Consider the following 288358-nt stretch of genomic DNA (forward strand, 5'->3'; position numbering starts at 1 on the left):
TCATCCTTGTTGAAAGAGTCAGAATAACAGGGTTCAAATTTTAAAGACATTCACAGCATAAAAATCCACTAACTGAATCCACAACCTTATGTTAGGCTTTGCAAATCAAACCCTGATACAAAATGATAACATTAAAGTAAGAAAAGAAATGCATCCCCCTCTTACCATTTACAAAGTAAAATTAGTGACCTAACCCTAGTTACATATTAAATCTTATCCCTAATAATTTAGGGAACAGACTGGATGTTTTATATGGAATCTTAAAGTTGCATGACATTTGTCTGTTGTTCTATTAAAATAGAGGCCTGTTTAACTGATACACAAACCTTGAACTTACTGCTTGAATATAAAATTCGATCACTTAAACTAAGAGGTACAGAAATCTGTATGCCACAAGCACTGCATATCGGTCAATCTTATCACTAGGGCAGAAAGATGTGCATTATCGAAAGTGCGGCACCCGTAAATAGCCAAAATCAACAACACAATACATACAAAATCAAGACTTATCAGGAAATTGCTAAATAGAAAATGGTTGAATAAACCAGACAACAAATTAAATTATTTTTCACTAATTCTTTTGAAAGTCAATTAGCCATTTCTCGAAATTTTAAATGGTGTACCACATTGTTATCTTTGTCCGACAAAACAGATGGCAGATAACCTGGAAAATTAGCCTCTGTCCCTCCTAACTGACTACAAAACACGATCAAAATGTGGCACCAAAAATACAAATATCACAAACACTGCACACTGGATGCCTCATGGGTGAAGTTGGCAGTCATAAACCAATAGCTGCGCACTATTCCCCAACAGATGGGAATGACTCCATTTAGGTTGTGGGGAAGAATGCAGGCACATCAATACTGAGTAGCTGGCGGCTTTCAGCAACTGGTATTTGTCATCAACCACTCCCAGCCAATCTTCTATGTTCTTACTGCTGATGTACAATTTTATACCACAAAATGGCATGTTCATTCTCTCTCTCTCTCTCTCTCTCTCTCACACACACACACACACACACACACACACACACACACACACACACACTGCCAGCCCTATTTTTAATTACTTTTACAAAAGTAGAACCTTTCTAATCCAACACTCCGACTCCTCACTTAGTCTGACTGTCCAATTTCCAGTGCCTGTTTATGTAGACAGGTCACTGCTACAGTTAAGACCGGACCTGTCGATGACTCGTCTTCTGCGATATGGATCAGCAGGCGGTTGACCACTGCTAGGTGCAATAGTTCAATGACTTTTATTATGAAATAACTTGCTGCTAATTCAAGCAATAAGTGTTATCTGGCACATATTTGTTTTATAGATTAGTGGGTTTTCTTCATACATATGATAGTGTGTAAAACTAAATTACGGTACCAACTAAATGTAAATACATGACACTGTCCTTACAACAGGGCATTGAGCCCAATGACACAAATGAATGGATCGGTACAGCTGACATCGACTGCACAACAGAAGCAGTATTAACTGGAGGCCAAATCACTGATGATGTAGAACAAACAACCGATAGAGAACAAGAAAGGTGGTGATGACAATGAAGACAATCAACCTATGGCTCGAGTATCACATACAGATAGTAAAAGTGCACTGATATGGCCCTTCATTACACCGAACAAAACTCTACATCTACCCTAGCATATATTTTGTAGATTAGGAAATGGCAGAACATTGCTGCAAAAACAAGGCTGTCAAACATTGCAGCAAAATCGAAGTTGTAGTCAGCTAAACAAAAGAACATAACAGACTTTCTTTGTCCTGCTTAAGAACAAAACTTTTTTACCATGTGATTTCTCACGTTTTAAACAGTTAAGTGCAAATCAGTTGTCAGTGCAATACTGTAATAAGTTATGTACAGATATTCAACACTCACTCACTGTAACATTATCTTACAGTACGATAAAAATGTATTTTATAGTACTGAAACTATAATACATAACTCTTTTGCATAAGATTATCTAGTGTGTCAACACTTTCTTTTTGTTCTGTTACTGTTTTAACATGGAACAATATTTCAGACAGTATTTCCACTTGAAAATTAAAGTTGTACCGTATCCTACTGCGATGTTGTGGGTCAATAAAAGTGTTCCTCTGATAATTCAACCATTCTTGCATTCCGACCATGCTCCCGGTTCTGTAGGGGATGGATAAGCAAAGTTCTACTGTAACAGCAATAGGAGAGTGAGACTTTCTTGTGTATCTCTCAAATCTCTTCACTCAAGTAGTCTGTCGCTTACCAGAGGGTCATTTCTCTCTCACACCATTACTTTCAAACCTGCAATACTTGCAGTGTGAAATCACACGTTTAGACTGCAGTTGTCCCCGAATAAAGATGTTTGTGGAACAGAGAGAGACAGTCACATGGGCTCAAAACTCCACAGTGAGCCAAGCTTTTTCATCAAATGAAGACATGTTATAAATCACATATTTTCTTTCCAATTCAGGGCACAAAAGGTCATACAAAGTATCATATTATTGTTTCAATTGACATTTCCATTCACACGTGTGGCTGCAACATGACAGATGGCTCCAAGAGGGTTAACGCAGTGGACACACAGCAAGTTTTGACAGTCTCTATGTTCTCAGGACACTGCAGATTGGAACATGGTCTGTTCAAAAAGTAAGAGGTGTGAGAAAAAGCTTTTACTGGCAGCTTTACTTTCCTACGAAATACTTCACTTCTGCACGTAGTTGCCATTCATTTGTAAACACTTTGTGTAATCTGGCACTGGCTTCTTTAATCCCGCAGCAGAAATCTTCTGTGGCATGGATCTGAACCAGTTGACAAGCATCTGTCTCAAGTTCCTCGTCGTCTTCAAACCACTGTCCTTGATGCACTGTTTCAAGCACAAGAGATGCTATCCACTGCACGTATGGTCGAGACTGCTAAGTGGACAATTGAAAAGTTCCCAACAGAAATGCTAATCTTTGGTAGGTTACACACGGAATAATTTGGCCCCATGGTTTCTTCCTGTGTAAATGGCAGTAGGGGAGGGGAGGGGAGGCAATGATGGCGGTGGAGGTCCAATTGTAAAAATGCCAATGTGCTGTAGGGGGGTGAGAGTTCTACACTCGAAGCCTTCCCATAAACACTTATCTCACGGATCTTCTAAGCTACAGCAATGTATTTTATTCCTTACTGTATGTTATATTGACATTAATAATTTATCATATGATGCAGGATTTAGCAAAAACAGTTTACAAAATGTTCTGGGAACAAAGTTTCGATTTCAGTCAGTAAATTAACATGTGACACAAGTCAATCCTTTTTTATTCTCTGACACAATTCCTTCTTTTTGTTGTTTTCCATTGTTAGAGCTAATGTAACTGCAGCATACGCTTTCTTTTGTATGTTCGACACCTTGATCTTATAAAATTGTGTTGCCAAATGACAATAATATTGATGGTGTGAGGCTCACTTCGATATATTAAAGGTTTTACAAATCAACAATGCCTGAATAGAATATACGAAAAGTATTGTATTGTATATATAAATGGGAGGGCTGCTCCCAATGGACACAGTGTACAGAGGAACAGGCTACAGGCAGCCGAGGTGTCCACCCGTTCGACACAAAGGAAAGACTCGCCCGACAGTCACGACGAGGGCGTATATCTGTGCATAGGACAAGTTATTCTGCACGTAGCAGTGTGCGGGCAGTTTCTGGTATTCATCTTGCAGACAGTTATATCCGAGTTTTTCTGTTAGAAATGGGTACAGAGTGATGCATCCAGTACGAGGAAACTCGTCAGCCACAGCACCAACTGTCCATCTTCAACCAGGGCAGCACCAATTGTCCATCTTCAACCAGACTGCAGTATTTGGTTTTCACTCTTCATATGATAATGATAGCCACCTCTTCATCGTGCACGTTTGTATGGCACTAACTGTCTAATGTTTTTTTCACTCATTCATTCATTCATTCATTCATTCATAAAAACCCATAAACTAGGCACAACTACTGATGCATTTGAGTATCTGTAGATCCTTTTGCACACAGAACTGATTATGGCATGCACTCCATATTTTTCTCGAGGAAAGATTTTTAAAACGTTTACTTTCACCCACAGTCAAAGACATACTGAACTGAAACAATGACTTCCACAGTCATTGTGGAGTTTCATCCCCAGCTGCCGACATTTAACGATAAGCCAATTACCCTTACTTCTTGAATACAACTCGTATCTTGACACCTTCTGAAGAATTCTGTGTGTTCTAAGGGTCGGATGTTTTGATGAAAGCACAATGTTGGCCTGTGCCAATAAATTTTCACAGAATCCACATTTTACGAATTATTTATTTCGAGATATCATACACTAGAACTACATACATTACAAATCACAACAGTGCATCTGACCACATAAAATTGAATCCACATTGACAAATTTTCAAGTACATATGATTAGCTCATTTCAAATGCTATGTGAACAAGCCAACAATGTTCTAATATTATGCATTTAAACAAACATCATAATCACAGTACTACTGCGCCTTTTATTGACAGAGAAAGAAAATGAATGAAACAGATTCATTGCACAAAAAACAATAAAGATTTTAATATCTGCACACACAATATACACTGGTCTCAACTAAAAAATTAATGAAAACAGCTTGAAACTAAAACTGGTAAATAATTTTGAATGTACAGCTTTATTAATGATACTTTTTGATCATTATGAAGACAATTTGTAGTGAAAAATGGAATGTCTACTGCCTACATCACCAAGAATATGTTGCGTAAGTGGCATACAGTACTCTATATTGAAAAGTTGATAACAATCATATTTCACTTTTTTCACTTATTTATTTATCATTTGATAAGCACCAAACAAAAACTTACTCTCATGTGAAACCAAAATTTGTGTGAGTGTGGTGCAAATACTACTACATAATCACTCACTGTTGTTATGCGTTTGTGATAGCCATTCAATTTATGAGACATCATTACATACAAGTAGCTACAAATTTCATTAACACCACATAAAATATGGTGTCATAAATTTTAGTTTCAAGGAATACATTTTGTGGCTTAATACCTGTCTCTCCAAGAGCCGCCACCACCTCCTCCACCATAATCCCTGCTCGGGCCCCACTCTCTGTCCATATCATCATACCGCCTGCTTCCACCAAAGTCATCGTCATAACCCCTCGACCTACCCCCCATGGCAGGAACATTGAAGTCACTGTCATAGTGACTCGACCTTCCCCCCATCGGAGGAACTTCAAAATCGCCATCGTAGCCCCTCGACCTCCGAGACAGTGACGGACTTTCAAATTCATCACGGTAATCTCCCCGCCTCCCGGACATAGAATCAAAATCTCTGCCACGATTCCAAGAAGGTGATCCATCATAATTTCTGCTTCTGGTGTCACGATCTCTGGGCCAATCACTATCAAGTTCCCTATGACTGTCAAAGTTCCTTCCACGTCCTGATCTGTCCCATGGAGGGGAGTTGCCTCCCCCTGACCTGTCCCACGGAGGGGGGCTGCCACGACCCGATCTGTCCCATAGAGGGGGGCTGCCACGACCTGACCTGTCCCATAGAGGGGGGCTGCCACGACCTGACCTGTCCCACGGAGGCGAACTGCCTCGCCCCGACCTGTCCAACGGAGGCGAACTGCCTCGCCCCGACCTGTCCCACAGAGGGGGGCTACTGCGGTATCGACCCCTACCTCTGCCCGAAGAACCAAAATCATCTTCCTCTGGCCGTCCCTTCCACCTGCCAGAGCCTCTCTCGTCCATACCTCTGCCCCTTCCACGATCGCCCCTTATACTTTCGGTGCCTCGACCCCTTCCACGACCGCTAGACCCACGCCAGTCCCCTTCGGTATTTGGCGGACGACTGCCGGAAGCAGTATCCTTCACTTGTCCTGCTGGGCTGCCAGCTCGTTTAGCCTTGTGAGGAGGTGAGCCTTCCCTAGAACTAGCATCATCTCTCTTTCGTTTAGGAGGAGATTTTTCCCTCTTTCTGCATGACTCGGCACCTCCTTCTACCTCAGAACTATCTGAACCCTTTACACTCGCGTCTTTTTTATTACGTCCACTGTCTTGCTCCTCTTTTGAAGATGACTTCTCCTCTTTAGATTGCTCTGTATTTTTTCCCAACTTAGAATTTCCTGAGACATCTGAACTCTTATCTTTTTTATGGTCTCCATCTTGCTTCTCTTTGGAAGGAGATTTCTCTCTAGGTAGTTCTGCTTTTTTTTTCATCTCGGTACTGTCTGTGTCTGTGTCTGAGGAACACAATTTTTTACTGTTTCCTTCACCTTCCTCTTGTTTCCGTTTAAAATCAGAATTTCCCATCTCTTTGGATGACTCTGCATATTTGTCCATCTTACTACTTTCTGCATCATTTGAACTCCTGCCTAAAAAGTCTTTGCCATCTTGCTGCTGTTTCAGCATAGGTTCCTCTTTCTCTTTCTCTTTGGATGGTTCTGCATCTTTTCCTACCTCCCCACTTTCCAAATCTATTGTTATCACCTCATTTTTACTGTCTTTGCCATCTTGCTGCTCTTTCAACAGAGACTTCCCTTCCTCTTTGGGTGGTTGTGTATCTTTTTCCACTTTTGTATCTTCCAAGTCTACTGTTACAACTTCTTTTATACTGTCTTCTTCATCCCTCTTTTCTTTGAAAGGTGATATCTTTTTCTCTTTAGATGACTCTGCACCTTTGTCCATTTTAGCACTTTCCACATCATCTGAGCTCTTGTCTCTTTTAAGGTTTTCACTACCTTGCTGCTCTTTCAACACAGGTTTATCTTTCTCTTTGGGTGGTTCTGCATCTTTTCCTACCTCCTCACTTTCCAAATCTATAGTTATCACCTCTTTCTTCTTACTATTTTCACCACATTCCTGCTCTTTTGACACAAGCCTCTCTTCCTCTTTGGAGGGTTCTGCATCTTTTCCCATATTCTTACTTTCAAGGCCTATTGTTACCACATCTTTCTTTCTGTCTTCTCCATTTTGCTGTTCTATCAACACAGGCTTTTCTTTTTCTTTAGATGATTCTGCACCTTTTCCCATTTCCAAATTTTCCATGTCTACCTTTTTCACCTCTCTACTACTGTCTTCTCCATCTTTCTGCTCTTTCAACATAGGCTTCTCTTTCTCTTTGAATGGTTCTGCATCTTTTTCCATCTCCATATTTTCCAAATCTATTGTTATCACCTCTTTTCTAATATCTTCCCCATCTTGCTGTTCTTTCAATGTAAGCTTCTCTTTCTCTTTGGGTGGCTCTACATCTTTTCCCACCTGTGCATTTTCCTTGTCTATTGTTTCCACCTCTTTTCTACTGTCTTCTCCATCTTGCTGCTCTTTCAACACAGGCTTCTCTTTCTCTTTGGTCGGTTCTGCATCTTTTCCCACCCCCTTATTTTCCAAGTCTATTGTTTTCACCTCTTTACTACTATCTTCTCCATCTTGCTGCTCTTTCAACATAGGCTTCTCTTTCTCTTTGGATGGTTCTACACCTTTTCCCACTTCCGCATTTACGGAGTCTATTGTTACCACCTCTTCTCTACTGTCATCTCCACCTTGCTGTTCTTTCAACAGAGGCTTCTCTATTTTTTTAGATGGTTCTGCATCTTTTTCCATATATGTATTTTCCAAGTCTACTGTTACCACCTCTTTTGTACTGCCTTCTGCATCTTGCTTCAGTTTTGAAGGACTCTTTTCTCTTTCTATTGCTGTTTCCGCACCTTTTCTCACTTCAGTACTTTCCAAGTTCTCTGAACATATCTCTTTTGTAACTAATGGTTTGCTTTCCTCTTCTTTTTGTAATGTGGGGGAAACACACTGCACTGGACTGTCTGAACTACGACCTCGTTTGGACAGATTCTCAAGTGTTCTTGCATTTAGAGAAACATCATCTGTCCTCTCTTTTTGGGATTTCTCTGCCTCTGCATGTCTTCCTGAATTTGTCTTCACTTCAGCCTTTCCTGTGTCATCTACTTGTGTCTTTTCTCTAGCAGCCATTTTATCATCTACATTATCCGGCAATTTGGAAGAAACAAGATTCTGTATGTTTTGAGTGTGTTCACCCTCTTGTTGAGATTGTTGCTTCTCAGGGTCTGGACTCCGATTACTATCACCTACTGGTGAAGTAGTGTTATTTTCGTTAGTGTTACTAAAATTTTCAGCAGTTGGTGTTATAGCTCCTGGCCTCCTCAATATTTCTCCTGCACCTACCTCATTGCCAGGAGCCCCAGTTTTGTCAGCTGATTTCACTGGAGCACAAATATTTGGATAAGGAGCAGCCTCAATGCCTTTTTGTATCTCCTCCGTGCCATCATCTACGGTCATTACATCAGGTGCATTCACTTCGCCCTCACCATGCACATGTGTCTTACTTACGACGTACATACCTAATCTAACCTGTTCTGCACTCCTTTGAATCTCTTCTAATAACTCTTCTGTCCCATGCAAAGGAGAAGATTTCATTTGCTTTTTCTCAGCTTTTTGCACTTTCAAATTCTGCAAACTACCCATTTTCTTTTTCTTTTTAGAGTTCAAATTCTGCACTAGATTTTTCTTCTTTTTCTTAACAGATGTAAGTGACAATGGAAGACACAACTGTGTAACAGCTCGAGCTTCAATCGTAGTACTTCCTTCTTTCTTTTTCTTTTTCGCAGCCAATTTTTGTAAACGAGCCACTTTCTTTGCTTTAACTGATGCAAGTGACAACGGAAGGAGTGACTGCACTGTGCTCTTCACTTTACTCCTTAACATCATCATCTCAGTCCAGCCGATTACCTTTTCATGGTACAACTGCAGAAGTCTCTTGTGGAGATGATTCCGTAGAATTTGCCTCTGCTCTATCACTCTTTCAGTTGTGGTGCCAAAACAAGAAAAGGACCCTACACGTGCCACAGTCTGTGTCTGTTGAGAGCCACACTCGACAGCCAGTTTCACAGGTGCACCACCAACCTCCCCCGTTACTGGAATGAAGTCTGCCTGCACCTGTGCATCACGAGAAGCAGACTTGAGAAAATGACGCGGTGTATTTACTGACGCATTCCTACGCCACTTAGCTGCATGTTCACCACACACTGGGCACTTTTCCTCCTTCAGTTTTTGTTCGGTGTTCAGTATCCGCACTTTTGCAGGCTCTGGCTTCGTAACGTGTTCCTGTTTCTCGTCTGCCTCCGGTTCCTGGGCTTTCTTTTCGAACCCCTCCTTTTCCTTCGCCTGCTCTTTTTCCTTCGCCTGCTCTTTTTCCTTCGCCTGCTCTTTTTCCTTCACCTGCTCTTTTTCCTTCCCCTGCTCTTTTCCCTTCCCCTGCTCTTTTCCCTTTGTCTGATCTTTTACCACAACTGGGCCCTTAATAACTTGTGGTTCCTTTCTTAGAAGGTCTGGTGTCGAATCCGCTGAGGGCTTATTAGTGGCAGGAGGGGTCAAATGCGCCTGCTTTTGTGTAGGTGGAGCCTGGGATTGCTTTGAGGCTGGCGTAGGTGGCTTTGGAGTGACAGGTTGTGTCTGTGAGGGTTCAGGTGCAGATGACCCCTGTGCTGCCGCCTCCTTAACTCTTTCCTGCTGCTGCAGAAGGTATCGTGCTGTCCCCACAGGTGGGGCAGTAAATCTGAGAAGACGCACATGCCAGTCACGCAGAAGTGGTGAGCACTGGTCACTCGGGACACTCCTGCCTCCGATGTAGAGTGGCTGGATATTACGTTGACGCAGCACGAAGCGGCCCGGCATGTCGAGCCCCTCGTCCACAAGTAGTGAACGGATTGCCTCCTGGCACCTCTGCAGCACTAGATAGCGTTCCATCGACACTGGCTCTTCTGCTGTATGTGCATAACTTATCACTAAATGTAATCGATAAATTTACGATGTACAAAAATTTTTACGAGATCTTCCTCTTTACATTTACAAAGAGCCCATAATGTGCTCATGGTATTTACAACACTTAAAGAGGAATTGCACAAACATATAATATATAGGAGGGGGAAATAAGCTCTCAGACACCCATTCATTCAGTTCACACACACAGTTATAACTGCCCACTCTAAATTTGTTATATGCTACACGACTTACAATTGACAAAAAATTCAACTTTTACGTGGGTATTTCTGAAACAAAATTTTTATTCTACATGAATAAAATATTTAAAACAAAGTGTGTTCATATAATAACTGTAGCTATGCTATCATACACAGTATATAATGATAACTCTGTAATTGGATAATTATACTGCATAGATCATGTCCAACAACTACATGATGAGCACTAAGTTATACACTACTACTGGTGAAAAATCACAATACCATGAAAGAAGCATCACCAAAAGAATTAAATTTGATTCGCGTATGATCCACAATGATACAAATAAATGATTAAAATGTACAGTTGCCGGCCGGTGTGGTCGAGCGGTTCTAGGCACTTCAGTCTGGAACTGCGTGACCGTTACGGTCGCAGGTTCGAATCCTGCCGCGGGCATGGATGTGTGTGATGTTCTTAGGTTAGTTAGGTTTAAGTAGTTCTAAGTTCTAGGGGGCTGATGACCTCAGATGTTAGGTTCCGTAGTGCTCAGAGCCATTTGAAGGTACAGTTCCCACATGATTTCCAAGTTAAAAGTTGAGTTGTAATACATACTGGGTTGTGTCAGAAGGAGTCAGTTCCAATGTGTGACAGTCATCTGCATTAATAAAAGGAAAAGAACTCATGATATGGTGGAGACTTGGCGAACAAAGTATTTTCTTTTCTCAGTTTTTTTCCAGGTGGGAATCCAAATTTCAATGAACCAGTTCTTCCTTTCTTTTTCTTTTACATGAGAGAAAATTTTATTTTACTGGTTTTCATGGCACAAATGAAATTTTTTGAGTTGCCACATCATTTATTAGCGATTACTCCATCTTCAGCTATAATCTGCAATTGCTCTTAAGTTACAAGTTCTTGCCTTCCTTCTGTCATCTGTTGCCATTCTATGTGACATCGTATCGCCGTGTGATAGAGACTTGCAGGAAAATGCTTTGAACTGCTATCACTGTAATGTAACACAAATATACTTGTTAGCAACGACTTTTTTCAATCAGATGTCCTTCACTCTGCAGTCATAATTAACTTGAAGTTTGAAGGTGTGATGGTTGGCAAGGTACTACTTTATATTCAAATTAGTAAAAAAGAGCTGATACCAAATATCCAATGCTGATATAAACTGAGGTGACAAAAGTCACGGGACAGCAACACGCACATATACAGGTGGCGATAGTGTTGTATACAAAAGGTATAAAACGACAGTGCACCGGAAGACCTCTCATTTGTACACAGGTAATCCACGTGAAAAGATCTCCGTGTGATTAAGGTCACACGGTGGGAGTTCACAGACTTGGAACACGGAATTGTAGTTGGAGCTAGACACGTGACATTCCATTTTGGTAATCATTAAGAAATTCAATATTCCAAGATCAACAGTGTCAAGAGTGTGCTGAGAATGCCAAATTTTAGGCCTTACCTGTCACCACGGTCAACACAGTGATCGACGGCCTTCACTTAACAACCGAGAGCACTTATGTTTGCTCAAAGTTGTCAGTGCTAACAGACAAGCGACACTGTGCAAAATAATCACAGAAATCAATGTGAGATGTAGAAAAAACGTATCTGTTACGACAGTGCAGAGGAATTTTGCAGCAATGGGCTATGGCAGCAGATGAACGATGTGAGCGGCTGTGCTAGCAGCTAGACATTAAATGGAAGCACCTCTCCTGGGCTCGTACCCATTTCAGTTGGACCCTAGATGACAGGAAAATCATGGCCTGGTCAGATAGGACACAATTTCAGTAGGTAAGAGCTCATGGTAGTGAGAGTGGCGCGCAGACTCCACGAAGCCATGGACCCAAGTTGCGAACGAGGCACTGTGCAATCTGGTGGTGGCTCCATGATCTGTGTGGGTGGAAGGCGGCTATAAAATCTCTACCTTACTCAAGCTCATTCTCAGAGTGAGGCCATTCTATCAAAGGGGCACCATTCCATCTGCATCACAGAGACTGATGGAAAGCCAACTCTATCAAGCTGCAGGGTGCTCTGGTGGATTCATTAAGTGTTTATAAGCTGCTGCCAACCTGGAGTTCACCACTACAAGTCCAGAGCCGTCCGGCCACAGACGGGACTTTTGATCTACAAGTCACAATGGTGACTCACTGAGAATGGGGGCTGGGCTGACTCACTGTAAATGGAGAAACTGATCTGTCTGTGTGCAAGCTGTTCAACTTGTGCACTAGGAGCCTATGTCGGCACTATTGGAGCAATACAAGTACTGCCTTACTGACTGTACACTGAGACTGCCACTCAGGCCGTCCTTGTTGCTGTTGAGTCTTCCACATTCACAGCATCTTGGCTGGGAATGGACTTAAGCATAGCTTCACTCATCCAGAGTGCTGAGGCTCCAATTTAAGTCGACTACTGCCCCACAGGCATGTGGAGATACAAAGCCACCGCACCCTTCTAAGGACTACAGCAATGACCGAAGGCAATGTCAGGACCTGTGCTCATCAAGTTCCTTGTCGGGCACTGGCGTGCCACTCCTTGCTTTCGAACAGTGCAGACTTAGGATCATCACCACTAGGCAGCGCCAGGAAGATGATAGACTGACTATAAAACTTTCACCAATAAATGATTTAACTGAATAATGTTTCGCCAGTGCTCTGGCACTCCACTGAATCATTCTCCCCCACTCTTTTTCAACCTCCTAATAACCACAAGGCCCCAACTTGGGTCACCATACAGTGTGTGAACACTGAGCTGCTATTAGTGTGTTCTCAAAGAGCTGCACTACATTCTTGTTTCAGTTTTATTTACAGCAACAAATTTTTAAGATTGTCTACATACAATTTATGAAAATGCATTTCCACATGACATTAATGAATTTCCTACAAGTGGGAAACTACATATGAGAACAATTATGTTAACATTAGAGTATATTTTCATCTGCTACAAACTATAACTCCATCAGGTCTCAAACAGGAAATACTTGGACTTAAACATGGTGAATAACACACTGCCCGCTCCTGTGTCAAGACTTAAGTGGTCGCCTGTTATGTTTTATGATCAGCTACGAAGTTATATATAGTCTCTTTCCATAAATAACTTATGGCCAGATAGGTAGCCATACCAAGAAACCAGGGCTTACAACACCGTAAGTAAGTTTGTGCGACCATCCTGGAATAGACTTGCTTTCTTAAATATGACCATTAAGTTGCTGAATTACTGATACTCTTTTCTATGACATGATCATGAACAGGACACTATAACTGATAATTAGCAATGAATCTAGTTTGGTAAATGGAAGTATCAAGCATGCATTTGGTCTTATGCCTGTTGTGACTGCTGCCTACAAGGCAAGTACATCCACTAATCTATTCAGCATCCTCTCACCCCTAAATTTTCATCTTCAATAATTTTTCAGCTTCCTCTACTTTCTTGTAAATTTCTTGACCAATGTTTACATTATTGTTTTTGTTTGTACTCAAAGCTGCAGCAGTATTCTGATGACCTTGTTAATGGAGATATATGAGTTTCCACCAGTTTTTTCTCTCTTGAAGTAGACACACAACATGCAAGCCCTTTCTCCTTACTGACCTCGTATGGCAATACCATGACCAAGAGGAGAAAATCAGAAAGTTTCTACTACTAACAATTTACCAAATTGCTTTTGACACTGTTCAACAGCACATACCATACAACGAATAGCATATTATATTCCGCAATCATAAGAAATGAAAACAAATAAAACCAGAACGTGGAATCTATGCTCTCACAGAACAGTAAAATGTCTGAACCTGAAAAACACTACGTGTGGGAAGTGGTGTTGTGGTAGTGTGGGTGAAGGTTTGGCAACCACCAGCGATTGCTGAGGACACCTCTTGGGAGACTGGCTGAATACGTACTGTACCTCGCACAAGTCACACCCCGCTACTTCCTACGTGTCTGTCATTCCTCAAGAAATTTTAAACAGAATACAGTGTCTTGAGCAGTGCTCCACCTCACTCATTGTTTGGTCCTGGAACTGAACTCAATTTCGAGTGGCTATAACAGTCCAGAATATGCAACAGTAACTCCACCTCCCCATTGCAAATGGTAAGTATGGTACAGTGTCAGTTAATGCAGTGTTTACCTCAACAGCAACTTGCCTCAATTGTACCCTTACATAACTGTATTATATGGCTGGCTACATGAACATCTGTGCCTATAGGTAGAAGCTTCAAAGGCTGAGTTTCTTTGCAGAAAATTTTACAAAACTTCTCCTCCTTACATTTGTGCCCCTCTCACTCACTTTTCAGGACTCTGCTGCATCTCAATTAGTAAAAACAGAACACTTATAGCATTGCTCTGTTGTCCACCTCTCTGACTGTTAAAAACCCATTTTCTCTGGAATAGTCAGATGTATCTAGCAGAAATTTATGTCACATACTGAGGTCTATAGTACCTTGGCTTTTCAAAAAAAACTGAAGCTTCTAAGTCAACATAATCAAAAGATACCACCATTTACGTCACATATTTTTGATACTCGCAAACTCACTCATCAAAGAATGTAGGATACTTCTTGTTGGCCTAGAATCATGGAATTTGAGAAAAGGGAAGGTTTCACTGCACAACCAAAGGAGAAAAATCTGGAAACTGTATTTCTGTAACCCCCCCACACACACAGATATATATCTGACTGACTGCTCATCCATCTGTTAAGACCCCATTTTTCTCAGGATCAGGCAGATGAACTAAGTTGAAATTTATGTCACATACTATGGTCTATGATGTCCACCCCAAATCCCATATCATAAAAAATGTACTGCTCTTCTCTGAACTTTCTTGATGTACTTCATTAATCCCATCTGGTAAGGATACCAGACTGCAGCAACACTCCGAAAGAGGATGAACAAGCATAGTGTAGGCAGTGTCTTTAGTAGAGCTGTAATATTTTCTACGTGTTGTGCCAATAAAACACAGTCTTTGGATTGTCTTCCCCACAACATTTTCTGTGTGTTCTTCCTGATTTAATTTGTTCATAATTGTAATTCCTAGGTATTTTGTTGAATTTACGGCCTTTATAGTCGACTGATTTATCCTGTAAGTGAACTATAACAGATTCCTTTTAGCACTCATGCGGTTGGCATTACAACTTTTCGTTATTTAAGGTCAATTGCCAACTTTCACACCACATAGATATTTTTTCTAAATTATTTTGCAATTTGTTTTGATCTTCTGATGTCTTTACTAGGCGATAAATGACAGCATCATCTACAAACAATCTAAGATGGCTGCTCAGATTCTCTCCTAAATCTTCTATATAGATAAGTAACAGCAGAGGGTCTCTATCACTACCTTGTTTCTGTTTTACTCTATGACTTTCCATCAATTACTATGAACTGTGACCCCTCTGACAAGAAATCACGCATCTAGTAACATAACTGAGACTATATTCCACAAGCATGCAATTTCACTACAAGCTGCCTGTGACGTTTTGTGTCAAAAGCCTTCTGGAAATCTACAAATACGGAACCAGTTTGAAATACCTTGTCAATAGCACTCAGCACTTCGTATGTGTAAAGAGCTAGTTGTGTTTCACAAGTACGATGTTTTCTAAATCCGTGTTGACTGTGTGTCAATAGACCGTACTATTCCAGATAATTCACAATATTTCAAGAGAATGTGTGTTCCAAAATCCTGCTGCATATCAATGTTAATGATATAGGCCTGTAATTTAGTGGGTTACTTCTACTACCTTTCTCGAATATTGGTGTGACCTGTGCAACTTTCCAGTCTTTGGGTATGGATCTTTCTTAGAGCAAATCGTTGCATATGATTGTGAAGTATGGATCTATTGCATCAGCATACTCTGAAAGGAAGTTAACTGACATACAGTATGGACCAGAAGGTTTGCTTTTATTAAGTGATTTAAGAATTACTCTGATGATATCTACTTCCAAGTTATTCATGTTGGCAACTGTTCTTGATTTGAATTCTGGAATATTTACTTTGTCTTCTTTGGTGAATGAATTTTCTGAGGCTGTGTTTAGTAAGTCTGCTTTGGCAGCACTGTCATCGATAGTACTTCCATTGCTATCACGCAGAGAAAGCATTGATTTTGTCTTGCCGCTAGCATACTTTACATACAACCAGAATCTCTTTGAATTTTCTGCCAGTTTTCGAGACAAAGTTTTGCTGTGGAAACTATGATAAGCATTTAGTGTGAAGCCCACACTAAATTTTAAGCTCCTGTAAAAGATCGCCGATCTTGGAGATTTTATGTTCATTTAAATTTGGCTTGCAGTATGAACTAACTGCTCAAAACAATTTTTAGAGAAGGCATTTAGCACAATTCTGGATGATGTTTTATGTGCACCTCCAGATTTAAACCTGTATTTTCGACACCATATTGAGGGTAAAGTCACCACCAACTATAATTGTATGAGTCTAGAAAGTGTTTGACATTAAACTTATGTTATCTTTGAACCTTTCATCAATCGTATCATCTGAGTTGGGAGGTCAGCAAAAGGATTTATTATTTTATTCCGGCTGCCAAGGATGACCTCTGCCCTTACTAATTCACTGGAACTATCCACTTAAATTTCGCTACAAGATAAACTACTACTATCAGCAACAAACACGACACTGCCAACTGTGTTTAGATTATCCTTTCGGAACACCGTTAGGTTCTTTACGAAAATTTTGGCTGAACTTATTTCTGGCTTTAACCAGCTTGCAGTGCCTATAACGATTTGAGCATCAGTGCTTTCTATTAGCGCTTGGAGCTCTGGTACTTTCCCAACACAGCTATGACAATTTAGATCTGTTATACTGATGGTTCTGAATCTATGTTCTTCCTACGTTCGACCCACATCGTTTGAGACTGAAGCCCTTTCTACATTCGCCCGAGACCTCTAACCTAAAAAAAACCACCCAGTCCATGCTGCACAACCCCTAGTACCCATGTAGCCACCTCCTGTGAGTAGTGGACTCCTGACCTATTCAGTGGAAACCGAAACCCAACCACCCTCTGGCGTAAGTTGAGAAGGCAAGAAATGATTTTATTGCTCATACGACACATTCCAATCCCAAAGAAAGCAGGTGTTGACAGATGTGAAAATTACCGAACTATCAGCTTAATAAGTCACAGCTGCAAAATACTAACACGAATTCTTTACAGACGAATGGAAAAACTAGTAGAAGCCAACCACGGGGAAGATCAGTTTGGATTCCGTAGAAACACTGGAACAAGTGAGGCATTACTGACCTTACGACTTATCTTAGAAGAAAGATTAAGGAAAGGCAAACCTACGTTTCTAGCATTTGTAGACTTAGAGAAAGCTTTTGACAATGTTGACTGGAATACTCTCTTTCAAATTCTGAAGGTGGCAGGGGTAAAATACAGGGAGCGAAAGGCTATTTACAATTTGTACAGAAACCAGATGGCAGTTATAAGAGTCGAGGGACATGAAAGGGAAGCAGTGGTTGGGAAGGGAGTAAGACAGGGTTGTAGCCTCTCCCCGATGTTGTTCAATCTGTATATTGAGCAAGCAGTAAAGGAAACAAAAGAAAAATACGGGGTAGGTATTAAAATTCATGGAGAAGAAATAAAAACTTTGAGGTTCGCCGATGACATTTTAATTCTGTCAGAGACAGCAAAGGACTTGGAAGAGCAGTTGAATGGAATGGACAGTGTCTTGAAAGGAGGATATAAGATGAACATCAACAAAAGCAAAACAAGGATAATGGAATGTAGTCTAATTAAGTCGGGTGATGCTGAGGGAATTAGATTAGGAAATGAGGCACTTAAAGTAGTAAAGGAGTTTTGCTATTTGGGGAGCAAAAAACTGATGATGGTCGAAGTAGAGAGGATATAAAATGTAGGCTGGCAATGGCAAGGAAAGCGTTTCTGAAGAAGAGAAATTTGTTAACATCCAGTATTGATTTAAGTGTCAGGAAGTCATTTTTGAAAGTATTCGTATGGAGTGTAGCCATGTATGGAAGTGAAACATGGACGATAAATAGTTTGGACAAGAGGAGAATAGAAGCTTTCGAAATGTGGTGCTACAGAAGAATGCTGAAGATTAGATGGGTAGATCACATAACTAATGAGGAAGTATTGAATAGGATTGGGGAGAAGAGAAGTTTGTGGCACAACTTGACCAGAAGAAGGGATCGGTTGGTAGGACATGTTCTGAGGCATCAAGGGATCACCAATTTAGTATTGGAGGGCAGTGTGGAGGGTAAAAATCGTAGAGGGAGACCAAGAGATGAATACACTAAGCAGATTCAGAAGGATGTAGGTTGCAGTAGGTACTGGGAGATGAAAAAGCTTGCACAGGATAGAGTGGCATGGAGAGCTGCATCAAACCAGTCTCAGGACTGAAGACCACAACAACAACAACAACACGACACATATCAGAATTTATCCACCATCAGATATCCTGGAGCGATTACTGCATTTAGCCTGCGAATTTATGTTTCACATACAACTTGAAAAGCCATATCTTTGTGCAGTAATCTGTCTTGGCTATCTGATGATGGATAAATTCTGAAATGTATCATATAAGCAATAAAGTCATTCGTCACCCGAGTTGTGACTTTTACTGTTGCAGCCAAGTCAGCCTGAATACAGAACTGCTAATTATAATAATGGTCACCTGCCTCCTGCATGATTTTATGTCACATTTATATTACTGAAATTAAAACATTCTCGAAAATCTTGGAATATTTGGGACTGATATCTTGCCAGTATCAATGTTGATAACAGCCAGAAACAGCTATGTGTATACATAAATAAGTTTGTATGGAATCCTCAGTGTGAGAGTCCTGCTCGCACCTAGCCAAACGTTGACAGCATCCCTCAAATTATGTACATATTACAATTGTCATAATTAACTGTATATTTGTGGTGCTTATAAAAATATACGTTTGGAAAATTGCATCACTTTTTTAAAACTTCATGGCACATTAAAAGTTGGTGCCAGACTGGGACTCACCCCAGAACCTTTGAATTTCATGGGGAAAATTATTGGTTGGTTAAAATAGCCAGAGACAACTCACTACCTACCCTCACAGCTTTACTTCCACCAGTACCGCTCTCTTACTTCTCGATTATCTTACCATTTCTCACTTTTACAATAGTTACAACTAAAAAAATGTTGAAATATTGGAAATTTTGTATTTATTGCATATACACTCTACCAGTGAGGAGAGAGCTATATACGAGGGTGGTTTTATAAGTCTGGTAGATTTCAATGAAAGAATAAAACATTTCTGTTGTACCTTCACAGCAGGTACGCGTGATTAGTCCAAGGATTGTATAAAGAATTTCAATAATGTACAGTTCATTGTTGACAGCCGTCTGAATTGGTCAGCATGTCCACCGCGATTGAAAATGGAGAAAACAGTTTCGTGCTGTTACCAAACATTTTCATTTGAAGAGTCGGACAGCAGCACAAATCAAAAAAGAACTGGATGAAGTTCACAAGGTCTCTGCACCCTCACTGAAGACCACTTACTTCTGGATTAATGAATTTAAATGTGCTTGGACAAGCACAATCCAGTTACACAACAAAGGAAAGATAGAGAAGGGGGGGGGGGGGGGGGGCGGTGATTTTGTTATGCAAGAATGCAGAATAAAAGTTCATGATATTGCTGGGACTGTAGGCATCTCCACTGAGTGAGTGCATAATACCTTGCATGGAGAATTGGCTATGAAGAAGCTGTGTGCAAAGAGGGTGCTGGGACTGCTCACAGTCGATCAAAAACACATTCGGCACAACATTTCAACACAATGTCTGGTGATGGTTAACCGAAATCCACGGACCTTTTGTGCCGATCTGTGACTGTTGATGAAACCTGGATCTGTCATTAAACGCCAGAGTCTAAATGCCAGTCACAACAATGGACAAAGGCTGGTGAAAGAGCAACGAAGAAGGCAAAGAACATTTTGTCAACTAGTGTGGTGATGGCCACTGTGTTTTTGGGATTCCCAGTGATGGCTGGAAAAAAGGACGAAGGTTGGCATGCAAAAAAGTGCTTTTTCACCAGGATAACACACTATCCCACACATCAGTGATAAAGAAGGCAAAAGTACATGAACTGGGCTTTGAATTGGTTCCTCATCCACCCTATTCACCAGACTTTGCCCCAAGTGACTTCTTCCTGCTTGTTAACTCGGTTTTGGCTTGTTGGTCAGAAATTTCCACAAAATGAGGAACTGATAGTTGCAATCAATGGGTATTTTGCAGAGTTCAACAGAACCTATTTTTCTGATGGGATAAGGAAGCTGGAGGCTCACTGGACCAAGCTTATATCCTTCAAAGAGAATACATCAAGAAGTCAGGCAATTGTTTAAAAAACAAATATTTTCTTTTTTGCTTTTTTTTTAGCGGAGTTATCTAACCACCCTTGTACATACAATGTAACACTTTCATCTACACCATTACAGAAAAAGATTTTTTTCCAATAACTAGATTTGGTGTTTTGCCCTGCAAACCTGTTTTTTAGTGTGAGAATTCAGAGCTGTAAAAGAGACAGTTACATTGGTGGAAATGTGTGAAAAATAATATTGTTCATTATTTCTTATGAGTAATTTCCAGTTTATATTGGCAGCTAATATTTTGCACGCAGAATTCTTACAAAGTTGACCAAAACAGCAACAACAAACCAGGTGCTTAATGGAATCTATTCCATAAAGTGGCTATGGCGTTTTACAAGTGAATACTGAAAATGAGAAACCCTAGGAACTGTAGCAGGCATTGGGTGATGCAGGTTGACATCACTGATTGCAGCCAGACACAGAATAGTATGACTGGAGACTATAGAAGAGTATCGACACAATACACACCATTCTTTGTTCCTTAACTCCACAGCAATTACTAAAAGGTGTTTGTAAAAGACTACACATCCAACTCCTTATATAAGTGTATACTTTGAAAGCGATCACGCTGTAAGGAGTACACTTTTTCAACTTTTAAGCCCCTTTTACATGACTGACTTTCTTGTCCGAAGTGAGTACTTGACACAGGTCATTTTCGTTTACACGCCAGTGCCAAAAATGTATTTTGAGAGCTGTCTGCTGTGCAGTTTTTAGCATTTGACTGGTGAAAGGGAGGTTATGAGGGACTATGCTTTTCATGGAAAAACAGAAATATAGTAACAAAATGTAGGAACAAGCAGTGGTAGTAGAGTTTATTAATGACTAAAGCAGAATCCATTGTGGAAGTTCTTGTCAAAGGATGTGTGCCAAATTCTTCAGATTCCTGAGAACTGAAAGAATAGGAAAAATGCATCCACACATTTAATTTCAGAACACACACATTTATTTGCTCGACAAAATACAAGGTTATTACAAATGATTGAAGCGATTTCACAGCTCTACAATAACTTTATTATTTGAGATATTTTCACAACGCTTTGCACACACATACAAAAACTCAAAAAGTTTTTTTAGGCATTCACAAATGTTCGATATGTGCCCCTTTAGTGATTCGGCAGACATCAAGCCGATAATCAAGTTCCCCCCACACTCGGCGCAGCATGTCCCCATCAATGAGTTCGAAAGCATCGTTGATGCGAGCTCGCACTTCTGGCACGTTTCTTGGTAGAGGAGGTTTAAACACTGAATCTTTCACATAACCCCACAGAAAGAAATCGCATGGGGTTAAGTCGGGAGAGTGTGGAGGCCATGACATGAATTGCTGATCATGATCTCCACCACGACCGATCCATCGGTTTTCCAATCTCCTGTTTAAGAAATGCCGAACATCATGATGGAAGTGCGGTGGAGCACCATCCTGTTGAAAGATGAAGTCAGCGCTGTCGGTCTCCAGTTGTGGCATGAGCCAATTTTCCAGCATGTCCACATACACGTGTCCTGTAACGATTTTTTCGCAGAAGAAAAAGGGGCTGTAAACATTAAACCGTGAGATTGCACAAAACACGTTAACTTTTGGTGAATTGCGAATTTGCTGCACGAATGCGTGAGGATTCTCTACCGCCCAGATTCGCACATTGTGTCTGTTCATTTCACCAATAAGAAAAAATGTTGCTTCATCACTGAAAACAAGTTTCCCACTGAACGCATCCTCTTCCATGAGCTGTTGCAACCGCGCCGAAAATTCAAAGTGTTTGACTTTGTCAGGGCTTGTAGCAATTGTAAACGGTAAGGCTTCTGCTTTAGCCTTTTCCGTAAGATTTTCCAAACTGTCGGCTGTGGTACGTTTAGCTCCCTGCTTGCTTTATTCGTCGACTTCCGCGGGCTACGCGTGAAACTTGCCCGCACGCGTTCAACCGTTTCTTCGCTCACTGCAGGCCGACCCGTTGATTTCCATCGCCGAATGGAGTTAGCAGTTGGTGGATCTTTGTTGAACTTCGTCCTGAAGTGTCGTTGCACTATTATGACTGACTGATGTGAGCGCATTTCAAGCACGACATACGCTTTCTCGGCTCCTGTCGCCATTTTGTCTCACTGCGCTCTCGAGTGCTCTGGCGGCAGAAACCTGGAGTGTGGCTTCAGCCGAACAAAACTTTATGAGTTTTTCTACGTATCTGTAGTGTGTCGTGACCATATGTCAATGAATGGAGCTACAGTGAATTTATGAAATCGCTTCAATCATTTGTAATAGTCCTGTATATACTTGTGAATGCATCAAAAATGCAGTAAATAGCACTTTTTTGCTTTATCCTTTGTATCTTATGTTCTTGCTAAGTGCCAAATAACACTGAAAGTTATTTTTCTCATCAAGTACTTCTGACTTTTTCACTGTTGAAATAATTTTATTTAAAACAAGTTTGCAAATTTATGCTCTTATTTATGCAATGTTCGGGCTTTTCCTATGTGAAACGTAAAATAATTGTTTTAAGATATTCCATCTTTCTTTTAAGAGAACACTAATAGTGAGAAATGCTAGGACCCTGTGCCACAAAAACAAAGCAAAAAACACAATAAACAAAATCAAAAAATCCTTTTCTACAATACGAGTGAGCTCCACCAGAACAAATTTAACTTTCAGAGTTAGAAGACATAGCTATAGTCCCTTGATTCTGCGCATGTGCAGTGTGCAGCACACTTGGTAATTTAGAACTCCACATTTGGCACAATCTATAAATTGCTGGCACCGTAGAGACACTTACGTAGGGACGAAAAAAGAATGCATTTCGAGTAATTGATTTTGACCAGAAAGTCACTCATGTAAAATGGGCTTTACACACTTTACAATTGCATGATCACTCAAAATGATTTTTGTGTCAAAATGCAGCAATGGCTGGAACAAGATGAATGCAATGACAAGCCACTATTCAATAACAACACAAAACTCTGCCTTAGAGGAAAAAAAAAATGTCATATCAATAATGCGAGAATCTTCAATTCAGACCACCGACTTGTCAAGAGGCTTACCAAATGAGAAGTGTATGGATGCTCCTTCGATTTTCATGAGCGTACCGTCACTGGTGATGTGTACTTTAATTCAGTAACACGTTAGATTTTGCCTTAATTGATGATCTTTCCAGTTTTATGCTTCAGTAGGACAGCACAATGCCACATTTCCATAATGGTATTGTCGCTGCTTCCCTCCATGTGGCACCAGAGAAAGGTGAGGCGACAGCAGTGCACTCAATGACAGCACCGGCATCACGACTGTCATGTACGTATTGGTTCTGAGTAAAAAGTAATGGGAATTTGTAAGGCTTTGTACATCTGACTTGAAAAAATCATTTTGATGGCGCACATGTCATTGATATATGTTTGCATTTTTAAATGCTTCGAATATTTAGTTTATTATGACAATGAAAATGTTATGCGTATATTCAAGTACCCAGCAAATTTTTACTTTCGAAAGATGGTTCAAAGAATTTGCATTAAATTTTGCTTGAAAATGGAATAAAGTGCATCACTGCATTTGAAATGTTTACTGGGGCTTTTGGCAAATCTACTATGAGTAATTGCCAGCAGAGGTATTCGACCATTATTATTAATACAGTTGACTGTATTTTAGAAAAGCTGAGCAGTCGCAAACAAACAGGTACCAAATTGTTTTTTGGTGCATTTATTTCAAATGAAACGTTCTGGGCTGAGCCCATCAGATATCCTGATGTAAACAATGTTCCAACTAGTTAGTTACACATTTTTTTAAAACACCAAATGTTAACGAGAAAGCACAAAATCGAACTAAGTGTCAGAACCATTTCATAACAAAAATAAGTTTTACAGTTTGTACGCTTTAGTATTCCTAATGAGGTTGGATGATTGTGGTAGATTTACAACTCCAGGTAAACCCACAAGCAATAATCACATGGACAAAGATTTGGGGACCTGGGTGGCCAAGCATAACAGAAGTGGCAGTTCAGCATATGATACCCAACGAACAATGTGTGCAAGTGCTCTTTCACACATGAAGCAGGATGTGGTGGAGAGTCATCCTGCATAAAAGTTGTACCTCATAGCAGGTGTTTATCAGCTAGGCTAGGGGTGATGCAATTCTGTAAAGTATTGGTGTACCTCACAACCACCGCACTGACAGTTTGGTTGTTTGGTTTAAAAGGAGGGAAGGGACCAAACTGCTTGGTCATTGGTCCCTCTGACAGTTTGAGAAGCAGCACACCACACTGACAGTTTGACAAGCAGCACCCCCACATTTCCTCGAAGAAAAAGGGTCTGATCACGATTGATGTGGTAAATTCATTCTGCACGGTGACTTTTGACTTGCAAGTGGGTTTCCACAACAGTTCTGGGATTGTCAGTAGTCCGTATTCTGCAGTTGTGGAAAGCTCTCTGTGACACAAAATCGGTGCTGCTGCATTTTGTACGGATAGCACTGGAGGGCACGCCTTAGTGCTCTCCAAACGGTAGTGCCTGGAATGCCAGTGCGACATGCTACTTCACGAGCACTGACTTCATCCTGTGGAGATGAACCCGCTTAAGTCTCCATTTCTTCCTGAACTGTCCGAGCAGCAGTAGCACTTGTCTGGTCGCACACTATTGGAACGATCATCTAGACAATGCGTGGCTTTGAATTATGTTATCATTTTCTTCACAGAGACACTTGTCATAGGACCCTTACTCGAATCCTATGGTGATACGATCATAAAGCTGCATTAGCAGATTCTACACTCTGATAGTAAAGCTTCACTAACAGCACCTTTTCTCGTAAAGTCAACATGCCACAGTTGCTGGCGCATCTGACTCATCTCTGACTACACTCACTGTATACTCGATTCTCATGTGGCGTAACCAACGTGTTGCTGTCCAGTGCAATCTCTCGGGCCATTTCTGCACTCATTTTTGATTACAATGAAACTCCATGCCATTTCAGGCATTTGTTTTACCTCTCTGGCCACAATATTTAGTTTTTTTTTTTTTTTAAATAGAAAAATGCATCTAATATTACCAGTAAACAAATTTTCTAAGTGTACTGCTGGCCATTAAAATTGCAGCATCAGGAAGGACAGCAAATGATGAAAGTGTAGTTATTTTGAATATAGGAAGAATATGTTGTTAAATTTTTAGGTAATTTGGTGTTATACTAGGTGCAAAATTTACTACACTGTGAAGCTTTACTATCAGAGTGTAGAATCTGCTAATGCAACTTTACGATCGTATCACCATAGGATTCGAGTGAGTAAGGGTCCTATGACAAGTGTCTCTGTGAAGAAAATGATAACATAATTCAAAGCCACGCATTCTCTAGATGATCGTTCCAATAGTGTGCGACCAGACAAGTGCTACTGCTGCTCAGACAGCCACCTCTGGTATCAACAGCGGCACCTCCGTATTTAGTTAAACTGAGCTCCGATGTCAGGTATGAGCATGTCACTACATGCTGCTTCAGCTTTCTGCCAAAGTTCATCAATCATAGAAGCTGGCGAGTGGTAGAGCGCAAGTTTCTTGGTAACTTGTGACCAGATGCTTCTACTGGGTTGGAGTTCTGGAGAAAATGCTGACTGTGGTAACTGCCATACACCCTCTGTACTGAGGTGGGTCAGAACGGCACTCGCGACATGTAGTCTCGTGTTATCGTGTCAGCAGATATTATCATGGAGTTCAAATGTAGGGCACAACAACTGGCCTTAACTTATTAGAAGTGTAATACCTGCTGTCCAAATTACTGCCTATGTGAGCAAGAGGTGATCGTGTTATGTACCCAAAGACAACCCGTATCATTACATTGGTCGTTGAGCTTGTATGACTGACAGTGAATGCAATCTGGCAACTTCTATTCTCCTCAGAGCCTCAATATATGACATTTGATCAGAAAGTAATGGGTAATAGCTAAGAATCTTTATTATTTGTCAACATCAGCTTCCATATTTACTCGAATCTAAGCCGTACCTGAAAATGAGACTTAAAATCAATGAAAAAAAATTTTCCCGAATCTAAGCCGCACCTGAAATTTGAGACTCGAAATTCAAGGGGAGAGAAAAGTTCTACACCACACCTCCAAATCGAAACAAAGTTGGTCCATTGTAACATGAGGCACAATTGAGGTCGAATGGGTGAAGATACAGCTACAGTAGTTTGGTCGAGTCGGGAAGTGTAACAGTTACCGTAAGCTTTACCAAGTAGTCATTGCTATGTGTCAGGAGCTCCGTCCATATTTATACGGGTACCCTTCCTTTTTCACGTGCTTTGTCTGGTTTGAATCGACTGCTTATTTTGCATTGATCTGATAAGTGCCGTTCTCTTTGTTATAGGTGAAAATGCATTGTTGTACTGTGTCATGCATTGTTTGTCACATTCTGCTAATGAGTGTTCACGACCCGTCGCCGCTCGCGGAATGACTTGCTTTTGTGTGTGCTATATATATATATATATATATATATATATATATATATATATATATATATATATATATATATATATATATATATAATAGAGGGAAACATTCCACGTAGGAAATATATATCTAAATTTTGTGTGTATGTTTGTGTGTCTGTCGACCTGCCAGCACTTTCATTTGGTAAGTCACATCATCATATATATATATATATATATATATATATATATATATATATATATATATATATAATGGAAGGAAACATTCCACGTGGGAAAAATTATATATAAAAACAAAGATGAGGTGACTTACCGAACAAAAGCGCTGGCAGGTCGATAGACACACAAACAAACACAAACATACACACAAAATTCAAGCTTTCGCAACAAACTGTTGCCTCATCAGGAAAGAGGGAAGGAGAGGGGAAGACGAAAGGAAGTGGGTTTTAAAGGAGAGGGTAAGGAGTCATTCCAATCCCGGGAGCGGAAAGACTTACCTTAGGGGGAAAAAAGGACAGGTATACACCCGCACACACGCATATATCCATCCACACATACAGACACAAGCAGACATATTTAAAGACAAAGACTTTGGGCAGAGATGTCAGTCGAGGCAGAAGTGTAGAGGCAAAGAAGTTGTTGAAAGACAGGTGAGGTATGAGTGGCGGCAACTTGAAATTAGCGGAGATTGAGGCCTGGCGGATGACGAGAAGAGAGGATATACTGAAGGGCAAGTTCCCATCTCCGGAGTTCGGATAGGTTGGTGTTGGTGGGAAGTATCCAGATAACCCGGACGGTGTAACACTGTGCCAAGATGTGCTGGCCGTGCACCAAGGCATGTTTAGCCACAGGGTGATCCTCATTACCAACAAACACTGTCTGCCTGTGTCCATTCATGCGAATGGACAGTTTGTTGCTGGTCATTCCCACATAGAATGCGTCACAGTGTAGGCAGGTCAGTTGGTAAATCACGTGGGTGCTTTCACACGTGGCTCTGCCTTTGATCGTGTACACCTTCCGGGTTACAGGACTGGAGTAGGTGGTGGTGGGAGGGTGCATGGGACAGGTTTTGCATCGGGGGCGGTTACAAGGATAGGAGCCAGAGGGTAGGGAAGGTGGTTTGGGGATTTCATAGGGATGAACTAACAGGTTACGAAGGTTAGGTGGACGGCGGAAAGACACTCTTGGCGGAGTGGGGAGGATTTCATGAAGGATGGATCTCATTTCAGGGCAGGATTTGAGGAAGTCGTATCCCTGCTGGAGAGCCACATTCAGAGTCTGGTCCAGTCCCGGAAAGTATCCTGTCACAAGTGGGGCACTTTTGTGGTTCTTCTGTGGGGGATTCTGGGTTTGAGGGGACGAGGAAGTGGCTCTGGTTATTTGCTTCTGTACCAGGTCGGGAGGGTAGTTGCGGGATGCGAAAGCTGTTTTCAGGTTGTTGGTGTAATGATTCAGGGATTCCGGACTGGAGCAGATTCGTTTGCCACGAAGACCTAGGCTGTAGGGAAGGGACCGTTTGATGTGGAATGGGTGGCAGCTGTCATAATGGAGGTACTGTTGCTTGTTGGTGGGTTTGATGTGGACGGACGTGTGAAGTTGGCCATTGGACAGGTGGAGGTCAACGTCAAGGAAAGTGGCATGGGATTTGGAGTAGGACCAGGTGAAACTGATGGAACCAAAGGAGTTGAGGTTGGAGAGGAAATTCTGGAGTTCTTCTTCACTGTGAGTCCAGATCATGAAGATGTCATCAATAAATCTGTACCAAACTTTGGGTTGGCAGACTTGGGTAACCAAGAAGGCTTCCTCTAAGCGACCCATGAATAGGTTGGCATACGAGGGGGCCATCCTGGTACCCATGGCTGTTCCCTTTAATTGTTGGTATGTCTGGCCTTCAAAAGTGAAGAAGTTGTGGGTCAGGATGAAGCTGGCTAAGGTGATGAGGAAAGAGGTTTTAGGTAGGGTGGCAGGTGATCGGCGTGAAAGGAAATGCTCCATCGCAGCGAGGCCCTGGACGTGCGGAATATTTGTGTATAAGGACGTGGCATCAATGGTTACAAGGATGGTTTCCGGGGGTAACAGATTGGGTAAGGATTCCAGGCGTTCAAGGAAGTGGTTGGTGTCCTTGATGAAGGATGGGAGACTGCATGTAATGGGTTGAAGGTGTTGATCTACGTAGGCAGAGATACGTTCTGTGGGGGCTTGGTAACCAGCTACAATGGGGCGGCCGGGATGATTGGGTTTGTGGATTTTAGGAAGAAGGTAGAAGGTAGGGGTGCGGGGTGTCGGTGGGGTCAGGAGGTTGATGGAGTCAGGTGAAAGGTTTTGCAGGGGGCCTAAGGTTCTGAGGATTCCTTGAAGCTCCGCCTGGACATCGGGAATGGGGTTACCTTGGCAAACTTTGTATGTGGTGTTGTCTGAAAGCTGACGCAGTCCCTCAGCCACATACTCCCGACGATCAAGTACCACGGTCGTGGAACCCTTGTCCGCCGGAAGAATGACGATGGATCGGTCAGCCTTCAGATCACGGATAGCCTGGGCTTCAGCAGTGGTGATGTTGGGTGTAGGATTAAGGTTTTTTAAGAAGGATTGAGATGCAAGGCTGGAAGTCAGAAATTCCTGGAAGGTTTGCAGAGGGTGATTTTGAGGAAGAGGAGGTGGGTCCCGCTGTGACGGAGGACGGAACTGTTCCAGGCAGGGTTCAATTTGGATGGTGTCTTGAGGAGTCGGATCATTAGGAGTAGGATTAGGATCATTTTTCTTCGTGGCAAAGTGATACTTCCAGCAGAGAGTACGAGTGTAGGACAGTAAATCTTTGACGAGGGCTGTTTGGTTGAATCTGGGAGTGGGGCTGAAGGTGAGGCCTTTGGATAGGACAGAGGTTTCGGATTGGGAGAGAGGTTTGGAGGAAAGGTTAACTACTGAATTAGGGTGTTGTGGTTCCAGATTGTGTTGATCGGAATTTTGAGGTTTTGGAGGGAGTGGAGCTGGAAGTGGGAGATTGAGTAGATGGGAGAGACTGGGTTTGTGTGCAATGAGAGGAGGTTGAGGTTTGCTGGAAAGGTTGTGAAGGGTGAGTGAGTTGCCTTTCCGGAGGTGGGAAACCAGGAGATTGGATAGTTTTTTGAGGTGGAGGGTGGCATGCTGTTCTAATTTACGGTTGGCCTGTAGGAGGATGCTCTGGACAGCCGGTGTGGATGTGGGAGAGGAAAGATTAAGGACTTTTATTAAGGATAGGAGTTGACGGGTGTGTTCATTGGCTGAGTTGATGTGTAGGTGAAGGATTAGGTGGGTGAGGGCAATGGATTGTTCAGTTTGGAACTGGTATAGGGACTGATGGAAGGAAGGGTTGCAGCCAGAGATGGGAACTTTAAGTGTGAGGCCTTTGGGGGTGATGCCAAATGTCAGACAAGCCTGAGAAAATAGAATATGGGAGTGTAATCTGGCTAGGGCGAAGGCATGTTTGCGGAGGGAATGTAAATAAAACTTAATGGGGTCATTGTGGGGGTGTTGTGAGGGTGACATGGTATTAGAAGGTGGAAAGTGTAACATGAGGTGAAATGAAAATGAAAATAAAAATATATGGGGAGAGATAAAGGTGAACCGGAAGGAAACAGGAGATCTGGGATGAAAAAAGGCGAAAAGGTGTTGGTTACAGCTGGGCTATGTTGGACTTGGGTTGGTAGACAACGATGTGCATAAAGGTTAGGTGGTTGTGTTGCCGCCAAAACACGTTAAAGGACGCAGAAATTCGGGAAAATTTCGAAAAAACTGCGTGTAGTATATTAAAAGGAGTGGTAATGTGGTGGCAGATTATGAAAATGAGACTAACAATTGTCTGACGAAGAAATAATCGCGTTAAAACCTGTGGGAAGCGGCTAAAAATGATCAGTGGTGTGGGAAAAACGGAAATGGAAATAAAGCGAAAGTTATTAGAACTGGCCGAAATGGTTGTTTAAAAGGTGAAAGGAGCTGTTTGTGAACTAGAAACGGTGGATATTATAGCGGCGGTAGTGCTGAAAGCGGGAAAATTTTTTTTTTTTTTTTTTTTTTTTTTTGGTTATGGTTTGGAAGTGGGTTACGTATTATTGAGTATATATATAGGCGGGATAAAATAGTATAGCAGATTACGGTAAAAAGGAGAAGGTGAATACAAAGTGAAACTACTGGCAAAAACAGAAAGAGGAAAATAAGACGACAGAAAAGATTTCGAAATGCAACAGTGACAATAACAAACGTAATTGTTGGATTCAAATTAATGATATCAATATAATGGAAGGAAACATTCCACGTGGGAAAAATTATATATAAAAACAAAGATGAGGTGACTTACCGAACAAAAGCGCTGGCAGGTCGATAGACACACAAACAAACACAAACATACACACAAAATTCAAGCTTTCGCAACAAACTGTTGCCTCATCAGGAAAGAGGGAAGGAGAGGGGAAGACGAAAGGAAGTGGGTTTTAAAGGAGAGGGTAAGGAGTCATTCCAATCCCGGGAGCGGAAAGACTTACCTTAGGGGGAAAAAAGGACAGGTATACACCCGCACACACGCATATATCCATCCACACATACAGACACAAGCAGACATATTTAAAGACAAAGACTTTGGGCAGAGATGTCAGTCGAGGCAGAAGTGTAGAGGCAAAGAAGTTGTTCAAAGACAGGTGAGGTATGAGTGGCGGCAACTTGAAATTAGCGGAGATTGAGGCCTGGCGGATGACGAGAAGAGAGGATATACTGAAGGGCAAGTTCCCATCTCCGGAGTTCGGATAGGTTGGTGTTGGTGGGAAGTATCCAGATAACCCGGACGGTGTAACACTGTGCCAAGATGTGCTGGCCGTGCACCAAGGCATGTTTAGCCACAGGGTGATCCTCATTACCAACAAACACTGTCTGCCTGTGTCCATTCATGCGAATGGACAGTTTGTTGCTGGTCATTCCCACATAGAATGCGTCACAGTGTAGGCAGGTCAGTTGGTAAATCACGTGGGTGCTTTCACACGTGGCTCTGCCTTTGATCGTGTACACCTTCCGGGTTACAGGACTGGAGTAGGTGGTGGTGGGAGGGTGCATGGGACAGGTTTTGCATCGGGGGCGGTTACAAGGATAGGAGCCAGAGGGTAGGGAAGGTGGTTTGGGGATTTCATAGGGATGAACTAACAGGTAACCTTGTAACCGCCCCCGATGCAAAACCTGTCCCATGCACCCTCCCACCACCACCTACTCCAGTCCTGTAACCCGGAAGGTGTACACGATCAAAGGCAGAGCCACGTGTGAAAGCACCCACGTGATTTACCAACTGACCTGCCTACACTGTGACGCATTCTATGTGGGAATGACCAGCAACAAACTGTCCATTCGCATGAATGGACACAGGCAGACAGTGTTTGTTGGTAATGAGGATCACCCTGTGGCTAAACATGCCTTGGTGCACGGCCAGCACATCTTGGCACAGTGTTACACCGTCCGGGTTATCTGGATACTTCCCACCAACACCAACCTATCCGAACTCCGGAGATGGGAACTTGCCCTTCAGTATATCCTCTCTTCTCGTCATCCGCCAGGCCTCAATCTCCGCTAATTTCAAGTTGCCGCCACTCATACCTCACCTGTCTTTGAACAACTTCTTTGCCTCTACACTTCTGCCTCGACTGACATCTCTGCCCAAAGTCTTTGTCTTTAAATATGTCTGCTTGTGTCTGTATGTGTGGATGGATATATGCGTGTGTGCGGGTGTATACCTGTCCTTTTTTCCCCCCTAAGGTAAGTCTTTCCGCTCCCGGGATTGGAATGACTCCTTACCCTCTCCTTTAAAACCCACTTCCTTTCGTCTTCCCCTCTCCTTCCCTCTTTCCTGATGAGGCAACAGTTTGTTGCGAAAGCTTGAATTTTGTGTGTATGTTTGTGTTTGTTTGTGTGTCTATCGACCTGCCAGCGCTTTTGTTCGGTAAGTCACCTCATCTTTGTTTTTATATATAATTTTTCCCACGTGGAATGTTTCCTTCCATTATATTGATATCATTAATTTGAATCCAACAATTACGTTTGTTATTGTCACTGTTGCATTTCGAAATCTTTTCTGTCGTCTTATTTTCCTCTTTCTGTTTTTGCCAGTAGTTTCACTTTGTATTCACCTTCTCCTTTTTACCGTAATCTGCTATACTATTTTATCCCGCCTATATATATACTCAATAATACGTAACCCACTTCCAAACCATAACCAAAAAAAAAAAAAAAAAAAAAAAAATTTTTTTCCCGCTTTCAGCACTACCGCCGCTATAATATCCACCGTTTCTAGTTCACAAACAGCTCCTTTCACCTTTTAAACAACCATTTCGGCCAGTTCTAATAACTTTCGCTTTATTTCCATTTCCGTTTTTCCCACACCACTGATCATTTTTAGCCGCTTCCCACAGGTTTTAACGCGATTATTTCTTCGTCAGACAATTGTTAGTCTCATTTTCGTAATCTGCCACCACATTACCACTCCTTTTAATATACTACACGCAGTTTTTTCGAAATTTTCCCGAATTTCTGCGTCCTTTAACGTGTTTTGGCGGCAACACAACCACCTAACCTTTATGCACATCGTTGTCTACCAACCCAAGTCCAACATAGCCCAGCTGTAACCAACACCTTTTCGCCTTTTTTCATCCCAGATCTCCTGTTTCCTTTCGGTTCACCTTTATCTCTCCCCATATATTTTTATTTTCATTTTCATTTCACCTCATGTTACACTTTCCACCTTCTAATACCATGTCACCCTCACAACACCCCCACAATGACCCCATTAAGTTTTATTTACATTCCCTCCGCAAACATGCCTTCGCCCTAGCCAGATTACACTCCCATATTCTATTTTCTCAGGCTTGTCTGACATTTGGCATCACCCCCAAAGGCCTCACACTTAAAGTTCCCATCTCTGGCTGCAACCCTTCCTTCCATCAGTCCCTATACCAGTTCCAAACTGAACAATCCATTGCCCTCACCCACCTAATCCTTCACCTACACATCAACTCAGCCAATGAACACACCCGTCAACTCCTATCCTTAATAAAAGTCCTTAATCTTTCCTCTCCCACATCCACACCGGCTGTCCAGAGCATCCTCCTACAGGCCAACCGTAAATTAGAACAGCATGCCACCCTCCACCTCAAAAAACTATCCAATCTCCTGGTTTCCCACCTCCGGAAAGGCAACTCACTCACCCTTCACAACCTTTCCAGCAAACCTCAACCTCCTCTCATTGCACACAAACCCAGTCTCTCCCATCTACTCAATCTCCCACTTCCAGCTCCACTCCCTCCAAAACCTCAAAATTCCGATCAACACAATCTGGAACCACAACACCCTAATTCAGTAGTTAACCTTTCCTCCAAACCTCTCTCCCAATCCGAAACCTCTGTCCTATCCAAAGGCCTCACCTTCAGCCCCACTCCCAGATTCAACCAAACAGCCCTCGTCAAAGATTTACTGTCCTACACTCGTACTCTCTGCTGGAAGTATCACTTTGCCACGAAGAAAAATGATCCTAATCCTACTCCTAATGATCCGACTCCTCAAGACACCATCCAAATTGAACCCTGCCTGGAACAGTTCCGTCCTCCGTCACAGCGGGACCCACCTCCTCTTCCTCAAAATCACCCTCTGCAAACCTTCCAGGAATTTCTGACTTCCAGCCTTGCATCTCAATCCTTCTTAAAAAACCTTAATCCTACACCCAACATCACCACTGCTGAAGCCCAGGCTATCCGTGATCTGAAGGCTGACCGATCCATCGTCATTCTTCCGGCGGACAAGGGTTCCACGACCGTGGTACTTGATCGTCGGGAGTATGTGGCTGAGGGACTGCGTCAGCTTTCAGACAACACCACATACAAAGTTTGCCAAGGTAACCCCATTCCCGATGTCCAGGCGGAGCTTCAAGGAATCCTCAGAACCTTAGGCCCCCTGCAAAACCTTTCACCTGACTCCATCAACCTCCTGACCCCACCGACACCCCGCACCCCTACCTTCTACCTTCTTCCTAAAATCCACAAACCCAATCATCCCGGCCGCCCCATTGTAGCTGGTTACCAAGCCCCCACAGAACGTATCTCTGCCTACGTAGATCAACACCTTCAACCCATTACATGCAGTCTCCCATCCTTCATCAAGGACACCAACCACTTCCTTGAACGCCTGGAATCCTTACCCAATCTGTTACCCCCGGAAACCATCCTTGTAACCATTGATGCCACGTCCTTATACACAAATATTCCGCACGTCCAGGGCCTCGCTGCGATGGAGCATTTCCTTTCACGCCGATCACCTGCCACCCTACCTAAAACCTCTTTCCTCATCACCTTAGCCAGCTTCATCCTGACCCACAACTTCTTCACTTTTGAAGGCCAGACATACCAACAATTAAAGGGAACAGCCATGGGTACCAGGATGGCCCCCTCGTATGCCAACCTATTCATGGGTCGCTTAGAGGAAGCCTTCTTGGTTACCCAAGTCTGCCAACCCAAAGTTTGGTACAGATTTATTGATGACATCTTCATGATCTGGACTCACAGTGAAGAAGAACTCCAGAATTTCCTCTCCAACCTCAACTCCTTTGGTTCCATCAGTTTCACCTGGTCCTACTCCAAATCCCATGCCACTTTCCTTGACGTTGACCTCCACCTGTCCAATGGCCAACTTCACACGTCCGTCCACATCAAACCCACCAACAAGCAACAGTACCTCCATTATGACAGCTGCCACCCATTCCACATCAAACGGTCCCTTCCCTACAGCCTAGGTCTTCGTGGCAAACGAATCTGCTCCAGTCCGGAATCCCTGAATCATTACACCAACAACCTGAAAACAGCTTTCGCATCCCGCAACTACCCTCCCGACCTGGTACAGAAGCAAATAACCAGAGCCACTTCCTCGTCCCCTCAAACCCAGAATCCCCCACAGAAGAACCACAAAAGTGCCCCACTTGTGACAGGATACTTTCCGGGACTGGACCAGACTCTGAATGTGGCTCTCCAGCAGGGATACGACTTCCTCAAATCCTGCCCTGAAATGAGATCCATCCTTCATGAAATCCTCCCCACTCCGCCAAGAGTGTCTTTCCGCCGTCCACCTAACCTTCGTAACCTGTTAGTTCATCCCTATGAAATCCCCAAACCACCTTCCCTACCCTCTGGCTCCTATCCTTGTAACCGCCCCCGATGCAAAACCTGTCCCATGCACCCTCCCACCACCACCTACTCCAGTCCTGTAACCCGGAAGGTGTACACGATCAAAGGCAGAGCCACGTGTGAAAGCACCCACGTGATTTACCAACTGACCTGCCTACACTGTGACGCATTCTATGTGGGAATGACCAGCAACAAACTGTCCATTCGCATGAATGGACACAGGCAGACAGTGTTTGTTGGTAATGAGGATCACCCTGTGGCTAAACATGCCTTGGTGCACGGCCAGCACATCTTGGCACAGTGTTACACCGTCCGGGTTATCTGGATACTTCCCACCAACACCAACCTATCCGAACTCCGGAGATGGGAACTTGCCCTTCAGTATATCCTCTCTTCTCGTCATCCGCCAGGCCTCAATCTCCGCTAATTTCAAGTTGCCGCCACTCATACCTCACCTGTCTTTCAACAACTTCTTTGCCTCTACACTTCTGCCTCGACTGACATCTCTGCCCAAAGTCTTTGTCTTTAAATATGTCTGCTTGTGTCTGTATGTGTGGATGGATATATGCGTGTGTGCGGGTGTATACCTGTCCTTTTTTCCCCCTAAGGTAAGTCTTTCCGCTCCCGGGATTGGAATGACTCCTTACCCTCTCCTTTAAAACCCACTTCCTTTCGTCTTCCCCTCTCCTTCCCTCTTTCCTGATGAGGCAACAGTTTGTTGCGAAAGCTTGAATTTTGTGTGTATGTTTGTGTTTGTTTGTGTGTCTATCGACCTGCCAGCGCTTTTGTTCGGTAAGTCACCTCATCTTTGTTTTTATATATATATATATATGGTTATAATAGAGGGAAACATTCCACGTAGGAAATATATATCTAAAAACAAAGATGATGTGACTTACCAAATGAAAGTGCTGGCAGGTCGACAGACACACAAACAAACACAAACATACACACAAAATTCAAGCTTTCGCAACAAACTGTTGCCTCATCAGGAAAGCTTGAATTTTGTGTGTATGTTTGTGTTTGTTTGTGTGTCTGTCGACCTGCCAGCACTTTCATTTGGTAAGTCACATCATCTTTGTTTTTATATATATATATATATATATATATATATATATATATATATATATATATATATATAAGAAGAGAGAAATTGTCTCATAAGCGAAACAATGGCAAGAGACTGCTGCTTTCTTTGATAATGATCAACAAGAACCAAATAATAGACTGCATATGATAGAAGATGTTCTGAACAAGAGTTTAGCGAAAAAAAAATTCCGTTTGAAAATTTTTTCAGACTCCTCTTTAGTACATTACATTCTGCACAGAAATATGAGTCATCTTAGATTTAAAAATCTAGTCAGTGGCCGTGCTCCATTTCTGACTGTATCACTATTCAGCATAAGAATAGTACGAATATAAACATGACACGATATGTATATTCTTGCTGTTGTCTCTCTAGTTTCGTAGTTTATTAGGCAGACAGGATTTAAATTAGATAGCAGCAAACACAAAATAATACATGGCATAATGTTTACATTCTTTTACCTTTTCATTTTATTTATTTACTGACACAGAGGTTTTGGCGCCAGTATTTATCTTTGTGCTTGCAAAGCATGTCTGTGTAGCGCTACATATATTCGATGGCAGAAGTTAGGTGTGGCGGGACCTACCAACATTTTTCAGAACTTCCACTTACTTTGATTCTAAGCCGCAGGCGGTTTTTTGGATTACAAAAACCAGAAAAAAAAGTGCGGCTTAGATTCGAGTAAATATGGTAGTCCCCTTCAGAGCAATCACCCTCATATATAGTACACTTGTGCCCGCACTTTCTCCAGTCTTGGAAGCACTTCTGGAACTTACTTTTTGTTATGGTGTTGAGCTTCTTCAGCGATTTTGTTTTACTCTTGTCAGTTGTAGCAAAATGATGTCCTTTCAGGATTCTCTTCAGCCTAGGGAATAAAAAGAAGGCACACCAGGCCATGTCCAGTGAATACAGTGGCTGAGGCAACAAAATGGTTTTGTTCATTTAAAAAAAAAGCATGGAGGTGTGAGCAGGAGCTAATCATGATGCAATTTCCACAAGTAGTTTTACCACAATTCTGGTTGTTCTTTTGATTTCTTCACGCAAACTGTGCATAACTTGCATGTAGTATTACTAACTGACTGTATGACCATAATGCATGAACTCGTGATGAACTATTCCATTGTAACTAAAGAAAACCATGGGAAGAACCTTCACAGGTCATCGAACTTATGAGATTTTTTATTTATTTATTTTTGTCTTGGCTCTCCAGACAATTTCCATTGGGATGATTGGGCCTTGGTTTCATCACTTCTTTAGAAGTCTTGGATCATTCTTGGTTTCATTCAGCAATTCGTAAGTAGTGCCTTCATACCATCATTTTTCATCAAAATGCAACAGTTTCAGAACAAACTTTGCTGTAACACATTTCATGTCCAAAAGAATCGAACCGATAGCTTGGCACGAGCCAAAGGATATGCAGATACCGTCGGCTACATCTCTGAACATGATTTAGCAATTTTCCAGAGCCACTGTCTTTACTTCTTCACATTATCATCAGTAATTGATATGCTGGGGCGTCCAAGGTAGTCGCCGTCTTCGACACATCTTGAATCTCATTGGAACATTTATACCACCCATAAACTTTTGTCTTACTCATACTTCTTTGTGCCCTACAGTGGTTAGCGAATACCACACGTGTGTGTGTGTGTGTGTGTGTGTGTGTGTGTGTCAAACTGTACAGTCCCCTTGCCTACGTACTACTCTGATTAATAAATCAATACAAGTTTTTCTGTAATTTTGAGTTTAATATGTTGCAAGATACAGCCTCGTGTCCATGTATTATAGTGATTCTTCTTTTATTGTACTTAAGTGCAGGCAGACAACCACCTTTCCCTTTACTATTTTATACATGCAGGCACAATGCATGTATTTTTGTTGTTATTTTGACTGTTTTAATGGGCAGTAAACATTTTAGCTTATGGATAGCAGCGGTAATAAACCACAGGAGGGGAAAATGTCTTCAGATATTATGTCTGACGAATGGTCCAGAAGTGTAACTGCAAATCTAAACAAATCCTTTAGTGGTCTTTGACAAGTAGTGTCTATCCAAGACAAAATATTTTTTCTACAATTTTGTAATGTACTTTTTGTACTTTGTACTACTGCGATGTGCGTTTTAATATGCCGATGTGCAGGCACATGACATGTACTTTTAATTGTTATTGGTCACAATTTTAATATTTGGTCAACATATTGGCATTTGCACAGCTGCAATGCTGTAAGATGAATGAGTACCAACCAGCTGGGCATCATTGTCTTTGCTAAAAATCAATTGTTATGCTAATTGTTAGTTTTGCATCATACAAAGCGCTATCTGTTGGTATTTTGTGGATTTTTTTGTTTCAATTAAACCGCATGTAATATCAAGCATTTGTCAATTTTTACCCTTTTACTTACATTACTCCATGAAGTACTGAATTTTCAATGTTAACAGACTTTTGGGTCACCCTGTACATCTTCCCATCTTGAAGATACGTTTCTCAAGTCATTCCTCGTTACATTTGTCAATTTACTTATCAATAATACAAATGAACTTTTGAACAATGGTATTTGAAATACCCTGTGTAGGTCTCCACAAGTTCCTATTGAGCCCATGTATGCACTGTCACTCTCTAATGCTTACCAGTTACTTAGCATACCAGCTTAGCCGTATCTTGTCACGTATCATTTGCATACTTCTTTCATGGCATAGTAACTTTCACAAACAGTGGCCGAGTATGGATGGACTTTCATCCATAACCTGATATGGTTCTGCTACATTTTTGAACAGAGAATTTAAGACACAGATCAATCCTACCATCAGAGATCCGATCTACTGGACGGTTAAAGTAGTTCTCAAAATTTTAATATTCTGTGAACTACAATAACATCAAAATATTTGCGTCTCCATAACAGCTCTACAAATAGAATCACATCGCATACATACATACACTGAGATTACAAAAGTCAAAGAATAGTGATATGCACATATACAGTCGGTAGTATCACGTACAGAAGGTATAAAAGGGCACTACATTAGCAGAGATTTCATTTGTACTCAGCAATTCATGAAAAGGTATCCGACGTGATTAGGGCAGCGTGATGGAAATTAATAGATTCTGAACATGGAATGAGAGCTGGAACTAGACGCAAGAGACAATCCATTTCAGCAATAATTGTTGTTGTTGTTGTCGTGGTCTTCAGTCCAGAGACTGGTCCGATGCAGCTCTCCATGCTACTCTATCCTGTGCAAGCTTCTAAATTGCCTCAGAATATGTCCTACCAACCGACCCCTTCTTCTAGTCAAGTTTTGCCACAAATTTCTCTTCTCCCCAATTCTATTCAATACCTCCTCATTAGTTATGTGATCTATCCATCTAATCTTCAGCATTCTTCAGTAGCACCAGATTTCAAAAGCTACTATTTTCTTCTTGTCGATAAACTATTTATCATACACATTTAAATTCCACACATGGCGACACTCCATACAAATACTTTCAGAATCGACTTCCTGGCAGCAGTTATTTTGCTCCCCAAATAGCAAAACTCATTTACTACCTTAGGCATCTCATTTCCTAACCCAATTCCCTCAGCACCATCCAATTTAATTCGACTACATTCCATTATCCTCATTTTACTTTTTTTTATATTCATCTTATATCCTCCTTTCAAGACACTGTCCATTCCATTCAGCTGCTCTTTCAGGTCCTTTGTTGTCTCTGACAGAATTACAATGTCATCGGCGAACCTCAACGTTTTTGTTGCGGAATTCAGAACAAATTCCATGATCCATTAGGTTGTTTTAGAATCAGCCTTACACTAACACAATTGGTTTATTTTTATATTTACCCAGACATGTTTTGACACCAATGTGTCGTCTTCTGTGGGTCAAATTTTTGTTTCTTAAAATTACTTTGCTACCTGAACTGTATTATTATACATTGATTTTAGTGCTCGTTTTCGTCGTCGTCTTTTTTTCTGTTTTTTGGACAGCATGTCATCTGCAAAATTTTCCATCCTGTTTCCTGTCCCTGGTTGGTGTCTCAATCAGCTGCTATTTAGTGCATTGCTTTCACTCAGTTTTTCACAAATTTCCACTCACTAGTTCACCTCACATGCACTTTCACAAAATGTGGTGAAATGTGATCTGAGCAGACACTTCTGACAACACACTCAATGTGACAAGAGTGTGCTGAGAATACCAAATTTCGGGCATTACGTAATACACAGACAACAAACTGGCATACAGCCTTCACTTAACAACCAAAAGCAGTGGTGTTTGTGTAGAGTTGCCAGTGCTAACAGACAGGCAACACAGTGTGAGAAAACCACTGAGATCAATGTGGAAAGTATGGCAAACATATTCATCAGGACAGTGTGGCCAAATTCATCATTAATGGACTATGGTAGCAGATGCTTCTGCTAGCAGCACAACACCGCCAGCAGTGCCTCTCCTGGGCTCGTGACCATATTGGTTTGTACAAACAGAAAACCGTGGCCTGGTCAGGTGAGTACAAATTTCAGTCGGTATGAGTTAATGGATGGTTTGAGTGTGGTGCAGACTCCACAAAGCCATGGACCCACTTTGTCAACCATGCACTGGGCAAGCCAGTAGAGGCTCCATAACGATGTGGCCTGTGTTTATACAGAATGGATTGGGTTCTCTGATTCACTGAACTGATCACAGACTGGAAATGGTCATGTTCAACTACTTGGAGACAATTTGCAGCCATTCATGGACTTCACGTTCCTAAGCAAAGCAACATGTCACAGAGTCACAATTGTTCGCGATTGGTTTGGAGAACATTCTACACAATTCGAGCGAATGATCTGGCCACCCAGATCACCTGAGATGAATCCCATCAAACACTTATGCAACATAATAGGAAAATACAGATGATCACAAATTAATAAAATCCCAAGTACACTCATGCAATGGACTTTGAAAAAAATATCCTGAATCCTGGATGTCATTTTTTAGTTTCTGTGTAGCTATGAAGCCTAACCATGTATTTCACAATGAGTTCCTCTGAGCAAAAATCTTGCAGGAGCTGGCTGGAGCACAATGGAGTATATATCTCCTACCACTTGTCTTCCAACTGACGAACTGTCATCACATTCAATCTCTAATGTAGTAACATCACATTCTACTTCACTTTCTGAGTCACTAAATTCAGTGTGAAACTCAGGATCACTACAGTCATTCTTTTTTGAAAGTACTGCCTAAACAACAATACAGGTGAGAGACTGAGAGCATGTTTTTTGTAGAGTATCCAAAGATGCACACAGTGAGGATGATATCTAGTGGCAACCACTTCAACCAAAACATGACAGCCAGGCTACAAATGTAGGGTCAGATGCCCTCTAGGAGCCGAACACTTAACTATCCATGCTGAAACAGATATAAGGGGCATTTTTTTTTTAAGGTCTGTTCTTAAGTTGCCCGAGTATACTCTGGATTTTAAGTTTCTGTCACACCAATAAAAACAAGATAACTCAGCAGTTTATGTTAAGGGGTAATTCCTTTTACAAACTGATCTTTGGTTTCCTTCACTGCTTGCTCTATGTGCAATTTGAACAACATGGGGGATAGGTTGCAACTCTGTCTCACTCCCTTCTCAAGAGCTGCTGCTTCCCTTTCATGTCATTCAACTTTTGCATCTACACTACCTCATCACAAGTACGATTTTGAAGTGAAAATGAGAAGGAAAAACAATAGCTAAAACGAGACCAGGCAGATCTGACATACCAAAGGACAGGGACCATCAAACATTGTGTGGCCGAATGTAATAAAATCACAAGCAATCGGAGGAAGGTATGATCCAGGAGTTCCAAAGTGGAAAACAGCTGCATAGTTAGTTCAATGACTGTGTGTAGGGAGTTGAAAGGAGTGAGGTACACTGGTCAAGTGGTTCGTCATAAGCCACACATTTTTGCAGCTGATGCTAAGAGATGCCTGAGGTGTTGTAAAGGTTGGTTGGTTTGGGGGATTAAAGGGACCAGACTGCCATGGTCATCGGTCCCTTTTTCCAAAGACAAAGAACACCCACAGAGAATAAAAACAAGGATCAGAAGAGATCACAGACGATACAGAACAAGAGATACTGAGACAAAGACAAGACAAAACAAACGAAAACCACACAGAGTGTGACGGTGGTTGGCCGACCATAGACATAAAAAAGGAAAGGCCAGCCACTTAGAAACACATTAAAAAATCAGTGTAAAACCATAGGCCAAAGGCCAGAATCAACACAAAACAATAAAATAAAACAGAAACACTCAGAGTAAATGATAAAATCCCCCTGCCCGAATAAAACGTAAAACTAAGTCAGCCATAGTGGAGTCGTCTGTTAAAAGGGCAGGGAGCGTAGCAGGCAGCGCAAATGTCTGCCTGACCACAGCTAAAAGGGGGCAGGCCAGCAAAATGTGGGCCACTGTCAAAGCTGCCCCACAGCGACATAGAGGAGGGTCCTCCCGGCGCAGTAAATAACTGTGTGTCAGCCGGGAGTGGCCAATGCGGAGCCGGCAAAGAACTACTGAGACCCTGCGAGTGGCTCGCAGGGATGACCGCCACACAGCCGTCGTCTCCTTGACAGCACGGAGTTTATTGCGCATTGTCAGTTCGCGCCATTCATCATCCCATAGCGCCAAGATTTTGCGGCGGAAGACTGCCCGCAAATCAGTCTCTGGGAGGCCAACGTCCAGAGATGGCTTACTGGTGGCCTCTTTCGCCAGGCGGTCAACATGTTCGTTACCCGGGATACCGACATGACCGGGGGTCCACACAAAGACCACAGGGCGGCCGCAACAGGCGAGAGCATGCAGAGACTCGTGGATAGCCATCACCAAACGAGAACGAGGGAAACACTGGTCGAGAGCTCGTAAACCGCTCAGGGAATCGCTACAGATAACGAAGGACTCACCTGAGCAGGAGCGGATATACTCTAGGGCACGAAAGATGGCGACCAGTTCAGCAGTGTAAACGCTGCAGCCATCCGGCAAGGAACGTTGTTCGGAAAGGTCCCCTAGAGTGAGCGCATATCCGACACGACCAGCAACCATCGAACCGTCAGTGTAAACAACACCAGAGCCCTGATACGTGGCCAGGATGGAATAAAAGCGGCGGCGGAAGGCCTCTGGAGGGACTGAGTCCTTAGGGCCCTGTGCCAAGTCGAGCCGAAGGCTAGGGCGACGAACACACCATGGGGGTGTATGCAAAGTAGCTCGGAAAGGAGGTGGAACAGTGAAACCCTGGAGCCCAGAGAGAAGCTCTTTGACGCGGACCGCTATTGTACAACCAGACCGGGGCCGACGTTCTGGCATACGGACGACCGACCGCGGGAACAGGAGGCGATAGTTTGGATGCCCGGGCGAGCTTAGAACATGGGCAGCATAAGCGGCCAGCAAATGTTGGCGTCGGAACCGCAGTGGAGGTACACCTGCCTCCACTAGTACGCTGTCCACAGGGCTGGTGCGGAAAGCACCAGTGGCAAGGCGTATCCCGCTGTGGAGAATCGGGTCCAGCATCCGTAACGCAGATGGGGATGCTGAGCCATAAGCCAGGCTCCCATAATCCAGACGGGACTGGATTAACGCCTGGTAGAGCCGCAACAGTGTAGAGCGGTCGGCGCCCCAGCGGGTGTTGCTCAAGCATCTCAGAGCGTTTAGATGCCGCCAACACGCCTGTTTCAGCTGCCGGATATGAGGCAGCCAAGTCAACCGGGCATCGAAAACCACCCCCAAAAACCTGTGGGTCTCCACCACAGCAAGGAGTTCGTCGGCAAGATAAAGCCGCGGCTCAGGATGGACTGTTCGGCGCCGGCAGAAATGCATAACGCAGGTCTTGGCTGCCGAAAACTGAAACCCATGCGCTACAGCCCAAGACTGCGCCTTACGGATAGCGCCCTGTAGCTGACGTTCAACAGCTGCAATGCCAGTAGAGCTGTAATAAAGGCAGAAGTCGTCAGCATACAGGGAAGCGGAGACAGAATTTCCCACGGCCGCAGCAAGCCCGTTAATGGCTATTAAAAACAGACAGACACTTAAAACAGAGCCCTGTGGCACACCGTTCTCCTGGACGTGGGAGGAACTATACGAGGCCGCGACTTGCACGCGGAAGGTACGACACGACAGAAAATTGCGGATAAAAATCGGCAGAGGACCCCGAAGACCCCATCCATGAAGCGTAGAAAGAATGTGATGACGCCATGTCGTATCGTACGCCTTCCGCATGTCGAAAAAGACAGCGACCAGGTGCTGACGGCGGGCAAAAGCAGTACGGATGGCCGACTCCAGACTCACCAGATTGTCGGTGGCGGAGCGGCCTTTACGGAACCCACCCTGAGACGGAGCCAGAAGGCCCCGAGACTCCAGTACCCAATGCAAGCGCCGGCTCACCATCCGTTCAAGCAACTTACAAAGAACGTTGGTGAGGCTAATGGCACGGTAGCTGTCCACCTCCAGAGGGGCCTTCCCAGGTTTCAAAACGGGGATGACAATGCCTTCCCGCCATTGCGACGGAAACTCCCCCTCGACCCAAAGACGGTTGTAAAGATCGAGAAGGCGCCGCTGGCAGTCCACGGAAAGGTGTTTCAGCATCTGACAGTGGATGCCATCTGGCCCAGGAGCGGTATCAGGGCAAGCAGCTAGGGCACTGCGAAATTCTCACTCACTGAATGGAGCATTGTAAGATTCCGGGTGGGTGCTGCGAAACGAAAGGCTCCGACGTTCCAGCCGCTCTTTAATGGAGCGGAAGGCCTGGGGGTAATTCGCAGAAGCGGAACTCATAGCAAAATGCTCTGCTAAGCGATTTGCAATGACGTCGGAGTCGGTACAAACGGCTCCATTCAGTGAGAGCGCAGGGACGCTGGCAGGGGTCCGATAGCCGTAGACGCGTCGAATCTTGGCCCAGACCTGCGAGGGAGTGACATGGAGGCCAATGGTGGACACATACCGCTCCCAGCACTCCTTCTTGCCTTGGCGGATAAGGAGGCGGGCCCGCGCACGCAGCCGTTTGAAGGTGATAAGGTGGGCTAAGGAGGGATGTCGCTTGTGACGCTGGAGCGCCCGCCGGCGATCTTTAATCGCTTCAGCGATCTCAGGCGACCACCAAGGCACAGCCTTCCGCCGAGCGGACCCAGAAGAACGGGGAATGGCAGATTCGGCGGCAGTAACGATGCCGGTGGTGACAGATTGAACCACCGCATCAATGTCATCAGTAGAGAGAGGCTCAAAAGCGGCAGTGGAGGAGAACAAATCCCAGTCAGCCTTATTCATAGCCCATCTGCTAGGGCGCCCAGAAGAGTGATGCTGTGGTAGTGACAAAAAGAGCGGAAAGTGGTCACTACCACACAGGTCGTCATGCACACTCCATTGGACAGACGGTAAGAGGCTATGGCTACAGATGGAAAGGTCAATGGCGGAGTAGGTGCCATGCGCCACACTGAAGTGTGTGAAGGCGCCATCATTTAACAGCGAGAGATCGAGCTGCGACAACAAATGTTCAACGATGGCGCCTCGACCTGTGGCCACTGACCCACCCCACAGAGGGTTATGGGCGTTGAAGTCGCCCAATAGCAAGAAAGGTGGCGGCAATTGGGCGACCAGTGCAGCCAGGACATGCTGCGAGACATCACCATCTGGTGGAATGTAAAGACTGCAGACGGTAACAGCCTGTGGTGTCCACACGCGTACAGCGACAGCCTCTAAAGGCGTCTGGAGAGGGACACCCTCGCTGTGCAGAGTGTGAAGGACATATATGCAGACGCCACCAGACACCCTTTCATAAGCTGCTTGGTTCTTGTAATAACCCCGATAGCCACGGAGGGCGGGGGTTCGCATTGCTGGAAACCAAGTTTCCTGGAGGACAATGCAGAAGAAAGGGCGAAGGCTGAGAAGTTGGCGGAGCTCAGCTAAATGGTGGAAAAAACCGCCGCAGTTCCACTGGAGGATGGTATTGTCCATGGCTGAGAAAGGTGTGAAAGGACTGGGAAGGCAATTTACGCCGCTTGTTCACTCACTGCCACCGATTCAGTACCCGTACGAGAGGCATCCATGGCGTCTGAGGGACCAGCGAGATCAAGGTCGTCAGCGGACGCTAGAATCTCGACTTCATCCTCAGACGCAGAGCGCGAAAGGTGCGGTGGGGTTGGTGCCACCGCAAGTTCTTTGGCCTTAGAGGTCTTTCTCTTGGACTTCTCTCGCTGAACCTTGGGTTTCACCGGCTGGGAAGGCTTCACCGATTCAGTCTCCGGGACAGAGGAGGATCGTGAAGCCCTACGCCCGGCCGCTGGTGAGGACTTATGCCACTGGTGGCCGTCATCCTTCCCGCTGGTGGAACCCTGGGAAGGGAGGGTCCCAAGGGAACCCTTACGGGCGAGAGTAGCCGAAGAAGTTAGACGCTTCTCCGGCTGAGAAGCGGGGACGGACGTCCCCGATGGGTGGGAGGAGGTTGCTCCTGAGGTAGGTGGTGCAGGAGCAACCGGTTGGGTAGAGCCCCCCACGGGCAAGGGGGCAGGAGGAGTCGTACTGCTTATCGAGCTGGCTGGAAGTCTCGAAACTGATGGAGCTAGCACAGTTGTTGTAGCAGCTGCATAAGAAGATGTCATTCTCACAGGATGGAGTCTGTCATATTTCCGTTTGGCCTCAGTACAGGTCAGCCGGTCCAGGGTCTTATATTCCATGATTTTGCGCTCTTTCTGAAAGACTTTGCAGTCAGGCGAGCAAGGTGAATGGTGCTCCCCGCAGTTGACACAGATGGGAGGCGGGGCACATGGAGTATCGGGATGAGATGGGCGTCCGCAATCGCGACATGTGAGGCTGGAAGTGCAGCGGGAAGACATATGGCCGAACTTCCAGCACTTGAAGCACCGCATCGGGGGAGGGATATAGGGCTTGACGTCACATCGGTAGACCATCACCTTGACCTTTTCCGGTAACGTATCACCCTCGAAGGCCAAGATGAAGGCACCGGTAGCAACCTGATTGTCCCTCGGACCCCGATGAACGCGCCGGACGAAATGAACACCTCGACGTTCTAAGTTGGCGCGCAGCTCGTCATCAGACTGCAAAAGGAGATCCCTATGGAAAATAACACCCTGGACCATATTTAAACTCTTATGTGGTGTAATAGAAACGTTAACATCCCCCAACTTGTCACAAGCAAGTAACCTGCGTGACTGGGCGGAGGATGCCGTTTGTATCAGTACTGACCCAGAGCGCATTTTAGACAAGCCCTCCACCTCCCCAAACTTGTCCTCTAAATGCTCGACGAAGAACTGAGGCTTTGTGGAGAGAAAAGACTCCCCATCAGCTCTCGTGCAAACTAAGAATCGGGGCGAATAACTGTTACCTCCATCCTGAGACTTACGCTCTTCCCACGGCGTGGCCAGGGAGGGGAACGTTTTCGGATCGTACTTCTGAGCATTAAATTGAGCCCGAGAACGCTTAGAGACTGCTGGCGGCTGGCCGCCAGCGAGAGATGATGTACCACGCTTCATTGCGGGTCATCCGCCCTGATGCCACCTACTCCGACCAAGGGCCCTCCCCACGGGCGCCACCCAGCCACAGCAATAGCCACCTGGCAGGATGGCCATTGCCGGGAGTCCTGATGCCCCAGGGAGATGGGCATCTACTCCTTGGCATACGTGGGGAGTGAACGGCGCAGGCATCAGTAGAGCGATCCCTGTGTTGTCAGGGGGCTACAACCAAGAGGGTACATGGCGGCCCCACCACAATGGACTGGCTACCGTGCTGGATGTTAGGTGACATGTGGTCCATGGGCGTCATCAGTGCAGAAAATGGCCCTGCACAGTGCTTGGCAGAAAGTGCACGCAGGGGCGCATCGATGCCCAAGAGATGGAGAGCGGGCAAGACTGCAATGCAACGACGAATAAGATGGCGAAAGTTCTCAACACAACACGGACACAATGCACCAAGTAAGGCGCCCTTCCCCAATCGGCTCGCTCTTCGGAAAAATTTTGAGATATGGAGGTCAAACCTGACAGGGGACCATCACATAAGGCCGAAACGTTTGAGACTCCTTTTAGTCGCCTCTTACGACAGGCAGGAATACCGCGGGCCTATTCTAACCCCCGAACCCGCAGGGGGGGGGGGGGTGTTGTAAAGAGTGATACCACTGGAACGCCACTAGACAGTGGATTACTTGAAGCGAGTGATTAGCAATGCTATACCCTGTAGCACATGATGGAAGGGTTTGCTTTGGCGAATGCCCGGAGAACGTTAACTGCCATCATGTGCAGTGCCAGCAGTGAAGTATGGAGGAGGTTGTGTTACGATATGGGGGTGCTTTTTTGTGGTTAGGGTGTGGTCTCCTTATTGCACTTAAGAAAACCCTACACCTACAAATTTTACAGCACTGCATACAATAGAGAAACAATCTGGAGGTTATAACAGTTTGTATCAACACGATAATGCGTTCTGTCATAAACCGGCATCTGTGAAGTGAGATTTGTGGACTATACTTTGAACAGCTCCAAACTCCATCTTAACAGGTCTCGAAAGACCCAATGGTACTGACTTACCACCATGTCATCCTCAGTGTATAGTCATCACTGGATGTGTATATAGATGGATGTAAGATCAACACACTGCTCACACGGCTGTTGTCAGTTTTCATGACCGGAGCTGGTACTATTCAGTCAAGAAGCTCCTTAATTCGCCTCTGAGTGCATCCCACTTGCCAACAATGCTCCACATACTGGACGGTCACCCATCAACGTTCTAGCCAAGCCTGGTAGTGCTTAACTTCAGAACCTGGTGGGAATTTCTGTTACTGCTGCTGCAAGGCCATTGGGGTTTGTGGACAATAATACTTCTGAAATGAACTGAACACCTTTGGGATATGTTAAGACCTCAACTGCACTCCAGACCCAAGTACCTAATTATCACTACCTTCTCTTGAGGAAGAATGGGCTGCCATTCCTACAATACATTTAGACATCTCACTGAAATTGTCCTCAGCAGAGTTCAAACTGTCATAAAGGCGATACACCGCATATTAGTGTCCACTAATTGGTGTCCAGATACTTTTGATCAGACAGTGTACAAATCTAGTTTCTGTACACATTAAAGATAACATTTCACTTATTGTACTCTTATTTTATCCTTGAGAAAACAAGCTAGTCCACTCAAAATTGCCAAAAGCTTTTCCAAAGACTACAAATACTATAAATGCAGCTGCTGCAAGATTCTGCACGATAAGTCCTAGTATTAGAACCTCCTCTTATCTCACCGCCAAAGAAGGTACAGCACTGGCAACAGTGCACATACTGCTATAAGCAAAGAATTAACTAATTGACACACATCATACTGGTGATCCTACTCTTCTTTAATAATGTAAAAGGCCGATATCCTAATTAGAATGTCAGTATACAACTCATGGTGAAACTGGCTGAAATGTATGCTGTCAAATACTCCCACGACACATAAATCACATCTGGATTAGCCATGGAAGTCGATTAATTTACCCTATCATTTGCATCCCGAAGTGAGAAGAACTGCAGAGAGCCAAGGGACATCAGACCACTTGTTTTACTGAATTCATGAAGACAGAATGCTGAATACACTGTAAATGATAAGGACAGATGCTGTGCATATATGTAATGTCTGCCATACTTTGTCAGTCCAAAATGTTTCAAGATTGGATTCATGAAAACTAGAAGTACATTAAGATGGCATTTTAATGCTTCAGGTGTGCTATGTACTCTTCCTGCGACAGTACAATGCACAGAACATTGAAACAGTGATATGAAACTGTCAAAAAACTTCTTGGGATGTTGTTCAGTTCACATGTCACATTGGCCAGCGTGTCAGTTATGTCTCAAAGCAGTGACCCTTCATGAGAATTTCTGCATTTTTTTTGTCTTATGGTATGACCATACTGATGGTAAGTCTTGTCATCCATTATGTCTTTTCCCAGGAAAGAACTGTCTGCATTTTGCATTTCACTCAAGTCATGGCAGATGTCCACGCGTTGCCTTTTTTGTTTGGAAGTCAAGGTGTGCAGGACAAACTTTGCATTCACTTTTCTCTTTTTCAAAATATTCTGGAGAACGTCTTAAAACACTTAATTTAGAGATGTTACTCCAGTACGATTTGTGACAACAACATTGACAAATTACAGTTACATGTCCATTACTTAACACTGTTTGCTTACAACTGGCTGGTTGCTCAAATGCGCATCCATTGTTTGCAGCTGTCATTTGAAGCTGCCACAACACTTACTGTGCAGATGCAGCTTGCACAACATTGCTGATGTCATTTACACAATATGAATAAAATCAGTCTCTGAACTTTTTGGACGGATGGAGTATTCTTGTGCGTGGAGCGCCGATAGGTGTAGAATTTCTTTATGTGCTTGCAGAAGCACAATGCTCTACCAATTGAACAGATCTACTACACTCAGATTCCATTCGTTTGCACATCTACACAACATATGACTGCTCAGCGCTATACGAGTCACAAGCAGTTTAGCGAAAACATGAATAAACACACTGTAAGGTACGAATTTGTCTACTGTGCTATCTACAGGCTGCAACAGCATTTCCACTGCCAAACCCCTACACAAATACCAAATCGGCATTGTCAGCTTTAGCAAATACGTGGAGCATCGTTGAACAATAGAATACAGTAGAATTGTCCAGCAACTGGAGTACCAACATGAGGAACAATACTTATCTCTGTAGCCAGCTGTATCCATATAACCTGCTGGACATATGTTACATGGAATGTTTTATTCAAATTAGTCTGTACTACCATCTCCTAAAACATTTACACTCTGTATATATTGAAACCACACAGATCATTACTGAAGCAACAAACACACGACTACTACATTTTACCAGTTCAGCAACCTAGCGACAGATGAGTGCAGAATGTTGCAGAAATAGAGTGGAACATTGTCTTCTTAGCTGTAGATATGCGAAAAGACCAACTATCTTTATATTTACACACTGTGCAAACTATTGTATAGAACATGTGAGAATGTCTTGTACCATTGCCACTTATTCTCTTTTTCTGCTCCTCCCATAAAAGACAGGAGAGAAATGATTGCTTGTGCACCACTGCATGGGCCCTAAATTCTCTGTCATAAAAGTGCTTGCGAGATAGGAACATTGGAGGCAGTGGCCCAAATGCGACCTTTCAACTTTGTCAATAGCGTTTCATGAAAAAGATCACTATCTTCATCAAACACATTTATTTTGTTACAGAATTAAGTAATAAATTATAGGAAGTGTTCAACTGAATAGGTACGAAACATTGTAACAACCAAATTGGCTGAAATTTGTATATGCCGCTTGGGGATAATGTAGTGAGACATCTATGGACACGAATGTAGTGTCTGGCGTAGTCACATAAACGTGCTCTTGACGCAGGAGAGAAACAAGCAGTCGTGTGTTCCATCCATTTGGCAGAGCCATGCAGTCAGGACATCATGGCGTTCACATTGCAAAATTCAACTATCAAGGAGCAGCGGAAGGAGTTAAACTGGCCTATATTCGTCACCGGATGGTGGCCGTATACAAGGGAGACTGTGTTCCTGCCAAGGTCAGTTAGAAAGTGGAGTGCCCATTTTAGTAAAGGCCGGGAGTGTCCATGTGGTGACCTGAGGCCAGGCCAGGCTAACTACCAATCACGGCAGAGCTCATAGACAGGGCAAACGACCTGAAGCGATCAGCGTGTTACAATGCAAATGTTGGCAATGATGGTGGGGGCCAGTGCTGGAACGGTGTGGACAATTTTACACAACAGGTTGGGTCACTGGAAGGCGCGCGGAGTGGGTTGCAAAGATGCTCAGAAAACTGCAAAAGCAATTAAATATGGGGCGGCACCTGTTCCGGTATCATTAATACCTCGTTCTCCTGGAACGGATTGTCGCTGGTGACGAGAACTGGTACTGTCACTTTGGGCCAGAGACAAAGCGGGACAGCATGCAATGGATGTGTGTACTGTTACCTGCCCTAAAAAATTTGAATCTGTGCCCCTCAGCAGGCAATATAATGCTCACCATCTTTTTCAGCATCTGACTTCCGATATTCATTGGATTCCTAGAGCACGGAAAAACTGTTAATAGTGATGTGCATTGTGAGACACACTGTAGCCTATGCAAATCCATCAACAGCAAACAGCTGGACAGCTCACAGAGGGAGTGATTCTGTTCCACGATAATGCACAGCCACACATCTCTGAGGTCTCACAAAGCATAATGGTCAAGTTCAAGTGAAACCAGCTTCAGCACCTGCCCTACAGCCTGGACATGTCACCCTGCAACTTCCACGTGTTTAATCCACTAAAAATACATATCAATGGGAAGGACATAGTGACAACCGGCTTTTGCCACGGCCACAGGCGTTCTGGGAACAGAATCCTCCTTTGGGTCTAAACAGTGGTATAGTTGTGCTCAGGCCTCTGGTGACTACTTTTGAATAAAGACTTCAATTATATCCACAGTGTAATTTGGACCTTTTCTTTTGAACAGCCTCATAAAATAATTAAGAGACCCTGCCTCCAGATTTTCTAATTGTCTCCAAGATGAGGATGAAACAGAAATTACATTATCGTTCACTCTGTAACAAAGTGATTCTTGGCAAGGTTAACTTTAATGCAACCCCTTTCAAACTGTCACTGGTGGTCACCACAGTGGCAGTGGCCCTCAGAGAGACTCCTTCCTCGGTTTGAAGAACTACAGGAACACAAAAATGCCCTCCTGAGAAGTGGTTGGCAGTTAGGACTAGCCAGGTAATGGCAACCTAACAGATCTGCAGAGTTCTCTCAGAACTTTGCTTTTAAGAGGGACATAACTTTTTGTAAGAACAGTTGTTTAGCGCAGCTACAGGAAACAGGGCCTACCCTGACAGTCTGCTGTTTTCTTGCTGGGAAGAAATTTTTAACCAGGACCCGATAGGCCTCGCTTCTGTCAGTGTACCGAAGAAGTCGACATGTAGTGTCCGTCACAAAGGACCTCATCATAGGTGCTGTGATGGAAAGTCTGATTCTGAGGCCTCATGCAGTTTATTGGAGAAGTCAAGACTCTGAAAATCAACTGTAACAATCCCAATACATGAGAGGTAAATGGAGTACACCAATCACACGATCTGAAGACAACTGCATGTTGCCGTCCGCATAACATGGCGAGATGCTACAACTTACTGGCTAGGTAACACATCATTGTGCTCCGCTCTTGCTCCTAAATGCTAGTATATCTCCCTCCCTAGTTCATCACAACCCTACCCTGGCTTACTTGTAACATTTTTTGCTTGGTCACACGGAAAATCTGACATTCAAAAGCAGTGCGCTCTTTCCTATCAATTTCAGTGCGACATATTAGTTTTCCTAATTGTTTGTAAATCTTAAATGCAGAATACATTTCAGTTAGTAAGTCAAATTTGGGCTCCTCTCGCTGTTGTTGTTGTTATAGTACAGCCCTTCCTATTTGCTTACGTCCCCATAATAAGCTCCAATTAATTGGTCCTCAAACCGACTAGTTGTTTTGACACGTGTAAGTAGAATCAAGTCAGACATTACTGGGGCCACATGTTACATTGTTTTCCATGGGTTTCACCTGTCGGGGGATGTGGAAGATTTAAAGGACATGACTAAGTTGAGCAGCCTACAATTAATATTGTATTTGAATATTACACAGGTTTCTCCTACTCATCTGCATTAAATTACATTTCTCTACTGTTTGGCCAGATAGAAATTCTGCCAGAATCATAATGAATCCCTCTACAATAACCCAACGAAAACACTTTCTGATGCACCGTGTCATCATCAGTAAACAGTCTCAGATTGCTGCCCAACCTAACCGTCAAATCATGTACGTACATTGGGAACCAGAATGGTTCTATTCCACTTTTCTTAGGTACTTCTGACAATACCTTTGTCTCTGATTAACACTTCCCACCCAAGACAGGGTATTACTTAAATCGTGTTCAAGCCAGTTGCATATTTGACAACCGAATCTGTATACTTGGACCAATGTTAACAGTTTACACTATGGTACAGTATCGGGAAACTTAAGAATGTGAAATCTGTCTTTATAAGCAATGATATGACGGTTACCTTTACTGTAAAAAAACAGCCTACACCTGACAATACTACACTTCTTGTCTTCAGAAGCGCACTCTAAGATATCTGTTTACTTTTGTCCTTTGATCAACAAACAGTGAAAACTGTGAACAAGAGAACCAATCAGCCTGCTCAAATTACCCTATTATTATTATTATTATTATTATTATTCTTTGAAGTAAAGAACCTACCCAACTTTCCCCTACACTTCCTCTGTCAAAGTCTGGATTGCCAGTCATTCCATTCCAGTTTGAACGTGATACACCTCCTTATAAATTATTAGCACCTCTTAAATAGCTCGTATTTAATTTGATTCACTGCACTATGTATATTTGGAGTCTTTACTGTATCCCAAAATAAGACTCCATATGACTTTTCCATTCACTATCACTCCCATCTCTACTGCACAAACTCTCTTTTCTCCTGATATTCTTCGATCATACGAAAAACTTGTGTCCCAAAAACTCAAAATAAAATACCGTATCCATCTATTCGTCATTAGACCTAAAAATGAATTAAGTGTATCATTCCATATTTTGTGTGACAATGCTCCAAAGTCCTGTTCTTAATAATGAACGTAAACAAAGATTTCACCTACCCACATTAAAATATTAACTCTTTCGCTGCTCCAGATGTGCTCTCTGCATTCTGTGCTAAAGCGTCTATTGTTTCAGCTGTACTGCTTGAAAAATGCTAGTGTCTGCACCGAAAGATGATGTTCCAGCCAATATGAAATGCTGATCATCTCGTCTTCCGAAAACTATTACGTGAAAAAATTTGATTTTTACACATCTTACGGTCTAGCATCTTTACTCGATAAAGAATTGAATTTCTTTACTGTGCGGCATCAAATTAAGTGAAACAGCATGAAATTTATGTAAACTTTGCATATGGATGATTTTAGCTCATACATTACAGTGAATGAAATGTAGATAAGATATTGAAATTTCATTTAAAATTGAGAGTAGAATGATACCTCATTTCATTCTCGAGTTACTGCGTTTCACATTCAAAGGACAATCACATACAGCTCGTCCATTCACATTCTTGTGTATCATGAATCGTCGTCATAACAATTGTTAACAACTCACGTGAGAGGTCAGTGGCTCAGGACACACACATACGTTCATAGTACTGTATGAAAACCCAAGCGGCATGTGTGTTCATGCCCACAGCACATGGGGAACGGCTTAGCAGGATGTATACACACATTCATAGCAGTGAAAGAGTTAATGATAATTAACACACTACAGCTAAGAGTATATATATTTAGTCCAGAAACCAAAGTTTACTTCACAGAACACCCAGAACTGAGCTTTATCAAATAGAGTAATATTGTAAACTCAAACTTTTCAGTTCCATGCCCCTCACAAAAGAATAAACCCACCACCTATACTACACAGTACAGATAATAATTTATTAATAATCTGACCTTGGTAGTCCTGATTCTGCTTCTGTCCTTTGTCCTGGGAAATAAGAAAATAAACCTCAGTCAACTGAAAAATTTAAGAGAATAAAATGAAAAAAAAAAAAAAACAGTAAGACACATACTATGCTGGCTTACAATTAATTTGACAGTGAAATTTTTATTCAAGCAAAATTTCCACAGCTACAACTACTTTTAAAGGAACTGCTGCTAGCAACATCTAATTCTGAGAATGGTGTATTACATTACAATATAGTTTCTATGGAGGTAACCTTATCAAGACCCTGAAACAGAAAACAGTACAAAACAACGTAATTTAATCCAAGTGACAGAAATATGTTAACCCAATAGCACAATGAAAATTTCTTGAAGTACAAAATGATCGAATTAATATAATTAATAATGGAAGGAGTAACAGTATAGTCACACATTCAGTGACTGACCGGCTCATAAATTGCCAAAAAGCTTCTGGACAATGTTTATCTTTAGAATGCAGCACCAGCACAGTGTCGGTTTGGGTGTGTGCTTTGCCTGTCAGTTAATTCTGAAGGAGGACACTGTCTGAAACTAGCAACAATTTCTATATTGCTTACATGGCTGTTGAGTTTTCAACATGGATGCTATATAGACGAGTGATTAATATTTCCATTCTTTGTTTAAGTCAGGCCATCGCAGTACTGTAACAAATTAACATCAGCTAAGTAACGACTGTCATACTATTTGCAATGTTTGCTGTAAGTTGCAATTTTTCTTAAACAAGAATGTAGTTCATGTAGTTAAGTGTAAAATGTCCCAATGTGCGTGTTCTTGTTTCACGTTTGTGCAGATGAAGTGTAAATAAGTCAGCTCCAGACATTAACGAGGCGCACCTGCAAATAAACACCTCCACTCACACAGCAGATGGTTTGTCCTTTGGTCGTTACGGTTGGGTGGTGCGTTGGATGTCGAGGAGCAAAGAGGGTGCGAGCAAGAATGTAAGTGATCATAAACAAGCAAAGAATCATTGTAAGAACTGTCATTCTCTTGACTGCTAATGTGAAAGCAGCACACATCTAAGGTGCAATCTGTCATGAGTTACAAAATAAGATAGATCTGTTCACCCATTATTGTAACTGAAGCAGTACAAGGAAAACATTGTGCATAAACTCCCTTAAATAAATTTTTCTCTTTCATGTTTTCTATTATGCGCATACTGCATATGCCCTGACTACTTAAAGTTTCCAAATTCTTACCCATGTTGTATTTCACTACACTTTATTATTCACACTTACAATTTAAAGCCTACTGGTAACAATAGTGTAACTAGTTCACAATTAAACATTTTACTCAACGTAATATTCATAATTTATGATACCTGTAAACTGAGTGCACTCCAAAATTCGACTCTGCCAAAAATGGTTTGTTTTTCAATCAACATACCTCATCATTCTCCAGTTTTCAAGGAACATTTGACTTTCCCAGAAACTGTGTGTTTCAAAAGTTACACTTATTCAAAATTATCATCCTCCAGAATATTCAAACCAAAATGTGTACTCGGGCTAAAACTGTGCTGTTATAGTTTTATGGCCCTGACCTGTTTCCAGAAATTAATAACTTTCCCAGAATAACAAGTAACTTTGTGATAAAACTCTATTATGAAATTTAATTTTCCAGAAAATTCTTGGTAGGCTTAGGAAAACTGGTCTACCTTAAAACTTCCCCCTCATAAAATGGCATCCACCATTTATAACAATTTAAGGGGATGCAGCTTATTGGTAAACATTTACTTTACTGCCTATTGTATCTTTGTATATTTTACTTCTAGCTCTTTTATGCTGCCATCTAAAATGCAGCTGTCTTATACGTTATCATTTTGTTGTTTTTGAACTACGCACTTCATTATACTGGCTTTGCACACAAAATCACAGCGTCAGTAATTATTTATTATTATTATTAGAATTAAAAAACAGTCTAGGTTGCAATTTGTTCTTTTATTAACAACATGTTTCGCCTTTATGGGACCATCTCCAGATTATTTTAAAATTTTTCTTTTACAACCCATTAAAAACAATAAAATGGCTCTGTGCTAGACTGAAGCACGTGAAAAACCAGACCGATCTGCCTCAACCTTTCCGCATGCTTCAGTCTCGCACACAGCTGTTTTATTGCTTTTAAAATGTTGCAAAAGAAAGGTTTAAGATAATCTGAAGGTGTCACACAAAGAGGAAATGTGTTGTTAATAAAGGAACAAGTTACAACCAAGACCATTTTTTAATTCAAATTTTCGACATACAGCCTAATGAGCAGAAGAAATTTTAACTATTATTAATCATGTCTGGTGTATTCATATGGTCACCAATCCAAGTACAAACTGGGCCTAACATTGCTTATCTTTGATGATCATTAGAAATCTGTGTTAATGCATTGATAAAGCTGTGTGTCGACATAGCATACAACGTTTATTATTTAAGACCAAGGAACAGCTAACTACTACAAATCCAAAGAGTAAACATATATATCACTGAACATAAATACTTTGAACACTGTGTGCTGTCACTACATTCACCACTTCAATACCCGATCACCACGTCACTTCCCCGCTAGAGTCAACGTTATTTGACATTTGAGCAACATGGCATTCCACTCACTTGATCATTTGCTTTATGGGGCCCAGTGTAGTATTTTGTGAACTGCCTTTCATTGCATGTTGTGGTGGAGTCACGTCTGCAGCAGTATCCATGAGTTTGTCATTCGCTGATTGGTGTGAATGGTTCATGACGGGCTGCTTGCTGGTTGGTGGGTGCTCAGTTTTCCAAGTAGGTGGAGCATCTGCATTGCCTGTGGCAATGGATGAGCTGCAAAATGTGGATTTCAGGCAAACCACAGAGACCGTGCAGCCAACATTCATAATGCTGACCTTTAACATCTTTTCATCCCTGTTGAGGATTTTGTAAAGTCCGTCATACGAGTGGTTTGTGTACTGTGTCGTGCCAAATAAGGACTTCGTCACATATTGCTGCTGTTGTTGTGATCTTCAGTCTGAAGATTGGTTTGATGCATCTCCCCATGCTACTATATTCCATGAGAGTCTCTTCATCTCTGAGTAACTATGGCAACCCAGATCCTTCTGAATCTGCTGACTGTATTCATTTCTTGGTCTCCCTTTACAATTTTTATCCCCACACTTACCTCCAATACTAAACTGGCGATCCCTTGACGTCTCAGAATGTGTCCCATTAGCCAATCCCTTCTTTCAGTTGTGCCACAAATTTCTTGTCTCCCCAATTCTGTTCAGTATCTGCATATTAGTTACATGATCTAGCCATTAATCTTCAGCATTCTTCTGCTAACACCACATTTCTTAAGCATCAATTCTCTTCTTGTCTAAACTGTTTATGCTCCATGTTTCACTTCCACAAATGGCTACACTTCACACAAAGACCTTCAGAAAAGACTTCCTAACACTTGACTCTGTATCTGATGTTAACACATTTATCTTCTTCAAAAATGCTTTTCTTGCCATTGCCAGTCTACATTTTATATCCTCTCTATTTCGGCCATCATCGGTTATTTTCCTATCCAAACAGCGAAACTCGTATACTATGAGTACTTTAAGTGCCACATTTCCGAAACTACTTCCCTTAGCATCACTTGGTTTATCTGACTACGTTCCATTAATGTCCCTGAAAACAAGATGATGACGACTTATTTGGCACATGATGCTACAGGGCGGACATGCAAGATTTGCGCCCATAACTTGGAGATGACATTTGATGCATCAATATAGTCAATTAGGTGTATTCTCCAGGAATTCACTTGGTCGTTGTATTGTTTGCCCATATAAGAGATCAGCTGCTGTAGCCTTGACATCTTCTTTAAAGGGTGCATGGAGGCTCACAAGCACATGGGTAATGTTTCCATCCAATGAGGTGACTCGCGACAGTTTAATGCTGCTTTTAATTGCTGGTGCAGTCATTCCATTAAGCCTGTTAGCTGCAGCATGGTAAGCTGCAGTGCAGCTTACCAGCTTCACACCCAACAGAATGGTGTTTTAAACAAATAACAACTCAAACTGGTGGCCGTTACCTGTGGTGACAGGAAGAGGTATGCTGAAACAGGTAACATATCTTTGAAAGAATATGGCTGTCACTTTTTCAGCAGTTATATTATTCATAGGGAAGGCTTCTGGCCAACATGGATTAGGGTCCATGGCTGTGAGACAGTAAGTGAAACCTTCATATGGTGGTAATGATCCCACTAGGTCTAAATGGAGGTGCTCGAATTGTTGAATGGAGGTATAAATGTGCCTACTGGTGTGGAGGTATAAATGTGCCTAGTGGTGCTTTGACATGTCAGATTGTTTTATTCCTCTGCCAAGCAATGTACTGTCACACAAACAGTTTGCAATCCTTATCCACACCTGATCACATGAAAGCGTGCTTCACAAGATTCACCATGCGTAGACCCTTGGACACGCGAAGTTATGCAGTGACACCATAGCTTCATGTTGAAGCTGCAAGTGAGCAAACAGTCACATCTTTGCGACTGAAACATCACAATACATCTGTATGTTAACCGATGTTACTGCAGGCACAGGCTGGTTGTTTGCTTCAGTACTGTGTGTAGCTCTGGATCAATCTTTTGTGACCTCACTGTGGATTCGTAATTGATTGCTGTCGTGAGCATTTTGAAGCAAGTGTGTTCATTGGAATTTTCAACTAACCTTGAATGTGGACAACATACATCATAAATTGGCTGAGATTAAGTAGATGGCATAGCTGTTGTGGCAATAATCTGTCTGTCTTGTGATGAAAAGCAAATGACAGCTGTTTGAGGTCGATGATCAAAGTAAACTGCTGCCCTTTGAGCATATGGCGCATAAAACATGCAATCGTATGTACAGCCTGGTTGTGCTGGTGATAGCTTTTGGTTGAAAACTGCATGAGGCTGCCAACACAGCTCTATTCATTGCTGTAGCATGGTGTCTATCGCTGTTGCTGCATAAAAGTGAGGGGGGCCCCGAGTGGCCAGATGTGCTAACATCATAGTTTCAGTGACGACGGTTCTCACTTCCACTAAAGCTGCTTCTGTCTTCATGGTCCACACAATTTAATTCTTCGGTTGTGGATCACCTATAAACAAGTCATTTAACGGAGTCATCAATTGTGCGGGATTACATACGAAATGGTTGTAGAAATTTATAATGCCAAGAAACAGTAGCAGTTCCCAGACCGTGTCTGGCCATGGATATTCGAGTATGGCTCCCACACCCTCTTGTGACATCCAGATTCCTTTGTCACCAAAAGTGTATCTGGGGAATTGCACTTCTTTCATTTCAAACTCTCACTTCAAAAGGTTAATAATAAGTCCCTGCGAACAAAGTTGGTTGAAGATTTGGCAGAAATGCTCCACATGTTCCGATTCTGAAACAAACATCACCAAAATATCGACAGTATACCTCCATGAAACGTTGGAACGTTTGTGGTGGTGCATAGTCCGAAGGGCACTCCCATAAACCCAAAGAAACCGAACAGAGTAGTAATGGCAGTTTTGTCTATATCTTCGGGCATGACAAGTATCTGATGATATGCACACACAAAAGATGTATTTGCCATATACGTTGTGTGCAAAGTCCTCAATGTGTGGAATTGGATACCCATTTGGATTGTGCTCACATTGAGTTGTTGGTAGCCACTGCACAGACATCAACCATTGTTCTTCTTTGGTACAACCTGTAACAGCTCGCCCCAGATACTGCTTTAGGGTCGACAAATTCCTTATGCAACCATGGACAAAAACTCTTTTTTTACTACCGTAAGCTTTTCAGGTAGTAATTGATGAGGCCATGAATGGATTGAAGGTCCTGGGGTAGGGAGTATATAGTACAATGTGGTATGTTGTGGTTCGTACAGTAATACCAGTGACACAGCACAGTCTTCCATAGTTGGTTAAACTGGTAGGAGTGTTGGGGTTGGTAAAACACCATAAAATGACAAGAAATTGGCCTCCAGACAAGGGTGGCTCGCATCTGCCACTCCAACTTATGCCTTAGATCTAGAAAGAGAAACACGTCTCACAAAACCATACATTACATCAAAGAATTGTCGGCGGAGAAAAGGTGGTGGTCACTGCAGCTGCGGCATGGCAGAAAAGCAGCTGGACACACTGACACCTCTGCTCCCGCATCTAACAAAAACTGCTGTTTCATGTATCGCTTTATGACGAATAAAGCGAAAGCTGCCATTCAATAAGCTAGACGCTGTTGTCACTGACTCACCGTAGCAGTCCCCATATCACATACTGTGTTTCATTTCCATGCTTCCAAACCAAACTTCTGGTACCAACAGGGCACAATGTTTGCAAATTGGTGACTTGGGGCATAACTTATCGATTTGCACTGATATAGATATGAGGGGCACTACACAGGTGCTATCCACCTGTGGGCATACAATTGCAGCATTTGTGATAGGATATATCTCTGAAATGCAGTTCGAGTGAGTGCATCTAAAATCACTGGCGCACACCGTTAATATTTCCTGCGCTTCAGGTGGTAGTTGTGACAGCCAGATGTTCCGTAATATATATCATCACTGACAGCATTGCTCACAAGAATCCACAGGCAATGAAGCAACTACCAGGGTGTGCACTCTCCCATGTCGTCGGTACGCCTTTTCACCTCAAGCTGCATCAGGTGGGTGATCAGAGCACCCTTAATCGCCACACACCGATCGAAGCTCGGCAGCACAACCATAATGTCTTGCACCTCCATAGCTATGCCCTTGTTTAGTGCTGTGACAAGGTAGCTGTACCTAGCCTCATCCCCTGTCACCTGCACCAACACAAACTGGCTAACTGCGAGAATCATAATATAGGGATTTACTTCCAGAATGGTACGGGTTTAATCCAGACTCTGCTGATTATTGCACCTATAATAGGTGGCTCGATCGTAGGTGGTGTGTCCCTCATAGAGATATGACAACAAGATCCGTAAGAAACATGCAATGCACTGCAGCTGGTTGTTTCACGTAAATCAGGCGGTTGAAATGTCGCAGCAAGGTTGCTTCCGAACAGGCTACGTATTCCAAACATGTCGAGTTCACCATTAACGTCGGGTATTCATGCTACGCTAAGATAGTAGTATTGATAAAGTGATGTACCCACACAGTTTATAACAGTTATTATTTTAAACCAAGGAACAACCAACTACTACAGACCCCAAGACTAAACATGTATCACTGAACTTATCTACAGACAGTGGAAACTCCTTACCACCCTGGACTGGTACAACTGAATCACATCCTTTGCAGGTACAACTGAATCACATCCTTCGCCAGGGCTTTGATTACCTGTCATCATGCCATGAAATGAGGGATATCCTACTCGAGATACTTGCCACCCCTCCTAAAGTGGTGCCCACCCAACCTCCACGACATCCTAGTCCACCCCTATGCCACTCCTAATCCCAACCCCTTGCCATAAGGATTACATCACTGTGGAAGATCCAGGTGCAAAACCTGCCCAATCTACCCATCCAGAATTTCTAATTCCAATCCTGTCACAATTTTATCCTACCCCATCAGGGGCCAGGACACCTGTGAAAGCAGCCATATGTTATTTACCAAGTCTGCTGCAATCACTACACAGCTTTTTATATTGGTATTACTACCATCCATATGCCCACCACGATGAATGGCCACTGCAAAACTGTCACCAAGAGCAAAGTAGACCATCTCGATCTTCATTTCTCCTCTTTGTCCAGTTGTCACTTTTGTTGTTTTCAGGTTCTACAATTTTTCCAAGAATTTTCCTTTCTTTCTTTCCCAGTTCTTGCCATTCACTTCTTTCATTTAGTGTTGGATGTTCAGATCCATAAAATACTTCCTAATTAATTACTGCTGTGTAGGATTTAATTTTTGCCTGGAAAAATCCGATCTTTTATTATATCAGACTTTGGCAAGTTTGTACGCTAAATCCATTTTCTCCATTTTTCTTTACTTGTGGTGTTACCTAAACCATTTGATTGTATCTATTCTCCCAAATACTTAAACTTATCAACTCTTGTGATGCTTCAGTGTTGTGTTTGAATATATTTTTCTCTATTTTTCTGTGTTTCAGTGCAATGTATGCCATTTTCACAGACAATATTAGTAATGTGGTTTCAGCTGCAACAGCGGGAAGTGTTTCTATCATTACCTTTACATCTGTTTTAGTCATTAGAAATTATTCAGGATGGCTACTCAAAATTGGGAAGAAATTTCCCTGTGATTTTATGTATGGGGTGCAAGATGATGTCATAAGATGTTTCAGATTAGCAGTGAGAGGGAAAGGGGTGACCTCACAATAACGACTTTTTTTTCCTCTAGACTGAAGTATATCCATGAGCAGTAGTTTGACCACAGTTTTTTAACATTGAAAATTTATGTGGAATAATATTAACATAATTAACACACTTTGAAATATTAAGTATTTTAAAATTTGTGATTTTAATTAAAACTCAATAAAACCAAATTCCAATGTTAGATTAAAAACACAGAATTCCCTGAGATTTTATGAAATTCCTGACATTTCCTGAGTTTTCCCTGATTTTTCCAGGTAAAATATAATTCCCAGAGAATTTCAGGTTTTCCAGAAGGATTGCCACCCTGTTATTGCACTATCGTCGAAGTGAGACATTTCACCTCAAATCTTGCTACTCTTGTCCTAGACTAATTCCCTTGATGTGTTTCTCTTTTCGTTCTTTATCCCACCTTCTTATGACCACGTCTAAGACCACACTGAAGAGAACCGGTAAGAGCCCATTGCTCTGCCAAACACCTGTTTTAATTCTGAAGGGTTCAGAAACGTCTCCCAGGAATTTCACTTTTGAATTTGCGTCTGCGATTGTGTGTTTGACTAGCTGTCTGGTGGTTCTGTTGATAATTACATCTTCCAGTGTTAGGAATATTTACTGTCTTTCTGTCGGTCCATCCACAGAATCATATGCTTTTTTTGAAATCCATGAATGCAACAAATGTTGCAAGATTCCACATTTTTCTGATCCTGAGGATTATTTTGAAGTTAAAAATTTGCTCTTGGCAAAATCCATTTTTTCTGAACCCTGCTTGGAACTCACCAATTGCGCATTCTGACTATTATCTTCCATCTTATTCAGTAGAGCTTTGGATACAATTTTTTTGGTCACTCGAAGTAGGTATACGCCTTGGTAATTGTTGGTGTCCATCCTGTCGCCCTCCTCATGTAGAGGATATATTACAGCTTGGTTCCAGTTGTCCGGCATTTTTTCTTTCTCCCAGCAATCTTCAACAATCTCATAAATGGTTTTAGCTGCCGACTTCCCTCCCCATTTCCACATCTCAGCTAACGTCTCATTTTCAGCTGGCACTCTGTTGTTTTCCAGCTGGCCTACGTATCATTCAATTTGATGCTGTGGCGGTGGTTCTGAAGGTAGGTTTCCATTTGATGCTGTTTGAAAATTAGTTGTTGTGTTGGTTCCTCACAATTTAGATGATTTTTGAAGTATTTTGCTAGTAACTCACATTTGTCTATATTATTGATAATCAGTTTGTCTGCTGAATCTTTGAAGTGTAGGCTCACTGGTTCGTTTTGCTGGATGCACTTTTGGTTGACTGAACAATCCCATCACCTACATCACACACAGCTTCCCCACAGCCAATTCTCCATGCAGGATATTATGCACTCACTCACTCAGTTGAGATGCCTACAGTCTCAGCAATTTTATGTATTTTTTTTTTTTTCAGCAGCCTTGCATTACCATCCCACAGATTTTGTCAATGGCTTCCATTGTTGCGATCCCAATAAGACAACTGGAATGCACTTCATCTTCTGTACTTGTTCAAGCACATTTAAATTCATTAATCCAAAAGTAAATGGTCTTCAATGACAGTGTAGAGTCTGCTTGAACTTCACCCAATTCTGTTTTCTGCAATACTCCAACCCTTCAAATTAAAATGTTATGCTACTTGAAACAAGCAAACTTCCGAGCTATGATGACGCAACAAAAATGTTCCTTTTTTCCATCAGTATGGCCACTAATATTTATAAAATTAACACAACTTTAAATATTATGTATTTTAAAGTTTTTTTATTTATAATACTCGATAAAATTCAATTTTAATGCTAGGTTAATAATGCAGAATTCCCCAAGATTCTATGAAATTCCTCAAATTTCCTAATTTTTCCAGGTAAAATGAAATTCCCAGAGAATTTGAGATTTTCAAGGTTTTTCAGAAGCATTGCCACCATCTTCATGGAAATTTACCATATTTACCAAGCCACCCTCATATCTTCTAAAAGAGTATCAGGGTCAGTATCCTATCTAGTTTATCATCATCATCATCATCATCATCATCATCATCATCTGAATATATTAGGCTTTTAGCTGTTATCACTCAGTCCAAGTTCTTCCACCTGCTTTTGGGGCCCCTTATGTTTTTCATCCTGTTGGTTGGTATTTGTACAGTGCTTTTAGCAGTCTGTCATCCTCCATCCCACTGATGAGGTTTTCCCATTTCCTTTTGTATTCATCTATTGTTTTTTTCTTCTTTTTTTTATTCAGAGGTATTAATCCTAGTTCTGCTGTTAGTTCTTTAATTACGTTTCTATCTTTTTTCGTATATTGTGCTACTCATCTAGATTTGCACTGTGTGCAGTTATTCGGGTTTTGCTACCACACATACAAAAACATATACAAGCAATAAACAAATTACTCACAACAGTTGGTTTGATGGCAGGTCGGACAAACTGGAACTCCGCAAGTTGCCTCTCGCGCTTTGTCTGGGCTTTAGACTTTGGTGGCGGGACGAAGTTGAATGTTCCAGATCCGGGTGGCACGGGCTGTGGCGGTACATACGGCTGAGCTGGTGCCGGAGCTGCCACAGGTGCAGGAGCGGCTATGGGAGCGACTGGCACAGCGGGGGCAACAGCTGGGTGGGGAGGCGCCACAGGTGCTGCAATCGGCTGCGACGGGCCGACCGGGTAACTTCCCTGTATGAACAGCATCTTGCTTAATAAATGAGGAAACAGAAAATAAAGTGTCTTTTACAAAATTAAAAGAACAGTAAGTATGTCCCTTTAACTGTGGCAAACCTTTTCTTTCAATGTAACAGAGCAACATAACCCCTTTGTTGGCACATTTTCTGTAGCGATGCTGTGAAGTTAATTTTTTTCGTATCTTACCAAATTTGTGATTGTTGTTTACTGATGATTTTATTTTTGTGATTAGCTCTGATAACTATGGTACAATGTATGTCTTTCACAGTTCTTTTGCGAGCTGTTAAACTATTGTGGTACGTGTGTTGCCATTATATATGGCGGGGAAGCAAAGAGGAAATCACCACATTGCATTTTGAGTTTTTATACTGTACTTACCACAAGGTGAAAACAATCAAAGAAACTTTGTTTATCACAGATTAAAGAAAAATCTAACATGGAATAATGACAATATTACGAAAAGGATAGGTAACTACTCACCGTATAATAGAGGTGTTGAGTCGCAGACAGGCACAACAAAAAGACTGCTAAACAAGTAAGCTTTTGGCCAAAAGGCTTTCTTCTAAAGCAGACAACACACACACACACACACACACACACACACACACATTCACAAAAGCAAGGCCTCAGCAGCCCACGAAAGTAGTGACGTTTTTGGTCAAAAGTTTACTTGTTTGGCGGTCTTTTAGTTACACTTGACTGCGACTTAACATCTTCACTATATGGTGAGTAGCAATCTATCCTTTTCCTAACATTGCCACAATAAAGAAATGAATTTACACAAGACACAATAATACGTGCTTTAGAAACAAAGTAATTTGTTCTGACTCCACAACTGACAACAGCAGTCATCTCACAACAAACAGAAAATTATTGTCAGATCTACAAACAAAAAATGATTGTTGAAGCAATTTTTACACACCTGGTATAGTCTCAGGCACATGCAGAGATCAAAAAGACATATTCCCACAAATGCTGTAAAGCAACTAAGTTGGTGGTAAATATTCTTCTGAAAGTCCAAAAAGAAATGTAAATTTTGTGATAAGTATACTGCCAGGTTTTGTGGAAGAGCTACTTTGGTGGTAAGCATACTTCCCTATGACCTTTAAAATGACATTATTTGGTGATTTGTATACTTTTCATAACCCTAAAAGCTATATTTCATGACAAACAGAAACTACTGCCAGTGCAATGGGCTACCACTGGATACCAGGGGAGTACAAAAGTGGTAGGCCATATTCCCTTAAATGGAGTAAAGAAAAACAGCTATAGGTAAGTGTACTACATGTACTTTTACAGGATTAACAAAATAATTAATGGTATCAAAAGGAACACCCAACAGACAAAATTATAGCAAGCTACAGATATCTGCATTACAGATTATTCCTGTATAGCTTGGCAAATTTTGAAAAAATACATAATGTAGCCTAAAGTACAATGTTCTATATTTTCTTTTAGAATAAAAATTCTAAAATGTGAAGATGCAGATGATTAAAAGTTTTTGTATTTGGCCAGATTATTGGTGTTGGGTCTATCAATCTACATGCCCGTCTTCAGCAGTCCTACAGAAGATATACAATGGGACATACAAAACACAAGACTATATGCTACGAGACATGTACACAATTTCTTTTTGTGTTGCCCGCACTTATGTATAATTTTTAATTGTGCCCCCAGCCAATTTCCGTAGGTTTTTGTGGAAATTTTACTTAAACGTTTAACTGTTTTTTAGCACATTATCATTGTGATATGATACAGATAAGACAGCATACTTTACACGGTCAGCAATGTACTTTGATATCAAAGATGTCTGTATTCTAGGTTCATGCATACTGTTTCCTTTGACTTGAGTCACATATGTAACTGTTTTATTTAAATACTTTTTTGTTCCACTTATTAATAGTAATAAGATATAATTAGTATAAAAACAAACTATATAAAATATAATTTGTATACATTCTGTTGAGTGTATTGTAGCCGATTATTTCATGTATGTAAAACACACTCGATTTTCTTGCCACATCAATTCGGGATAAAATCTTGAGCTTTTAACCGTAGCCTCCATTGTCATCATCAGGAGCAACTGACTGTTCACTGCTGCTGTGGTGGCCTCATATAGCCCTGGGAAGGCTTCTGATTGGTTGGTCATTACATACTGCTGTTGCAGATGGTGTCAATGTCTGCGTTGGTGGTGCCACCACTTCCATGGGAACATAAACACTGCAAGGAATGTCTCTGCTGCTTCTCTGCATCAAGCACTCGTTCCATGCACCATCAAACTGTATTTTATGTTTGTTAGTGAGGCTGTGCTCCGCAATTGGCGATTTCTATAGTTCTCTATTCTTAATATGCCATTGGCGTTCTGCACAACAGTCGGAACTGATATGAATGGTCTGACCTATATATTTGCTTCCACATTCACAGGGGATATTATAAATTCCAGGGACCCTGAGGCTGAGGCTGTCCTTAACAGGGCACATCATCTCCGTAATTTTCTTAGGACGACAAAAAGTCGGCCTTATACCCTGTCTACACAGGACTCTTCCTATTTTACTGCATATAGCGCAACAATAATTGATGCGGCAAGAAAACCAAGAATGTTTAACGTATCACTGCCATTGCGAAAGACTTCATTCTCAGATTATTTCATCTCTGCTCAATTTCTTTTAAGAAGAATTTGTAAAATTTTCAATAAAATTCTTGTTTCTTAAGTTTGTTTGTTCATTTAGAATACTGTATTTATCTGAGTATAAGATGACCCTGAATATAAGACAACCCCCCCTGCCCCTTTTTAAAGAGGCTCCCCATGAAAAAATTATTTTTTAACATATTCTGACTAATCAAAATTACAACTTTTATCGATGCAAAGTATCTGCTTGAAAAGTTAACACACCATCTATCCTAAACTTGTGCCATTTATTGATTGTTTACATTTTGATAATACAAGGATAAATAGAAAAAAAAAAACAAATTATTTACACAAATTTTATCTACACTGCCTTTCTTGTGCACTTAGCCTGTTGTCTGGGGTATCATTACTTTTAATCATCATCGTAGTCATCCCAACAGGACAGTTATGAAAGTAACGACTTTGCTGTCACAATATTTGGCTGTTTCTTCCGAATATGCTGGGATTTCTGAGGTTACAGAGGGAACTGAGAACACAACTTGCCCCCCCCCCCCCCCCCCCCTCCCTCCCCCTTGAACACACAGTGGGTTTTGCTTCTATACTGACTTGAGAATGTCGCAATGTCTCTTACTCTCAAACTGACTGCTGCTCTCTCACTGGGTGTGTGGAACCAGCACCTGACAAACACCATTCATTTCTATCCTACCTCATGGTGAGATTCAGCAAAATTTCTGCACAAAAGACGTGAGTACATCGCTGGTACAAAGCTAAACTTTTAGCACCTTCTGCAGAAATTTATGCTGTTGTTGAGTATTTGTTCAATTTTAAAGCCAATTTGACTCCGGGTACAAATGATTTCAGAAAAACTGCGGTTCACACACGGTCGATGTTCATAAAAAAGCAAAAGTATATAGTATACATTACCATGCTTGGCTGCATGAGAAAATTTGCTGCCCACTTGCTACTCCCATCCCAGCATTAACCATAGTTCTCAGCCAAGCTGGTGTCACTGTCCCCCCGCCAACATTCTGTAATGCTGTGCTTGAGCAATAGTGAACCACGGATGCAGGTCATATGTAACAACAGCACCTAACACATTAATCAAAGACCACAATCACCATTCAGTCTAGTTCTTGAACTTCCACTCATCTTGAAGATAATATCTTCCAAAGGGGCTTTCCACTGTGATTTATTCTTGTAACAACAATTGCAGTCAGTTTAATGTGATTTATTTCATTTGTTAGGAATTTAATTTTGGATTAATTTTCTTTCTCATTTCACGCAACAGTCATCAACGTGTTCTAAAGCTGATTAAAACTTCCTACGAGGCGTGTTTTTTTAAGTAAGGTCCGTTTTGTTGTAGACACTAGTAGTTCGCGCACATACTGCAACGAGTGCGTGTGTCGTGTACCGGCGGCATGCCTTGGGAACAACTGTGCTCAGTTTCATCTCTGTAGCTAACCTGTACGGTTCTGTTCTGTGCTTTCAAAATGTTTTAAGACTCTCAACTCACCTGCCGCATGTGAGGTTCACTTCAGTGATACGGTTTTTGTCGGCAAGGAACCTGTCTGCTGCAGAAATTCACCAACAGATTTGCGAAGTGTACGGTGTACTGTTGTGAGTGAAAGCAAAATGCGTATGTGGGTACGAGAATTCAAAGATAGCCGTGACAACGTCCATGATGAGGACCACTCTGGTCACCCTTCTTTGATTACAAACGATTTGGTGGCTTCATCGAAGCGCGGATTCGTGAGAACAGGCGCTTCACAATAACAGGTCTCTCAAAAGAATTTCCTGACATGTCGAGATCAGTGCTTTACAACATTGTTTCTGAACACCTGAAGTTTAGGAAACTGTGCTCCCATTAGGTCCTGAAACTCCTAACAGAGGACCACAAAAACCTAAGATTTGAGTGTGGGATAAAGTTCTTGACTCGTTATCATGAAGAAGATGACGACTTCTTGAGTCAGATTGTAACTGGAGACGAAACACGGGTTTCGCATATCACACCCGAATCGAAGCAACAGAGCATGGAATGGAAACACATACACTTGCCTGTAAAGGTGAAGGCCAAACAGGCTCTGTCCCAGCACAAAATCATGGTGTAGGTGTTTTGGGATAGGCATGGTGTTTTGTTGGTCGACTTCATGCGATGAGGAACCACTATCAATGCAGAAGCATACTGCAAAACCCTGAGAAAACCACGCAGAGCGATTCAAAACAAAAGACATGGCATGTTGACAAAGGACACGCAGAGCGATTCAAAACAAAAGACATGGCATGTTGACAAAGGGAATTGTCCTTCTCCATGACAATGCAAGACCTCGCACTGCAGGTCAGACCCGCCATTTATTGGACAGTTTTGGCTGGGAAGTTTTAGACTACCCACCCTACAGTCCTGATCTTGGACCAAGCGATTACCATCTGTTCCTCCACCTCAAACGATACCTCAGTGGCAGCCGTTACAATGACGACGACATGTGAAAACGGCAGTGAACACTCTGTTATCGGAGCACGTGGCAAGTTTTTATGAAGAGGGTATTTTAAAATTGATTGAGAGGTATGATATTTGTTTGAACAAACTTGACAGCTATGTCGAAAAATAGAGTGACGTATGTACTTTCTGAAAATAAATTTTCTTTTTTGAAATGACCTTTGTGTACTCAAGTTCAAACAGACCTTACTTAAGAAACATGTCTCGCATTAACTTAAATGTATTTCCCCTGTATTATAATATGCGAACAGTGACTAAATTTTCCATTTGCAACCCAGCTGGTAAATTATCATAGTGTCTCGTAATCAATAAAATATTGTCTTGCGTTCAGTATCAAGTAATGGTTTTTTAGGACAAGATTTTCACCTTTGAATATTATTTTTACATAAAAAGCAATCTAAATATCTGTAAAGGGTAGCCATAGATGTATGAGAAATTTTAGGCAAACCTGTTCAAATGCAACAGAAGCTTGTTAAGTTTATAGAATTTAATATTATATCTTCCTGTGTTTCACAAAACTGTCAATTTTCAAGCAGAGCATTGATTGTTGTCAGGGCTAGTTCATAATTTCTTGCGTATTGTACTGGTTGTTACCTATCTCGTATCTTGATAACTGAATGATGTGGAATCTTTCGCGGTATATTGTGGTAGGACCACATTCGCACCACGTGTATGTAATTGATAATAATACGAGTAGTTCCAGCACAATTTCAGCAAGGCTTATTTATTAGTAGCTGCTGAAAGATTACACACTGCAGATCTCGTTTGTCTAGGGGTTTTGTCTGCAAAACATTACTCTAACAAGCATGGCCTGGGTTTTCTTCTTGTTTGAAATAAACACTACCGGATTCGAATTACTTTCGGCTAAAATAATATTTATTCGTACTCTTTGTTTAGTAGCTACAATATTTTCACTTCGAACATTGATACCCTAAAAATGCATTACACTGTACTGGTCACTTAAACACGTCCATCTCCCTCCAATACCGACAAAGAAGTGGCGTGCAAGCCAACATGTGCCCGGAAGTTGCAGACATTCCTGCATTCCAGATTCTTTGGTCTTCTGACCTTAATACACTCCAAAGACACATATAAATAAATACATATAAATATACAACATTTATCATCTCAAACAAATCCATTATTTATCATAAAAGAAAATATTCATAAATAAATAAATTAAATACATTGTATGGCAACATAATGAAGTTATCTTAACTCTTTAGTGTGGGCATCGTACTTTTCACATGAGATAAACTTTATCTCCGACATTTAATTACATTACAATAGCCCACCAGGACTTACAAGTGTACCCTGGTCCACTTGTCAGTCCGATACAGAAATTGCATCATTGTCTTGTATACAACTTTTTATCACAACTGTAGTAAACTGTTTATTCTTTCATCAACCATTGACTTCCTACTTTGTCTCACAACATAGATTACATAAATACATATGTCGATTTGTTGCCCAGAAATTTACTATAAAATAATACTAAAGTTAAAACATTTTCTCATAGTAGAACAAACATAGTACTAACTCCTATATTATCAGTGAGGTTGCAAAAGTATTTCAATTCAACAACACTATTCTCTCATGAGCCTTGTAAATTATGTGATATCAAAAGTAAGAGGCAAAATAAGCCAACAAAGTATCTTTATGGGGTTATACACAGAGCTGAATAAAAACAGTTATGGTGAGCATGATGTAAAACAAAAGCACACTTGCATATACAAGAAAATATATTCTATTAACTATACAATTTTTTTACGCATTATGGTCTATTTAAGTGAATGAACAAGATTTCAAAATTTATGAGATTTGCTATTCTCAAACTGTGAGGGTGGGTGACGTGTCTTGTCTCCTAGCATCATCAGTAAAATAAAATCCCTTATTTATCAAGTTTACACATTTTGCAATTCATTAAATACTGTAAAATTACTTAAAAAAACACATAGGAATCATGAAATCTAATCTTATAATAGAATTATGTGACAACCAGTCTAGATACAACATCGTTTCGCATGACATGAGATGTGTTACATGGCATAGTATGGTGACTGCAAATTTTTTTTTTTTTTTTTTTTTTTTTTACTTCCAGTAAAATTCTTTCCAGATAAAGGCATGTTTGTAGGCTCAGTTTGCTCTTTTCTCAATATAAGGCTTCAAAGAAACAACATTCCTAAGACCAAACAGCTTTCTCGACTTGGGATATACTAATCGGTACGCATTTGGATGGGGGTTCTCAATAATCTCAAATGGCCCAATGTAAATGTCAAAGAACTTCTTGAGTTCCGCTGTTAGCAACTTAGATCGTTCGTGGGATTTCACTAAGACATGGTCACCTACTCTGAATGTGGTAGCCTTTATTTTTCTATTATGTCTGTTTTTCCTAGCTTCACCTAGTTTCTTCATGGTTTTCTTTACAATCTCTTCACGTTCTTTCATTGATATTAAGCTACATTGTGGAAAGTCTATTAATTCAGAAATAAGATTTGCTGGTCTGAGGTGAAACATAATTTCATATGGTGAAAACCCAGTAGAGCTATGCTGCAAGCTGTTCATGATATCCTCGAAGTTGTTTACATGGTCGGACCAACTAGGGTGTTTGTGACTACAATACGTCCTACAAAGTCTCCCTATTTCTCTCATGTACCTTTCTGCTGGGTTTGAAGATGGGTTGTACACGGATATCAAGATATGTTTTGTGTTAGTTTTTTCCATGAATGCTTTCCAGTTTTTTGAAACAAATTGTGAACCATTATCCGATAGTATAGCTTTAGGTTTCCCTACACTCTTGAAGTAATCTCTCTCAATTTTTGCAATGATCTCTTTACTTGTAGCTTTTCGCACAGAATAAAGTTTAATTAGTTTGGAAAATACATCAACCATGACGAATATAAAACAATGGCCACCTTTGCTTTTAGGTAAAGGTCCATAAAAGTCTACAGCTACTAAATCTAATGGTTTATCTGGAATGATGTTCTGCATTTCTCCCTGACATGTTCTGTTGCTTACTTTTACTCTTTGACATTTGTCACATGTTGATATTTCGTTCCTAACCTTCTTTACCATGTTATAAAAGTAGATATTTTCTTGTAACTTTTTTACACATTTCTGTATTCCACAGTGACCATAACTCTCATGGGTGTACTTTATTAATTTGTCTGCCTCACACTCTGGCCAACATAGCTTCCAATTGTCAGAGTCCACATCTGTTCTTCTAAAGAGTGTTCCCTTAAAGACCTTATAGTACTTGTCAAGTTTATCATACCCTCTTTTGCCTAAACAGTCCTTAACCAATTTCCAATTAGGATCGTTATTCTGTCCCCTCCTGATGTTATTGCAAAGTGTCTTTATGAGCTTTTCATCCTGGATTCCCTTCATGTATCTTATTTTAAATTCCTTTTCTTCCTCTTGATCAAACATTTCCTGATCTCCTCCTACTGGTAACCTGGATAAAGCATCAGCTACTACATTTTCTGATCCCTTAATATACACAATTTCGTAATCAAACTGTTGCATGAACATTGCCCACCTGGTTAATCTACTGTGATATAGTCTACACTCCTGCAAGTAACTTAAAGCTTTGTGGTCTGAATAGACTTTTATCTTGTGTCCTAACAGGTATGTTTTAAATTTTGTAAACGCCCAGTGTACTGCGAGTAATTCTTTTTCTGTGACAGTGTACGTTCTCTCATGTTTAAGTAACATTCTGCTGGCAAATGCAATTGTACAATGAAGATTTTCTTCATTCACAATTTTCTCCTGAAATAGTTCTGCTCCTAGTCCATAATCACTACTGTCAGTGTGAAGACAAAATGGCAAACTAAAATCTGGTCTGTGTAAAAGACTGTTCTTACAAAGTTCATTCTTAATTTTATCAAATGCTTTCTGGCACTCTTCAGACCAATTCCATGGAGTATTTTTTCTAAGTAAATTGCTTAAACATGTTACATTAAGGCATTGTCCATTTACATATTTTCGATAGAATCCACAGAGTCCGTAGAAAGACTTTAATTGTTTCCGGTTTCTAGGTGATGGAAAGTTTACGATAGATTTTATTTTCTCCGGATCTGCACTTATCCCTTCCTTAGTAATGACATGACCTAAAAATTTGAGTTCTGACACACCAAATTTACATTTTTCCAGTTTTAATGTCATACCACCTCTTCTGAGTTTCTCACACACCTTTTTCAATAACTTCAAATGATCCTCCCAACTTTGATTTGAAACTAATATATCGTCTACATAAATTGTTAATTCTGACACAACTTCTTGGCCAAGTACATAGTCTAGTGCCCTTATAAATTCGGCGACTGATGAGTTTAATCCGAAAGGCACTACACAATACTGGTAACATCTCCCATTGTATAAGAAAGCAGTGTACTTTCTGGAACTAATTGCAAGAGGTACTTGATGAAAACCTGAAGTTAGGTCAAGGCTTGACATAATTTGGATATTTTTAAATTTATATAACAACTCATCGATGTTCTCTGGGTGGTCAGTTTCTCTGTATAAACATTTGTTTAACTGTCTGGAATCTAGTACTAGTCTGACTTGTCCATTAGGTTTATTTACAGTGACTAAGGGATTATTATAAGGGCTTATACTCCTCTCAATGATTTCACACACTTCCATCTTTTGCAATTCTTTCTCCACTGCTACCCTTTTCGAGATTGGAATACTGTATGGTTTTGTAAAGAAAGGTTCATGTGGCTTCAACTGTAAAGTACATTGGTATCCAATTACTTTACCTGGTATATTGCTAAATACATCACTATATTCCCACAAAAATAATTTCAAATCTTGTTTTTGGTTCTCAGTTAGTTCTCTAGCTTCGGCTACTTTTTTATTTACCAACTTTTCAAACTCTATCTCGTCTGTATCAAAATCTGTGACATGGCTTTCAATGTACTTACCTTCTTTTGTAACTTCAATACTGTTCACAGTCTTACTTATACAAAACAAATTTGATTGAAGTAGTTTCGTAGTGATGACTTCACCACTTGGTAGAGTCATCATTAATTTCTGCCCTGCCCAATCAAATGCTGCACTTACTTTTGTTATCCAAGACATGCCTAGGATAAAATCCTCTGTGAGATCAGGGATGACAAGACACCCATGTGACCATGATACTCCTTCAATTTCAAAAGTAATAAAAGCCTGACTCCTTATTGATTTACTGTGCTTCCCGGTAGCACCTCTTATTTTAATTCCTACCACAGGTAACTCGACATAATCCTTATTAGTTTTCAGTTTTTTACTTAATGATTCTGATATCCCAGATACTTGACTTCCTGTGTCCACTAAACACTTTCCTTTCCATGATCCTATCTGCACATCAATAAACGGACTGCTTACATCAAAGTCAAATTTTTTGTTAATATTCTCATGTAATAAGTCATCTTCAATTTCACTGAATCCATATCCCTTTCCAGTATCCTTACCTGTATCATTACTACCAGAGTTATATGCTGTTATTACCCTAATTGCATTTTCTTTGGCCTGATTACTATTTCTGAATATTTCATTAATCCAACTGCATTCATTTGTGCTATTGTGTGTCTCTCCTTTATATTTCTCTCTTAACATTTGTGCAATGTGATACTTAATTCTATGCCACCAGTCTGGATACAAAGTTTCACATATATCAAGTGTTACCGTTCTGAAATTTTCATCATCCTTAATGGCACTACTGTTAATCCATAAGTTAAACAAAAATTGCTCACTATCTGACATTTCATCATCTACTCCCCTAATGCTGTTAAGATTACCTGCTGTCAATTCCTTCTCATTTTTCTTCCATGTATCAAGATCAAATAACTCATTGGCTGAAATTCTGGCATCCTTATCATTCAAATTGTCAACTGTATTCATGTGTACCTTGCTAATTTCATTACTATCCTCTTTTATATTAGTAATCCCTAAAGCTTCCAACTCCTCACTTACACCAATAAAACATCTACCTTCGCTACTACCCTCAATCTCCTTTTCTTCCCAATCAACATCACAAAAATTATCATCTTTATCCTCTGCACTCTTACCTTCAGTATGCAGATACACATTTAAATCATCCTTACTAGGTGCTCTTTTCATTCCTAGCCCACCAGACTCTTCCATAAGTTCTCTAATTCCTAATACACTTTGATCATTTGAACAACTATTTTCCAGCACGGTGCTCCTCTCAGCCCACTCATAGAATGAATCTAAGTTTACTTCTTCACAGTTTTCTAAGCAATCAGTGTCTTTAAATAACTTACCTTTTGTTTCTGGTTTATTTGTATGACATATATTATTTGTAACCGATACTACATTAATGGGATAACACTTCTCTTTAAAATAATTACTCATTATGTCAGAGGTATCTTTCTGTTTAGTTAGACAGTTTGGGTTGGCCCTTTCCATTTGTGTATAAGTAGCTCCTACCTTGCGGACCGCCAATGGAGCCCTATTCAGTTTTTTAACTCTTGTTCAGTTCTCCCCATACCATTATGACTATTCCACTCCTTTGGTTTATTTCCAAAGTGCCTGTTACCAAATTGATTATGACTATTTCCATATTGACCCTTGTAATGGTAATTGTGTCCTTGTGATCCCTTGAAGTTGTGCTGGTGATTTCTCTGATGAGAATCACTACTTCCAAAACTGTGTGGTTCCTTTTTATCATGTGTGTTTCCCCAATTTGTATGCCCTGTCTTTTGAAAATGGTTTTGACTATGGTGTGGTGGTTTACCTGTTTTCTCAATAATTCTGTCTAGTTTGTCAACATATTTCAAAAACTGATCAATTGTGTCATCTGGGCCATAAGCTAACTCCCACTGTAGTTCACACGGTAGCCTCCTTTTAAGTGCATCAATTTGAGTGAGTTCGTCAAAAGGTTTGCTTAGGTGAGTGAGTTTCCTTAACTGATTTCTGCAAAATTGCTTCATGCTACCAAATTCATGTTTATAAACAGGTCCATTCAAGAATTCGCTTTTTATTCTTGCTTGTTCCGTCTCTGACCAGAATTTACTTAAGAACCTCTCCTCGAATTCTGCAAAAGACATTCCCTCGGTACAATAATGATTAGTCCATGACAATGCTTCACCTTCTAGAAATCTTTTCACAAATTTAATTTTCAAATTATCATTCATATTTGGAAAAAAGTTATCCTTGCAATGCTGCAGGAAATCTACCGGATGCATACTGCTCTCATCTGAAAAGTTTTTTACTGGAATATTGTACCACAAAGTGCCAATATTGTTCGGCAAACTATTCGTGACCATATTGCTACTAACACTTTCAAGTTTCTTAGTGATGTCATGAATACTACTTTCTAAACTCTTGACTTCATTTTTGTTTATCTGATTATTTACATCTATTTTTTCGGTAATAATTCCTATCTTTTGTTCAAATTTACTTTCTACTTTAACAATTTTATCATCTACAAGAGAAATACGCTCAGATACAGTTTCTTCTACATGTTTGATATCTGAATGCACAACGTTAAACGCATTATGGATTTTCTCTCTACCTGTAGTAACTTCAATTTTCAGATTTTTTACTTTTGCATCTACATTTTTAACTTTTCTCCCGACATAATTGACCTTACCCGTGATCTTAACCATATTACGACTCAAACTGGATATTTTTGCTTCTACTTTTTGAAAGTGATCGTCATTTTTCTTTTCATATTCTTTGAATTGTTTTTCAAATTTATCACTCATGAGCTTAAGAGTCTGGTCTAACTGAGCAGCGTTGTTTTGCTCCATTTGATCCAAACGAATCTCATTAGCATCGAGTCTGTCTTTAATATTTCCTAACCACTGTCTGTTAGTGTCATCAATTGCCTTAAATTTTCCCTCCATATAATTCATTATTTTTGATAGCATGTCTTTAACTTCATTCTGTCTTTCCGTATGAGTTTCAACTTTGTCTACAGGATTCGGACTATTACTGTTGCATTCAGTTTCGTATGATAAATTTACATCTGTACTAGCGTTGGCGACACCGTCGTCAATACTTTCCTCTTTTACAATAGTCATCTTTTTACACAGGAATAAACAAAACACAACAAATTTATCTTTTCTAAAGGATACTAAACTATTTTACTCACAGTTTACTTATTTTCTTATAAGGTCTTCTTTGTTGATTGGTGCGTGATGGAATTCACAACACTGAAACACTACACTTATATGAATATTGCTTTTTTGGTTGCACAACACTTTACACTTTTTTCTTCTTTCGTGATTTATTGCGCCGTTATTCTTGCTCCAGTAACTGCATCCCGTTGTCTTGAAGGTATCAGCATTCGATTTCCTTTGTCTTGAAGGTATCAGCATTCGACTTCCATTAACATTTTCAGCCAGGATGTACGAATTCTGTAGTTTTCTTCGCAATCTCGGTGGTAGTTTATTTCGGTAACATTTTCAATAATCCCGGACGACGCCACCATATTGTACTGGTTGTTACCTATCTCGTTTCTTGATAACTGAATGATGTGGAATCTTTCGCGGTATATTGTGGTAGGACCACATTCGCACCACGTGTATGTAATTGATAATAATACGAGTAGTTCCAGCACAATTTCAGCAAGGCTTATTTATTAGTAGCTGCTGAAAGATTACACACTGCAGATCTCGTTTGTCTAGGGGTTTTGTCTGCAAAACATTACTCTAACAAGCATGGCCTGGGTTTTCTTCTTGTTTGAAATAAACACTACCGGATTCGAATTACTTTCGGCTAAAATAATATTTATTCGTACTCTTTGTTTAGTAGCTACAATATTTTCACTTCGAACATTGATACCCTAAAAATGCATTACACTGTACTGGTCACTTAAACACGTCCATCTCCCTCCAATACCGACAAAGAAGTGGCGTGCAAGCCAACATGTGCCCGGAAGTTGCAGACATTCCTGCATTCCAGATTCTTTGGTCTTCTGACCTTAATACACTCCAAAGACACATATAAATAAATACATATAAATATACAACATTTATCATCTCAAACAAATCCATTATTTATCATAAAAGAAAATATTCATAAATAAATAAATTAAATACATTGTATGGCAACATAATGAAGTTATCTTAACTCTTTAGTGTGGGCATCGTACTTTTCACATGAGATAAACTTTATCTCCGACATTTAATTACATTACAGTATCTCTTGCGCTAGTACCTTGTATCAAATGTCAAGTGACTGTTCGAGCAAGGTCAGTACCATATCGAGCGGTTCTGCACATCGAGAACTCTCGAGTCTCTTCCAATACAAATATTGTTTGCTAAGCCCTGCTTTTTGGGATTGCTCAAAATAATTTTTACAAAACCTCAATAGCAAAAGCTTCGTCTTTATATGTAAGATAATCACTATATTAATCTATTAAACAATGCAAAAATGTTGGTCTCTGCAGCAATAGTATCGCATAGGTTTCAAATCACGAAACTGAGAAAACACGTCTCATAACTGCGTAAATATGGTATTAATCAGATCTGTTTGGTGTGGGTAAAGTTTTCTGTTTCTTTGAGGATGATGAGCTATATCTTTTATCAGCAGTGTATAAAAACTACAAGCATTGTAAAATGCCTCTTACTTCACAATTTTGCTCTCAATGAATAAAAGTAAATTAAAAGACAAAACCGCACTCAACCATATGCAAAATAAAGAGAAGAACAAGTACATTGTCTGATCTTACTGAGGGCAAGTACTTGACAAATCCTGCAAGCAAACCTAAAAAACAGATTCAGTCACAGAACACAATAAGAGCACACATATACGTCACTCCCTTTGGAGTTTATAGACTAAAATGCAACAACTGTGAAACAAATATGGTATTTACCTGACAACAGAACAACCCTGAATATTAGGTGACAACAGAACAACCCTGAATATTAGGTGACCACCTTCCTTCTCTTCTTTCTATCTTTAAGGGACTCTTCAACAATTTTTTATTTTTATTTTTAATATATTCTGAATAATCATGCACACAAACTGTTTTACTGATATGAAGTATGCCAAGATTGACTAAAAAAGTTAACACAATTTATTGGAAACCGTCATGGTGTTTTATTTCATTTACAAACATCACCTAAGCCATGGAAACCGATATGGACAAAGCTTTGGCAAAATAAATCACATCTACATCTACGTGATTACTCTGTTATTCACAATAAAGTGCCTGGCAGAGGGTTTAATGAACCACCTTCAAGCTATCTCTCTACTGTTCCACTCTTGAATGACACGCAGGAAAAACGAGCACTTAATTTTTTCTATGCAAGACCTGATTTCTCTTATTTTATCATGATGATCATTTCTCCCTATGTAGGTGGGTGCCAACACAATGTTTTCACAATCGGAGGAGAAAACTGGTGTTTTAAATTTCATGAGAAGATCCCGTCACCCACGAAAAATGCCTTTGTTTTAATGATTGCCACTCCAATTCACATATCATGTCTGTGACACTATCTCCCCGATAATACAAAACGAGCTGCCCTTCTGTGTACTTTTTCAATGTCATCCGTCAGTCCCACCTGATGCGGATCCCACACCGCACAGCAATACTCCAGAATAGGGTGGACAAGTGTGGTGTAAGCAGTCTATTTAGTAGACCTGTTGCACCTTCTAAGTGTTCTGTCAATGAATCACAGTCTTTGGTTTGCTCTACCCACAATATTATCTATGTGATCATTCCAATTTAGGTTATTTGTAATTCCTAAGTATTTAGTTGAATTTACAGCCTTCAGATTTGTGTGACTTATCGCGTAATCGAAATTTAGTACTCACGTAATAGCTTCACACTTTTCCTTATTCAGGGTCAATTGCCACTTTTTGCACCATACAGATATCTTATCTAAATCATTTTGCAAGTAGTTTTGATCATCTGATGACTTTACAAGACAGTAAATGACAGCATCATCTACAAACAAGCTAAGGCGGCTACTCAGATTGTCTCCTATGTAGTTAACATAGATCAGGAACAATAGAGGGCCATAACACTTCCTTGGGGAATGCCAGATATTACTTCTGTTTTACTCGATGACTTTCCGTCTATTACTACAAACTGTGACCTTTCTGACAGGAAATCACGAATTCAGTGGCACAACTGAGGCGATACTTCGCAGGCACGCAGTTTGGTTAGAAGACGCTTGTAAGGAACAGTGTCGAAATCTAAAAATATGGAATCAATTTGACATCCCCTGTCGATAGCACTTATTACTTCGTGAGTATAAAGAGCTAGTTGTGTTTCACAAGAATGTATTTTCTGCAACCGTGCTGACTATATTTCAATAAATCCTTTTCTTAGAGGTATTTCATAATGTTTGAATACAGTATATGTTCCAAAATGCTACTGCAAATCGACGTTAGTGATATAGGCCTGGAATTCAGCGGATTACTCCTACTTCCCTTTTTGGGTATTGGTGTGACTTGAGTAATTTTCCAGTCTTTAGATACGGATCTTTCTGTGAGCAAGTGGTTGTATATAACTGCTAAATATGGAGCTATTTTATCAGCATACTCTGAGAGGAACCTGATTGGTATACAATCTGGACCAGAGGCCTTGCCTTTATTAAATGATTTAAGCTGCTTCGTTGCTCCGAGTATATCTACTTCTACGTTTCTCATCTTGGCAGTTGTTCTTGATTGGAATTCAGGAATATTTACTTGGTCTTCTTTGGTGAAGGAGTTTCGGAAAACCGTGTTTAATAACTCTGCTTTAGTGGTGCTGTCATCAGTGACTTCCCCATTGTTATTGCGCAGTGGAGGTATTGACTGCGTCTTACCATTGGTGTGTTTTATGTATAACCAGAATCTCTTTGGGTTTTCTGCCAGATTTCGAGACAGAATTTCATTGTGGAAATTATTAAAAGCATCACGCACTGAAGTACACACCATAGTTTGAACTTCTGTAAAACTTTGCCAATCTTGGGGATTCTGCATTCTTTTAAATTTAGCATGCTTTTTCCTTTGCTTCTGCAACAGCGATCCGACACGTTTTGTGTACCATGGGGGACCCGTACCATCACTTATTAGTTTACGTGGTATGTATCTCTCAATTGCTGTCGACACTCTCTCTCTGTAAACATTCCACAACTTTTCTACACTTACACGATCAGATCGGAAGGAGTGAAGACTGTCTCTTAAAAAGGCATTAAGAGCATTTTTATCAGCTTTTTTAAACAGATATACTTTGCGTTTCTTTTTGATGGTTGTAGGTGTCACGGTATTCAGCCTAGCAGCAACTGCCTTGTGGTTGCTAATTCCTGTATTTGTCACAATACTCACTATTTGTCCAGGATTATTTGTTGCTAAAAGGTCAAGTATGCTTTTGCAATCATTTATGCTTCGACTGGGCTCATGAACGAATTGTTCTAAATAATTTTCTAAGAAAGCACTCAGTACAATGACGTTTTATGCCTGCCGCCAGCTTTAAACGTATAATTTTTCCAGCATACCGAGGGTAGGTTAAAGTCACCACCGACTATAACTGTATGAGCGGGGTACCTATTTGAAATGAGACTCAAGTTTTCTTTGAACTGTTCAGCAACTATATCTTCTGAGTCGGGGTGTCGATTGTCAGGTATAATCTCCACCCATAATATTTCACACGAACTACCTACTTCAATTTCCCTACCAGGCAGACTACCTCTGGCAGCAATAAATACCCCACCACCAACTGTATTTATCTATCCTTTCTGAACACTATTAGATCGTTTGAAAAATTTCAGCTGAACTTATTTCCGGCTTTAGCCAGCTCTCTGTAGCTACAACTATTTGAGCTTCAGTGCTTTCTATTAGGGCTTGGAGCTCTAGTTCTTTCCCAACACAGCTACAACAATTTACAACTACAATACCAATCGTTTCTTCAACTACCTTACTGTGTTTTACCTGCCCACTTTCAGACGGATGTCCCTTCTGTGGTTCCCTGAGACCCTCTAACCTAAAAAACTGCCCAGTCCCATCCACACAGCCCCCGCTACCCGTGTAGCTGCCTCCTGTCTGTAGTGGACTCCTAACCTATGAAGCGGAACCCGGTAACCCACCACCTGATGGCGCAAGCCAAGGAATCTGCAGCCTACACAGTCACAGAACCGCCTGAGCCTCTGATTCAGACCCTCCACTTGGCTCTGCACCTAAGGACCACAGTCGGTTCTATAGACGATGCTGCAGATGGTGAAGCAAGACTGGCAGTCTTTACTATTTCCGCTAGCCGCCCGAAACCAGACAGAATCTGCTCAGATCCAAAGCGACACATGCCATTAGTACTGACATGAGCCACCACCTGCAGTTAGCTGCACCCTGTACTCTTCATGGCATCCGGAAGCACCCTTTCCGCATCCGGAATTACCCCCACCCCCTCCCCAGAATTCACACTGGCTTCCTTCCCCCTCCTTGGCAGACATGTTCCTAAGGGGCCCCATTATGCGCCTAACGTTGAGCTCCCAACTACCAGCAAACCCACCCTCTGTGAACGCCCAGACCTTCCAGGCCGAGCAGCTTCCTCTGGGTTAGGGTGGACGACTGCATCTGGCTCAGAGACATCATCAGCCACAGTTAACGCCTGAAACTTGTTCATCAAACGAACCGGGGAGGCCCTACGATCGGCCACTCAGAAAGTTTTTTGGTGCCTCCAGACTTTGGAATTATCTCCCACTCAACCACGGGTGAGGGGTCAACCTCATTGCAGGCAGTACCTGGGGCGGCCACAGCAGTGGACCGATTGGAGGACACGTGGGACATGCTCAACGTCCCTCACATCTCCGTGTTCGATCCCCCACAGTGACACCCCTTGGCAGCAGCCTGGAGCTGTGAGCAAAGGGTCGCCAACTCAGCTCGCATCTGTACACAACAATCACAGTTCCTATGCATTACTACAGTCGCTCCTGTTTGAAGCTCGTAAAAATTTATAACAAGTGAACGGTGTACTCGTCTTATTAGTAGCAGGAACTAGCGGTATTGCTCCCTCGCTGACGGTCTAACTGACACTCTCAATGGTGCTGTAAAGCATGCTGCCTCATTGGTAACACAATGAGGACATACTGAAGACCAGTTAAGAATTGAAGTTTAAGGAGCACTCAAATGAAAAGGTGACACGTGAAAAAAGTAAGTACATTACTCATTATTTCAAAAGTAATCGCCATCAGGTTAATAAATTTATCCCACTGTGAGACAAGATGGTCACTCTTCATGAAAAAAGGTCAGCAGTTGCCTACAGACCCATGGTTATATCCAGGCACGCATCTCCTCATTCGAAGCAAATCAACATTCTCAAATGTCTTTCTTCAGGGCTGCCAAGAATATGGAAATCGCTTGGGGGTGATCATGAGTGTATGGAGGATGTGTAATGATTTCCCAGCAAAGCTTCTGTAGCATAGACTGAACAACCCTGGCAGCATGTGGGATGTGTAAAGACTTCCCAGTGAAACTTCTGCAGTGTGCTCTGAACGGTCTTGGCAACATGTGGGTGGACGTACATGTTGCAAAGTCTGTTTCAACTACACTGCAGAAGTTTGGATGGGAAGCCCTTACACATCCTCCATATCATCCAGATTTCAATTTGTTTCAGACAAAGAGATGCACATGTGAGTACAATCATGGTTTTGTAGACAACTGCAAACATTTTTCCATGAAGGAGATGACCATCTTGTCTCACACTGGGATAAATATATGAACAGTTTTTGCAATTACTTTTGAATTAATAAGTCATTTACTAATCACCTGTCTCATTTTTATTTGAATGCCCCTTATAAAATAGCCAAAAACATCAACAGAAATTCTGTGAGGGCACACTAATAAATTATACATAAGTACTGGGCAACACAAAGCAACACTGTAAACAAGTTCCACAGCATATAGTATTACTTACTGTACATTTTGCTGTGTATCTTCAGGAGGACTGCTGAAGATGGGAAATGCAACCGATACCAGTGGAATCGAAACAAAAACAATCAACCAACCTCGTGTATATACAGTCATTCATCAAGAGCGTGAAAACCTCTGCAAGTGACTAGATAGTAATGGCTGTGAATTATAATTTGAGCAGACAGGTGACAGGGATGTAGTAAACAAAGTGTGTTAGGTAGACGAACAGAGGAAAGATGATGTTACCAATATCACATGATATGTGCTACTGAAATGCATTCATCTGCTATTAAGAGCATGCACGACACAACTTGTTTGACTATACCAATTTTTTGGTCTCTGTAAAAGAACAATCACCAGGAAAAGGTTCAATGAAAAACAAACAGAAAAAATTGGACACAATTTCCCAAAAGTTTACTGAATCAACTGATATGAAATATTTTATTTTTAGGGTAATTTTGTAAGCAAGTTGTCAGTTCCTGAGTAGTAATACGCGACTAATGCAGTGGGCTTTGAACTGAGACAAGAAACATGGTTTGAAAATATAGTAAATAGCAGTTTCTGGTGGAAAAAAGTTGTCTTTTGGATTATCCATATTTTCTGATTATCAGTGGAGTCTCAGGTCCACATTAATGCCAGTAATCGGGATCTTGCTGTACATCCTTTTAATGATAACCTACAATGCCTTTCAAAGTGTAGCTTAACACCTTAAAAGAATATTAAATTATATCAAACTGAAAATTCAAAGGACAAAATGATCAAATTATGATAAACTCACTGGACAGTACTTGAGGCACAATACACTACCCGACAAGAAACTGAAGCAGTTACAAGGCATGGTCCAATGTCAATGTCAATGTAACAGTGTGTGTGTGTGTGTGTGTGTGTGTGTGTGTGTGTGTGTGTGTGTGTGTGTGTGTGTGTGCGCGCGCGCGCGCGCGCGCGCGCGCGCGCGCGCGTGTATCTGGTCACCGAGACATTAATGTGAATCCACTATAATGCTCCTCAAACCATGTAGCATGGTTCTGGCTCTGAGACATGGACAATTATACTGCTGAAAGATGACATTGCCTTTGGGGAAGACATCAAGCATTAAGGGATGCAGGTGGTTCGCAGCTGTCAGCATGTCTTCAATTACTACCACACGTCCCATGCAAGTGCAGGATAATGGATCTCATAGCATAATACTGCTCCCACCAGGCCAGTGGCCTGGGTGTGCTGCACATTTCGAGCTGCCGTTCACCTCAATGACGTCTTTTGTTGAGATGACCATCGGCCTAGTTTAGCAAAAATGTGATTCACCCAAAGAGCCGACATGTTTCCATCAATCGACGGGCGAATTGGACTGCCTTGTGCCCACTGAAATCTTAACTGATGATGTCGTTCGGTTAACATGTGAACACACAAGGGTGGTCTGCTGTGAAGTTTCGTGTTCAACAATGTATGATGAACGGTGTGCACTGAAACACTTGTGTGTGCACCAGTATTGTGCTCTTTTGGCAAAGATGCCACAGATCATCATCCATCCTACTTTGCAGAGCAGACAAGGCTCCGAACCCCATGTTCTGTGAAGAGTCGCGGATGTCCAACCATTTAGTGCCTAGTGGTAGTTTCACTGTCCTTCCTCTTTCCGTAGATGCTCACGCCCGTGGTATGTGAACATTCAACCAGCTTTGCCATTTTCGAGATACTCATTTACAGGCTCTGTGTAATGATAATCTGCACTTTGTCAAAGTCTCTTATCTCAATGGAATTTCACATCTGCAGCCCGATTTTTCACTACGGTGGCCACCTGTCTGTGTCTGCTCTGCTTACATACTTTTGTTACTGTGTTAGGTGTCTGCAATGCCGCTAGGCAGCATCCAAAGTTGCGGTGAGGAATGGTCATAATGTTTTGTCTGTTCAGTGTATATAAGAAGACGTACATAACATTACCCTACATTTTGAAATTATTAGTCCCTTCCTCCGGGAGGAGAAGGGAGAATAGGCAGCCATGAGAGGGACCAGCTTGTAGTGAGGATGACATTACACCAAGATTGTGCAGAAGGCATCAGACACACTAAGAGCCCAGAGAGAGTGCAATGGTAAGAGAGAAGATTGCTGCCTCTTTATCGAGATATCCGATTGGAATGGAAAAATAAAATGATAAAAATAATTGTTCATTGTAAACAAAATTCTGTAAGGTGACATAAACATGAAGTTAACAATCATCTCTCATTCAAAAGATAGGCCCTACTAGTTGTTCAATGCAGTGTTAAAACTGGTAAAAGCAACAGCACATAATGTTGCCGATAGATTGTGATGTAACATTGGTAACTTGAAGAAAAAAAATATGGAACTGAATTTTCTAATTGCTGAAGAAACTTATTTATTTTACAAAACTGAAAATGGATCTGGTGAAATCTGAGTGAGAGTCGAACAAAAAAAATGCTCAAAGTGACTGGCAGAAGGGAAACTAACAATGTATGAAATGATTGATGTGAAATTTAACATCATGTGATTGAGAAAATATATAATATGCAATTTATCTTACAAGAAACCTCGAGTGTAAGGTCGCAAGTTCAATCTTTAGTAAGAATCATTTGCGAGTGTTGTGTTAGCAATTAAGACATGAACAATATTAGCTGCTAATGACTCATCATGTGCATCATGAGGGCAACAGAAAATGAGTGTCTGGGAGGCAACGCCGACATTCAAGAAATGTTCAAAACAAACTATTAACTTGCATCACGAAAACCAAATGAAAAATGGCACATGACAGGTTCAGACCACCAAGATCAAAGGCAAACTCCTTGAGAGTTAGAAACCATGCAAGACGTTCAGCTAGGTAGAATGCATATAGAATCATACTGGTGTAATGGGGTAGTGAGAACTGATGGAAAGGGATGGCATACAACCAAATGTGAAACTGTCTGTTGTGGAGCTCATCATGAAACTGGCTACCCTTTAAAGTGTAGCTGCATAAGGTGCGATAATATGTTTTACAGATGTGGAAAGAAACAAATATCCAGAGGTTCCAGGTAGTATGAACTGCAATGTCACAAACTTTTCAGGCGAGATAGTTTGCTCGAAGGGAGTATTATTTTTATATGCACACCATGAATCAATCAAAAGTAAGTTATTTTGACCAGCTATTGGCAAAAGCTGTGATCGTTCCATAGTTTTAGTTCTCTTACAACAATTTTCCCACTCTTGCTAGCTGTGACGTAAACATTTCTTACTGCCCTTGCAAGATCACGCACATGATAAAGAATCATAGGGGAAAGAGCACCTCCACCTTCCTGCAGCACAATAAGTAATTTTACAGCCAATTTACCATCCAGCTTAACAGTTGGCATAGTTGTATACAAATGTGTTACAGCATTGATGTTAGTTGATCTTGATACAACTATCTAACTTCCAGGGTTCCTTTCATATGCATTTCTGGTTCAAATCGCAGTTGGTTGTAGTTGAAAACAAATACCTTGCTGAACAATGGGACAAGTCTGTTTATCTCATGTACAAATTTTTGGGCCGATTCCACAGTTTGCTGTGCATTATTAAGTTGACACTTTGTTTGAAATTTTGTTATCTTATGTCATTCAATTCTGCAACACTGTCTGAAGTCATGCAACCATCCACTGCTTTCCTTGTAATCTATTCTGTGCGCAATTTGATGTGCATAACTTAGTAGGTCATTATCAGGCACATTATGTAAATTGTACCTAGCCTCTATGAAAGGTGCAAACACCAGTTTTTGTAATTTTTTTCCCCTTCCATGCTGTGGGTGATCTGTGTATGTGTACGTAATTATATTTAGTACCTCCTCCTTTGACAAAGATTTTCCTTTACTACACTTCATTGCAGACTGAATTTGTGGCTCCCTGTCCGACAAGGATGATGAACTACATGGTTCGATGTGTGTTTCAATGTCACTCGATACCTGTTTCAATGTCACTTTCACTCGTTAAGCACGTACTGTCATCACTGTACTCCTCATGTACATTCTCCGCACAGTCAAGCATATACGATGCCACACATTCCACTGACTCCTCTTGCAGAAACATTTATATTTCATATGCCAGTTCTTTCACATTCTGCGAAATTCCTTGCATTCCTTTCTCATGAAATGTAAACTTTGGCAGCCGTTGTTGCAGATATAATGCAAGGTTTACTTTGTTTATCATTGCCCCTGCTCTGGTTTGTATCATCACTACTAACACTGTAGCACAGTTGTGAGTTACTGGTCGACTAAGCAGTTCAACTACGCTCTCTAGCATCCTGCTATGTTCACCACTGGATACCCGCAGTTCTGCCCCATGTCACCATTAGCAGTCAATATTGTGGTTGCATGGTGGACAATATGTGGGCTATCGAATGGCATGAACATCATTGACCTTTTGTGACCTCATGCTCACGGGAGTCCTTGTTAGAGACAGGTGGCAATTGTTTTGACTCCACAGAGTCACGCATATTTTTCTACTTCAATAAATTAGTCTTTACAGGAAGTTTTTCCCTTCTATATTCAATAATCTGACCAACCCTGACAGTCCAGAAAAAAGTAAAATGATATATTGTACATGTTGATTAAGTGATAAATTTATTATATTACTGTATTTTTATAATCTGTACAACACAGTTACATGATCACTTCACAACATAATAACAGACTTCAAATAGCCAGTGGTCATCTCTGGACTGTCAATGGATAAACAGATATGACAAAGCATCATTATATAATCTATTGAATTTGTGAAATAACTACCTATACAACGGAAAAAATATTTAAAAACTTAACATGCTGCAAGCAGTGATTTATCATTCCCATTACACTGACCACGATACCAGCAAAATCGACAAAAGTGAAACACAGGTAATGAAATCTACTCAATATGTACCAGGCAATGCTGAGGGAATTAGATTAAGAAATTAGACACCAAACGGAGCAAATTAGTTTTGCTACTTGGTCAGCATAACAACTGATGAGCGCTGAAGTAGATAGGGTATAAAATGTAGACTGAATAGCAAGAAAAGTTTTTCTGAAAATGAGAAATTCGTTAATGTATAATTAAAATTTTCATGTTAGGAGCTCTTTTCTGAAGACACTTTAACAGAGTGTAGCCTTGTACAGAAATGAATTGTGGACAATAAACAGCTTAGACAGAAGAGAATAGAAACTTTTTAACTGTGGTGCTGCAGAAATATGCTGATGATATGAATATGTAATGGAGCTGTACAACATTGAACTGTGGAGAAAAATTAGCACAAGTTGACTAGACGAAGAGACTGGTTGACAGCACACATCCTGAAGTGGTAACGAAAGTTATTTGGCAACGGAGGGTGGTGTGGAAGGTAAAAACTGAAGACGGAGAAAAAAAACTCTAACAAAGTAAGCAGGTTCAAGTGGAGGCAATAGTTATGTGCAGATGAACAGGATAGATTTGTGTGGAGAGCTGCATCAAACCAGTCATTGGACTGAAGACCACAACAACATTTTGGGTTGGTGCGTAAGTTCATAGCATTTCTCTATAAGTTTAATAAATATAACATATCTAAAAACAAAGATGATGTGACTTAACAAACGAAAGCGCTGGTAGGTTGATACATACACAAACAAACACAAACATACACACAAATTTCAAGCTTTCGCAACCAACGGTTGCTTCATCAGCAAAGAGGGAAGGAGAGGGAAAGACAAAAGGATATGGGTTTTAAAGGAGAGGGTTAGGAGTCATTACACTCCCGGGAGCGGAAAGACTTACCTTAGGGGGAAAAAAGGACAGGTATACTCTCGCGCACACACACACATATCCATCCGCACATACACAGACACAAGCAGACATTTGTAAAGGCAAAGAGTTTGGGCAGAGATGTCAGTCGAGGCGGAAGTACAGAGGCAAAGATGTTGTTGAATGACAGGTGAGGTATGAGCGGCGGCAACTTGAAATTAGCGGAGGTTGAGGCCTGGTGGGTAATGAGAAGAGAGGATATACTGAAGGGCAAGTTCCCATCTCCGGAGTTCTGACAGGTTGGTGTTAGTGGGAAGTATCCTGATAACCCGGACGGTGTAACACTGTGCCAAGATGTGCTGGCCGTGCACCAAGGCATGTTTAGCCACAGGGTGATCCTCATTACCGACAAACACTGTCTGCCTGTGTCCATTCATGCGAATGGACAGTTTGTTGCTGGTCATTCCCACATAGAAAGCTTCACAGTGTAGGCAGGTCAGTTGGTAAATTACGTGGGTGCTTTCACATGTGGCTCTGCCTTTGATCGTGTACACCTTCCGGGTTACAGGACTGGAGTAGGTGGTGATGGGAGGGTGCATGGGACAGGTTTTACTCCGGGGGCGGTTACAAGGGCAGGAGCCAGAGGGTAGGGAAGGTGGTTTGGGGATTTCATAGGGATGAACTAAGAGGTTACGAAGGTTAGGTGGACGGCGGAAAGACACTCTTGGTGGAGTGGGTAGGATTTTGTGAAGGATGGATCTCATTTCAGGGCAGGATTTGAGGAAGTCGTATCCCTGCTGGAGAGCCAGATTCAGAGTCTGATCCAGTCCCAGAAAGTATCCTGTCACAAATGTGGCACTTTTGGGGTTCTTCTGTGGGAGGTTCTGGGTTTGAGGGGATGAGGAAGTGGCTCTGGTTTTTGCTTCTGTACCAGGTCGGGAGGGTAGTTGCGGGATGCGAAAGCTGTTTTCAGGTTGTTTGTGTAATGGTTCAGGGATTCCGGACTGGAGCAGATTCGTTTGCCACGAAGACCTAGGCTGTAGGGAAGGGACCGTTTGATGTGGAATGGGTGGCAGGTGTCATAATGGAGGTACTGTTGCTTGTTGGTGGGTTTGATGTGGACGGAAGTGTGAAGCTGGCCATTGGACAGATGGAGGTCAACGTCAAGGAAAGTGGCATGGGATTTGGAGTAGGACCAGGTGAATCTGATGGAACCAAAGGAGTTGAGGTCGGAGAGGAAATTCTGGAGTTCTTCTTCACTGTGAGTCCAGACCGTGAAGATGTCATCAATAAATCTCTACCAAAATTTGGGTTGGCAGGCCTGGGTGACCAAGAAGGCTTCCTCTAAGCGACCCATAAACAGGTTGGCGTACGAGGGGGCCATCCTGGTACCCATGGCTGTTCCCTTTAATTGTTGGTATGTCTGGCCTTCGAAAGTAAAGAAGTTGTGGGTCAGGATGAAGCTGGCTAAGGTAATGAGGAAAGAGGTTTTAGGTAGGGTGGCAGGTGATCGGCGTGAAAGGAAATGCTCCATCGCAGTGAGGCGCTGGGCGTGCGGAATATTTGTGTATAAGGAAGTGGCATCTATGGTTACAAGGATGGTTTCTGGGGGTAACGGATTGGGTAAGGATTCCAGGCATTGGAGAAAGTGGTTGGTGTCTTTGATGAAGGATGGGAGACTGCAGGTAATGGGTTGAAGGTGTTGATCTACGTAGGCAGAGATACGTTCTGTGGGGGCTTGGTAACCAGCTACAATGGGGCGGCCAGGATGATTGGGTTTGTGAATTTTAGGAAGAACCAACCCAAAGTTTGGTACAGATTTATTGATGACATCTTCATGATCTGGATTCACAGTGAAGAAGAACTCCAGAATTTCCTCTCCGACCTCAACTCCTTTGGTTCCATCTGATTCACCTGGTCCTACTCCAAATCCCATGCCACTTTCCTTGACGTTGACCTCCATCTGTCCAATGGCCAGCTTCACACTTCCGTCCACATCAAACCCACCAACAAGCAACAGTACCTCCATTATGACACCTGCCACCCATTCCACATCAAACGGTCCCTTCCCTACAGCCTAGGTCTTCGTGGCAAACGAATCTGCTCCAGTCCGGAATCCCTAAACCATTACACCAACAACCTGAAAACAGCTTTCGCATCCCGCAACTACCCTCCCGACCTGGTACAGAAGCAAATAACCAGAGCCACTTCCTCATCCCCTCAAACCCAGAACCTCCCACAGAAGAACCCCAAAAGTGCCACACTTGTGACAGGATACTTTCCGGGACTGGATCAGACTCTGAATCTGGCTCTCCAGCAGGGATACGACTTCATCAAATCCTGCCCTGAAATGAGATCCATCCTTCACAAAATCCTACCCACTCCACCAAGAGTGTCTTTCAGCCGTCCACCTAACCTTCGTAACCTCTTAGTTCATCCCTATGAAATCCCCAAACCACCTTCCCTACCCTCTGGCTCCTGCCCTTGTAACTGCCCCCGGAGTAAAACCTGTCCCATGCACCCTCCCATCACCACCTACTCCAGTCCTGTAACCCGGAAGGTGTACACGATCAAAGGCAGAGCCACGTGTGAAAGCACCCACGTAATTTACCAACTGACCTGCCTACACTGTGAAGCTTTCTATGTGGGAATGACCAGCAACAAACTGTCCATTCGCATGAATGGACACAGACAGACAGTGTTTGTTGGTAATGAGGATCACCCTGTGGCTAAACATGCCTTGGTGCACGGCCAGCACATCTTGGCACAGCGTTACACAGTCCGAGTTATCTGGATACTTCCCACTAACACCAACCTGTCAGAACTCCCGAGATGGGAACTTGCCCTTCAGTATATCCTCTCTTCTCGTTACCCACCAGGCCTCAACCTCAGCTAATTTCAGGTTGCTGCCGCTCATACCTCACCTGTCATTCAACAACATCTTTGCCTCTGTACTTCCGCCTCGACTGACATCTCTGCCCAAACTCTTTGCCTTTACAAATGTGTGTGTGTGTGTGTGTGTGTGTGTGTGTGTGTGTGTGTGTGTGTGTGTGTGTGTGTGTGTGTGTGCACGCGCGAATGTATACCTGTCCTTTTTTCCCCCTAAGGTAAGTCTTTCCGCTCCCGGGATTGGAATGACTCCTTACCCTCTCCCTTAAAACCCACATCCTTTCGTCTTTCCCTCTCCTTCCCTCTTTCCTGATGAAGCAACCGTTGGTTGCGAAAGCTTGAATTTTGTGTATATGTTTGTGTATCTATCAACCTACCAGCACTTTCGTTTGGTAAGTCACATCATCTTTGTTTTTAGATATCTTTTTCCCACGTGGAATGTTTCCCTCTATTATAATAAATATAACAGATACACATAAAGACTTTAGTCCCCAATACCGTATTTTATGGACATAAGATGCTGCGAACTGTAAGGTGCGTCTTAATTTTCAAGCAATTTTTTAGATAACATTTTTGCCATTTTTATTATTAGATAGCAAAGCCAGACTAAAAAGATTCTCAGTTTATAACACAAAAATGAATTTTAAAATCCCTGAAAATTGTCATCTGAACTTTCTTCTTCTTCCTTCTTCTTTTTCTTCTTCCTTCTTCTTTTTCTTCTTCCTCCTCTTCACCATCACTGAGATCCTCTTCATATATGAGACAGTCTTCACTGCCATCGAGAGAATTACTTATGCAGCACTTCTTGAAAGATTTAACAATAATGTCTTCTCTCACTCTAGACCACAACTATTTTATCCCCTGACACTACTGTATGATTGTAGTTCGTTTTAAAGCTCCCTTCGGCTTTAATTCATATCGGGTTTCATCCATTATCAATTTGTTCCATTCCTCTATCACTTACACGTTAAATGGTTTACTTTTTGATGCATCAAGAGGTTGCAATTGTGAAGTAAGTCCTTCCAGATAACAGCAAGCTCTGTATTTCCAGTCCCAACTTCTCTTTCAAAGAACTTTTCAAATGACTACTAAATTGATCTAGCACAAGAAGAGAACTCCTCTTCCACACACTGTCAATTCATAATTTCATACCAGCGCTATCTATCCCGCATTTGTCATGTACGTAAACAACACCTGGCGGTATTTGAGAAGATTTTGGCAATGTTTTGCACTTGAAAATAACAATGTAGTGCCTTGTTTCATCACCATTTGTTTTCATAGTAACAATTTTAACAAACACCTTTCATGGCAACAGTTCTGTTACTCGGCACATCAAGTGTCACAGGAGTTTCATCCATATCTGCTATTTGGTTTGGTTCCAGACTGGTTTTCTTTCAACGCTGAATAATAAAGCAATGGTAAGATAATATTTTCTCTTCATACTCTTGTGGTATTTTTTGAGATATTTTGGTTTTGGTTCGAATTCTAAAGTCCATGACACCTCATAAACCTGTAGCACCAACCAACTCCACCCTTAAAGTTTGTTAAGTTACACTGTAGCGAGCTAACAAGAGTGCGTTTTGAATCATTTTTGTATTCATTCTAATGCCATTTCAACAGTGTCCTGCAATCCATTTTAATGTCATCTTCTAGTTTTGGCAATTTTGCAGTCAGTCCTCTATTTGCACATTTAGTAACGCTCATTTTTTCAGTTCTTCTTTACTAGGCCACCTGTTGTGAATGGTTTTTTTCTTTTGGTGGAGGGCTGAAGTGCCACTCATCTGCTCTGTTTCTGCATTCTTCGGCAAATACTATTACTTTCAATTTATAGCACGCATCATACAAATATCTTATTTTTTTCCATTACCAAACCAGCTACTAACAAAAATATTGTACCACTGTCGCATTCTGGGTTTGTGATGGTGGGGCAAGAGGGAGACAGTGTTAGCAAGCTTGTGAATCTTCGCAACTCACGTTCGTCGCACTGGTGCACTGCTGCTGCAGCCAGTTGAATCCAGTGTTGCCAGATACAGATGGGTTTCCCGCAGCATCAAATATAAGGCCATTTTCAAGACTGGCAGGAATTTTAAAACAAACACGAAACATTTTTATATTAATTTTGAGTAAAGACGCACTCAAATTTTGGAAACAAGTTTTAGAAGAAAAAAGTGCATCACATATAAACTGCACTAATGTGTTCTCCTTCACTCACTATTACAACAGTCTGCCAATGCTGGGGTACTTTTGATTCCTCGACTGTAGAAATCACTTGATCACGAGGTGAAGAACATGTCAAGCATATTCGGCACGCATTTTCATCCAAAATGGAAACACCTTGAAGGCTGTTCATTAAAGGGTAGAAAAGGTGTAAATCGAAGGACGCAAGATCACACGACTAAGGTAGGTGCGGAAATACGTTCCAACCCCACTACTGTACAGCTGTTTTGTTAGACTAGCAGAATGCGGGCAAACACCATTGTCGAATAGCATCACTTCACGCGCCCTTGCCGATTGTTGCTCTTGGACTGCGTTTGCAATATAACTCAGTTGTTAACAATAAATGTCAGCAGTGATGGTTACACCTCAGTGAAGCAATTCACAGTACACCACACTGTCACTGCTCCACCACGTGCATAACGTTACCTTTTGTGGATGCCCGTACATCTTTGTACAGGGAGCTACTGCTTTGTTTAGGATCAACCATTCCCATCTTTTCCTTATATTAGCACTAAGACACCATTTCTCATCACCACTAATGATAAAAGACAGGAACGGTCAGTGTTGTTGGTGAGCCAGTTGACAACGAGCAGGCAGAGTTGTACATATGGCCACTTGCCATATAACCACGTCTTAAAAAGGGACATAATCTGAAGACAATAAATGGAAACAGAACACTACAAGCAACCTGCCAGATTTTTTTTTAGCCTACAACAGTAAGCTGCACACATTTCATACCTGTGGTGTCCAGGGCTGTGTCTGCCACTGATTAGCCGGCTGCTCGTAGTAATGATTGGTGGGTGGCATGTACTGCTGTGGAGTCTGGACAGGGTATCCGACAAGTTGCCCGTGGTGTGGAGCACCCGTATGCGGCATTCCTGGGGGTGCGTAGCTGTTCACCACTCCCGGCGGATGAGGGTGGGGAGGCACCACGGAGACTGCCGGAGGCGGCACGGTGACTGCCTGAGGCGGCACGGGCACCGACGGAGGCAACCCGGACTGGTACAGTGGTTGTCCTCCACTGTACATTGTCTGCAAATCAGAAGAAGGGAGAAACCTGGTTCACACAATGTCACTGACTGTGTAATACATGTAAATTACAACCTCAAATGAGCTCGGCATAGCAGTAACAAACAACATATTGTTTGAATGATGTATTACCACCTGCAGCTTAACACAGCTGCACATGAGACGATAAAATGTGATACAATGAATAAAAATTTTCCATGCAGAAGTTCAGCTATGGCACATTATGCAAACTTATGTAGTCTCTGAACATGTTATATTTGAATGGTGTCCAATGTTATTTTGCTCATGAGTGCAAATGTCAGGGTTGTTATAAAACCAGTATGACTATTCACTATAGTGGTCCGCACAGAAGAAGGAAGCACCACAATGCACTCTGTGCAGAGAGAGAAAGAGAGAGAGAGAACACTTTGTGGTGTAGCCATGTGCTCTCTCTGTGTCTCTGTTCCATGTCTCCCACTCAAGCTGTTGTCTGCAAAGTTAGCACTACAACCACCTACTGGCTGCTGACAGGATTTATACGCTGGTAAAAGTATCGCTGCCACTTCTTAATATTGTCGTGTTTGCTTTATATCACTCATAATGAACATTATACTGGCTCAGTAACCTCTACATACCTAAACTAACACGAAAATAAACGCTAAACATCCTACACGCACCATGATGCATGAACTACAGGCACGCACAGCAGAATGACGCTTTTGGCTGCAGTGTCATGTGGTGCACTGCTGCTTGTTGCTGCCCATCACCCCGACACCCGCCATCTTATGCGCACACAAGTATTGCATTCACCTGCCTCCTGATATGCACACGACTATCACATTCACCTGCCACCTGAAATGCACACGACTATAGCAACGGTAATATGCTTGTACATTACATATTCAAAATTATACATATTTTCAAATATCACAGGACACACACTAGTGCTATAGGAACAAACACGACTGCAATACGGGGGAGGGGACGGTTCTATTTTATTAGAGAGATGTACAACTACCAGTCGAATAAACAAAAAAGCAATACATGGTTCAATTGCACATCTCAGACATTTTCTTTAGCCTATCCTATAGCGTCTAACCCATACAAAGAAAACTGATAGATACAAACTACTTGTGAGCCCCGCCTGCACTATCTCCGTTCGTCAAGTATACATTTCTGAACATCTGCTGTGCGGTTTAGTGTATCTCTTCGTGATGCGATCTTCTCACAGTTTATGGACTTTCTTTTACTAAAAGCTTCCACAAGAATGCTGGTTGTGAAAGATGCTGTCTCATACAGAGTAAAACTGAACTCTGCAGACAAAATCTTGGCGGTTATTCAGCAATATAGGGTGTAGCAGAAATAATTTCCAAATTTTAAATGTAAGTAAACAGAACAGTGTATACGAACATTCACAAATGTAATGCCAGAGTAGTTTTTGTCATATATGTCACATACACGTACAAGCTCAGTTCCGAAAATGATATCATCAAAATGATATCCAAATTATGACTGTCTTTTTCTATGCGTATCTGAAGTCTCTCTCTGAAGTTCCAGTGAACCCTCCAGTCACGTCTTGTGGTGCCACTTCAATTTCGTGACAGACGGAGCTTTCAGATCGTACAGTGTTCCCACCTTAAAACACATGACATCCACCTCGAGGTATCCCAAGAGGTGAAAATCACAAGGGGCGACATAGGGGGAATGGGCTGGCCACTGAAGGTCATACCGCAAAGAATCAGCCACCTGGAAACATTTTTCTGCAAAGGCTTGTTGATGCCTTGGCTGTGAGCGTGCAGTGGTACTGTCTCTTTGCAATTGCACAGGTCACTTATAGTCACCTGCAGGAAGTTGCATAGCAGTAACAATGAAATTTTACGGTCACAGTTGTGTCTTCTCCTTCAAAAATGGGTGGGTCTACAATTCCGAAATCGATGACAGCACACTGAACTGCAACACATTCCTCACAGAGATGACGCTGTAGGATCTGTCGAGGACTGTTGCTGCGTGTCTAATGAAAGTTTTGTTTACGGGCATAGCCTGACAGGTGAAAGTGTGCTTCATCACTACCCAGCAGACTGGTGTCAACTGCAACAACTAACATGATAGCCTCGCAACACCCACTGCCCTTGGCCCAACCATGTTGACTGAGTTTCTCCACAATAGCCACTTTATACGGTAGCAATATAAAAGTGAGCAGTGCTGAAGGGAAGCTTGAGGATGAATAGTAAAGTTGGTGAATGGCTGCCTTCCAACAAGACACACATCACATAACATCAAAATTTGCACTATTGTGCAGATATTTCCAGCGCAACACACACACCAAGATAAATGGGGAAAGAAATCAAATGTAATTACTCTGTGATGAGGCACCAGAGACCACGGGTATTTTATCCCAAAATACCTACAAAATATCCCTGAAGAACTTCCGAAATTTTGTCAGATTTTGGGTTAACCTGTATAGAGTAGTTCCAACCCCATAAATTTTAGTAAAATACTGTAATACTGCTGAGGTTTGACACCTGGTATGGAGGCCAACATTTAATGCTAAATGTAAATAAATGTAGCATACAGTGCACAAATAAATGGAAAGACACATTACTGTTAAATTACATTACTGCTGATCAACCACTGCAATCAGAGTATATGGATCTTTACAGTATAGCAAATAGCACAGGGGTGTAAATTTAATAAACATTGACATACTAGTCTGTCACAACACATGTTACAAATGAAACATAAATTTAATGACAAATATGCTGTGTGGTTATATTGAACTTATTAAACTGATGGTGTTCCAAGACTTGCAGTGAGGGCTGTATACATCGCAAGACACTGGAACATCGAAGGTATGTTTATCAATCGGTGCACTCACTGAGTATACTAAAAAAATTATTAGTCCCACTTTCAGGCAGCAGGTGAAAATACGGCACCATAAGTAGTCAGAATGTAATGTGTGTGCTGGAAAAGGTGAGGAACGATCAAAAACATGATGGTGTGCTTCTGGCACATTTAATACAGGGTATGTATACGGACAATGAAAAAAAGATTCTCAGATTTTTTCCAGTTAAAAATACACTTTTCTGTTAAATGAGAATATACTTTCCCTCGGAACTGTAAAACTATCAATCCCATGAATGATTAAGGTTTTATACACAAGTGTATAACTTCCTGGCACTTTAGGAAATGACAGCCCCCCCCCCCCTCCCCCAAACCAAATAAATACATATTGGAAAGATCTTTGATGCACAGCTTCATGTACACTGCATATTTTCATATTACGAAAGTGTAAAGTTGAATTTCACAAAACACAGCATGTTAGTTTCCGAAGCACTGATATCGCGACTGAGACACACTTTTGTAAGCCAATCACAGCTCATGTCAGGTGATCTCGCAAGCTGATGAAAGCAGATTTTCAGAGCATAGGACACATGCTGTAGTCAGCCAATAGCAACATTACTTAGGTAGTGCCAACATACAAACAGGAAAAGTTAATGGTTGAAATTAATATACATATAATACAGCTACATCAAAAACTAAGGTTTCCCATATAATACTGGTCTTTTTTTGCATGTGTTACACTTCAAGTAGTAGAAGCCAACCTCGGGGAAGATCAGTTTGGATTCCGTAAAAACACTGGAACACGTGAGGCAATACTGACCTTACGACTTATCTTAGAAGAAAGATTAAGGAAAGGCAAACCTACGTTTCTAGCATTTGTAGACTTAGAGAAAGCTTTTGACAATGTTGACTGGAATACTCTCTTTCAAATTCTAAAGGTGGCAGGGGTAAAATACAGGGAGCGAAGGGCTATTTACAATTTGTACAGAAACCAGATGGCAGTTATAAGAGTCGAGGGACATGAAAGGGAAGCAGTGGTTGGGAAGGGAGTAAGACAGGGTTGTAGCCTCTCCCCGATGTTGTTCAATCTGTATATTGAGCAAGCAGTAAAGGAAACAAAAGAAAAATTCGGAGTAGGTATTAAAATTCATGGAGAAGAAATAAAAACTTTGAGAGTCGCCGATGACATTGTAATTCTGTCAGAGACAGCAAAGGACTTGGAAGAGCAGTTGAATGGAATGGACAGTGTCTTGAAAGGAGGATATAAGATGAACATCAACAAAAGCAAAACAAGGATAATGGAATGTAGTCTAATTAAGTCGGGTGATGCTGAGGGAATTAGATTAGGAAATGAGGCACTTAAAGTAGTAAAGGAGGTTTGCTATTTGGGGAGCAAAATAACTGATGATGGTCGAAGTAGAGAGGATATAAAATGTAGGCTGGCAATGGCAAGGAAAGCGTTTTTGAAGAAGAGAAATTTGTTAACATCCAGTATTGATTTAACTGTCAGGAAGTCATTTCTGAAAGTATTCGTATGGAGTGTAGCCATGTATGGAAGTGAAACATGGACGATAAATAGTTTGGACAAGAAGAGAATAGAAGCTTTCGAAATGTGGTGCTACAGAAGAATGCTGAAGATTAGATGGGTAGATCACATAACTAATGAGGAAGTATTGAATAGGATTGGGGAGAAGAGAAGTTTGTGGCACAACTTGACCAGAAGAAGGGATCGGTTGGTGGGACATGTTCTGAGGCATCAAGGGATCACCAATTTAATATTGGAGGGCAGCGTGGAGGGTAAAAATCGTAGAGGGAGACCAAGAGATGAATGCACTAAGCAGATTCAGAAGGATGTAGGTTGCAGTAGGTACTGGGAGATGAAAAAGCTTGCACAGGATAGAGTAGCATGGAGAGCTGCATCAAACCAGTCTCAGGACTGAAGACCACAACAACAACAACACTTCAAGTTACATCACACAAATGTGCCAGTAAAATTTTAAATAATCACATAAATGTCTGGTTTTCTGAGCCTGAAATTTTTCTATGTGGATGATTCTCAAAATGTTAAGTTTTAAATGCGACTAAAACACACCATGATTTAAGAACTTTATTGCACATTCTCACACATGAAATAATTCATCTTGCACAAAAGGAAATTTACTTTGAAAGTAATGCTTTTCAAACCAGCATTCGTAATATTTTCCCCACTACATGTTAGAAACAGGTTAATTTTAAATCCAAAATATCTAGTGGTTTTAGTATTAGACCATCTTTGCAGATAAGGGTCAAATGGTTTAATCCACTGTATTACACTAGCCGTTACTCAAAATGTGTAGTGCATGCCATGAATGCAAATATATGACATAGGACTTTACAAGCAAACATATGAATACTAAATGCACACACGCATATAGTATTCATATGTTTGCTTCTAAAGTCCTGTGTCATGTATTTACTTTAATGGCATGCGCTACACATTTTTACTAATGACTAATGTAATATGGTGGCTTAAACCATTTTAACCTTTAACCATGAAAATGGTCCAAGACTGAAACCAGTAGATATTTTGGGTTTAAGATAGAAGCAGCTGATGGTTCAAATATGCATTTTATAGTCACCTTCCAAAAATGTTTAAAAAAAGGCTCATTTGAGAAGCCGCCAGAGAGTGACAGAGAACAAGCATTACTGTGCATGTGCAGTGATGTCAACGTAGGAAGCTCATGCTTAGTGTTTGCTCGGCTCATTTGCCTTTTGTTGCATTTCTGTCTGGAATTTCATGTGTAGTGGGGCATCACGTGACCATGTGCAGCACTGTGTCATGTTTTTCAGAAGGGATACATGGAGTTATTGCACTTGGAGCACAGGTTTTATCATATCCTATCCAGATAAGAAATGCAAAATGAGAAAGCAGATGTTGGCATAATATTCATTTCAAAACTAGGCTCTACAACTCAAAAGTACCCTTCTATTATTTTGCTATGTGGTGATTTTAACACAGTTTATTTATTATTTATTTTTTATTCGAACTCTGCAATACTGTTGTGTAGCATCCACACAGGACTGCAGAAAGCTTAATAAGAAGGAATACAAACTTCCAAAAAAAAAAAAAAAAGTGGTTTGTATAAATCAGAACTAAGAACAATAAGTTTTGCATCACTTTTTCAAACTGTATAAAAAATGAAAAAGGTTACTTGTCATGCCAAGAAAATGTTTAATTGGCACTTCACTTCATATTCTACTCCAAGAGTAAATATAAAGCCACATGGGTGTGCTGTCAACCTATAATTCACTGAAGAGTGGTGTTCTGTAGATTTAAGATGTAAACATATAAATTAAGAAATAATGTCAAGCCTAGAGGAGGTATCAGACAAGTGTTGAAACGTGTCTTGTGATCGAAAAATGTTAATGTTTCATGAAAGGCAGATATGTAAAATTCTGATAACGCTTGCAATATATCTGAAACAAAAATTTTTATTCAATATTACTGACCATATTTGCCTGCATATTAATCTTCAAGTGAACATTTACATGTATTTGTACGTATATAGCATTAAGAGATCTTAAGAGAGAATCTTTTTGTTGTGCCTATCTGCGACTCAGCATCTGGACTATATGGTGAGTAGCACTCAGCATCTGGACTATATGGTGAGTAGCTACTTTCCTTCTCTAATATTGTTACATTCCTTCCTCGATTTTCCACTGTTTGATTTTTGCCTGATGGCTTTTCACTGATCCTAATCCAGTGCTGTTTTTCTTTGTTACTATTTTCTTTTGTACACTATACTCAATGTCTGTCATCGTCTTTCTTCTTTCCTGCATTTCTCTTGTCGCCTAAAAAACCACACTGCACACGTTACTCATGAGCCACACTGTATCAACCGTCTCGACTATGCACAACAGATGGCTAAAAGACCACACTGATTATTGGTGCAGCATCTTATGTCCCACATTGCACCCACCAATATTATTAATCCTATACTTTGAATCTGATCACTCTCCCTGCGTCATTTCCCGTATTTTTGCTTGTTAACTCCTGCACCTGTCTGGTGCCACACGATCTTTTATCTCAACCACAAACCCATCCTCAACCCCTCCCCCCCCCCCCTGCCCCCCGCCACACACTTTCTCCATTCTACCCCAGTTCAGACCCACTAATTCCATCGCATCCAGTCACATCTCCGTCCCCTTTCTTCACCCTTATCCACCTTCAGGCCTATACCCACAGTAATATCTATATTTTTATTAGTTACTCTCTACTTTGATCCTTGTGACTTCTCACCAATTTTAGTGAGTACTTGCCTTTCGCTATCGTCGTCTCCCTTGTATTTAATCCTGTTTTCCCCCTTTTGCATCCATTTAGTCCTTTTTGTGATTTTTCAAACGTACTTGAGAGTATTTCTGCATAACTTTTTGGACATAACACTACATTATTTACGTAATTTTTTGCATTTTTTTCCACCACCATAGATTCTTGCTCCTTCCATCTGCACAATACAGAAAAGTTTCCTTATCCCTAGCCAGATCCCAGTCCCACATACTGTTCCTGCATTTTTGCTGGCTCACGGAATCCCCCCCAATGGCCTTACCATTGAATTGCCCCTCTGCCACCCCTCCATCCACAATGACCTCCACCTATTCACATTCAGTCAGCCCTTACCAACATAGTCCTGCAAAACCATATCAACCGAGACCAAACCTTCTTGTAGTACCTTCTCTCCATCCACAAAATTCTCCTGCTATGCAGTCCCAAATTCCTGGAACCCATAATACACATTGAAACTCTTGCCCTACAGGAACTTTAGAAACATGCACAACGCACCCCAAAAAGCTCTGAATCTTGCTCGCTTTCCACTCCTGCCCTACAGTACCACTGTCCACCACCTCTACAATAACATCCAGATCTTCCCCACGTCCCCTCATAGCTGACAAACCCTGTCTTGCAGACCTACTATACTTACCAACCCCCCCACTGCCACACAGAATCCAGAACCTAAACAGACCCACGACACAGTCATGAACCTTTCCTTAGTACCACTGAAATATCAGTCCTTTCCTTTTGCCCCACTCCCAAATTCAATCATGCAGGAATTGTTAAAGACCTTCTCTCCTTCTCCCAGTCCGTAAGCGGAAACACTTCTTCGCCACCAACCCTACCAATCAGACTCAACCAAATACCAAGACTGAACCTTGCCTAACTCAGTTCACTCCTCCATCCAACCATGATCCACCCCCACTGCCCCCAAAATCATCCCCTGTTAATTTTCCAGAATTTCTGAACTTCAAACCTTGCTTCACCATCACTCCCCAAATCCCTCAACATACAAACTAACCTTACATCTGCAGAAAGAACCTCAGTCTACCAAATAAAAACTCATCCTGACCGTATAAACCTACCTGTGGACAAAGGCTCCACCACTGTTGCTTTGAATCACAAGGATTAACTGGCAGAAGGACCCCGCCAGCTGTCAGATACTTCCACCTACAAACCTTGCCACAGTGACCCCATTCCAGTAATCCAGCAGGCCTATCCCAGAACCTCTTCCCGGAGTCCATCTCTCTACTCACCCCTACCACACCCCGCACTCCTACCTTCTACATGCTTCAGAAAGCATGAACCTTTACCACATGGTGTCCTGCTCATCACTGTTGATGCCACCTCCCTGTACACTAACATTCCTAATGCCCATGGCTTTACCGTTACTGAACACTAACTTTCCCAATGCCCTATGGATTCCAAACCAACAGCCTCCATCATAGTCACCATGACCAACTATATCCTCACCCACAATTACTTCTCCTTTGCAGGCGTTACCTACAAACAAATCCGGTGTACAGCTATGGCACCATCCTATGCCAACCTTTTCATGGGCCATTTAGAGGAATTCTTCCTAAACACTCAGAATCCTAAACCCCTCACCTGGTTCAGATTCATTCATGACATCTTTCATATCTGGATTGAAGGTGAGGACACCCTATCCAAATTCCTCCAGAACTTCAACAACTTCTCCCCCATTTGCTTCACCTGGTCCTACTCAACCCAACTAGCCACCTTCCTAGATGTTGACCTGCGCCTAAAAGATGGCTAGATCAGTATCTCCATCCATATTAAACCAACTAACCACCAGAAATACCTAGACTTCGACAGCTGCCACCCATTCCATACTAAGAAGCCCCTTCCGTACAGCCTAGCCACCCATGGTCGTCGCATCTGCAGTGACGAGCAGTCCCTCTCAGAATATACCAATCCTCCCAAACCTTGTACAACAAAAAAAAAAAAAAAAAAACTCCTGTGCCTTATCTTTCCAGTCTCCCATTGTCCAGTCACACAGGAGCATTCCCCTCGTACCTCAGTACCATCCAGGACTGGAGCAATTGAATTACATCCTAAGCCAGGGTTTCGATTACCTCTTGTCGTGCTCTGAAATGAGAAATGTACTGCCCACTATCCTTCCCACCCCTCCTACAGTGGTATACTGACATCCACTGAACCTACACAATATACTTGTCCATCCTTACACAACCCCTGCTCCCAGTCCTTAACTCATGACTCATATCCCTGTAATAGACCTTGATGCAAGACCTGTCCCATACATAATCCTGCCAACACCTACTTCTGTCCAGTCACTAACATCACCTATCCCATCAAAGGCACGGCTACCTGTGAAACCAGTCATGCGATTTACAAGCTAAGCTGCAACCACTGTGCTGCATTCTATGTGGGCATGACAACCAACAAGCTGTCTGTCCGCACGAATGGCCACCGACACACTATTGTCAAGAAACAAGTGGACCACCCTGTTGCTGAACCTGCTGCCAAACATGATATCCTTCATTTCAATGACTGCTTCACAGCCTGTGCCATACGGATCCTCCCCACCAACACCAATTTTTCTGAATTGTGCAGGTGGGAACTTTCCCTGCAATGCACCCTACGTTCCCGTAACCCTCCTGGCGTCAACCTTCATTAGTCACTGCCAGCCCCCTCCCTGTTCCCATTCCAGCACTACACAGCCATCATTTCACCACCACACACAGTCTTTTTATTTCTCTCCTTTTCCGCTACTTCCCCCCACCCCCTCCCCGTCTCTCCCCTGCCCGCCACCTAAACTGCAACACGTCACTGTCCACCACCCCCACCATATTATCCCTCCCCCTTCCCGCCCCAGCCGCCTCCTAACCCCCACTCAGTCGACACTCCCATCATGCAATGGTGCTGCTGCTCACAGTGTGGTTTCAGTTGCCTGAGATTGCAGTCGTGTGTGAGAGTTGTGTTTGTGTGTGTTGTTGACAAAGACCTTAATGGCTGAAAGCTACATTTGCGACAGTCTTTTTTGTTGTGCCTATCTGCGACTCAGCACCTCCACTACGTGGCGAGCAGCAACTTTCCCTCTCTAATATTATTATGAGATCTTACATTGTCATAAAAGAAGCAAGACATTAGAGCATATTCCAAAGGCATTGGAATTTCATAAACCACACTATAATGCATAATTCAGATTAAAGTGCACATTCCAGATTCACAATGACGTAGGCCCGAACCTGCTAATAGGCTTTTTAGTGTGGTTTGCAGAATGCAAAGTTTCTTTGAGTACCCGTACTGAATTATCTCAAGTTTGGTTCTTTATTAAGGCGTAATGCCATACATGCCAAAATATGAAAACGTGCACTTGAAATTCAGTGAACAGTTAAAACTAGCTAATAATGTGGAATGAAACATTTCGTTTCAAATAAATTGTCTGCCTCTGCGGAAAAGATTAGTAAATGCCACATTTCTTTAGCAAATTGACAAAAACAACTTCATAAATGTGCAAGGCGATTACTGCTTGACTACCAATAATGTGGAAATAAAATAAAAATCAGAAAACTGGAACTATAACATATTTTTGTCTTCTGTAATTATGTGAATGTGTTTTAATTAATTTTATAGATCCTAGCCATAGAAATCAATTTTATTTTCATTTGATGTGTAAACAAAGAGAAAAATGCAAAATCACAAAACATAAATGTGGGTCACTAGAGATGGGTCAACTTGAGTTACCAAACCAGGTTAACTCGGGTTGAGGGGATTTCAAATCAACTCAAGATAGATTGTTAACAACAATATAAGGAATAGGACAGATTGCTACTCACTGTAAAGATGACGCACTGAGTTGCAGACAGGCACAAGGAAAAGACTGTTACACATGCAACTATCGGCCAAAGCCTTCCACAGCAAAGAAAACATACATAATTCACACAAGCAAGCACACCTCATGCACTCAGCCACCACAACCGGCCACTCTGACTGGACTAGAGTGTTACCAACTTGAGATGTGTTCATGCGGCACACAGCAGCCACCACCATTGATGATAGTTTCGTGCAAGGTAGAAGTTCACAGCCGTCCCATCGACCGAACTCCAAGCTGATCCTAGTTGAGTCTATACCTACAGAACGGACATCGCTCACACTAATTTTTAAAAGTGCAGAAGCTTATTAAGATTTATTTTGTTTGATTAAAATTTGTGAAGTGTTTGATAAGTGTTATTTAGAAGTGGGTCAAGATAGAACATTAGTGTCATGGCTTAAAATTTTTGAGCGCAAAGTGACTGAGAAAAACAATGAGGAAGAGGTAATTTTTATTTATGTTCGAGTTGTGATATTTGGCTACCTTAATATCGTCTGATCACTGTCCAAATCTTACAGCAAATTCAAAATGTCTCATGAATGTATTTTCAAGTTTCCATATGCAGTGTAGCAGTCATTAATGCTTGTCACAAGGCATTTGACTACCTTAAAATCATCAGCTCACCGACAGACCATCACAGAACATTCCGGGTGTATCATCATCTTCAAAATATCATGTAAAAAGCAGGTTAAAAAAATGGCTATGAGCACTATGGGACTTAACATCTGTGGTCATCAGTCCCCTAGAACTTAGAACTACTTACACCCATCTAACCTAAGAACATCACACACATCCATGCCCGAGGCAGGATTCGAACCTGCGACCGTAGCGGTCACGCGGTTCCAGACTGAAGCGCCTAGAACCGCACGGCCACACCGGCCGGCTAAAAAGCAGGGTTGCCACAAGCTTCCTCAAGTGAAATTTCCTGATTTCCAGACAAGTTTTAGCAATTTTCCCTGACAAATTTTGAGATCTCAAGGGTAAGTTATGTCATAAGTCGACAATCTATCTTTGCAGCTATGGTGCAATAGTGCAATACATAAAAAAAAAAAAAAAACCTTGCAAGCCTATGGCGTTTTCTGATGTGAGCAAAAATCTGAAGTACTAACATTAACATCTTTTGTAATGAACTATTTTCACCGAGACCACTGACGTTATTTTACTTCAATAAAACGAAGCACATTTGGTGACAAAAATATGCCTTTTCCTGGAGTCACAAGACAGATTTAAGATACCTTCACTGATTTCAGAAATAACCTCAGCAAAAAGTAGGTCCCTTGAAAGAAGTTTATAAGGTGGTGATGAATTCTGTAAACCAACACCATAGGTGACCGCCAATAAATTGTTGGTTCTACTACATTTGTTATTGTCAGTTATTACCCACCGTATTATATGTACTATTTTACAGTTTTTTTGTGATTTTTCTCTTAAGAAATATGTAGTACGTAACGTACAAACTGCCTGCGAATGACAATTTTCTTGTTCTTATCGTCCATACTTTCTAACATATAAACTATTTTTAAGTGCCAAAATGTACTAGAACAAATAAAATGTCTATAAAACACCACACTGTACAATGTACCTGTGGTGAGACAAGTCACAATTCCTGAAATCCATCGCCGATGGCCTCTAGCCTGCTAAGGAGCACCACAGTCCTGGGTCTATGGAAAAACTCCACTGTATTATGTCACACACCACAGACATGACCTGCTGGCAGATTAGTGAGACCAGATCCGACGGGCAGGGCCTGCACATTAGTGGGAAGCAAATGGCTTCAGATTGGCAGGCCCAATCCATCACAGATACCAGCAGAAACGGCTTGCGGTTTTAGCCCGTCGCATAAGTCCACTTATGTGGCCACCTATTCATGAGCCACAGACAGCATGCTGATGAAATGAGACCATGGTGATGAAGCCATGCAACAGATAACTTGTTCAAATATTCTGAGCATCAATAATAATGAGGATAGGTAGCAATTCACCGTAAAGATGACTGCTGAGCTGCAGACTAGCAGGTAGAAAAGACAATCACATTCTTGTATCTAAAATTTCAGCGACATGATTTGTAAGAAAACGAGAACACACACACATTCACACAATCACTCAGACACTACTCATGAACTCATGACCACCAACTCCTGCCACTGCGTTTACCGCCTCTGAGAATCAGATCCAAACAAACCACTCCTCACGCCTCTAATCAGCAGCTGATAGGCTAATGGCCAGAAGTGGTGGCAGCACTGACTCCAAGCCAAGGGAAATTGTAGGAAGGAGAGAAGCAATACTAATGGGGGTGGAGGGAAGTGGTACACATACTCAGCTGCACCTAGCCAGTGATGACGCATGACACCTCACTTTAAAAAAAGCCTCATCTACTACTAAGACAAAAATGAGATTTTTCCAGTGTTTCTTTTTTTTTCCAAATTTCGCTGATTTTTCCCTGGTTTTCCTGACGTGTTTGAAATTCCCTAATTTCCAGAACCAGTGGCAACCCTGCAAAAGGCTCGAAATTGGTGCTTGTAGTGCAGTACACAGTCATCTTCACGAACAGGAATTGCACTACCTTATGATCGTCTGATAGTTGTCCAAAAACTCTACAGCAAATTTTGGATGATTCACAAGCCTATTTTTCAAATTTCAAAACAAAAGATCCAAAATTGTGGCATGTAGCAAGGTATGAAATCACACTCGTGAATAGGCTTTTGGCTACCTTACAATCGGCCAATGGATATCAAAATTTATACCACAATTTTAGATGTTTCACACGTATATTTTCAAAGTTTCAAACCAAAAGACCGAATATTAAGGCCTCTAGTGTGGTATGCAATCAGAATCATAAATAGCCATTTGGATATCTTACAATCGCCCAGTAACCGTCAAAATCTATACAGGATGTTTCAGGTTTTTCAGAAGTTTATCTTCGAAATATCAAGCCACAAGATCAAAAATTGTGCCCCATGTAGCATCCAACACACTCGTGGCTACATATAATTGCCGACTTCCCAGTTGGTGATTGTATGTAGTCACGAATGTGATGAATACTACACAGGATGCAATTCTTGATCCGCAAAGCTTGGTTTGGTTAACTGAACTGAATCGTAATCTGTGCAGACATGAAAGAGAGAACAGCATTGAATGTTCTGTCAGGTTTTTAGTCGAAATTCAGTTTAACTCGATCTGACCTCTGTTCACCCAAACGTGCAACTCAGTTTAGTGGAAACCCCAGTTGGTTGTTAGCTACAGATCTCACTGAGAGTAACCCTCTTCCCACAACAACTCAAGACTGCTCTGCGGTGTGAATATGGCTGTTATGGTGCATCAGAAAAATTTTTCCGGACAGCATCTGGCTCCTTGCTGCTACTGCTTATACAGCTAACAGTCATGAACTGGGAGAAGGCACTGCTCACACCCAAGTTAACTGCGCATGTACATGAGCCTGTTAGCAACTTCTCAAATGAAACAAATGTAAAGAGTTGTAACATCACACTCCTTGAAAGCAGCTTTTTGTTATGAAATATTGCATAGTCTTCATCGTAAAGCCTTTGATGCAATTTGCTATAAGCAGACACTTTCGCATGCACTCTGTTTCATTGTAAATGGCGAATTTCTTTTGCAACTTAAGTTTTATGTTGGTGTTTTTCTCTCGTTTATGTTTTATTGCTGTAGCATTACTCTGCAGTAACAGTATAAACTAAACTTCTTTGTTAGAGTATCTGTTCTTGCCAGTCAAAATTACAAAAAATTTAAATGGAAACTAAAACAACGAAAAATTCCCAAGTTCTCCAGGTTTTCTCCTGGATGAAAAAATTCACATTTTTTTCCCCGGATTCCCCGTTTGTCCCAGAGCATTTACACCCTGTATTAGGAGTCACAAGTTACAACATGTGTTCATTATAAAATGACAAATCAAACGCACCTTCAGCCGTCTGTATTTCCAATTTTATTTTATTTTTGCAACTGATTTCGGTGTTTCACTACACCGTCTTTAGGCTCCCTGAGTGACTGTAGGAAGAATCCAAACCCATCTACAGCCGAAATAGGGGCTAGCATACAGTAACTGGTATCCATAGACTTCTTTTTAACAATGTGATCCCTTCACGCATCAATCTTCAATTGAGTCTGCAACTGATGCATGCAAGGACCGCATTGTTAAAAAAAAAAAAAAAATCTCCAGATACCAGTGATCGTATGCTGACCTCAGCAACAGGTTGCATCCATTATATGGCATGGTCGACAGTTGCTAGCAACGTATCTGGTGTAGTAGGAGCAATATGTTGTTTTACGCTATCCTTCAGATCAAGAAAAGTCCGGATGCATCCTGATACACAATCTTCAAATATAACCACAACCAGACATCACATGGATTCAAGTCGGGGGATCTGGAAGGCCACAGAGTTTGAAATTGCCTAGAAATGATGTGGAAATTACTGATGGTTCGCAAAGCAAATCTTCCACCTGGCAAGCAACATTTGGTGTCACGTCATCTTGCAGGAAGATAGTGGTGTGGACACAACTGCCTTCTTGCAAAAATGGAATCACATGTTGCACAAGGAGAACGTTATAACATGTAGATGTTGCTGTGCACCTAAGATGCCCACAAGGTGTCATCTCCTCAAAAACAAACAGATGGACAGTGAAGAAGCTTCTGAACCACAGAACACAGCCACATAAGCTGAGTGCAGTGGATGTTACTGCACAGCATGTGGCAGAGAAGAACCACACATGTGATAGTTCTGTGTCTTTACTGTGCCGTGCAGAGTACAATGTGCCTAGTCTGCCCAAAGAATATTCCCCGGCCACATGTCATTTATTTCCTTAAGTGCCAACAAAGGAAGGGCAGAGTCATGGAGCTGTAGCTTATCTTGAGGCTTCATTTCAAGTACAGGCTGCATCTGGTAGAGATACCAACATAAAATGAAGTACAAAATCTTTTACGGTTAACCATTGGAAAGAGAATTCCCATGACACAGCTCGAGCACTGACTGCAGAATTTGGGGCAAATGCCGCATAGTGAGCTATTGCTACAGCAACTTCTTAAACAACTACCATGGGAATAGGCCACCCCCTCTCCCTGCTGCATCACCTAATTGACCTGTTTCTTCAAATTTTTCAATCATATTTGTTAGCCCAGTTATTGATGTGATGCCTCTTCGAAGCTCTTTCTGTTGCTAATTTTCCTGCAATGCAGTACTGATATTGCTATCATCCTGACAAAACAACTTTACCAGCCATGCATGGTCTTTCTACTCAATAACAATTGCAGTTCTAACCAAAGAAGGGAAAGCAGAAAGATGGAAGGAGTATATAGAGGGTCTATACAAGGGCGATGTACTTGAGGACAATATTATAGAAATGGAAGAGAATGTAGAAGAAGATGAAATGGGTGATACGATACTGTGTGAAGAGTTTGACAGAGCACTGAAAGACCTGAGCCGAAACAAGTCCCCGGGAGTACACAACATTCCGTTAGAACTACTGACGGCCTTGGGAGAGCCAGTCCTGACAAAACTCTACCATCTGGTGAGGAAGATGTATGAGAGAGGCGAAGTACCCTCAGACTTCAAGAAGAATATAATAATTCCAATCCCAAAGAAAGCAGGTATTGACAGATGTGAAAATTACCGAACTATCAGTTTAATAAGTCACAGCTGGAAAATACTAACGTGAATTCTTTACAGACGAATGGAAAAACTGGTACAAGCCGACATCGGGCAAGATCATTTTGGATTCTGTAGAAATATTGGAACACGTGAGGCACTACTGACCTTACGACTTATCTTAGAAGAAAGATTAAGAAAAGGCAAACCTACGTTTCTAGCATTTGTAGACTTAGAGAAAGCTTTTTGACAATGTTGACTGGAATACTCTCTTCCAAATTCTAAAGGTGGCAGGGGTAAAATACAGGGAGCGAAAGGCTATTTACAATTTGTACAGAAACCAGATGACAGTTATAAGAGCGAGGGGCATGAAAGGGAAGCAGTGGTTGGGAAGGGAGTGAGACAGGGGTGTAGCCTCTCCCCAATGTTATTCAATCTGTATATTGAGCAAGCAGTAAAGGAAACAAAAGAAAAATTCGGAGTAGGTATTAAAATCCATGGAGAAGAAATAAAAACTTCGAGGTTCACCGATGACATTGTAATTCTGTCAGAGACAGCAAAGGACTTGGAAGGGCAGTTGAATGGAATAGACAGTGTCTTGAAAGGAGGATATAAGATGAACATCAACAAAAGCAAAACAAGGATAATGGAATGTAGTCGAATTAAATCGGGTGATGCTGAGGGAATTAGATCAGGAAATGAGACACTTAAAGTAGTAAAGGAGTTTTGCTATTTGGGGAGCAAAATAACATATGATGGTCGAAGTAGAGAAGATATAAAATGTAGACTGGCATTGGCAAGGAAAGCGTTTCTGAAGAAGAGAAATTTGTTAACATCGAGTATAGATTTAAGTGTCAGGAAGTCGTTTCTAAAAGTATTTGTATGGAGTGTAGCCATGTATGGAAGTGAAACATGGACGATAAATAGTTTTGGCAAGAAGAGAATAGAAGCTTTCGAAATGTGGTGCTACAGAAGAATGCTGTAGATTAGATGAGTAGATCACATAACAAATGAGGAGGTATTGAATAGAATTGGGGAGAAGAGGAATTTGTGGCACAACTTGACGAGAAGAAGGGATCGGTTGGTAGGACATGTTCTGAGGCATCAAGGGATCACAAATTTAGCATTGGAGGGCAGCGTGGAGGGTAAAAATCGTAGAGGGAGACCAAGAGATGAATACACTAAGCAGATTCAAAAGGATGTAGGTTGCAGTAGGTACTGGGATATGAAGAAACTTGCACAGGATAGGGTAGCATGGAGAGCTGCATCAAACCAGTCTCAGGACTGAAGACCACAACAACAACAACAACAACAACCATTGCATCTTGCGAAGAAAACTTCAACCTCCTTAACCCTTTACCTCATAAAAGAAATCAACAAACACCGCCAAGCAACAAACAGCATACTGATGTCAAAACAGGAAACATTTCATTTCATTTCACATCTGACTACTTCGGGCGCCATATTTTTGCCTGCTCGCAGCATACTCGACAAGTTCACCAATTAATTCATATTCTTGATGTTTCAATGTCCTGTGATGCATACAGCCTTTTCTGCAGCAATTGAAACAGTTTAATTATAACAACCTGGTACTTTTTTTGTTCTATTCAATGCAATAAAGTGTCGACATAACAGGTACTATGTCTGACTAGCATATCACACAGAGTAGTAAACAAAATGTACACATGGAATGTCTGAGCAGATACAAAATTTCTCTGAGGACTTCCTAGCAAACAGAACTCAGTACATGCAATCCAATCAAAAAGTATTCAAACACCTATTAGCTGACATTAACATTGGGTGTGTCCACACTTTTCCTTTATGATGGCTTGAACTGTGCTGGGAACCCTTTCAGATAGATGTCTAAATGTATGAGGAATAACAGCCCATTCTATTTCAAGGGCTGAAATCTGACTGACTGACAGAAGGGTTATGGGACTACACAGCAAGGTCATCAGTCCCACGATTCCAAAGTTACTTGCGGAAGAGAAGGGTCTGCTAAAAGTGGACGGATGCAGTCAGAGGGGTAAATCTATAAAACGAGGAAGTTAAAACACGCACAATAGAAGCATGAAAGGGTAGACCAAATATAAAAACTGGACTACCAGGGGTAAAAGAGCAATCTTTGCATGGGGGAGTGGTCACGGGTCCCAGACTAAGAAAACTGGAAGAGAGACCCCAACCACACCCACACTACTACTACTCCAGGAGTAAGCAAAATCTCTTATCTGAAAATAAAAATAACTTTCACGCACGAAACTGAGGACCAGCTCAACCATCCATGAATTGTCTGCTAATATTAAAGACGAAGAATCTGGAAGGCAATACTTAGTACAAAGGGACAAAAGAAGGGGACATTCCACCAATGTATGGGATACCATCAGTTCGCTCCACAGTCACAATGTGAGGGTGTCTCATTATGCAAGGGAAAACGATAGGTGAGCCTGGTACTACCAACGGGTGGGTGGAATAAGACAGTGAACTCCTTCTGAGAGAAGCAGAAGGAAGAGTGTGGAACTGCAGTAATCTCTTTGATTGTGCGGAGTTTATTGCTGAGAGTAGTAGCGCACCAGAAGACATTCCACTTTAGGGCAAAGAGAGATTTGATGTGGATCTGCGTACCTGCACCTGGAATCATGAAAGGGAATGGGGCGGGGGGTCAAGTTTCTGCCTCTCTAGCGAAATGGTCCGAAATCCAAAGAGGCAGTAATGTCAGACACTGAGGTCTTCAGCAAAGTTGACTTTATAACTCATCCTAGGGATGCTCCACTGTGTTCTGGTCAGGGTTCTGGCCAGGTCAATCCATTTTTGGAATGTTACTGTCCACAAACCATTGCATCACAGATGTTAATTTGAGGCAGTGGTCTGTCATGCTTATAAACCAATCGTCATCTCCAAACTGTTTCTCTGGCATATGCAGACACAATGTTCTAAGATGTGTTCATATCCTCCTGAATTTAAAAGGACCACACCCTGACTGAAAACATGCATACAACACAACCGTATTTCACTGTTGGCATCACACATGACAGCAGGTAAGATTCTCCAGGTATTCGCCACATCCAAACACTTCCATTGGATTACCACAGTGTGTAGTATAACTAGTCATCACTCATTTCCAGTCATCCACCGTCCAGTGGTGTTGCTGTTTACACCACCTCATGCACCACTAAGCACTGACTACAGAAACTTGTGGCTTGACCACTGTACTCCATTCTATTTACCTGTCAACTCACAGACACTGTGTGGCTGGTACCACTTTGGAATTCAAGAGTAATTCCTTCTGGCCGACTGAGATTTTTTACTATCACCGCCTGCAACACTCAACAGTTCCTGTCCAACAGTACATGAGGTTTGCCTGGTCTCAGTTTGGCTGCGGTTGTTCGATCACATTTCTGTCTCTCAGTCACGTGACCAACATTTGACTTGTGCAGCTCTACGAGAGTGGAAATGTCCTGGTTGATTTGTTACTTGGGTGACGTTCAATGTCTAGTCCACACTGAAAGTCACTTATCTCTCCTGACTCACCCGTTCTGCTGTTACTGGGTCTCTACCGAGACCACAACCTCACAGTGTCCTTCCATACTTGTGGGTCTGCATCTCGTGATCTGGTAGTCAGTTCTGCATTATTACATAAGAGTGTCCAAATACTTTTTATCAGGCAGTGTGTCATCATAAGCAAGAGTAGTGTCAGGTGTATCTCAAGGTAGTGGGATGGGGTCACTACTGTGCACAACATGTGGAAATGCCAAACAGATTACGTTTGTAGTACTATGAGGATGTTTACAGATACTGCAGTTGCGTACAGGGATGTGAAGTTGATAGAAAATTGTTTTGAAATGCAGAGACATTCACAAACAACTGGAGAGTAAACAAACAGTAGTGTGTTACGGATAGTGTGTGTTGGGACCTGCTTATTAGTGAGGGTGTTAACAGTTTGTGTTTTCACATACAGTGAAGTCACTTCCAGAAGATCGCAATCGTGCTGAAGAATATCATATTCAGATATAAGGTACATGAGTTACAGTATGGGGATGACGAGTTATACAAATATAATTGAGTGTGTCACGAATATTAACAATCACCTCCATCATGGTGGCTTTTGGGAGACACGAGCAGTTGCCGACTTAACTTTTTTATGTGAAATATCAATGCAAGAGAAACTATACACTACAGATAATATTTCACATTTACTTCAGTACATTTTGTGGTGACTATGTTCATCATGAGCGTTGCACACATACTTGCAAAAAGGGATTGAGCGTCACATAATTATTGTGAACTGCCAATATCAGGGCCACACACACACACACACACACACACACACACACACACACACACACACACAGAGAGAGAGAGAGAGAGAGAGAGAGAAGAGAGAGAGAGATGTGCGCACACAAGGAAAGATTAACTGCTGCTTCATTAATACAGAATGACTGAATAATTGGGAAAGCTATTTCTCAGACACATATCTGATAAAAAAAAAGCCAACCTCGCTCATAGCACAATAATAAAATGTTTGAACATATCAGGGCACAAGTCTCAGATCCCACTGTCATGAGTTTACATTATGCATGCACTACTTATTATGATGAGCACTGAATAGCCTATCACATCACCTGTTGTGACGGTGGCACCGGAGAATGGTGGGATGCCACCGGAGAATGGTGCGACCCAATTTCATTCATCTGCTTTCGCTTCAGTGCCTGTTCTTCAGCAAGTGTGCGCTGTATCTCACGCCAGAAAGGTGAGCGGTGCCTTCGACGTGATCCGTGCTCTGCTGGAGACGCACCGCGCCCGGACGGTGACCCGTACCCACCGCCGTGGGGCTCCGGAGAGATCGATGCAGTACGAGGGCGCTCCTTAGACAATTTGTACCCCGCGGCAGCTGCCGATGCACGCGTGCTCAACTTTGTCTCCACAGGACTGTCGCGTTTCCGTTTCATTGGGGGCGATGGAGTCCGTGAAACTGGAACTCTGCGTCTCTGGCGGGAGAAGTGAGGAGGTGCAGCCTCACTCGCATAAGACTGTGATGTTTGCCTGTGCCGCAGCTTAGAAGTTCGGGTAACTGGACTCACGGCCCTGCACAATAAGAAAAAAGATTAAGGATGCATTTTCCATTTAAATGGGCACAAAATTATTTTTCCTCTATGTTGTTTGCTAATACACTACATGTTTTGTTGCCAGGCAACAACATTTTAATAATAATTTGCATATAATATTTTAATAGTATTTTGCATATTTAGGTACAGTTCAGAATGCATTTGTTGAACGAGATGATTTTTTTTTTTCAATAGGCTGTCAGCTGATAATGCATTTCAGTTACTGGATGTGCAGCTTTTCCTGGTGCTCATTCACTGGCAGAATGATTATCACAAAAAACAGCTGCAACTGATGTGGGATAAATGTTCTCATACAAGCAACATTATCTCATCAACATCCAAACCTTTCTTACAAGGAGAGCTTACCACATGGTCCTCTTTGCTTTTTTTCATACTTCTACAGTCTTAAGGACAGTGCACGGACACTGATTTTCTACAGCAGTAATTCTTGCTGTTAAGTATCCGACATTTACAACATATTAACAGTGCTACCAGTAGCTGAGTGCATAATGGTAAAATTAACAAATATTGACCCATAACCTTTACAAAAATCATTTTTATGTCTAATTTTTAGCTGCATTAAAGTACAAATATTTCTTGTAAACTAAATTTTGTATAAAAATGTGAAATGTCTTATTGTTAAGTGAAAAATTATATATTTCAATGATACTGTTCAACCTCTAGAAATAGAAGTGTACTTTAATTTTTATTTGATTTTTTTGTGATTTTGTACAAAACTTTATTTTTATTACAAATACTCACATTTTTAAGCAAGTTGCAGTTAAAAATAAAAGATTTTATGTTTATTAAAAATTTTATTCAAAATACATTAATTAATATTTCCAGTCAATAATAACTGGGGGTTGGGAACATGTTGCTAATAGCAAGAACTGCACCAATGACTCGTGCTTACAAGACTTGAGCTATGCACTCAGTTACTAGTCGTTCTGTTAAAATGTTCGAAATATTTTGTACCTAACGACACTTGGGAATCTTCCAAATCAATTGCTCAGATGTGAATTTATGAGTCTTTTTGAGAAGTGCATCATATTGTTTTAGTATATTGATGTCTGGGCACTGGTCTTCAAATCCTAAAGTCTGGAGAAAATAGAGGGGGGCTGTCTACATGGTCCCCCTGTTACATTTTAGTTGGGAGAAGAAGACTAAGGAGGAGGAGAAATCCATCACTGAAACATTCATATTACATATATCTACAAAACCTGTTTAAATTAAGAGGGCAGTTTGTCTATAAAAAGCAAAAGTTTTATCACTTTTGGGTTCATAAATATTTAGATATATGGGGGCAATTCTGAGAAAAATAAAATTCTGCACAGGCACCAGTATAAAGAGGACAGAGAGAGAGAGAGAGAGAGAGAGAGAGAGAGAGAGAGAGAGAGAGAGAGAGACCTGATCCATACTTGTACCAACCACCATTTGACATTTGAAGAAGCAATCTTTTTTCCAGAAATTATCAAATATTGACAGTTGCTTCTTTTTACAACTATCCGTAAAGTTTCTCATACAGACTGCTGTTTAAGAGCATCATAAAACACGATATGTGTGTAGTCACAATGAAATTAAAAGCTTGTTTTAATCCATAATGGTTTTTACCACTGTTAATAGGCAAAAGGCTGAAAAGGCTAGCATCCACATTGCAAAGTGCCCGTGCACAATAGCACGGTAGGATCAGCACTAGTGGATTGCTTAATAAAGGTTACCAACCATCAGGTGGGTTTCTTAAGCATATTACCAAGCTTTTGGTAGTGATGAGAACAATCAAATGGAAACAATGGATTCAGTCAGTTGTTGGAAAACAACTGACTGATTCATTCGTAGGTTTACGTATCAACTGAATTATTCATTCATTCTTTTGAGTGATAACAGTATGTGGGAGTACCTGAACGAAAACAGTTGATGCACTGCAATGAATTCAAATCTGACCAGAAATAAGCGATTGTTTTACCGTTGTTAAATGATTATTGCTGGCTACACTATTATTGCTTGTCATCCCTATTATTGACATTCCAACATTTCCTTTTTACTGAGTGCACATAAGTAGCTTTCAGCTCAGTTTTTCATCCAAGTTTATAAATAGGCATTTTCTGAATAGTGAACTTGGTCTCTGGATCAGAATGCTGAAATGCTCAGCAGTGTGAGAATGGAAATTATATGAATGGATAAAAAGTGAACCTCAAGATAAATCCAATCTGGTGCGAAGCATCTGCAAGGACGATTCATATTCTGAAACTAAAAGGTGTACAACTTTGCTTCCACTGTTTGCAGATAGGTGGCGACAATGGTAAGTGGCGGTCGAAAGAACAGATCGCAGATGTCAGGCAGTTAGCTCGGACTTTGGTCAACATAACCTCATTCAAGCATTAGTTGATTTGTGTCTGCATCATAAAGTTTTTCTTCATTCAAAATGTCAGTTTACGAACATAATTCTCGTCATTTGCAGGTGGTGTTACTATTTCATTTCAATATGAAGAAAACAGTGGCTGAGTTTCATCAAATGCTCTCAAGTACGTATGGTATGGAGGCTATTAGTGAAAGAATGTGTCCCGAGTGGTTTCAACGCTTTAAGGACGGTGATTTAATGTCATAGACCAGTTTAGTGGTGGAAGAGAGAATGTTTTCGAAGATGCACAATTGGAGGCATTGCTGAGTGAAGACTCGCATCAAACTCAAGAAGACTTGCCACAATTAGTGGGAGTGACATAGCAAGCCATTTCAAAATGTCTCAAGGCTATGGGTATGATTCAGAAAGAAGGAACCTGTGTGCCGTGTGAGCTGACACCAAGAGATGTTGAACGGCGTTTGTGTGTTTGTGAACAGTTGCTTCAGAGGCAAAAACGGAAGTGATTTCTGCATCACATTGCGTCTGGGGCCGAAAAATGGGTTCATTATGATAACCCCAAACGCAAAAAATCATGGGGATATCCTGGCCATGCTTGCACGTCGACGGCCAAACCGAATATTCAAGGCTCCAAGATCACGCTCTGCATTTGGTGGGACCAGCTCGGCGTCATGTACTATGAGGTGTTAAAACCACGTGAAACAATCACAGGTGCTCGTTATCAATGAAATTAATGCATTTGATCAGAGCATTAAAAGACAAACTGCCGCAATACAGTGAGAGGCATGATAAAGTGTTTCTGCAGCATGACAACACTCAACTCCACGATGCAAAAAGAAGTCAAAATGTACTTGGGAACATTAAAATGGGAAGTCCTACACCACCTGCTGCATTCTCCAGACCTTGCTTCCTCTGACTATCACCTGTTTAGATCAATGGCGCATGGCCTGGCTGACCAACACTTCTGATATCATGAAGAAATCACAAATTGGATCGATTCAAAAGCTGAACAATTTTTTTGACATGGGATTCATACACTGTCTAAAAGACGGGACAAACTAGTGGCCAGCGATGGAAAATACTTTGAATGATACATGTGTAACCAATTTGTTTCATTAAAGCCTCAAATGTTGGAAATAAATGGCGGAAGCCAAGTTGTACACCTTGTACATTAATTAATGAAATTTATAGGAAATTAATGAATGATGACAAATATTTCTAAAAAGTATCTGATATACTTTCTGTTCACATCACCTCAACATTTACCAAAATACAATTATCGGTGAAGAGTGAGACACAAATCTTCAATAAATTGAAATAAAAACTAATTTTTTATTCACTTAAACATAAATGTATAATGTGGCAGCAGTTTTTACTCTTATAAAACCAACTAAAAATCCATTTTCAATGCCAGAAACATAAAAAAACTGATTAAGTAAATAAATACATAAATTTTGAAAATATATTTAGAAATATACTCTCTACTCTCCTCTCCTTGAAATGAGATACACTATTTGGCAATTTTAATCATGGTTCATGCATAACCAAAAAGGCTGAAAAAGTACGCAAGTGAAATCACAAACTCAGACACTAAGTGAAAACATTCCCAAAACTACTGTAACTGTCAGGGATTTGTATCAGTCATTTCAAATGGAGCAGAAACTCTCGAACCCAGAGAGTGAGTGAAAAACATTCACATAGCTTACGTGGCAGCAGAGATTAGTTCCATTCAATATAAAAAAACAATGGAACAAAAAGCAATTGACTGTGCAATTGGTTGTTACAATAAGTTGGTTGCCTCAATAGCAGCCTTTCAGGTAATTAGCAGATGTTACCAAGTATCATGTTTGGGCATCTTTATGGTTTCCAAGGCAAAATACTGACATTCAAAAGGGAGGTGGGAAGAGGAGTTACATTCAACTAATATCAGTGTTGCAATGATTTAAATTTTTTGTCAATTAATGTAAACACTGTGTCTAGGAAATAATATTGTGTAAGGCAGTAGTAGATTTGTGAACATACAACTATCAGGGATCCAGCACATATCTGTGCAATCTGCCTACTGAAAAAAGTCTCAAAGGGCTAAACGAAGCACGAAATTTATCACTACATCATTCTCCTCAAATGAGATTTCACGAACGTTACCAACCCATCGGCTGTTCTCATACACTCAAGCAACATATTGCCATAGTTGCAGTTCTGAAAACACAAATTCTGGGAGATCAACTGCTTCTAACATTTTGGCAACAAATGGAAAGTCCTCCGACATCCTTTTCAGTTACTTTTTGTGCATGTTATTGTCTTTTTGTGTTTGAAACTTTTTCTCTGTAATCAGAGCTTTACATATACAGGGTGTATACATGGACAAGGAAAAAAAATTCCCGGATTTCTCCTGGATATCCCATTTAAAAAATATGCTTTTTCCCAGGCGAAAATACACTTTTTCTGTGTTAAGTGACAGTAGATTTTCTGTAGATTTTCCTTCGGAACTGTAAAACTTATCAATTTTTTGAATGGTTAACGTTTTATACAATCCCATAGAACTTCCCGGAAAAAAAGAAAAGACGGGGCAAAGTTTTGGAGAGACTTTATATATATATAGGGAAACATTCCACGTGGGAAAAATATATCTAAAAACAAAGATGATGTGACTTACCAAATGAAAGTGCTGGCAGGTCGACAGACACACAAACAAACACAAACATACACACAAAATTCAAGCTTTCGCAACAAACTGTTGCCTCATCAGGAAAGAGGGAAGGAGAGGGAAAGACGAAAGGATGTGGGTTTTAAGGGAGAGGGTAAGGAGTCATTCCAATCCCGGGAGCGGAAAGACTTACCTTAGGGGGAAAAAAGGACGGGTATACGCTCGCGCGCGCACACACACACATATCCATCCACACATATACAGACATATATATGTGTGGATGTGTGTGTGTGTGTGTGTGTGTGTGTGTGTGTGTGTGTGTGTGTGTGTGTGTGTGTGTGTGTGTGTGTGTGCGCGCGTATACCCGTCCTTTTTTCCCCCTAAGGTAAGTCTTTCCGCTCCCGGGATTGGAATGACTCCTTACCCTCTCCCTTAAAACCCACATCCTTTCGTCTTTCCCTCTCCTTCCCTCTTTCCTGATGAGGCAACGGTTTGTTGCGAAAGCTTGAATTTTGTGTGTATGTTTGTGTTTGTTTGTGTGTATGTCGACCTGCCAGCACTTTCATTTGGTAAGTCACATCATCTTTGTTTTATATATATATAAAAAACAAAGATGATGAGGTGACTTACCGAACGAAAGTGCTGGCAGGTCGATAGACACACAAACAAACACAAACATACACACAAAATTCTAGCTTTCGCAACCAACGGTTGCCTCATCAGGAAAGAGGGAAGGAGAGGGAAAGATGAAAGGATGTGGGTTTTAAGGGAGAGGGTAAGGAGTCATTCCAATCCCGGGAGCGGAAAGACTTACCTTAGGGGGAAAAAAGGACAGGTATACACTCGCACGCACACACACACACACACACACACACACACACACACACACACACACATATCCATCCACACATACAGACACAAGCAGACATATTTAAAGGTCTTTAAATATGTCTGCTTGTGTCTGTATGTGTGGATGGATATGTGTGTGTGTGCGAGTGTATACCTGTCCTTTTTTCCCCCTAAGGTAAGTCTTTCCGCTCCCGGGATTGGAATGACTCCTTACCCTCTCCCTTAAAACCCACATCCTTTCATCTTTCCCTCTCCTTCCCTCTTTCCTGATGAGGCAACCGTTGGTTGCGAAAGCTAGAATTTTGTGTGTATGTTTGTGTGTCACCTCATCTTTGTATAGACACACACACACACACACACACACACACACACACACACACACCACCTGCTGCATTCTCCAGACCTTGCTTCCTCTGACTATCACCTGTTTAGATCAATGACGCATGGCCTGGCTGACCAACATATATATATATAAAAAAGGAGAGAAGTTTTGGAAAGAAATTTGATTTGCAGCAACATATACGCTGCATATTTTCGTATTACGAAAGTATAAATTTGAATTGCACCAAACACAGCGCGTTTGTTTCCGGAGCGTTGAAACCGAGGTTGCGATGTCCTTTTGTAAGCGAGTCATATCTCAAGCCACGAGATCTCGTCAGCCGATGACAGCAGCTATTCAGAGCATAGGACATGTGTTATAGTCAGCCAATAGCAATATCACTGGTTACATTGCGCGAACATGCAAGAAGAAAAGTTAACGGTTTACATTAATGTACACAGTACCGTATATCTACAAGAAAAGCTAAGCTTTCACATGTAATATTTATCTTTTTTTGCGTGTGTTATACTTTGAGACACATCACACAAATGTGCCAGTAAATTTAAAATTATGACATAAATGTCTCGGCTCGAAATTCTTGTAAGTGGCTGGTCCTCAAACTGTTCAGTTTCGAACACTCTGTGATTTAGATATCCATCCCACTTTCTCAGACGTAACATAATTCATCTTGGGTAAAAAGAAATTTACTTTGAAAGGAACACTTTTCTAACCACCGTTCGCAATACCATCCGGAGACTGTTAGAAATAGGTTGCCAGAGAGCGCCAGAAAACAGGCGTCATTGTGCGTGTGCAACTGCAGTGGTGTAGGATGCCCGTATGTTCATGTGTATAAAGCACTAAGAGAGCTTACATTACACCATAAAAGAAACAAAGCACCAGAGGATACTCCAAATAGAATCGGAATTTCGTAAACCATACTAAAATGCATAATTCGGATTGAAGTGCAAATTGGCTTTTTCCAGATTCACAATGAAGTAGGTCCCATCTGATATTAAGCTTTTCAGTGTGGTTTTTGGGACGTAAATTTTCTTGGAGTACCAGTAATCTACGATCTCATTTTTGGTTCTTTGTTATGGCATAATGCCAAATATGGCAGAAGATGATAATGTGCACTTGAAATTCAGCGCACAGTTGGAACTAGCCAATACTGTAGAACGAAACACTTTATTTCAAATAAAATGATTGCCTCGGTGGAAAGATTAATAAAGCCAAATTTCTTTAGCAAACTTGCAAAAATAACTTCACTGTTCTGCAAGGCAATTAATGCTTGACTGCTACTAACTTGGAAATAAAATAAAATCAGAAAACTGAAATTAATAATATATTTTTGCCCTCCATAATTATGTGAATGTATTTTAATTCACTTGATAGCTTCCGGCCACAGAAATCCGTTTTGTTTTCATTTGACATGGGAGCTGTTCAAAAATGGTTCAAATGGCTCTGAGCACTATGGGACTTAACATCTGAGGTCATCAGTCCCCTAGAACTTAGAACCACTTAAACCTAACTAACCTAAGGACATCACACACATCCATGCCTGAGGCAGGATTCGAACCTGCGACCGTAGTAGTCACACGGTTCCGGACTGCAGCGCCTAGAACTGTGTGGCCAGCACAGCCGGCGTGGGAGCTGTACACGAAGAGAAGCAGCGAAATCACTTGACATAAACACGGGTCACATGGAGGTTAACCCCCTCCCCACTACAACTCGGACAACTCTGTGCAAGCGTGAATCTGGCAGCTAGGGCGCGTGAGAAAAAATTTTTCTCGTGTGCATCTGGCTGCTTGCTGCTACTGCCGATACAGCTAACAGCCAAACTTCAAGTAGCGGGAGAAGGTACTGCTTATACGCGAGTCAAATGCGCATGCGCAACAGACCACTGGCAATTGGTCAAACGAACCTAAGGTGAACAGTTGTGACGTCATGCTCATAGCAAGCAGTTTATTGTTACGAAGAATTACAGTTTACGCCCTACAGCCTTTGACACATTTTTGCTATTTGCAGATGCTTGTGCATGCACGGTTTTTAGTTGTTGTAAATTGCACATTTCCTTTGCCACTAAAGTTTTATTTATTTCCCTCTCGTTTATATTTTATTGCTGCCGTATCATTCTCCAGTAGCAGGATACAATAACATTCTTTGCTAGAGAATCAATTCTTCAGTCAAAATTACAAAAATTTAACTGAAAGCTAAAACAATGAAAAATTCCCGGAATTCCGAAAAATTCCTGGGTTTTTCCCAGTTTTCTCCCAGATGAAAAAATTCCTGGGTTTTTCCCACATTTCCCGGTTGTCCCGGGTCGTATAAACCCTGATATAATATGAGAATTGTGCTCAGTTTTGGGATGGTACGAAGTCTCATATGTACGAAACACAATTTGATTTGTTTAAAAGCACCAACAATGGTTACTATAACAACAGTGGTTTTGTTCCATACAGTTTTGCACTGCCACCTAATGAAGAAAACACGACCGTACGGAATACCAGATCAGCTTTGGGACTGAACTGAACAGTTTCTAGAACCAGTTAGAAATATTCCCAGATGTAAAAGTAACTTCAGGCATACACTAAGGGAGTGTTACAGGAGCATTACTTTTCACAATAGACATAAATGACCTGTTGGATGTTGTCAGAAATATCATGAGGCTTTTCATGGACGATGCCGTTTTATACAGAGAAGTTGCAATGCTACAAAATTGTACCAAATTGCAGCATAAAACTGCAGAGAATTAACACTTTTAGTATGAACTGGAGTTGAACCTCAATATAAACAAATTTAGCATATTGAACATAAATAAGCATAAAGACCCATTGTTGTACAATTACACAACCGCCAAACAATCACTGAAAGCAGTCACATCCACAAAATATCTAGGAATATGTATACAGTGTGATTTACAGTGGATTGACCACATACATTCAATCAAAAATAAGGCAATTATGCCAGACTGACATTCACTTGAGGAATCTTCAGAAAGAGTAGTCCACCCACAAAGGAGGTAGCTTACAAAACCCTCACTCTAATAATCCTATAATACTGCTTATTAGTCTGGGATCTGTAACAGATAGGATCGTTAGAGTAAGTAGAGAAGATCCACACGAGAGCAGCGCATTTTGTTCAAGTTTCATTTGGGAAGCACAAAAGAGTCGTGGATGTGGTCAGCCAACTCCAGAGGCAGACACCACAAGAGAGCCGTTCTGTATCACATTGCCGTTTACTGTCAAAACCCTGAGTGCATATGTTCCTAGAAGAGTCAATCAATATGTTGCTCCTTCCTATGTATATCTAGCAAAAAGACCACAAAGACAAAATTAGAAACTAGTGGATCACACAGATGCTTCTTTTGGTGAACTATTTGTGACTGTAACAGAAAAGAGATAAGTGAGCACAGTACACAGAGCACCCTCCACCACACACTGTGGCTTGCGCAGTAGAGATAACAACACGTTTCGAAAAGTGGCATTTTATATGCTAATATGACAGGGAGCTCAAATTGGTGCAGTGCAATACTTGGATGAACAATGTGTGTCAAGAGGAACACCAAGAATAAATGGTACTCCAGCAGTGAGTGAATAGAACCGCTGAGTGGCAGTAGCTGACAAGACACTGCAGTGCAGGCCACCATACAAGACGGGCCGAGTTCATTATTGGTCTGTTTATGTGCCTTGCTCTTATTGACTAATCTAGATGAACCACGTAGCCACAGTATTAATATAGCCACTATAATACCACTTCCAAGACTTGCCATACATGTGTGGTAAGTGAAAAATCAGGCCATTCTGAAAAGGAATTGAAAGTGAGCCTGTATTGGTCTGTTATTAGTATTGTGGCTAGGTACCTTACTCTTTACCATCACTAATATGCAATCAGTAACAACACACAGTGCGGTCAGCGATGTTCAGCTGAAACGTTTCCATTCAACGTAGAATATTTCGACAACTGATCCAGTCGTCTTCGTTATGTGTGCTCTTTTTTCTTTTTCTTTTTCTTTTTTTTGTTGCGCAAAAACAACTGAGGTCACAAAGCGCTAATGTAATAACCTTAGCACATAAAGAATTAAAAGAAGTTGCTAAACATGGACTTCTCCTTGGAGAAAGGTCTGCAAAAAATTCCATAGAGACAGCAGAGTTCCAGACCCAAAAATTAAATGTCCTTTGCCATATTGCTACAAAAGATAAAAAGTAAAATGCTGTCAACAGCCTGTGCATCATTTGCTAAAATGCCTGATAAATCAGATGGCGAACACACTGGAACTTAAGTGATTTAAAAAAGGACACTGGGTCACAAAATGGCGAACCTCCACAGGTTGATGACAATGAGGACAAAGTGGTGGGGGATCACTACTTAACAAATGGCAATGGCTAAGAACACAGTACCCAACACGTAACCGAGCTAAAATGAGGTTCTTGTGACAAGAGAGCCAAAAGGAGGTCGGTTCCCTGGAGCTTGTTCCCACGAAGAGAATGCCAAAATGACACAGTCTCCTGAAAGATGGCAATACAGGCAGAGATCACTTGAAGGAATGGAGGAGATAGCAGGCCAATGTAGGAGTGCAGCCTTGGCAGCAGCAGCAGCAGCCTCATTTCCCTTCAGACCAACATTACCAGGCGCCTACACGAACCTCATGGTGACTCGCTCAACAGCAAACAAATTGAAGCTTTCCTGGATGCGTTGTGCAAAGGAGAGGACTGTGTACAGCACACTGAGGCTCTGAAGAGCACTGAGAGAATCAGAGCGTATGACACAATAAAAAATCCTGTGATACCAGATGTACTGCGTAGCTTGATAGAGGCCAAAGAGCTCTGCAGTAAAAATCGAGTAGTATTCTGGAAGCCAATACCAAAACTGGTCGATGGCAATGACAAAGGCATACCTGACACATGGTGCGTTTAAGAGCCATCTGTGCACACGAAGGGGCTGCTACCATCAAGTTGTGTGCAAAGGTCAAGAAAGTTACAGTGACAGATCGAATCCTTGAGAAGCAAATGAAGTCCAAGATGAACATGGGCCACTGCATGAAGCCGAGGCAGTGAAGGGTTCACATACATTGCGAAAGTAACAGGTAGTGCAAAGTTGCTAGAGCAGTAGCCTAAAGCGAGCTCCAGGAGGCAACATAGAAGAAGGACGTGCGCCATACCGGCGGTCAAGGCAATCATCAAAAAAGAGGGCACATGATGGGTGTCCAGGCAAGGCAGACAAATGGTACGCTTATCCCCTTCGGAGGACATTGTGCCAGTATGACAGTGGTGGTTCGGCAGCTTCTTCATAGACTCTCAACCAGGCTAGTGTAAAAGGCACCAATCACCAAATGTACTCCATGATGATGAACTGTGTTAAGATGGTATAAGATGGATGTATGTGGAGATGCATACACAAAATACCCATAGTCTACTTTTGAACAGACAAGGAATCAGTACAAATGGAGGAGGGTGGTCTGATCCACTCCCCAGAAAGTATTGTGTACAATACATTGGACACTTACAGACTGGGTTCAGCACGCAGTCAGGTAGGCCACACTCATAATTCTGAGAGGAGAAGGACATCACCTGAGCTTCCTCCACTTGTTTCCGAGGGAGGAAGGAGGGGTGATAGTGGGTGGAGATTCAAGTCTTCATGAAATAGCGGATCAAGGTGTTGGAGAAAGCAATAGGGTTCACAATGACATCATCTGCTACGGTCAGTCCAGAACTCAGCGAGTGGTCCCAGAGAGCCGAAGTTGGTTGCCCCACACAACAATACTGAGTTAAACTGTCAAAAGAACTAGTAAAGAAAATCGTGCTAGCCTTTTTGCTACCCTTAGGAATGTAACGACAGTGCGCATGCAACTGTTTATAATGAACACAGTTCGCCACTGTAGGAGTGCAGTTAAAAATGTGAAGAGCACGTCTCCGTGCATGATTTGTGTTGCTCTAAGCCTCAGTCTACCAGAGGACTGGGACATGGTGCGGTAAAGACGAGAGAGATATGGAACATTCTGCGGCAGTAAGGATAATGTTCATTCATAAGATCCTCTACCTCGTCATCATAACTGGGGAAATGTTGCTCTTCGAAGGTTGCCAGGGAGGATTAAAGCCTCCAGTTGGCCTTAGGATGCTGCCAATGGGGTTTACATGCTGTTGCGGTAGGAGTCAGCAAACAGATGGCACTTGGTAAATCATCGCAAGTATTGCTCGAATATGGACTACTTGAAATGACAGGCAAGCTATCCAGCGTAGAATAACAGGTCCAAATGGGAATAAATGTTAGTGGATTCTGAAAGGAACGTGGTCGCTCTAGTGTTAAGACAGATGAGATTTTTCAGAAGGTCAGCCAAGAAGGAACCTTTTGAACATGTTCTCTAAGAGCACCAAAGGGGATGGTGGGCACTGGAGTTGCCAAGTAGCAAAAAAGGATGAGGGAGCAGACCAATAAGCTGGGTAAGTTTGCCCTGGTGACAGCAAATGACAGAGGGATGTAGATGTTACAAAGAGAAAAGATGAAACGAGGAATGAAAATGTGGACAGCAACAACAAAATGTGGACAGCAATAACAAAATGTGGACAGCAATAACAAAATGTGGACAGCAACAACTTTGCAGCTGGGTGTTCAGTGAGATGGTTTGGCTATGGACATCATCCCAAATGAGCAGCAAGGTCCCCTCACGAGATGGAATGCCAGCCTCAGGGAGAAGGTAAAAGCAGACCAGAAGGAAACACGAGAGGTCAAAGTGGTCACGAGGATGCAATTTTGTTTCTTGGAGGCAGAGAACAATTGAACCATGTGATTCCAAGGGCAGCTGTAGTTCCTCATTATTGGATCGAATGCCACAAATTTTCCATGGGAGAAGAGTCATTATGGAGAATGGCGAGGAGGGAAGAAAGGGCAATCACCTCAGTGGCTGCCAAGTGCCAGCCTTCAAAGACTCACTGCCACAGGGTGTAGAGGCTGGAAGATCCTGTTCCATGGAATCTACAGAGGCCTGTCAATTCACGGAGAAAAACGGTGGGCAATGCGCACTAACAAAATGGAGGTCGGCCAGGTGAGCGCAACATCGCTGAGGAGGACTCTGAGTCGGGGAAGGAGAAGACAGTTTGCCTTTGTTTGGTTTCCCAGAGCCTTTAGGGTTAGCAGACAAAGACTCAGTTGTTTGTTGGCTGGAGGGACGTAAAAGGTCTTTGCGACAGTGTTTCTTTTGCCGGTCCGTCAGTTGTGTAGCAGGTGATTTCACTGCCGGGCACGAAAATTTGATGGCTTGTTGTGCAGCTGTAGGAGGAGGCGGAAGAGACAGGGTTGCCACTGTAATACTGGGTGATTTCACAACCACAGAACTGAACTGGAAATCGCATGTCTGAGTTGCCATGTCCTTCATGTAACGAGGCGTAGCAAGAATGGTACTATAAGTGATGGGTGGCAAAATGCAGGGCATTTGACTAGCCATAAGTGACACGGTACAGTATTTTTTTCCTTCACCCGGATCTCCTGGACAACCCACTCATCGAGATTCATGGGACACTCGTGGGATAAGGTGGTATGGTCGCCATTACAATTGATACAGCAGGGAGGAGGAGGTGGGCAATCGTCCTCATGAGCATCCCCACCACATATTGTCAGGACACACAAGTGTGGTTATAACATTCACATGGGTAGCAATGCATAGGGTTTGCAATGTATGGTTGGACTGTAATGAGTTCATAACCTATCATAATCTTTGGTGGAAGCACCACTCCATCAAATGTGAGAAAAAGAGTGCATGTAGGCTCTAAGTATCAACCTTTTTCATTTCCAGATGAACCGCTATGATGCCCTGATCAGAGAGATAATTTTGGATTTATCCCTCGGTCAGACGATCAAGCAGCTGAGTATGATGGACCTCAACACGAACAGGATAACTGTGGAGGAGAGAGGCTGTAAGCGGTAGCTGGGCTTGAAAATCACAATTGTTCTCCAGAAAGAAAGTCTTATTATGTACGTGAGAGCAGGTTTCCAGAGGGCCTCCAATCGCATCAATTATTTCTGAATAATAAACGGCGGCAGCAGGAGCTTACTGCTGAAGAGTTGTGGCATTGCGTGTGTCGCTGTGAGGAATCGGCCAGATCTACTGTTGGTGTCATGCCACTGTTTGTAGCGAGTTCAATTCCTCAGCTGTCATTTGTACTTACAAACATGGTCAACTTGCTTACTTCACTACCTTGTGAGGAAGGTCAGTGTACTGAGAAGTTGACTTTCCTTTGACAGCTATAAATAATGGCCCAACACCAACAATACCTCACAGTCTTGTTGGAGTCAGGCAGTGAACATACACAAAAACACAGATTGCAGCACCTGAAGAAGAATGGCTGGTGTTGAAATACAGCGCCATAAAAATAGCAACACAAATTCTGCTGAAGATCCAAATCACATTGTTAATCACACCAAGAAAGACTGAAAGATCACATTACTTCACAGTACGGGGCAGAGAAATTCTGAGAGAAATCGGACACCAAACTCAGCAGACATTATTTTGCTGTGTCACCCTTAACCAACTTGCCCTGTGTCCCATGCGATTCCACCTGTCCGCTACCACCATTCAGCAGCGATACCAAGTAGCTGCTCAACATCTGGTTACTCTTCATGTTTTGCTGGCCTGCTTAATACATTTTCTTAAACTTAACATCACAGAAGACTAATTTGGGACCGCCTTACTGAAAGAACAAACAAAAACTTTCGAAAACTTCAAAGTGGAAGGTGAATTAGACTACCCTAGTAATTTCAGTAACATGTGACATTCTAGTAAAGAGATGTGACCAAAAATAACTTTCTTTTATTGGCACAATATAAACTTTCAAAATAAAATATTTAAGTAATGTAACATACATCATCTTAACGCACTTTTTGTGTGCCTGGAAAATTTATGTGCATAAGTTGATTTCAGTTGAGGTTACTGTTTTATGACAAATATTTAATAAAATATTTTCCTGACAGTAAATGTTTTCTTATATGTTTTACCTATTCTCATTACATAATTATGTACAAAGTTTGTATGTTGATATTATGTAAAAATCTGGGTTCTATAGATGACTGTTATGATGGAGACCTGGTTTCAGTTCACAGATCACAAGAGTATTTTTTCACTGAGGATTACCTTCATCAAATACACTGTGATTATGCAAAGCTTAAAACTGCAGTACAAACCTTTCTGGATCTGATGAGACAGGGGACAGCTGAAGATCCCTTTCTGGCGATGATGTCTCCGATATGCTATCCAATGAGGCATCGGAAGTGTACACTTTCTTCTTATTGTCCATCCTGCAAATAAACACACTGTGTGCTACACAAAGACAAAGTAGAAAGTGCTAACTAAATAAACCACAGTCTTTTGTGATGGATTTGTTTTGTTAAATGTTCTCTTAGGCCTCTTCCAGTTAATTCTCTACAACAACAACAGCAATCACCATCATGAATGTATAGAAAGCAACTGACTATCAAAGGTGTAACAGAATCACACAGATGTTAAATGATATAGTAGCATGCACTGTGGCCAGAGAGTACATTGGCAGCCAGCAACAATCACTCACAGCACTTTTGTTTCCATCACAATGCGTATTAGGGGGGGGACACTGCTACAGCTATCTGTAAACTGAAGAGCGACCAGGCAGTAACAATCACTCACAGCACTTTTGTTTCCATTACAATACATATTAGGGGACACACTGCTACAGCTATCGGTAAACTGAAGAGCGACCAGGCAAATCCTTATTCTGTACATTCTGTACTACAGACTGTTCTACATAGTGTAGAGACATGCTTGGGGATTGCTTGTGTTTTTACTAAATGTGTGAACACAGTACTGAAATTACGAACCTATACGAGGGGGACCCAAAAGAAACCTGATTGTTGTCATAAAAAAATTATTGATGAACCTTTTTACAAAATTACTTCAGTCACCTTCACCTTCAAAATACTCCCCATTCCATGCAATGCACTTGTCAAGTCTCTTTTCCCATGGTTGGAAGCATGTTTGGAACTCTTCAAGTTTGATATTGTCCAGTGCCCTTTGCAAAGCTGTTTTTACTGCCTCCACATCATCATAACGCTCCCCTTTTAGTGTTTTTTCATTCGTGGAAATAGGAAAAAGTCGCACAGGGCTAGGTCCGGCGAATACGGAGCGTGGGAATGACAGACCACCTCTGAGATGCCAAATAGTGGGTCACTTGTAAGGCCATGTGTGCTCGAACATTGGCGTGATGCAGAAACCAGTCACCTGATCGCCAAAGTTCCGGGCGTTTCCTCCTCACATCCTCTCGCAGACGCCTTAAAACATCCAAGTAAAAGCGCTGGTTAACGGTCTGGCCAGGGGGTACGAATTCCCGATGCACAATTCCACGAACATTAAAAAAGACAATGATCATAGTCTTCACATTTGACCTCACTTGCCTTGCCTTTTTTTTGGTCTGGAAGAGTTGGGAGTCCTCCACTGGCTTGATGCTCACTTGGTTTCTGGGTAATACCCGTAACACCTACTCTCATCCCCTGTAATGACTTTGTTCAAGAAGTTTGGATCAAGTGCAACCTCTGTTTTCAAGTCCTGACACACATTCATGCAGATGGGTTTTTGCTCCTGTGTGAGAAGGTGCGGAACAAATTTAGCAGCAACACCTCTCACGTGCAAATCCTCACTCAAAATCCACTGGCATGAGCTCCAACTGATTCCTGTCTCTGCTGAAATTTGGTCGATCGTTGGCGACTATCCTTGTTCATCTTTTGGCGGACCTTTTCAATGTTCTCATTTCGCGATCTTGAAGGGCGTCCAGAACGAGCTCGTTCTTCAACACACATCCCACCACGTTTAAAGCGCCCAAACTACTCGAAAACCTGTGTGCGGCTCATAGCGTCCTCCTGGAAAGCTTCCTTAAGCATTTGGTGCGTCTCCGTTGCAGTTTTTTTAAGCAGGAAACAAAATTTCACACACACTCTTTGTTCTTTTAAAGTTGCCATAACGACTTCGCAGAGGTAACCTGCCAACAGTTAGAGAAACACAATACCACACTTCCACGTTCAGCTCTACACTGACGCCGTCTGCACAGCTGTTTCATGAAGGTCTCTACTAGCACCATCTATCGTGAGAACCCTGCACTACGTCTACGAGTGGCAGCGCCCTCGGAGTCTGGTTTCTTTTGAGTCCAGGCTTGTAGGGGCAACAAAAATTTTATTTTTAGTATTCCCCGTAATTACTGGCAAAAATTAAAAATTTTAAATGCTATCATAATCTACTCATTAAGAGGCATGATCTGATGCTAAAAATTTAACCAATAGAACACAAATTACTGTTTGAAACTGAATATGTGGGTGTGTGGGGGCAGGTGAGGTGGGGGGGGGGTTGTTGGGCTATTGTAACCGATGGCAAGCAAATTCATCCAGTAATTGAGAATGAGAGCACTTAGTGAGTTCCAATAACTTTACACATAATTTGAAGTGTTTATGAAACTTTTTCTTGCTGACACCCCCAAAAATTGATGAAAGGGAAAAAAAGTTTACTGCTCACTACATTTTCGTAGTCCACATAGTAAAAGTTCGGCATCAGCCGTGATGTTTTAATTTATTACTACTTCACTACCCAATCTATTCACAGCACAATTAGCAGACAATGTCCACATACACCACTGAATGTACCTGCAAAATTATATCATTGTATCATAAATAGTTCAGGAGGTGTGATGTCATGAATTTTGAGAGGCGTAAAAAACTTGCTGTGGCTTAAAATGGAACACAAGTAGTCCAGAGTACTTTCATCCAGGGTTTCATAATGACAGCACTTAGCAAATTTCAACAAAAGCATAATTTCAAACTTTTCTGACTTATGTGCTTGATGTCAAATATTTCACACATTAACTCATTTGTAAATTAATCAGATATTTGAAGCTGTTTCATACACAAGAATTCTAGTCTTTTTTTAAAAAAATCAAGGATTTACTGGCTAGCAACTAATACAACTAAGACAAAAAAAATGCATATTAAGAGAATCTTCACAAACTGCTGCAGGCAGCACTCCACTGCCAAACAGGGAACTGATTCTTAGTCCTCCTGTGCAGTGGTAGTTGTCTGTTGTTCTGGACAAAACCGAAAGTACTGCTCACTCTTCTGCTTACAGACAAAGTAAATGCAGTCTATTGCACCAAGAACATACTCATGCATTCCCGAGTTTGAATTTCGTATCTCTACTGAAGTTAGAGACACACACACACACACACACACACACACACACACACACACACACACACACACTAATTTCCACAGCCCCTTTGATGACTGAGTACAAATAGTTTGATGTGTGGGCTAGAATCAGTTACCTGCACTCTGAACAACAGTCACAGTCTCAAAAGTTATGTGGGACAGTCTATTTGACTGTTTCACAGTACTGTACCAAACAATGGTGGCAGATACAGAAATCCAGAACAATCTGTTGTTGCCGGACGCAGTCTTACCTACAAGCACAAAATCTTGGTCTAGTAGAGCAGACACATATTCTAGCCCACACTTCACACTACTGGGACTCAGTCAACAAAGACTCTGTGCAAACTGGGTTGTGTGTTAAGAATTTTAATAGTGATACGATGTTCGCATTCAAGAGGACACTTGACTTCTACAGACTGCACAGACATCTACAGGCTGCACAAGAGTATTTCTAAAATTATACATCATGAACGAAACACAGATTATGTAGATGACTTATTATGGTGACAATGCAATCTCTGGTCACATTGGGCACTAAGACATCTGTGAGATTCCATTACTTCTTCAACAGTCAGCTGTGCTCCTATCAACAACAACAGTGGATACTCTCAAAACCTCAAATTTTCATTGAAAATTTACAAGACAACTGCATCAAAAATATTTAATAAAAGCACAAACTGACTTCCTCTAGTGCGTACATAATCTGTTAATAACGGCAGCATATTTTAGACAAGTTCCCTTTGTTCTTATCTACAGAGTCGACAGAAACAATGTGAAAAGCTTGCTAGGGTGTTGCAGGGCAGATTATACACAGAAAGTATTATTAAGAAAAAACTTTGATGCATTTCACAGTTTTCGAATTAATTACCACTGAAGTTAGCCAATCAGGTGCAAATTCAACAGCCTGCCAGAGACTGTGTCGCCAAACATGTTCTCCGTTTAGTTCAAATGTTCAAATGTGTGTGAAATCTTATGGGACTTAACTTCTGAGGTCATCAGTCCCTAAGCTTACACACTACCTTAACCTAAATTATCCTAAGGACAAACACACACACCCATGCCCGAGGGAGGACTCGAACCTCCGCCGGGACCAGCCGCACAGTCTATGACTGCAGCGCCCTAGACCGCTCGGCTAATCCCACGCGGCTCCGTTTAGTTTCGTAAAACCGAGCAGGTGAGCAACACAAAAATTGAACAAGGGACGATAATAAGTGCTGGAACTCACCCAAAAGCTGAGCAATCTCGTGTCATATAAACAATGAGAACAACTGTGTCTGGCAGGCCACTTGAACTTATGCGCAATGGCCTGCTTGGCTAACTTCAATGTTAATTAATTCAGAAATGGTGAAACGTATCTAACTTTTTCTTAACAATTATTTCTCAGCACAACCTACCCTGCAACACACTTATCAGCTTTCCAGAGCATTTCAGACCACCCTGTATAGAATCACTTCCTATAAAATTTTCAACCAATCAGAACGTGTTATGGTGACAAGAGTTAATATAATGACAACAACATTCAATTATTGACAAAATTATTTAATTGGATAGATAAAAAATCTACTCCCCAAGCGGCGACAGAACACACACATAAAAGGCAGTTGTAATTGGCAAGCTTTCGGAGCCAGTGGCTCCTTCAGGCAGAAGGGTTGAAGAGGAAGGAAGAGGGTAGATTTTGGGAAAGTCACTCAGAACCACCAGGGGAGACTTACCATACCGTATGAGAAGGAAAGACTGATTGTTGGGGACTGCGTCGGATGAGATTTGAAAACTTGAGAGCTTAAAGGTGGAAGACAGGGAAATATGCAGACAGAGATTACTGCTTAAACATCATGCACAAGTCAATAAGAGTAAAAAGCTAAGTGCATTGTATGTAACAGAAGTGTTAGGGGGATGGTGCAAAATAGATGGGAAAGACAATGCAAGATGTATAAAACTGAAATGGAGTGAAGCAAAGAGTAGTTACAGTGAAGAAATGTTGAGACAGAAGAAATTAACATAAATTAAGGCCAGGTGAGTGGCGAGAACTGAGATCATGATGACGATAATGTTTGGTTTTTGGGGCGCTCAACTGCGCGGCTATCAGCCCCCGTACAAATTCCCAACCTTTGCTCAGTCAATCTCGCCATGTTCACAAAATGATGAGGACAACACAAACACTCAGTCATCCGAGGCAGGTGAAAATCCCTGACCCCGCTGGGAATCGAACCTGGTGCTCGGGAAGTGAGGACGCGACTGCGAGACCACGAGCTGCAGACAACCGAGATCATGAAACTTCCTGGCAGATTAAAACTGTATGCCAGACCAAGACTCGAACTCAGGACCTTCGCTTCTCACAGGCAGGTGCTCTACCAACTGAGCTACCCAAGCACAACTCACGCCCCGTCCTCACAGCTTTACATCCGCCAGTACTTCGCCTCCTACCTTCCAAACTTTACAGAAGCTCTCCTGCTAACCTTGCAGAACTAGCGCTCCTGAAAGAAAGGATATTGCGGAGACATGGCTTGGCCACAGCCTGCAGAGTGAAATATCTCATTCTGAAACCGAGATCATGTTGTAGTACTAGTTCCCACCTGCGGAGTTCTGAGAAACTGGTGTCTGGCGCAAGAATCCAGATGGCGTATGTGGTGAAAGAGACGCCGAGGTCACGAATATCATGTTGTAGAGCATGCTCTGCGGGTTGCCAGTATGCACCCTCTGCCTACCCCCATTCATCCTAATTGATAATTTGGTGGTAGTCACGCTGATGTAGAAGGCCGAACAGTGTTTACACAACAGCTGGCATATGACTTTTTGTTAAGCAGGTGAATCACCCTTTGATAGTATATGTTTTGCCAGTTACAGGGTTGTTATAGGTGGTGATAGGAGGGTGCATAGGGCAACTCTTCCAGTGGGGACAGTCACAAGGGTAGGAGCCATAGGGTAGGGAGATGGGTGCAGAAGGAGTGTAAGATCTGACAAGAATACTGTGGAAATTGGGAGGGCAACAAAAAGCTATTTTAGGTGTGGTGGGCAAAATTTCAGACAGAATGGATCTCATTTCAGGTCATGATTTTAAGTGTTATGTTACATGTGTTCCCACAAAAGATTTTAAAAATTAATCATAAGCGTCCCATTCCTGTAGCAAGTGAATAACCAGGTCGCTCCCAAGCTCCATCATCCAAAGGCAATCAAGAATAAATTATTTTTAATTCTGACTTAACCAAATCGAATACGCGAATACATGGAGGTTCTTATGACACTACAGATATTAAAATGAAACACACATGTTAAAGCCTATAAACAATAGCACAAGGTGTATGTGTCTTCATGTAACAGCACTACTGGTGTCATTTCTTTCAGTTGCCAATGGATACACAACAACTTGCAAAGGGATCCAGTAACAATGACAGTTTCTCTTTATAAGAACAGATGGAGGTTTCAATATGCTGTGAACAAGCTCATTCACAGATGAAGCAGAAGCAAAATTTTGTAAAAGAAAATACCAGAGTTCTTCTTAAAAGACCTATTCCAGCCTTCTCATTAATTGAATTTAGGGAATTAATGTAGCACACAACTTCTTGCCACGTCAGATGTGTCCAAATGTAACACCAGTACTCTTACCTGGATTACACTCAATCACTTTGCGACTTAGCCTATGAAGGTAAAAAATCTACAGTTTTGGCTTTTGCCTTGGTTTAAGATGTGTATTTTTATACTGAGCCACTGGACCAAGTTTACTTCACTTTGTCCATCATGAGATTAACCATAACATTTCTGTTTTAACCCCGACATGGTCACACTATCTCATTACCTCTCGATTCTAACTTGTGGAGATACTTGTATATAATACACAAGGTTTTTATACAGGCTTCCTATGTTCATTTTTGTCAGTCCCGACATAAGTCCTATTCTCTCACTATAATGCTTTCTCATTGTTAATGATTTCGTGTTATAACATTTCCACCATTTTAAGTTTTGTTTGGCATTATCACGTCCTTTAAAAGTCATTTCCATACAGATTTTTCCAAAAAGTGCATCATATTCCTGCTCAAGGTCGGCCTTGGAAAAAAACAGAACACAGAGACTATAAGCAAAGTTATTTATCACGTAACTTAGCTTAGCACGATATGCAAGTTTTTCACCGTCGGCGTTTCTGGGTCACAGCCACCTGTATTATAGGTCTGCAGTGTTTGGAAGGGTGGGAAAGTATGCTGAGTCACTGCCTTAATGATAATCGTGATCTGACGATAGTGATTCTAGAAGTAACCTTCCTTCTGCTCATTGCTTTCATTTAATTTCATAGTCATTTCTACAAATAAACAGCACATTTGAAGATAGCCAGCTCCATAATGGGCTTTCACAAACTGTTGTTACTTCCACGTGAAATCACTAATCCTTACTAGGTGAGCAGTCTTGAGTTTTACAAACTGATGTCAGATGTAAACATTCCTCCTCAGAATGCTTGGTAACATGACTAAAATTTTGCCATGTTTCTCAACCAGGATACATCTGAACTGAGAGACCTGCTTGTTGCCGACAAGCTGTAGATTATGTGCCTATTGTTCTGTTTAAGGTTTTAACCAAAATTTGTGATACAAGTTTTATTCACTGTAATTTCACAATGATTAAATAATAAGCATCACATTAGAACACGAATACCTTTTTACTGTGGTTTCACGAAAGCCTTTTGCTTCTGTGTTTTACTTACACCATTAGAGATGATTGGAAAAAAGAGGGGAAACCCATATGTGTGTTTTGTGCGTCAATGGACAGCCACCGCCTTTGTGACAGATGCTTTGTGTACTGTGGAGAGACAAGTAAAGCTAATTGCTGTTACAAAGAAACAAAAACAATTAATTATTTCAGACCTTTTTGCCTACTTAAATAGGAAAAATTCAAATTGTTTTAATTTCATATTTTTAACAATACGAAGAGAATGACACTAAGTGTAATTTATTCACTTTCACAATCTCTCCTCTGCTTTCCTGTATTTTAGACATTCCTGCATTTTGCATTTTTTTTTTTTTTTTTGTCTGCTGAAGAGTGTAAAAAGAGGTTTCACTGTATATACTTCATTTTTACAATGTTTTGTAACTGATAATCAATATCTTGCATTTTTATAATCATTTTTGTACATGCTTGGATTAGCACAAACCAATTTTCAAAAGCCATTGTACTATTTTTCATTGCTGAAAGGCAATATTCTAACATGGAATTAGTAAACGTAAACACCACTCACAGATTACACCTTAGGCTTGTTCTGCCAACAAGGCAGTGTGAGGAGTTATCCACTACTGTGAGATACGTGATAAGCATGTCGCCGATCTCTCCAGTAAATGAATCCTGTTGGTGCCGCTGCTTCTTTACTCAAGTTGTTCCTCATTCGGCCTCACCAGGCTGATTGGATCTGTTCCATACATATCTACATCACAGAAGTCTAAAAAGATTTCAGGAATCAATCCTAGGTTCTTCCGCACCGAAGGCAGCAATACTTACCATTCTGCTACAGTGGCGATCCAACGTGGCATTAGCACAACCCTGAATTAATGAAATTGTTGCACTGAAAACAGAATCATACTGGAACACAAAAATATTAAGTTTGGTATTTGCTTGATGAGTCGGGAGATATCCCTTGCACACTAATAAGTTTTGTTGCAAACCAACAGGCCAGACTCCCTATTACAAGTCTCTAATAACTACTTTGCATACAGTATGTATCAAAAGGCCAGGAACAAGTACACTTGTAAGTGTTTTCCCCCCCCCCAGATTTGGCATGTAGTTCCACATTGGTAGCTGGATGGTATCACAATTAGATGGCACTCCGGAGTTGATAAGGCATTCTGCGTTCCAGAATTTGACAAAACAAAGAGTGTAATGGATGTCCAATGAAAGTTTAGGACAAAGTACGGAAAAGTAGCACCAACTAAAAAAGCAATCTGCAGTTGGCATGCAAATTTTGTTGAAACTGTGTGTTAGTGTGACAAGAAGAGAAATGGTCTGTCAGGTGTGAATGCAAATAACTTTGGATGAATGAGGGAACCTTTCACAAGGAGTCTAGCAAAATGTCTATACACAGCTTCACTCGAGTTGAAAATGTCAACAACAACTGTGTGACGAATTTAGTACAAAAAATTAAACATGAAACCATGCAGATTACAGTTAGTGCAAATGTTATATCCTAAAGACAAAGACCAGTGATACAACTTTTGCTGTCCATTGCAGGTCAAAAATGATGGTTTTGTGAATTCAGTAATTTTTTCAGACAAGTCGACATTTCATACAAATTGGAAAGTAAATAGGCAGGGCTGCAGGATTTGGCGAACATAAAACCAACATAACATTCTTGAACACAAGCACTATTCTCCGAAGATCAATGTTTTCTGAGCCATGCCTCACACGAAACTTTATGGACCTTTCTTCTTTAAAGAACAAATTGTTCTTGGAGAGTCCATCCTTCAAATGCCGCAGAACTGTTTAATACCATTGTTCTGAATAGAATCGGAGAACTTTGTCCTTTAGTTAGATGATGCACCCCCACATTTTCACCATAATGTTAGGTCATATCTGAACACAGTATTACCCAACTGTTGGGTTGGTCACAATGGAACAACAATCCAATGTGTGAAAAAATGGCCTTCTAGGTCCCCAGATATTACCCCTTGTGATTCCTTTTTATGAAATGTTGTGTGGTGAGGGTCTCCTGGCAGCTAACACTGATAGCCTGGTGCAAGTCTTTTGAGGTGACGCCACTGTGGCAACTTGCGCGTCAATGAGGATGAAATGATGATGATGATGATGATGATGATGATGATCATGACGATGAAGGCAACACAAACAGCCAGTCCCTGAGTGGAGAAAATCTCCACTTTGGTCAGGAATCGAACCCGGGTCCCCAGCGTGACACGCCGGCACGCTGTCCACTCAGCTACTGTGGCGGACTATTTCTTTCTATGGGGTTATGTAAAGGACCACGTACATGTCCCTACTCTTCCAGGTGATGATGTGGAATGAAAAAGGAGAACTGAACAAGCAACAACCACAATCTGTGAAGACATGTTGGCCGGTGTGCAGCACGAATTTGATTATCACATCAGTGTTTGTAGGGTCACACATGGTTCCCACATAGTGTATGTCAAGTGAATGTTGTTGGGGGAAAACAAAGTACAAGTTTACTCTTTAAAGTTATGTGTATTGTTCATTTGTAATGCTACTCATTCGGCTACAATAAAGTTTTTAAAGTGTTTCCAGATTTTTGAAACACACTGTACAACTACAGCAAGTTCCCGGTTACCCAGGTCCTGATTATCCAAGCTGCGGATTATCCCTGCACATTTTGGCAATATTTGAAAAATAAATAAATAGATAATGAAGTGCGAACTTCTGTTATAATTAGAATTAATGTTTTTGTTTCCATGAAAAAGCAACAGATCCTGATGGAATCCACGAAGAAGACTGGAAGTGCTTCGGGTGAAGAAGGGCTTGATTAGCTTTGAGACTTGATGCAACAAATTTATCAGGAAGAATGAGTTCCCTGTGAATGGAGAGAATACAGTATTCCCCATATTCAAGGAGAATGATGACATTCAGGAACATTGTAATTACAGAGGAATGAAACTATTGAATATACTAAGTAAATCTGGGAGGAGATAAGATAACGATGGCTTCGACAAGAAGCAGCACCGGTGGTCCAACAGTCCGGATTTGTGCTGGGGAAAGGAACAACTGATACAAGTACACACTTCGGCAACCAAGAAGAAGGAATTATATGTCATTTCTATAGAACTAGAAAAGGCTTACAGTAAGTGTTGCAGCAAGAGATCTGGAATTTAATGGAAGAGAGGGAAGTGTTTGTCTTATCAATGACACATACAGGTTTACTATACATGGTTGAAGCGATTTTATATATTCCAAGTGCTCCATATGTGTCCCCTACTGATTCAGCAGATATCAAATCAATAATCAAGTTCTTCCCATATTCAGCACAGTATGTCCCTATCGATCTGTCCAAATCCGCTGTTGATGCGAGTTCACAGTTCTGGTAGGTTTGTTGGTAGAGGAGTCACAAACTCTTGAATCTTTCACATAATCCCACACAAAAAATTGCTTGCGGTTATGTCAGGAACAGATAGCATAAAATACACATTTCAGGGACTGCTATTTTGTCCAGTTGCTCACTGCTGCACTCTCGTGGCAGAAATCTAAAATCTGGCTGTAACGATACAAAACTGCGTTTTTTCATAACAATGTTGAGTTTTGTGACCGTACATTAATTAATGTAGCTACAGTGAATTTTTAAAATCAATTCAATAATTTATAATAATCTCGTATAATGGTACAAGAATCCAGGTAAGAAGAAATGTATGGCTGACAGACTGGATACCAGCTAAAGTTGGGTTGCATCCTGCATCTGCTTGGCACCCATAGGTAAATTTCCAATCTGGTCATCATTATCACATTATTAGACTGTATTAGAGAGCAATTTCATGAGTGTACAAAGAGACGGTACAGTGTTATGTAGCATCAACAAGGATCCATTGGAAATGAAATTGGAAAGTTGGAGAAAAGCTGTGAAAGACAGAGGACTGAAAACCCATAGGGAGAAAACTGAGTGCTTAGGAGGAAAAAGGGAAGAAACAATCTAGATGGAGTGACAAAACTTGTGGAAAAGTAACAGCTTTAATCACTTAGACTCATCACTCATCACTGTCTAGTGACGGTCATAGTGTGTAGAGTGTACACAGTTTGGACGGACTGCATAAGATTGTCAGGTGCACTGTGTGATAGAACAATAAATTAGGAGATTAAAGGAATGGTGTTTACGTCAATACTGAGATCCACAATGCTGTATGGAGCAGATACATTATGACACATTGACCAAGTAAAACACATTGTAAGGCAATGGATGTGGATGAAAAGAGAATGTTAGGAAAAATTTATGGCACCTCCAGAGCTAAGACGATCAGAAAGTACAGAATAAGTGGTAGCATTAAAGTGACAGAGATATCAAAGAAACATCAAGAGAGAAGTCTGCAATGGTATGGACATGTCACAAGAAAGGATGACACCTATGCTGGCACGAGAGTAGCAGAAATGGCAGTGGAAATGACATGGGAAGAGGAAGGCCACAAAGAAGGTGGACAGTGTATCCGAGAAACAGAGGGAAAACATAAAAAATAGATGAGGCTTAGGAAAATGGAGACTTTCCAAGAAAGTCAACCCCCATCTGAGTGAGAAAAGACAAAGGAAAAAAGGAACACACTGTTTTGCCTGAATCTCATTTTTAGAACACACACTGGGGCTGGAGCAACATAAAGCATTGATCCGTTGTTAGATATGGACGACACACCATTTTCCAATAGTGAACTGAAAGCAAGTGGTGCCAAATACAGTTTGTTTTCAGTGCAACTTTGTAAATAAGTTGTCATTTTCAAGAGAGTGATGTGTTAAATAATGCAGTAGGCTTTCTAATGACACATTACACATTTGAAAATACAATAAGGCAATAGTTTTGGTAAAAATTTGTATTGTGAATTATATGAGTTTTCTGTTATCGTAGTAGTCCCAAGTCAACCATTAACCTGGATCACTGGGATATTGTTGAATGATGTTGGAAAGTCATTGAGGCACCTCATTCTCTGATAGTTTACCATATATTTACAGAAGATGGGACATACCTCTGCCATGCACCCCATGGTGGTTTGCAGAGTATAAATGTGGATGTGGATGTAGAAGACGAAGTGAAGAAATCCTGCTATCTAGAAAGCAAAACAGCACATTAAGGATGACAAATGGGGGTATAAAAGGCAGACTAGCACAGGCAAAGAAGGCATTCCTGGCCACAAGAAGTCTATTATGTAGTACCAACAAACATCAGCTTTAATTTGAAGAAGAAATTTCTGAGACTGTACATCTTGAGCATAGCATTGTATGTAAGTGACTCACTGACTGATGGGAAAATTAGAAAAGAAGAGAATAGAAGTTTTTCAGATGGGGTGATACAGCAAAATGTTGAGAATTATATGGACTGACAAGAAAAGAAATGAGGTGGTTCTCCACAGAATCAGTGAGGAAAAAGCATGTGGAGGTACTGACAACATCAGGTGACACTTCCATGGTACAAGAGGGAGCTGTAGAGGATAAACTGAAGACAAGGGGTATGGTGTTTCTCCGAGTTCCTAGATAACAGAACGCAGCATGTCATTCTCAATGGAGAGAAGTCTTCCGAAGTAAGAGTGATTTCAGGTGTGCCGCAGGAAAGTGTCTTAGGACTATTGCTATCCACAACATACACAAATGTCCTTGTCGATAAGATCGGAAGTTCACTGAGGCTTTTTGCGGATGATGCTGTGGTATATCGAGAGGTTGTAACAATGGAAAATTGTACTGAAATGCAGGAGGATCTGCAGCGAATTGACGCATGGTGCAGGGAATGGCAATTGAATCTCAATGTAGACAACTGTAATGTGCTGCGAACACACAAGAAGAAAGATCCCTTATCATTTAGCTACAGCAACTGGAAGCAGTTAATTCCATAAATTATATGGGAGTACGCATTAGGAGTGATTTAAAATGGAATTATCATATAAAGTTGATCGTCGGTAAAGCAGATGCCAGACTGAGATTCACTGGAAGAATCCTAAGGAAATGCAATCCGAAAACGAAGGAAGTAGGTTACAGTACACTTGTTTGCCCACTGCTTGAATATTGCTCACCAGTGTGGGATCCGTACCAGATAGGGTTGATAGAAGAGATAGAGAAGATCCAACAGAGAGCAGCGCACTTCGTTGCAGGATCATTTAGTAATCGTGAAAGTGTTACGGAGACGACAGATAAACTCCAGTGGAAGACTCTGCAAGAGAGACGCTCAGTAGCTCATTACGGGCTTTTGTCAAAGTTTCGAGAACATACCTTCACCGAGGAGTCAAGCAGTATATTGCTCCCTCCTACGTGTATCTCGCGAAGAGACCAGGAGGATAAAATCAGAGAGATTAGAGCCCACACAGAGGCATTCCGACCATCCTTCTTTCCACGAACAATACGAGACTGGAATGGAAGGGAGAACCGATAGAGGTACTCAAGGTACCTTCTGCCACACACCGTCAGGTGGCTTGTGGAGTACGGATGAAGATGTAGATGTAGAAATGAAAACAATGGAACAGGAGAGAAATTCTTGGTGGGCTGTATCAAATACCCGTCACAAGACTGAAGACCAAAAAATGTCTCAGCTTTTTATACAATTATACCTAAATTATAAAAATATTTAGCATATTGAAAAAACATTAACACAAACCTTTTGTAAGTGCTGACCTCCATATTTTTGTGCGATTTTGTTGCTGCCAACAAGCGCTGACTTAAACAAGAAGGTTTGAAGTCGTCGTCATCTTCTTCAATTTTGTCGTCGTCATCTTCTTCTTCTTCACTGAGTGCCAAGGCTGTGGCGGGCTTAGAACTTTTTGACGACTGACCTATCTTGAAAGATATTGGTCCCAGCTTAGGTGGTGGAGGAGGAGCGACTGGCAGATCGTCGTCGATGGAAGTCTGGACAACAGTCGAATACTGTGACACTGACGACCCCTTGGTTATGTTCGTGTTGTATGTTATTACCGATGTCGTGTAGCTTCCTGGAGCATTCCTCAAAACTTGTGTAACACAGACATTTTGACTGCTCGTTAATTTTTCTTCTGGCTGTTTTGTTCTGGCATATGGATCATTCTGGTATTTATGTGATCTGTCATCAGAGCCAGATGATCTCGCTACATTCCGTGAGCGTTCTGAAGCTTTGTTGTATCTGGCAAGTTGTAATTTCTTTGCTCGTGTGCCAGGGAGATCTTCATCCAAATGCTCTAATTTCACTATGCGATTTTCCTCAGACTGTTTGCTACCCTTATACTTGTGATCACCAGCATAATCTTCTTTTGTATCCCGGCCTTTCAGTGCTATTTGTCTTTTCGGTGGTGTTTCTTCACAAGGGACTGTTAATAATGGCAGGCCCATTTTTGCCCGGCGCTCATTTAATTCCTCCAGTGTGCGCCTTATACCACTCACAGGTAGTTTTACTAATGGCCGGCCTTCTTTGGCCCTGCGTTCATTTATCTGCTGTAATTTGAGCAGTTCTTTTTCCGCCTCTTCAAGTCGTCTTTTCCTGGGGTCCTCCCTACTTGTCCTTTCCGTATACCACTTTTCCTTTGCTGTTGTAGATTCCCTATCCCTAAGGCGTTTGTCCCTTTCTCTCTCCCTCTCCCTCTCCCTCTCTTTCTCTCTTTCTCTTTCCTTCTCACTCTCCTTGCTGTGTTCTCTTCCCCTGTGTCTTCTTTCCTCTTTCTCTTCGTTCCTACCCAATCTGTCCACTTCCCTGCTAGCCCTCGAGGAGCTAGTCTGTTGTTCCATACTGCCTCTCCTCTCCTCCTCCTCCTCCTCGTCGTCGTCATACCACGTATCCACGACCTCTAGACCCTTCAATATAGACTCGTCAAAACCGTCTGATTCGTCATCCTCACCATTTCCTCTGAATGGGGTTTCAGCCATTGTTACAACTTTGTCACCACTTTATTAGAAGTACCTGAAAAAGAAATTGAGTACACGTTACTTTTGACAGTTAGTAAGAAAACAGAGTTTAATGCCAGTTCATATATAAAACAAATTATGAACTATTATGAGTGCAGGAAGTTTCACCCTCTCTCAATGTTACGTTTTTAGAGCAAACTACGAAGAATAATGTCACAATGAGGATCTGATAAAAGAAAAAGACTAATGTACTGAATTGATCTCAAAGTTCGCCAAACATTAAACACCAGACTTTACTCCCAATGACCGCACGTATTACTATACAATTCAGCAGCACTTTCAATTTATGCTTTCATCCATCCATCGCATTTTGTAGATCCCATTACAAAACGTGGATCTTTAATGCTATGAAACAACCAAAAGTGCAAATTAATATAGAGACTGGGATCTCAGTACTGACCAAGTATGCTTAATTATGATTAAACTGTTATATTCTTCAACCAAAAGGGCACAGCTTGTATCACAATGACTGCATACATCACTAATTAATACTGCAACTACCACTATTTCAACACAACTACGGTAACAAATCTTCCACTGACAAGGGGACTTCACAGACAGGACATCTGACTTACTTTATATGTATGCAATTTGAAGGTTATTGCCTACAAATAATAATAATAAAAAGCTTGACAAAACTACCCTCAATCACCAGAAAATTTTGGAGTGCTATTAAGTGCAAAACATTTCCACCTTATTAATATAGTGGGCAGTAACACAGTGCATAGCACTGTAGTCTTATAATCACAGAGTTTCTGGTTCGATTCTCACCAATAGTATTCTTTTTTTTATTTAAATTTTAAACATTTTTATCAAACATAAATTTTAGTTATGAAATACTGAGTCATAATTTTTTTTAATTTAATTTGATAATCACACGAAAGCAATTAAAATTTGGTACAAACATGCAAAATTTCTTATTCTTTAATGAAAGACGTATATCTAACAACAATTCTGTTTAATTTATATGAACAGAAAAGTATTTTACTCTCTATCTGATGTTTCGCACTGTTGTACCAAATTGTAGCTTACCGTCAACTCTGATTTTATTATGGTGTCAGTAAATAAGAATAAAAAGTTAATGTAATGATTCAAAATATGATAATTAACATTTCCATTTGATGATAGATTCTTTTCAATAAAAGCAATTTTAAAAATCTACTGGCAAGAACTGATTCAATGACTTTTCAATCACAAGACTAATATGCTTCAGACTGGGCTACTGCCATCTCTGTTAACAAGTTCAAATTATGATCTACAGGAAGAGCAATTCCCCTGACACCTTAGCAAATCAGGTAGTACCAGATTATTGCAAGGAGCTACACTGTCAAAATATTGTGCCAAGGAGACAACAACACAGCAACAAACTGCGAGAGAATTATTCATCCCCAACAATTACAATTTCCTTGAGACAAGTATGTATTGTTTATATAGGTATCGGTCTGTGCTGGTGGAGGTATCAGCAGTAATATTTACTTTGCAGATAAATGCTCATATTGATGTGGGCATCCATAGTTATATCTGTGGATATCAGCAATAACAATTATTTTATGGTAACAAGCTACAGGATAGTGTCAATATTACAATTATGATCTATCTGGATGACACATGATCAGTAATAATAATAAATATTACTGTTCTGGGTCACTATTACTACCCATTCAAGATGGAGTACCACATATCGACTGAAAGGTACAGTGTCCCACAGACAATACACTTGTCGTCGATATCTGCAAGGGTTAAACATGGTGCCCTGCCTTTCTTCCTGTTTTTCTACACAATTACTATTACATGTACATCTTATTTTAGTTGTAGCAGCAGTACCCATATGTCTGAGTCACTACTGTTCCATATGAATTAAAAGCCGTCACTTACACAATTATCAAAAGCTCTACTGCTACGAAGCTTCTAACTCCAGCTTGTTCTTCACAAATAACAATTAACATAAGCTCTCTCGACATTTCTCTTAAATGCACTTACAAGTTCACATTCCAACACTTTTTTCATTTGTAAGTGAAGCACACTAACACAGTTTAATATTATGGTGAATTAACATCCAACTAATAAAAGAAATACATCAAAACATTTGATAGTATGTCACAAGTCACAACTTTTACCACAACTTCATTTTACTTACCAGCGTTGCGAGAATTTTCCACAAAAAGATCCACAAAAACATTTTAGTAACAATGATAGATAATAATAACTTACAAAACATATGAGGAAAATGTCAGGGCACGTTGTGTTAAAATAGATTAGACTGAGCCCTAGATTCTTACTAAACAGAATGTAAATTACGAGATCCAGATGAAAATTCATGCCATGCAGAAGTTTAGTGGCAAAGATCCAGCATACTGAATGCTTTTCTGTGATTTACAAAATCTTAATAACTGCAAAATACTGATCAAAACTTGTGAATGCGGATAAAGCATTTTGGATGTGGTGTGGTTAGATTTCATTTACCCACATTGGCATGTAAGTAACAACTTATCTTACTGAAGGTGTTGGCCAGTAAATTGCCAAGTAAATAAAAAAATTAGAAAATGGTAGTTCAACTTTCAGACTTTTCCTTCCTTTGAGCAGAGATACATGCAGCTGCAGTGTCCTGGCACCAGTCTGAAGTGTAGGGGTAGTTGGAGGCAGTGGCTCTACAAACAAAGTGGTAAGTGATGGGAAGGAAGAGGCAAGAGCAAAGAGAGAAATAAATGGGGAAAGGGGGGGGGGGGGAAGATGAGGGGGAGAGAGGGGTGGGGGGGAAGGAGCTTGTTATCAGAGAAAGTTAGCTCCAGTTTAGCCAGGGACAGTGCCATATTATAAGGAGCAGTATAAAAGTGCAGGTGCAGTGGGCAATACAGAATGGAAGGACCTTATCAACTGGTCTTCTTGGATTTCCTTTATACTTTAAGGATTTGAAAGTCAGTGCCCAGACATCAATTTCCTAAAGCGGTATGACATAATTCTAAAACCCCCTAAAAAATCATGCTAGGAAAGCAGGTTTCCAATGCTGTTACCTACAAAACATTTTAAGCTTATCAGCATAGCAGCCGACAGCTGAGTGTATAGCATGGAAGTCTACTAATCATAATTTCATTGGTAGCACCTTTTTTAACTTTTATTTAAATTGCATATTTATTAAATGGTAAGTTAGCTAACAAACACCGAATATTTTTGATAAAAATATCACCTTTGTTTTTTAATTACTAATCATAAGGAAATAAATGAAAATTAGATAGAAATGCAAAATAATTCATTGTGCAATAAAATGTCGTATGAACATCAATAATATTCCCGAATGAGATTTTCACTCTGCAGCGGACTGTGCACTGATATGAAACTTCCTGGCAGATTAAAACTGTGTGCCGGACCGAGACTCGAACTCGGGACCTTTGCCTTTCGCGGGCAAGTACTCTACCAACTGAGCTACCCAAGCACGACTCACGCCCCGTCCTCACAGCTTTACTTCTGCCAGTACCTCGTCTCCTACCTTCCAAACTTAACAGAAGCTCTCCTAGTTCGCAGGAGAGCTTCTGTTAAGTTTGGAAGGTAGGAGACAAGGTACTGGCAGAAGTAAAGCTGTGAGGACGGGGCGTGAGTTGTGCTTGGGTAGCTCAGTTCGTAGAGCACTTGCCCGCGAAAGGCAAAGGTCCCGAGTTCGAGTCTCGGTCCGGCACACAGTTTTAAGCTTCCAGGACGTTTCATCAATAATATTGTTCAATCTTTAGAAATAAAGTATATTTTTTGCAGTCAATATTTAGTATTTTTGTATAAATTTCAATTTAATGTAATCACTAGCATTTTCATGTGATCAGTACTTAAAAACAGGAAGATGTTATTTTTATTAAAAAATTATGTACCAATATTTGTTAACATATCATTTTGTTAATAAACATGCAATTTAGATAGACATAAAAAATTAAGTTGTTACCAATGAGATTCGAACTGACGACTTTTCAAGTACTAGAATTGTACACTACACATTCAGCTACTGGCAACTATGATAGTTAGGTTCAAAATGCTTTCTGGGTGATTACTCGAACTTGGGGCAAAAAAAGACAGAGAATTCCAGGTATAAGGAAGAAGACAATGTCATAAGAAGCTCCTGAGAAATTACGGGTGAGGGAGTCATGGTACTGAGCATCTCATAGTAATGACTTTCCTTTCCTTTTCACTGTATTTTAACCACAGTTTTTAAACATCAATAATTATATGGACTAATATTAAAATAAACCACACTTTGAAATATTAAGTATTTTAAAAATTGTGATTTATAAAGCTCAATCAAGTTAAATTCCAGTGTTCAGTTAAAAACACAGAATTCTCCGAGATTTCCCTTATTTTTCCAGATAAATTGTAATTCCCTGAGAATTCCAAGATGATCCAGAAGAATCACAACCCTGGCTTTGTGATCAACAGCTGTCATAAATAATAATTTTCAAAGACGATTTTCCTGACTCCTTTAAGAATTGCGTCATAGTGCTTTAGAAAACTGATGTCTGGGCACTGACCTTCAAATGCTATAAGCATGAAAAAAGTTTAAGAGGGTCTATCTGTCACAGCTCCTTGTTACTTAGTTAACGGTTACATAGATCATTTACGAAAGTTTCATGGAGGCAATGTGGAATGAGTAGTTTACAGGCTATATATATTCAATTTGAAACTTCTTGGCAGATTAAAACCCTATGTTGGAATGGAACTTCAACCTGGAAACCTTGCATTTTACAGGCAACTACTCTGTATCTGCTACCCACAAAGGAATCAATTCCCTTCAGTGGCTTAATTCAGCCAGAACATCATCTCCTACTTCCCAAACTTCACATAAGTTCTCCTGCATACCTTATGAGACTAGCAATCCTGGAAGAAAAGATATTGTAGAGAAATGGCTTAGCCAAAGCCTAAAGGGAATTTTTCGTAGCAGATCTTCGCTCTGCAGTGGAGTGTATGCCAAGTTGAAACTGTGTGCCAGACCATGACTCTAGCACAGAACCTTTGCATATCCCAGGCAATGGCTTCGCCAACTAAGTGGGTGAATCGTGTCTAAACAGCTCAGTAGGTAGAGCAATCACCTACAATAGTCAAAGACCCCAGATTCCAGTTCTGGTCCGGAACACAGTTTTAACCTGCCAGGAAGTTTTAACTCAGCACACACACTGCTGCAGAGTGAAAATTCATCCTGGTATATACAGTTAGTCTTGTGCACAGCTATGTACCGACTACTTAAAGGTTACTAAGTAGCACACTAGACTAAAATTTAATTAAAAAAAAGATAGGTGATTTGTCAAAAAGATGTAAACAGAGAACAAGGTGGTCACAATTTTTTTTTTTTTTTCCTACCTACATGTTAAATTTCTGGGAAAGGCTAATTTTACATTTTCTCAATAAATAGCAGAAAATCATTGTTCTAGCTGTGAACTCCAGTCACTGTCAGGAGACCGAGATCAAGATGGCAAATGTATGTTTGGGCCTTGAAATGTGGAAGCAGGTTATGGAACGGTATTGGAAACTGAGAATGTTGCTATGATTCAGAGATAGTGGAGAGATGGCATGGGGCTGATCAACCAAATGATGGTAACAATTACACCTTTACGATACCAATTCAAGGTATGTGTAACAGTGTGTGATAGGCAAAAATGCCAATTAGGGTGACATTGCATGTCTACCAGTCATGACTGCTCAAATGTGGTGTTTGATGCGTTTTAATGTTCCCCACAAAACTCTTCCAGGTATGGTCACACAGTGAGGTGCAAGTGCTAGTAGTGTGTGATGCACTCTGAAATGAGGAAGCAAGTTGCTTTCATTCATTTTGACACTAGTGCACTATGTGATGACAACTTACACCAAAGGGTACAGCTCTGTAAACTATTTTTAGTGGTGGTTACATGTGAACTAGGATTTATGGGCACTATAGTTTGGATGGGAGTACAACTCAAATTTAATGGACCTGTCAATCAGCTACTGAGCTGAAGTAAAGCCCCGCATTATTGTTGAAAAAGCTACAAATTTGCCTGGAGTGAACAAATGGTGCAGTTTCTCTACTATAGGTCTCTTTGAGCTTTTCCATCTTGCATTTTCTATTGTATTCTTGCCATGTATGGCACTGACAGATTTTATTACTATACTTCATAAAATAACTTTGTGGCTGACATGTCTGTAGAGGGGAGTGCGGTTGCCAGCTCATACATAACATGCAGAAACAATCTATCTCGTGTCTTCACCTAGCCCACTCCCACCTCATCCACCCTGCGTTGCCTGGGAAGGCTGCCGCTTGTGCCAGCTGAACATGCAACACAGTGAACACATGGAGCTAAAGGAACAGCTACAACTGGCTAATGCCCTACCTCCACCATGCCAACTCATTGCAGAATCAATTACAAAGTTATCTCAATTGAAGTGAAATGAGAAAGTACTCGTCCACACTATCGCAGCTATGTGTGGGCACACACTGACCAAACTGTACCTGGTCAGTGACAGGACACTTGGGACCCACAGAGTTTCCTTAACGCTCTCCAGCCTCATACCACTCCATTTTGTTCTTATGGGACACAGTAAGTGGGAACGAGTGCTGTTACAACAGTACACGTTCCCTCTTACTGCGTCCCAGGTAAGCTGGATAGACTTTGGGCTGAGAGTCAAGCAGGGAATTACCAATGGACACTATTGTATGAGCTACAGAATCTGTGACAACTCATACTCAGAAATGTGTTGGTGCAGAAGGTCAATAATTTTAAAGTATCCTTTAACAATCATTTAGCACAATAAATTTAACAAGAAAGTACACTTGTAGTTACGAAAATAAATGCTGTAAGAATGTTCAAAATGTGTAGACACTTTTTGATGCACCTGGCATTAGTCTTTAAAAATGCTAAAAAATGGGAGACATTGTTCAGAAGACATTATTTCAGACAAGATATAAAATTTGTTTTGCCACCTGTTGGACATTTTATGTTATTGGACAAAGGATCAAAGATTTTTGTGAGTAAATATTTAACACCTTTCTGAGCCAATGGCAGCTTTGGTAATGAGAACAGATGGTATTCCCACTCCCATGTTGTAGCTGTTGACATGTCAAGTGGCGTAACAGTCCTTACTCGATCATCTCCAATTTCGATGAACTTTTTACAGGATGTACATATAGACACTACATGAAGCACTGTCAAAATACAGTTTCATAAGTAGTATGGTGGGGCCACTAGCCACCTTTTCGTAAAAGCTCGTTTGTCGACATTGCGACTGAAATGAATAAATGATCAACTTTGTTTTACCATTGCTCAGGATCTAAGAGATCTGTCGTGCTGAAACTTTATGATCCTGTTCAACTTTTTGGGTACAAAGCTTAGTTTTAGTACAAAAGATCAAAGTATAGTAAATTTATCACAGTGTGCTATCAGAGTGGCTCATAAATCTTGTCGTTCCAAATTTTGGTTATACTTTATTGCCTTGTATCTACTGAAAGAATAATTTTCTGCAGCTGATACTTTAGTTATCTGCAACCTGTCAGCGTGTCATAAAGCTCTGCAAGTGGCATCCAGATTGCTCAAATAATAACTGAGTTATCTGAGCTCACCTTGTCTGATTAGAATAAGTTGTTTTTATTTTGGAGACAGACCAGTTTAGTGTCAACAATGGAGTTTGGTAACATGCTTCAACAATCAGTGTGAAGCACACTGTTGTGTAGTGAAGAGTGTTCAGATGTTGTATGTGCCTTTTTAAATGATGTAAAGTGTGTTGTCATTACTGGATAAACATCTTTTTTTGGTAAGTAAAAATTATTTGAAGGTATGAGGTGACTCTTTAGAAATGTTTATCAGGTTATTTAATTATTTTCTGTCGTATTCTTAAGAAAGTTCCCATTTTCTATGATTCTTTTGTATTTTCAGAAGTATCAATCGATTCAAGTATAACTGCTTTTGGGGTCTCCCCTCTATAATTTTAGAGAGTATCAAAAAGGAATGTGAAAGGTTACACAAAACGAAAAATAAGCGAAGCTCAAGAGGCAACTGCGAATAACATTGCCGCTGCTGGAGGATTCGCCCCGAAAGATCTTCAAACACCTAGTAGAAGCAAGACATGTCCTGATTGTGAAGATTATAAGTAGCTGATTAAAGAATTGAAAGAGAAGTTGCAATTGTCAAAGCACCCTAAAAAATTGGAAATACTGACAATGCAAGAATTTGGTGTTTCAGAGAGGATGGTAAAAGCAGCAAGGAAGTTACAGGCAGAAAATGGTATATTAGCTCTGCCAAAGAACGAGTGTTGCAAGAAGATTCCAAATGCCATAAAAGAAAGAGTGGTAATAATTTTTTTTTTTTTTTTTTTTTTTTTTTTTCAGAATGAAGATTGGATTTTCCAAATTTTGCGAATTCCGGCCAAAATGGTCCCTCACTGTGGGTGGTGCACGAACCCACTCAGTCTGTGTTTGCACTTTACACCAAAATGTGAAACTAATGCTTGCAAGCACTCCAATTAAAGAAGATTATAAGAGTCTGATTGCTAAAACTGTGTGTTATTTGGAATCCAAAGACTGCATGCTTCATCGCTGTGAAATCTGTCTGGGAAAAGAAAACGCTGGAATGATGAGCCATCTGCCATTCTATTATAAATGTGTGCAGCATATTGTCATGTCTGGAGGCAAAATCTGTTTCACTTCTGCACTGAGAGCATTAAATTTACTTTCATCGGCAAAGAAGAAATTGAACACAAAGAGAAGTTTAAACATGTATGCAGTCTAACAGGAACTGGAGGAAAACATTATTTTCCAACTAAGGAAACAAAAATTCAGGCCAGATAAGTTTCAAATGAGGTCACATCTCTGGTTAAAATTAACGAGTAGTGAAGGAGATACACTAATCAGCCAGAACATTATGACCACCTATCTAATGGCGGTAGTCCACCTTTGGCACAGATAACAATGGTGACAAATCATGGCATGGAAGCGATGAGGTCTTGCAGGGTTGCTAGAGGGATTTAGCACCACATCTGCACACACAAGTTATCTAATTCCAGTAAATTCCAGGGAAGGGGTCAATGAGCTCTGGCGTCACACTCAATCACATCCCAGATGTGTTCAATTGGGTTCAGATCTGATGAGCTGGGGGGGGCAGCACCTCAACTGAAACTCCATCACACTCGAGGTCTTGAGACATGGAGCATTCTCTTGTTGAAAAATGCCACTGCTATTAGGAAACACGATCATCATGCAGGAGTGTACGTGGTCTGCAACCAGTGCACGATATTTCTTGGCCATCTTTGTGCCTTGCATGAGCTCCACTGGACCCCTGGACGTCCATGGATCCACGACCAGCTTGTCTCCATCCCACAATACGTGTGTCGAAGAGCTGTTCCTCTGGAAGATGAAGGTTTTGCGCCCTCCCACCTGCACGGTTCTCTCTCTCTCTCTCTCTCTCTCTCTCTTTTTGTGGTTTTAGGGCGCACAACTACAATGGTCATTAGCGCCCAGACTAAGTTAGGAATGCGCCGCGAGGCACAAGGTTAAAACAGCAACTAAAAGGGACAATACTATAAAAGACATAGACAGGCAGAGGAGTTAAAAAAACAGCATAATAAAATGTTCTTAGACAGGTTTGTCAAGTTGATAAAATGAAGAACGCGAGCAGCTGCTCCTGGGTCATCCGCTAAAATGGCATCCAGAGTACATGACAGGCCAAGATCAAGACGCAGTGTATTAAAATCCGGACAGGACGTTAAAATGTGGCGGACCGTCAGCAATTGCCCACACGGGCAGAACGGCGATGGCGCAGCCGTCAGCAGATGGCGATGGCTGAACCGGCAGTGTCCAATTCGTAACCGGGCCAAAACGACCTCCTCCCGCCGAGAAGGGCGTGAGGAGGACGTCCAAGCCGCGGGAAGAGGTTTCAAGGCCCGAAGCTTGTTGTCCGTAAGTGCAGCCCAATCGGCATGCCACAGCGATAAAATGCGCCGACAAATGACCCTACTACAATCTGACGAAGGGACACAACAAGAAGCTGTCCGAGGCTGGAGGACCGCAGCTTTGGCCGCGGCATCTGCAGCTTCGTTCCCAAGGATACCGACATGGCCAGGAGCCCACATAAAGCTAACCGGAGAACCGTCGTCCACCAGCTGCTGAAGAGAGCGTTGGATCCGGTGCACGAAAGGGTGAACCGGATACAGATCACTGAGGCTCTGGATGGTGCTCAGGGAATCAGAGCAGATGACATAAGCAGAATGTTGGTGGCGGCAGATGTACAGAACAGCCTGGTAGAGGGCAAAGAGCTCAGCTGTGAAGACCGAACAATGGCCATGGAGCCAGTATTTGAAACTTTGTGCCCCGACAATAAAAGAACACCCACCCCATCACTGGTCTTAGAGCCATCTGTATAAATGAAGGTCATACTAATGAACTTCAAACGAAGTTCGACAAAACGGGAGTGGTATACTGAACCGGGGGTAACCTCCTTTGGGAGCGAGCTGAGGTCAAGGTGAACGTGAACCTGAGCCTGGAGCCAAGGTGGCGTGTGGCTCTCGCCCACTCTAAAGGTTGCAGGGAGTGAAAAATCAAGGTGCTGAAGGAGGCGATGAAAGCGAACTCCAGGGGGTAGCAGGGCAGAGACATACAACCCGTATTGACGATAAGACGGGTGGTCGGGCATTGACAGTAGCCGACAGGCATACCGACAAAGCAGTATATCGCGCCGCTAGGTGAGTGGCAATTCACCGGCTTCAGCATGAAGACTCTCGACGGGACTAGTACAAAACGCTCCGATCGCAAGACGTAAACCCCGATGTTGTATGGAGTTGAGGTGGCGTAAGATGGACGGCCGTGCAGAGGAGTATACAAAGCACCCATAATCCAGCTCGGAGCGGACGATCGACCGATATAGGCAAAGTAGGACGGTTCGATCCGCTCCCCACGACATACCACTAAGAACACGGAGGACATTTAGAGTACGGGTACAACGGGCAGCCAAATATGACACATGTGGAGACCAGCTAAGTTTCCTGTCAAATGTAAGACCTAAAAATTTAGTTGTCTCCACGAATGGGAGAGCAACGGGACCGAGTCGTAAGGACGGTGGGAGAAACTCTTTGTAGCGCCAGAAGTTAATACAGACCGTCTTCTCGGCAGAAAAACGGAAGCCATTGGCGACACTCCAGGAGTAAAGACTTTCAAGAGAACTCTGAAGACAGCGCTCCAGGAAACATGTACAACTGTGCACTGTAATAGATGGTAAAATCGTCCACGAAAAGGGAGCCTGATACATCAGCTGGGAGGCAATCCATTATTGGATTGATCGCGATGGCGAAGAGAGCGACGCTCAAAACTGAGCCCTGTGGCACCCCATTCTCCTGGCGAAAGGTGTCTGACAGGACAGAACCCACACGTACCCTGAACTGTCATCCATTAAAAAGGAACGAATAAAAAGAGGGTGGCGACCGCGAAGGCCCCATGTATGCATGGTGCGGAGAATGCGCACCCTCCAACAGGTGTCTTAAGCCTTCTCCAAATCAAAGAACACAGCCGCAGTCAGGCGCTTCCGCAAGAAGTTATTCATAATGAAGGTCGACAAGGTAACCAGATGGTCAACAGCAGAGCGGCGCCTACGAAATCCACATTGTACATTGGTAAGTAGGCGTCAAGATTCGAGCAGCCAAACCAAACGAGAGTTAACCATTCGCTCCACCACCTTACAGACACAGCTGGTAAGCGAGATGGGTCGATAACTGGAAGGCAAGTGCTTGTCCTTTCCCGGCTTAGGAATCGGTACAACAATAGACTCGCACCAGCATGCGGGAACATGCCCTCAATCCAGATGCGATTATAAGTACGAAGAAGGAAACCTTTACCTGCAGGAGAAAGGTTCGTCAGCATCTGAATATGAATAGAATCAGGCCCTGGAGCGGAGGACTGTGACCGGGCGAGTGCATTTTCGAGTTCCCGCATGGTGAATGGGGCATTATAACTTCCACGATTCGAGGAGCGGAAGTTAGGTGGGCCTAACCTCCTCTGCCTGTTTTCGGGGGAGGAAGGCAGAGTGGTAATGAGCGGAGCTCGAAACCTCTGCGAAAAAGCGGCCGAAGGCATTGGACACATCCTCAGGGGCCACAAGGACGTCATTCGCGACCGTCAAGCCAGAAACTGGTGAGTGGACCTTAGTGCCAGATAGCCGGCGCAGGCTACCCCAGACAACAGAAGAAGGAGTAAAACTGTTAAAGGTGCTTGTGAAAGCAGCCAAGCTGGCTTTCTTGCTTTCTTTAATAATACGACGACACTATGCACGTAATCGTATATAATTGATACAATTCGCCACTGTAGGGTGGCGTTTAAAGGTGCGTAAAGCACGTCGACGAGCACGTAAAGCGTCTCTACATGCTGCGGTCTACCAGGGGACCGGTGCGCGACGTGGAGAAGAAGTAGTGTGAGGGATGGAATATTCAGCAGCAGTGAGAATGACTTCTGTGAGGTGTGCGACCTGACTATCGCAGCTTGTGAAGGTTTGATCCTGAAAGGTCGCCCTGGAAGAGAAGAGCCCCCAGTCTGCTTTGGAGATGTTCCAACTAGTTGAGCACGGAGAGGGGGTATGATGCAGGAGATGGATAACACACGGGAAGTGGTCGCTCGAATATGTATCAGAAAGTGCATACCACTCAAACCGGCATGGAAGTCGGGTAGTACATATAGAGAGGTCTAAATGGGAATAGGTGTGAGTTGTGTCCGAAAGAAAAGTGGGGGCGCCAGTATTGAGGCAGACAAGATTGAGCTGGTTGAAAAGGTCTGCTACCAGAGAGCCCCTCAGGCAGGATGCTGGAGAGCGCCAAAGGGGATGGTGGGCATTGAAATCTCCAGTTAACAAAAATGGTGCAGGTAGCTGAGCAATAATTTGCATCATGTCTGCCCCGGTAACGGCAGATGACGATGGAGTGTAAATGGTACAAACGGAAAATGTAAAAGTGGGGAGAATAATTTGGACAGTAACCGCCTGCAGGCCAGTGAGCAATGTGATGGGAGTGTAGTAAATATCATCCCGGACCAGCAACATAATCCCTCCATGAGCCGGAATACCTGCCACAGGTGTAGTGTGCCAAGGCAATTTGATCGCATGTGTGTAGCTTCGTTTCCTGGAGGGCTACGACGTGCGGACGGTGCAAGCGGAGCAGCAACTTCAAGTCCTCTCGGTTGGAACAAATGCTGCGAATATTCCAGTGAATAAGTGCCATCGTGAGAAGAAAAAGAAGATGCAAGAAGGGGTCACCTCGAAGGCCGCTAAGGGCCTGGATTCGAGCGAGCACTGCTGCCGCTATCAGTAGGCGGACAATCATCGTCCATTGGTTCTATAGGTTCATCGGCCATCTTGTTAAGATGGCCGGAAGGGGGAGCTTCCTCCGCCGGTGAACGGCCAGATGTTCGGCTACCAGCGGTGCGGCCAGGCAAAACGGATGACGGCCTGGGGCAGCAACCGCTGGGTGGCGAAGGAGAAGAAATGCGCCGTGGCGGAGAAGGAGAACTGTGCTTCCTATGAGCCTTCTTGGAAGGTCGTTTAGTGGAAGTACTGGTCGATGGCTGGGAGTTCGAGGTACGTAGGAAGTCTGCACGGGACGGTTCCTTCTTGAAGGCCCGTGCATCTGACTTGTGGGTCTTCATCTTGGCAGAAGCTGATGAAGGTGCTTGTGTCTGAGGGGTGACGGGAGGAAGAAGAGACGTCGACCGGGTGATCTTAACACTGGCCGAACGGACGACCGTAGTGCTAACAGTCAGATCGCGTGTCTGTGTCGCCACCTCCCTGGCAGTCCGAGGAGAGGCGAGGACAGTATTTTATTTCCCTGCTGGGAGCAGCATGGGCTTCCTACTAGCAAATAGCTTGCAAGCAGCTGAGGTGGACACTTTCTCTTTGACCCGAATTTCCTGTATACAGCATTCTTCCTTGCAGATGGGACAGTCGCGGGAGGACGCTGAATGGTCACCCTGACAGTTCACATAACGAGGAGACGGAGGTGGACAGTCACCCTCAGGGGCATCCCTGCCACAAGTGACACATTTAGCCACATTGGAACAAGACTGGCGAGTGTGATTAAAATGCTGACACTGCTAGCAGCGGGTAGGTGTCGGGACATAGGGGCAAACAGAAATAACCTTGTAGCCCGCTTTGATGCGCAACAGCAGCTGAACACTATCAAAGGTCAAGAAAAGTGTCCGAGTTGGTACAAGGTCATTGTTGACCTTTTTCATGACCCTATGGACAGCCGTCACGCCCTGCTCAGCGAGGAAAAACTGAATCTCCTCGTCAGTCAATCCGTCGAGTGATCTAGTATATACCACACCACGAGACGAATTCAAAGTGCGGTGAGCCTCTACCCGGACAGGGAACGTGTACAGGAGTGTGGCCCGAAGCAGTTTTTGTGCCTGAAAGGCGCTCTCAGTTTCTAGTAACAAGGTACCGTTACGCAACCTGGTACAAGACTTGACAGATCCGGCTATGGCATCTACGCCCTTCTGGATAACGAAAGGGTTGACAGAGGAAAAATCCTTTCTGTCCTCAGATCAAGAAACTACGAGGAACTGTGGGGCAGGCGGTAGTACTTTTGTCACTGGTGGCTGGTCAAGTTTCCGTTTTTGGGCAGAAGTCGAGAGAGAAGAAGAAGAGAAATCCCGAGAAATGGACGGAGGGACCAATCAGCATGGTCGGAAGGTGTCAGCTCAGGCAATCACCCCTCCCTGGGCCTGACCTTTACCAGGGGGTACGTGCGTGCCTTATTTGTCTACCCAGGGCGGGGAATTACGCGTTACCCCATCACTGGCTATGCGTTACCCCGTCACTGGCTATGCGTGCGAACATGTGGGTCGGCCTTCAGGCACGCACAGGGAGGAAGGAAGAAGAGGAAAAATAAGGTATAGAGGCAGAGACCAGAGAAGGCAAGGAGGAGAAGGCAAGGAGGAGAAGGCAAGGAGGAGAAGGCAAGGAGGAGAAGGCAAGGAGGAGAAGGCAAGGGAAAGAGTAAGTAAGACAGTGAGATGGAGAAGAACAAAGAAAGGAACCAATCAAAGGAAGGAAGAAACCAGAAGAAGTGAAAAACCAAAATGACTGCAAATATAGGTCGTGGAACTGTCCGTCTCCGGACGGAGGCGCTAACTACCCCCTTGAGGGGGAGGGACTCCTTTTAGTCGCCTCATACTACAGGCAGGAATACCTCGGGACTATTCTAACCCCCGGACCCACAGGGGGAACCTGCACGGTGAAGAAGGTATTGGGTTTTATAGGACCATGCAACACACTGCCACTGCACCAATGTCCAGTGCCGATGGTCAAATGCCCATATCGTTCGTTTTTGGCACATGCATGGGTCACTGGCTGTGGAGGTGCATCGTCAGATTGTCAGGAGTGTTCGTTGCTCTATATATTCAGACACAATTGTACTCTGCCCAGAATTAAAGCCATAGGTTAGTTCCGCCACAAGTCCTGTTGAACCAGTCTGTCCAGCCTATGACGTTCGACATCTATGAGGAAGGGTGGCCACCCAACCCCATGATATCTGGACGTGGTTTCACCTCGGTTTCTCCACGTGTTGAGGACACTCACCACAGCATTTCTCGAACACCCAACAAGTTGTGCAGTTTCCGAAGTGCTTGTGCCTCGCCTCTGGGTCATCACAATCTTTTGTCGGCCAAACTCTGATAGATTACGTGCCTTCCCCATTCTACATAGGGACAGCTCACTCACTGATACTACATGCATCATGCGTGTGTCTGACTAGCAGTTTTTCCTCACCAGGTGATGCTGCTATAGCATGGGCAGGTTTATACTGATAGTAGGTTGGTGGTCATAATGTTCTGGGTGATCAGTTTATAGTAACATTAGACCTCCATCCAAGACAATATGCTGCATGAATTTATGAAAAATGAGTGGTGGACTGAAATATCTGTGATACTTCCTTTGAGCAGAAGGATGCTTTAATAAGCTCTGTGCACTCACATGGACCAGCAAATTCATTTTACTGGCCATTATGTTGTGACAAGTCCAGGGTACCATGACAGCACATTACTGTAGTTATTCCAGCATCATCAGACATCATCTGGCTGGCAGTAAAGTTTTCCTTGTGACATTCTATAGCAAATTCATAAAGCCTGTAAAAAATCAAGTATCTTGAAGTAAATATAAACTTAGGATGAGGTTTGGTATCCTGTGTAAAGAAATCCTTATCAGGCTTGGGAACCTGTGGTACACAAATCACCTGTCTCTGACCTTTTTTTTCCAAAGAAAGAACAACAACAAGAAGAAGAAGAAACCAGCAGTGGTTAAGTTAGTAATACATTTACGCAATTTTTCATCATTACACTAATGGTCCACAAAAACTGCAAAACGTGAGTACAAAATATGTTTAACTGTGAACCAAAGTTAAACTAGCACATCAATAACATTGCACAATAAACAGACACTCAAAATGCTCTGTAACATGAATTCTCTTCTAAATATGTCAGGCAGACAGCTGAGAACTTCACCAAAATTTACACACTGAGACAATGTTGTAAAGCTTGAAGGCAGTTTATAGGCTATGACTACCACGATCTTCAGTGTATCGGTAACATACAGTTGAATTTTTAAGTTTATCATCAGTTTGATTCCGTATTTATTACAGCAGAAAAACAGGTTGGAATACGCCTTGATAAGTCATGGTAAAAGACACCCATTTTATTATTATTAGGTTTTTGAGTCATTTGGACTGAATCTCGCTTCCTAGCCATTGGGACTATAGATATCTTCCCAAGAGAGAACTGAACAATTGTAGAACATAATAAATGATGTCACATTTGAGTACCAGTGGAATATGGGCATATTTTCAATGCACTTCCACTTTGCTTTAATTCTCAGAGCTTTACAGAAATCATTTTTACTACCGCCACTACCACCATTTCACTTATTAGAACAACAAGTTTTACAAAGTGACCTAGGCCCCTTACTTTTGTTTGCTTCAAGAAATTATTGTTGGATATATTGTTTCTCAAAGTTACTAAAAACTCAGGGGTGCAGTACTGAAAGCTGTGTTATGTGGTCAAACAAATAACTGTCCCTCTGCGAGTACTATACTGGTGAAAGTAAAACTTCATCCTGTTCACTGGGAACACATTCAGCAAAATATATTATTGTCATGTGAGAACTTTTTCCAAAATTAGACTAATTGGTATGGAATGGCCCAATTACATGAAGAGAAAATTAGCTGAGCTCAGTGCAATGTTAATTCCATTTCAAGTTATCATCAATATGTAGGGCTACAACCAAAAATTTGGAACATTTTACTCTATTTACTGACTCCAAATGACATGCTACATGAATTGTTGGTGCTGAAACAGTAATTTTACAGAACTAAATATAGGCTCTACAGTATTCACTTCTCCCTCTTCCGCATTTCAAACTAAAGGAGAGTCCATTTTCAGAGAACTTAAGCCACTGTTTGAAAATCTGTATCGACAGAGAGAAATACAGACTGTACTAAGATGTCGGGACCTGAGTTACGTTATAAGAAGGGTCATTCCATATCAAATCACACAATAAAAAATAAATTTTACACCCACCTCCTTAGATTTTCATGAAATTTGGCTCAAATGGTTCTAATATCATCCTGACAACACCTGCAATTTTTTTTTTTTTTTTTGCTGTATCTCTTATAGTTTTTTTTTTTCAATAAATTTTTAAAGTTTTTATGTTTTGCATTTTCCGAACCTTCGGAAATGGTAAATTTAATTTGTATTCAAAACTTTAAAATTGCTTATCTTAAAAACTCTTTTAGATAACATCATGAATTTTTGCAGCAAGTTTATTTATTATACATATTTGAAGATAAAAATGATACTATTAAAATATATTAATATTTTCTATGAAAAAATATGTATTTTTTTTAACGGATGTTTTGTTTTATAAGAATTGCAATATCTAGAGTCTCAGACCTGATAGAATGCTCAAATGTTTTAATTTACTCTTAAACATATAGGCTACTTGATAAAACAAAAATAATGATGGCTTTTTAACATGTTTATTAATGATAGTAGATTACATTAGAATTATGTACAAAGACGGTGTACTTACGACACTTTTGTATAACCCAACTGATTGCTTGAAACATTGAATTTTTTGAGTAATTTTGTCTTTTTAATAAACATTAATGCTGACTCAAACTGTTTTCTCACTTCATCCAAGAGCTTTCAGTTCTTTTGATACAGTTTTTTTTTGAAGTAATACATTCTTCCAGGCACTATGCAAGAATCTTCTCTTTCAGGCCAATAAAATGATGTAGCTGGTCCTGAAGGATGTAGAAATAGAATTTCTGCCTCTTCTTCATCATTGAATATTGTTTTTACCAGTCCAAAGTACCAGTTACCATCATAATTTGCAGCCACATAGCTATTTATGGATGGTTCAACACAAACCCAATCACAAGAAGAATGGAAAGAAAAGACTAAGGAGGGTTTTGCACTATCTGTAGTCCTTCTAATTGCAAGGTTGTTTGTTGGAAGTGGTTTGAAGTTCCAGGAATGGTTCAGGTTGCTGAAAAACGTTTTTCTAGTTTTAACCGTAGCAAATCAGCTTCTTTTTTGTCAATAAAGTGAAAATGAATGTTTTCAATATTTTTTCCACAAAACTTGTACACAGCGATTGCTGTCATTATTTGTTCTTCGTCTGAAAGCTGTAGACTGGCTTTCCTTAAAATTCTTTTAATAGTTCCTCCTAGGCCATCACAAATTGACATCCCATGACTTGTTGCAAAAAGTGTGTTGGGCCTTTAAATTAAAGTCTCTCAAGTGTTCAGTCAAATTTTTAAAACTGTTTCTATTTTTGTACTGCCCAGCACAACCATCTGTAAAGTAGTGAACTGAGTCAATGCCAGTATGATGTAATGACAGCCACTTTGTAATTTCTTTTTGTACAAAGTTAAAAAAACCAGTGTCATGTTCTTGGTCATCACTAATAAAACAGTGGTTGGAAACAAAAACATTGTTTTCCTCATTTCTTAGAAAAACTCCAACTGGGTGTAGAGTACAACCACCTCTATTCCAGTGGTAACTATGGATCTCATTTTGTATAACAAAGGAATAATTTTCACTGAAATCCATCACAATAATTGCTGTTTTGATTGGTGGGTCTTCTTTCAATATTTTAAAGGCTGCTGATTGGGATTTTGCTATAAATGAGTGCGGGGTGAGCTTTTCCAATGACCTAACCAATAAAGAAATGTAGTCTTCAACACTGATAGACTGTTTGATCATTTCTGCCCTGTCTGTGTTAACCAACTGACTAATTACAATTTCTTCTCCTAAATCACAATCGTCACTCAGTTTTTTAGTTAAGTACTCATTAGTGCAGTATTTGCAGGACAGCTGTCGCAATGATGTAGCATGCAGTTTTGGTTTTCCGTGTTGCACATAAGCATCTTAATTAGGTCTTTATAAGATTCTTCAATTTTCACAGCATCCAGTAATAGTTTAACATTCTGGTGGATACTGCATACACATACAGTGTATGTGCCTGCAGCACCAGCAAGGATACACCATTTAGGTCTCAAGAAACAAAATTTTGAAAATCCTACTTCTACCTCGGGATTCTCCTGTTTGAAAGAATAATAGAGTTCTCTCAAGTTACACAAAATGAGTCTTTTTTGCATGTAAACATTTTCTTGAACACTTACTTTGTCTTTTGTTCCAGGTAGCACTCTGCAACTTTCATCCTTTTCATAAAAATCTGTTACAAGTCTTACTGTATTTTCAGAAAGAGTTTTACCTTTTTTTGGACCAGGAGTTTCCAAAATACCCTTTTCAGATTCTAGCTTTCTAGCTTGTTGCACCATGTACTCACTTACATTAAATTCTTTCATCACTTTATTTCGACTCCAAGAATCTGGAGCCAAGGTTAGAATCTGGATTTTTCTAGACCACCCAACAGATGAAATCTTCTCTTTCATAAGAGAAATCAATACATCAAAATCCTTTGCTTTCTCAACCACACTTGTATCTTCTTCGTCATCATCAGAACTTGGTGCATCATATTTTAATGCTTTTGAAACCGCCTTTTTTAGCAGTCTTTTCAATACTGCTAACCTTCCTTTTAAAATAAGACCCTTTACTTTGTTCTGACATGCCATGAAGCTTTATCGGTGTTAAACTTAAATTATCAAGAGCAATGTTTGTTTGTATGAGGGATTCATTTCTGGATTCCAATGATTCTAATTCAACCATCACTTCATCATCTGTTTCACTTTCATTGACTTCAACTCTTAATTTTTCCTCACAAAAGTTACGGCATGTTGAGCAAAGCTTTTGTCCAGGTTTTATGCTAATATTTTTTGTCAGTAATTGTTAAGAAAGATCCAAGCCTTCACTTCTCAACGATTTTTTGATGGGCTTTTTGCGTTTTTTTAGTGGGTCTACACATGTTGTTTGATACTTTTCAAAAACATTTAAAAAGTAGTAGATGTGGTGTGAAAATATATTCTTAAATTCACACAGATTAATTCCAGATCGTAAGTGGATCAAATCTTTTTCTTCCTCAATCAATTCAGATACCGGTTGTAACTTTTTTGAAGGTGTGTAGGTTGTTTGGAAACAGTCAGATTTTTGAAATAACCCTACACTACAGGCTTGAATATCTGACATACTGATTTCACTTTTGGTCTGATTACTGTTCTGGTTACTTTTATAGTATAATGGAAAAGAATCTCTGTAAACTAAGTAACAGTACTTACTGAAAGTTCGAATAAACTTAATAAAATACTATCCAAGCACTATTTAACATTGTAATAATTTTTTACTTCAAAACACAGGAGTAACAAAACAAAATCCAAGCGTACATTGTTACTCCAAGAAGACAAAAACTTATTTTCGGTGTCTTAAGTCACTTGGTACTTTTTATTTTTAACATACAATTAATATTATTTTAATATAATGGAAGGAAACATTCCACGTGGGAAAAATTATATATAAAAACAAAGATGAGGTGACTTACCGAACAAAAGCGCTGGCAGGTCGATAGACACACAAACAAACACAAACATACACACAAAATTCAAGCTTTCGCAACAAACTGTTGCCTCATCAGGAAAGAGGGAAGGAGAGGGGAAGACGAAAGGAAGTGGGTTTTAAAGGAGAGGGTAAGGAGTCATTCCAATCCCGGGAGCGGAAAGACTTACCTTAGGGGGAAAAAAGGACAGGTATACACTCGCACACACGCACATATCCATCCACACATACAGACACAAGCAGACATATTTATACTGCTTGTGTCTGTATGTGTGGATGGATATGTGCGTGTGTGCGAGTGTATACCTGTCCTTTTTTCCCCCTAAGGTAAGTCTTTCCGCTCCCGGGATTGGAATGACTCCTTACCCTCTCCTTTAAAACCCACTTCCTTTCGTCTTCCCCTCTCCTTCCCTCTTTCCTGATGAGGCAACAGTTTGTTGCGAAAGCTTGAATTTTGTGTGTATGTTTGTGTTTGTTTGTGTGTCTATCGACCTGCCAGCGCTTTTGTTCGGTAAGTCACCTCATCTTTGTTTTTATATATAATATTATTTTAAAAATTAGATAACTATTAAACAGGTTAAAAAGCCAACATAATTTTTCTTTTATCTAATAGTCTATACAATTAAGAGTAGATACTGCAGTTTTTGTAAAACTAAACATCCTTTAGCTAAAAAAAAACTTGTAAATTTTTTTTTCCTTTGGAAGATTTTAATATATCTTTATGGTAATTTTTTTAACATTTAGATATAATACACAAACTTATTCTAAAATTTCATACTGATATCTTGAGTATTCTTTAATATACAATTTTTTTTAGTTGTGAGGACACGTTTAAGTTACGATTTCTGACTGCTGAAACAACGCCAAATCTAAAAACTTTAAAAATTTATATATAAAAAAAACTATAAGAGATAGAGCAAAAAAAATTTTACAAGTGCTTTCAGGATGATAAAAGAAGTAATTGTACCAAGTTTCATCAAAATCTGACATGGTTGGTGTCAAGGCCTGGGTGACTTGACATGGAATGACCCAGAAGTAAGATGTTAAATGAGGAAGGAGGTGGTGCTAAGGATGTCAGACAGGGTGGTAACAAGAACAGATATGTGAGAGTAAGGTATAGAGGAGACGGGGGCAATGGGGATTGTGAAAATGAAAGAAGAATTGGAAAGAAAGTGTCTGAGGGGTAAGGTGGTGTTGGAGTGGTTGGGGACAGGGTGGGGAAGGGACCAAGGCAGATTCAGACGATACTATTCCTCTAACACACCTCCTGCGTCCTATAAGCCCTCTAGCCTCATGTTCACACATTATGATCTTTCTGGAAACCAAAAATCTCCTCTGTGGGAATCAACACAGATTACACAAATAACAATCTTGTGAAATCCAGTTCGCTCTGTTCAGTCAATGGGACCCAGGATGCAGCAAACACTTGCGTCTAGGCTGATGTCATGTTCCTTGTCCACGAGACCCATGAGGCAGTAAACGTCAGCATACTGGTTGATGACACGTTCCTTGACTTCGGAAAACTATCGCCAAATGAACGAAATACAAGCATACAAAATATCAAAGCAGCCTTGAGATTGCATTAAGAGCCTGGCAAACAGATCATAGGAGTGCGGAGAAACCTTCATTTCTTTTCTTTTTATTTGCACATCAAGTTCCATAGCACCAAATTGAGGAACAAATCTCCAAAATCATGGAATGTGTCAGTACATGAAATTACAACATAAAAGTAATAACACAAAAATAAAATGTTTATGAACCCGAAAAAGTAAATCCATAAGTTTAAGTAAACGCAATCGACAATACAATCAACTTAATTTTTCAAGGAACTCCTCGACAGAATAGAAGGAGTGACCAACAAGGAAACTCTTCAGTTTTGATTTGAACGCACGTGGATTACTGCTAAGAGTTTTGAATTCGAGTGGTAGCTTATTGAAAATGGATGCAGCATTATACTGCACACCTTTCCGCACAAGAGTTAAGCACATCTGATCCAAATGCAGGATTGATTTCTGCCGAGTGTTAACTCAGTGAAAGCTAATTATTCTTGGGAATAAACTAATACTGGTAACAAGAAACGACAGTAAAGAAATGTATACAGAGCAGCCAATGTCAAAATACCCAGACTCGTGAACAGGGGTCGACCACTTATGGCCCGAACCGTCCATTTCTGAGCCAAAAATATCCTTTTAGAATGGGAAGAGTTACCCCAAAATATAATACGATACGATATAAGTGAATGAAAATAACCAAAGTAGACTAATTTCATGTCGAATGATCACTCACTTCAGATACCATTCAAATAGTAAAAATGGCAGCACTAAGCCTCTGAACAAGATTCTGAACGTGGGCTTTCCACGACGGTTTACTATCTATCTGAACACCTAGAAATTTGAACTGTTGAGTTTCGCTAATCATATGCCCATTTTGTGACATTAAAATGTCAGGTTTTGTTGAATTGTACGTTAGAAACTGTAAAAACTGAGTCTTACTGTGATTTAGCATTAGTTTATTTTCTACAAGCCATGAACTTCGGTCATGAACTGCACTATTTGAAACCAAGCCAATGCTGCATACAACATCCTTTACAAACAAGCTAGTGTCATCAGCAAACAGAAATATTTTAGAGTTACTTGTAATACTAGAGGGCATATCATTTATATAAATAAGAAACAGGAGTGGCCCCAACACTGATCGCCGGGGCACCCCCCACTTGACCATATCCCCACTCAGACCTCACATCACAGCCATTCTAAACATTGTGAATAATGATCGTTTGCTGTCTGTTGCTAAAGTAAGAGGTGAACCAATTGTGAGCTACTCCCAGTATTCCGTAATGATCCATCTTCTGGAGCAATATTTTGGGGTCGACGGAAGCGACCGATCCCACCCGTCAGCTTTGACCTGTGACGTAAAGCTGTTGTGGCATGTAAGGTCACAGAGTTTAGTTTGTGAGAGTGGCGGGTTTGTAGGTGTCGTTTTGATGTGGTCGTTGGGGCTCTCTTGTGGTATGTTTGTGTGTTGTGAGTTAGGTGATATTTTTGGTTTAGTTTGTGGCGTGTTTATAGGTGGCTATTGTTGCGGTCGGTGGTTCTCTCTGGTGGTGTGTTTACGGCAGCGCGTTATGTGGTATATGGGGTTCATTTGCGTAGTAGCATTACACGTGTGTAGTATCGGTGGTGACGGTGCTTTCAGCGGAATATTTTTCAGTGAGTTAATGATTTTGGTTTTGTTATGTCACATTGTTTTTTTTCTGTTCATTGTGTGTGAATTTTGGTAAATTGCTTTGTTTATGCCTTTGGTAGGTATGGGTATGACTGACAAGGTCAACAGTCCTTTGTTGTCGAGGATGATGGGGGACAGTGCGTTGTCTCTAATAAAATTTCTTCAGCTATTCGGCCTGTTGATTGAAGTCGTGAAGTGTTCAGTGTGTCGTGAAGAAATGAGGCTTACCAAAGTTCCGGCATCTCTGACTAGGGATGGCTACATGTGGAGATGTCGTAAGGATAACAGGTCAAGGGAAGTGTTCGACTCCAATTTTGATTTTCTAGGTGTTTTTTTGTGGTAGGATTAAGTGTGGTGGTGGCGTCGAAATTTCTGAGATTTATAGTGTGGTATCGGTTGTTTCTGTTGATCTATATAGGACAAGGGAAGTGATCATTTCCAGTGGATTGTGTGTGTAGTGGAATTTGGGAAGTTTGTGGGATCTTGCTATTTTAGTGTTTTTGTCATTTGGTGTAGTGGAATGTGTTTATATTTAGTTTGTCCCCACCCAAAAACCCTCAATTTCTCACACTTGTCCTGTTAGTTTGATTAGGTTTTATATGGAAGGCGTGTGTGTGTTGGTTTTTCGATGTATTTTCATGTCTGTTGTCATGTTTATATAATGACGTCACATGCGCCATATTGGAGTCGTAGTGCATGGTAGTTTCTGCCATATTTGTGACGTCATGGGTCAAAGCAGACGGGTGGAATCTGACACTTCCGTATTTCCATATTTTGTGATCAACACAATCAAATGCCTTAGTTAAAACAAAAAATATGCCCAGGCTTCCAAACCTTTTGTTTAACCCATCCAGTACCTCACAGAGAAAAGAAAATATAGCATTTTCCGTTGTTAAACAACTTCTGGAGCCAAACTGTACATCTGATAGCAAATTGTGTGATAAAAAATGATCAATTATCCTTGCATACACAGCCTTTTCAATAACTTTAGCAAACACTGATGGAGTAGAAATAGGTCTAAAATTATCTACATTATCCCTTTCTCCCTTTTTATAAAGTGGCTTTACTACTGAGTACTTTAATCGTTCAGGAAACTGATCATTCCTAAAGGAAAAATTACAAACATTGCTAAATACAGGGCTAACATGTGCAGAACAGTACTTTAATATTCTGCTAGGCACGTCATCATAACCATGAGAGTCATTAGTCTTCAGTGATTTAATTATTGTCTCAATCTCCCCACTGTCTGTATCACAGAGGAGTATTTCAGACATCAATCTTGGAAAGGCATTTGCCAAGAAAGTTATACGATTCCCTGTAGAAACTAAAATTTTTATTTAATTCACCAGTAACACTCAGAAAATAATTGTTAAATACTGCATATACATCTGATTTATCAGTAGGGTGAAGTGGGGTAAGTGTAACCATGGGGTTAGTGTAACCACGGCTAATGATGCCTTAAAGAAGCTGTATTTTTACCTCTGACCTATCACACATATTAATTTACTCCTTTCTTTGTTATATTTAACCATAAGTTGTCAAATCTGACATAAATTGGTAATTAATTTTTGGACTTTAACTGACGTCTACATTTTCACTCTGTGAGTGAGTGACATGCTCAGAATTTGGTAGTCTGTCATTCTTGCAGTTTTAAAGATAACTGCACAATTTTTTGGTTACAAACTAACTTTTGCATGACAATTTCAAATATGAGATTCATTTTACTCTACTGATAAAGCTCTTGATATGCCAGGCATGGTTACACTTACCCCAACTTTTTCCTATGTGGGGCAAGTGTAACCAACAGGCTGGGGCAAGTGTAACCAGGGGGGGTTACACTTGCCCCAAACAAACTTACCGGAACAGATTTATTTATTTAAGCCGTAACCTCGTTTTTGCTATCACACTAGATCAACTAAACTGGCCTTCCTGTACATATGGAGTTAGTGTGAGATATATTTTATTTTTTATTTAAGTCTACTATATTTTTAAACCACGTTTCCTTTTATAAAATATGACAGTCCGATAGTGTAGTCCCACTGGTAAAACAAGGAAGGAAAGAATTGCACCAGGAGCTGAAGTTATCACTTTTCAAGATGCCATCTATAAAGAAAAAGATTTCAAAGGAAACAAGAATAATAAGGAGAAAGCAAAACGAAAGAGCATTATCGACATAAAAAAGGGCTTGGTAATGAAAAGTAAATCTTCCAAACAAAGTGCTGTTACTTTATCCGAAATGGCATTTGGGAATGTTGTGGAAAAAAATCCCTGATTGCTCATGTGGGTAACAAGAAAAAAAAAAAAGACTGGAAGTTGAATCAACAAGTGAAGAAAGTGAAACTGAAGGAGGCCTATCTTTAATAAGTGGTGATGAAGAAAATGGGACCATAATAACACTGGACGATCTCAGGAATGAAATGATAAACTGTGAAGAAGAAAAAGAGGCAAACTTTTTTGAAGCCAAAGATAAAATTACAGTTGGAAACTATGTTCTGGTAGCTTTTGCAACAAAATGTAAGAAGGTTCATTTTAATGGCCATGTTACCAAAATTAGTGATTTAGGAGATCCAGAAGTGATTTTCCTCAGATGCAAAAATAAGACAAAGCATGGCACCACATTCTACTGGCCTGATAGAAGAGATGAGACGGAAGTTCCATCCTCCGACGCCATTCCAGTGCTGCCTGAGCCTACTTTGAGTCGCAGGGGAGACCTGACATTTGGTGTTACATTTTATTCATACAAGATTCAGTGACTAAATAACAGCTAGGGCCTAAGAGTGAATATAATAACTTGAATTAGGGCAGTTTAGCGTTAAACACAAATTGCCAACAACTTGAGTTCAATTACCATGAAAAATAATAGAAAGTGAACTTATAAAATGAATTTTTCTTTTCTCTTGATACTAGATATTTTATTATTTTTGTTAAATTGCCTACTAAAGGAAAAATATTACTTTTGTAGAATTTAAACTAATAAATTACTGGCCTAAAACAAAAATAAATCATCTATGAAGCATTCTGTTTCAGTGTTTTATGGTTTAGGCTAAAACTTATTTTTTAGTTTAGCTAACATTTTCTGTGTATTTCATAACATACAAAGAGGCGTGTGCAAAAAAGTTCATATCTTGAGTAAAATTTAAGATATTTTAATAATTTAAAAATCCTCAAGTTCAGTAAAAATTGGGTAATCAGGTCACTTACCCCAAGTCTCTTTTACAATGCTCTGTATGGGTACAACAATGCGGGGTTACACTTGCCCCGAACCATGGGGCAAGTGTAACCTCGCAACACAAAATTTTGAAAACAATTAATTGACCATATAATTTCTTTTTTCAAAAACAAAATGTAGATTGTTTAAAAGTCAATAAGTTAAACTTTAAGCACGAAAAATTTCAAAATCATATCTTCAATAACAAGTTGGCAATTTGGTGTCAAAGTTGAACTATGCCAAAACGTGGTTACACTTATCCCACTTCACCCTAACAGAAATATTTTTACTACAAAATGACTTTATATTGTCAACCTTGTAACTTAAAGTGTCCAGCAAGGGTATGTTCATAGGATCATTACTGTTTAAAAAGATACAAAAGATCTAATGAATAATATCAGACACTCCAAGAGACTATTTGCAAACAATGCTGTTGTATGTAGAGAAGTCTCAAAACAAGGAAATTGTAGATGAATGCATGAAAACTTGCAGTGAACCGACACTTGGTGCAGACATTGGCAGCTGATCAATAACAAACATAAAAGCTGTAACATGAAGCACATAAATTGGTGGAAAGATTTTGTTATATGATTGCTGAACAGTTACTGTAAGCAATCACACCCATCACATAACTTATCTGGGAAAAAGTGTGCCAAGCAATTTACAGTTGATTGACTACATAAAACTAGTCATAAGGATAGCCAACAGATTTATTGGAAACATTTACAGGAAGAGTGGTCCTCACACTGACAGCTAACAAAATCCTCATTTGAACAATACTAGACTACTGCTTGTCACTCTGGGTCCCTTACCAGACAGGACTGATAGAGCAAACAGAGAAGATCCAAACAGCAGCAGCATGTTTTATAACAGGTTCCTACAGTAAGCACGAAAACATCAAATAGATGCTCATCCAGATTCACTTGCTGCTACAAGAGAGGCATTTTGCTTCACTACGTTGCTTCGAAACATCACATTTACTTCATGAAAGAGCAAAATTCTAAAATTTTGCACAATCTCATAGTAAAGTTAACAACACCAATGAGTAGAGATGGTGAGCCATCGACTGACACATTAACAAGGGGGCTCTCTCTCTCTCTCTCTCTCTCTCTCTCTCTCTCTCTCTCTCTCCCCCCTCCTCCTCCCCCCCCCTATACACACACACACACACACACACACACACACACACACACACACACACACAAATGCGCGCGCGTGAGTAAACTGACTTTTTTTTACATTTGCTCATATGACACATACAATACAAAACCTAATGATCTGTAATTTTTATCAGCACATACAATTAGTGTCAGGAACAAAAGGTGTGAGTCCAACAAACAAGAAAATGGTTCACAACAGTCGAAGTTTCTCTATTTGCATTCGGACATACGGCACTTTTTTCTCTTTTTTCACCCAGAATCCACAGTAAACAGATGCCACTGTGCGTTCACAAAAATAAATGTTATACACTTTGGTGATGGTTACGCAAGAAATTAGTTTACAATTCACCCTAAAATTACGGCGATCTCCCGATGAAAGCTGTTAGATAAATAACAATGGCCGGTTCTCTCAAATCATGTGCTTAAGAACAGAATGCACTATTAAACAATGACATACAATATGACTCCTGTTACTCACTCTCTTCAATCAGCAAATCTGGTCTATTTCTTCACGACAACGTACATATGAGAACAGCTACGAACAAAACAAATACAAACACGTAGTCATCGCTACGGACTCCACAATAAACATTCTGCTACTTTATCAGTTTCAACAGTAATTTCAACGTACTGGTGAACAGTTACATTGCATTACAGACAGTTATATTTCCATTTATTTACTAGTTTGCTTGAAACTGTAACAAACCTCCTAACTAGTCACCAACAACACAAATAATCATCGGCATAATCTTGGTTTCCATATTGTACACACCAAAGATGGCTTTCGTTTCCAAGGGTTATCAGTAACTTCCCTATTTGACTGTGGAAACAAGGGAAAAAGTGTTGCCAGGGGAGTAAAAAGTTTAAGTGGTTTACAGAAGATTTTAAAATTTACTGTAGGTATGCTTCATATCGATGCTTTTCATACTCAGTTGCGCTAAAATATGTACGGCGGTAAGTTTGACACAGCAGTACTGAAATCAGAGGTAAATGGTAAGTTGGCTCATTGAAAGCCCTGATCAAGTGAGGCTAATCGCGGCAGAAGTTGGTGAGAGGTTGATTTAAGTTCTTAGTTTATTGCTGTTAAGTTGCTACATGCTGCTTTAAAATTGTTTATTGTTGTCCGTTGATAATCAAGTATTATACGATTAATGGTAATGGCACGAGCGACCTCAAGGTTTGCAATTTGCCCTTTTATTGATATTAATAACTTTGAACATATGATTATGGCATTCGAAACCAGCTGTGTTTTGAACTATCAGTGGACTTTAGTATGATTTGAAAGGTCTGCATTTTATGTATGTAGTACACAGAGGATGACATTTATCTCTAGAACTACGTGTTTGCTTTAAAAGTAGTTGTTTTTACTGTAAGGATTCGTAACCAATAGACAAGCAAAATAAAGAATGTGAGGAACCGTTTCAAATCAATTAAAAAGAATGTTTTGGCTAATATGATAGAATTGGACAAACACTATAACATTGTTTGCTTCGGTTCATGTAAAATTACGGTCGTTGAAATAAGCTACTAACAGGTATTATATATTAACAATTTCAGACACAAAATGAGCAGTTCTGAGGAAGTTTCATGGATCACCTGGTTCTGCAGCCAACGTGGGAACGAATTCTTCTGTGAGGTTAGTGAGGTAGAAAGTACTAATTCGCCGTGTTACACTAAGTCTGCATATTTCTTTTAGATATTTACTTTTCTGTGCGCAACTCTTGAGACTAAAGCGATAACTCAGTATTAATAACTGAACAGTGCATGATAAGGATAAATAAACGAGCTTAAGATTCATAACAGATTCTAATCCTCGTACCTTTTATTTATTTCTTAATTAATGCATACATAATCAGTAGATACTCGGCCTATGGATAAGTCACCATTAAATCACCTCATCTTCATTTTTCTTTTTTATTTGTAAGTATGCATTGTTAACAAGTATGACAATGTGTGTATTAAAAGTTTTTTTTTTTTATTATTATGAATGTGTAATTAGTACCTTGTGAATGAAGATAAGGTAAAGTCTGAGTGATAATAGTTAGATCAACAGGTAAGAGAAACATGAATATTACTGATGCCTGCCAATGTTGGTGTTTGCCCAACAGAAGTCCGTCCTATCTAAATGTCCAGGGGTTTCAAAAATACTTTCATAAACCTTGGTAACATGTTCCAAATGTTCAAATGTGTGTGAATTCCAAAGGGACCAAACTGCTGAGATCATTAGTTCCGGAACACGTTCCATATGCCAAAACATGAATAATGTTTATATATACATAAAGTGAAAACACTTCGTTTTTGAGTTATTAAAGTAATGAAAGTTGACTTTCAACGGATTCCAAGTACGCAATCCAACAACTTTACCTATACTATGTGATCAAGTGTGTCAGGACACCTGGCTGAAAATGACTTAAAAGTTTGTGGCACCCTCCATTGGTAATGTTGGAATTCAGTATGGTGTTGCGCCATCCTTAGCCTTGACGACAGCTTTCACTGTGACAGGTATACGCTCAGTCAGGTGCTGGAAGGTTTCTTGGGGAATGGCAGCTCATTCTTCACGGAGTGCTGCGCTAAGGAGAGATACCAATGTTGGTAGGTGAGGCCTGGCATGAAGTCTGCATTCCAAAACATTCCAAAGGTGTTCTATAGGATGCAGGCCAGTCCATTACAGGGATGTTATTGTTGTGTAACCAAGCGTAAGACATCTAGGTAGGCCTGTGCGGTGATAGTGTCACTCAAAACAACAAGGGGTGCTAGCCTCCTCCATGAAAAACATGTCCACACCATAACACCACCGCCTCCGAATTTTACTGTTGGCACTACACACGCTGGCAGATGACGTTCACCGAGCATTCACCATACCCACAGCCTGCCATTGGATCGCCACATTGTGTACCGTGATTCGTCAACTACACAACGTTTTTCCACCGTTGAATTATCCAATTTTAATGCTCCTTACACCAAGCGGGTCATCGTTTGGCATTTATCGCCATGATGTGTGGCTTATGAGCAGCCGCTCAACCATGAAATCAAAGGTTTCTCACCTCCTGCCGAACTGTCAAGTACTCACAGTGGAGCCTGGTGCAGTTTGGAATTCCTGTGTGATGGATGGGATAAATGTGTGTCTATTACGACCCTCTTCAACTGTTGGCCATCTCTATCAGTCAACAGACAAGATCAGCCTGTACGCTTTTGTGCTGTACGTGGCCCTTCGTGTTTCCACTTCACTACCATATCGGAAACAGTGGACCTAGGGATGTTTAGGAGTGTGGAAATCTTGCATACAGATGTATGACACAAGTGACACCCAGTCACCTGACCACGTTCAAAGTCCATGGGATCTGCAGAGTGCCCCATTCTGCTCTCTCACGATGTCTAATGACTACTGAGATCTCTGATATCGAGTACCTGGCAGCAGTTGGCAGCCCAATGCACATAATATGAAAACGTATGTTTTTTGGGGGTGTACGGATACTTTTGATCACCTAGTGTATCTATGCACTTGTTTGACTCTCTGTATCGTAGATGGCGTTGTGTTGCCAGGGAGAGTTATTTATATTTGTATGTCTTCATGTCCCTTGTGTACATGTACTACAGGTGGTTAGTGAACTGGAAGTATTTTGTTCAAATATGGCAGAATATTCATTTTATATACTACCCTTATGACTGGTAATGGATTTGAGGCTGTGCAGTTGTATCAGACATCATTCCCAGGCCAAAGACAACTGCCATCCTACATTTGGTCCTGTGTATCTTTATGTAGCCAAGGCAGGATCAGAAACATCACAGACTATGGATTGAGGAAGATCGTATGTTGCTCATGTGCACTGTTGAAGAAGAGCCAGTTATCAGCACAAGACAAGTGGCCCTGGCTTGTTGTACAAGGTGATTATAATTAAAGTTAAACTTTCAGTACGCTGTAGAAATAACAACATTGGTCAGAACGATATCAAATAGCAACAGGATATTATTGGAGAAGGGCAAAATGTATGGCAAAAGAAAAAAAAAGTTGTGTGAAAATTGATTACTAGATGGTGCTGTATGTCTCAGAATACGTAAGTGAAAACATCTGTCATGCACACGACCCATTGAAGTTGATATAAACACTCTGGGTACATGGCTTTTCATCCTTTCGTGTCTGCGACTTTCTCTATGACTGTCTCAGTGCAGGATCGTGCTCTGCTTGTAATGCTGTATTACAAGAATGATGGCTGTGCACAAGTCGCTCTGCAGAGGTTCCAGACACTGACGTGTTTGAAAAAAGGTGTTGGTCCGAAGACTGCCATGAGTCTGGAGAAAATGATTTGGAAATTCGAAAAGATGGGTTCTTTTGGTGTGCAATCTGGTAGAGGAAGGAAAGGAATTGATTTGATGTCAGTGGAAGCAGTGGCCACAACAATGCAGGAGGAAACGAGTGGCGGTGTGCCAATGTGTAGCACATGGAGAATTGCCTGAACATTGGATATACCTGTGAGCACTGTGTGTAAAATCCTACGAAACATCCTCCTTTGCTATCCATTCGAAACTACCCATGTGCGCAAGTTGCTTCCTGTTGACCTGCCAGCAAGAGAGACCTTTGTTTTAGACTTTCTTGCCTGCATGGAAGTGGACAGTGATTGGCCATGGCAGATGTTGTAGACAGACAAAGCCCACTTCCATCTGACAGCGAGCCTTGAGCAGCCGCTGGTGAAGTATCAGTGCAGCAGCAGTGCAGTAGCGAGTCGCATATTTAGCTTTCGTATTTGTTTTGTAGTTTGATTCTTTAATTACTTTCCGAGTGTTTGTGCGCTTGCATATTTAATTACATAAAATCCTTGCATATTCTTGTATTTGAGAGGAGTAATATTGCTTATTGATAGCCGAAGAGTATAAATTGGCGGAGTCATTAGATATTAGCAGTAGGATGGTTAGGGTGTGTGCGTGCTGTGTGCGGGCGCAGGAGGAACTGGCCGCGGTTCACGAGCAGCTGAGCGTGCTGTTGGCCATGGTCAGCCGCCTTCAGTCTGCTGCCTCGAGGTGCAGCGATGGCGGAGGGTCTGGCGTGTTGCTTGAGACACCCCCAGGTGTAACTTGCTGCATCCGCTGACTCAGCCGCCGAGGCACCTTCTAATGTACCCTGCGCATTGGGGCCACCCTACCTCAGGGTGAGTGGCAGACTGCAACGCATTCGCGTTGCTCAAGGCAGAGGGCCAATGTGAAGGCTGGCCGGCTGGCCTCGCCCGTTCATCCTGTCAGTGGGCAGGTGGCTGCTCCTTCAGTAGGGTCCTAGCAGACATACGGGGCAAAGGCTTGCTGGTTATTGGGAGCTCCAACGTCAGGCGGGTGATGGAGCCCCTTAGGGAAATAGCGTACAGGGTTGGAAAGAAATCCAACATGCACTCGGTTTGTCTGCTGGGGGGCCTCATCCAAGCTGTGGAGGCGGCCTTGCCTGCGGATATCGAGCGTACGGTGTGCAGTCGTCTGCAAGTAGTTGCTCATGTCGGCACCAATGATGCCTGTCGCTTGGGTTCTGAGGCGATCCTCAGTTCGTACAGGCGGCTGGCGGATTTGGTGAAGACCGCTGGCCTCGCATGTGGGGTGCAAGCAGAGCGCTCTATTTGCAGCATCATTCCCAGAGTGGATCGGGGTCCTTTGATTTGGAGCCGAGTGGAGGATCTCAACCAGAGGCTTCGTCGACTCTGTGACGGTCTTGGCTGCAAATTTCTAGACTTGTGCTATTGGGTGGGGAATTGTAGGACGGGTGCACTAGGTCAGGGGTGCACTACACAAAGGAAATGGCTACTTGGGTAGCAGATTACTTGTGGTGTGCACATGGGGTTTTTTTAGGCTACGCAGTAGTGCGAGGTGTCCTGATGAACACTCGTCAGTCGACGTGCAGGCAGGGAAATCAGGACGCGCTCAGTGTAAAGACACCTCAGCTATCAAGATATTAGCAGTAAATTTTCAGAGTGTTCGGAATAAAGTTCCTGAATGTACTGCCATCCAGGAAGCGTGTGGCGCCCAAATTATTCTCGGGGCTGAGACCTGGCTGAACCCTGAAATAGGAAATTCTGAAATATTTAGTGAGGGTTGGAACGTGTATCGGAAAGAAAGATTAGACACCGTAGAAGGTAGTGTCATCATTGCAGTTGACAAAAATATTGTGTCTACTGAGGTCGAAGTAGAGTGTGATTGTGAAGTTATCTGGACACGTTTAACAGGGCTAGGGGAAATAAAGTTAATTGTGGGGTGTTATTACCGGCCACCAGGTTCCACTGTGACAGTTCTAGAATCATTCAAAGGGAGTCTACATTCTGTATCGCAGAAGTACCCGGATCATGCTATATTAGTCGGAGGCGACTTCAAGCTACCTAGTATAGACTGGGATGTCTATGGGTTCATTACAGGTGGTACAGACAAGCTGTCATGTGAATTACTTTTGAACACGTTATCAGAAAACCGTCTTGAGCAGCTAAATTGACAGCCAACGCGTAATGGAAATATTTTAGATCTGGTAGCCACGAACAGACCAGACCTCATCGACGGTGTCAGTGTTGAGACAGTGATTAGTGATAATGATGATGTCATTACGACTATGGTTACGAAAGTTAAAAAGTCGGTCAAGAAGGCTAGGAGAGTATTCTTACTAGAAAGAGCAGATAAGCAGTTGTTAGCATCCCACTTAGTAAATGAATCGACTTCATTTACTTCTCGTACGATGGACATGGAAGAATTGTGGGCAAATTTTAAACACATTGTAAATCACGCATTGGACAAGTATGTGCCGAAAAAGTGGGTTACAGACGGAAAAGACCCACCACGGTTTAACAGAGCAATTCGGAGAATGCTCAGGAAGCAAAGGCAGTTGCACTCGCGGTACAAGAAAGATCGGGAGAATGAGGACAGGCAAAAGTTAGTAGAGATTCGTGCTGCTGTGAAAAGAGCGATGCGCGAAGCATACAACCACTACCAACGTCGTACCTTAGCAAAAGATCTTGCTGAAAACCCAAGGAAATTCTGGTCTCGCATAAAATCGGTAAGCGGGTGGAAGGCTTCCATCCAGGCACTCACCGATCAGTCTGGCCTGGCAACGAAAGACAGCAAAATGAAAGCTGAAATTTTAGATTTAGCATCTGAGAGATCTTTCACGTAGGAGGATTGTACAAACATACAGCCGTTTGAGTCGCGTACAGATTCCCGTATGGAGGACATCGTGATAGACATCCCTGGGTTTGTGAAGCAGCTGAATGGGTTGAAAATAAATAAATCGACAGGTCCTGATGGGATTCCAATTCAGTTTTGCAGAGTACTCTACTGCATTGGCTCCTTACTTAGCTTGCATTTATCACAAATCTCTTGCCCAACGTAAAGTCCCGAGCGACTGGAAAAAAGCACAGGTGATGCCTGTATATAAGAAGGGTAGAAGGACAGATCCTCAAAATTACGGACCAATATCCTTAACATCAGTTTGTTGCAGGATTCTCGAACATATTCTCAGTTCGAATATAATGAATTTTCTTGAGACAGAGAAGTTGCTGTCCATGCATCAGCACGGCTTTAGAAAGCATCGCTCCTGCGAAACGCAACTCACCCTTTTTTCACACGATATCTTGCGAACCATGGATGAAGGGTATAAGACGGATGCCATATTCCTTGACTTCTGGAAAGTGTTTCTCGGTGCCCCACTGCAGACTAGGTTAACTAAGGTACGAGCATATGGGATTGTTTCCCAAGTATGTGAGTGGCTCAAAGACTTCTTAAATAATAGAACCCAGTACGTTGTCCTCGATGGTGAGTGTTCATTGGAGGTGAGGGTATCATCTGGAGTGCCCCAGGGAAGTGCAGTAGGTCTGCTGTTGTTTTCTATCTACATAAATGATCTTTTGGATAGAGTGGATAGCAATGTGCGGCTGTTTGCTGATGATGCTGTGGTGTACGGGAAGGGTCGTCGTTGAGTGACTATAGGAGGATATAAGGTGACTTGGACAGGGTTTGTGATTGGTGTAAAGAATGGCAGCTAACTCTAAATATAGATAAATGTAAATTAATGCAGATGAATAGGAAAAAGAATCCTGTAATGTTTGAGTACCCCATTAGCAGTGTAGCACTTGACACAGTCACGTCGATTAAATATTTGGGCATAACATTGCAGAACGGTATGAAGTGGGACAAGCATGTAATGGCAGTTGTAGGGAAGGCGGATTGTCGTCTTCGGTTGGGAAGATGTGGTTCATCTGTAAAGGAGACCGCTTATAGAACGGTGGTGCGACCTATTCTTGAGTACTGCTCGAACGTTTGGGATCCTTATCAGGTCGGATTGAGGGAGGACATAGAAGCAATTCAGAGACGGGCTGCTAGATTGGTTATTGGTTAGTTTGATCATCACGTGAGTGTTACGTAAATGCTTCAGGAACTTGGGTGGGAGTCTCTAGAGGAAAGGAGGCGTTCTTTTTGTGAATCGCTACTGAGGCTGACAACAGTACAATTTTACTGCCACCAACTTACATTTCGTGGAAAGACCACAAAGATAAGATAAGAGAGATTAGGACTCGTACAGAGCCATATAGGCAGTCATTTTCCCTCGTTCTGTTTGGGAGTGGAACAAGGAGAGAAGATGCTAGTTGTGGTACGAGGTACCCTCCACCATGCACCATATGGTGGATTGCGGAGTATGTAGATGTAGGTGTAGAGGTCAGTATACAGAGTTGTCAAATATGGGCAACGGAAAAGCCACATGCGAATCAACCAGTACCACTTCATCCTTAATAGGTCTGTGTGTGGTGCGGGTTTACAGCATCATTTATCATAGGGCTGTATTTTTTCGAAGAGATAGGTGCTGCAGGCCAGTGTGGCTGAGTGGTTCTAAGTGCTTCAGTCTGGAACCGCGCGACTGCTATAGTCGCAGGTTCGAATCATGCCTCAGGCTTGGATGTGTGTGATGTCCTTAGGTTAGTTAGGTTAAGGAGTTCTAAGTTCTAGGGGACTGATGACCTTAGAAGTTAAGTCCCATAGTGCTCAGAGCCATTTGAGACAGGTGCTTCCAGTCCTTTTACCTGTACTGTCACTGGTAAGCGCCATGAGTGTCTTTTGTGGAAAAACGTCAATCCAGCTCTCCAAACAGCAGGGGTGTGTGGATGGTATCATTTTTTTGCAAGATGGTGCACCTTCGCACATTGCAAATTCAGTTAAGCAGCTGCTGAAGTGCCATACTGGAAATGCTCAAATTACCAGCCGCCGTTTCCCTACAGCCTGGCTGTATCGATCAGCTGATCTTAATCAGTGTGACTTCTGGCTGTGGGGCTATGTGAAAGATGTGTTCTGTGTTCTGATTGCAAACTTAGCTGCACTGAAGGCACGCATTATGCAACACATTCTGCACGTGACCTCGGAAACACTTTGATCAGTTGTGGAACATGCTGTTTCTCAATTTCAACTTGTTGCAGAAAACGGTGGACAGTGTGTGCCAGTCACGCAGTAACTAATCATCAGATTGATTTTGATTGATGCTTTTTATATGGTTTTTGGCCTCAGGTCAATTAAAAACAGACTTTTCCCATCTGCTATGATATGAACTTGCTGTGGTGGATGGGCTTACATAACTAACAGTATCATACCTGTACACCCGTGTACACTGAGTAGTACAGTTTGTTTAATGTCAAATGTTCATCTTAGCCATTGTTTTTTTATTATTTGTCATTTGTAGTTGAGCACTATTAAATTATGATGCTTACAGTGCCATCTATTGCTACATTTTGTAATTATTTATTTTCTTCTGCCATTCGTTTTGCCCCCTTCTACGATAATATTCCATTGCAATTTGACGTCATTCTGACAAGTAGTGTTATTTCTACAGTGGTTTTAATGTTTAACTTTAATTACAATCACACTGTACATCTCAAAGTTCCATATGGATTTCCTTAGCAACTCATGAGTCCATGTCATCCCCAGAGGAACTTCTGCTGATGGTTTGTTGTACAGACTGTGACTCTATTGCTTGTCTTTCCATTTTTGTTTATAGGCAAGTCAATCTTTGGAAGAAATGGAATAACAAATTTCCACAGTGAACACACATGGGCTGACTACAATCCTCATGCTACAGTACACTGTAGACATCTGCATCAGTTTGAGAGTAATGTGTGGGCTGGAATTGTAAGTGACTGTCTGATAGGGCCATGCATTCTCCCAGCACATCTTAAAGGTGCTGCCTACAGGGATTTTATTCAGAACACTCGCAAAGACATCCTAGATGATATGCCTCTGCAAATAAGGAGAAACATTTGGTTTATGCCTGATGGAGCTCCAGTACGTTTCAGTCTCAGTGTTTGAGATGCACTGGCTGATGGCTGCCTTGACAGCTGAATATACTAACAAAAATAATCAATTTTTGAAAATATAAAATAATTGGATAGAAAAAAAAGGTACTCACCAAGCAACAACAAGATAATACAGTTATAAAGATACTTAAATTTGCAAGCCAGTGGCTTTTTCTGGCAGAATGGTTGAAGGAGAAAGAAAAGGCCTGGTGAGGTTTAGGAAATGAGGAGAGTTTGGAAAAGTTTCCCAGGACGTTGGATCAGGGGAGACGTAGCAAATGGGATGAGAAGGAAAGACTGATTGTTGGGGTCTGCACCAGATGAGGTTTAGCTCTCCGATTTTCAACTCACGTCTGATGCAGTCCCCCTTAGTCAGTCTTTCCGTCTCATCCTGTCTGATAGGGCTCTCCTGACCCAGGGTTTTAGGCGACTAGAAAACTCTCCCCATTTCCTAACCGAGCGAGGTGGTGCAGTGGCTAGAACACTGGACTCGCATTCGGGAGGACGACGGTTCAATCCTGCGTTCGACCATCCTGATTTAGGTTTTCCATAATTTCCGTAAATCGCTGTAGGGAATGTCGGGATGGTTCCTTTGAAAGGGCATGGCTGACTTCCTTCAACGTCCTTCCCTAATCCGACGACACTGATGACCTCGCTGTCTGGTCTTCTCCCCAAAACAACCCAACCCAATTTCCTAAACCTCACTAATCCTCCTTCCTTCTTCTTCAACCCTTCTGCCAGAAGAACCAACAACTGGCTCCAAAAGCTTGCAAATTTAAATACCCTTACATATGTGTTCTCCTAGTGCCTCATGGTAAGTAGATTTTTTTTTATCCATCCAGTTACATGACAGATAATTAGAGGAGGACCAGTTCCACTGCCTGTATGTTTTACCAACTTCAGTCATCTTGATAATCATCTCTGGGAGCGCCTTAACAATTGGTCTATGCAGGGCACCACCTGGAAGCAGATACTCTACGTTGACATGTCGTGGAAACCTGCAAAACTGTTCTAAATCATCAGGAGATATTTTAAAGGGTGTGACAGTCCATGTTTCCACAAGTGCGTGCATGTTTAGAAGCAAGAGGACATTGCAAGTAGTTTGTTTTGATGAGCTCCAATCACCTAAAGTTAAAATTTCATTCATAACTCAAAAACAAAGCCCCACAGGTGGCTCACCACCCTTTGGTGAGTACATGCTTGCTACCACAAGGCACCAGCCTTTGCAGCACTGCTTCCTCTCTCTGTGCTACAAACCTACACTTTGACTATCTCTTACCTCCTCTGACTATCCATCGGATGACCGTTTTGGTGCAAGCCCTGCCTGGACTTCATTCATGATTTTGGTCTTGATTTTTAGTTTCACTCCCAGCATTATTTTCATCTCCCATTGACGATTATATGGTCCCCATTACTGGGTTTAACCTGCCATCTTTTCCAAATTTTGCAGAATTGCATATTGTGCAGGAAAGGTCACCAGTGTGCAATATGCTCTGCCTCTGTTCCCTTCCACCCAGGTACTCTTCCTTCCTGTCATCATACAGCGCTCAAACCCTACACAGGACCCATCCCATTGTGTAGTCAAGTACCTGCACGATGATAGCCCGCTGACCACACAGGGATTGCACTGTCAATGGCTGTGCCGCACACTCTACATGTATGCCTCGGAGTATGTGCCCATCATGACTGTGGCATGGGGACTCCCAGCAACAGATTACTGGTCAGGTTTGCATTGCTGTGGCTGGATAGTATCGATGGGGAGAGTTCCCATTTGGAGTGGGTGGCACCATGGAGTGTAGTTCGCATATGAAGCGACTTCAACTTTGTGCTGCTGGTGGTCACGTGGCCCCAGCAGTCTCTTCAAATGGAAAGGCATCATATGATTCCCTGGTCATGCTGTGGGAGGAACACAGGACTAGAAGACAAGGAGCAGAATCCCCCTGCCCCCAATTTCTGGACTGTACCAGGACTGACAGAGACACAATTTTGGCTGCAAAGCCTTTACTTTTTTGTGGAACACATTGAAGACAAATACGGGGAAGTTGCAGCCATCTGTAAAACAAAGAGCAGTTCCCTCCTGATTTGTGAAAAGTTGGGTGACATTTCTGAGACACTCACTACCAGTGAGAGTCTCAACATGGTCCAGGGCATCATCTTTCACTGTCATTTTCTTTTGCAATCTGACAATGAGCTGCAGGTCAACTTTGAACGAGGGGGTGTCCACTTCATGTTCATAGGGACTAAGGGATAACGGAGTAGCTACAGAGGCCTTCATCTTGGCTTTCGAGGGTGATACATTGCCTGAGGAGATCAAGGTGATGGTCTGCCAGCGTGACGTGAAATGCTATGTTCCTCCTATGAGATGCTTCAGGTGTGTGAAGTGCAGATGTCTTCCTGTTGCGATGCTACCCCTGTACCCAGGGATTGTGTACACCCACTGCAAGTGAATGTTTCTTGTGCCCTTCTCCTCATCTGTGTAAACTAAGGTGAGCTCCTCTCTCCCTGCTCACCAGATTGCTCCATTTTTAAGCCACAGAAGAATATCCAGACGCATAAGACTGGACAAGCTCACATATCAAGAGGTCAGAAAAGAGTGTGAGCCTCTTAATTCCATACAAATGACACAACCTTACACTACAGCTGCAACATCATTGCTTTCTCTGTCAACACTGCCTTCCTCTGTTGTGCCTCTTACAGTGGGCCCTCATACCTGCACACCCCCCCCCCCCCCCCTCCCACTCCCAGGTGGTTGGGGCCTCTTCTGGTGCTTCCACTGTGCTCACTTCAAGAGCATTGGCTCCTCAGCTGCCAGAGACACCGGCTCCTATCCTCCAGCTATAGCTGCCTGATCCTCCTCTGGCTTCTCTAGCTAGGAAGAGATCCCTTGGCACTCGTCCTTCCACGGTTCCTGCTAGTCCACAGCCAGATGCTGGCCAGTGGCTGAAGGAACAGTGGGCTGCTGGCCATTGGACGTCTTGTTCTTCTGTCCCTGAAACCAATTCAGGGACACCTTCCCAGTCCTCATCTTCTAAGGAGGAGGACAAAAAGAAGTCTTCTAAGATTCTTTTGAGCCCAAGGTGGAGATTCTGGTGGTCCCTGAAACACCAGACACCCCCCCCCCCCCCCCCTCCACGCAATGTTCCACAGAACCTATGTCAGTGGATCCCCTGACATCTCGACTAATGACAACACATGATCATTGGTCGTAACCTGTGTCTGTGTTGGCTCCTTGAGTCTCAGGGTCTTTTGGCTGCACCTCAGGGCTGTTTTCACAAAGGCTGCTCCACTGCTGATAATTTGGTTTACCTGGTGTCCACCATCCAGACGGCCTTTGCACATTGTCAGTGGCTCATCACTGTCTTCTTTGACCTAAAGAAGGCTTATGATGTGACATGGCATCACCATATCTTTACTAAGTTACATGAGTGGTGTCTCTGGGTCCACTCCTGATTTTTGTCAAGAATTTCGTATTGCACTGTACATTTTGGGTTCAGGTGGGTGCTTCCCTCAGTACCCCCATATCCAAGAGAACAGGGTCCTGTAGGGCTCTTTACTGACCATGTCCCTCTTTTTGTGGCCAGCAATGGTCTAGTGATGGCTGTGTGGCTTCGCTATTGTCCTCCTCATATGCCAAAGACTTTTGCTTTTATTATTTCTTCTCTAGTATTGTTGTTGCTGAGTCACCAACAGGTTGCCTTACGAAAGGCATTGTCATGGGCTCTCACCCATGGCTTTTGGTTTTCAGGCACCAAGACTCGTGTCATACACTTCTGTCACTCTCTTACTATCCAGTCACACCCAGTGCTTCACCTAGACAATCAGTTACTCCTTGTAGTTGAGATGCACTACTTTTTGGGACTGGTCTTCAATTCCCAGCTGACGTGGCTTCCCCACCTTCCCCAACTTGAGGGGACCACACTGTGATTCAGGTAAAAAAAAACCGATTTTCAGTTTTCATCATATATTGACAGGTTAAGGTTTTATTTAAGTACTCTGAAAAGGATTTTGCTGAAAATAATTTTTTTTTTTTTCCGAGCGTTCAAAGAGCATTTTCCTACCATGTGTGTTTATGTGCCAAGCCCACTTTTCTGCATATAATTTATATCTTTATATCCCCTACATTGCACATTCGGGTGTTTTTTTACTCCCGAGTGTGTTGGCTATCCTTGGAATGCAACGGGCCGGTATTCTTTTGTTTCTGCTGTTTGTAAAAAACACGCTTTCAAACATGCAGTTAGTTTTGTTCAGGTGTAAATGTGGGTAGTTGTTATACTTACGTTTGCAGTGCTTGTTTAGATGTGTTTTGTTGTGTTTATTGAAAATGACGAACTGTAAAGGCATATTCAAGAAATGACAATTTAGAGGAAACAAGTTTAGGAAGCTTTCTATACAAGAGGTTGTCGCACCTGGCAATGATGTTTCTAATTCTAATTCTTCAACAAGTATATCATCAACGAAGCTCTCACCATTTCAAGAGAGTTACAACGAATTTACTGTAAGTGACAAGGGGTGCAGTAGCATTATTATAAATTTGAGAACATTATCAGATGCAATTTCTAAATTCCTACAATGTAGACAGTGTGGTGAGCCACAGAATGTGAAGATTTGTGACAGTGCCAGTGGGAGAAAAGGCCTAGCAATTGCTTTAGATTTAATTTGCACTAAATGCTCAGCTGTGATTTCATTTATGAGTTCTTCAAAACCAGATGTAAGTGGCCCTTATGAAATCAATACTAGATTAGTTGATGCCCTACGATACATTGGCAAGGGCCTGGCTGCAGGGAGAATATTTTGTTCAGTAACTTACATCAACCACCAAATAAATTTGAAAAACTGACTGCAGTATTAGAGAAAGCTGTATGTGAGGTCAGTGAGGAAAGTATGAAACTGGCTGCTAGGAAAGCAGTGGAAGAAAATGATGGATGTTCGGATATTGCAGTTGCACTTGATGGAAGTTGGCAGAAAAGAGGACATGCTTCTCCGAATGGAGTGTAGACACTGGTAAAGTGTTGGATGTGGAGGTAATGTCTAAATATTGCAAATGTTGTAAAGTCAATGAACATAAAGAACACAACAGTGTGACTAATTTTAGAGGAACAAGTGGTGGTATGGAAGTTCATGGAGTACAGCAAATGTTTCATCGCTCTGTAGAAACAAGATGCGTACAGAACACTAAATATTTTGGCGATGGTGACAGTAAGGCGTACAACAATGTGATGAACTCTAAGTCATATGGAGATGTCATTATTAGTAAAGTAGAATGTGTAGGCCATGTTCAAAAACGTTTGGGAACAAGGCTGAGAAAACGAACTGTTGATATGAGAGGAAAGAAATTAGAAGATGGAAAATAGTTGACCAGGCAGGGTTGGTTAACTAAAACTGAAATAGAAAACGTGCAGGTATACTATGGGCAGGCAGTTAAGAGAAATAAAGAAAATCTGGAGGCAATGAAGAGAGATGTTTGTGCCATATTCTTCCGTAAATCCTCTACTGATGAATAGCCATGTCATGGATTGTGTCCATCAGGAGAAAATTCGTGGTGCAAATACAGTAGGGCTCAGGCAACTGGAGAATCTTATTCTCACCAGTATTCTCTTCCTGCTGCTGTTATTACAGCAATTAAACTTATTTTCAGAGGCTTACCTCATCCTGACCTTCTAAGGAAATGTCTGCACGGGCAGACAGACACAGAACCCAGATGAATGGTTCAACAGCACAATTTGGAACCGCCTTCCTAAAACTATTTGTAAGCATGCATACAATGAAACTAGGAGTTCATGATGCCGTTATTACATTCAATTGTGGTAATATTGCAAAGTGATGGGTACTGAAAAATCTGGGAATTAATCCTGGTGAAAATATGATCACTGGGCTGCAACATGCGATGAAATGAAGATAGCCGATGCAGACAGGTCTGCATCTAATATCGCCAAGAAAGCAAGACAAACATACAAGAAGGTGAAAAAGAAGCTGGAAGACCTGTTAGAGGCCAAAGAAGGGCCATCATATGCAGCAGGACAGTTTTAGTTAACTGTAAGTAACAAATTTCAAAAGTTTTTTCTTTAAAGTCAATTTCCCGCAAACTAAAATTTTCAGTACATATGCCCCATTGTATCAGAAACTATCATAGATAAATGAATGAAATTTTCAGACTCTGCATAACATAAAAAGCCACCTCTGGTACTAAATTCATTAATATTCCCCCATTAGGAAGTTCACAAAAATATTTTCTGCAGAAAAAACTTAATATTTTTTGTTAATAAATTTAAAAAAGTATTTTTTTAAACTATAAAATCGGTAAAGTAGATTTTAGTACAGTTGACTATATTAGACTCATGTAACATACAGTAAAAATATTAAGGTCCTGCATCAAATAGTTTTATCAGAAATGGGTCAAATACTTGCCTAAATTAACATGGGTTAGATAGGCGTGGTCCCCTTAAGCAAAAATGCTGGTGATACCTCAAGTACACTTCGCTGCCTCAGTAATACTAACTGCAATGCAGGTCGCTCTACCCTTTTGCGGCTCTCCAGTACCCTGATTTTGTCCCATTGTGATTATGGGAATCGTGCACATGGTTCAGCATCACCCACTGCATTGTGGATACTGGACCCCGTTCATCATTGTGGGGTCTGACTTGTGACAGGAGCCTTCCAAACTAGCCCTGTGAACAGCCTGCTAGTCAAGGCTGGAGTCCCTCCATTATCTGTGAGGAACTAACAGCAGCTGCTGAATTTTGCTACGTGAGTTCATAGCTTCCCTGAACATCCAAACTATTTTCCCCTTTTCTCTGGAAGATAGCTCCATAACAGTGACACAGGACTGGGTTTACAGGTGCTGCATGCCTCCAGTGTGTGTGTTCAGAACTGCAATTACCTCCACTGTCACGGAGACATCGCATCTGCCCCTATGGCTTGTGCCCTGACCTTGGATTTGTCTTGGTCTCCTTTGGTCCAGAAGATTCCATTGAGCCCACGATTGTTTGCTGCCTGTACTCGGCTGTCCTTGAGACATACCCAGGTTTGGAAGTGGTATCCACCAATGGCTCAGCAGTCAAAGCATGAACAGGCTTGCATACACACATGCACAATGCAGTGAACTGTAGTCTCTGCCAAATGGCTGCAGTCTCTCCATTGCTGAACTTATAGCCATTAAACTATCACTTGGCCATGTTTGTTCTTGCACTGGCAAGAGTATCCTAATCTGTAGTGACTCCCTTAGCAACATTCAGGCTACAGACCAGTGCTACTCTCCTTATCCACTGGTTAGAGCTATCCAGGATCTTGTTTCTGACCTCCATCAAGCTGGACAACCAGTTGTTTTCATGTGGACACCCCCCCCCCCCCCCCCACCTCCCCCCAGTCATGTTGGGGTTTCAGGAAGTAAACAAGTTGACCAAGCTTACCACCAGGATGCCGATTCTGGAAACGGTGGTCCCTTGACCAGACCTTTGGTCATTTATACGTCATCAATTGCCCAAAGTCTGGAACTCAGAATGGTCTGCCCTGATTTCCCCAAACAAACTGAGGTCAATTAAGGAGACCATGACCATGTGGCTGTCTTTCCCCATGTGATTCTTGCAGGGAATCCACTGTGCTCTGTCAACTTCACATTGGCCACACTTGGCTGACAGACTCAGACATGAGGATCCCCACTACTGCCGATGCAGAGCCCGCCTAATAGTGTCCTAATACGGCAGCTTTGAGGCAGCATCTTGACCTTTCTGACACACTAGCAGACGATGCCAGAGCTGCTTATCTGGTGTTACATTTTTCCCATGTAGATGGTTTTTATTTTTCCCTCTAAGGTAGGACTTTTCGTTCTCATTGACTGCTTGTGCTTGGGAGGTTGATTGGGCACCCCTCTCCTGCCCCCTCCCCCCCTCTCCCCCTCTCCCCTCCCAGGTCCCTTGTCGACAGCCCAGCCTGGCCTCTGCCCTTTCCAACTTTTTTATCCTCTTTATTCTTTACCATTTCTTGGTTTCAGTGACTTTCCTGTGCTGTCTTTTCTCTGGGTTTTTCTCTCTCTCGTGTGTGTGGGGGGGGGGGGGGGGGGGAGGGGGAATTTGCCTTTCACTTCCTTCCATTGACGGCCACTCCTGGTTTGCCAACTAATGGATGAATGGATGAAGGGACTGATGATCTTGCAGTTTAGTTCTTTTTCACTACAAACCAACCACAAAGCATTTGCAGACACGTTTGTATGATTTTTTTTTTCTTTGTTTTGGTATAGGTAACCTGTTCCCAAGGTTTGCAAAAGCATTTTTGAAACACTTCGTATATTCCACGCTATACTATGGTGTGTGATGGAGGGTACTTATGATACAACTTTTTTCATTCATGAATCGGTCTTCCTTAATATGACATTGCCCAATTATTCTTTGAATGTAGGCCTTTTCTCTTAGAATTGCAACAGGAAACCTTTCGGTGATGGACAGTATCATTCTTGTAGCGTCTGTCATTAGAGTAAGTTCAGAATTTCTGTGGTGTTTTTGTGTGTACTAAGTGATAATGTTGTGAAATATATCACTCTTAATTCTTTCTTCTCATTCTTCTGTATTAATACAAAGGGGAAAGGCTCCCAGACAGATTAGTGTTACTTCACTTTTCTGACAACTAGTTTTAGGTGAACTGTGGATCACTCCAGATATAACCAAAGGTTCACCTAATGTGTCGGGTACTTATTATATTGTCCTGATTGTACGTAGCCCCAGCATAAGCAAAAAATACAAAATTTCATACTCTTGTGATGTACAGATTGTATGTTTTTCAAACATTAATAAATTACACTTCAATCAGATGAGCTGGACAAACTTATAACACTTGCTTTACATTGCTGAATCAGTTTTCTTTGACCTCAGTAGTGAACATTATAATGTTATGTATGGTGTTAAGATGGTCAGGACATACCAGCATGTTTTCTTCAGCATGCAGCCCCACCATAAATGTGTCACCCATGTATCCGTAGAACACCTTTGGTTTCAGGTGCATGATATTGAGAGACATCTCCTCAAAGTGTTCCATATATAGGTTTGCGATGCCTGGCGTATGGAGGGGGGTATCCAATAGTGACTCCATCTAACTGCTGGTTGAATTTTCTGCCACATTGGAAGAAGGTGGTAGTGAGCATGTGGCAGAAACTTAAATCCACAGAAATGGAAACTGAAGCCACATTGTGATTGTTTGGACAAGACTTAGTGTCAGGGGTGGGCATAGAATGGTAATTGGATCCTACTATCCCCCACTAGACTCTCGTGATGTAAATGAAAACTGCAGAGGAACCTCATTTCATTTTTACGTAAGTTCACCGATCATACTGTAATCATAAGTGGAGACTTTAATTAGCCAACAATCAACTGGCAGAATTACACTTTTTCTAATGGTGGCCATGATAAGACATCCTGTGAAACATTACTAAATATCTTCTCTGAAAACTACGTTGAACACACAGTTTGGAATCCCAGCAATTATAGAAATACATTAGATTTAATGGCAACAAACAGACCTGACTTTATTGAGAATCTGCACATTGAAAGAGTATTAATGAGCATGACGCAATGATTACCAAAGTACGAAGGACAACAAAAACAAGTGGGAAAATATATATTTTCAATAAAATAGGAAAATGTCAGTAGTGTCATACCTCTGCATGTACCTGTACATTTATACTCTGCAAACTACCATGAGGTACATGACAGAGGGTATGTCCGATTGTACAAGTTATTAGGGTTTCTTTTTGTTCCATTCGCATATAGAATGCAGGAAGAATGGTTGTTCGAATGCCTCTTTGCGTGTAGTGTTCTAATCCTGTTGTCATCACCCCTTTGTGAGCAATATGTAGGGGGTTGTGTATATTATTAAGATTAATCATTTAAAGCAGGTTCTAGAAACTTAGTTAATAGACTTCCTCGGGAAAGTTAACGTCTGCCTTCAAGAGTCTGCCAGTTCAGTTCCTTCAGTATCTCTGTTACACTCTCCCGTAAATTAAACAAACCTGTGACCATTTTTGCTACCCTTCTCTGTATATGTTCAATATCCCCTGGTTGTCCTATCTGGTACAGGTCCTACACACTAGAGCAATGTTCTAAAACCAGTGACACGAGTGCTTTGTAAGCAATCCCTGTTGTAGACTGATTGCATTTCCCCAGTATTTTATCAATGAACCAAAGTCTGCCACCTGCTTTACCCACAACTGAACCTGTGTGATCATTACATTTGACTCTGGTATTTGTGAGAGTCGGCAGATTCCAACAGTTACTCATTGATATTATACTCAAATGGTACTACATTTTTTTAATTTTGTGAAGTTCAGAATTTTACATTTCTGAACATTTATAGCAATTTGCCAATCTCTGCACCACATTGAAATCGTATCAAGATCTGACTGAATATTTGTGCAAGAATTATTTGCACTTTTCTCCAGTAACTTTGTGCCTTTCATTGGTCTTGCAGCCTACAACAAACAACTGGCAGAAGGGGAGCAATTTCTTGTATGTAATCAATGTAGAATTTCTATTTCTTTGATATCACATCAGGTCCATTTGCTTTCTGTTATTGAGTTGTTATTGAGTGATTTTAAATTTGGGTTCTTGTGAATGCCACTGTATTTCTTTTTTTCTGTTTATCCGCACATCTTTTGACACCTGTGGGGCATGTGTAGATTTAACTTTATTTCTGTAAAAACTATAATGTGCGAGTTTTTTGTTGTCTTGATTGCTCACTTGAAATTACATTGATTATGCAAGTTGATTCATACAGGCAGGTTTACATTCATGCCTTTTTATGGTTATTAAATGCAAGCTGAGCTGTACAGATTCACTTTCACAATTAACATAATTTCATGTGAGCAATAAAAATTCACGTGCTATAGTTTTTAGGCTTAAAATGGGAAAACAACCATGAACTTTGTGTAATATTTTTATAGAAACAGAGATCCAAAGATGATGACGCACAGTGGTTGAAACACATCTGGATCAATAGAAAGGGAAAATACATTGAGTTTTGCAGAAGGTGGAGTCTGAAAATCGAAATGTGATTCTTAAACATGGAAAAGGCAACAGGGTTGTCCAGTCGCAACAAGATTAATGATTTTAATTACATTTTTCTGTAATCACGTATCTCAATATATGCCACGGAGCATTCGTGTGATGATTTAAAGGAGGAACCACATTAGAATCTTCCACAGTGAAACAATTTTGAAAGACTGAATCCAATATTTCCATCTTCGCTCTTTTCTTCCATTTTGGTACCAATATGATCACTGAGCAACTGTTTATATGGTTTTGATCTGCTTATTGGCTGTAAGAAAGGCTGAAACTTACTAGTCAATGTGGTTGGCAAAATTTCTCTTTCGAATTCATTGGGCACCCTCTCTCATTGCTCTCCTTACACTCATTTTGTCTTTACTCAGCATTTGTTAGCTTGGCTTAAAATCTTTGATGCCTTCTTTGCTTCCAAAACATTTTCCTAACATGACTATTGAACTGTGGTGGGTCAGTCACATCACTAATGAATAATCTTTTTGGTAGTATACAGGAGTAATGTGTATTGTACAGTGCTTTTTACTTTATCCATTTGTGTTCCTCAAGTAAAAGTGTTGATCTTACTGGAACTGGAAGCTCGTCGTCTTTTCAATGATTAAGACTTAAATTTCAGTTGTCAAACTCCACATTCTGCAAAACACAGTGTATCTTTTTCTGTGTGCCCAGATGGGTTTCGACAACTGTGTGTCTTCTGTGGATCTCTATTATAATAGAATTATTATGCACAGTTCATGGTTGTTTTCCTATTTTAAATCTAAAAAACTATAACATGTGCATTTTTATTTCGTTTTGATTGCTCGCCTGAAATTATGTTAATTGTGAAAGTGGATTTGTATGGCTTGGCATACATTTGTCTCCAGAGCTGAATATTTGATTGACTGCTCTGATGAGCTGCAGTTTGTTTCCTGTTACTCATGATAAAAACACCGGGGGGGGGGGGGGGGGGGGGGCTCGATACTGGGACAACTATCTACAACAGTTTCCAGTATCCTTATAAATGCCGCTGCCGCACACGGGCAGAGCCTCAGATAGGTGTGAGTGGCATCGGGATGGATGGTCCGCAATGAAACAGATCAAACTGTACCTACATGGCTGTTTCATCAGTGAGGAACAGTGATTTTAATACAGAAGTTTCTCTATCCTACGGCATTCCTGTCATTGACTGTGCCTTGGCGCTCTCTCGCTTCAATGAAGCTAATGTTTCTCGTTGAAAATTTTGAACATCGGTTTGGGGAGGTTGCGACAATAGAGAAGATGATACGTGGATCTTTGCTGATCGAAACATCACACACCAACCAACCAAGGGGACATCAGGTTGTGTCAAGTTAGGTGATATACCAGTCACCATTTCTCCTCATAAAAGCTCAGTAGAATTTAGAATTCGAGGTGTCATCTTCCATTGGGACCTGACACAACAAACAGATGAAGAGCTGCACACTAATCTGGTGTCGCATGGAGTCCATTTTGTTCGCCGCATCCAGATGGGACCCAAGGATAAGAGTGGGCACTGGAGCTTTTACCCTACCCTTAGATGGCACCATTTTGCCTGGGAAGGTTAAGGTCTTGGTCTGTAGGTGTGATTCCAGGCCTTTCTTTCCTCTTCTGATGAGACGATTTTAAGTGCCAAAGGTTTGGATACATGTCCTCCCACTGGATTATTCCTCTATGAATAATTTAATCGTATTCAAGAGACTGCAGATGCAAGTTTGGTTTTTAATAAAGAAAAGAAAGCTGGAGTGTTGGGAGCAATATGTATTAACTGTTTGGTTCCACACTCCATCATCCCAAGTATGGACTAAATACAGTTGCATTTGTGGCCATCCACCACCCATGGCTGTTCCTGGCGTCCTTGTCAATGGTAACATCTGCACTGATCCTATAGTACTTGCAAATGGTTTCCGGCACACTTCGTTGAAGTTTCCACTTGCAGTAATTACCATCCTATTTTTCCTGGCCCAGAAACCCCATATAGAGTGCCGTCCCCTATCTTTCCATGCACACGGCTTGTCATACATTACATATATTGTCCCTTTTAGTGAATGGGAGCTTCGTATCCCTTGGGCAGTGTCGCATGATACAGCCCCTGGACCCGTCAAAATCCGCATCCAAATGCTCAAACACCTTCATGCCAACAGCATGGAGCATATCATCCGGCTTTTTAATCACATTTGGTGGGAGGGAGTATTTCCCTCTCAATGGTGGGAAGGTGGTGGTATTCCTTTCCTGAAACATGAAAGGACCCACATTTTTTAACTAACTACCGATCAATCTTTCTAAAGAACGGGCTGTGTAAGCTATTCGAAGGAAGCTGGAGGCCCTATATCGCGATTCCAAAGTGTCCTCCGGGCTTTCCGCTCCACCGCAGATCACCTGGTTCATTTGGAATCTGTAGTGCTTTTGCGCATCTCTGTCATCTGATTGCTGTGTTCTTTGACCTACAGAAGGCATACACTACCACCTGGCAACATCCTATCTACACTGCATGAGTCTGGTGTCCAGAGCAGTTTACCCATTTTTATCCAGAATTTCCTATCTCTCAGATCCCCCCCCCCCCCCTCCCCCCCTCCGGTTCTGGATAGACTGAGGCTGTCAGGAATCAGTTCCGGATGTAACGCTATTTGCTATCGCCGTCAAAGGTACTAGGATAATCCCAAAAGTAAGGTCTCCTTTTCTTTTTTTTGTAAGTACATAGACCTGTTTATTTCTACAATACTTTACATCAGTTTACAACTTGTTCATTTAGCTATTTTTTGACATAATCACCATTTCTGTCGATGCATTTTTGTAGACGCTCTGGCAATTTTTGTATGCCCATGTCATACCAGCTCACCGCCATGCTGCTCAGAAAGTTATTTCTTTCACCTCGTCATCGGGGTTGAATCGCTTTCTGGCCAAATGTTCTTTTAACCTAGGGAACTAGGCACCAAGTCTGGACTATAGGGTGGGTGGGTGATTATGTTCCACTGAAACTGTAGCAGGAGAGCAACGGTTTGCCGAGCGATGTGTGAGTGAACGTTGTCATGGAGAATGTGTACGCCCATGCTCAACATTCCTCTTCTCTGCTTCTGAATTGCCTATTTGTGTTTTTTCAGAGTCTCATAGTACCTGTCAGCATTAATTGTGCTCCCAGCGATTCAGCTCCAACGATGAGGTGAAAGAAGAGGTTCATAACTTTCTGAACAGCTTGGCGGTGAGCTGGTATGACATGGGCATACAAAAATTGCCACAGCATCAACAAAAATGCATCGACAGAAATGCTGAGTGTGTCGAAAAGTAGCTAAATGTTCAAGCTGTAGGAAACCTTGCTTTTGGGATTACCCTTTTATCATAAATGCAATGGGCTCCAGTCCCCCCATCACTGTAAGTTGACGATCTTTGCTTGTACTATGCCTCTGCATCACTGCACACTGCTGAGCACTAGCTTCAGGGGGCTGTTGGAGAGTCCATGACTGTGATCTGAACAATGGCTACCAATTTTCCACTGCAAAATCACAAGCGATGCATTTTTATCGACCCCGGACTGTGCATCCACACCAAGAAATTTATCTTGGTGACCAGTTACTTGAAGTCATTGACACTCTCCAATTTTTAGGTATTTTATTTGACCACATGCTTGCTTGGCTGTCGCATGTCTGCTGGCTCAAGGCAACTTGCATGAAGCAGCTGAATGCTCTCCATTTTCTTAGTCACTCCTCGTGGGATGTGGACCTTACAGTTCTTCTGAGATTTTACAAAACGCTGATTTTATCCCTCTTGGACTATGGATGTGATGCCTATGGGTTGGCAGCACTGTGTGTACTGAGCCTGCTGGACCCTGTTCACCACATGCGGTTGGCAATGGGGTCTTCCATACAAGCCCCATTGATAGCCTCATGGTGGAAGCTGGTGTCCCACTGCTGCGCATCAGACAACAGCAGCTTCTGGCAAGTTACACAGTTCCTGTCAGTCAGATGCCTACCAACCCATGTCACTCAACTCTGTTTCACAACCAGCAGTTCAGACAGTTCGCGCATCACCCAAAACTAGGATGATCAGCTGGGATCCAACTCTGTATTCTACTGAAGGACCTCCAACAGCCTATGTTAGTCTGTCTTCCTAGAGCTCCCTCTTGACATCGCCCATGGTCTGTACGATGTCCTGTGATATGGATGGACCTCTTTGTAGCCCCAAGAAGGATGCGTGATCTTACACTTCTGACACCTGTTTCTTTCAGTCCCTCACAATTATTGTAATTTGGTATGCATCTACACAGATGGATCGAAAATCAACGACAGCGTCAGTTACACTCTTGCACGTGCAAGGGGACATGAGACACATTCTGCGGAGCACCTGCACTGTGTACACTGCAGATTTGGTTGCCATCTCTCAGGCTTTGCAGTATGTCAAATTCCAGCCCATTACCAACTTTCTGATTTTTAGTGATTCCGTGAGTTGCTTAAAAGGCATAACCCTTTTGGTTGCAAACATCCAGGGCCTACTGGAGACAGTGACAGTCATCTGGGCACTGAGCCATGTAGGCATTCCAGGAACTTAACTCACCAATCATCTAGCTAAAGGCACAACTACAGGAGATCAACTTTGTCGAGATACCGGGCCCAGACTTAAGATTACAACTCCGAAACAATATTTTGAGGCTCTGGGAATTGGAATGGCAGGCTACTATGGTCCAGAACAAGTTAAGAGCAATTAAAGTGTTCACTAAGGTGTGGCAGACATCTTTTCAGGCCCCTCGGAAAGGTGCCATTGTGTTGTGCCGACTACGCATTGGCCACACGAGACTCACCCATAAGTTTTGTATGTGCCAGGAGGATCCTCCTCACTGCAGCTGCAGTAGTCTACTTATGCTAACGCATGTCTTTGTTGAGTGCATCCTGCTGGCCGATTTGCAGCATGCTTTCAGCCTCCCTTGTACAGGGGTGCTGCCTTTTTTCTCTTTTTCCTTTACTTATTGAGGTACAACATTGTCGTGCCCTTTTAAACTCTTTGACGTGCTTATATAGTTTGAGCAGCCTAGTCCTCATTGTTTTAGCTTTTTACATTTTGACATGTTTCTCTCATGATTTGGAGGGACGGATGGACCGTTGGTTAGTTCCTTAAACACATCATCATCATCATCATCATCATCATCATCATCATCTTATAAATGGCAACCTTATCACTGACGTTTTTGTCATAGGTGAGCAGTTCGGACTGCACATTGCTGAAGTTTCAGCAACCAGTAATTGATAGTTCTCATTCTTGTCCTGTAAATGGACAATGGATGCAGTCAATGTACCATTCTGCACAACACCTCTCAAACTGTATAATGTTCACTCAGTGAAATGTGACACCATGTCTAGACTCATCACCAGTACCCAAACTAAATTTATAACTGAACACTGAAACACATCAGCAATAATTACCTTAAGTACATGTTCTCAAGGTCTTAGTCTGTTAGACTTCCACCTCTACTGAAACCTTGAGCAGTACATGGCCTCTTCCACACACTTCGCGAACTGTACATGTGTCTCGAGTTGCTTACCAGTATTTATCCAGAACATCAATTGGGAACCAATTGTCACAAAAGAATGTAGTTGGCTAAGGAGCAGTCCTGAATCTCTCTTTTCACAATTGCTGTTAGTAACATCACATTTGCTGTGGATCATGCGGTTTTTGCATCGCCATATGTATGAGTGTCTACCTATTTCATAAAAAAAAATAGTTATATGTGATGAAATTTGGCAACAGATGTCACATTTGAGCTGGTTTTCAACACAGTCAGCAATGGAATTGAAACACCTGTTATATTGAGAGATCAAATTTTGTTTTCCTGTGTCGTAAATGTCTGCCACATGGGAACAGATCCAGTTTGTGACAGTCATCATTTCTTGGTCATTGTAATTGCTTACCAGATGACAGCGATTTTTTGAAATGTAAGAAAAGACAAAATCATAGGGAGCCAGATCACAACTGACGGTTTTCCATAATGTGCTGCTGCATCAGCCCCACGAGGCTGTTACTGATGAGGGACAGTTTCTCACAGCCATCTTCAGTGTGGATACTTTGATGACCTTCAGAAAATTTTATACACCAGTGATGCACTGTCTGTTTGCTTATGACCTTGGACCCATACATATGATTAAATTCAGTAGGCACTACACTTTGTGCATTAAGAACCTTTATCACAGACCAATCTTGCAGTTGGTGGGAGAAAAATAAGAGCTGCCATTTTCAGCCATTGATGCAGCAATACTGACAACAGTGAAGACTTTTCCTGCTGTCATGTGACTGTCATAGTTCTGTTGCACTGTAAGCTGCCAACCGAGCAAGCGAGGCTTTTAACTGCTACAATGATTTACACCAGGTGGACAGACAGACAGATCGCTCCCCATCATTGGATACATAAATGATTCTGTCGAGCAATGGGTTGAATGATATGACTGTAAATGAGTCCCGGGTGTTGGCTCTTGCAGAAAGCATTAAGGGTTTAATAACTAGAAGGGTGTTTCATCAGACTGCTGAATTAAGTCGTAGCCCAATTTATTACAATCCTTGCTTGTAAGTACATAAATAATCAAGAAAGCATTAATTGAGCACTAACATGAGAGATAAATTACAAAATGAAGGAACTACCAATTATGAACATTGACAAGCACTTAAATTGAAGGTTGATTGGTTTGATAAATTCAGCAAGGAACAAGTGGAATGGGATAACCAGTCATGTCAATGGGTCTGTCGCAAAAGTATATAATTGTGGAGGGCTGTGCAGTGATTATCGTAATCATGCGAGAATGCCCTTTGAAAATTGCTTGCAAGTGACAGTGGGGTTAGTCACCAATGAGACCTTGAATCTTTAGGACTTGAGACTTAATACATTCCTAATCAAACTTAGAAGGTATCGACCAAAAAGGTCCAACTGCTTTCATCCTTGGTTGCCCTGCATTGCACGAGACTCTTACCACAGTCGAGGAGTCAAGAGCGTAGTATGCCGAATGTGCCAGAGGCTCGTGCCAGCCAATGGTCATCAGATTTCATGTGACTGGCTGACGTTGAGATGCAAGTGTGGTGTAAGTTATCCAAAGGGCTTCCTTCCGGGGCATTCAATTTTGAGGACACTGAGCTCCAAACTTGCACTTCTGAGATATCTCTTTTATGTCACCTAATGGGCTGTTTTTCCATGTCTGGTATCCTGAACTACCACTTACAAATATTTTTTTAGAGCATTCATTGGGCTTCCTAGAGAGAAGTCCTTGTTCCATGGCTGTCACACTTTCTCCCCCACAAGGTGAGACGAAAAAATCTTTTAATAGTAAACAGCCACTTAGCTTCCCACGAGAAGGTAGTGACAGATATCTCCCGACCAGCCTGGCACACTCAGTTTTTCTAGGAAAAGCATTACCAGTGAAAAAACAAGGTTCCACCTTGAGCAGAGGGACTGATTTCTAAAAATAATTTATCTGACACTGGCTGGATGCTTGACACAGTTCATTCCACTCACATTTTTTAGACAGACTCATAAACCTGCAGTGTGGTCACAGCCAGTCGAGCTGGACAGCATAGGGTCCCACAACTGTCTGATGGCCACGGTTCAGGTCGCTACCTCTGCTTCTAGCAGCTTAATTCTTACAAGTTGCATATTCTCTCTTGGGACCTCTGGGTGGCTAGCCACCAACTTCCCCCTCCATCAGTGAGGACCTGCCCAAAACTGTATCAGATTAATACAGCACAAGAAGTATGGGATATGCAACTAACTACAGAGACAAAGGGAAATTAAGACATGTTACCATCTCGATCTTTGAAATCACCAGTATAGTACCAGATATTCAGACGATATAAACATGGTATGGATTTCGATAAAATGAATCGAAAGCAGTTATGCGAGACATGTCAGTCCACCACTTGACTGACACGTTTAAGTGCATGTGCTATATTTTCCACTAAATAAGTTTGCTTAAGAAATGCAGAAAACTTAATTTGTGGATCATCCTCATAAATGACTTCTGCATTACAGCCCCCCATCAGTGGTTACAGCCGAATGGCAGCCACTAGATGCCATTTGATAAGCTCAACATTGGATCCTAAACCATGCCAGTTCTCCTCTGTAAAAACCCACATTGAAGGACTGTGCACCCAAATTCTGAACTTCTAGGCGCAGGAGTATTGGAAGCGATGGAGCAAAGGTCATGTTTTTGACTGTGTTGACTACAGCCCTCCCTGTTGCCCACAAAGAGGCAGCGTGCAGTTATGTTGTTTTCTTCTCGGGGTATCTTTAAGCTGTAGTTAACAGGTAGAGGTTGTCAGCTAGTTTCATTGACTGCGAGCAACCACTAAGTCAGATTTTCAATTTTTTGTGACTCACATTAGTGATTTAATGTCAGATGAAGTCATTGTGGTGTGCCTCAAGTTGGGGGCAACTTCCCATGTTGCCTACTCTTCACACCATCACTATGCTATTTGACATTTCCCAGGAAGTGTGGAATCTCTGAACTGCTAGTTACATAAGATAGTATTACTTAATGGAATGTGTTAATAATTACTTTATGCTCCACTAACTGTATTACTGGACTGTTCAATCTGTTAAATGGTTTCTTGTAATTTTTTTTGTCTTATGTTACCTGCCTCACAAACATTGCATATGGAAAGTTTTTAGTCTGCTAATTTTTGTGTGGCATTAAAATTTTGTGAGTGCTGCTCTGTGCAGGTGGATGAAGACTACATACAAGACAAATTCAACTTGACTGGACTGATAGAATGTGTTCCTCACTTCCACAATGCTCATGACATGATTTTGGATCTGGAACCAGGTGAGTCTATATCAGTAGGTATTGGCTTACACTTGTGAAATTATGTAGCTATTTTACAGTGTAAGAGTTTTTGCAGTGAAGTGACTTGTTGAGGCATCATTGAAAGAACAGTAATTTGGTGATTAAAGCTGTGTTTGTACAGGCACAGAAACTTGCACATGCAGTTATCAGAACCACCTTCAGAAGCTGGTACATAATTGTTTTTCCACATCACGGTCGAAATTTGCACTGGCACAGTTGTCAAGATGATGTCAACTGAAATAATGTCTGTGGATGGTGACTATAGTTCTGCAGATTTTAGATCAGGAGCTACAGAAACATTACTGGAGAATAATCAAATACTGAAAACAAAAATAAACAGAGTTTTCATAGAAATAATTTGTGGACATCATACACATAAGAGGTATCGACAGGGAACGAAGTTACATTTGGAAACCACCTTAGAAAGAGAGCAATTAATTTTCAGTTTCTTTTGAGCTTTGTTTCTTCCTTTAGATAAGTCAGATACACACGTGAGATGGCATACCAATTTGCGTTAATTTACAAGTAATGGTGAGGTACCTGGCAACTGGAAGCACACTCAGTACCACTATTGTATACTTGGTGTATTTCTAAATGCATAATTTCTAAGTACTTTTGTGAAAGGACGACTTCTATTTGTGGTACCCTAAAGGCACATTATAAAGTAAGTGTCTTATCCCAACAATTGTGCTTTGTTTTTGTTCATAGTCAGGTTTTTGGAGCAAACATAAATATTCGTATACATGAGTCTGTAACCACTTTGTACCTTTGTGAAAAACCAGTCATCATGCAGTGATTGCACCAATAAGAAAAGTATTATGACTGAAATGACGTATTTCAGTTCAAGAGTAACATGAAATCTCTGGAAAAATATCTTGATTAGACCATATTATACTGCTTTAAGACTATTCAGTGATTGAAGAGAATCATTGACGGCTAGAATGAGAATACTATAACAGGCTTTATGAACATTATACCACTTTACAAAATATGTATTTACATTGTTGAAAACAAAGCTCATTTTGTGGCAGTAACGCTAACTATTCGCATACACAGATGATTAAAGACCTTTGCTGTCTAAATGATTGCAGATCCACCTAGTGCAAGGTGGACAGTAGAGGTTAATGTGCCATTGGCCATTAAGTTAAATGACTTTTAACTCTTCTTATTGTCAGGCCAGCAGGAAAGACAGTGAGTCAGTTTGGTGCCACTGTGGGTCAGTTGACTGACTGGTGTAGTGGTGGAGGGATGCATGTGCAAGTTTTCGTTGCCTGTGGGAACTGTTTAAGGCCATTGAAGTAACACTGCAGTGTGTTATGCTGGTTGCCCACAATATTACACACTTTTCTTAGTTATAAAACTATCATTTTGATGGAATCCTCATTCTGCCAGATGAGCAAAAGGGCATTTATATTGAATATTGCAACAAATTTTTGGCAAATGCCATGAAGACTCCTCTTACTTTAAGTGATGTATCTAGGAACATACAACAACCCCTTACATATTGCTTCCACAGGGATAGTGAGACACAAGATTACGTTAATTACAGTGCACAGAGGGGAATTTAAACAGTCATTCTTCCCTTACTGTGTATGTGAATGAATGGAGAGCTGTTACAGTTGGAAGTACCCTCTGCCTTGCACTTCAGTGGGTTGCATTTTATAGATGTAGTTGCAGACCTGGACCTCGAGGGCAACAGTTACTGAAATTGTAATTGTGATGAAACCTAGGTTTACGAGCTTGATCCAGAAACTTGGCATTTGTGAGCTGTTTTCATTTTTCTGATAAATGTCTACCAATGAAAGTGAAGTGATACAGAACAACCCAAAAAACCAATTTCTGTGGTGACATTATTCTTCAAGTTTTTTGCTACCTACTCATCTCGGTTCCGTTCTGAAAAGAAATGAGTTGTGTGTAATTTGAGCCGAATAAGAAAAGGGGAAGGTGTATACCTTGGCCCCTACATTAAAAAAATATATATATTACATTTTATCTCAAAGAATAGTAACAGCTGATTAATCAATAACTTTCAACTTCATTAATACAGCAATCTTAATATATTTAATAATACAATTTATAAAGCTATGTTCAAGGTTTGTGGGCTGAACACAATAAAAAAATCATGTTTTCTTTGAGAAATTCTTATTTTTTTTATTCTTTTTCTACAGCCTGAAACTGTGTGGCAGTGCTTGCATAATGTGAAGCATGTGCTACTTCTGTTCATCTTGTTATGTAAATTACTTAGTGTAGCCCTCCCTGACTTGCCAGCTCTTTCACATAAATCATTTACAACTTTGAGTATTAAGAAGAAAAGGATAGATTGCTATCCACCATAAAGAGGAGATACTGAGTCGCAACCATGCTCATCAAAAACTGTTACAGATGTGAGCTTTTGGCCAAAATAGATTTTTCCAGCATGCACACGGACATGTATATTCATACAAGCACAACTCAGACACACATGACCACTGTCTCTGGCCACTTCACATACAAACGTGTGCATGGTAGCACTTACACGTTTTTTTAGCAATTCAGCAAGACAGTGCCGCCTCCTGGAAAATGTGCACTCTAAATGTGCCAGAGGGCTAGTGATGTGTATGGGATACATTTGAGTGCATCATAACACTATCAACAATAGTTCGCTGTTACAGCTTCTCAAATGTGTTTAGAAGCTTCTAGAACAGGTGCCAAGTAGGCCTGTGGGGGCTATTCTGCATTGTCATAATGTCCTTGAATACAGCCAGCCTCATCATTCATTTATTGAAGTACACAACAGTCAAACTTAAAATTCATGTTCCCTGCTGCTCTCACATGACCCCATGTGATTGTTTCTTTTTCAGTACTGTGAAACTCAATTCCTTGGAAAGAGGTTTCATGAGCTCTGAAGAAATCGTGGGAAATTTTTTTCCAAATACCGACTTTAAGAATGCGAAAGTGCATAGTGTTTCGCAGAAAATTTAGTGATTGGAATAGTTAGCACTTCATTGTTTCACTTTTGTTCTTTCCATGTTTAGGTTCTGTAATTGTGCAAAAGTGAGTAAAGTTAGGTACTCCAGTAAAATGCAATCTTTAATACAAAACAAATACATACATACATAGCTATTTTTGATGTAATCCTCAATCTTCAGGCCTGTTTTCCATAAAATACTTGATAAATATAATGTCTTATTTTACTGTACTAAGGAACACAAATGTACTTCACATATTGACATATATAAACTTGTTAAACAGAGCCCTAAACAATAATATACTAATTGGTTGAATATTGTCAACTTGATACTGACATCATTGCCCAGCTCTACATTTATTGTAGGTTCCATTATTTGTGACAATCTTTTGTGCATCTTTTGTATGTAGTGCTTTTTCAGTAGATCCAGAGGAGTCTGTACTTGAAGCAGACGAAGTGGAAGCAGCGGCAGAACTTCTGTACGGTCTTATCCATGCACGCTATATACTCACTAATAGAGGAATTGGCCAGATGATGGAGAAATATGAATCTGGCGTCTTCGGCTACTGCCCCCGAGTGTACTGCCATAGCCAGCCATTGCTGCCAATAGGTCAGTTGTGTGAGAAGAAAAATTTTCTCATTACGCTTTACCTCACCTGTCTTACCCAGAATCTTCCTAAGTTCGTAGACTTAGACCAAAATGTGCAGTCTGTAAATGGAGATTTGATTGATGTTTACTAATCCATTCTTATTTCTCTTAGCCCCAAATTGAAGAACAGTAGAATAGAACATTAGGAAAGTTTATTTACTAACAGTGTTTTCCACATTTGGAGGTATGTCATATTCTGCATTGATGCAACACGTGTGTATGTGGGGGGGAGGGGTTAATATGTGTACATGCATGCAATTCGAGGAGTGGTACTGTGTCCTGTGTTGCCTTCGCATCCATCATACCAGATTGATACATAGTTTTATCTTATGTAATGCAACCCCACATTGTGGCTGGGGAGCCTTTCAGACAGTAGCTCACATTCTTGTGGAAATTCCACTCTTTCGGGCTCGCCATGCCAAGCGTTGTCTTCTGGATAATATTGACAGACAATGTACAGATAGGTGAACTGGTTCTCAGTCCATGAAATTAGTTTTATTTTCAGATTAGATAGTTTAAAATGCTTTTGGGGCAACGGTGAGGTTGTAGGGGTTGGGGTGTCTTCCATCACATGCCTTACCCAGAGAACTCTCGACCCTATCTCTTCAGCCAGCTGCAATGGTCATCCTTTTTTCACTTTGTTTTAGTTACTTTTAGTTGCAGTTGGAGCTTTTTTCTGCCACACCCTATTTTATCTTTCAGGAGTACCATTTGGATAAGGGCAAGACCTAAAGGATTCCTTATCCTCAATACTAGCTCATGACGAAAGAACAGTTGTGAGGTTTTTAAGCTTCAATAAGAGAATGTGTTCTATTCCCATCTTTAATACTTTGACTGTAATGGATTGAGGATGGTCCAGTTGTGGGAGGGACACCACAATTGCATGCTGCTCCCTGGAAGACACTCTCCTGGCCCCACCCTACAACTAATCTCTGAGTATTTTCTTAGCTTATTTTACTACTTTCAGTCCAACTGAAGTTCATTATTCTTCTAGCATTCTGACTTTAACGACTACAATGTTCCTAGATAAAAGGTGGAATAAATGATGTCACTGGCTGAGCCCATCATTGAGTTTATATCTTTTAACTCTCTTCAAATTATTTCTCATCTCTGGCATCAATACTGCTTCTAATGCATCAGTTTTATCATTCCTACACCTGTCACAATGCTATCAACTTCCTATCTAACATTGCTAACTCCAAATGAAATCGCTCGCGACTGTGGGATTCCTGACCTCGTGGTTTTGTCCTTTAAGCCCGTTCTGCGCTCGATGCCCAACCAGCCAGACTCAAGGAATGAGGTGAAGTTAAGCACTGCTCTGTATGCCTATTTAATTCCTTGGTTTTTTTTCTTGATTCAGCATCATCAATGCCTGTTGTGTACACTCTGGAAGGTATTCTGTTTAAGGTTTATGGTCATAACCACATATAGTAGAGCTGGTGTATTTTTTCCAGCTTTTCAGTATGTGAATTTTTCATTTTCCTGCAGTGTAGTTTCTGAAGATGGTCAGTTTATTGCAGAGACCAATCACAATTAAAAGCATCTTATTGTAATTTTATCAAAAAGAAACAAAAATAATTGCCCAATCCTTAGGGCATACAGTCTTCCTCTCTTCTCCCACCTCCAGTCACTGAAAACCTTTGCTGTTAAACAATGCTGTATCTGGTAGCCACTTTTGAATGATGCGTTTGCACTGAGTGAGCAGTAAGCAGTTCTCGGACCCCTGTTGAAGCTACTTAAAGCACACTTGTACAACATTGTTTTGTATTTTGAATGCCTGAAACTTGGATGACAAAACTTTGCTCATTTTGGCCCGGCTGCTTTTGTGATTTTCTCAGGAAAAATTACAAAAGAATAAGCATGGCACGTGCTGCAACGATGGGGTAAAATGAAAAACTTATTAATGTTACTTTATGGGCTTGTATAATAATTTCAGATTCAGTGGAGAAATATGTGGGAACCCCCTATCACTCAGAAAACCATTGATTAACTATCACGAGAGGAGCTGTTGTAGCACTATAACTAATACTATCATGAGAGAAGCTATAGCACTATGTGACCAGCTGACAGCAATATTGCTCCCCCCAGGGGGTCCACAACTCTTTTGTGGACACGTGCGTAGCGAGCACGGGACCCCGAGCTAATGTGGCCCTCCTTCCTTTTCCGGGCTGCATACCTTCCCTTCCCTTTCCGCATCCCTCCCCATCCCCCATCTTCGCCCCCCCCCCCCCCCCTCACCTCTGTCTCTTTCCTTCCTTTCTCCCCCTCTGGGAGTATGGTTTGTGCCTACGTCCGGAGACGGACGCTCGAAACTGTTCCAAATTCCTTGCTCTTACACTTGCCAGTCCTCGTCCTTCCTCTGTCCTTCTTTTCCTTCCCTCTTCTCCTTGCCCTTTTCTCCGCTACGGCGTTTGAGACCCCCTCTTCTTTCCTTTCCCTTTCTCTTCTTTCCTCCCTGTGCGTGTCTGAAGGCCGACCCACGCACTTCCATGCGTAGCCGGTGACGGGGTAACGCGTAATTCCCCGCCCCGGGTAGACAGGTAGGACACGTACGTACCCCCTGGTAACGGCCAGGCCCAGGGAGGGGTGATTACCCGAGCTGATACCTTCCGAAAGCGCCGATTGGTCCCTCCGTCCGTTTGTCGGGAGGTGTGACCTGAGGTGTGAACAATCACCTAAGGCGGGTGTGCCCTCGGCGAGGGCCCCCACAAGGGAGGAGCGCGCCATCGGAGACGCCGGTAATCATGGGGGATTCTTCCGCAATGGTTTCCTCACCTTCCACTATGTCTGCTCACAAACGTAAGTTCACTGAGTCTCAGCCACAGACTGTTCTTCCATCGTTGCCACAGTTCCTTGTTGTTTCTCGGTCTGACGAAGGTCACGACTTTTCCACGGTCAACCCTTTCATTATACAGAAAGGTGTCGACGCAATTGCGGGTCCTGTAAAGTCTTGTTCCAGATTACGGAACGGCACCCTGTTGTTAGAAACACACAGTGCCCTCCAGGCTCAAAAATTGCTGCGTACTTCTCTGCTCCACACCTTCCCTGTCCGGGTGGAACCGCACCGTACCTTAAATTCCTCGCGTGGAGTCGTTTATACGCGCTCCCTCGATGGATTGTCTGACGAAGAAATTCAGCATTACCTGTCTGACCAGGGCGTCACAGCTGTTCATCGGGTTATGAAAAGGGTTGATTCGAACATCATTCCAACCCGCACTGTCTTCTTGACATTTGACAAAGTTCAACTCCCATCAAAAATCAAAGCAGGCTATGAGATAATTTCCGTTCGCCCTTATGTCCCAAACCCTACGCGTTGCTATCGATGTCAGCGGTTCAATCATACCAGCCAGTCCTGTTCCAATCCGGCCAAATGTGTTACTTGTGGCAAGGATGCCCATGAGGGTGCTTGTCCACCTCCATCCCCTCGCTGCATCAACTGTATGGGTGACCACGCTGCCTCCTCTCGAGATTGCCCCGTTTTTAAGGATGAAAAGCTCATCCAGGAAATAAGAGTGAAGGAAAAGGTGTCGACCTTTGCTGCTCGAAAGTTACTCGCCAGTCGACAGCCCACCGTGCCTCAGAAAGGTAAATACAGCGCTGTCCTTGCTTCTCCTCGACCAACAAAGGAGGCGGCCACGCAGACTTGCGACTTCACCTTTAGTACCACGGTCGTCAGATCGGCCAGCGCAAAGATCGCCCGTTCAACCTCACCCCTTTCGCCTGCCCACTCTATGGCTCACCCTTCATCGGGTTCTGTTAAATCTCGAGCCCAAAAGTCAGACGCCAAGTCTTCGAAAAAAGAGCATTCTCGTGAAGAGTTTTTACGTACCGCAATTTCACAACCATCGGTTCCTCCTTCATCTAAACATCATACTTCTAAGAAGGCTACGAAGAAACACAGTTCCTCTCCTTCTCCGCCAAGGCGTGTCCCATCTACAGCACCACCTGGCGGAAATCGCCCTCGGCCATCTTCTGTGTCGCCGAGGCGCACTGCTGGTGGCCGGTCAACTGGCCGATCGTTGGTGGCAGGAGCTGCTCCTGACCAACCTATGGATCAGGATCTTCTGCCTTCGACTGAATGCCATTCCATGCTGTCGGTCGCAAGCTCTGAGCAGTCGTTGAGTTGACAGCACCCTTGGTCACGTTCCTCCATTTTCTGTTCACCCTATGTCCATTATCCACTGGAATATCCGCGGCATTCGCGCCAATCGGGAGGAATTGTCGATCCTTTTACGATCCTACTCGCCGGTCATCTTCTGTCTTCAGGAAACAAAGCTGCGTCCCCATGACCGCTTTGTTCTCCCTCATTTTCAGTCCGTCCGATATGACCTCCCCTCTGTTGAAGGCACTCCAGCCCATGGAGGACTCATGATTCTGCTCCATGATACTCTCCATTATCACCCAATCCCCTTAAACACTTCCTTCCAAGCTGTCGCCGTCCGTCTTTCCCTTTCTGGATACACGTTCTCTCTTTGTACGGTATACATTCCATCGTCTACACCAATGGCACGAGCTGATCTCCTTCATCTTCTTGATCAGCTTCCACCCCCCTATTTGCTGGTTGGGGACTTCAATGCCCACCACCCGCTTTGGGGATCTCCACATCCTTGTCCACGTGGCTCACTATTGCTAGACGTCTTCCACCAAGCGGATCTAGTCTGCCTTAACACTGGGGTCCCCACATTTTTGTCTGCCTCCACGGCAAATTTATCTCATTTGGACCTTGCGGTCGGTACTGTTCCGCTAGCTCGGCGCTTCGAATGGTTCGCCCTTGATGATACACACTCGAGTGACCACTTTCCATGTGTTCTTCGACTGCAGCCTCAACTGCCATATATGCGCTCGCGTCGCTGGAAGTTTGCCCAAGCCGATTGGACACTTTTTTCGTCTCTAGCGACATTCGATGACCGTCGCTTTCCCAGCGTCGACGATGAGGTCACACATTTTACCAACGTTATTCTCACAGCTGCGGAACGTTCAATACCACGCACCTCCGAATTGCCCCGGCGCCCTCCAGTTCCTTGGTGGAACGAGGCATGCCGTGACGCAATACGTGAGCGGCGACGTGCTCTTCGCATTTTCCGTCACCATCCAACTTTGGCCAACTGTATCCGATATAAGCAGCTCCGTGCGCGATGCCGTCGCGTCATCCGCGATAGCAAGAAGGCAAGCTGGAAATACTTTATTAGCTCATTTAACACCTTCACTCCCTCCTCGGAAGTTTGGAGTCGGCTTCGACGGTTCTCAGGCGCGCCTAGTTTCTCCCCGGTCTCTGGGCTCACTGTCGCGCATGATACCGTAGTGGACCCCGTCGCAATTTCTAACTCATTGGGTCAGCACTTTGCTGATATTTCGAGCTCTTCAAATTACCCGCCAGCGTTTCTCCCGAAGAAACGTGCAGCGGAAGTGCGACATCTTGCTTTCTCCTCTCACAATCGCGAAAGCTACAATACTGTTTTCTCCATGCGCGAACTCCAACATGCACTCTCTTCTTCTCGCTCCTGCGCCCCAGGACCGGATGGTATCCATGTCCAAATGTTGCTGCATTTATCAACCCATAGCCTGCGTTACCTCCTTCGCCTTTATAATCGAATTTGGACCGACAGTACCTTTCCCAGGCGATGGCGGGAAGCTATTGTCGTTCCCGTTCCGAAACCTGGAAAGGACAAACATCTCCCCTCTAGCTATCGCCCCATTTCTCTCACGAGTAGTGTCTGTAAGGTTTTGGAGCGTATGGTGAATTACCGTTTAGCTTGGTGGCTGGAGTCCCGCAGTCTTTTAACACCAGCCCAATGCGGATTCCGAAAGCATCGTTCTGCCGTTGACCATCTTGTTGCTCTCTCCACTTATATCATGAACCATTTTCTCCGGAAACGCCAAACGGTAGCAATATTTTTTGATCTGGAGAGAGCATACGATACCTGTTGGAGGACAGGCATTCTCCGCACACTGTTCTCTTGGGGCTTTCGAGGCCGGCTGCCCCTTTTTCTTCGCGAATTTATGGCAGAGCGCACATTTAGGGTGCGGGTGAACACTACTCTCTCCCGTACTTTCTCCCAAGAAAACGGGGTACCCCAGGGCTCCGTGCTGAGTGTTGTACTGTTTGCCATCGCCATTAATCCAATTATGGATTGTCTCCTTCCTGATGTCTCGGGCTCCCTCTTTGTGGACGATTTTGCGATCTACTACAGCTCTCAACGGACCAGCCTTCTTGAAAGACGTCTTCAAGGATGTCTCGATCGCCTCCACTCGTGGAGCATCGAAACCGGCTTCCGTTTCTCACCCAGTAAGACCGTTTGTGTAAATTTTTGGCGACGTAAGGAGTTTCTTCCGCCCTCCTTACATCTAGGTCCTGTCAACCTTCCGTTTTCCGACGTCGCTAAATTCTTGGGTCTTATGTTTGACAGAAAACTGTGCTGGTCCTCCCACGTTTCCTATCTTTCGGCTCGCTGTCTGCGTTCGCTTAACGCCCTCCGTGTCCTGAATGGTACCTCTTGGGGAGCGGACCGAGTGGTCCTTCTCCGCCTCTATCGCGCCTTAGTGCGCTCGAAATTGGATTATGGAAGCATAGTCTACTCCTCTGCTCGGCCGTCTATTCTTCGGCGTCTCGACTCTATCCACCACCGTGGATTACGTTTAGTATCTGGAGCTTTTTACACCAGCCCTGTGGAAAGCCTTTATGCTGAGACTGCTGAACCTCCGCTGTCCAATCGGCGGGCAGTCCTTCTCAGTCGTTATGCTAGCCATCTGTCTTCCATGCCTGCTAATCCAGCGCATGACCTTTTTTTCGACGCCTCCTTTGATGTCGGGTATGCAGGCCGCTCCTCCTCCCTACTACCCCCGGGAGTCCGCTTCCGTCAACTGCTCCATTCTCTTTCCTTCCGCTTTCCTAAAACCTTCTTGACAACTTGGGGTACAGCACCGCCTTGGCTCCGTCCCCGGATCAACTTGCTCAGAGACCTATGTCAATTTCCCAAGGATGGTACCCCTACACTTGTTTACCGTCGGGCATTTGCTGCTCTATGTGCACAAATGACGGATGCCACATTTATTTACACCGATGGCTCGAAAACATCGTTAGGTGTAGGGAGTGCCTATATTGTTGGCGACACCCCAAATAACTTTCGGCTTCCCGACCAGTGTTCGGTTTATACTGCGGAGCTTTATGCTGTTCTCCAGGCTGTCCACTACATCCGCCGCCATCAGCGGATACAGTACGTAATCTGCTCAGATTCTCTCAGCTCTCTCCTAAGTCTCCAAGCTCTTTACCCTGTGCACCCTCTGGTCCACCGGATTCAGGACTGTCTGCGCTTGCTCCACCTGGGGGGCGTCTCAGTGGCGTTCCTCTGGCTCCCGGGACACGCTGGTATCTGTGGAAATGAGGCGGCCGATATAGCGGCCAAGGCTGCAGTCTCTCTTCCTCGGCCAGCTATTCAGTCTCTTCCGTTTACCGATCTACGGAGCGTTTTATGCCGCCAAGCTGCTCATTTATGGCATGCGCATTGGTCAACACTTCCCCACAATAAATTGCGGGAAGTGAAAGCCCTTCCTTGCGCTTGGACCTCTTCCTCCCGAACGAGTCGTCGGGAGGAGGTAATTTTAGCTCGACTCCGGATAGGGCACTGTCTTTTTAGTCATCGACATCTTTTAAGCGGTGATCCTCCCCCACTCTGTCCCCACTGCTCTCAGCTGTGGACGGTCAGACACCTTTTAATTGAATGCCCCTATTTTAATCCGTTACGCTCCCGTCTACAGCTATCGCTTGATCTATCGTCGATTTTAGCAGATGACACGCGCTCAGCTGACCGCGTTCTACAGTTTATTAGTGACAGTGAAATGACGTCAGTCATTTGAAGCTTTTTTTTGGGGGACAACCAACCCCTTTCTATAGTGGATTTTTAAGCATTCCTTCTGCCTTTAGTTACTCAAATTTTATGATTTTGTTCCCATTGCTGCTGATTTTAAATTTCGTTTTTTTCCTGTTTTCTATGTCACGGGCTGGGCGCTAATGACCATAGAAGTTTTGCGCCCTAAAACCACAAAAAAAAAAAAAAAAAAAAAAAAAAAAGCAATATTGCTATTTCTTAAAAGTTGAAAGGGCTACAAAACATTATATACATGTCTATACTCATGGGTGCTGTGTGAGTGTTGTCCCATGTTCATCTCTACCTGCCTGAGATTTAAAAAAAAAAAAAAAAAAAAAAAAGAGCCCTCTATGTTCCCCCAGTTGTTGGTTATGAGATAATTGTTTTCAACAATGACATGTCAATCTGCAACATGGACAAATGCAAAATAACAATGTTAAAAGTGTAACAAATACAGTGCTCCTCTGTGCCCTACTGCAGTAACCTTTCAAGTTAATGCAGGTGTAACGGTGCAAGAGGTACCAAATTTGTCATAAAAGTCCGTAAATTACTCAACTGATAGTATTTTTCAGTACAAGTATTTCGTTCATTCCAAGCAAGTATCAATTCGTGATGTTACCGTCCAGGCATGAGTTGACAGTAATCTGAATCCGTTTTAGCCGACTAGTAGTTTCTTTCACGGGATAAAATTTTACTGATTATGAAATAAAAGTTCTTGATGTTTATTTAGAATAGGGAATGTTTAATTATTAATTGCATGCCATTATTTATCTGTTTAATATAAAGGTATTTTGATTTTTGTATGCATGTAAAAAGTGTGAATTTATGTGCAGATTTTACTCTTAGATGAGTTACCACTTGGTGCTAAAAGTGCCCATGACAGTTCACTGACCTGTGCAATAAATTTCATTTTGTGATTTTGAGCCGAATAGAGACAAATCCAGTTTCACTTAGACTCTATGTGAGATACACATCACATTATTACAAAAAGTCATTTGAGTGAGGAAAATATTGGTGAAGGAGTGCCAAATGTAATAAATATAGGACAGCAATCACATAATTTAAGTGCTGCTAATATCATTGATGTGGAGGTAACAGTAGAAGCAAACCCAAGAAAAAGTAGAAATGGTAATATACAGGAGTCTATAAATACCATAGTTTCACAGGAACCTTACATTAAATGTTACAGAGCTTAAAGATGATGATATTATTATTAAATTCGTGGCCAGTATGTAACGTCAGTTAACTGAGAATATGCGACATATAGATGATAAGTTTGATACTAAATTTGATTCCCAAACTGAAAAATTTAACACTCAAATGGGTTTACTCCAGAAAATATGGGTTTACTAAATGAAAAATTTGACAAGAAGTTTGAGTCACTTGAAAATCAAATTGTTTCACTTAAAGATGATAATAGACAATTAAATGAGAAATTCGGTAACTTAAAAGAAGAGTGGGAAGAATCAGGTTGCCACCAGTGTCTTCATCTTGGCCTTCGAGGGTGATACATTGCCCGAGAAGGTCAAGGTGATGATCTACTGGTGTGATACAGTGCTTTTAAGTGCTGGAAGTTCGAACATATGTCTTCCCGCTGTACTTCCAGCGTCGCATGTCGAGATTGCGGATGCCCATCACATCCCAATACTCCATGTGCCCCGCCTCCCATCTGTGTCAACTGCGGAGAGCCTGACTGCAGGATTCTCCAGGAAGACCTACACTGAGGCTAAGAGAAAATTTGAACATCTGCATCCTGTGCGTATGAAATCGTCTTAACCACCACTACAACAGCTCTGGCACCATCGACTCCGCCAACCCAGGTCTCCTCTCAGAGCCGGAAAACTACACCTGCCCCCTTGATGGTGAGGGGCATTTCCCTCCCTGTTGCGGCTGCACCACCTATTTCGGGGGCAAAACCCCACCCCCCCAAACCATCAGGGACGTCCGTCCCCAATTCTAAGCCGGAGAAGTGTAAGTCTTGTTGGCTTTTCTCGCTAGGAAGGGGTCCGTTGGGTCACTCCCTTCCCAAGTTTCTTCTAGGAGGAAAGACTACACCCGCTAGTGGTTGACGAGTCCAAAAGCAGCTGCTCATAGGGCTTCACGCTCCTCCTCAGTCCCAGAGACGGAGCCAGTGAAGTCCTACCTGCCAGGGAAACCCAAAGAGCAGCGAAAGAAAACCCCTAAGACCAAGGGAATTGTGGTGGCGCGCACGCACCACCACTACCTACAAGCTCTGTGGCTGAGGATGAGGTGGAGATTTTGGCGTCCGCTGAGGACCTAGATCTCGCCAGACCCTCAGATACAATGGATATACACTGCTCAGGCAATAAATCGGTGGCAGCTGGTGACTCTGAGGCGTAAACTGCCTCATTGAATGTTCCACGCCTTCCCAGTCTCACGATGTCATCCTCCAGTGGAATTGCAGCAGTTTTTTCCACCGCCTGGCTGAGCCATGGCAACTGTTCAGCTTTACACCTGCTATCTACACTGCCCTCCAGCAAACCTGGTTCCCAGCAATGCGGACCCATGCCCTCTGCCTTCAAACCCCTCTTGAAGCTGTGGCTGTCAGAATAAGGACGATGCAGGGAATAACTGTCTGCAATGTATATCTTCCTCCAGATGGTGCAGTACCCCTGTATGTATTAGCTGCAGTCGGGGTGGATCCTGGAGTCACGTAGCTTGCTGGCTCAGTGACAGGGCGGCTTCTACCAGGCTCGCTCTACCAGTGATAATCTTGTGTCCATAGAGTCTGCCATCCGAACAGCCTTTTCCAGATGGCAACACCAGATTGCTGTGTTTCTTTTAATTACATAAAACATACGACACGACTTGGTGACATCATATCCTTGCCACATTGTATGAGTGGGGTTTCTAGGGACCACTCCTGATTTTTATCCAAAGCTTCCTGTCACTCTGTACTATCCGTGTCCAAGTTGCTGACTCCCATAGTTCCATCCATATCCAGGAGAATGGAGTCCCGCAGGGCTCTGTATTGAGAGTCTGTCTATTTTTAGTGGCGATTAACAGTCTAGCAGCAGCTGTCGGGCCCTCCGACTTCTACTCCTGTACTGTTGTTGCCGAGCGGCCCCCAGGGAGCCATCCACAAGGCGCAGTCATGGGCTCTAGCCCACATCTTCCACTTTTCAGCCGCAAAGTCATGTGTCATGCACTTCTGTCAGCGTTATACTGTTCATCCGGAACCCGCACTTTACCTTAATGATGATCCACTCACTGTAGTGCAGACATATCAGTTCCTAGGACTGGTTTTCGTTGCTTGATTGACTTGGCTCCCTCATCTTCATCAGCTTAAGCAGAACTGCTGGCAGCACCTCAGTGCCCTCCATTGCCTGAGCAACACCAATTGGGTTGCAGGTCGCTCTATGCTGCTGCAGCTCTACAGAGCTCTTGTCCAATCCTGAATTGACTATGGGAGTGTGGTTTATGGTTCGGCAGCACCTTCAGCGTTGCATTTACTCGACCCTGTGCACCACTGTCTGGTTGGATTAGTGACAGGAGCTTTTAGGACGAGTCCGGTGACCAGCTTTCTGGTGGAGGCTGGTGTCCCTCCACTGCAGATCAGACATGCGCAACTGCTTGCCAGTTCCCAGCACACATTCATAGTTCCCCAGAGCATTCGAATTACCGTCTCCTTTTACCGCCCGCAGCAGTCCATCTCCTGCATGAGCGGCCCAGTTTGGGGCAAACAGTTGCGGTTCGCATGCAGTCCCTGCTCTCCAAACTGGAGTCCTTCCCTTTATCACCTCTACTTGCGGTCCGTTCACGTACGCCTCGCATGGCGTACGCCTCGGCCGCAGCTTTGTCTCGACCTTTTGGATGGCGTTAAGGACTCCGTGAACCCCGCCGCTCTCCGCTGTCACTTCCTCTCGATTCTTGATGTGTTCCAGGGCTCTGAAGTGGTTTACACACACAACTCAGTGGCTGGTGGTCACACGGGCTTCGCGTATGTTCATGGAGGACGTATTGAGCAGCACTCCTTGCCAGTTGGCTGCAGTATTCTCACTGCAGAGCTGGCTGCCATATCTCATGCTCTTAAGTACATCCGCTCATGCCCTGGGGAGTCATTTCTCCTGTGTACTGACTCATTGAGCTGCCTGCAAGCTATCAACCAGTGCTGCCCTTGCCACCCTCTGGTAGCGTCCATTCAGGAGTCCATCTTTGCCCTGGAACAGTCCTGCCATTCCATGGTGTTTGTGAGGACCCCAGGACACGTCAGAATCCCAGCAATGAACTTGCTGACAGGCTGGCCAAACAGGCGACGCGGAAATCGCTTCTGGAGATAGGCATCTCTGAAGCTGACCTGCGTTCTGTCTTACACCACAGGGTTTTCCGGCTTTGGGAGATGGAATGGCATAAAAGCACGCACAACAAACTGCGTGTCACCAAGCAGACTATGAGTGTGTGGAAGTGTTTCACGCAGGCCTCTCGCAGGGAATCAGTTGTCCTCTGCCAGCTCCCCATTGGCCATACGTGGCTAACGCACGGTTACCTACTCCGTCGCGAGGACCCACCTCAGTGTCGCTGTGGCTCCCAAATGACAGTCGTCCATCTCTTGCTGGAGTGCCCACTTTTAGCCACTATGTGGCAGACTTTTAACTTTCCCAGCACCCTGCCTTCGGTGTTGGGCAACAATGCCTCCAGACCAGCTTTAGTTTTATGTTTTATCTGTGAGAGTGGGTTTTATACTTCTATGTAGGTTTTAGTGCGTGTCCTTTGTCCCTCTGTGTCCTCCGCCCTAGTGCTTTTAGGGTGGAGGGTTTAGTGTGTTGCAGAGTGGCTGGCTTTCCCTTTTTATTCTCGTGGTTGGCCAGCCACTGTAATCTGCTTTCATGTTTTACTCTCTTCTGTTTCTAGCGTCTGTTGTTTTCTTGTCCTCTTTTGCTTCTTTTAGTGTTCGTTGCCTTCCCTTCGTTCTTGTGGCTTTTCCTTTCTTTCTGTTTTGTGTTATATGTTTCGTGTTATATGTTTCGTTCGTTTTATTCTCACACTTATGGCATTGTTTTATTAGGAACAATGGACCGATTAGGTCACATCATAATTATTTTCCTGCCAAAATAGCAGAACTAATCTATTACTGCTAGTGTCTCCCTCCCTAATCTAACTCCCTTGACATGGTTTCATTTAATTAGACTACGTTACATTACTGTTATTGTGCTTTTTATGTTCACCTTTTAACCTCTTTTTCAAGCTACTATTTATACCAGTAAACTGCTCTTCTCTTCCAAGTCCTTTACTGTCACTCATAGAATGTATCGTCACCAAGATTCAAAGTGTTATTTCTTCTCCATGTACATTAATTCAGTTTCCAAATTTTCCCGTTGTTTCATCTACTGCTTGCTTTGTGTATTGGATTGGATAACATAGGGGAAAGGGATCTCACTCTTTCCTCATCTACTGCTTCCCTTTCATATCTTTAGACTCTTATAAATGCTGTCTGGTGTATGTACAAGTTGTAAATAACCTTTCATTCTCTCTGTTATATTCCTGATACTTTCAGAATTTGAGTTTATTTCAGTAAACATTGTCAAAAGTTTTCTCTGAATCTACAAATGCTATAAATGTAGGTTTGCCATACTTCAACCTATCTTTGAAGATGAGTAGTAAAGTGAATATTGTCTCATGTGTTTCTAAAATTCTCTGGAACCAAAACTTATCCTCCCTAAGGTCAGCTTCTACCAGTTTTTCCATTCTTCTGTATGGTATAAAAATCAGTGCAATATTTCCAATTGTGACTCGTTAAACTGATTGTCCGTATTATTCACACCTGTCAGCACCTATCACCAGCAGAATAGGAATTTTTAAACTATTCTTGTGTCTGAGGGTACTTCACCTTTCTCAAATATCTTGCACACTAGATGGAATAGTTTTTTCTTGGCTGGCTCTCCCAAGACAATAACTTTTAAGGGAATATTGTCTGCTCCAGGGACCTTGTTTCAATGTAAGTCTTTCAGTACTTTGTCGAATTTTCCTTGCAGTATTGTATCTCTCATCTCATCTTCATCTTCTTCCTCTTCCCTTTCTCTAATATTCTGTCCACCGTAGTTTTCCCTTCTTTGCTTAGTACTGGCTTTCCATCTGTGCTCTTGACATTAAGAGAGGCACTTAGTTCTTTTTTCTTTCTTTCATTTTAGAAAAGAATATTCGTAATCCATTGTGGCAGTAGTTGGCCAGTGTGAAATGTAGGAATATTGGCTGCAGTGTATGAGGAAGATGAAACTCATTCCCTGCCCATCACTCCTCTCCCAGCCACATTGTCTGCATGTTTGGGCTCACTTCTTTTGCTTACCCATATTGCCCTCTGAAATTGGGGAAGTGCTGCATGATAGAGGCTAAAAATTTTCAAACACTCTCTATTACAGACAGAATTTCAAAAGAATATTTCTATGTTTCAAACTTTTTGGGTTTCCTTTTGTGGCAGTTTGCATACATGTCTGCAAGTCTTAAGGAGAGCAGTCTCTTGTATTGATAATAATCCTTCCATTGGATTGCCTGTAAAAATAAGAGTGGAGAATAAAACATAAACTAAGTCTTTCTGTGTCTGTAATTTATCAAATTCCAAGTGGCATGTCTTACATCCACTAATCTCACTCCAGTTTTTGCCTTTTTTTTTTTCACAGAACACAAACAGACTGGTGAAGCATAGTTTAATTGAGGACCTTATTCATATTTTTAAAAGATGGTAAATTATTTGCTCCAGTGATAGGTCTAGGGACAAAATAATTAATGCATCTTTAGAAATAAGTGTCTTCAAATCTTGTTAATCAGGGTAAAGAATTCACTCTTACCCATCGAGCAGGCGCACCTTTGTGTGAAGTGCACCAACCATAAATAACATTGTGTAGCACCATTCCACTGTTGCTGTACAACTGTGAGCCCATCCTGTTCCTTTGGTATTGCTTCAGCTAACCCAGTGCTCACTTGTGCTGTCATGTCCAAGTGAGCAGCAGTAATATAAAATAAACTACATGCTAGGTGAGAAAAAATGTATGACCATGCAAGGTGATGACCAAGATTCTGAGCTAGTGACAGAATCCCACAAAGAGGGAGTTGTAGAAGAGATAATTAGCAACCTAATGAGCGGTTGGATGTGATTTGGTGCAGCTGCACTGCTTACTGCTTTGAGGTGGTCATTACTGTGGGGTAGGACTAGCACATTGCGTCAGAGCAATATATTGAAAGTTTATTTTTAATTGAACAGTGTTTAGCTCATATAGTGTAAGTTTGTCTTACAGTCGTTTAATTAAACTAGACTGTGATATTGTATATTCGCGATTATGTTGGTATCATGAAGACAGCTATTCTTTAAATGTGTACAAAGTGTGCCACCCACCTGCTTGTGCTACAAAAATTGATGCAGCCACTCGAGGGTTAATGCAGCTTTGGAGACTTTGTGGGACAACTGCTTACAAAGGTGTGGAAGTGGGAAAGCATCTGTGCAATACATTTTGCACAGAGAGAGATGTAATTTTGTAGTCTCGGTGTGTTCCCTGTCTGTCCGACACCACACAATGCAGCTGTTGTTTACCCTGGTAACTGACAAGATTGTTGTAAATGGCACATTCGGCCACTGTTTCTGAGTCTGACACCTAAGAAAGATATATGTGGTTAGAAAACTAATGCTATCACTTTTTAACATAATGTGTGTCATAAAAGCTTTGAATGCTTTAGGCTGATCTCCCAGAAATTAAGTTTCCCTACTTTCAAATCATCATCAAAATAGACACTCTTCATATTGTGGGATCAACTTTTGTATTCTTGTGCCATAGAAATCTGCCACTTGGGAATTCACCCATGTGTTAGTCATCTTCAGCATTTTTGTTATTGCAAAAATGCTGAGCAGACAACAAGAATTTCTGGAACTGCGAGAAAAGATCAAAATCAATGGGAATAAGGTCAGGACTGTAAGGTGGATGATCAAACAGTTCCTAGCTGAACTCCCGGGGAAGGGGGAGGGGGGAGGGTTATTCTGGTAACTCTCATAGCCACTGAAATGGCTAAGTGTTTTAATCTGAACCAACATGAATCAGTGCTAAAATGTTCTACTTGCACATCTAAGTGCACGCTATAGATGAAAAACGCTCAGCGCTTCTGGCCAGAGCATGATGCGATACACCACCCCTTGCCGTTGTCCATTGCCCTATCGCACACATTTTGTGCACTCTGGTATGACAGTGATCCTGAGCTGTTGCCCACATGTATGGGGCCAGACAGTATGTCTGACTGTTTTTGGTTGTTCCCTTTATAATTTGAATGCCTGCTGCTACCACCAAGCAAGGATCAGGAAATAAATTTGATGCAGTGACACTTCATTAGAAAATGGAAAGAGAAGTCAATATATTTTTTAGAATATCTGTGAAAGTTTAGATTGTAGTGTAATTGAACAATGATTATATGTTTTCAAGTGATACGATAGGTATTCGTAGTAAATACATTGTTTTTTTTTTTTTTTTTTAAAAAAAAGGAGCACTAATACATAAAAAGCTTTTATTACATGCAGCTTAAAGCTATTTTTCTACATAATTTCCCCCTACATTTTGGCACTAGTCATATTGGGAAATAAGTTACAACTCTTCCACTTGTGAACTGAGTCACACTTTGACACTCTCCTTTAACTTGTCATCATCTTCAAACCACTGAAACCCAAGACATTTTTTCATCTCTGGAAACCAGCAAAAACCACTGGCATTTTTTGTATGTATGTTAATGGAACTGACTATCGAAATAACCCTCATGCATCCATGGCTCGAGAGCTACATATGGTGAGTTAGCTGCTATTTTATTGAATTATTATTCTTTCTTGAAATGTCTTGGGTTCAGTTTATATATAGACAAAAAACTTCCGAAGCTTTCAAATTCAGATTTTCCGTTAAGAAATTATCTCCTCCTGTTACTGAATGTTAATGTGATACTGTTATTTTCCATAGGTTTGTCAGACATTCCTGGAGAAGAAATGGTGAAACTGTACTGCCCAAAGTCTAATGACGTGTATGTTCCAAAATCCACCAGACATCACAAAGTGGATGGAGCTTTCTTTGGAACGTCATTTCCTCAGATGGTTTTCATGGTCCACCCAGAGTGTCGTCCACCGAAACCAACACAACAATTTGTTCCAAGGTATGTCACATTAAAATGAATAATTATCTTCTTTCCTCTTACAGATATAAAAAAAAAGATATCAGTTGTGGTAGCTGATAAGTTTTTAGTTTCTATACAACATTCTACAAGGTAATTTTTTTAAAATATGTCTTACAAGAACAAAGCAAAAACCTGGAAGTTGGTTTGGACACCACAGTGTATTGCCTTCCTCTGACTCTTGAACTCTGACAGGTGTACCCATAGTTTAACATGGATCCTGAACCACTGTACATCTTGGCAAATTCACAGTAATAAATGTAGCCAGTGGTGAAGGTAGTGACAGGTGACAGATTAAAATCCTCGGAGTGACTGGGGATTGAACCTGTGACCTTTGTAGTTGTTGCCTGGCACTTCACTCCCACTGACCCATTGTGAAGATGTCTTAAGTTTTAGAATAATGCTACAGAATTGTTCTCATTAAACCATTCTATATGATTGTATCATTTCCTGTTTGGCCCACAGTCCTTTAGTGCTTTTTGCCAGGAATGAAACATCCATCCTTATGTTGGGGGAGGGAAAGGGGTGGGGGGTCCATTTCACAATCCTGCTGATTATGTAGCAACAGGAGAAGAATCACAGTTCTCCTCCTTTCAGAAGCAGCTTCAGATATGCTGTAGCGAAGTGTGTTGGGACAGTTGTTCATACTGTGTATTAAACCTTTCACTGATGCGGACATGTATATGCATCCTGCTGTGTCATTCACCAGGTGTGTCATTCACTGTAATGTAAGAGCTAAAATCAAACATACACAAAGTTTACACAATGTGTTTCTACATCGGTAAACTATTTAAAATTGCATGTAGTATTTTACGTAATTTGATGCAACACAGTAAGCATGCTGGCTGATGAAAAGAAATTCAGTTCTTTATTGAGTGAAGATATCAGAGTAAGAAATCAAATTTTTCACCTAATAGTTCTTGAAAAAATGGATGATAAGTATTTCGGGTTGGCTGGAACGCTCTCTCTTAGCACAGGCACCAGAATTTGGTGAGCAGTATGGCCATATCAAAAGCTGCCCTCAGCACAGAATGCAGAGAGCACATCTGTAGCAGAAAAGGGTTAATGACTTGGCACACAACATCAGTAGTAATTTTTGCAGGTGGTGCAGTTGTCTATAATGATATAAAACCTGAGAAAGCTGCACAAACATCCAGTCAAATCTTCGTATGATTTCAAATTAGTGCAAAGATTGGCAACTTTTTTTTTTTCTTTGAAAAATGTAAAATTGTATATTTCAAAAAATGCCGAAATGTGGTACAATAGATTATCAAGTATTTCAAACAATTGGAGATGGGACGTGTTCGGATAACTGATCATTCACGAAAACATATTGCACCAAAGGCCATAGGAATATGAAACAAAGAAACAATGAATTAACACAAAACTGTACGTTGAGTTTTTGTACACATGTCTTACAAAAACACAGAGAACTGAGGCTACATAGTGTGATTTTGAAAGTTCAAAGTGGCCATTGAAATAGACCTACAGTTTAGGGAAAAAATTCTGCAAATCTGTTTTGGCTTCAGTGTGTTAAAACTTTGTTTATTGCTGTTAAATCTGGCAATCGTTTTAAAGGCAGTAATTGGACAGTATCCCACTGTTCTTGGTGTTCAGATCCTTTCAGAACTGAAAATAAATTAAAATAACTTTAGCCATCAGTAATGCATTACATTATTTATGCAACCAGTTTCAGTCTGCCATTAAACCACCTTAAGGCTCTTCATCCAACGTGAATTGGGAGAAACCCAATAACGTGCACGGTCATTGGAGCAGCCAATATCATACGCTGAAGCACCAAAGAAACTGGTATAGGCGTGAGTATTCAAATACAGAGAGATGTAAACGGGCAGAATTTGCTGCTGCAGTCCGCAAGACCTACATGAGACAGCAAGTGTCTGGTGCAGTTGTTAGATCTGTTACTGCCACTACATTGGCAGGTTATCAAGATTTAAGCTTTACACCTCACCAGGGCCTGTCAACACAGACATTGGACTGTTGATGACTGGAAACATGTTGCCTAGTCCGAGTGTTGTTTCAAATTGTATCAAGTGGATGGACTTGTACAGGTATGGAGAGAGCCTTGTGAATCCGTGGACCCTGCATGTCAGCAGGAGAGTGTTCAAGTTGGTGGACGCACTGTAATGATATGGAGCCTGTGCAGTTGGAGTGATATGGGACCCCTGATACGTCTAGATATCACTCTGACATAAGTATCCTTTCTGATCACCTGCATCCATTCATGTCCATTGTGAATTCTGACAGACTTGGGCAATTCCAGCAGGACAATGTGACACGCCACAAGTCCAGAATTGCTACAGAATGGCTCCAGGAGCACTTCTGTGTTCAAACACTTCCGCTGGCCACCAAACTCCCCGGATATCAACATTATTGAGCATATCTCGGGTGCCTTGCATCGTACTGTTCAGAAGAGATCTACACCCCCTCGTACTCTTATGGATTTATGCACAGCCCTGCAGGATTCATGCTGTCAATTCCCTCCTGCACTACTTCAGACATTAGTCAAGTCCATGCCATGTCATTTTGTGGCACTGCATGCTCATGGGGGCCCTAAACAATATTAGGCAGGTGTACCAGTTTTCTGTAGCACCCCAGTGTATAACTGGTGTGCGCAGATCTCTGGTTCGCATGACACTGTCTCTTTGTTCATCGTACGAATCGTCTGAAGGAAAGCGCTGATTCCAAACTTCATCCCGTACATCACCCTGGTGTTGTTATTTTCACGATTTTTCTGTGTAAGCTTCCCTCTTCACTGGCAAGTACACTTGCATATTATGTAATGGGTTTAATTTTCTTTTTGATGTTTAATATTGTTGTATTTCTGAGAAAGTTGAACAATTTTGGGCCGTTCTTGAAGAACAGTTAGAGAAAATACCATCTAAGAACATAAAGATCCTACTAGGTGACTTCAACGCTCAATGGGAATAGAACCGCAATTCATATCAACAATTGGAAAGTATCCTGCTCACAAGATGACTAACAGAAAAGGTATAAGACTCTTCAATCTGTGTCGATCCTTCAGTTTTCAGATAATGTCAACATTTTACAAACACAAGCCAAGTAAACCGAAGACTTGGCGATCACCAGGCAGTGTGTGTGGAGAGAAACAGATTGATCATGTAGCAGTCTCTAGGAGAGCAGTTAAGGAAATAATGAATGTTAAAGTACAGAGAGGTGCCTAGTTTGACTCGGATCGTTACCTCTCCAAGATCAAAATGAATTTCATCCTTCTCAATAAGGCTGTGTAAACCGGAAATAAAGTTCATAAATATGACATTGCTAAGCTCAAAATCAGTCAAAACGTATTGGAACAATAACACTAGCATCTGACATTTCAATCCCATAAATGGACAGACATTGCCTCCAAGATCCAACAAGCATCTAATACTGCAATCCTGACAGCTAAAAAGAGAAAGTGTAGATGGTGGAATGAGGTTTGTGATGAGGTGGTGGCTGAAAGAACAAATACATGGAAAAAGTGGAACTCTACCAGGAGACCTGAAGATTTTGATGTATTCTGTGAAGTTCGAAAATATGCAGCCAGAGCTCTATGGATGGCTAAGCAATTATGTGAGAAACAGCAGTTAGAACAGATTGATCAGGATTTCCGGAGAAACAATGACAGAGACTTCTATCAGACGTTCAAATTCAATTTGAAAGGATACCAAGCCCCTAGTCTTTGTTTTAGAGACGAAAATGGAAAGCTCGGCCTGAACAACAAAGAAGACTGCACCATCATGTCTCATTATTTTGAAAACCTACTTAATTGTGATGAACCGAAAGAAAGATTCCTTGTATGTGCCACGATTCACAAACTACCCAACTCATCTCCACCTAGTAAAGAGGAGATCAAAGAGATCATCATTAACCTTAAGAATAATAAGGCATCTGGAGAGGATTCAGCAGTGGTGGAAATAATGAAACTTTAGATGTACTAGCCCAACTTTTTGAGGAGAACTGGGATGATACCAACTGAATGGCAGTCAGTGTTAATCCAGCCTCTACACAAAAAAGTCGATAAAATGATTAGCAATAACTATAGGGGCATCTCATTAGTATCTGTTCCATTTAAGATTCCCTTCAAAGCAATACAGAACAGAATACAAGGTCATCTTGAGCAACTGATTGGGGAGTATCAAGCTGGTTTTCGAAAGGGTTGTTCTTGCCCAGAACAGATCTTTAACCTTAAGAACATCATCAGGTACAAAAAAAAAAAAACAGTAGGAAATATCTACATGGTCCTGTTTGTTGATTTTCAGAAGGCATATGACATCCGACTGTCAGGAATTAATGAATATTTTGGAAGAGTTTGGGTTAGATGATACATCAAGAAAGCTGATCAAATGAACTCTAACACAGTGTCAAAAATAAAATTTATGGGTGTGATATCAGAACACTTTACAGTCAGAACGGGCATAAGACAAGGAGATGGACTATCCCTACTCCTTTTCAACTGCACTGCATCTTGGAAAAGGTCATTCGAGATTAGAGAAAGTTGTTAGCTCAAGAAGAAACAGATGAAGAGTGGTTCAGACTTGGTCCTAAGAACAGCTTGGCCTTTTGACCTGGCCATTTTTGCTAATAACATAGTCAGCAGTCAACAAGATCAATAGGCTGTGAGAAATTGCTGAAAAAGTTGCACTCCAGATCTCCATTCAAAAGACAAAATATATGACGAACAGCTTCAATGGACGTGAATGGATGGTCACCAATCTGGGAAAAATCGGACGAGTTAAGAATTTCAGGTATCTCTGTGAAGTCATCCATGAGAATGGGTTAGAAGAAGAAGCAATTAATGCCAGGATGAGGAAGTTAGACCAAGCATACCACCTGACGAAGAATGCCTATAACAAAAAGTCTATGAGTATAGGGTTCAAGTTCTGACATTATAATACAGTTGTAAAACCTGAGGGCTTATGTGCGTCTGAAACTTTGACCATGAATAGACAAGGTCAAGCTGAGCAGCTGGAAAAGCGAGAGTGTAGGATATTAAGGAAAAGCCTAGGTAATAGATGGGTTGATGGACAATGACGAATGAGAGCAAATGAGGACTTGTACAGTAAGACAGAACCTATCACAGTATACATTAAGAAGAGACGGTTGTTATTTTACGGTCATCTCATGAGGATGGATGGTGACTGACTAACTAAAAGAATATGGAGTTTCATCCAATGTAAGAAAACGTTGCCAAGATGATTCAAAGAATGTGAAAAAGATCTTGGGCAGATTGGTATCTCAGAAAGAGAGATTCCTGACAGGAACAAATTTAGAAGATTGGTGAACAACTACAAAGGTTTTAAAATGGCATCGACATCCAATAGATGATGAGGACCATTATCCGAAGAGCATAAACAGGCACTTCTTGGAGGGCTCAGAAGATACTGGCAGGAAGTCAAAGCTGGAACAAGAACAAGACATACACAAAAATTAAATTGTTACCACACAGTCCGTAGAGGCTCAACTAGATAATAAAAACAAAATAAAAAAAATTGTTGTACTTCAAATGCTAACAATTTGTTTACATGTAGTCACCCTTGCAAAAGGGTACCACAGCACCACATTCTGTCACAAGCGAAAGTTCAGCTGTCATCACTGAATAGCAGCAGTGACAGTTGCCAGTGAAGGGCAAACTGTGGAACTGAGCAGCCCAGCGACAGTGGAACGTGTGAATGCTCATATATGCAACTTGGAATTTGCCAGATGGAATGTTTTCAGTTATGTTTCATTTGACAGTACTTGGATAATCAGTTCTCTACTGCATTCTATAACTACCACATCAGTGCATTCAGTTGAAATATGCCAATTAGTACAAATACCTGGATTTAACAGTTTGCAAGGATATTAAATGGAAAGATCACTTAGACAAAATTGCAGGTTAGGCAGGTGGCACACCTCAGTTCATTGCAGGATACTGGGAAAATGCAGTTGGCCTGGAAAGGAGACTACTTTGAAATGACTTCTGCTTCCCATCTTAGAATATTGCTCTGGTGACACACAACAGATATGACTAACTGGGGACATTAAAATTATACAGTTGATGGCACAATAGTAGCAAGTTTGTGAGATTCGTAAGAGAGCATCACAGAACTGTCATAAAACCTGAATTGGCAGATGCTTGAAGACAGATGCCAGATATCTTGAAAAAGCCTGCTTACAAAATTTTGAGAACTAGTATTAAGTGAACAATCGAGAGACGCTCGTCACTCTTCATCCCCCTACGCATCACTCCAGCAGCACCTGCAAAGACAAGATAACACTAGTTACGGATGATACAGTGATGTTTAAGCAGTAATTCTTCCCATGCTTCGTATGCTACTGAAGCAGAAGGAAACTAACGTATGGTAAGATAAAAAGTACCTTTTGCCATTCACTTCATAGTGGTATTGCAGAGTGTGTTTGTAGATGTAGAGGTTTCCTCTTCTAACTGCCAATGAAGGTCCCAATTATCAGATCAGTACGATAAATGTATGTTATTGTTATGCATGTCATTTCTAATGCAGCCTCCATTCAGATACTATTGTAGGGAAAGAAAGTGACTGCCAGATGTATGTTGCTGACAAGGATTGTGTAGCCACACTGTGTTTCATATGCCCTCACATTCTGTTGGAATGTGTCATTTGTGTTGCCCAGAATAGACGTGACCTGGTTTTCACTCTCACATTAAAACTTAAATTTTATAGTTAATGAATACTTATATGGAAGACTTAATGGAAGTCAAAATTTTTCTACAGATTTGCAGGTCCACAATAATGATACATTATATTGCGGTATACAAGGATGGTTTGATAAGTCTGGTGAATTTCCATTAAAAAATTGAACGTTCTTCTTTCACCTTCATGGTTGGTAAGCTTGATTATTCCTATGATTGTATAAAGAATTTCAACAATATACAGCGTGCAGGCCATTGTTGACAGCCTCTGAATTGATGCGATACTGGTGACGAAAATTCTCACAATTGAACAAGAATAAATTCTTAAAAAGTTTGTACTCCTTGATACTTGGAATGCCGTTGAAAATGATTCTAATATCTGGGAAAGATAGGTAACATGTCACAAACCGTGGTTTTTCGCTTACAATGCAGAAACTAAAATGTCTGTCCATGCAACAGAAGGGTCCAACTTCACCAAGAGCGAAAAGAGCTCTAATGAGCAAGTCGAAATTGGATACTCGGAGAATTGTGTATCGTCTTGGTTCTTGAAGGTCAAACTATTCAGCATTACTATCTTGAGGTTCTTGCTCAATTTCTTCAGAAAATAAGAAAGAAAGATCTGAACTGTGGAAGAACAAGTTGTAGGTTCTGCATCAAGACAATGCACTGGCTCATAGCACATTGTGTGTTAAGAAGTTTCTAGGGAGGACAGCATCCCATTGTTTGATCGCGCACCGTATTCTCTTGACCTAGCAGCATGTGACTTCATTAAAAGGAACAAGATTTCAGTCCATTGAAGAACTGAAAGAAAAAGTGGCACACATCATTGAGGAGCTCACTGAGGAGGACATCCAGCACTGTTTCCATCAATGGAAAATTTGCATGGTGTATAGGGATAGAGGAGGGGAGTATATTGAGGGTGACAATAACTAGATATGTATTTTTCACAGCAATAGTCCTGTTATTGCGTAGTCACACTTTGTATGGTAGATTTTAATGTCAGGTTCTGTATAAAATGAAATAAGGCAGTAATTATTTTACCCCCACCCCCTCCTCCTTTTGCCTTGCAGTTATCCCATGGGCTAAAGACCCCTTTATGTCAGTGTGTCAGTGCCAGGACGTCAATTTTCTAAAAGAGTAAGACACAGTTCTGCCAGAGAGAGAAAGAGAGAGAGAGAGAGAGAGAGAGAGAGAGAGAGAGTGGGGGGGATAAGGAATCGCCTTGGAAGATTAGAAGTGTTTCAAGAATCACTGTTAAGTATGAAACATTTGTGCCTTAGTAAGATGTTCACTGCTAGTTAAGTGTGCAGTGCAGAATTCATGTAATCATAGAAGTTGCTAGTTTGAATCTCACTGGTAGCATTATTATTATTATTATTATTATTAAATTCTATCTGTATTAACAAATGGAAATGATTATTATCAAATATTGAATCACATTTTTTTGATAGAAGTATCATTTCCATAGTGTCATTACTGATGACAGGAAAATAACTCAGAATTTGATACAGATATTTGAAGTACTTTATTCACAAAACAAATCATTAATACTTTTCAGTCTCTGGAAATAAGAACAGTTGTTCTTTTTTATTTTTCAATTTGATTTTTCCCATTTTTGCACCACATTTCTCATGCTATGTACTTGACAATTCTAATGCTCCTGTCGTGACTGCCTCAGATTGTACGGCTTCAAGATCCACCCCCTGGCATACCAGATCCAGGCAGAAGAAGGGCAAGGACGCAGGGCTCTGAAAGCAGGCAGCGGCACACCCGGTGCGACGAGTGGTCACTGATCACGTGTGTGGCGCGCACCCCTCGGCTCCGCTGCTGAAGGGTGTGCGCAGGACGGCAACCGTTCCTCACTCGGCAGTCTCAACACGTACCTCTGATCTGCAACATGAGTTTGCTGCACTTCCGAAACATTCTGAATGTGTGGTAGACATTTGCTGGTTTTTATGAGTAAGTGGGCAGCATCACAATTTACAAGCAAGCGGATCGAGGTAAAATGAGCTATAATATTGCAGATCACGTTATGCATTGTATTGACTCTGCACGTGGCATTCCAAAAGTGATAGTGTTTATTTCGTTATAGCTGTCAGTGATGTACACTATCTTTATTTGCGCTTGCCACACAGTGGAGTGGCTTCGTTTTTAACCTGATTGAAAGAAATATTTGTATTATTTCTGAGCAACCAGCTTGTATGTATTTGTCTTGCTTGTACTGATAGTTGGCGGTTGCTACAGTCTCTCATTGTAAGAGAGTGAAATGCCTGTCAAATTCTATATGTTTACAAAACTCTTTTAGCACCAAGTTTACTGGGCATGCTGCCGTCATCAGCAGAGAACTTCTCAGAAAAGATACACTATTTTATGTCCCCAAGAACATTGAATTGGCATGAGAAACTCTTTAATGTTGTTTAGAACAAAAGGACAATTTCTTAGTAGTGTATTAGCGCAAGATATTTAAATTATTTTTATTGGTGCTTATTAAGTACAATTTTTTGTTACCAGAAGACTGATTTATAAACTATTTACTTAGTATCTGGTAGCTGTGTTTGGTGCAAATGTAAGAAGATTGTCTATGCTTTTTTGTTGAGTTTGTGTGGTGAATACTTTTTTCAAGTGTGAAAGTAGATCTCATACATGTGAATGAATACATCCCTTTACATATTGGACTTTATGGAGAATAAGAATCTCAGGTTATGTGAACAGTTGCAATTTCTGTATGTGACTGAATTCAGAATGGTAGTCACAAATGTTTGGTAAGGTCTTTGTACGTTTGTGCTGCTCCTGAGTTGTTGTACGGAGTCATTTTGCATTAGAATGGAATTCGTGGAAGGTTACGTAGTCTGTATATGTTTTACAATTACAAGAAAATAAAATAAGTTAGAATTGTGATGTAGTTTGAGGAGAGAAGAAGGTGCTGAGTATTAATCAGGGAAGAAAGCGAATTTATGCTAAGAACGAATGTCACTAAGACAGGAAATGAAAGTAATATCCTTCCTTTAAGTGCGCACAATACACTGTGACATGTAAATTGCTGAGAAACTACAAGCTATTAACAAATACTACAGCAGAAATTTTGAGTAGTTTGAACCATATAGAAAGGTACTCGTACAAGTAGGATTCAAAAATATTCTTAAGTTCTTGTAGTGCAGTGTTGTTAAGAAATAAAGAGGTAAATATGTGTTAGAAATGTGTTGTGACATACATATGAAAAAATCTGATTTCCAAAACTGTTGAATGTCTGAGTAATGTAAAATCCTTCCTAATAGTTTGTCTTCTATGAGTGTGACAAACATAGCCACTCACAGAAAATTGAAGCAACTTCCTAATAGAAATGTTGTGCTCACAAAAATTGAGAGAAAAAAAAAATTACGATAAAACTGTAATGGAACACAAATTTGTATCCAATTTAAATACATTTTCTGGATGTTCATATGAAATTGATTAGTCAAATGCTGAAATATTTCATCTTGTTGGCTGTTTTCTTCATCAGCCATTAGTGTGTTATTGTCATATAATTATGGGTTTAGATTACATTGTTGCTTATTATGGTTGGTTGTGATGTTTTCCCTTACAGTGAGCATAAATGATTCACTTTAGTATCATAGCATATTGTTTATAGCTATTCAACTTTGTATGTGACTTTCTGCAGCTACTTATCGTATGCTGTAACCGAGATCTGTGCTGGTGGAGATGTTTCTCTTCCTGCAAACCATCAGTTTTATGTACTTCATAAAACTTTTTATTAACAGCACTTTGTGATACAGGGTCATGCAGAGTATTTGCAATACTGTGTTAAAGTCCAAGTAATTTGTTCAGTCCATGTTATTTCTAAGTGCATCCAAAGTTATCTATGGCACAACTTGGGTGTTCTTCAGTATAAAAGAACATTGTCGCAGATTTATGGATCAGATACTAAAAACGCTGATGGCTTACTCTGTTATATTCTCCACAAAAATTGCCAGATAACAGAAAATATTTTGTGATACATTGTGTGTTCAAGAACAAAGAAACTTTGTTACTTTTAAAGAGAAGAGTAATGGTGCTGATTACTTCTAAAACTTTCTAGTCTGCAAGTCAGTGGTGCTTTTCATACAACACAAAAGCAATAAAAGCCATTCTTCCCTCTTATTTTCTTCTTTTTTTCTGATATTATTTTGCATATTGGGAAATAGTTTCCTAAATAAAGGCAGGACAACTATTTAAAAAAGTATTACAGATTATTGCGCATAGGAATAAAAATAAAACTGTAACAGCTACAACATATAGTTAAAACTGCAAAGATACTTACAGATGTGTACCAGCTATTTCACAGACTAACAAGCAACCCTTGCAATATGGTCAGTCTTCTGTTTGCTTCGTACTGACAGGTCACCGCCTGGAAATCAATTTCTTATTGCAGTGCAGTGCAGTTCTCTAAAAAAATAACTTTCGAAAAATAGATCATCTCTGAGCGAAGTAAAAAAGACACACATTTTCCTATTTATCTTCCTAGATATTTGAGGTGCATGTCGTATAATTATTTTTCACTAGATGTATTAAGTGAGAAATTTTTTCTCTAAAAAATGGAGCACTTCTTGTACGCCATTGTGTCTGATATGCCAACAAATACAGTATCTTTTGTTTGTACATACTGAATTGTTTCCAACAGATTTATAAGGTATTCTGATATCACAGAATTACGCTTCCCATCTCATCACTGCAAATATGAGACAAATTAGAAAAAAAAAAAAGAAAAATTATTAAGAACATTCTAAATGCCATTGCCATACCAGGAAACTGACTGGTTCTCAGTGCCAATAAGAACACTTTTGTTCCAAGAGCCATTAATATATGGGCACTTAAGTTTTATTTCTGATAATAGTACAGAAATATAGCAGTAATATTTTAGCTTGTTGAACAGTAGTCAGCAAATACTATTTCTCATGTATTTATATTTGTATGAGAGGAAAACGTTATAAAATCATGAAAAAAAAGCATCCTTCACTATTGAATTCTGTTTGTCAAACTACTCTCTTCTTTGGGTCAGATGTTGCAAAGTTTACGGTAAAACTCTCTGTTGGAATTGAAGAAATGGCGTCATCATCCACAGGTCTTCCGGTTTTGCAGCTAATAAACATGGCTAGACTTTCAGATGGGTACAGCATGGCATACATCTACCATGGTCTTTCCTCTTTTGAATGCACTAACAGTTTTCAATTATTCTGCTTCAAAATAAGAAGTTTTAATAGCTGTTTGAAATGGATGAGTATGGGACACTTAGACTGTCCAGAAATTGGAGATCTTGCACATCTGCATTGACAATGTTTCAGAAGCATTTTCATATTCCAAGAAGTCTGTTTTGGCATGGTGATCATATGTACCTTCAAGTCATGAATATTCTGAGCATTTTTTCCCATAATTTGACACCTCGAACAAGTCTAGGGTCATGCATTTGAGTATCAGTAACACAATATTGTTGAAAATGTGTGGTTTTTTTTAAATGGCACATTGAAACATTTTCCATTTCCACTCTGCAAACATAAATTGGATACGAATAATCTACACACTATTGGAAACATGATGGTTTGAAGTTGAGATTGCTGTTAGTTGTGCAAACTACTTCTGTAGTCATAGAATGTAGGCTTTCACGACTGGTGTTTGTATTATTCCTGATATTTTTTTTATGAGCAGAAGACTGTAGTTCATGGCATAATTCTCTGCCTCACGTTTCATCTTCCACTGCTGGAGACATTATCTTAGGCGTTAATGTCTCGGAAAGCTGCTACAGACTTATACAAGTTCAACAAGTTGAACTGTTTATATTTACAGAATGAAATTTTCACTGTGCAGTGGAGTGTGTGCTGATATGAAACTTCCTGGCAGATTAAAACTGTGTCCCAGATTGGGACTCTAACTCGTGACCTTTGCCGTTTGCAGGCAAGTGCTCTGTTAATATTTATCCACAAAATGGTCGTTTTGTGATGTCATCAGACCCCTGCGTAAGATAGTAATTCCTGCTGTACATATTGTGGAGCTTGTAGCAGGGAAGAGTTGGTTCTCTGTTTTATTCAGCTCTAAGCCCTGCAAATAGTCTAAATTCCTACCCTCCTCTTTTTGTGTTGAATTTCTATGGCCTCTGTGTACATGGTGTTGTAATTATTAGATCTTGGTAAAACCACAGTTTTGGAGTAATGGATGTGATGGTTTCCTGGTCCTAGTGCTGATTTATCAGTCTTGCTCAGCCGAAAATTGCTTGTTTTCCCTTAGGTGAAGGTTAATGCTTCTTTTTGTAGTTCCTGTGTACACTTTGCTACAAATTGCAAGGTATTTTATATATAGCTGCTGCAGCAAGTGGCAGGTTAGGTCTTTTGCAGTGTTCAGATATTCATGCACCTTTCTTGTTGGTTTAATCCTGTGTTGTTTTCTGAGTTCTTTGGAGATGGAGTCTGTGACAGTCTTTACAAACAGGAAGTCAACAGACAGTTGAGTATAAGATGGCTGCCATGCAGCATAAAATTATCTGTGTTCACAAGTTCGGAAGAAGTGAGTCTGCTGTTTCAGTGCAGAGGGTATTTTATCTCTAATTCAGGATTGAACCCCCAGTAGGAAAAGAATAAGCCATAGGTTTAAACTTTCCAGAATGTGTCTGCAATGAGTGAAGCAAGGGCCGCACGATTGCTGTGCAGTGGAAGGGAGGCACAGTGAACATTTATAACCTGTGTTTGCAAGCTTAAACACTTCCTGTTTTCAGCTGCATATTGATTATTCATATCCAGCTTGTAGTTGGAGAAACAAATATTAATAAAACTGGGGCATATTTTTTAATAACTACGTATTGGTGTTTGATGAAAGTACAAAATTAAAAATGAGGTTTCAACGATGAAGGTGTCATTGCTACAAATGTTGTTTCATCAAAGAAAAGAAGATTAGATTTTTACTTCTCGTCGGTGACACGGTGACTAGCAAAGGAGCTGAACACACAGACTGGCAGGTACTGAAGCTGCACAAAGGATTGTGACATCTGCCAGGTAAGGACTAGGTAGGAATGTTCTAGTGAATAAAGCATACTGGTAAGGTGGAGGATACCTGTGCTTCCAAGTATAGTAGCTATCGTACACTACTAGGCTTTGAGACAGAAATACCAGGAATGACAGCAAATAATGAAATTTTACATATTGTACATGTTCTGTGTCTTAGGAAAAATATGTTATTAAATTCTTAGGTGATTTGAAGGTTTACAGGGTGTGAATTCGAGTACACAAAGCTACCCCTTTTGGCAGCAAAAATGACACTAACCCAGTTTGGCATCAAATCAAACTGAGCTTGGTTGACAGATCTGGGTACATCATTCAGTACTGCTTCAGCTCATATTGGAGTTTATCAATAGTGGTGGCTTGCCATTGGTTGTGTGCAAGTCTTTAGTCACCATGTGACCAAATGTTGTCAGTGATGATAACACATGTTCTGGACACGTATGATGATGACATTGCAATCTGGCAATGTTTGTGTTCATAGGCCCATACATAGGTGCACCCATTTTACTGAAACCAGTAATTCAGTTAGCCCTTGTTAGTCATGGGGTACTGAATAATGCGAGCAGCAGTATTGTCAAATGATGAACTGCAGACTCAATGCTGCCGCTGTCTTAATTGTGACATGTGTAGACTTTTCTCCTTGTTACACGAGGCAAACATGAACTCTCAACCAACCGTCGTTGAAATGTGATAGTTACTGGGGAACCTGCTGCATAATGTTTCCTCATACACCGAATGTAGATTGCTTTACTCCTATCTACTTTTTGTGGTTGTACTGAAATACTAATATTTGCATATTCGAGTATCTATAGTCTGATTACAGTTACTGGATAGTTGAGACTTCATGTGGTTGGTTGGTTGGGTGGTTGATTTGAGGTAGGGGACCAAACAGTGAGGTCATCGGTCCCATCAGATTAGGGAAGGATGGGGAGGAAGCCGCCTGTGCCCATTCAAAGGAACCATCTCAGCATTTGCCATACTTCATGTATTGGATGTGTCTTTCTCCAATCTGGGCGCTCGACTCGTGACCGAACTGTTCACCGTTCCCAAACTGTCACAACAAACGGTCAGTTCCCTTCCAATTCCTTACCCGACATTTTTCATTGTCGTGTCTGGATCCTGAATCCAGGGTCTGGCCCTTTTATTTCACATTTCATCACATGCGGTAAACACATCCAAAACCACACACACACAAAATGATAGCATTGAAATAACACACATTTCATACACGCCACTACTACCGGATTCTTTCGCATGAGACGCGACTCAGCTTCACCTATTTGATTATCGTCCTCGTAGAGATGGGTTTACAGTAGGTAAATTTCATACGATGTGGTGTGAAACGGAACTTTTTAAGGCAGCAAATGATCATTGCAACTGGTTCTACAGATTAATAAATGTATCTATCTAACCAAAACATCTTGCATAGCACGGTATAACATTGTAATTCATTGTGTTTTAGTACTACTAAGGACTTTGGGAAAACAAATGAAAAAAAAGTGGTATGGTTAAGATATCTAAATGCAAGGGTTGTGGGTTTGAATGCTATAGAGCGATAATTTGTTTTTTCCAACAATGACACACTCATTATTTTTAATCAATTGGTTTCAATGTATTTTTTATTTTTAATCTTCTGCTGCATCATTTTCATCATCATATTTACTTTTATTTGCTCTTACCAATATTTTTCTTCCTATCATTCTTTTTTCGTTTGAAATCTGCCTGTGTCGCTTATAACCTGTAAATGATTTCCAACAGGGACTGCTCACGGGTTGCTATCGCATCAGCTCACATAGCAAAAAGCAAGATAGCGAGATGCTACACTCTCTCTCTCTCTCTCTCTCTCTCTCTCTCTCTCTCTCTCTCTCTCTCTCTCTCTCTTTTTTTTTGCCAAAACTGAATTTTAACTGTCTTGAGGTTGCTCATACAGGGCAGCTTTAATTGCCATGAACAAAGTGAGCATGATAAGTAGTTCCACTGCAGGTTATTGGCTGCTGTTTTCTCGGATATATTGCACATCAAGAGGTTGTGATTAGGTTAGGGCAAGAGTGTAAAGCCAGTGTTACAAAATGTGTTGTCTGATGCACTTCAGTCATTGGTCATTTAACATCAGCTGTGGACAGAACACGTTCCCTCCATACCTGATGGCTGCAGCATCCAACATCTCTCCACGTTACATGAACAGCATTTCAACACTTGTGAAGTGATCTGCCGCATTTGTGTGTCACCAGTGTGGCAACATTGCAGCACAAAGTGACATGTGTCAACTATTAAATAATTGTAAATGGACTGTAGTACACTTCATGGTAATATGAGATTTGCTGCATGTTACCTTCATGGTGTTGCAATTATAGTGTCCAGAAGTGTATTTTGTTTAAAAAATTGTGAGGATGAGTGAAGTGTAAACTGTAAATATAGTTTTTAAGAAAATGAAACGTGGTGCAAAACTGAACCACTTTTCGACAAATGTTCAGTATGAAGCTGTCAGCACTGCGTGTCTTAAATTGCATAAAATTTGAAAACTGTTTGTGGGGATTTCTGCACAAGCACCTACCTACCATGTGGTGTACTTCTTCCCCTCTGTCCGAAACTTCCTTGTTGCTTCTAAGAGCTCCAAACGGCTGAGAGTTTTGAGGTACAGTGAGTATGGAAGATATCCAACACAAGCTTCAAGTGTGTGATTAGTGCTAACATTGTGCATGAATTGCAGTGCTGTGTATTGTCGTGTAATTGAATACCTGCACGTAGCCTGGTACAATGCAGGTTGAAGAAAATTGCGTAGGAGGTCAATACGAAGAATGATCACTCATGTAGTGAATTACGAGGGCAATTCAAAATGTAACAGCAAGTTATCAGTATTAAATGCAATCAACATGTGAGGAATTTGAAATTCATGGTAAGTGAAGGTACACGCTTTGAGAAGGTTCCAACATATGCTGACATATGGCATGACAGGCGGAATCGGAAAGACTGCTGAAACTGAATGTCTTTGAATCTAGCTGTGTGTACCATAGAACAGCAGCAAACAGTAATATGATATTCGTGGCTGGAGGTTGTAAAACCTTGACAAATCCATAGGAGGATGTTGGATAGGTATGGAGATAGCTGCATTAGTGAGAGAAGAGTGTGCAAGTGGATAGATGACTTCAAATGTGGACGTACGGCAGTCGCAGATGAGCAACACTCTAGTCATCCCAGCACGGCTGTTACTAATAGGAATGTGTGACACTGACAACATGATTCATGAGAACTTGTGTATTTCTGTACACGCTTTAGCCAGGAAACTGAGTATGTGTCAGATCCGCTCCCTACTATTATTAGTGAGATTTTCAAGTACAGTTTCTTGCGTGCACGATGAGTGAGTGCCTAGGATGCTCACTGATGAACCCAAGATAATGCATGTTTAGGCGCCACGTCTTTTCTGGTACGATATAACACTGAAGGACATGACTTTCTGACATGTATCGTTACAGGAGATGCAATCTGGGTGCATCACTATGAACCAAGAAGCAAAAGGCAGTCTTCAGATTGGCAACACACATCTTCTCCAGCCAAGAAGAAATTCATCTCAGCCCTCTGCCAGTAAAGTCCTTTTCACTCTCTTTTGGGATACGAGTGGGCCAATTTTGGAGCACACTCAGCAGTGGGGTAAAACAGTGCACCATCTTTGAGAACGAGCTAAAGCCGGCAATACTTTGCTGCTGCAGAGGACTTCTATCTGGAGGTGTTATTTTCTTTCACAACACATGCCCAAACACTGCTGCTACAGCTCTTGCTGTCATTTGGAGATTGAGATTTCAGGTCATACTGCATCCCCCATACTGCCCTGATCTCACTCCTTCAGATAACTGTGTGTTTGGACCCCTGAAGGCTTCTCTCAGAGGACAACAGTCTGAAAGTGATGAAGCAGTGCTCTCTTGGTTGCGGGCACAACTGAAAACATTTTAATTGAATGGAATAAGAAAGATAAAAAGTGCGCAATGAGACCAAGAAATTGGCATCACACATCTGCACCTCAATATTTTGAATTGAGGTTGAGATTTGCTTTACACACACAGTACACTGTAAAATAACTTTGTGAAAGATTTTCAATAAAATATGTATAAAATAGTTGACAGTGCACTGGCGTACTTTTACTACATCTTTTATAAAAGTTAGTATGGTTCTGGATTTTTTAAAAGATTTGTCAGACATTTTTGATAGTGTAATACTGGCCTCGCAGACATTGCACAACAGTGGAACATGCTATCTGTAATCTATTGTATTGAACTGTGACCGTGTTTACAGTTGGTATGAACTCATTCATTAGTTGAACATCAAGATAATTTCCACATCTGCCACAGCTTTTGTAGAGAAAACGCGAGATATATCTCGAGGAAGATTCTTTATTCTGTGACAAATGTGCACCATTGCACTGGAGCTTTGTTATATATTTCCATAGATTTCAGATATTCACCGTGCAAAAACGAATTTTTAAAAAATGCAGTTAATACCTGGTAGAAAATGTTAAAGGGTCTCTTGTCTCCACAGTCTCTTCTCAATTTTGAGTATATGCACAATTCCGCCATGCACTACTCTTTTACTCTTCTGTGATAATGGTGTGAGAGTGTGACAGATACGATAAGCGAGTCGGAGTTGCAGGCATTAAAAGAAAGCAGATTTTTACTGCGGAAGGATCTTTTCACAAGATTTGAATTGGCAACTTTCTCCTTTGAATGCAAAAATATATTTCCCCCAGACTACACAGAGAAAAATCTTAATAAAATAAGAGAAATCGGAGGAAGCTGTAAGTATTAATTTTTGCTACATGTTCATAAAGCGTGGAACGGTAGAGGAATAGCACGAAGGTTCTTCGAAGAACCCCCTGCCGGGCATGTAAATGTGAATTATACAGTAGTTGTGTGGATTTAGATGTAAATTAGCTCTAGTGCTAAATAGCAAACTTGCGTTATGAAATTTTGTCTAGGACCAGCACAGAATGTTATCTTGCCTTTTATTTAAAGATTAGCCACCTTGTAACATTTCTAGCTGTATTAAAATTTATGTGTTCAGTCTGTTGTTTAACATTTCATTGTTTGGCTCGTGGTTAATATTTCAGAGTTTGCCGCATAACGTGTAGTAAATCCAAAAGTGGCCACAATGAGTTAACAGTGCAGACCTGTAGAGTAAAACAAGGGCCACATGAGAGTAAGCAGAATTTAAGTCCAGATCGTAGTCTGTCAAGAAATTGGCAATTGTGACACTTAAGCTACGGTATGTTCATGCAGGCAGACACTGATACACTAACAGGCAGGGACCATCGGGCAGTGTGGAGAGGGGTTGTTAAAAAAAAAACCCTCATGAAATCTGAGGAAGGAATCACTTGAGTTCCCAAATGCTCCCAGCAGTTCAGCTAGTGTAGTGACTATGCTTAGGGTGTTAAAAAGAATGGGGTGCAGTGATAAAGCAGCTCCTCATATTTCGATAGTGCTAACAGACTCTTGAGGTGGTCTAAAGAGCGAAGCCACTGAGCGGAATGACTGTTAACAAATGATGAATCATGATATACTATGAGGCGGTCTGATGGAAGCTTTCAAGTTTGGTGAATGCCTGGAGAGCATTGGAAACCATCATGCGTAGGGGCAGCAATGAAGTAAAGGGGAGGTGGTTTACAGCATGAGTGTGTTCCTTTGTGGATAATGTGTGTTCCCTAAATTGCTCTTAAGAAAATACTTTTCCTCAGCAGAGTTAAAGTCATCATAAAGGGGAACGGTGGACACACTCCATGTTAATGCCAATTACTAGGCTGTTCAAATGCTTTTGATTAGACGATGTGCATGTGTCAATCAGCAATACTAAATGTGTGAACTCCAGAAGATAAACACAGGCCAGCTATTCTGTTTCATAATTTATTAGAACTGCTTTGTCATGCTGATGAAGTGCAGGTGCTGATTCTGGGATTCACTAAAGATGTAGAAAGTAAATCGGTAAAACTGTTAACGAGCGAGGTGGCGCAGGTGGACTCGCATTTGGAAGGACGACAGTTCAAACTCACATCTGGGTGCCCTGATTTAGGTTTTCTGTGATCTCCTTAAATTGCTTCAAACAAATGCCAGGATAGCTCCTTTGAAAGGGCACAGCAGGTTTCCTTCCCTGACCCGAGCATGTGCTCCATCTCTAATGACCTCACTGTTCACGGGACATCAAACACTGATCTCCTCCTCCTCCTCCTCAGTAAAACTGTTAGGCTTTCCCAATGATTTCAGATTAATCTGGGAAGAACCTATTAGCCATGTCTGCAACAGAATAGCTAGATGTAGTCACTAACGAGTAGCTGAAGATGCGTGTCTTATGGGATTCTGATATGGGGGCATTCTTGTTGTATCAGAGAAATCCTGAAAACTCCAAACTAAAGTACTCAGAATAATGAGCAAAGTGAATCCTCACAAACATGGCCATGCGTTCTTTGTCAAGTTGAAAATATTGGCTTTTGTAAATTTGTACAACATTAATTTATGTCAAAAGCAACTTAAGAGAGAGAGAATGTACACCACCACAATACTCGCTGCAAATTGGACTTCGATGTACCAAGACACAGACTGACACAAAATAACATGTTTTAAAAATGTCCATAATTTGCTCAGCCTTACCCTACAATATTTTTGAACTTAACATTTATGACTTGTTATTAAATACCCATTCTACAATGTAAGGGAATTGTCTAAAATAAACATTGCTGCCATTGATTTTTAAGTGAGTTGATAAAGAAATGGAGTTACAGTGTAAGAAATTTTCTGTAAAAATGCCCTTATTATGTATACTATATTTACTGAAAACGTATTCTGCTGTGAGCGGTCAATGGTTTGTATAATCACAGTAGTCATTCATAACATGGACCCACACAAGTTAATATATATTATTATCTTTCGTTCCACCTTAAAGAATTTATATTCAGTACCTAGTAGTGCTAGCTGGATACAGATGGGCCAAAGTCCGAGGACAGTATAGAGCGCATACTAAGACACAATATAGCCAGCATTCTTTGAATAATCACACAGGAGACATGGGAGAAAGGCCATATGACTGCCTCCTGTGCCTGCGTGCAGAAACTCTTCTGAATTACCCTCTCCGTAAAGATGTCCTGTCAAGTTGCAGATAGGTGTGACAAAAAAAATCTCTTACTTGCTAAGCTTTCGGCCAAAGGCTTCTTCAGAAAAGAAAGGAGAATACACACAAGCGGGTGCACTTCATACACACATGACTGCTGTCTTTGGCTGCTTAAGCCGGACTGGCAGTTTGGCTGGAGATAGCGGTCACGTATGTGTGAAGTGCGCCTGCTTTTGTAAATGTGTGTGTGTGTGCTTTCTTTTCTGAAGAAAGCTTTGGCCAAAAGCTTAGTGTGTAACAGTCTTTTCGTTGTGCCTGTCTGAAACTCGACATGTCATCTTTACAGCATGCAGTGGTCTACCCTTTTCATAATTGTTGATATTCTGACCTTGACTTTCCATTGGAATTAGTCTCTCTTGTACGAGGGCTGATCGACAAAGGACGAGACTGATTTTTTCATTTAGCTTCTGTGATAGTTTCCTATCCGTACGATGAATATTTGAAAAGAGCAGATTTTTGTGTAAAATGTCCATAGGCAGTAGCACTCTCATACTAGTAGTAATGTTCTATTTTGGAGACACACTCTGCATTTCGTCTACCAAACAATGGAGGTGAGTGAGAAGATCAATAAAATTCTGTGTATGTTTAAACTATACAACCACTGCAATGTATGAAAAGCAACAGCAAGTGTACAGTGGATATGCCCTCTCATGCAACAGTGTTAGGTAGTTCCAGCAATTCAAAGTAGGCCAGCTTGTCTGCGTTTGGCAAGGGGGCCCCCTGGTGTTTTATCTTCTGCTGTGACAAGCGAGCATCAACACAGTTGTGACTTGTCGATGAGGACTGGTGGATAAAATCATGTATCCTAGGTGAAGTGCTGAGAATTTCATATGGCAGTGAATATACGATTACGCATAATCATATCCTTAGAAACCATGTTTGTGCCTATTGGGTGCCACGTCTGTTGACTCCCAAACAAAAGGCTGTGCGAATGATGGAAACGAGCCCTGAAGTACTATGTCTTTACTGATGGATTGCATGCATTTCTGGAATTGATTACACCAACAACGAGTCATGGCCGCATCATTAGGATCCTGAAGGAAAACAAGCCAGCACAGTATGGAAATCGGCAAAACACACACACAAAAAAAGGAAGTTGTTCCATCAGTAGAGAAAGTGATGATCACATTTTTTTTACTGTCATGGAACATTTTATCACTCTGCAGTTTTCCCTCGCAATGCTGTTGACCGAGCGAGGTGGCGCAGTGGCTAGCTCACTGGACTCGCATTCGGGAGGATGATGATTCAATCATGCATCCGGCCATCCTGATGTAGGTTTTCCGTGATTTTCCTAAATCGTTCCAGGTAAATGCTGGGATGGTTCCTTTGAAAGGGCATGGCCGACTTCCTTCCCCGCCTTTCCCTAATCCGATGACCTCGTTGCCTGGTCTCTTTACCCAAACAACCCAACCCACTGCTGTTACAGCAGCATACTACACATTCGTATTGGCTAAATAATTGACAATGGCTGAAGTACAGAGAACTTAAAACGCTGAATGGTAGTAGCAAGAAAAGTGTTTCTGAAGAAGAGGAATTTGTTAACATCTAATATAAATTTAAGTGTTAGGAGGTCTTCCCTGAAGGCATTTATCTAGACTGTAGCCTTGTATGGAAGTGAAATGTGGGCAACGAACAGTTCTGACAACAAGAGAATAGAAACTTTTAAAATGTGGTGTTATCGACAAATGTCAAGAAAAGATGAGTAGAGCGAATAACTGTTGTGAATATAATGCACTGAGCTAGGAGAAAATAAGTTCATGGCACAGCTTAACTAAAAGATGAGATCAGTTAATAGGACACATCCCTTGGCATGAAGGAAAAGGGAATTTGGATTTTGGTAATTGGAGGGAGGGGGGGGGGGGACCGTAGAATGAGACCTCAAGTTACGCAGAGGTGAAGAGATTTGTTTAGAACAGTCTAGCATAGATAGTTGCATTTAAAAGTTTCCCTGTATGTTGCTAACCTATATTTAAGACAAGATATAGAAGACACTTCAGAACTACAGGGACATACTACTTTTAGAAAATATGTTGTTAGAGGAGAAAACTGGATCCAGAAAGAGTCCGTCATTTTTAGACAAATAATTGAAAAACATGTAGAATGTGTCAGAGAAACTTATCTGCTATTTAGTGATTATGTGAAAGCCTTTGACAATGCAGACGGGGGAATGCTGAGGGAAATACTAGACAGAAGAGGCCTACCGCACTACTTCCTGGAAAAGAAAATATTGAGGTAGCAACAAATTTAGACTTACAGCAAGGATGCAGTTTGTCTCCAATACTTTTTAATATCCATGTTCATGATATGTTGAGGCAATAGTTATGCTTTTACAGCCATAAATTTAATCAACAAAATTATCTAATGATAACACTCTTGGCTGATTATCATCTTATACCTGACATTCAAGGACACCCTTAAAAAGGCCATTTATAAATTTTGTATACTTCCATGATGTATCCCACAAAAATATGAAATAAATTTAAAGAGTGAAATTATGTGATTAATCATCTGGGAAGTGGGACGTACCACATTGATAACAGCTAGACTATAACAATAATGTGGATTTACAGATTCTTTGTATTAACGATAAAATTGCAACTCCTACCATGTCAGATAAAATTCTGTTGCCCGAGATTTCAAATTCTTGTTAATGCCAGGTACAGGAGTCCTTGCTGGAGAGCAGAAAACCTTGGTGATGTGGCATCCTGAAAATATTAAACTATAGAGTAATAAATGATTTGCATGACAATAGCAGTACTATTCAGATGCAGTGAAAAAGTAAATTAGCATGCAGGCTCATCTTGTGGAAATGTAAATGTACATTTGATAGCATGCTAGTGTCACGTCAGCAAACCGACCACTTCCAATAGCTCAATTATCTGGAAACATATACTACTGACCATTAAAATAGCTACACCAAGAAGAAATGCAGATGATAAACGGGTTTTCATTGGACAAATATATTATACTAGAACTGACATGTGATTACATTTTCATGCAATTTGGGTGCATAGATCCTGAGAAATCAGTAGCCAGAACAACCACCTCTGGCCGTAATAACGGCCTTGATACGCCTGGGCATTGAGTCAAACAGAGCTCAGATGGAGTGTACAGGTACAGCTGCCCATGCAGCTTCGACACAATACCACAGTTCATCAAGAGTAGTGACTGGCGTATTGTGACGAGCCAGTTGCTCGGCCACCATTGACCAGATGTTTTCAGTTGGTGAGAGATCTGGAGAATGTGCTGGCCAGGGCAGCAGTCAAACATTTTCTGTACCCAGAAAGGCCCGTACAGGACCTGCAACATTCGGTTGTGCATTATCCTGCTGAAATGTAGGGTTTCGCAGGGATCGAATGAAGGGTAGAGTAACGGGTTGTAAAAAATCTGAAATATAACGTCCACTGTTCAAAGTGCCGTCAATACGAACAAGAGGCGACCGAGACATGTATCCAATGGCACCCCATACCATCACGCTGGATTATACGCCAGTATGGCAATGACGAATACACACTTCCAATGTGCGTTCACCGCGATGTCGCCAAACACGGATGCGACCATTATGATGCTGTAAACAGAACCTGGATTCATCCGAAACAATGACATTTTGCCATTCGTGCACCCAGGTTCGTCGTTGAGTACACCATCGCAGGCACTCCTGTCTGTGATGCAACATCAAGGGTAACCGCAGCCATGGTCTCCGAGCTGATAGTCCATGCTGCTGCAAATGTCGTCGAACTGTTCATGCAGGTGGTTGTTGTCTTGCAAACGGCCCCCTCTGTTGACTCAGGGATCGAGACGTGACTACACGATCCGTTACAGCCATGCGGCTAAGATGCCTGTCATCTCGACTGCTAGTGATACGAGGCCATTGGGATCCAGCACGGCATTCCGTATTACCCTCCTGAACCCACCAGTTCCATATTCTGCCAACAGTCACTGGATCTCCAACAACACGAGCAGCAATGTCACGATACGATAAACCGCAATTGCGATAGGCTTCAATCCGACCTTTATCAAAGTTGGAAATGTGATGGTACGCATTTCTCCTCCTTACACGAGGCATCACAACAATGATTCACCAGGCAACGCCAGTCAACTGCTGTCTGTGTATGAGAAATCGGTTGGAAACTTTCCTCATGTCAGCACGTTGTAGGTGTCGCCACTGGCACCAACCTTGTGTTAATGCTCTGAAAAGCTAATCATTTGCATATCACAGCATCTTCTTCCTGTCGGTTAAATTTCGCGTTTGTCGCACGTCATCTTTGTGGTGTAGAAATTTTAATGGCCAGTAGTGTATAAATGGTTCACAATTAGTAGGACAGAAAAATAATGATTATAAAAATAATGAAACAAATTCATTTATAATTATTAAGTATATTACAAAACATTAAATACAGGATGTCCCTTTGAGAGAGCAGTCAAGGATCAAACGACAAAGAATTGAAAAAAAAAAAATTAAGATGTACATCAACATTTTTGGAAATAGATGATTCAGACATTATGTATAGATTTTATCTCAAACTTTGAGCTTGAAGAAAGTGTGTACCCTGCAAATTATGTCTCTTGCTTGCTTATGCAGAATTTGTCACCTAGCACCACCATCAGCCATAGCAACTCGCAATAAAAGGTCACCAAATAACTCTCTACAATCAAGTTAAAAGCTTGCACTGGCTGCAAAGTTCACAGCAGAGCACCTCACATCACTACTGAACACTCATTGGACGTCGAAGAATGTGTGACGTCAAGTGTGCAGAACAAGCCTAAGTCTGACTGCTGCTGTTCGTGATATATAGCAATGGCTAACTGATTGCAGACCTGGTGCAACCACTCCCAATTGCCACATCTGAGCCTCACAGCAAAATATTCCACACTATGAGGGTGATTCGCAACAGCTACTGTCCAACCGAACATGCACTCTGAGGATGTTCATTGATTTGATTGTCTAGCTTGCAGAGGATTTCTACATGAAAACTCCCTGATTTGCAAATGCAAATTCAAAAACTACAAGACACAAAGGATTGCAGTTTGTGGCATCAGGTAAAGCAACTCAAAAAGTTTTACACAAAAAATGAATGCAATTCTACATGGACTCCTTTCATAACCTGCAAAATGTGTATCTCAACCCACATGTGAATGAATCTGTCTGGGGTGTTGGAGGCTATTGCATGCACAATTATTCTGGAGAGATTGCCAACACCCATACAGGTGAGGTATACACAACATCTTTCATAAAAATCCACAGAAAGAAATCGAGCAAGGTTATGTTTATAAAGGGTGTTACAAAAAGGTACGACCAAACTTTCAGGAAACATTCCTCACACACAAAGAAATGAAATATGTTATATGGATATGTGTCCGGAAACGCTTACTTTCCATGTTAGAGCTCATTTTATTACTTCTCTTCAAATCACATTAATCATGGAATGGAAACACACAGCAACAGAACGTACCAGCGTGACTTCAAACACTTTGCTACAGGAAATGTTCAAAATGTCCTCCGTTAGCGAGGATACATGCATCTACCCTCCGTCGCATGGAATCCTTGATGCGCTGATGCAGCCCTGGAGAATGCCGTATTGTATCACAGCCGTCCACAATACGAGCACGAAAAGTCTCTACATTTGGTACCGGGGTTGCGTAGACAAGAGCTTCCAAATGGCCCCATGAATGAAAGTCAAGAGGGTTGAGGTCAGGAGAGCGTGGAGGCCATGGAATTGGTCCGCCTCTACCAATCCATCGGTCACCGAATCTGTTGTTTAGAAGCGTACGAACACTTCGACTGAAATGTGCAGGAGCTCCATCGTGCATGAACAACATGTTGTGTCGTACTTGTAAAGGCACATGTTCTAGCAGCACAGGTAGAGTATCCCATATGAAATCATGGCGGTGAATCGAGGAAGTACAGTACATACTGACGAAACTAAAATGAGCTCTAACATGGAAATTAAGTGTTTCCAGACACATGTCCACATAACATCTTTTCTTTATTTGTGTGTGAGGAATGTTTCCTGAAAGTTTGGCCGTACCTTTTTGTAACACCCTGTATAACGTGGTGGCCAGTTGGTTCAACCATCATGTCTGATGGATCAGCTAGTGCATTAGTCAACATTTAATTTGGTCCTCAAATGCAGTGCAAGTATAGGAATTTTTGGCAATAACCACTGCTGAATGGGCGAGCTTGCTATGAATACAGGGAATGCATTCATTTTAATGTTTATGGAAAATGTTGAGAAGGACTTTTTTTGTACCATGCACTGTATCCTAAGGAGCTGGAGGAGATAAAAATGTACAGCCAAGGTTGCGCAAACAGCAGCTGCTGACCTACAATACAAGCACTCGTGGAGTGTTGAGTGCCAACATGGTGATATGAAGCCTTTGAATTGATGATTGTATAGTAGCAGTTTCTTGTTAAATTGCGTACTCCGAAGATCTATGCATCAGGCCAAGACTTTAATTGAATTTGGGTTAGTTGAAAATACATTAAGTTCGCCAAGGACTCATCATGCTCAATAATTGTGTTGAATTATGAAGAATATGCTCTCTTGACTTACAGCATTCGTGACTTTCTGATTTGTAAACTGGTGTTTATTGATTTATTATTTTGCGATGATTGTTTATTGGAGTTTAAACAGTTTATTTAATTTGAAGCAAAATCAATTACACAATTTTAAGGTAAAGTATTTATTCCATGGAATTATTAGGATCTCCATATGTCCAGGACTTTTATCTATTATGAGGAATGACAAACTTTGACTTGAAATCCAGACAGTTAGGTGAATATCGGGGTTCTACTAATTATTGATCATTGCAAACCATTATTAATCATTACACACTCTCAGGGGATTGATCTGAGGCCTCTTTAGTTGTTGCCACACCTGGATCACTTTGTAGAAACTTCGTGTGCCCATGTTTGGGAAGGTAGGAAGTGAACTGGCTACTAACACCAATTATAATATTCAATTCATGATAGACCCATCGTACGTCTTACTCATTGCGGTGGAAATTTTTGGCCCAAGAAGTCACGAATATCTGAACTACAGTGTCATATTGCGTCATCCTGCCAGAAGATCACATCTGGATGAAGAGGAAGAAGCTGAGGGACAATCAGTGGCTCAAAAGTGTCAAGTTAAATGGTTCCTATTAGTGTTTGCTTGATGAAGAAAAGTGGTCCAACTATGCATCCTTGTACACCTCATATTCAACTTTTCGCTGTCTCTGATATGTTCTCTGAAACTATGAGGATTTTGCAAACCACAGGTGCAAATATTGTGTTGATTAACCATGCCACATCTGTGGAAAGGCTCCCCCATCAGAGAAAATGACGGTTCCTAGATAGCTGGAGCTCTGGCCGATCCAGGCCAATATCTCAACAGGCAGGGCTGCAAGTCATTACACTTAAGCGCTTCCACAGTTTGAACTCCATGAGCATGCAAGTGAAGCTGTTTATGCAGCACTTTATGAACTGTTGAGTGAGGGATGTTTAGCACTCATGATGTTCGGCAAACTGACTTTGGAGAGGTTTTTTTAATTTTTTTTTTAAAGTCTCTCTGAGCTCCATTTATTATTATTATTATTCTGCCATGTAATGACTGCCTGTTTACACTCCCAGTGGGTAAGAACTTGCCACTTCCAGTATTAGCACAATAACCTCTGGTGGCTCCCTATAAAATTCACATCAAAAACTTCTTTGGACAGGAATAGATGATACCACACCATGCATTGGGCTCTCTCTTGAGGTGTAGCCATTTCTGGTAATCATTAATCAATACAAAACTTTTGAGTTGCTTTACAAGATGCCATAAACTGTCTGTATCTGTGTGTCATAGTTTTTGTTAATTACTCTTGGAAATCAGTGGGTTCCCTTCTAGCCCCCCCCCCCCCCCCCCCCACACACACACACAAAAGTTTTACACATTTTGTTAATGCTGCACATGAGCACAGTGAGAACATGTTTTATGTCTGAGGATTACTACAGTCAAAATTTAGGAAAATAATTTGATTGGCTTCTTACTATGCAGCTGCGAAGTTCAAATACCATCAGGACAATGCAACACACCACAGCTACCTCCACTAAACTAAGGAAACGGCGGGAAAATAGGCCACTTGGGCTACCTCCACGAACCTGTCATCCGACTGCCACCTCTTCCTCATTCTGCCGCTAGATATTTCTCCAGTATTTGTAATGTATTCTGTCTCAATGCCATGTCACAGGTTTGGTGATGTATTGACTGGGTTATAGGCAATAGTTGATTGAGAAGGATCACAAACAGTAGTAGATGGTGTGCTGATTGAGGTTTCAAATCTCTAGAGCAACGCTTTTAGTAGAAATGATATCTATGATTTCGAATCAAATCTTTCCATTCAACCACATTCCTGCATTGTATCCAAGAGGAAATCCTTTTATGATTACAGCCACTAGCGAATCATATTTCTGGCTCTCTCATATCTTGAAATGAGTCCCCTTTCTCGTACCTGTCTGCTGCAGTAAAATTTTAGATAGTTCCTATGCATCTTGCAACTGCCCCTTCAACTCTGAGCTACCATCCCGGCGCTTTGCGCATGTGATAGTTCCAGTTTAAGTCGGAGAAAGCTATATCTGCCACCTTCTGTAGCCCATGTAGAAACAGGCTAAGCCGAATTAGTGCAACAGGACTGTGTTTTGACCATTCGAAAGAAACGAGAACATGTTGTCGTAACTACGCCAATTGTGCTCCTGCAACACAAGGTATTACAAAAGACAGTACGGGAACTGGTAGAAGGACAAGGATTTTGCTACTGCATTGTGGTGTGACCCAAAACTGTGTACAGATACTGCTCTCCAAAGCAGATCCGCATCCCTCAGGGCCCATTCATGTCTATCAACCCAACACTTTATAATCACTATGCTGTAGCATCCTACAGATAAAATTACGAACTATGAAAGCTCAACTGACTTCATCCGATAGAGAACTCGGTAAGATTTTTACCTCATCTCTCTCCTCCCATATATCTAAAACAAATACCTTATGCATGCTGGCACTGAGCACATGTGGTGATCCTATTAAATAACAGGTATTGATCAACTGCACACACCTGTCTGAAGCTTCATCACCTGTACTGTAGGAGGATGACCGTATCCCACAGACTATACTGTCAGTCACAAGAGACACTTCATGTGACCCTGTGTCATTGTTTGAAATATTGCTTTTTTGTTTCTACTGTAACACACTTTGTACATTGCCATACATTTTGCTTTTCTACCACGACTCGAGGTCTGTGTCAGGTTTTAAACTGACATTAACTCGTTGAGATCCATTGCTTCTCGCAGAAAACTAGACATTGCACAGTGTAAATCGTGTTGTTACTGCTGCTACCATAACACAGCACACACACTGGGTGATTTTAAATAAAAGACCGTTTCAACACAAGGGAACTGGAAAGGTTTGGGGTTTTGTGGAGCGTTTCCAAACTGCTGTGCGAAGGTGACTGATGACCTCTACATTTAAACTCATCTGTCACAATGATGGAATAGCTGATGGCCGTGTGTTCCATTTCGACTGATTCCTCATATTGCAATCATGTACGCAATCACTGTTTCATTGCTAGCTATCCCCAGAAGGTGTTGCTCCTCCACCAACCTCTTTCTCCACCTCAAACAAGTGATACCAGTCAATCATTATGTGGTAACTAACAGTGTACCAGTGGACGGATGAAGTGGAAAAGACATCACTGATTTACTGTAATAATAAGCATCACAGTTTATATGTTGTTGTTGTTCTTGTGGTCTTCAGTCCTGAGACTGGTTTGATGCAGCTTTCCATGCTACTCTATCCTGTGCAAGCTTCTTCATCTCCCAGTACCTACTGCAACCTACATCCTTCTGAATCTGCTTAGTGTATTCATCTCTTGGTCTCCCTCTACGATTTTTACTCTCCACGCTGCCCTTCAATACTAAATTGGTGATCCCCTGATGCCTCAGAACATGTCCTACCAACCGGTCCCGTCTTCTGGTCAAGTTGTGCCACATACTTCTCTTCTCCCCAATCCTATTCAGTACTTCCTCATTAGTTATGTGATCTACCTATCTAATCTTCAGCATTCTTCTGTAGCACCACATTTCGAAAGCTTCTATTCTCTTCTTGTCCAAACTATTTATCGTCCATGTTTCACTTCCACACATGGCTACACTCCATACAAATACTTTCAGAAATGACTTCTGACACTTAAATCTATACTCGATGTTAACAAATTTCTCTTCTTCAGAAACGCTTTCCTTGCCATTGTCAGTCTACATTTTATATCCTCTCTACTTCGACCATCATCAGTTATTTTGCTCCCCAAATAGCAAAACTCCTTTACTACTTTAAGTGTCTCATTTCCTAATCTAATTCCCCCAGCATCACCCGACTTAATTCGACTACATTCCATTATCCTCGTTTTGCTTTTGTTGATGTTCATCTTATATCCTCCTTTCAAGACATTGTCCATTCCATTCAACTGCTCTTCCAAGTCCTTTGCTGTCTCTGACAGAATTACAATGTCATCGGCGAACCTCAAAGTTTTTATTTCTTCTCCATGGATTTTAATACCTACTCCGAATTTTTCTTTTGTTTCCTTTACTGCTTGCTCAATATACAGATTGAATAACATCGGGGAGAGGCTACAACCCTGTCTCACTCCCTTCCCAACCACTGCTTCCCTTTCATGCCCCTCGACTCTTATAACTGTCATCTGGTTTCTGTACAAATTGTAAACAGCCTTTCGCTCCCTGTATTTTACCCCTGCCACCATTAGAATTTGGAAGAGAGTATTCCAGTCAACAATGTCAAAAAGCTTTCTCTAAGTCTACAAATTTTAGAAACGGAGGTTTGCCTTTCCTTAATCTTTCTTCTAAGATAAGTCGTAAGGTCAGTATTGCCTCACGTGTTCCAGTGTTTCTACGGAATCCAAACTGATCTTCACCGAGGTTGGCTTCTATTAGTTTTTCCATTCGTCTGTAAAGAATTCGTGTTAGTATTTTCCAGCTGTGACTTATTAAACTGATAGTTCGGTAATTTTCACATCTGTCAGCACCTGCTTTCTTTGGGATTGGAATTATTATATTCTTCTTGAAGTCTGAGGGTATTTCGCCTGTTTCATACATCTTGCTCACCAGATGGTAGAGTTTTGTCAGGACTGGCTCTCCCAAGGCCGTCAGTAGTTCCAATGGAATGTTGTCTACTCCGGGGGCCTTGTTTCGACTCAGGTCTTTCAGTGCTCTGTCAAACTCTTCACGCAGTATCGTATCTCCCATTTCATCTTCATCTACATCCTCTTCCATTTCCATAATATTGTCCTCAAGTACATCGCCCTTGTATAGACTCTCTATATACTCCTTCCACCTTTCTGCTTTCCCTTCCTTGCTTAGAACTGGGTTTCCATCTGAGCTCTTGATATTCATACAAGTCGTTCTCTTATCTCCGAAGGTCTCTTTAATTTTCCTGTAGGCAGTATTTATCTTACCCCTCGTGAGATAATCCTCTACATCCTTACATTTCTCCTCTAGCCATCCCTGCTTAGCCATTTTGCACTTCCTGTCGATCTCATTTTTGAGACGTTTGTATTCCTTTTTGCCTGCTTCATTTACTGCATTTTTATATTTTCTCCTTTCATCAATTAAATTCAATATTTCTTCTGTTACCCAAGGATTTCTACTAGACCTCGTCTTTTTACCTACTTGATCCTCTGCTGCCTTCACTACTTCATCCCTCAAAGCTACCCATTCTTCTTCTACTGTATTTCTTTCTCCCAATCCCTGTTAATTGTTCCCTTATGCTCTCCCTGAAACTCTGTTCAACCTCTGGTTCTTTCAGTTTATCCAGGTCCCATCTCATTAAATTCCCACCTTTTTGCAGTTTCTTCAGTTTTAATCTACAGGTCATAACCAATAGATTGTGGTCAGAGTCCACATATGACCCTGGAAATGTCTTACAATTTAAAACCTGGTTCCTAAATCTCTGTCTTACCATTATATAATCTATCTGATACCTTTTAGTATCTCCAGGGTTCTTCCATGTATACAGCCTTCTTTCATGATTCTTAAACCAAGTGTTAGCTATGATTAAGTTATGCTCTGTGCAAAATTCTACCAGACGGCTTCCTCTTTCATTTCTTAGCCCCAATCCATATTCACCTACTATGTTTCCTTCTCTCCCTTTTCCTACACTCGAATTCCAGTCACCCATGACTATTAAATTTTCGTCTCCCTTCACTATCTGAATAATTTCTTGTATTTCATCATACATTTCTTCAATTTCTTTGTCATCTGCAGAGCTAGTTGGCATATAAACTTGTACTACTGTAGTAGGTGTGGGCTTCGTATCTATCTTGGCCACAATAATGCGTTCACTATGCTGTTTGTAGTAGCTTACCCGCATTCCTATTTTCCTATTCATTATTAAACCTACTCCTGCATTACCCCTATTTGATTTTGTATTTATAACCCTGTAGTCACCTGACCAGAAGTCTTGTTCCTCCTGCCACCGAACTTCACTAATTCCCATTATATCTATCTTTAACCTATCCATTTCCCTTTTTAAATTTTCTAACCTACCTGCCGGATTAAGGGATCTGACATTCCACGCTCCGACCCGTAGAACGCCAGTTTTCTTTCTCCTGATAACGACATCCTCTTGAGTAGTCCCCGCCCAGAGATCCGAATGGGGGACTATTTTACCTCCGGAATATTTTACCCAAGAGGACGCCATCATCATTTAATCATACAGTAAAGCTGCATGCCCTCGGGAAAAATTATGGCTGTAGTTTCCCCTTGCTTTCAGCCGTTCGCAGTACCAGCACAGCAAGGCCATTTTGGTTATTGTTACAAGGCCAGATCAGTCAATCATCCAGACTGTTGCCCCTGCAACTACTGAAAAGGCTGCTGCCCCTCTTCAGGAACCACACGTTTGTCTGGCCTCTCAACAGATACCCCTCCGTTGTGGTTGCACCTACGGTACGGCTATCTGTATCGCTGAGGCACGCAAGCCTCCCCACCAACAGCAAGGTCCATGGTTCATGGGGGGGCACAGTTTATAGTGTAAACATTTTTAGCAATATTACAGTAATTTCAATGCCAACCAGTGATGTGACAGCATGTTTCCCAATTTCAGTATCATAGCTCAACCGCCCCTTCTCTACATTGTGGGTATCATTGCGAATGTAGATATATAACTGTGCAGTACTTCCATTCATTGTTAATTCTCGAACACACACATCATCAAAGTATACCAGACAGTGCTGTACATATTTCTAGCACCTCAAGCATAGTGCATAATTTACAATTTATCGCTATGTGGATGGGAGTCATAGAGCATTTTTGCAGTCTTAAGATAAAATTAGAGACTGATAGATCCCCTCACACTGTCTTTGACCAGACCGCACTGCAGCACCGTTACCGATTTAGTCTGCAGCTGACCAGAAATAGACTGCTACATTCTGTGACGCGTGAATGAATGGGCCTTGCTGAATACTCTCCCATCCAACTGTACAAGATTTTCCCAGATGCGCCCATGTCGAGGAGGTTAGCACTCCTTATCAATGTATACTGACAGATTTGAAAGTGTTGTGATGTAATAGCAGGCGGTTAAGAAGAACAAGACAATGGGTGATTTTTATGCATGATGGAACTCTGGATGGATGGCGTTCATAGCATTTTACGTAAATCAAGTACGCTACTAATTTTAAAGTATTGTTCTAGTGTCTGGGATCAGTACCAGGAGGGTATAGGTTGTTGTTGTTGTTGTGGTCTTCAGTCCTGAGACTGGTTTGATGCAGCTCTCCATGCTACTCTATCCTGTGCAAGCTTCTTCATCTCCCAGTACCTACTGCAACCTACATCCTTCTGAATCTGCTTAGTGTATTCATCTCTTGGTCTCCCCCTACGATTTTTACCCTCCACACTGCCCTCCAATACTAAATTGGTGATCCCTTGATGTCTCAGGGTATAGGTAAGAGAGAACATAAACACACACACACTCTTAAGGCTACATGGTTCTGCACTTAAAACAGGCTGTATTGTTAGATCACTTGAGTTTCTAACCTATCAGTCATGTGGAATGCAGCCATGTTAATATTCCAATGTGAGAAATATATTTCCAGTGCATTACATACATCCTTCTTGCAAGTTTCTCTACAATAAACTATGGTAACGAACTGTAAAACGGAAAAGCTGCTTCCTTAAAACAGTGGGTCTGTGTGATACATGCACAATATAGCTTTCCAGAGATGTATAGCGTCCACTGTTCACATCCAATCATGGTTCAGAAATTATACTATGCCCACATCAGTCCTATATAAAATGATCATTAGTAACAGAGAATACCTCTTACAAGGAAAGAGATAAATGCATAGCAGCAACGTCCGACATGTGAAATTACAAGTCATGCCACTACTAACTCTGTAAACAGCACATGTGTCAAGCAGATGTATACACAGGCATTGCAGTGTCTGACAAACACCTATCGTTAACTTCGAGTCATCTTAGTTATGAAACTGAAGTATCGATTTTACACCCAAGATGAGACAGGGGAATGGAATACATCACATAAATCTTCGTTAAAAGGAATGTGTCACATTTCATCATACATGAGATGGAAGTCCTCTGATGACCTAGATGTTTACTGTTAACGATCGCAAGCACTCCGTCACTAGAACGATTTTCCATTCGTTTCTGCTCCGCGTATGTACTTCCCTTACATCACGTGTCCGCATCTTCACCAGCCTGCACTGAGTTTTGCAGTGGGCAGTGGTCATAATGAAACTTCATGGCAGGTTAAAACTATGAACTGCACTGGGCCTCGAACCTTTGCCTTCCACATGCAAGAGCTCTATTAACTCAGCTACCCCAGCACGACTCAGTTACCCATCCTCACAACTTTACTTCTGCCATCACCTCATCTCCTACCCTCCAAACTTCACGGAAGTTCCCCCGCGAAACCTTCGAAACTACTATTATTGCCCGGAAAGCAATGCACCGCATTTGTTTTTCTCAGCCGAAAACAACACTGCGAATGAGAAATGTTATGTATTCATTATTTGAAGCCCCTGAGTGATTGCACCAAGTCTCCATCACTTCCGATACATAGCGTAGCTGCAGGACAGTTTCAAAATAGCATCTGTAGGTAATGTATGTTTGTTTGAAAAGTCCATGAAAAAATAAAAACTACTTGCATGCTTGGGATAAACCTTTTTTATTTTTCGACATAGTCTCCATTCAGACTTATACACTTCGTCCAACGCTGTTCTAAATTGTTGATATCTTCCCAATAATAGGAATTGTCCAAGTCTAGAAAATAGCTATTAGTTGCTGCAATCACCTCCTCGTTTGAATAAAATCTTTGTCCCACCAGCCATTTCTTCAAATTGGGGAACAAACAGTAGTCCAAGGGAGCCAGGTCTAGAGAATAGGGGGGGGGGGGGGGGGGGGGCGGATGTGAAACGAGTTGGAATCCTATTTCCATTAATTTTGCGACCACAACTGTTGAGGTGGGTACGGGTGCATTGTCGCAATGGAAAAGAACTTTTCTTGTGGTCCAATCGCCAGCGTTTTTCTTGCAACTCAGTTTTCAAACGGTAATAACGATGTATAATATGCAGCTGTAATAGTTTTACCCTTTTCCAGATAGTCGATGAGGATTATCCCTTGCGAATCCCAAAAGACAGTCATCATAACCTTTCAGACCAAAGGGATGGTCTCCGCCTTTTTGGTGCAGATTCTCCCTTGGTAACCTATTGTTTAGATTGTCTCAGGAGTATAGTAATGTATCCATGTTTCATCCACAGTGATGAAACGACGCTTCAAGTCCTGTGGATTATTCCTGAACAGCTACAACCCATCCTTCCAACACTTCACATGATTCCGTTTTTGGTCGAGCTTGAGCAATCGCAGAACTCATCTTGCGGATAGCTTTCTCTTGTCCAAATGTTTATGCAAAATATTATGTACCTGTTCATTCGAGATGCCCATAGCGCTAGCAATCTCACGCACCTTAACTCTTCTGTCGTCCATCACCATATCACGGATTTTATCAATGATTTCTGAAGTTGTAACCTCCACAGGGCGTCCAAAACGTTCAGTATCACTTGTGCCCATATGGCCACTCCAAAAATTTGAAACCACTTACAAACTGTTCTAATCAAAGGTGCACAGTCACTGTAATGTTTATCAGGCTTCTCTTTAGTCTCCTGAGACGTTTTGCCTTTCATAAAGTAATGCTTAATCACCACACGAAATTCTTTTTCGTCCATTTTTGACAATAACTCGACTTCCGCAATTCACACGAATGCCAAACACAAAGAAATAGACCGATATGCCTGAAACTTGGTGTCCGTTCTTTCCAAAGATGCTACTAACTAAAAATGACCTCAGGGCGCCGGTGGTGCCATCTCTCGACTCTGCACGGACTTTTCAAGCGCTCTCGTATTCCTCACTGCAGAGAAAGAAAGTTTGGGGAGTATTCACAAATGCTTGTGCAAAATCTATGGAGCATCTGCTATCGTCAGAAGTGGAGTTGGTCAAAGGCACGGAGTGTGAGGTCATCAGAGGGCGGTTCGGCGGAACTTCACGATTTGCAGCAGTCGGGGAGACCATTAACAGCGAGTTGATGTTGTCATTCGCGAGGACAGACGCTTTACGACTCGGCAGTTGGCGCTGCATCAGTCAATCAGCAAAGAAAAATGTGGATGCTATTATCCGCACTTGTGGATATCCAAAAGTGTGTGCAAGAATGGTCCCACGGTGTGTAACGGTGGATCACAAATCGCACAGAAAAAAAACATTTGTCTTGATTTGTTGCAACGTTTTTAAGTCGAGTGGGAGGCCTTCTTGTCCCGGATAAAACCTGGGTTCACCATTTTGGTCCTGAAACCAAACGACAGTCGATGGAATGGCGCCATTCCCACTCCCCACAGAAGAAAAAATTCTAAGCAACCACTTCCGCCGGTAAGGTCATGATCACCGAGTTCTGGGACTGTGAAGGTATGATTCTCATTGATGTGACGCCAAGAGGAGGTACCATTAATTTTAACAAAACTCGAGACGTGCTTCCGGCGGTTTCGGCGCCACAGCAACCCAAGAGACGTTTCGCTGCAACACATTAACGCAAGTTTGAGGACTTCTGAACACATGGCGAAACAGGGTTGGTCAGTGTTACCCCATCCACTCTACAGCCCTGACCAAGCCCCCTCAGACCTCCACTTATTTGAGCAATTACAGGAGGCCATTCGTGGAAGACATTTTGAGGACAATGATGGGGTGATTCACACAGTGAAACACTGGCTCCGCCGCCAAGACTAGTACCGACAGGGCATACTCGCCCTTGTTTCAAGCTGGAAGATGACTATAGAACGGGATGGAGATTACGTGGAAAAACTATGTACATAAAACACCATTCTTTCGTGTGTGTAATTCCCATTATGTTCAATAAAGAAGAATATTTTCCGGGCAACCCTCGTAACACTCCCCTAAGAAAGGCTATCATGGAGACATAGTTTACAAGGGGACCGTAAGAATGTCCCCTCGCTGACTTAATTCATATTGACAGGGCGTGCGAAGCACGGCTAGGACTTAAACATATGTAAACAAGGAGACGCAACTTTCAACAGTTTCCGAGAAAATCAGATTTGATAATTTACGCGTGCGTATATGTGGTCGCTATTCATCAAGGAGTTTGCAGCCGTGCAAGTGCGTAGGTCATTGGATCTGATCTCACTGCCGATCCTTCTTTTTCTACTCACACGTAATAAAAATGGTTCAAATGGCTCTGAGCACTATGGGACTTAACATCTGAGGTCATCAGTCCCCTAGAACTTAGAATTAATTAAACCTAACTAACCTAAGAACATCACACACATCCATGCCCGAGACAGGATTCGAACCTGCGACCGTAGCAGCAGCGCGGTTCCGGAGTGAAGCGCCTACAACCGCTCGGCTCACACATAATACTGACTACAGATTTATAATGAGTGTGCTAATTATCACTATGTCATTATTCGTTTGTTATTTCCATAATCTTTACCCTGAAAAAAAGGATAAAAAATTTTTGTTTTTCGAAGGAAATTCGATATAAAAACAGAATACACAAGGACTTTCATTCAATTCAGTTCAGACGCTTTATTTATATTATTGTATCCTCATTTGTTGCAAGTGCAACGCGTGTAACCTATGGAACACTGCACGAATCAGGACGGCACTAATCATAGAAACAATGGAACCAATAAGTACTTGTGACGTGCAGTGCATGTGATGGTAGCCGAATTTTATCATCTGCATTGTTTTTTCAGCGTGTACACTGCAATGCAAATTTGGTTTACATTCAGAAACGGTTCTCGATCATCACAAAATTTTGTCGCGCACCACGTGTATCCGTTGATAGAACTACGGGGAAGAATTCCCCGGAAGACATACTCGACACAAACACCTCTCGTTCAGGAGACTAAGTGCTTAATCGCTAGGCTGCACACTCCTTGAATACTGACGACCATACGAAATTTATAAGCAAATTTAAAATTTTGAAACTGAGTTTTCTCGAAAACGGTTGAGAGTTGTGTCTCCCTGTTTACGTATGTTGCATCCTAGTCGTGCACTACACACACTATCAGTATGAATAAAATAGGTGAAAGCAAGCTCTTTGCGTCCCTTTGTCAGCCACTGCCAGGAGGAATTCTTTACAGAATGGAACTTTCATCCTGCAGCAGAGTGTGCATTGATATGAAACTGCACTCACCAAAAAAAGTTTTGCATGACCTCGGTTCTGAGAGCTCCGGAACCTGTACAGAAAACTGGAATAGAGATCAACATAAACATCATTTTCGCCCTTTTTTATTGCTCATGAAAACCACACATTCCGTGTTGTGCCACCATACGGCGAGACCTTCAGCGGTGGTCCAATTGCTGTACACACCCGTACCTCTAATACCCAGTAGCACGTCCTCTTGCATTGATGCATGCCTGTATTCCTCGTGGCATACTCTCCACAAGTTCATAAAGGCGCTGTTGGTCCAGATTGTCCCACTCCTCAACGGCGATGCGGTGTAGATCCCTCAGAGTGGTTGGTGTGTCACGTCGTCCGTAAACAGCTATTTTCAATCTATACCATGCATGTTCGATAGGGTTTATGTCTGGAGAACATGCTGGCCACTCTAGTCGAGCGACGTCGTTATCCTGAAGGAAGTCATTCACAAGATGTGCACGATTGGGCGCGAATTATCGTCCATGAAGACGAATGCCTAGCCAAGATGGTGCTGATATGTTTGCACTATCGGTCGGAGAATTGCATTCACGTATCGTACAGCCGTTACGGCGCCTTCCATGACCACCAGCGGCGTACTTCGGCCCCACATAATGCCACCCCAAAACGGCAGGGAACCTCCACCTTGCTGCACTCGCTGGACAGTGGGTCTAAGGCGGTTAGCCAGGCCAGGTTACCTCCAAACACGTCTCCAACGATTGTCTGGTTGAAGGCATATGCGCTCATCGGCGAAGAGAACTTGATGCCAATCTTGAGCGGTCATTCGTCATGTTGTTGGGCCCATCTGTAGCGCGCTGCATGGTGTCGTGGTTGCAAAGATGGACCTCGCCATGGACGTTGGGAGTGAAGTTGCTCATCATGAAGCCTATTGCACACAGTTTGAGCCATAACACGACGTCCTCTGGCTGCACGAAAAGCATTATTCAACATTGTGGCATTGCTGTCAGGGTTCCTGTGAGCCTAATCCTTAGCTGACGGTCATGCACTCCAGTAGTAGCCCTTGTGCGGCCTGAGCGAGGCATGTCATCGACAGTTCCTGTCTCTCTGTATCTCCTCCATGTCCGAACAACTTCGCTTTGGTTCACTCCGAGACATCTGGACACTTTGCACGTTGAGAGCCCTTCCTGGCACAATGTAACAATGCGGACGTGATCGAACCACGGTATTGACCGTCTAGGCATGGCTGAAATACAGACAACACGAGCCGTGTACCTCCTTTCTGGTGGAATGACTGGAACTGATAGACTGTCGGACCCCCTCCGTCTAATAGGCGCTGCTCATGCATGGTTGTTTACATCTTTGGGCGGGTTTAGTGACATCTCTGAACAGTCAAAGGGACTGTGTCTGAGATATAATATCCATTGTCAACGTCTGCCTTCAGGAGTTCTAGTAACTGGGGCGATGCAAAACTTGTTTTGATGTGTGTATGAAATTAGCTACCACAGAACAACTGACGACACATCCTCACTGCTTTATTTCCACCCCCGCCCCCCGTACCTCATCTCCTGACACGTTGTGACCATAATGTTTAGGTATGGCATTGTACATTTCGTAATGATAGATTTATCCCACGACTCTTTTTATTCTAAAGGGGAGGCCACGACGTTGGGATCACAGATTTGCTTCAAACTTTGTACACCTTTAGTAGACCATTAAAAGAACATAATGTGCAAGCAGTAAAGTGCACTACTCTGACAACTGAGAGAAAATCGCAAAAGAAGTTTTACGCGTCTATTATGTAACAGATGTAACCGTGCAAACGGGACGTCCGTTTCAAGTCATAGTGGATGCCGACACGGTGGTTCAGCGTGTTCGTCAGAGGATTAGCTGCACCATGGGCGTACCCAGCGACGGGTAGGGAGGGGGGTGAGCAGCAGCCCCCCCTAGTTCACAGTTTTTCACTAGTTTACTGTTTTATTTAATAAGAAATGCTGCATGTTTTCTCGGATTGTACAAGTGCATTCTTGTATTTAAAATGTTTATTAAAAGCAGTTTTTCACTGGTTTACTGTTTTATTTAATAAGAAGTGCTGTATGTTGTCTCGAGTCCTTGTTTCCTGAGACTAGTATGACCTGCCCCCCCCCCCCCCCCCCCCCAACCCGTTCAGATCCTGGGTTCGCCCTTGAGCTGCCCTATGTAATGAAGGGAAAAAAAAGGTCAACGGTGAAATAAAACGAGTGTCATGGGACGTGCGCTGGGTTATACAGTGGTTTGGTATTTTACTAATTTGTAAATGGAAATGATAATCTTATATTATTACATTGAGTAATTACTAAATAATTTTTCTCCTGGCTAAAGAATTGGTCAAGTTCCTAAAGAACTCCTAGTTAATAATGCTTACTGAGAGAGGAATTAAAATTACAAATAATTATTGACTCATGTTTATAATAATAATGAACTCTATTTTCAAGTAATAATTAACAAATAATTACAATTTCGTAACAGACCTGTGCGTCCGCAACTTACAAAAGCCAACCAACAAAAGGTAAAAACAAAGGAAGACAAACGCAGATCATAAAAGCAATTTACAATTGTCATTGTCTTTGTATGATACACATCGATATGTCCAATTATATAATAGAATATTATATAAATAATTTATATTTATAAGTTTTCACTGTTTTTTCATACGTCGAATAGATAATGTTTATAACTGTTAGAGGCATAATTTCCTCTCGTCGCACTGTAGCCAAAAATTTATCACCTGGATGTTACACAGCAACGAACAATATGAGATTAAACAAAATTAAAAAAAGTGGTTAGTGGGTAATGGACGAGGCGATGGTTTTAATTCCGCCACAACTTACTTTTAATCTACATTTTCTGCTTCACTGCTCACATTATTTAGTTCATGCCACATTTGACAGGTAATATAATGAAAAAGAACCACGTGCGTTTTCATAAAGTTGTAGTGAATTTCATGTTAATTGTCAATTTACTATTTGTAATTAAATTTTCAAAGACGAGGGACTGGTTTGGAAAGCCCAAGTCAAACCTCTATAAATAATGATGCGAATGACGTTATTCACAATCAGTAACATACTAAATCACAAATGTGCCAGAGCACAAGAGTAATGTACAGTTACTCGTCGGATGTGCTCTCGACATCACACGTTGCAGGATGGTATTTGTCGTACAGACATGGAAAACATAAATTGTAACTTCACGCAAATACACGTGGTTTTGTTTCATTATATTATCTCTCAGATGTCATATACACTACTGACCATTAAAATTTACTACACCACGAAGATGACGTGCTACAGACGCGAAATTTAACCGACAGGAAGAAGATGTTGTAATATGTAAATGATTAGCTTAGCCACGTCTCGATCCCTGAGTCAACAGACGGGGACGTTTGCAAGACAACAACCATCTGCACGAACAGTTCGACGACGTTTGCAGCAGCATGAACTATCAGCTCGGAGACCATGGCTGCGGTTATCCTTGACGCTGTATCACAGACAGGAGCGCCTGCGATTGTGTATTCAACGACGAACCTGGGTGCACGAATGGCAAAAAGTCATTTTTTCGGAAGAATCCAGGTTCTGTTTACAGCATCATGATGATCGCATCCGTGTTTGGCGACATCGCGGTGAACGCACATTGGAAGCGTTTATTCGTCATCGCCATACTGGCGTATCACACGGCGTGATGGTATGGGCTGCCATTGGTTACACGTCTCGGTCACCTCTTGTTCGCATTGACGGCACTTTGAACAGTGGTCGTTACATTTCACATGTGTTACGACCCGTGGCTCTACCCTTCATTCGATCCCTGCGAAACCCTACATTTCAGCAGGATAATGCACAACCGCATGTTGCAGGTCCTGTACGGGCCTTTCTGGATACAGAAAATGTTTGACTGCTGCCCTGGCCAGCACATTCTCCAGATCTCTCACCAACTGAAAACATCTGGTCAATGGTGGCCGAGCAACTGGCTCGTCACAATACGCCAGTCACTACTCTTGATGAACTGTGGTATTGTGTCGAAGCTGCATGGGCAGCTGTACCTGTACACTCCATCTGAACTCTGTTTGACTCAATGCCCAGGTGTATCAAGGCCGTTATTACGGCCAGAGGTGGTTGTTCTGGGTACTGATTTCTCAGGATCTATGCACCCAAATTGCGTGAAAATGTAATTCCATGTCAGTTGCAGTATAATATATTTGTCCAATGAATACCCGTTTATCATCTGCATTTTTTCTTGGTGTATCAGTTTTAATGGCCAGTAGTGTAAATTAAATAATATAACCAGTGATAAAAAAGAACAGATTGATAATTACGTTTGAGCGGGAGTCAAACCGTTGCCTGGTACATGTGTGTCTTACCATTTGACCACAATGACTTCTTATAAGCGTAGTCATCGCACAGATATGTAATTGACGTGTATATAAACTTCTTGTGATTTTCTAAGAATCGCCAGAGTAGCGCATCTTACTATTTGCACATTACGTTGTTTTAATGGCCTACTAAAGGCGTACAAAGTTTCTGCTTATCTACATCTACATACGAGTTCAGTTCAATAAGTAATGCAACACATTTTTTTTCTCGGCCAATTTTGGTTGAAAAAACCGGAAATTTCTTGTGGAATATTTTCAAACATTCCCGCTTCGTCTCGTATAGTTTCATTGACTTCCGACAGGTGGCAGCGCTGTACTGAGCTGTTAAAATGGCGTCTGTAACGGATGTGCATTGCAAACAACGGGCAGTGATCGAGTTTCTTTTGGCGGAAAACCAGGGCATCTCAGATATTCATAGGCGCTTGCAGAATGTCTACGGTGATCTGGCAGTGGACAAAAGCACGGTGAGTCGTTGGGGAAAGCGTGTGTCATCATCGCCACAAGGTCAAGCAAGACTGTCTGATCTCCCGTGTGCGGGCCGGCCGTGCACAGCTGTGACTCCTGCAATGGCGGAGCGTGCGAACACACTCGTTCGAGATGATCGACGGATCACCATCAAACAACTCAGTGCTCAACTTGACATCTCTCTTGGTAGTGCTGTCACAATTGTTCACCAGTTGGGATATTCAAAGGTTTGTTCCCACTGGGTCCCTCGTTGTCTAACCGAACACCATAAAGAGCAAAGGAGAACCATCTGTGCGGAATTGCTTGCTCGTCATGTGGCTGAGGGTGACATTTTCTTGTCAAAGATTGTTACAGGCGATGAAACATGGGTTCATCACTTCGAACCTGAAACAAAACGGCAATCAATGGAGTGGCGCCACACCCACTCCCCTACCAAGAAAAAGTTTAAAGCCATACCCTCAGCCGGTAAAGTCATGGTTACAGTCTTCTGGGACGCTGAAGGTGTTATTCTGTTCGATGTCCTTCCCCATGGTCAAACGATCAACTCTGAAGTGTATTGTGCTACTCTTCAGAAATTGAAGAAACGACTTCAGTGTGTTCGTAGGCACAAAAATCTGAACGAATTTCTCCTTCTTCATGACAACGCAAGACCTCATACAAGTCTTCGCACCCGAGAGGAGCTCACAAAACTTCAGTGGACTGTTCTTCCTCATGCATCCTACAGCCCCGATCTCGCACCGTCGGATTTCCATATGTTTGGCCCAATGAAGGACGCAATCCGTGGGAGGCACTACGCGGATGATGAAGAAGTTATTGATGCAGTACGACGTTGGCTCCGACATCGACCAGTGGAATGGTACCGTGCAGGCATACAGGCCCTCATTTCAAGGTGGCGTAAGGCCGTAGCATTGAATGGAGATTACGTTGAAAAGTAGTGTTGTGTAGCTAAAAGATTGGGGAATAACCTGGTGTATTTCAATGCTGAATAAAACAACCCCTGTTTCAGAAAAAAAATGTGTTGCATTACTTATTGAACTGCCCTCGTATATAATCTGCTAGTCACCAAGCAGTGTATGGCGTAGGGCACAATTCGCGCCAAAGTCATATTTGCCCCCCCCTCCCCCCCCCCCCTCTCTTCCACGCGCGGATCGTGCGAGGGAAAAGCGACTGTCTGAACGCCACAGTACGAGCTCTAATTTGGTGATCATTGCGCGATTTGAATGTTGGTGGTAGTAATATATGCTCTACATCCTCGGCGAAGACCGGATTTTGGAATTTAGTGAGTAGCCCCTTCCGCTTAGCGCACCGTCTATCTGCAAGTGTGTCCCACTTCAAACTTTCTATGAGATTTGTACCGCTCTCGCGATGGCTAAATGTCCAGTCACGAATCTTGCCGCTCTTCTTTGAATCTTCTCAATCTCTTCAATCAGATCCAACTGGTAAGGGTTCCATACAGACCAACGATAATACTGGACGAACTAACATATTGTAAGGTATTTCCTTTGTTGAAAGACTGCATCTCTTCAGGATTCTACCAATAAACCACAATCTAGAGTTCGCTTTGCCCGGTACTTGTGTAATCTCATAATTCCATTTGAGATCATTTCGAACTGTCACACCCAGATACTTGACGGATGTTACCGCTTCCAAAGACTGGGCATTTATTTTGGACTCGTACATTAATGCGGATTTTCGCCTTGTTATACGCAGTAGGTTACACTTACGAATAATGAGAGATAACTGCCAATCATTAAAATGGTTCAAATGGATCTGAGCACTATGGGACTTAACATCTGAGGTCATCAGTCCCCTAGAACTTAGAACTACTTAAACCTAACTAACCTAAGGACATCACACACATCCATGCCCGAGGGAGGATTCGAGCCTGCGACCGAAGCGGTCGCGTGGTTCCAGACTGAAGCGCCTAGAACCGATCGGCCACACTGGCTGGCTGCCAGTCAGTACACCACGCATTTATTTTCTGCAGATCCACATTGATTTGTTCATAACTTTCGTGTGATACTAATTTACTGTAGACTACAAAATCATAGGCAAACAGTCTAATGCCGCGGTCAATGCCATCAACCAGATCGTTTATGTAAGTCGTAAAAAGCAGAGGACCTATTACACTGCCCTGGGGCACACCTGAAGTTACGCTTGCTTCTGTTGAAGTCACCCTGTTCAGGACGACATACTGCTCTCTGTATGTTAGAAAACTATCTATCCAACCGCTTATGTCATCGAATAGGCCGTAGGCGCGCACTTTTTGGAGCAAGCGACAGTGCGGAACTGAGTCGAACGCCTTTTGAAAGTCGAGAAATAAGGCATCAACCGGGGAGCCGGTATCTAGAGCCTGCTGTATATCATGCACAAAGAGGGCCAGCTGTGTCTTGCATGACCGCTGTTTCCTAAAACCGTGCTGGTTTCTACAGATGAGCTTCTCAGCGTCTAGAAAGGTCATTATGTCTGAACAATAAATATGTTCCATAATGAGTTTCATTTCAATATATTCCATGATTCTACAACAAATCGACGTCAGTGAAATTGGCCGGTAATTATGTGCATCCGATTTTCTACCCTTTTTGTAGATTGCTATGACCTGAGCCTTCTTCCAGTCCCGTGGAACTTTCCGCTGTTCCAATGATCCAAGCCTGTGATCCCAACGTCATGGCTCCCCTTATCGGTGTGTTGCCTACCTCAAACGCATACATTTGCTGATCTGCACCGTGCCTAACCGTATCATCATAATGGAGATACTCGATACGAACGCGAGAAACTAAGGTGGACTAGTTCCTGCGCCTCTCACCGTCTCCAGCACCTTGAACTCTGCACAGGGCGCCTCCTTCAGGCAGAGATAGGACGGCCTTTGTAGCCCGCTGAACGACCCACAGTGTGTCAACAACAGTTGCAGCGCGCGCGAGCTGATAACGTGCACACGGAAGGGAGACGGACTTTTGAAACACTCCGCAAGTCGTAGCGTTTCAGACGAACCACGTAAGTCCTGCGATGAACATGATAGTCTACATTCTTCTTCTTCGTTAAGGCGTGTTTCCACTAGAGTACCAATCGCGAAATTAAGACTCCTCAAGGTCATACATGCAGTCCGCCTGTACTAAGGCGCTGTGATTCGCTCGCCTCATAGCTTTGTTGCCGCATGTACACTATAATCCGTTCATCATAAGAATAAACCTGATGTAAACATTGCACTGTGTATTCTTCCGCGTTTGCTGGAACCTCATTGGGTTTCCGTTTCACGTGGGACTGCTGCCAAGCTGCCTCGAGTACTGTGAGGTACGACAATAAAGGTACGTTTTTTGCTGTGCGTTACGCGCACATCGACTAAGCGATAATACGGGAAAACAGCTTTACCGGCGCATTTAACTTGGGCAGCACTGGCCGGTCAGCTGGTACAGCTAGCCTGCAGTGACGTGGTTAGCTGCAGATGACACGTAAAGAGACGAGCAGAGGAACAGTACAGCTTCGAATGTCATTTAATTTTTAAGCAGAAGGAATTAATACACTGCAGATCTCCCACAATACGCTCCTTAGACGACTAGACGGAAACCATAACACGTTATCTTTTTTAGCTAACGTATTATTGTAATTAAAAACAAGAATGTGAAAATTCCTGACTTAACCACAGCGTAATTTTTCTGCATAAGCTGTGTGTAACGAAAGAGGACTATCACTGTATAGTTAAATGTTGAAGCCACTGAAGATATTACTTACAGTCAGTCCTCTGGTAATCTCTCAGCTCCTCCCTTACCCGAATCCGAGGAATACTTTTCAGTTTGGGAAATGTCACCTGCTAGGTTGATAACGAGCCTATCAACAACAGAATCCACGAAGTCAACCAGAGGCAGCATTGTCTCTTCTTTTATGACGAGCCCTTCTGTATCCCGCCAGCGTTCGGCAGTGACGTGTGAAAAAGCTGCGTGTGTTAGTTCCAGTACTTCTGGCAGCTCAACAAGTCTTGTTACTTCTCGGGTCAAATCCCGCAGCTTGGCTCCAGATCGGTTCTGTTGTGTTCATATTGTAATAGTTCAGTAGCAAATGTAAAAATGCAGCATTTCTATGATGTGCTCGATGCTGTGAAAAGATCGTTTTTCATGTTTCTACCATGCTTATCTACCTCTGAGACTTAAAACTATGGACACTGTCCAAATAAAGAGGATTTGGTTTTTCATTTTTGCCTTAAAAATTAAATTCTTATGTTTTCTTAATTTAAACAATAATTAAGAATTTATATTTGAAATGAAAGCAGGAATTTCGCTTCCAATACATAATTAGAAACAATAAGATGTGCATTATTAATAAAAAATGAGGATGAGTTTCATAATTACGAGATGTAGGTATTTCAAATTGAACGAGAAAAAAAAAACCGATGCAAAGAAGATCTGGTACCAACGCACGAATAACGGCAGTTGATTTACATTCCATTCCGCTACCAACTGCACTACTCGTTTCATGTGGGTTTGAATATGAACAGCGTTATATGCAACGCTGGGAAAATTTCAAAGCCGATTATCTTCGTAAATTTATGAAAAACATTAAGAACAGCCTGTTTCTCAGCACTTTTCAACCGTGGTCCACGCGCATGTTTCACTACGGAACAAAAAGCAGCCTCAGCCATTTTTATACTGCGCATTAACAGCACGACAATCAGAGCAAAACGCTGCAGAGGCTGTGACTGTACACGATTTTTGAAGTAAAAACTATGTAGCTAAAGCGCGATTAAGAAAAACTTTGATGGCTGTTATCACATTTGAATATCTTAAAGTTTCATTTAACGTAACGTAGTAATAATATATCCAATACGTAAGTAGGACCTACTTCCAAGAGCGTAACAACACCAGTGTACGTATGCTACGGCTTCTGACCAATCATCGCGTTTGCGTTTGTTTACATCAGGTTTATTCTTATGATGAACTGAGTACAGTAACACTGCAGCAGGTTAGCGCCAGCTGAATGTTTTATGTTTCCGTCTGGCATTATCTTGAGTTCACGTGTGATTTCAGTCTTTCTTTGAACAGTGCATCAGCGAGCGGAATGCAGGAGCAGCGCCGGTCGGTGTGCGTAAAGGGCGAAAAGAGATTTGAAAACAATCTAAAATTGTCGTATCGTACACACTGAAAATTTTTTACTGGATGTTGCCAACAGCGAAGATGCCATAACTCCATAAATTTTGCGCAGATTCATAAAATAGCAACAAAACCACGTGATATTTCCGAATCGATGTATTTCGTAACATCGGTAGATCGAAATATCGGTAATATCGGCAGACTCTCTAGATGTGAGCACATGAAATGGATATACATGAAAAAGGAAACTGTAGGCGTTTTTACGATTTGGACAAAAAGTTTGCGCGTAGAACTGTGCATCGTTTCTGCGGCAGGAGAGACATTATGAATCACGTCGAAGATAACAGTCTGTTGACACACAGTCAACAAAGATTTAGAAAACATCGTTCTTGTGAAACACAAGTAGCTCTTTACCCGCACGGAGTGCTGAATGCTATCGATAAGGGATATCAAATTGATTCCGTATTTCTAGATTTCCAGAAGACACCGTACGTCAAAAGCGGCTTATAATCAAATTGAGTGCTTGCAGAATATCGCCTCAGTTATGCGACTGGATTCATGATTTCCTGCCAGAGAGACCACAGTTCGTAGTAACTGAAGGAAAGTCATCGAGTAAAACAGAAGTGCTTTCTGCCGATCCCCAAGGTAGTGTTATAGGCCATCTGCTGTTCCTTACCTATATAAACGATGTAAGAGACAATCTGCGCAGCCATCATCGGTGTGTGCATATGACGCTGTCGTTTACCGCCTAGTAAAGTCATCAGAATGTCAACACAACTGGCAAAATCATTTAGAAAAGATACCTGTGTGATGCGAAGACTGGAAATTGACCCTGAATAATGAAACGTATGAGGTCATCCACATGAGTGCTAAAAGCAACACGTTAAATTTCGGTTACCCGATATATCAATCAAATCTGAAAGCCGTAACTTCAGCTAAATACCTAGGAATTACAATTACGAATAAGTTAAATTGGAAAGAACACACAGAAAATGTTATGGGGAAAGCGAACCAAAAGCTACATTTTATTGGCTAAACTAGCTCTACTAAAGAGACTGCCTGCACTAGGCTTGTCCGTCCTCTTTTTAGTGTACCGCTGCGCGGTGTAGGATCCTTACCACATAGGACTAACGAAGTACATCGAGAAATTTCAAATAAGGGTAGCACGTTCTGCATTATCGAGAAATAGACCGGAGAGTGTTACGGACATAATACAGGATTTGGGATGGACATTATTAAAAGAAAGGCAGTTCTTGCTTCACGGGATCTCCTCACGAAATTTCAGTCAACAACTTTCTCCTCCGAATGGGAAAATGTTTTGTTGACGCCGACTTGCATAGAGAGAAAGGATGACCAAAATAAAGTAAGGGAAACCAGAGCTCGCACGGAAAGGTATAGGTGTTAGTTTTTTATCACGCTGAGCGAGAGTGGAATAAATCAGCCAGGCACTTAAAGTGTGATTTGTGGAATATCCATGTAGATATAGACGTAGGTGAGTCCGACGGCTAGAAGAATACAGAGTGATAAATGCAAAAACGTCAACAACCAAGATCTCTGAATATAATTTATTTTTCGACGACCGGTTCCGGAACATCTAAGTGACCATCATCGGATCTTATGCAGACACACCTCAGTACATCAAAAAACAAGACTGAACACTGTAAACCACTGCTTAAAGCATTAAAAGTCCTGCCGATGCCATGCCTTTATATAACAGAACAGGTTTGTTTTGTAACTCAACATTTACGAACCCTACACAGAAATCTAGATTGCCACACACACGACTCTAGAAACAAATCTCAGTTAAAAATTGAAGCACACAGCACCAAATTATATGCTATGGTGTTAAATATACGGGCATAAAAATTTACCACCATCTCCCATCAGAGAACAAGACAGTTAATAATCTGAAGGAAATGAGAAAACAAAGTTTATTAAATCACTGCTTTTACTCCATTACTGCATTTCTTGACACAAAATTCTAATTTCTGCTTAAAAGCTAATCTTCTTATGTAGAACGCAACTCTGTTTAAGTTGTTACTTTTTTTGTCCATGCTCTATGCATTTGTATACAAGCCTACACTTTGTAAAGTATTTTTAAAGAATACTGTTGAATTTCCGTGTTATTTTTTCTGTCCATGTACTTTGTATGTAAACCCAGACTCCTTAATGCCGGCCGGTGTGGCCGTGCGGTTAAAGGCGCTTCAGTCTGGAACCGCGTGACCGCTACGGTCGCAGGTTCGAATCCTGCCTCGGGCATGGATGTGTGTGATGTCCTTAGGTTAGTTAGGTTTCGTTAGTTCTAAGTTCTAGGCGACTTATGACCTCAGAAGTTAAGTCGCATAGTGCCCAGAGCCATTTGAACCAGACTCCTTAATAAAGAAGTGTGTCACATTTACTGTCTTACTTTTGCAATGAATTTTTAAATGCATGTGGTACTTTTGAATTTCCATGTTATCTGATTATAAGTTTCTTTCGATTAGCCGCGCGGTATTAGCCGAGCAGTCTGAGGCGCTGCAGTCATGGACTGTGCGGCTGGCCCCGGCGGAGGCTCGAGTCCTCCCTCGAGCATGGGTGTGTGTGTTTGTCCTTGGTATAATTTAGGTTAAGTAGTGTGTAAGCTTAGGTACTGATGACCTTAGCAGTTAAGTCCCATAAGATTTCACACACATTCGAAAATTTTTTTCTTTTGCTTAATAATGTGAACTTATTTAGAAATATTGCGAAATTCTGAATTTTTCACAAAATAGCCACCTATTTGCTTTCCTGTTTCTTGGCATTACATACGTATTATATGAACATTTATATCGTTATAATGATGATGAGGTCCCATGCTCCTTGACAGAGCATAGAGGACGATGCCGGAGACCCGCACCGCTGTACTAGGCAAGGTCCTAGCGGAGGTGGCTTGCCATTGCATTCCTCCGACCGTGATGGGGATGAATGATGATGATGGAGACGACACAACAACACCCAGTCATCTCGAGGCAGGTGAAAATCACTGACACCGCTGGTAATCGAACCCGGGACCTCAGACTCGGGAAGCGAGAACGGTACCGCGAGACCACGAGATGTGGACTAGCGTTATAATATCAGGAACACAACCATTTTAACCACGTATCATCTCATCTTCATTTTTGACTTGTCCTATATCATCGTGAGCTTCTCTGCACACAATGTATGATCTACAGGAAAAATTAAATTACAAAAAATTACATCTCTAACATAAGTACAATGTATCGTATTAAGTCGTAACACATCATTGCAGGAAGATGAAGAAAGTAATACATCGGCATTTCAATAACAAAATTTACAATAGAAACTTCCTGCCAGATTAAAAATGTGTGCCCGACCGGAACTCGAACTCGGGATCTTTGCCTTTCGCAAGCAACTGCTCTACCGAGTGAGCTACCAAGCACGACTCGGGATCCAGCAATTGCATTTTACACAAAACTTCGTTCTTGCTGTTGCAGTGTCTGTGCGTTCCATTAAAATGTTTGTCCATCATTATTCTTTTTGAATCGAAAACCACGTCAGTGTAGAAGACAAGGAACGGCGGTCTCTGAGCCAGAACAATAAATGCGGAAGATATGGATCCCCGTACAATCAAAAGTAGTAGCTTTTGTGAGATAGACCGCTTGCACCTTGCAACTATACAGCCCCATCACAGCCTAAACACGGCTAGGCGACACTTCCGACAAAACGATGGCAACACAAAGTAGCAACAATTTGTTTATTGAAACTTCCTATTACTCAGCTGCAGTATGAAGAAGGTGCGTGACAATATCTACGTCTACATCTACATACATACTCCGCAATCCACCATAAGGTGCATGGCGGAGGGTACCTTGTACCACAACTAGCATCTTCTCTCCCTGTTCCACTACCAAACAGAACGAGGGAAAAATGACTGCCTATATGCCTCTGTACGAGTCCTGATCTCTCTTATCTTATCTTTGTGGTCTTTCCGCGAAATACAAGTTGGCGGCAGTAAAATTGTACTGCAGTCAGCCTCAAATGCTGGTTCTCTAAATTTCCTCAGTAGCGATTCACGAAAAGAACGCCTACTTTCCTCCAGAGACTCCCACCTGAGTTCCTGAAGCATTTCCGTAACACTCGCGTGATGATCAAACCTACCAGTAACAAATCTAGCAGCCCGCCTCTAAATTGCTTCTATGTCCTCTCTCAGTCCGACCTGATAGGGCTCGAGCAGTACTCAAGAATAGGTCGTATTAGTGTTTTATAAGCGGTCTCCTTTACAGATGAACCACATCTTCCCAAAATTCTACCAATGAACCGAAGACAACTATCCACCTTGTCCACAACTGCCATTACATGCTTGTCCCACTTCATATCGCTCTGCAATGTTATGCCCAAATATTTAATCGACGTGACTGCGTCAAGTGCTACACTACTAATGGAGTACTCAAACATTACAGGACTCTTTTTCCTATTCATCTGCATTAATTTACATTTATCTACATTTAGAGTTAGCTGCCATTCTTTACACCAATCACAAATCCTGTACAAGTAATCTTGTATCCTCCTACAGTCACTCAACGACGTCACCTTCCCGCACACCACAGCATCATCAGCAAACAGCCGCACATTGCTATCCACCCTATCCAAAAGATCATTTATGTAGATAGAAAACAACAGCGGACCTACCACACTTCCCTGGGGCACTCCAGATGATACCCTCACCTCCGATGAACACTCACCATCGAGGACAATGTACTGGGTTCTGTTCCTTAAGAAATCAGTGTTCAGTTGCACTGATATGTCGTCAACTCTGGTCTAGTCCAGAATTCAGTGGACGGCAACTACAGGGTGAAAATTATTGAAGTATATGAAAAAAAACGTAAATTAGTTACAAACTATGGCGTGCACACACTTTGTTCAACATGTAAAAGTCACTACAGATATTCGGATTTAGGTTATGACATGTTCGATATTGATCCATCATTGGCGATGATGTGGCGCAGACGAATAGCGAAATTCTGCATGACCTGCTGAACTGTCAAAATATCGATGTTGTGCTTGATCTCCTGAATCGCTGTTTTCATTTCAGTAGTGGTTTTGGGGTTATTGCTGTATACCTTGTCTTTAATGTTGACCCACAAAAATGAGTCGCATGTGTTCAGATCTGGAGAATATGGCGGCCAATCGAGACCCATGCCAGTGGCCTATTGGATTCCCCAGAGCCAGAATGCGGTCCCAGAGTGCTCCTCCGGGATATCAAACACTCATCTGCTTCGATGGGGTCGAGCTCAGTCTTGCATCAACTACAGCTTGTCGAAATCAGGGTCACTCTGGATAATAAGGATCGAGACCCACTCCCGTGGCCTCTTGGGTACCCCAGAGCTAGAAGGCGATTCTCAAAGTGATCCTCCGGGGTATCACTCATCTGCTTTGATGGGGTCGAGCTCCGTCTTGCATGAACCACATCCTGTCGAAATCAGGGTCACTCTGGACGATCAGGATGAAATCATCTTCAAAAACCTTCAGGTACCGTTCGGTAGTCACCGTGCTATCAAGAAATATCGCACCGATGATTCCGTGACTGGACAATGCGCACCACACAGTCACCCGTTGAGGGTGAAGCGACTTCTCGATCGCGAAATGCGGTTTCTCAGTGCCCCAAATGCGCCGATTTTGCCTATTGACGAACCCTTCCAAATGAAAGTGGGCTTCGTCGCTAAACCGAAACATACTGATTCCTATGATGCCCCGTGGTGAACCGGGCAGTTTGAACGTCCTAACTGAAACCGTTCAGAAGTCACGATGATTTTATTTCGTATAGTTCAATAACTGTACGATCTCCTGTCGAATGTCCAATTTGGTTTTTCTTTACGGCGACTGTGGACGAATCCTGATGCTGAGTTGAGGTGGTGGTGGTACCGTGTGGATGCTGCTGGTGAGAAATCTACATCTGAATCAATACTCCGCATGCCACCTGACGGTGTGTGGTGGAGCGTGCTCGTGGTCCCACTTTCCCTGTCCCACTGGCAAACAGCGCGTGGATATAATGGCTGTCGGTAAGCCTCGTGATCACTTCGCGACGTGTATGGGGGGAGGAAGTATTACACTACTAGCCATTACAATTGCTACACCAAGATGAAATGGAGATGATGAGCGGGTATTCACTGAACAAATATATTACACTAGAACTGACATGTGATTACATTTTCACGCAGTTTGGGTGCATAGATCCTGAGAAATTAGTACCCAGAACAACCACCTCTGGCCATAATAACGGCCTTGATACGCCTGGGCATTGAGTCAAACAGAGCTTGGATGAACTGTACAGGTACAGCTGCCCATGCAGCTTCAACACGATACCACAGTTCATCAAGAGTAGTGACTGGTGTATTGTGACGAGCCAGTTGCTCGCCCACCATTGACCAGACGTTTTCCATTTGTGAAAGATCTGGAGAATGTGCTGGCCAGGGCAGCAGTCGAACATTTTCTGTATCCAGAAAGGCCCGTACAGGACCTGCAACATGCGGTCGTGCATTATCCTGTTGAAATATAGGGTTTCGTAGGGATAGAATGAAGGATAGAGCCACGGTTCGTAACACATCTGAAATGTAACGTCCACTGTTCAAAGTTCCGTCAATGCGCACAAGAGGTGACTGAGACGTGTAACCAATGGCACCCCATACCATTACGCTGGGTGATACGCCAGTATGGCGATGACGAATACACGCTTCCAATGTGCGTTCACAGCGATGTCGCCAAACACGGATGCGACCATCATGATGCTGTAAACAGAACCTGGATTCATCCGAAAAAATGACGTTTTGCCATTCGTGCACCCAGATTCGTCGTTGAGTACACCACTGCAGGCGCTCCTGTCTGTGATGCAGCGTCAAGGGTAACCGTGGTCACGGTCTCCGAGCTGATAGTTCATGCTGCTGCAAACGTCGTCGAACTGTTCGTGCAGATGGTTGTTGTCTTGCAAACGTCCCCATCTGTTGACTCCGGGATCGAGACGTGGCTGCACGATCCGTTACAGCCATGCGGATAAGATGCTTGTCATCCCGACTGTTAGTGAGACGAGGCCGTTGGGATCCAGCACGGTGTTCCGTATTACCATCCTGAACCCACCGATTCCATATTCTGCTAACAGTCATTGGATTTCGACCAACGCGAACAGCAATGTCGCGATGCGATAAACTGCAATCGCGATAGGCGACAATACGACCTTTATCAAAGTCGGAAACGTGATGGTACGCATTTCTCCTTCTTACACGAGGCATCACAACGTTTCACCAGGCAACGCCGGTCAACTGCTGTTTGTGTATTAGAAATCGGTTGGGCGCTTTCCTCATGTCAGCACGTTGTAGGTGTCGCCACCGGTGCCAACCTTGTGTGAATGCTCTCAAAAGCTAATCATTTGCATATCACAGCATCTTCTTCCTGTCGGTTAAATTTCGCGTCTATAGCACGTCATCTTCGTTGTGTAGCAATTGTAATGGCCAGTAGTGTATATTGACCTACTATTGCCCGAAAAGCACTCTGTCGAAATTTTGATACTCAACCTCTCCGTGATTCACAATGCCTATCTTATAGCTTCTGCCACTGGAGTTTGTTGAGCATTTGGTAACGTTATTGGGCCAACT

At 41.6% G+C, this 288358-nt stretch overlaps 2 protein-coding genes across 9 annotated transcripts; one reads left to right on the forward strand and one right to left on the reverse strand.

Moving 5' to 3' along the window:
• Positions 1 to 4314: 4314 nt before the first annotated feature.
• Positions 4315 to 181270, reverse strand: LOC126424945 (uncharacterized). 4 transcript variants are annotated; one of them, XM_050087802.1, is made up of 9 exons: positions 181198 to 181270; positions 150651 to 151919; positions 136340 to 136453; positions 120515 to 120977; positions 99024 to 99317; positions 67226 to 67498; positions 56522 to 56555; positions 9261 to 9805; positions 4315 to 9224 (listed from the first exon to the last, which is right to left on the reverse strand). In XM_050087802.1, the coding sequence occupies exons 2-9, from the start codon at positions 151883 to 151885 to the stop codon at positions 5049 to 5051; spliced, it is 7134 nt and encodes a 2377-aa protein (XP_049943759.1). In that variant the 5' UTR covers positions 151886 to 151919; positions 181198 to 181270; the 3' UTR covers positions 4315 to 5048. The 4 variants fall into 4 exon arrangements, with proteins under 4 accessions (XP_049943759.1, XP_049943757.1, XP_049943758.1 ...); XM_050087800.1 differs by adding an exon at positions 180970 to 181026 and having other exon boundaries at positions 4315 to 9805; positions 181198 to 181237; XM_050087801.1 differs by having other exon boundaries at positions 4315 to 9802.
• Positions 181249 to 241106, forward strand: LOC126424946 (casein kinase II subunit beta-like). 5 transcript variants are annotated; one of them, XM_050087806.1, is made up of 6 exons: positions 181249 to 181391; positions 182049 to 182127; positions 210506 to 210608; positions 213998 to 214186; positions 231033 to 231222; positions 239589 to 241106. In XM_050087806.1, the coding sequence occupies exons 2-6, from the start codon at positions 182056 to 182058 to the stop codon at positions 239701 to 239703; spliced, it is 669 nt and encodes a 222-aa protein (XP_049943763.1). In that variant the 5' UTR covers positions 181249 to 181391; positions 182049 to 182055; the 3' UTR covers positions 239704 to 241106. The 5 variants fall into 5 exon arrangements, with proteins under 5 accessions (XP_049943763.1, XP_049943762.1, XP_049943760.1 ...); XM_050087805.1 differs by lacking the exon at positions 181249 to 181391 and adding an exon at positions 181467 to 181539; XM_050087803.1 differs by lacking the exon at positions 181249 to 181391 and adding an exon at positions 181531 to 181668.
• The last annotated feature ends 47252 nt before the right edge of the window (positions 241107 to 288358 follow it).

Source organism: Schistocerca serialis, chromosome 10, assembly GCF_023864345.2.
Source record: "Schistocerca serialis cubense isolate TAMUIC-IGC-003099 chromosome 10, iqSchSeri2.2, whole genome shotgun sequence".
NCBI classification, from domain to species: domain Eukaryota; kingdom Metazoa; phylum Arthropoda; class Insecta; order Orthoptera; family Acrididae; genus Schistocerca; species Schistocerca serialis.

Excerpts from the sequence above, each read along its gene's own strand:
- LOC126424946 (XM_050087803.1), top strand. The coding sequence starts at position 181,643 with ATGGTAATGGCACGAGCGACCTCAAG. Across the intron at positions 182,128-210,505 it reads GGAACGAATTCTTCTGTGAG|GTGGATGAAGACTACATACA; the intron begins GTTAGTGAGGTA and ends TGCTCTGTGCAG. Across the intron at positions 210,609-213,997 it reads GATTTTGGATCTGGAACCAG|TAGATCCAGAGGAGTCTGTA; the intron begins GTGAGTCTATAT and ends GTGCTTTTTCAG.
- LOC126424945 (XM_050087799.1), bottom strand. The coding sequence starts at position 151,885 with ATGGCTGAAACCCCATTCAGAGGAAATGGTGAGGATGACGAATCAGAC. Across the intron at positions 56,556-67,225 it reads CTGCCATCAAACCAACTGTT|GACAAAGGACAGAAGCAGAA; the intron begins GTGAGTAATTTG and ends CTTATTTCCCAG. Across the intron at positions 9,806-56,521 it reads GCAGAATCAGGACTACCAAG|CAGAAGAGCCAGTGTCGATG; the intron begins GTCAGATTATTA and ends ATGCACATACAG.